This window comes from Dromaius novaehollandiae, chromosome 21 (assembly GCF_036370855.1).
Source record: "Dromaius novaehollandiae isolate bDroNov1 chromosome 21, bDroNov1.hap1, whole genome shotgun sequence".
Lineage (NCBI taxonomy): Eukaryota > Metazoa > Chordata > Aves > Casuariiformes > Dromaiidae > Dromaius > Dromaius novaehollandiae.
The window spans coordinates 1,023,391-1,311,748 of record NC_088118.1 but is presented as its reverse complement, the minus strand read 5'-3'; the positions used below and the strand labels follow the sequence as shown (position 1 = coordinate 1,311,748).

At 41.9% G+C, this 288,358-nt stretch overlaps 1 protein-coding gene across 4 annotated transcripts; it reads left to right on the top strand.

Annotated features, from left to right (window-relative positions):
• The first annotated feature begins 61,219 nt into the window (after nucleotides 1-61,219).
• CADM1 (cell adhesion molecule 1) lies at nucleotides 61,220-268,665 on the top strand. 4 transcript variants are annotated; one of them, XM_064524167.1, is made up of 13 exons: nucleotides 61,220-61,411; nucleotides 204,871-205,017; nucleotides 206,247-206,399; nucleotides 210,210-210,347; nucleotides 212,218-212,373; nucleotides 225,277-225,376; nucleotides 228,351-228,523; nucleotides 232,826-232,897; nucleotides 245,160-245,192; nucleotides 252,360-252,413; nucleotides 254,777-254,857; nucleotides 264,040-264,171; nucleotides 265,808-268,665. In XM_064524167.1, exons 1-13 carry the CDS (start codon nucleotides 61,303-61,305, stop codon nucleotides 265,924-265,926), a joined length of 1,467 nt encoding a protein of 488 aa, XP_064380237.1. In that variant the 5' UTR covers nucleotides 61,220-61,302; the 3' UTR covers nucleotides 265,927-268,665. The 4 variants fall into 4 exon arrangements, with proteins under 4 accessions (XP_064380237.1, XP_064380238.1, XP_064380239.1 ...); XM_064524168.1 differs by lacking the exon at nucleotides 254,777-254,857 and having other exon boundaries at nucleotides 61,221-61,411; XM_064524169.1 differs by lacking the exons at nucleotides 252,360-252,413; nucleotides 254,777-254,857 and having other exon boundaries at nucleotides 61,222-61,411.
• The last annotated feature ends 19,693 nt before the right edge of the window (nucleotides 268,666-288,358 follow it).

Below are 288,358 nucleotides of genomic sequence, written 5' to 3'. Positions count from 1 at the left end.
TATTATTATTATTCTGGGAGCTGGGTGGCTGCAGGCGGACAGCTAAGCTCCTAGTAAAGTCTCGTCTGTGATGTGCTCAGTGCTGAGACCCTCTGAAAACATTTGAAGTTAGTGCCTAATAGCGCAGCCAGCACCAGCTGTGCAGACAAGTAATTCTTTGGGTGCTGGCTTGGCTTCTCCTAGTGCCAGATGACTGGCCAGCAGGATAAATAGCCAGCAGGAAGAAGACAGGATTAGTGGGTTTGGGAAGTTAGTGAAGCTTTGTCAAAGACCCCAGCGAGGCTGTTCTGCCCCGCTGCCTGCACCTGGGCTCTCAGCTGTGTATGGGTGGCACCTGTAAAATGGGCCGATGCAGTGCAAGGTGGGGATAGATACTGGTGGTGTGATCAAGTCAGAGACTTGCTAAATATTAATGTTTTTGGCTACGATAGCAGAAGACTTAAAGGTCATCCCAAAATCATTTTAATCTCCTCTTTCCCCCTCACCTGACTAGTTAAGTGTTTAATTGTGTTCTTGTTTAAATGCACCAGGATTTTCTGATATGTTAGTCCATTTGGCATGCTTACACATGCATTTAATATTCTCTTTAGGGAAGTGTGAGCAGCTGGAAAAGATTGAAGTTATCTTGAAACTCCAAGTTCTGATTGTATTTGGGGAGGAAAAGGTATGGGATTGTTAAATCCCTTCCATCGGAGTTGGAGTATTGTGAAGGTTTGGGAATACTGAATGTTGAAATGGGTTTCAGTTGTGTAAATTCAAGCTTTGTTTAGGTGTAAATTCAAGCTTTGTTTAGTTCTTTCCACTGCTTGGAGAAAGAAGCCTCTGCTGTTCATGTATTAAGCTGTTCAGCTGCTATTGCTTCTGAGATACTTCTCATGTGCTTTTGCTTTCTGAGGAGTTGGGTGCAACACAGTTGTGGATCTCAATCTGAAGGATCCAGAGGACTAAATTTACCTTTGGTGGTATGGCTTCAAAGAGGAGGATCCCTAGGTGGTCTGATAGCTTTCCTGGGCAGGGACTATTTGCCTTGGTTTTTTGTAATACTTGGTATGACAGAGCCCAGGTCCATTGCATTGTAATAGTACCTATGAATGGGAGAGTAGTAGCTGATAAACATAATACTGGGCACCCTGCCCCTTGGTAACAGACTGCTAGCTGCCTTTTCCCATAGAGCAGTCCAATGTCAAAAGCAAAATCACCATCTCTGGATCAATAGCAAAGCCATTAAAGTGCATCTTCAATTTCTGTGTGTGATGCTGCTGTGTTCATCACTCCACTGGCAGAGACTGTTTTATAACAAGTTCATCTCTTTTTGTACAGGGAAATACTTCACTGTCCTGTCTTCTCACTTCTGCAGGCTGGCTGTGAATGGTTGATGCTTTAGCAGGAAAAAAGATTCATTAGACTTTTGCAGCAGAGCAGCCTCATGGATGCGAATTCTCAATATAAAGCAGGACTTGCCTGCCTTCAGCTTGCCTATACTTCAAAATACAGCTGCTCTTGGGGAATTAGCAGTTCAAAAGCATAAGTAGCTTAGACTTGCTTGTGCTCAAGGGGACTTGCACATTTGCAGGTATATGCTGAAGTATGATCCTCCTGCAAAGAGCATGGAAAACCCTTCACTGCCCTCTTTCACGCTCCTATCTGAGCTCTGTTTAGACTGTCATGCTCCCAAAAAGTGAGCTGGAGCTGCTAAGTTCAAAGTCTGGCTAGAGCCTATGGACTGTTTTGCTACCAGCTCCTCAGTCAGTATCTAATTTGTCTGCTGATGCAAGAGGCATGTTTCAGTGCCCAGATAACAGCTAGCATACTATGATATGTTTAGTGGTTTTTTAGTGCTGTAGTACTGGAATGTTTCTCTGCACCATATTGAGAGCTATGAGTGGTCACCCGCAACAGTAAAATGTTTTCCTTCCTTCCTTGAATTAGCTACATAGAGCAGTCGTGAAAATATTCTGGCCCCTTTGTCTCCTTGCTGGAAACAAAGTTGACCCAGCTGCTCACCTGGGTTTGCATCTGCTCTGTCCCTGAGGAGTGTTTTGCAACTTGTTACGGGGGGAGTGAGAGCTGACTTGCTGTAGGCTTGCTTCAATTTGTGAGCTAGTATCTCTTCAAATTCCCTGACGAGTTCTGCAACTGGGAGAGTTGTGCTGATGCCTGGAGCCAGCAGTGGGGTAGTGTCCTCCTATTAGTCATCCTGCCTCTGTCAGCAGTCCTGTTCACAGCTCGTCCCCCTACAAACAGTGCCCAAAGGCAGAGGAGTTCTGCCTGCCGGGGGCTGAGACCCAGAGCTGTAGGCAGTAATGTTCCTGTTAAGAGGGTACCCAGCATCAAACGTTCTTCCCCAGATCTCTGGTATGCTCAGTGTCCTCTTCCAGCAGCTGCTTCCACATTTGAGAAGAATAGTATCTTCGTTGTCTGAAGAGACTACTTTTTAAATCATTTTGGTCTGCCTGGGATTTGGGGCTCACTTCCACCTAATAAGAAAAATCAATAATGTTTAAATTATTCAATTAAGTGTTGGCTGCCAATTCTTCTTCCTCTGCTAAGTAGCTGTCTCCTGCAGAAAACGTCTGCTGTATGTGTACTTCCAGTTAAGGCCTGCCAAAAGGGGAAGACTTTCAGAATGTGCATCCCTGTTTGAGGTGCATGTGTGAGGGAGGACTAGCAGTACATTATATTGTGAGCTATTTACTGAAGCAGCATCTGTCAGGCTCACAAATGCTTTCCAGTCCTGCATGAGGTTTTATTTAGGCTCCCAAGAGTTTTAAAACAAGCGCAGAGAACTGGATGTGTTGCAAATTTCTGGAAAAAGAGGTATGTGTCCAAGAATGCTTCAGTCATGCCTCATCTTGCTCCGAAAAGATTGCAAAGGGTTTCAGGTGTGATACGACCTTCTCATAAAACAGGTCAAAGCCAGTGGGGCCTGGGTGCAGAGCTGGTTGGGGTCTGAGTACCCACGCACTGCAGACGCTGCCTTCCGGCTGGTAGCTGTGTCCCTACTGCCTCTGTTCTTGGTCTGCTTTAACACAGCCAGTCACGGTGAGGGGACACAGACCTTAATATCAGTTGGAACTATATCAGTTTAAAAGTCACTTCAGGAATCAGATGCAGCTTTGGATCTGCAGCCTGCACAGCAAGAAGCTGACTGGTGTATGATGAGTGAGGACAGTGAGTGTAACAGGAGGAAACAAAATGGAAATCCATCTTCTGGCACTGGTTAAATAATGATCATGTTCAGATAGCAAAGAAATATCCTTTGAATAACATTACAGTAAAATCTTATGGATGCTGTCAAATGTGCCCTTAGTTCTTATGAACACACTGTTCCTCTAGTTTCCTCTGTGAGGTGAGACAAATAACCTCTCAGCCAGTGCAGGTGCAGTATCCTCAGTGCCTGTCCTAGTGTGACAGCAGATGTTCCTCGGGGAGTCACTGCAGGAGATGTTGTGCAGGATCCTTAGCACAGGGGCTGCAATGTCCCAGGACTGCTCGAGGCCTAGTGCAGAATTTGGGACTTGGATGCTTCAGTAAGTCCCAAGAGAAATGGATTGGTATCTACTGGTACAGAAAAGCTGTGAGCAGCTGCAGAGCTCTCATTGATGAGACTGTTGTTGTAATCCCAGCTGTCCCCTGATCCTCTGACCTGGAATGAGCTCCTTAATCTCTTTTCTTTCATTTTCCCCCTATTTCCATAGAGAGGAAAGTGACAACTGACTTGGTTAAAATGTTCTGAGACAGACAGATGTGAAGCCCCCGAAGGGGGACTGCAATGCTGGGTGTGTTGCAGGCCATGGTATTCCTTCCTTCTGTGTGTGCAATGGTGAGGGAGGAGACTGAAGAAAGGGATTTTTCTCCTAACTGTTGATAACTTTTGTTTGCTCTTTCTTCTTCATCCTTCCAACTGGCAGGATCTTGGCTATGCTGAATGCTAATGAGGTGTAAATGCTGTTCTGACCTCAGAAATTTCATCTAAATTTCTTCAGATACGGTGTTCTGAGCAGCAGTTTAAGTCACAATTCCTCCAGCAAGCTGGGGGGGGGGGGTGTGTTGAATAATACTTTCTACTATTTTATACCTTCTTGCACCAGAAGATTTCCAAGCCCTTTACAAATATTAATGGAGAAGGCAGGTGAGGATTAGCATTTCTGTTTAACAGGTGTATATATAAACCAAAAGCTGTGAAGAAATTAATCAGTCTGTTCAAGGTCATGCTGTTGGTGAATATCAGAGTTGAGGATTAGCACGCTGCAGTCCTGCTTCCCAAACTTCTGCTTTGGCCATGAGACCCTGCTCTTTTCCAGTCGGCAAGTGAAGGATGCCTGCGTGCTGCAGCCTGCTCTACGTGAGCCTGTTTCTTGCTGTCCTTGTGATGATGTGGGTGACGCTGGCTCCATCGGTCAGAAGCAGAGCAGTTCTTGCTGATCCAGCTGCTAACCCTGGCTGGGATTTTTGGAAAGTGTGTTCCTGGCACTTGTCCTGTAAGTAGTGATTAGAAGGAGCTGCCACTCCTCAGCACTTCCAGGTGTCCTGCAGGATGGAAGTGTCTGAACAATTAACTTGGGCAAGCCAAGCCAGTTAGATTATTTCCTGCCTCTTCGTACAGAATAGCTGAACTGAGAATCCTAAATACAGAACAACCTATCACGTTTTGTTCCCTGAGGTTTTATTTCACTTTTAAAATTATTTAATTGATTAGCCCTTTCTTTTTATATACCCATGTTAAGCTGGTTTCCACAGTAACAACCAAAACTGGAACCCAAAGCTTGGAGTCAGATTTGAATAAATAATGCCAAAAACATTCTTTGAATATTTAAAAAAATTCACTCTGTCATTACCCTTTTTATCTTTTTTCTGTGAATCTTCCATAAATAGATTTCATGGAAACATGAACATTAAAGAAAATAGAGGACATCCTTTGTCATGGGAGATACCCAGAACTAGACAGACCTCAACTGTGAGGCTTTGTCTGCTGACATAATTGTTTTAACAGTACAACGATTGCTTCACGTCTTGTAAAGCATGTTGCTGTGTAAGCATCCTACTATGACTCTTTCATGCGACAATGTGATGCTGCTAACCCGTGTTGAGCTTGCGACTCCCAGGAATGTCTAGGTCAGTTTTCCAGCAGTGTCTTAAAGATAACTAGCTTCCTTGCACTTTTAGGTTGTATTTCCAGTTTGTCAGGATCATTATTGATTCTAAAATTCTCCAGTGTTCTAGCAATCCCTGCACAGTGTCATCTGCAGATCAGATAAGCATACTTTCTATTCCATCTTTTAGGGCACTAATGAAAGTATTGAGTAGTACTAGACCTCAGTCAGACCCCAGTGTCGTCCCAGGCAATATATTCCTCTGCTTTGACAGGAGGTTGATAAGCACCCTTTGCACACGATAATTTGTGCTGTTATATAAATGTGTTCTCCATTAAGAATTTGAATGACATGTTTTTGTACCTAGAGCTTCATTCCAAAAAGTTATTCCTCCCAAAATACTCCTTTTAAGTCAGCTCTCCTCAAAACATTGGTCAGCTTCACTAACCTGCCAAACAGAGGAGCTTCACAGCTTATGAAAGGCTGGCTGACCTAAATGGGATGGCTTTCACTGAAAATCCTTTTCCATGCAAGTAGTGTGTGCCTGTTTAGTAATTTTGGGTCACCTGATCTAGTTAGCCTTCCTAATTGTAGTCCTATGCCATTAACTTCACTCACTGGGAATATACCTTGAAGTCATGTGGAACAAATCAGAGCATCATAGTCTTAAGCATTAGTTACAGTTCCTGTTAAAGCTGAAGGAAATTCCTCCCCACAAAATATTACATGCTAGGGAAAAGGGGTCAGCAAGAGCTGCATCTCTGGAGTGAGACGTGAGAAAACGCAGTGTGATGAATTGTCTCAAATTTACCATTCTGCACACAAGTCTCAGTGGATAGTATTGTAGATATGATGTCAGGACAGAGTATTGATTTGGTTGCTTGGGGCTAAGCTTTTAAAGATGCAGGTAAACATGTAAATGGCTTTAAAAAGCTGGCCCCTGAATTCTCCAAAGTAAAGGTGATTAGTTCCAGTACCTGGCCTTGTAGGTGTGATTCACAGCTGCAAAGGCATGATTTGCTGTCCCTCTCCTCCTCTCAATAAAAAAAAAGAAAAGAACTGCAAGGCTTTATTTTTGGGATACCTAAATCAACTTTTCTTAAACAGAATTTTGAATGGAAATAAAGGCTTGGGGGGAGAGGCGGGGAATATTAACAAGCACTGTTGACTGCTTGTTTTTAAAGTCAGATATTGAGATGAATGTGGCAGTTGTGTTTCAAAAGTACCATGTTATAAATTGAGGTAGAGGACTATGTCCAGGGGCCAGATTTTTTAGCCTCTTTTCTGTTCGTGATGCTGCTGCACAAAGCAAGAGATTAACGTTGATGGTACTGTCAACTCGTAGTAATTATCTTGGTTAACCCCTAGGCAGATCAATTATCCCTTCTGACAAGCAATATAATATTAATACCCAGTTGTGTTGGTTTACTTACAATAGCTCTTTGGTACTTTTCCATGGTATCACAACACATCTTAATCAGATGGTGAGTGGGCTTAATTAGGCGAAGTATAGGTTTTATTTTTGATTTCTATGACTACTTAATCTAATGGAAACACATTATCTGCTCTGAGGTCTGCAGTTTTCCATTTGTAATTATTGCTGCTCTTAATTGATAGTGCATCAGGGCTTATGGCTGCAATATGGGAGTCGAAATATGTTGCCTTTCTTAAGTACAGCTTCTAATATGTTACTGTTAGTGTCTGTGCCCTTATATTCTTAAGCAGATGGACTCCCTTTTTTGAGTTATTGGATACCTGGCTTCTGTCAAAGGAGGAAGGAAATTCTTTGGAGCTATGAAGTATTTAGTTTCTGTGCAGACACTATGTACTATGAAGCTTATCATGCCATTTTATGGTGGAATTCAGAATATTAAAATGCCTGCATATAGTATCTGGAAGCTGTTCAGGTAATGGAAGCAAAACAGCTTATAAATTTCCAAAATGAGGCCTGGCATTTATGACTAAAACCTCACATTTCAGGACATGCAGATGGTTAGGAAAGAACAGCTTGGAGGGATGGGCTAATATAAAATTATTAATTGTAGCAATTTTAGCACCTTTATTTTTTATTTTTATTTATTTATTTATTTTACAAACAGGGGCTCATGCTGGAATGGGTGGCAGTTCTGACTGCATTCAGCCATTTTGAAGGGTCAGTGGGCCTGGGGCCACAGTCAAATCACTCCATGTTACTGAGCCATGCTAGCTTATTCTGTACACTTTCCATGGATAAGGCATATGCGAGGTGATGTGGCTCAGGCAAACCTTCCTTCCCTGGACAGAAGATAAACTCAGTGTCTTTGTTTGCTGGGGCTGGCAATGCATGTATGGACAGTTATCACAGACCAGCTGCTGTCTGGTAATATGGTGCGCTGTTTGAGATATACCCGAATATATGTGTGTGCGTATATATATGTATTTTAGGTGTACCTTACAGGTCCTAGCATTTTCATGAGAGAGCATTTGGGTTTTGCCTTTTCCAGCTTCTGCCAGCAGAGGGAATATACACAAATGTGCCAAATACTTGTTTTTCCTCTGTTTGTCAGTTCCCATTAAGATGATGTAGCTTAGCTCAAGAGCAGGTAGCTGGGTAGGCAGATAGGCAGCACTCTGTCTCTTGGACCAGCTGAATCTTGTCTTGGGCCACTGGCAGTCTGTATTTGGGACTCCAGCAAGGGCTTTCTTGTGCACCCAGCAGCTGGTGCACAGGGAGGCAGTTTTTTATGAGAATAATTGCACTGGTGCTTTGTGCCTGACCTGCTTCAGTGACAGGGAGAAGCTGAAGACTCTTCCCCCAGCCTCTTACAGGGTGACTGATCAGATAATGTTCTCTAAGCAAATGCACAAATAACATGAATTGGGGTTGGCACTGAGCAGTGAGGTGTAAAAAAAGCAATTTGAGGTGTTCTAAGAAAATGCCAGAGCCTCTAAGATGTGATTGCTTGTCAGAAAGCCATCCCCACAGTGCAGAACTGCAGCAGACACTGGGAATGCTACTGGCAAGGCATCCGGCCCAGGGGAGAGCAGAAGGGTGATCTTGTAGATAAAGCACTGGAGTTGACTTGAGAGAATGAGTTTATAGACTCCCTGTGCAATCCTGAGCTGATCACTTAATCTCCTTCAGCTGCGGCACCTCAGCTGTAAAAATTCATAGCTTAATACTGTAAACTCTTCAGGGCAGAGAGCCTCTTGCTGTACCTGTGTGCAGCACCGAGCATGATGGTGTCACAGTTGCCCTAGGCAGCAGGGAGGTAATGCAGGTGGTGTTAGAGGCTGATTGCTGAACAAGGGCGACAGCAGTTAGTTTCCTCCTCGTACAGAGTGGCAGAGTTCAGCGAAGCCAGTCTCATCTCCTGTTTTCCAGGTACGAGAGTGGCTGTTTGCTGAACACAGATGCCTCTGCATGTGGCGGCATGCATGCAAGGCTCTGAGTCAGCTGTGACATGCACCCCTTACTGATGCCCCCTCAGCCCCCATTTAGAAACTGAAAAGGCCTATGAGTTGAGCCTGCAGCCCTTTTTTATTAAAACAGTTGCTGTACTGGAAGATTCAGTTTTCCATCATTTCTGCTGTGATTGTTTCCTGTGCTCCAGCCAGTCCATAAGCAGTTTTATAGAGTGTGCTGATGTGTGCTGGGCTCACATGCTTCTGGCCTTCCTTGTGCCTGCACCTCGGGTTTGCGCAGGGAGCCATCTCCTCCTTTGCCCTCTCTTCCAGCTGAGTCTGTGGTGTTGCAGTGCCGCTGCTGCTTTGTTTCTGTGCAAGCCTGTCTTGAGAACAGCAGATGATATCTGAGCTGGCAGCCTTGCATTTCTGCTCTATTTCCCTCCAGCCTTTGCCTCCTCCCTCTCTTTTTGTAGCATTCATTAGCCACAGATAGAGGCCAGGCTGAAGCACTAAAAAGAGATTGTAAGCAACCTCTGAATAACCTCAGTGCCAAAAAAAGTGAGTTTGTACCCCCCCATATCCTCTCAATGGAGTAATAAGCCCTCAGCTCTGTGCCCCAGCCGCCCTATGTAATTCCTTGTTAGCACTGCAGAATCCACATCTGTCTCCTTTATGGTATCTGTTTATACTGGGAAACTTCTGGGGAAAGCTCTTTATTGTTAAAAATAAAAGCCAGGTTATAAGGGACCTGGGAATTCTGCGTATGAGGCTTTGTAGTATTTAAAAATCGCAGAACTTTCAAGTGTAATGGATTGCCTGCTTGCAGCCCTCATGGATTTTACTGACATGTGAATGGATGTTACATAAGCAGCCTTGTTACATAGCGGGGGAGCAGGACTGAGACAGCATCAGGTGCAGCGCTGGGATGTCTGAGGGTAGTGTAGCTTCCCTGCTCCACTGATGCGAATACAAATCCAAGCAAGGGTCACACAAGCTTAGCTATACTAATGGATTGGACTATTGGTTTTCAAGTTGCTTCCAGGAAGCCAGCATGTGCAGCTTGCAAAACTGGTCCAGCTCTGCTATTTGAAGGAAAGAACTATTCCTTGCTAGGCCTTGCACATTGACTTTACTTGTGTGCTTGTATCTAAATATTCCAGCGAAAGGAGGAGGGGGGAACAGGAGGGTTGTCAGTGTGTGCCATGACAAATGGGAGATTGTGAGTACTGAGAGATGAGGAAGCAAGAGGCATCTCCTCATGCTCCAGGGCAGCAAGAGGACCTGTTCCAAACATTCCTCTTCTCTCCATCTGTATTGACCAGTTAGTGCTGTTGCTGGATGGAGCTCACAGCAGCAGGTGTCTGCTGTTTCTTAGCTCTTCTTTGTATGATGCTGAAGCACAATAGTGATGGTGAAGCTTCAAAGGAGCAGCTGGAAAGCCCACCTCCTTCTCCCTCCCTTCCTGGACACTGCTGGTGCTTTCTTAGCATGTCTTTACTGCTGCTTGAGCATAATGCCAGGACAGGAGCTAAAATACTACTGCAGATGAGGGTGCAAGGGAGTTATCTGGAAGCCCACAGATACTACACCAGGGGAGAAGTCACTGAAGAGAGGTAGGCTGGTAGAGATGGTGAGTAGGTGATTTGGAGATGGCTTGAGGGATTTATTTGGAGCTCTACAGTGATCCATCCATCACAACTAGGGCAAACTATATCAGATTTTATCCTCTATTGTTAAGGGCAAAGAAGCTATGAATAGGGATTTGCAGACTTTTGCGAAGCTCAAGCCTTGTGGACATTACGTTTCTCAAACTTTCTTCCGGGTTGTTTCCAGGCTGTCTTTTCCTCAGTCTTTGCTTTAGAGAGGTATTGCACTCAGCAAAATGTATTTAGGAAACATTGCTGTGTTTATTGCAAACTGGCAACAGTTCTTGTTTTTTCAAATCATCTACCTCCTTTGCAATGCTTTGTATTCCTGTAAACTGGGAGGACAGACCAGCAGCAGAGAATCCCTGGTGATCACAGGGGAACCAACAGTTGCCTGTTCCTTTTTCTGAAAGACTCTCTGCTCCTGCTTGTCATTTCACGCCTCCTTTGACATAGTTCGGTTCTGCTTTGGGAGGTGCCTGTACCCTGAAAAGCATGTTAATGTTTAAGTCAGTGCAATGGTCTGGGAATAATGTCAAGTTTAAAGGACCTCTCCTGAAAAGAGCACAGCAGGGACTTGACTGAAGAGTTCTCTTATCCCTTTAAATGTGCACTGCTTCATGGATTTTCATCAGCAGCCAGTTTCATGCTAGCTAATCCATTAGGACTTGATTTCAGCTGCTGTCTGGATGGGGTGGGAAGAAAGGCAAAGAACTTGCACCTCCTCCTGTCACTTGATGGATGGTGCAGAGGTGGGAGGAGGGGATCTGACACCTGCTAGGTCCTTTTCTCCTCCCCCCCCCCCCAGGAAGTCTGCCCCGTCCATTTTTTCAGGATCTTTTCTCATGCAGGAGATTCACATAGTTTCTGTTGCATTTTGTGCTGCTTTCATGATCTGTGTTATGATTCTGTCATTAAGCTTTCCCCTCTGGGGCCAAGTTAATAAATAGATGTACAATTATCTGCCCCACAGATAATCCTTGTCTTTTAATAGTTGAAGGTGGTCTTGATCATGAAAGACAGTTTAATACACTTCTCAGAAACATTTCACCATTTGTTACAATGAGTCTGGATGTTCATGATATCTGTACAAGCATGCAATCCCTTCTGGAGTCTTGCTAAGCTTCTTTCTTATTTCCAGTGACAGTAAGTTCCCCAATGTAATTACAGTGTGGGGAAAAGTGTTTCTTTTTTATCTGCTTGGAATTTCCCACTAAGTTAACAAAAGCCTAGTTTTCTTGTCTTACGACAGTGGAGAAGTTCCCATCTACTGTTTATAGATCATTCATTGTCTTTATTATATCCTCTTATCAGTTGCCATTCTGAGGCAGCAGTCTCAATTTTTTTTTAATCTCTTCATTTCAGAGTTTTCCAGGACCTTTACCACTTTCCTCTGGATGCCCCCTGTTTCTTCAGTATCCATCGGGAGATGTGGAGACCAGGAACAAGTGCAGTATTCCATTCCAGGTGAGGCTTTAGCAGAGTGGATAACTTGTGGTGATGTGATAACTTTCTCTGCATTAGGTGCCATCCCAGTCGGGAGTTTTGCTAGCCTTTGCTGCTGAGCGAGGGTTTTCAGTGAGCTGTCTGTAACATTGGCAAGTCCTTTGGCTGAGCTGATAGGATTAATTTAAAATCTCATACAGTGGAAGAGTTGACTTTCCCTCCTAAACACATGGCTCCCTGTGCGGATAGCCCACATTTGGTGTTGCCCTCTTTACCTGAGTTTCTTCTGATCTCTGAAGTTTCTCATAGTCTTCCCTGAAGCTGGCAAACCACAACAGCTGTCCTGTCTGCATGGTATTGCTATTCTCACCTCTTTCTGGAATGATAATAAAACACATCAAAGCCTGTAATCGCACACCCACTGGTAATCATGAATGCATATGGGTTTTAAAGATTCTCCGTGTAATGGGCTGAGTGATTTAAGGAGTTTGACAGAACAGAGAAACTTCCATCTCTGACCCTCAGTCTGATTATAGTGGTAAAAAAAAAAAAAAAAAAATTCTAGCTGCTCAGTGAAGTGTGCATGGTAATACTCAAACTACTTCTGAATGGGGAGGCATCCATGTTCCCAAACTATCAGGAGCAGTGGTTACATGACCTGGTGACTCTGCATTCCCTCCAGCAGAGAAAGCTGAATTATGTAGGGCTGGTAAAACTGGGACAATAGTACATGAACTGCTCTGGCTTAAAACATGGGAGCTAATACTTGGGTTCTGTTTCCAAGTCTGGCTTCATTTAATATAACTTTGGGCCAGTGAATTAATCTTTCTGTATTTTCTTGTTCTGCAACTGCTAGCATTGAAGTTTTGTTGGTTAATGTTTATAAAAGTCTTTTGAAATGTGGCTGTTGCTGTGTGGGTTCAACAAAGAGAAGGAATTGTGAACAATAGAAGGATATTTGCCAAAATACAGTGTAGTAAAAGCAACTGAGATAAGGTCTGCTCTCATTAATTTAAAAAATGATATTTTTCTTTCTTCTTTCAATAAAAACTGTCTGCATGATAAACTGACATCTTACACAATTGTTTAAGCAGTGCAGGTTTAAATATATACTTCTTGCATATGCTGCTGATGAGTCACTAGTCAAAATTATTTATCAGATGTGATCATTCTTTACTAGACAGTGAAAGACTGAGCTCTTTCTTTTCTTACCAGAACTATACAGTTACTGAGAACAATTATGAGGGATCTAAAGTTTTGCCCATGATTAAATGATTTTTGAGTCAGTTTTTAACATCTTTTGGGAAGCTAGAAGACTTCTGCAGGAGAATGCATACAGTCTGAAGAATGGAGTATTTTCCAGGCTGAAGAAGTAAGCAAAGCTTAGGCCATTCTCAAGAAATGTATTTAGAAATGCATTTAAAGAATCTCAGATGCTTTGAGCTATGCTGTCAAATTTTGAAATTATTTCTTTTGGTTGCAAACACACATGCATCCTTCAGCTACTGTAAGAGTAACTCACTATGCAGAGAAAAGAAGGGACAGACAATACAAAGGTCTGACAATGAATACATTGAGAAAAGTGCTTCAAAAATAGAGAGACGTGCCTACACAATAGGCTTTTACTTATGTCAACAATGGATGGTATGTAGCAAGTACAACACTTTAAAGAAGGTTGTTCATAATATATATACCAAAAATGAGCTCTGAAGTATTTTTCTAAGTCATTTTACAGACTTAAAATGACTAGAAGTGTCGGTACTCATGATTTGCCTTCAGCATAGTTAATATTTGTAATTACAGTAAATCTGGGAAAATAGTCACTTCAAAACCAATGTGTTGGAAACCAAAACAGTGTTGAGCAAGAAGAAGGCTGTGTTTATGGATTGTACATTAAAAATGGGCTTACATGTGCTATAGTCTAACCAGGGTAATGTTGGGGAAGTAGCAGTAAACAGGATAAACAATTTTGTTACTGTTTCTCTTTAATTCAGCAAAGTGCCATTACTAACATAAGTGAATTTGTTCTCTTGTGCTTGATGCTTTTTACTTCATTTTATTTGTGGAGAAAATCTGTTGGGTTTCTGTCTACAATCCTATGGTTTTCATGACCTTGCAGTGAGGTGGAGGGAGGTGAATGTGGTGTCCTTTTATTTCAAATCTCTCTTAGAAGAATAGCAAAAGAGAAGAGATGAATGTGGCAGTTCTTTAAGTCCAGGGTGACAGTACTGCTCCAAAAGGCTTCTGGGCCAAAAGTGGTAGCACAGACGGCACAGGGATGGTTGTGCTGGCAAGGAGCCTGCTAAAGGATTGACAGTGGGATGTAGTCAGCTGCTCTGCAGAAGGAATGAAGATCATCTCCTGATAGCTGCTTTCCCTACGCACCGAGAGCGGCAGGGTCAGGCTGCTTCCTGGCTGTTTTTGATTGGGGCTGTGCCAAAAGAGGAGCCCTGGTGCTGCCTGGATTAGTCAGCCTTTCGGAAGAGACGGCAATTTTTGGCGTGCTCTTGCGGACAAGTCCAATGCATTCTCTGGCCAGTGGCTATTCCCTGTGACTGGAGCAGGGGGTGGCAGCGTGTGCAGCTTCGCTGCAGGGCTGGGGGAGGCCATGGCACATGGGGCTGATGCTGGCGGGGACCCGAGATGCTGGTCCCATTGCTGAGGCACAGCCCAGAGCCCTTGCATCTGTCCGTCCCGGCGCTCAGCTGCGCTCTGGGCAGAGGCGCAGAGGGGAGTGCACGAAGCCAACAAGCTGTAGGTGTGACCAGCTGGGCTTCTGTGGGTAACGGAATGTGCTGGTCCCCGTGGAAGCCCAAATCTCTTTGAAGTCCGGCCTGCCTCTTGTCTGTAGTATCTGGGGGTGGCGAGCTCCACAGCAAAATATCTGTGACCTTGCCAGCCCGCCGGTGATGGGTAGCTGCCAGAGCATGGTGTCTCTTTCTTCTGGAGCTAGCGGGGTTGGTCTCCCGTGCGAAGTGCCTGTATTTTCTTTTAATCAAGTTGTCACCAGGAGATGCATCTGTTACTGCTTGTTTTGCCACTTTCATCAGAGGTGAGGACAGAGCAGTCCTTTTGAGCATGTCTCTGTTTATGCAAAGCACTTCAGCCAGGCAGGACTACTCAGATATCAAAGGCAGAGACTGAAGAGGTGGCCTGCTGGAATTTGCATATAAAATTGCAAACTGAAATACAAACACCAGAGAGATGTGAAGATCAGCGTGAAGGGTGAGCATGAAAAGCATTGGCAGGCCCTAGGAATGGGAGGGAGAGAGGGCAGGTAAGGAGAAAGCAGCAGTGAGAGATGTGAAAGAAGAAGAAAATGAACACACAGAATATTTTAACTAACAGAAAAGTTTCTTGTACTGAAGACGGATGATGAAAGAGCGACAGTGAGGAATTATTAGGACAGAAGATAAGGAAACAGCAGAGATAGGAAATAATTATTTTGTATCTGTCTTTATAAATGAAAATGAAGGGCATTAACTTAAATAGGATTTAGATTTTCAGGGACAGAAGGGGATGAATTAGGAAGTGTTCAGATAACATAAGAAATGATTATTAAAGGTCAGGGGCTCTTGAAACTGATGCTGCTCCTGGGCCCCGACAAAGCCTGCAGAGGAGCACTGCAGGCTGTGCTGCATGGATAAGGTTTGGGGAGACTTTGGGGCTGCTTGAACATGCTTGTTCGAACAAATGCTGGAAAGGGACAATTTACTGTATCTTCTAAGCATGAAAAGTGTAGCCAGACTCTTGATGACAGTTGCTGCCCTGGAGAGCTTGCAAGTCAGCTCTGGCAGGAGATGTACTGCTAATTCATATACAGGAATTCAAAAGGGATGCTGCCAGCGAAGAGGTCACACAGGGAGGTTCGCAAAAGAAATAGCGGAGATGGAAGCTTGTAGGGAGAACTAATATGTCTTATTAGGCCAGCTGAGGTTGTTGAAAAACATGGGTGTTTCAAGAGTGGTACTGTGTGCTGGTGTGGAGCTGACAGGCCACTGGAGCTGTCTGGGGAGGGGTGGGAGAACAGTCATGGCATTACTGTTTGGAAAGGAGCTGTCAGTGCCAGGTACCCAGGTGGGAAGGTGCAGTCTGGGGTTTCCTCTCTGATTAGGCATCAGTGTTTCGCCTATGCTTTTTAATAGAAGCCAGCCTGGCTAATCTGAATTATTCTAGCTGACAAGAATATACAGGTGGTCCATTTTTCTCTCAAAACTCCTTGCCCATGACACGTGTTCCCCAGTAAAGATGGTGGTGATAAGGTTGGTAATTAGGTATGCTTTCTGATATTGCTGAGGAAAAATAACAGCCCCAGTAAGATCTTCCTAGGGAGGCGTGTTATCCCCCCTGCATGCTTACAGCAAATTTCAGAAAGTCGAGCATTTTTATTCAGTTCTTAAGCCAAACAGCCCTAGGCCCTGTTACATTTTCATGCACTTAGAGCACTTGCAAAATTCTCCTCGTTTGCACTTGGTTTAATTTCAGATGATGCTTTCAGAAATCAGCTTCACCATTTTGCATGCATAACTTGGTACCTGCGGTTGCTTGTAAGGATAAAATCTCATGCAACTAAAACTGTTTTCCTGTTTTAATGGAAGACATGGGTAGGTTTGAATATGCCAATAATGGCAGATGTAGACGTTAGGCTGAATGATTCATTTAGAACTGCAGGTCAAGATTTTCCAAAGATTAGTGACATAAAGTTTAATGTCTAAAACTGAGCTGTTTGAATAAAGCCTGACCTTCAGAAGCTGCATGCTAGCTACTTTCTAAAAATGGTGTTTGGGAAGTGCTTTAGTTTGAGTGGTGAAGCTCAGAAGCCAGTTAGGAAAATCCCTGCTTTTATTCCAGTACTAGCACTGCAACCTGATATGAAAACTTAACTTTTACCCCCATACACAAAATGTAATAGGCTTTAAGTTAACCAAATAATAGTAATTTCTTCTAACCTCAGACTCTTAATAACGCTTCTCCCTTGTACTACTCTGATATACTCCTCTGTTCATTTACTTGTTTTTGATGCCATAGTGGTATGGCACAGACTCAAAAGAATCCTCTCGGTTTTCCTGTAAGGTTTCTATTTTTGTATAGTGCTACCAGTGGGTATGTAAAGCTCATCTCCCCAAGAGGAGCTGGGGACTGGATTTGGTGTGGGTTGGGGCAGTGGGGCTGGTCTGACTCTCTGAACCTATCTGCTGGTCAAATCCGATAACCAGCACACACCTTTGGTCTGCCCTAGCCTAAGGCCTGAGGGCCATGATATGATGCCATCAGAGCAGGCCTCCAAGAGTCCTACTTAGCTTTTCCTGCCTGTTTGAGCACCTTTGCCCCTTGGTAATCGCACTGTGTACATGCCAAGAGCTGAGATGTATCTGTGTAATCCTCCAGTTAAAATCCCACATGGAAAAAGTTAGAAAAGTTCCATATGCTTGTTGCCTAGAAGATGATGAGGATCAACCTCTTGAGTGGGCGAATCATTTATAACTCTCCCACTGTGCTTTAGTTTGTTTAATTTTCTGGAGCAGCGCAGTGTTTGTGAATGTGGCTGTATGCATTTACTAACAATAGCCTGTGCCTATATATAAACCCAAAGACACTACAGTCCATGGTGCATCCAAATTAACAGGATGATGTATGATATATGGCATCTCATTGGTAATCTGTGATCTTAGTTTGCTGCTGGTCCTGTCAGTCCTGGAAATCATAGTAGGAGCAATAGTTATGCCTCCATCCCATATATAGCTTAATAAATACAACTGGAACTTTTAAAATACTGCTTAGTCTTGTCTCCTGCAGTTGCTTTTCTTAGTGCTGAATGATGTGCTTTGACCTGCACAGCCCTGACCCTTGTGCTTCTACAGCTAGTGCCTGCATCCAGTTCAGTTTTGCATCCTGTGAAGTTCCTGCTGAAGCAAGTAGGGTACATCCGCATGGGACACCGGCTTACATCTGTGCAGACCCTTGATGAGTATGGTGGCACGTGCTCACGGGAAGAGTAAGGTAGGCAGTGGCCTGAGATGAGGGATGAGCCAGCCCAGAGAAGTGAGGGTCACTAGCTAGAATGAATTGTTCTTACTCAAATGCTCCAAGGGCTTTGTGACTTTGACACAGGGAAGACTTTTTTCAAACTCTTCCACTACGTAGATACCTGACACTGAAATATGAAATGTTTGTTACCGTTAACCTCAGAGGAATAGCACCAGATAATATTTTTAAAAAAATGCTCTTGAATCATTTTAATATAAAAAAGGAGGTCAGCAACCATCAGAACAAGAGGGGGTCCTTGCAGATTATCATTATTATTTGCTTATACTGCCAGAATGCTTAGAGAGCCCAGCTGCAGACCAGAGCCCCACTGTGCTCAGGGGAGGTACAAAGTAGGAAGAAAAAGCATGCAATCCTACCCCAAAGAGGAGAAGGTGACAATAGAGGAGTGATTCAGATACAGAGATGCAAGAAACAATAAGGTGATACTAGAAAGTGTGAAAGGCAGTGGTTTCATCACATTGGCCAAATATGTTCAGGGTTTTTTAAATAGACATCATCTGAAAAAGCTTTGAGATGTCCATTATACTGTTAATTGCTAATTGATAAAATCTGACACAGTAAAGGCCTAAATCTGCATGAGGGAAGTTAAGCTAGTCTTGTAAATTAACCAAATAGCCCTAGAGTTTCATTCCTAGCTATTTCAGCAAGAATAGCTCTATTCACCTGTTAAAGTGGAAAACCATGATCAAAATGAGATTTAGAGCACAGTTGTGGGAAATAAAAATGAAAGAGGCTGCTTTTTCAAATTGCTAAATGCTGACCATCTTTAAGCAGAGAGGCAGCCAAGCACACATGAAGTCTCAAGAGTTGATAGCTTCTAGGTCCAGAATATCCAAGCACACCTCTACAGCTTGGCTGGAGCATGTGTGAAGGGTGGGATGTGGGAGCAGAGTTGAAGGGGAAGGATTGTAGGGAGTGTTGCGTATGTATCTATTTCAGTAGTTCCCTATAAATGGATATGCACTCAGCTTCAGGCAAAGGGAATGGTGAGGCAGAGCAGTATCTTGGGAATGTTTGAACAGCAGTAGCAATACCCCTGACTGGTGAAGTATTTGTGGTTGCAATATTAAGAGGGGAAAAAAAAGGCCTTAAGAATTAGATTGGAAATATGCACTTAACAAAAGGGGTGCTTCCTCTAGGATGTGGGTGATCTGACCACTTGGTCTTTGTAGAGCAATTACTTTTGTTTTCTGAACCTTAATGAAAGGATTTGAAAATTTCTTCTTGGAAGAGCAGTCTTAACTAGATGATTAAAGAACAAGTTATACTTTGAATAAGCTTAGTGGCCACAACCTGTGTTCAGAGATGCTTTTTAGAGAAGAGTGGCTCTACTTGCTTTCTGTTTAACATGCAGCAATAGCAAGTTATGCACTGTCTTAATGAAGCAAAATAGATTCTATCAGCTCTGGAAGCTACAGACTGAAGCTGGTGAGGTGCTTGCTTCAACCTCCAGATGATAAACTGAATTTCAATATGGCCATTTCATGTCATACAAAAGAAAAGATGCAATTTAAAATACCATCCTGTAGGTGTGTTGAGCAGTATTTGGTTGTCAAAACTGGATTTCTGTAAGCCAACGGGCCAGAATAAACTGGTAGTGAAGACTCCTTTGACAGCAGACAAGCTGAGAATGTGTATGAAAATAATACATGAAAGATTTCTAGTTTTTCATGCATTTAATTGACTTTAGATTTTTTCCACATATAGCAACTTACCATAGAAAGTAACTCAGTGTAACTGCATGTTAGGGAATGAGATTGTAAGAAATCACAAGCAAATGAGGTGTCTAAAAACATTCCAGCAACAGTGCATGCATGTATCTGAGGACAGAAAGGAAATGCTTGTACTCAAGACAGCAGCGTTGCTAGGCTTGTTGATCTACTTCTGCAAATAACTTGCATCTGCTGTGGTGCTTAAAAACAAAGTGTTTTCTTGAATACATGCAAGCACACTTGCATTATAACTGCTACCCAACTGACTTGAATTACCTAGGCCAGAGGTTAAGCATGGCATCTTCCATGTAGAGCCAGTGTTCACATTCAGAAAGTATATTTCTTATCTAGATAGGAAAAAAATGCTCGATTCCTTTATTTTTTGTCATTCCCCTGCAGTCCAAGAACTTGAAGTGTCTGACAAGACCTATTATTTTTCCAGTTATCCAAACTGTCCACATCTTAACAGCCTCATACTTCAGTCGAGACAGTCTGAAAAGTTTAATATCATTTCAAATAAGAGAGCCAATAAAATTTGACATTATTAATATGATGTCAAGGGGGTTTCCAACTGCTTAGGGAAAAACAATGTGTCCCATTACACACAGTTCCTTGCATTGTGAAATATTAAGTGACTTTTCAATGACTACCAGCTGGAGCTATTAGTTTCTCTGGTATGGTTGATGTTGAGGGAAGGTTTGGTTGAGAACCTTTTATGAAGACATTAGCTGGGCCTGTGCAGTCAGAAAGGCTTTTGATTTCCTAGGAACTGCACTCTATCTGGGGCTGCATATGCAAGTATGAATTATTAAAGGCTCTAAATACATTTGGCAGGATGTGCTTTTTCTCTCCCTTAATGCACTTGTTACACTAGGGAGTCTGGATCATCTACTGGGAATTTGATTTTTAGATTTTAATAAACTGAGCCAACTTCTTAATCTTCTCCCTGCATCTTCTGCTAGGAGCTGAAAAACAAGGGAGAGTCACAGACTCTATTTCCTGTAGTTTAATTCATGGTTGGACTGTAGTAGTTTGTTTTGGGTGTTGCTGCTGGATATTGCCTAATGGAAGTCTTGTACTTTGACATAAATTATCTTTCTTGGCTCTGCATGTTAATTTTTCACAAAACTTTGCCTGGATAAATCTGTTACTTTCCTGGTTGGCTTGTTCTTGTTGGTCCTTGGGCAGCGTTGAGCAGGCAGGAGGCCTGATGTTTCTGCAATCTCTTCTTTTCCTTCAAGTTATTGTAAAAGAAAATTGCGGCTTCTCCTTGTCCAGACTAAGCATGTACCACAGAAAAGTTGAAACACTTTTTTTAGAATGCCTTTGGTAACACACCCTGGGACTGAGTAGTTATTTAGTGTGCTTAAGGGTTTGTACGGCACATTAAAGCCTCATCTATACTAGATGTTTACAATGGATATGTGTTAGTGCACGCTCTTAAACGCACCTCTGAATTCTGGTCTTGGCTGTGCCTCAGTCTCTGGTTTCCCTGCTTGTACACTACGTAATGCTTTGATGTCTCACAGGGGAAGTACAAGCATTTAACTTTTATGAAGTTCTTTGACAATGTAAAGAGTATTGGATATAAAGGAGAGAGTTTCAGGGAAGCTGAGGTGGTGATGTTCGACTTATCTCTGATATGAATTCACACATCTGAGCACAAACCCTCAAAACCCTAGGGCTCCCAGCCAACCACATTGTTTCCTTGAGGCCATAACCGTTTTTGACATTTTTAGCTATTTTTAACCCATAAAATCATACGCGCCCCTTAACACTACAATAAACCAGAGTAGGTTTATAACTGTTAATTCTGTAATAGTATTGCATCTGTAGGGCAGCTCAGCTAGAGTGGGAATCAGTTATGCTAATATCCAGGGCTTAGTCCCATTTTAAAGATGTAACTGCTCCATGCGCAGAGTCAGGATTCCCCCAGGTATGGGAAGTCAGGCTGTTGCTTCAGGAAGATTGCTGTGTCTCTTGGGAAGTAGTAGTGCAGCTCCTGGCAGGCTCTTGGACCCCTTGGGCAGCAGTGGGAAGGCAGATGTTGCTCATTCTCAGCCTGGGCATTCCTGCCTCCCTAGACTCTCCCTTGCTGCACAAATACATTCCCTCCTCCTCTCCTTTTCTCCTGAGAGCTTGGAATTAAATTTTTTGCCTAGGAAGGGGGTGACAAGAAATCGATACACAGGGAGAGATGTAGCCATCAGTGATTAACCATCCTCGAACAAATGGCGTCTGTATGTGCCTGGGGCTGGCTTGGAGATTGGAGTGCTTTGCTGGAATCTGTCATTGACTGCTCAGCTTTGTCTCCCAGCTCCTCATTTTTCAGTATTTTCTGCCTCTCCCAGTCATAGATCTGCTCTTCCCAGCTTGTTTTGGTTTCAGTGTTGCCTTGCAACCAAGGTATTTCCTTTCTCCAGACAAGCAAGTGCAGTTGTGTGTTAGCTGCTGAGTCTGTGCTGGGCTAAAGAGGAGCAGGAGCCTTCGCAGCCTCCACGTGAGCAGCTGGCAAGCATCACTGCTGGGTAGTGGCCCGAAAAGCTCATTTCCCTGCAGGGTGAGACCTGAGCTCCAGGCCCCTGCTCCAACTCCTGAATAAGTCAGGCCTCCTTGAAAGAAACCAGGCTGCTCCTGCAGAGGCTTCAAGAAGGAGGAAATCTTTTGCTGCCTCTTCCTGCTGCACAACCTTCCTTCACCTTCTTTCTTTTAATGTCTTAATCAAGTGGCTGATAAGAGAAGTGATCCATGAAAAGGATGGGTATCTTGACAAGACACAGAGACTTGTGGCAGCACTTTCCCCACAGATCAACATTCTCCACAAGAGGGAGAGACAAAAAAGACAGATTTTTGTACCCTTAAGCTTCCACCACTGCAGTTCAAAAGACCAATCTTTACAGAAAATAAATTTAAAGGAGAATTTTTGATGTATATGATGGTCTCTTGTGGTCGACAGGAGTGCTGCTGGCAGTATATGGAGTTATGCAAAGCCAGAGTTGGGATTACTTAAAAGTGTCTGTAGTTCTTTGATTAACCAGTGTGTATTTTATTTTTTATATGACACAATCACAGCCCTACATTGATAATATCTTGCTATTATTGTTCGATAGATGAAACTTCCTTTTTTCCTGCAGTATGTAGCTGCTTTTTAAGGCACTTTTTAAAGAATTCATTCTCTGCATATTAAAATCATAATTTTAAAGCAGGCTTTGTGCACTTGGGTATAATTGGTGTGATGCCAGGCACTCAGTCTCATAATCAGCAGTTCATGGATCTGAAAGCACAGAAAGGGAAGTGCCTGTCCTGTGACAGCCATAATTCTTGCTACTGGGGAGAGAAAGCACTGGCCCAGAAGACCTGTGACATTTTCCTCCTCTTACCTTTCTCACAGATAACTGCTGCCATCCCCTCTTTTTGACAGGTGTGCTTTTGGGGGTCTGTCACCCATTCTAGTTTTGCAGGTTGCCAAAATGTAGAAGAGTTGAGGGAACCTTTAGAGCTATCACAATAGAGTAATACTGATAATTTGTGGTGCATTTTGTCTGCAAGATTTTCTGTCAGTTTTACAGAAAAGGTAAATGAAACCTCAAGTGGAGAGATTACTTGCCCAAGATTATACATCAAGTCACCGCTATAGCCAGGAACAGATGCGAGGCCTCTGTTCTCTAAAACAATTGCGTTTCCTTTGCACCCTGTCTCTTCCACTGCCTGGACTATTCTCAGCTGTCTTGTTCAGCTGTTCCCTGAGTCTGGTCTAAAGGCATCTGAGAGTTTGCAAAATAAAAAGATAATAATAGTAAACTCCAAGAAGGCAGAACTGAGCAATTTGAAACTTGAGCCCTTTCAAAGGGAAGTCCAGCAGCTGTAGTGAAACAAAGGAGAAGGAAAGCATGCTCAGCACGGACGGACGGGTGGTTCCAGGGTGGTGGTGGTTGCGTTTTGTCACACAGTTGCTTCTAGCAAGTGAGTGTTCAGCCTTCAGAGAACTCACCCCACCAACATCAAGGGCTGTTCTTACCCAGAATCATTTCTAAAATGGAAATGGAGCCAAGAAGGGCTCAAAGAGTGGAAAAGTGTGTAGCAGAGGCAAGAAGTGCTCAAACATGTATGTGCAAATGTAGAGGGCTCAGAGGCTTGAGGCTTCAGACAAGGACCAGGACCTTGTTGTGCTAGGCATCATGCACACTTAATTAAAAGTTTGTTTCTGGACAGAGATCTTAGTCTTTGTAGCAAGCACTTATAAAACGTGCAGCAGAGACTATGAATTCAGCCTGAAATCTGTCAAGCTGGTCTCTTCTGCTTTTTTGTCTGGTGATCTTCCTTCTGTTCTCTCCCCTGCCAGCAAAACCTGTTCCTGAATCAGAACTGAGCTTGTATAGTATTAAGAATTATGCATAAGATGTAATAAGACTCCATCTCTCTCCTTTGCAACTGTATTTGTTTTGCAGGGTTGATGGCCCTAATGGCTTGTTCTTGTCAGTTGACTAAGCAGACAGAACTCGTGAGGTATGTGCATAGCCAGAGATGAGCTATATCAAGGTGTCTTATTTCCCCTACAGACTTGCCATCCATTCCCCTTCTGAAGGGGGAAAAAATTATCTGAAGATTTTTATTTAGGTCTGTTCTTGGTGACTGGAAAGCACCAGACATCACTAACTTCACTAAAAGAAATGGCATTTTCTGTTTCACTGCACTGAATTCATGCAGGGAAGAAGCTGGTTTCATGGTGCATCTCTGGTTTGCTATGTTTTGCTGATTCTTGGTGCCATTTCCAGCAAACTGCTTTGGGAATGACATCTTAACGTATCTGGTGCAGCTGTGGTTTGTGACCAGCTTCCCAGCTCTTTAATCTCCAAGTGATACTCAGGCAGCCTCAATTCTGAGGGAACAGCTCAGCTCTTGGAAGTCCAGCTTGGCATATGCTTGGCATTCATGTATGGATCCAAATAAGGCTCTGAACTTTCCATTGGTGGTATTGATGTACTCCTGACAGTAATACAAGCTGCTGCTTTTGAACAGGATGGTATTAAACAATGTATTACATCTTTGGTTCACCTAGGTTAGGGCTGTCCTGGAAAAGATGAATGTTGCTTGGGGTGAGGAAAAGGAAGGTGCTGGGTAGGGAAGCTGGAGAGGTGGGTGTAGTTTATTCGGTGCTGTAGGATCAGAAATGAAGAGGAAAGGGATGCTGAGCCCTTTGATTATTTTCCTTCTTTTCTAATGGTTTCACTTAAAATAGGAATGAAGGTAGACAGTACATTTCAAATCCAGAGATGGGTGTCACGTTCTGAATAGAATTGATTTCGGGTCAGTGCTTCAACGGCTCACAGGATCTGGGTTTCAAATGTTCCCAACCATTACTGCAGTCAGACTTTCTAAAGGGCCCAGCATGATGACATTTACAGCCAGATTTTCAAAAACAGTGTAGTACTTCAGATGCTGAACTCCTGAAAATCTAGTCATTTAATTTGTTAAATGAGAGCGAAGGTCTCTTCAGATAATCTCACAGTCATTGTAAGAGTTGAGCTCTTCTGTAGAAAAAGCAGCCCATTCTTAACTGAATCTCCTTTCAGGTTTGAAACACATTAGCCTGGAGTCACTTTAAAGTACATTTTAAAGGCCAAGAGCTACCTAAAGAATGAAAATGTGACCTAATATTAATTAAATGAAATTTACATGGCTTGTTAGCGGAACAGCAGAGCTGTGTTGTCTGTGACAATGCTGCCTGTGTTCACTGGAGACATTTTGCTGAACTTGTGTACATGGAAAATGCCACACTTGTCTTTACTGTAGTCGGGAAGGATACTGAAGAAGTGTCTGTGCATGTGAGTGAGTGATGGGTCTCTGAAGGCAAATAAAAATACTGTGACAACTCAGTTCTAAGATTTCAGGCGCATCTTTCTCTTAAGAGACTCCAGTGGGCTGAGTACTATCTGGGGATACACAACTCTGAATTCATTACCCTCTCCAGCTACAAACTTTGTATGATTTGGGTAAGTCACTTAATCTGCCTGTGCTCCAGTCCCTTGTCTGCAATGTAGGGTCAGGAGCTCTCCAGTGAAATAGAGGTGCTCTGAGAAGAGGTACAAGGAGGATTGTGAAATACTTGGCAATAACAGAAATGATAGGCCTGATATGTGAAAGGGAAAGCCTATAATAGGGTGCTGTGCTTGGTGACAGTTTCCATCCAGGCTAGTGAGCATGTATGTCTCTAAAATAGAGCCACTGAGTCAAGATACTGTTCTTTCACATGAGCTAGGGCAGGGAGCCTGCTACGCTTTGCCACAGAAAAGCCTGGAGAATGCAGGAGCCGGACCCAAAGTCTGTTGAAATGCATGAACCATCTCCAATTGACTTCTGAATGTTTTGGATTAGATCCTAATTTCATGTAGGGAAGAGAAGTGGCAGAGGACAGAGATTCATTACTTCTGTCAATGGTTATCTTTCCCTCCATATGTATAATAATCCTGAAGTGGCAAAATAATGACTAGTCAATACCTGGCCCCTTTATCCAATAATCTCTGCTATGTGCAAACATTTAAGACTGATTTTTTAGGAGTGCTGAGCCCTGACTGTATGTCTTGATTTCTGCTGCCACTGAGCGTGCTGAGAACAAGAACACTTGACTATGAACCTAAATATGAGTGTTGAAACCTGGAGTGAGACACTGACACCTGTATGTACAGGCAAAGTAGTTCTGAAAGACTCTTCTCTGAATACTGTGTATGTGTAGAATGTATATAAATGCTAGCTGATGTGTTAAAACCCCTTGTTGACCTTTAACTACTTGGTAACTGGTTCTGTCCCATAATAAATATCTCCCACAATTAATAGTCAATTGGTACTTAATTAATGAAGCAATAACAGTGGAACAGAACATTGTCACAGGATAATGGTCTTCTGCAGCCATTATACTGTAGCTGTTGCACTAAATCAAAATTAAGTGCAGTATTATGTCTGTTTGGAGCACTGGAAGTGTTGTGCTGGCTATCTTTCTGCTGCTGGCCCTGGCCCATCCCTTTAGCAAGGTGTTCTGAAGATTCAGATTTTCATGTGGGGAAAGCAAAGAAAAGGCTTTGATAAAGCACATATAACTGTAGTGAAGATTAAGAGTACAGAGCAAAGGGAAGCTTTAAATCATCTTTCCCCCAAACTACTGAATTGCCACACTGGACAAACTGGTATGATTGCAGCTGTAAGGGGGCTTGGATGCTGGGATCTGCTATTAACTACACTTGGTGTTAAAGCTCAGCTCATGCTAAGCACAATTTAATACGAGAGACAGCATGGATCTTGTCTTTTCCTCCTTTCTCTCTGCTTCCTCGTGCTGACCTTTCAGTTGGACAGGTAGGCTGGCTAGAACAACATGTGCCTCTCTGGAAAGTGAGGCTTTAAGAAACAGTGAATGCAATGGTCTTTTCCCCTAGGGAAAGGGCTGTCTAGGAAGTGAGTACAAGTTAGCTGTGCTGTAAAATATCCTTTGCTTTGTCCTGTGCCCTGTCCTTTCCTGAAGTGGAGGCTGTTGCATTAAAGGTGACTCAAAGCATGTGAGCACCAGCTTCCTTTCGTTTTTTTTTAAGTCCCATTTTTCTGTCTTGTCAGGTCTATTTAAGTATTTAATGAGGTGAGATAGTACCAATAAATTTAACACAGCACAATAACTCTGTGGGCCACAGCCTAATAAACTTCCATCCTTGGGACAGGAGGGTGATCTAGCTTGCACTAGATTGTATCTGGTTTGATTGCTTTGCTCAGATATTCCAAAGGTTGAACAAGGACTTTGAAGGCACTGCAACAAATCTAAGAGTATTCAGCAAGACATATTGGAGTGGGCTTCCAGAATGCAAAGCTGTTTGTTTTTAATTGACAATTGGGGCACAGAGGACAGCACTCAAATTTCTCCAGTTTCCAGGATGACAGAGCCCTACCTTGAGACATGTGCCCCTTCTGAGACCGTTCTCAGGATTTAGAACCATCTACAGGCTAAAACACCCAGAGGTATAACAAGAGATGACTTTCAACTCAAGTTCATTTCTCCCTGGGGACCCATAGGAGCAACATCCTCTTCATTCATGAGTGGTGACTTAACAGCAGGCAGGCTGTGGATTTAGGCTGGGACTTTGAAGAGCCTGTCTCCTTTAGATACTGCACCAAAATTCTGGCTTGCAGATACCCCTGCCTGCACACCTGTTTCCCCCCCCCACACACACACACACCGGAAGACAATGTAGAGATGCAACCATTTCCCCATCTGCTTGCTATGTACCAGATTTATCCTGAGTGGAGAGTTTCAGCAGCGAAGGCCTGTGACTGAGCTAAGGGTCTCTGAGTCTTGGCAAAGCTAGCTAGCTCAGACACACCACGGCCCTGACAGCTCTGCTGCATCCACTCTTAGAGGAAATACTAGGGGATCTTGGCACTGCTACGGAGTGTAGAGATTCTGAGCTTGGCTGTTTTTGAATGTCTCCAGAATGAGTAACTTGACAGATTCCACCCCCCCACACATACTCACACTCTTTGCAAATCTGTTTGCAAGCAGCTTGCTTTCTCGCAGGAAAGACTTGGAATCATCAGCTGGCTCTTGCATTCCATTTACTGAGGCATCCCTTCTTGTCACTGGCTTTGATAATGCTATTTCTCTTGACTGGAATATGAATTTTGGGCAGAAGGAATGGGAAGGCTTTGAGGATTTTTAAAGCCCTTTCACAAGGGGGCATTTGCAAATTTAAAATTCAGTATGGCGGCATTTTTGGCATGAGTGTTTGTGGCAGAAGCAAAGTTATGGTGAAGTTTGAAATAATGCTTTTGTATCTGTCTTAAGGTTTGATAACTGCTTCTGATACTGCCCATTCAGCAGAGGCAAGAGGTGAAGTATTAGCTAAATTATCAATCTTATACAAGTCTTACATGTTATAGTAGCATAGAGCAAGAAGTTATAAGGATCCATGATTCTCCTGCTTTTTTCCTAAAGCTACTTAAATACACAGGACACAAACTGATCTTCTAACACTGACTCCTTTTGTGGGGGAGAAGATGAGAACATCTATGTTATCAGTCAGCTGTGTCTAGGCAAGCCAGTGGGCCACACTTTTATGCTGATCCCAGACAAATTCATTTTGCATTCTTCTCTATAAATAGCTCTCTAAAGCCTTTCCGTACTAAAACCCATCATAGTGCATAACTGTGGCGAGACACAAATCTAATTATCCCAAATTTGGGAGGGGGGGGCACGGGGGAGAAAGGATTTAGAAATTTCATCATCTAACCTTGTGAAAATCTGATCCAGAGCCTTTGCTTTCCAGAGTACAGATCACCTTTAGAAGCACAGGCTCCAGAAGCACACTTGTTTTAACCGGGTGTTTTTTCTTGCTCTGTGCACTGTGCTAAGGGACATACTGAGAGCAGTTTATTACAGCTTTCTGTTTAGCTCTGCTGCAGTATAGTAGAAATAATGCAATCATGTCTTGGCTCCATATGGTCTCAGAGGCTGAGAAGCAGAACAACCTTTTGCTTTGTTTGTGTTTTTAACTTATGGCAGTTGGGAATGCTGTAGGGAGTTGCTGGCTTTGCCTCCGGCACCCCACCCCCTCTACCATCCCCCTCTGCTGCTCCCCTCCCCGAAATGCCAAGGCATGATGGTGTTCCTGCATGTTCATAGTGATGGTGCGGCTAGAGAGGAAATACTGTGTTTGGAAAAGAGCCATCATTTATCTAAATATTTGTGTTTGCATGTGTGTGTTCCATATTGCAGAGAGCAAGTGCAGTTCTGTAGCCTCTCTAATACAGCAGGTCAGACCATAGGATCTAAAGATGCCTGCCAGGTTTAAAATGTGCAAGTGCATATTTTTGTGATAGAAAATAAACTTGTGCTGCCCATCATATTACACCGCAGGGTAAGAAGAGTGTCAGAGGCGACAATGATTAAAACTGTTATTGGAGGAAATTAGGGATTGTTTCTTGAATTTTTGAGCTGTAGGTGTGGTGGGACCTTAGAAAGGAACAGTCTAGAGATGGTTGCTCAGAATCACTGTGCCAGATTTTATTTGAATTCAGAGTGTAGGGCAGGACTCTGTTCAGGACAATCAGTCTCAAGTGATTCTACGTGCTTAAAAGCTGATAGTGGTGTGTTTTTTCACTTAAGTTTCATAGTCCTGTGTTTCTGAAGCTGTTTGCCATTTCTGTCTTCATTTAAGAATGGAATTATTAGTATGAAATAGTGGCCTTTGAAAACTGTCAGGTCAGAAGTGGGGGGTAGCTTCAGTGTAAGGTGCAACTGATCTTTTTCCATTTTCTCTGAATCTAGCAGGCCACCTAAAGTATGGGCTTGTGTGCAAAGCATTTGATTATGTGTCTGATCCCTGCATTTATTACTAGTGTGAGGTACTCCAACTAATTCTAGGGATAACATTGTTTTGACTGGGGAATTTTAGTTTCAGCTAAATAATTTAGCTATTCTTTGAACAGAGGGTTGAAAGGTGCAAATCTTGTCAGGTAAGAATTCATTCAGTATACAAAAATTCCTGAACTGCTGGTGTTTGCTTGGCTTTAAAGGTCATGAACTCTGCTAAATTCTTCCAGCCTTGATTTCTGGAGCTTCATGAAAGAAACCTTGGAGAAAGAAAACATTCCTTGGTGCCCATGTGCCTCTGTGCACAGAGCTGCAGTAACAAATGTTTCCAATTATTAAATGGAGTTTGCATGCACTGTGTTATTTCACCAAATGCCGGAGGGTCTGAATTTCCTCACTACTGTGGATAAAGTCTGTCAGCAGACATCTACATTCATGTAAAAACACAAAATCCTGCTTTGTCTTTCATCATAAAAATAAACTATATTCCACAGAAAAGAACAGTAGAGAGAAAGCAAGCAGTGTCAGAGGGGTTGAAAAGAGCAGAGATCTGAGCAGCGAGGCAAGCGATGAAAGGTGCGTTCAGGATACTGAGCTCTCTATGGGGAGTCTGGGAGGGAGGGGGTATGGCTTAGCACGATGCAGTTGAAGACGACTGCATGCATACAGAGCCATTCAATGTGTATAAAATGACTTGTCTGACTTGCTGCCTTTGATAGAAAAGTGGAATAGAATGGCTCTAACACACTTACCAAAATCCAACTCTGGCCACATCATTTTGCCCAAGGGAGGGTAAAGAAGTGGCCCGAGCATGGTAGGTGTCTGTCATGTCACTTAAATACACTGCTGTTGGGCAAGAGTAGTAGCGTAGAGAGAAATCTCAAGGAAAGGTGGGGCAACAGATTGAAATACGTGGAAGATTTTTGCTGCGAGATGGAAGGTAGCATGTGAAAGAACGAGGAGGTGGCTGTTAACGGAGCTGTGGAGATGGATGAGACCAGTGAGCCTAGCTGGAACAAGACTCAAAATATGCCTCGCTCTGAATTTATTTGGATTACAGAGCTACTTGGCAGTAAGAGAATGTAACATATCTCTTGACTTGTCAATGGATGTTGGGTCAAATAGTTGTTCCTGTACCATGAGGTGTTATCAGTGAAGTACTCCCACTCAGTGCTTAACGTAAGTAGATCTCAAAGCACTTTACAGGAGGTGGCAGGAATTAAAATTGTGCTGAGGGAAAACTAGGGCACCAACAGGCAAAGTGTTTTTCAGGCAGCTTTAGCAGGACAGTGGCAAAGGAGAGGAGAGAGCCCGTTTCCCAAATGTTAATTTAACTGTGGGGAGGTGGTGTTTTCTTGGACCTACTGCCTTCCTTTATAAATGCAGAACAGGTAAGGTGCCCACAAAAGGTCTTGCAGGCTAAATGGGCAGTGTGAAAGGAGGGGAGGAGCAGTCTGCACAAAAGCATTGAGCAGCATCCTGCATCCCCAGCCTGGGAATATGGTGTGTGGCAAGCCCAAAAACATGTTGGGAGATCTGGGCTCTATATTTGTACTGACTCTGGCCTGAATACCTTCAGGCAAAACCACTTAATCTTCCTGCATCTCACCTCCCCACTCATGAAATATGAAAAACATTCTTCTGTCTCCTACAAGAAGCTCTGGTTTTAGGAGTTCTGAAAAGCATAATAATTTTTCAAGCTCCTTCTTTACCTTCCATGTGCATGCTTGCTGCTTTTCTGCCTCATTTTCATGTCACGTTTTTGTACAGTAGCAGTAATGTTCAGCCTGGAGGTTATATTCTAGCATGCACGTTTGAAGGAGGACTTCACCTGTGATGTGTGTGTCAGATGGAATTCCGAGCTGGGAGAGTCCATCCTAATGTTCAAAGCAGAGCAGTCCAGCTGATGGGATGCTGCTTGTCTAAATTCTTTGAAACCCAGAGTTGTATAATTAGGCTGTACTTCTGGTTTTATAACCCTTCTTGACTTTTCTGATCACACTTAAAATTTCTAAGTGCAGAATCATCAGTAGAGAGAACAGAAACTGGTGCTGCAAAGGTAAATCTAACCAAACTAACTACATAAACAGTTTGCTACAGCTGGGCATGTTATGCATGCATTTCTCCTGAAATGTATTAGCTATGAGAGCCCTCAGCTGCCCTTGCGACAGGAATAATATGGCCTGCAGCCATGCTACCTCAGGCTATAATCTTGATCTTGCAAGCTGAAGTAGGGTCAGACCTAATATGTACTTGAATCTGAGACCTCCAAGGAAAAGTTAGGGTGCTGGGGGGAATGACGTCGCTTGTTCAGTGCGAAGCATTTTGGTTGTCAGCGATCAGCCAGCGTTTTTGTCATGTTCAGCCCCCAGGCTGATTTGCAAGGGTGTCTTTTAGCAGAGCAACGAAGTTGAGGATGTAATGACTTCAGTACCTTAAATCCACGGTCTCTTGGTACTTGGACGAGTCTCATGCTTTTAAACCATTGTGTTGATGTCACAGTGCAGTTTTGCATCCTTCTAAAATGGCTGGGTTTTGCATTTTATTTCCATCACCCTTTCAAACAAAGTCTGCTAAGCCTAGAGTAGGTGGGTCTTGATGAAAGACTGCCTCTGGTCAGAAGAACTCAGCTGACAGATGGAGAAACCAGGTTAAATGATCCTCTGCATCCAAGAGAAGCAGAGAAGTTTTGGTACAGTTAGAATGCTGCTTGCGTTTTCTTGAGTTTTGTCACTCGGAGCGGGAGAGCTGGTTTTTCAGAGCTGGTTTAGAAGAAATGAGTTGCTAGCAACCCTCCTGAGAAGGCAGGAGCCTTGGAAGAAAGTCACACAGTGGAATGCTTATTTGCTTCCAATAATTGTTTCCTGTTAGGCTAGCTGACAAAACGTATGAATTGAATATTCAGTATTTTATTGAAAAGTGAGGAAGCTAGCGGTGAATGATGGCAAAATGAACTCCTATCTAGAAAATAGGCAAAGGATTACAGTGTTGAGGATAAGTGAATCTACGTGTGCTGTATGCAGATGAGCAGCCCTTATTGCAGTGGGGTGAATGGTTAACTGGACTTAGGTTCAGGGCCTGGTTGCTTCAGACACATTTAAAATACAGGCAGATCAGAGGGTCTGTGTGTCTATCTACTTGGCTTCCAAGCTGGTGTTTTTTAAGGTAGGCTCCACGCTGAATTTGTAAATGCCCTAAATATGGGTGATTGGGTTTTTAAGACTTTAAAAGCAAGAAGTGGAAGAAAAGATCCTTGGCTGCTTGACAACCCAAATTTGATAGAAATCCCATGTATTTCTGGTTTTAACCTTCCAGAGAGTGCCCTGCTTTCTCCATGTTTTGATTTTTAGATCAGACTTGAGCAATTATTCTCGTAGGTCCAATTCCTGGTGGGAAGTGCTCTTGTCTCCAGTCTTCTGTCACTGAAGCAAATTAAGTAGACCTTCAGCTTCCTTCCCTTAACACATGCCACCTAGTAAATCCTGCAACTTTATTGGGTGATGGCATAAATTCAAAATGGTGTTCTACAAAAAGCACCCTACCAAACCAGAGCTGTCTAGCATCCATAACAAGCTTATCAAAGAATTTCTTTGCAGGGAGATCTGAGCCCTCCAGGTTTTGATTCATAGCAGGTGAAGACAGAATGTGCTGAAACCTGATTGAAATGTGCGAGGTCAACAAAATAGAGCAGAGAGTGCACAATAATTGGGGAAGAAGCAGTAGACTTGCTTTCCGTGTGTGTTCATGTGATGCTTGTACTTTAATCTCCCATTTCCAAAGGGAAGCCTTTGTCTTGCATACTTTATTATAGTGTTCTGTTTTCACTGGAGATTGTTACAAAAAGGGAAAAAACTTGTTACAAAAAGGGGAAAAACCCCTAAAATTAATGCTGACTTTACTCTCCCCCTTTCTTGCACAAACCAAAGAGGAAAAAATTCTCCTTTCTTCCTGCTAAGAAGGGGTGTGGGAGGAAGAGTGGCACCCAACTTCCATTTTAAGGATTCTTCCCCCTCCTAGAATTTCTGATCCCTTTTTCTTAGGGAAGGGCTGATATTTGCTATCCATCAATAGATTTGAAGAAGAGGAAAGTTTTCTGTACTTGGGAAGGTAAAATCTCTTGAACTACAGGCATCAGCACTGAAATAGCTGGGCTTCTTGGGGCAAAATGTTATTGCTAGCATAGATCATCTTGGCCTGTGAGAACTGACATGGGTTTAGGGACCTCTGGCCTCTCTCCAAGTTTGGGGAAGAGGTAGGAAGAGTTTTATTTTAGGTAAATGCTTTCCTGAAAGGCTATAATACTTTGTCAGAAATTCTCTATTCCCAACATCTGTGCAAATTAACACCTTTCTTTGCTTTTAAGTGTTTGGGGTTTTTCCCTTCTCTTCCTCTGCTTTCTGTCTCTGAAAGAGGAATATTTTTTAAAAAAAGGAGGGGGGAGAGGAAGAAAGGGAAAGAAATCTGTCCCCTTTTGCTTCTTCCCATCTGTTGTTTAATCACCAGCTGCTTGTCTTTAAGCTTAGATTACAACCCTTTCATCACAGACTGTTTTGTACAACACCTTGTGCTATGGGGCCTTGGAATCTCACTGCACCATGGTGTACATGTGCTGCGTGTGGAAGGAGCTATGTAAATGAAAATCTGGGGGAAGATTTCTTCTAGACCTGTTGCTGTCTCTCCTGTAGAACTGTTAATTTCTTTTCTCTGCATGCTCCTACTTGAAATGTGTCTCTGCAGGAAATCCCTTTGTGATGGTACATGGGTCTTATGCATTTCAATCTGGGATATGAGTGTTTTGGGTCACTGTCCTTCCTACTTGCAGTGGAATCTAAATGCCAGTATATGTGATAAGCACTCAGGCCCTTATGCACATATAGTAAACACTGGCCATTATTGTAGCATATTATTTGCTCCACAACAGGGAATGAATAAGAAAGACAAATGTTTGAAGCCCTTGCTTGAAAAATGATTCCCAGGCCTGAGCTTAGAAAGCTGGTGCCTTGCAGTACAGCAGTAGAGAGGCAGGAAAGGATCCCACATTCCCTTGTCTTCCCAGGGTTCATCTGCAGGACCTGTGTGCACCTTTGTGCTGCACAACTGTTCTGTATGTGCCGCCTTGTATGGGGTGTCTGACTCATGGAAGGGAGTTATGACAAGCAAATGAGCTAATGGCTGTTAATGGAGTTAGAAGCCAAGAGTGATGCTGGATTTTTTTAGGATGGATGCCAACACTGCCTAACTGCAGGAGAAGTCGGCATAAAAGCTTGGGATTGCTTAACAAGCCCTTTAAATGCTACTGAATATGCTGAGCTCAACCAGTGAAGCTGTGGGTACCAAGTGTTTTTTACTGGTAGACTTAATACTGTAGGATGGCGAGCTGTCAGTTGAGTCCCTCTGCTTCCTATCTACATTTGGAGAAAGGCTAAAGAGCACTGCAGCCAGCTGTGGAGCTGAAAGAGCTGCTGTTTTAGACCTGAGGAAGAGGGGTTCCTTTGCTCACCATCTTCATCTCCTTTGTTGCCAGTGGAAGCTTGCTGGCCGCTAGTGAAGCACTTGCAGATCCACTCCTGCTCTGAGCATGGATGTGAAACACAGCTCCATCCTTGGCCTCATCTCCATGTGTCCCATTTTGCTAGGCTTGTTGTTCAGACCACTGGTCTGACAGCAGCAGCAGTGAGAATTCAGCTGCGCCACCGTTGCCTGAAGACATAGCTACTGGAGCCTAATTATCACCAAATCGGATCACTACTGCACTGCAGACGCTAGCCTGATTAACAAACATCCCCAGCCAGATGAGAGCTCCCTGTGTAACCCACATGGAGAGCCTCTGTGCTCTGCAACAAAGGAAGTGTAGGTTTAAAGAGGCAACATCTCACTGTGCATGCAGCGAAGAATCAAGCAGTGTCTGCTACAACATTATTAATGATACCAGTATCAAATGTAACCTCTTCTTAGGCACCTATGTCAGTTGGAGAGGGCAGGACAAAAGCTGAAATCCAGGGCTGCAAGACAGCATCCAAAATATTTGTATGGATTAGTCTGGGCTCTTTTTGGGGAGGGGAAGAAAGTTCAAAAGGAAGTAGGATGTGGAAAGTGGCCTGGTACAAAGCTTGAAATCAAGTGATTTTGCAAAAACCAGAAGGGAAAAAGGGGCTGATCTTTTGGGGATACCTTCTCCCATAGCCCTGCTGTGAGTTTTCTTGCCCATTCCTGTGATGCAGTTGTCAGATGGGATGGACACTGCTTCTGTGTTGTGTGTCAAGACCTGGGAGAATACCGTAATCGGGCCTGACACAGCAGCTTGCTCTGTGACCCTAGGGTCACCTGCCTTCCTGTACTTTAGGTGAAGTCCATGTGAACATTGGCTTTACAATAAGGGCTTTGTTAACTAGCAGGTGCTCCTTTTGATCTGCGCTTTCCTGGGAAGCAAAATAATGCAAGAGGAAGCAGTGCTTTGGAGTCAGCAAGGCCAAACACTCATTGGTTAATGCATTACTAACAAATCAGAGCTTCATTAGACTAGGGCTAATCATTTACAAACTAAGTTCAGATGTGTGGTGTAATGCTCATTACTCTGTTCTGAGTATGTGCACTAGCTTTCTGATTATAGGGTGTTTTTGCTGGTTCAGTCCTTGCCCCCTTTAAAGAAGAGACTGTGGCAGCTTCTGTCCTTTGTATTATGCATATATAATAAGCTGGTAAAAGTAGAAATCTCAGCCTTTGGCTTACTGAGAAAGGCTTTCAGATATGACCTAGGAAAAGCTTAAAGCCTCAAACATGCTAAATTTAAACAGATTTTGAATTATTTTACAGGCTGCACTCATGCCTTGAAGGTGCAAGATTTGCTCATGGCATTTAAACATTTGGGTTTAGCAATCCTAGATAGGGTAATGTGTCTATTTGCCTTTCTGGTGCTGAATGCAGTGGGTCCTTGTCTCCTAGTGCCATAGGCACTACTGTGATATGATTAACACCACTGTGAGTCATTGCATGTTGATCTGCTGCTGCACAGTGCTCTCGCCATTTTAACTAAGGCAGCTAGGTGCTTTGTACGGAGGGTCTCACCTTTATAGATTTCAGCAGAAAGGATCTTGCTCCGCCGGTACCTATTTCTTTGTAGCATTCTCCTTGGAGGCCTCAGTTTTTTTTTCTTTGCTGCTTCTCTCTCCTGCCTCTCTTATCTCAGCCCTCAGGTTTGCCTGTAAATTTCACATTTGAAACTGCTATTGATTTTCCTTACTAATGCACCTTGCTACATTGTACAACACACCAAACAAAACAAAAAGAACTCAATCAGCCACTTAAACAAAAAAAAATCAAACAAAACCCACTGACTTCCCATTATAGACTGGGCAGATCATGCAGTTATAACTTGAAAGGGTTCCCATTGACCCATAGCACTCAGTTAAAATGAAGGCAGCAGTGCAAATATGGGCTGGAGAGGCAGACTCAGGAGAGCTCTTTCCTTACATAAAAAAGAATGTTTTGCTTTTTTCTTTCTTGTTACCTGCAAATGAGAAAGAACTGCTGCATTCCACCATTCCTTGTAGCATTATTCCAACCATACCAATTCTCAGCTCCCTTTTCCCTTAGCTAATAAGTAATCATGAGAAGGTTTGTGGTCTTGTTTATTATATTTGCTCCAGAAAATGCTTTTTTCTTTCCTCCTCCTCCCCCTGCCTCTTTCAGTAATATACTTTCTGAGATTTATTTGTAAGCCTGTAAATACAGAGTAAATAGCTTTAATTTAATTTACCAGGCTATTGTAAGAAACCATATCTGCAAGCAGGAATTCTGTCAGCCTCTGCTGAACTGAGAAGTGTCTGTGGATGCTGGATGGTCAGATTGTTCTGACTTCTCTTCCTAAGGAAGAATCTGTTTCTCTCCCTTATGTTGCTTTCACCAAGCTCCAAAGGCTTTCTGTTTGCAGTACGCTCTGAGCCCAAGTTGGATGCTTGGTGCTGAACAAGACAAATCCTCATTTTAACCATGAGAAGTCCAAGGTAGTGATCTGATCCTGTAATGAGAACCATACATCTGTTGGCCCAGCTTAAAGATGACAGATCTAGAGAGGACATCTTCCTGCTTTTTTGTCAGTCTTTAGTCCAGAAGATATTACTTCAGTATTTTCTCTCTTGGCTCTTGGAAGGTTGCTGGGTCCTAGAAGATATTTGGCAGATGACTTGATACCTGCCATGTAAACAGTGTTTACAGAGAAATTTGAATTAGTGGAAGTGTTTCATGGATGGGGAGTATTTGTGGCATATGGGAAGCAGGCACTGAGCCTATAATTGGTGGGGGGGGAGGACAGGGAAGAGCAAGATGACCTCTAACAAAGGCTGGCGTGAATGAAGTTTCTACATTGATCTATGTCTGTATGGGTGCACGGGTGTTTGCAGAGCCTATCCGTAAGGAAGGGATCTTTTGGACCAAAGCTTATAACTGCTGCCACATAGCAGACCTACTCCTTAGCTTGACTGACAAATGCCTCGAGGGGGGATCCCACACACAAATCTGTGGCTTCTAAATAGACAAAGTATCAAAAATCAGATTACTGGTATCTCAGCCCAATGCCCAAGTATGTGTAGAGGTGCTTTGCTCACTTCCTTAGTTTGCAGCCTTGTGTTGCATTCCAGCAGATAAAATTCACCTTTCTCCTTGAAAGAAAAGCCACATGCATCCTCCCCTCTGGTCATCCAAAAAGGAATATAACGGGGAATTGCAACCACGTTATAAGGGTTTTTTTCAATGCTCCCAGAGCCAATATATGCAATAGCTATTCACAGAAGCTCCTGTGCAAAGTGAACAGTTAGCTGGCCTCTAAGTAGGAGCAGCAGGAGCACTGATTCCACTTGCTTTTGGAAAGGCAAAGCCAGCGATGAAATGTGACTTGCACCATTGTTGTATCTCGTGATTTTCAGCACTTTCTTGTCCATCTAGCCCCCCTCCCAACCCTGACTGCTCTTCAGGGCTAGGGGGAGGATCTATTGGCCCCTGTGTTGCTCTGTAACATCAGAGCGCTTACATGGCCATGAGCCCAAAGCAGAATGGGTGGGAATATAGGCAAAGCTGGCAGCCTTGGCACATTATCCAAGATAAATCCTGGATAAATGAGTCACTGATGCAGGCGGCTTGCTACGCCCTGTTTCGCCCCCATAACAGTGGCTGGCATTCTTCCAGTTAATCAAGCATTGCTCGTGTTCCACTAGTTACTCTGCAGGGTTTGAGTGCTACTCCACGCTTGCTCGTCTGCCAGTGACAAGCCTGAAGCTTAGGGGTGGCTGTGTTGCATGCTTGTGTATGTGTGGTTTTATTTTTTGAGTTATGAGACTTGCCAACTGAGGTTTCTTATTTTGCAACAATTTATTAGGAGGTTACCCCCACACACCTCTTTTATTTTGTTAGCTGCCTTGGTTAAGTCTGACAGCTTATTTAGAACGGGCTGGTGCCCAGAGGTGGAATTTGCAAACAAATAACTTTCACCCAACATGACAGTGTGCAATAGATTGCAAAAATTCTAGACAATGCTCTCTGGCATGACAGTGACAATAGAAGTTTTGTCCTCATTAGTTTCCTAATGTAAAGACTTCCAGCTCTGCCCAACCCTTGTTGCGTGTCAGAAGGAACAGACTTCAACAACACCCCACTGCTTTGCAACATGCAAGTGCTGTCTCAGTAATTTGAGATGTGAAGAACCCTTCCCCCTACCCCTTCTCTCTCCCCAGCGAGCTACACTGATTCTGGGATATGCAGGCTTTACTTGTATGCCTACAGAACAATTTAGCCCCTGTGCACAAATAATTAGTGTGAGGTTGAATCTGCATACAGTTTTGGGTAGGAGGAAGAAGGGAAGATGGTTGTCTTTTTTGCTTAGCATAGAGCTCTGAGATGTAGCAAGTGTTTTCTTTTGTGGTCATAGCAACTTCTAGCTTAATTTTGCTTACCACTTAATCTGAAGTATGTGCTGCTCCCAAAAGAGCTGTCCCCTCCAGTGCTGATCTCTTACTTTCTGATCACAGTGCGGGTGGTGGCAGTGGAAGAGAAGTAAATTGTCCCACTATTTACCATGTCTTCTGATTTGGGGGGTGGGGGTTCAGATGGGAGTACAGAGGCTGCATCTTTCTGGGCTCTACGGGGGTGTCTCGGGGATGCCCCTATGTAATACAGTTTGTCTCTCAGGCAGACCTGGCAATATGTCTGACCACTTATGCCAACTTATCTGATGGGAAATCTAGTTACTGTATAACTGCAGTTTCTTTTATTTTTACCCTCATTTAAGCCTTGGGTCACTAAGTTGTCGGGGGAAAAGAGGAACCCCTTTTCCCATCCTTTCCCACCCCCAGGCTGCAGCTGACGTGTCTTTGGAGCAGTTGTTGAATGTCTGGAGAAAAGAACAGTCTCCCCAAGAAAGAGGAAACTGATGACACTTCTCCTGTTTGGGTGCAAGCAGGCTACCATTTTTCCTAATTAGTCATGATGTCTTGCCCATCACAGGAATAAATAGCAAGCTTTCCCTAAGGATGTGAGATGAGAAGCACTATTTATCGTTGCTCTCGGAGGAAGCTGACAACATGACAGGTGAAATATCAGGAATAATTAAGAAAAATAAGGGCTTATGTACTTTATTGCACCAGCAGCAGGGATGTATTGCCAGCTCCTCATGGATCCTTATGTCTGCCCCCACCTGACATGGTCTGTAAATACTGCATTTCCTCAGAGCTGATGTGTGCAGTGCACTTCAGCGCTTCTGTAGTACCTTTCACCTGAGGTTCTTGGTGACCACTGAACATTTAAACTTGACTTCTAAATAGTCCCAGCAGGTATGGAGATGTGCTTATTGTTTCCATCTTTAACAACTTAAATGAAACAAAGATACCTCCTTGGTGAATCGGTGACAAGGTCAGATCTGAAATCCACAGGTCCTGACTCAGCTTCCTGCTGAGCTACTAGAAAACACTGTATCGTCTTTACCCTATGCAACTTTGCCTGATGTTCCATCTGCTTCTGTTTGGGCTATTTCTCTGACCCCTGTTTTCAGAGTAAAGCCAGAGTATCCCTTTTTCCTTGGGCTGGGCTTTGGTTCCACATGCTGCTTGTGAATTTTTTACTTAGTCCTTGGTTTGTTTTGTGCCACTGAGCTTTCCTGGAGATGTGAACGCATTAGGTAACAAATATGTGTGTTTAGTAAATACCATTTTCCAGTGTGCTTTTTCTCCAGGAGAGAGGAAGGAAAAATCAGTAACCTGTGTACGAGCAAAAGGCTTACGGATTTTAGGCTGTGAACCTTTCTACAAATTGTTGACTTCATGAAAGTGGCTGGAAAGCAGATCCCTTTGAGACATATGTTCTGAAAAGACTACAGCTGGCCTTACCACTTATGAGCCACTGTATCTTTTCCTCCTTGTAGTGAAAGCTCTTGGCTACATTAGGAAGAACATCCACTGGCTTTGAACTATAGCTTTTTGTAACCTCCCTGCTAAAATCAATGATGAATAAGATACCAGAGTTTGCAGGTGGATAGTGAGGAGGAGGAGTAGGGGAGTAGCTGGGGGACAGTTCTGGTGACCTGTTTTTCCATTACAATATTAACTTTGCCCCTGGCGTGCTCTGTGGGTTTGCTTAGGCTAATGCTACTATCCCTAGCCTTGCCTGGAATTAAGTTAAAGCTGTAGCCTGTCTGTGTTAGGAAGATCTGTTTGCTTATGAGGCAGGACAGCTGGAGAGCTCAAACTATATCTTTTCAAAGGATGTGAAAATCTGATTACTGGAAGTGTCACTGGGCATCACTTAACTCTTCCTCTGCAACCCCAGCTTTGGCTGACAAGCATAATCGATCTCCTGGATACATCTTGTGCTAAAATGCCCAGTCAAAAGTGCTTAAAATCCCTCAAGTTAAGAATTTGCTAATCATGTGTCTCATTTGCTGGCTCCATGTGATTTTTGGGCCATCCGTTTTGCCCTACATTAAGTCTCATTAAGGTTATGTAGCAGTGTTCTTGAAACATGGTCAGTACAATGTAACTTTTTTTAGGCACTTTGGAGAAAAGAAATCCTATGTGACAGCCCTCATCTTGTGTCCGTCCCCTTTGACCATATGCTATGAGCGCTCACTGGAACTTTCTAAGAGTCTGTGAAAGAGATCTTTTGTTGGGGGGGGGAGGAGAACAGAGCTAGCAGCAAACAACTGAACTGGGAAATGCTGCACTTGGGGCATTTATATTTAGCTCACTTGCAGCAGCATCCCTTCAATTTATACTTACACTTTTGTTCCTTTTAACTACTAGCACTAAGGGTCTAAAAGGGAAAGATGCAAGCATGGAATAGAGGTTTCTCCTTGTTGAGGTGAAGATATTTTTAACACAGGCGAAGAAAAAGGAATTTTTCTTCCAGCCTCAGTCCCCAAAATCAGTGCTTTCACTTGTGGAAAGCAAAGCATGTGCACTTTTGTCCACAAAAACAGTGCATGCAGCAATGGAAGCAAAATCTGATAGAAAAGCTGAAGAGGTGAACTGAAAAACAAAGGCAGAAGTTCATCCCTCCTTAGTGGCCTGTGATGACTTGCTCTTAAAGGCTAAGTGCTGTGAGGGAGGCAGGCAAGCAGTGTGTGTTAATTTAAAATATGCAGGGTGGCCAGAATCTCAGCCCAGTCAAAAGAGAGGATGAGGGTTGAGTCACAATGAGAGCAAGGCTTCTGCCAAAATTAAGACTGTTTTTTGTTTTATTTATAGAGTGCTGTAGTACCTTGTGTTACAGCCTGTATTCCCTGAGGCTTTGGAATATGAAAAGATGTCCAGAACTGGCTTACCGCACTTCTGCAAGATGCTACTTTAGAGCCTGACCTTGAGGATTTTCCACCTCCTTGTCTGTCTTTTTGATTTACTGACCGATTGGTGGTCTTGCGCGGTGTCCCCCCCCGCAGCGCCATGCGCTGTGGGCATGAACTGAAGGGGCCGGGAGCTCTCGGCAGGAGGGGGGAGGCCGCCAGCTGTGGCCTGCAGAGTGCCGTCCTGTCTCAGGCAGCTGGCGGCATGGTATGGCAGGCTGCAAGCCATGGGTTCGTGAAGGCATGAATCAATCTCGGCTGAGGCCAGACCCAAAAATGGATATTTCATGTGCAGTGCCATGTGCCAGTGAAGGCGGGAGAGAAGCCTGCTTTGAACGGTTAAAAATAGTGACTTCACGACAGACTGAAATTGGTCAGATTTCATGAAATGCCATATTCTTAGCAGAGGGAAAAGGTTAGTCTTTTCATTCTCCCAAAGAATTCAAGGTTGAAGGTTTTGTGTATTGTGGGGCAGGCAGCTATAGAAAGAACTGTAGGGTTAACATACCAAAAGAAGGAAAAGTGCTACCAAATAAATACGATTTCAATCAACTGCTTTTTCTCTTTGAGAAAGAGCGCTTTCTTTAGAGCAGCAAAGTTTGATGCTTTGTGGGAAAACTCAGCATGAATTTTGTCAGTAGTGTTTGAGCTAGGACCACCAAATCCCCCAGTGAATAGATGTGGTAGCAAGACCATCTTTTGTAATAAATTTTTCATGAGCAAATGGAAATATATGAAAAATATTCCCTAGCAGATCAGCTGCTAATGTCATATTTATTTACACTGCAGTGTGTTTTTCACCATACTTTGTCTCTGCTCCCTCTGTCACTGCACAGCTCAGTAGTTTGCTGTCTGCCATGCAAGTCTGAAACTTGCTGGGGGCATCTAAATGTAGGGAGCAGAGTTTTAAAGGTATATGGCATGTTTATAGTGGGTAAAGGGCAGCAAGAGGAGATTCATGAAACTCTTATCACTGGAGCATAATCACTTCCTGTAATGTCTTTTTTGCCCTTTTGCACCTCGAGAGTCTTGGTATGTGCAGCTCTTGGAGCATCGCTACAAGAATCTTTACCTCACCTTACCTTTCTTCACTGTGCGTTGTCTCTGTCAGTGCTGTGACCGGTTCCAGGTATATTCTCACAACCTGACTATCCTGCCAAGCAAAAACTTTTCTCCTTTCCATATCCTTAAAATGTTTGCTTTCTTTATTGGTAGCTGGTTGGTAACAAGTCAGACAAGTCTTGGGTTTAAATGTGCTATTCCTCAATTTTCTGAGCAAATAAGCCAAGATAAGACCTCAACATTTGAAGCCCATTGTAATTTAATACAGCTTAAATAGTAAATATTGAACGGTTGCAAAGGAATATGATCAAAACCATTGATTTCTTTGTAGTGACACAGTGACTTTTTGAATAATTCCCAATAATGAGAAAATCTGAGAAAATTGAAACCTGTTTGTAGATATTACAAGCCTAAATGATCAAATAAATAATTAGCAAGTTACTCATTTAAGCTCTGTATATGAGAAAGCAAGAAAATCCTTAGCTTTCAGTGAAAGCTCAAGGCTGAGCATCTCTTTGGGCAGGGAGAAAGAGGAAAAAAAGCACTTTGGGCAGAGTAGAAAATGGATTTATTCCACGGAAATAAGAGCAGAATGCTTACTATGGAAGAACAAACACTTTTCCTAACTGAATCAATATATTACTATATTTGTGTGCACTTTACCTTTCTTTTTTGGTCTGTGGATTAATTTTAGAACACAATTACGAGCTGCCTTGATATAGCAGTTAGACCCTAGAAAAGAAGTGAGGTATTGTTGAAGGTAGTTACATATCCAGTTTTTGTTTAAATTAAAAAAAAAAAAAAAAGCCCCCCAATTTATAAAAACTATATTTTTTCCTGCTTGGAGAGGAAAAAATGCTAACAGTTTCCAGATGTTCTACTGTTAAATCATGCTCAGAGATCCAGTAGTATTGTTAGGTGGCTGCATTAAGGTGGGCTGTGCTTGGCTCCCCTCTGTGCCGAGGAGGACAGCATATGTGTACCTAAGGAAAAGGAAGCATAGAAGTATCATGAGGTGTTGCTGATCAGCACATACACTCTTAATTTTATGTGCTTTCATCTCAAGGTGCAAAATTTCAGTACTAATAGTTATCTGACCCTTTAGTACAGATAGCAATGTGGAAAGCAAAAGTCAGCACAACACTAGTGGTGAACAGTACCTTTAGAAATGTTTCTTCCTAATAAAAGCATTCTAGGAAACAGGCGCTTGAACATTTCTGTTACAGAAAGTGTTTGTAGTTGAATTTGTTTAATATGGGCTGTCTGTGATGCCATAATAGAGGATACTTTTAAAGTACCATTAGTGTTGTGCTGACTCCTGCTTTACATTTTGAAAGGGCAAAGCAGACCAGAGAAAAGATTTAAAGAAATAGAACCCATTTGTTGCTGCTGCCCTATGAATGTGGAGGTGCCCGGAGTTAAGCGTGGTGCATCTTGCAGTTTCTTTTCTTTCATGCTCCTAATACTGATGGAAGTGTTGCATGATTGCTGGCTTTGTTCTTGTCAGCCAGGTGTGTAAATATTATGTTTAACCCTGCAGAGCAAATCTTTACCCTGTGTCCCTGGCCTGTCCCCTGAAATACATAATCAAAATTTTTTTGGGGGTGTAGGAAGAATCCTTTGATGTCCCAACTGGCCTGTTAAAGAATGCAGACGGTTTTGGGCCTACTCCCCTCCTTGCTACTGTTTATCTACCACTGCTGCCTACCTACTACATCGCACTATCAGCTCCTCTAGCAGAGCAGCCCCTGCTCCTTGGTCTAAACCAGAACACTGATCCGGATTGTATCTGTTTAATATTACTAGAAGAAACCAGTAATTGTTTGTTTCAACTCTGCCAGGGTCTAGAAGGAGCCTGCTTTTGCTTCTTACCTGGAAACTGAGGACATGTAGTATTAAATGCTGTTGTGCTTGTGTAATTTGTGATATAATGCTCTGTAATACTGCAGCTGTGACAGACCTGAGAATTTAGTGGTGCATGTGAGAACTATATACCGATAGGAAAGAAAATGGAATTTCTAGTTTCCCTAGCACACCGCTCCCCTACCTGATAATGTGTGTCCTACAAAGTGTTCTAGATTTTGAAAGGTCTCAGTCTTTTCCTGATGGGAATGTTCAGTGGGATGCTTGTCTTCCCTCCCCATAGAGATGTCCTGTTCTCAAAATTCAGGTTTGTGTCTGGTTTTCCAAGTGCAGTCATGCTGGGCTTTCAGATGCCAGTATTTCAGTCTGGTCTTGTGGCTGTATTTCAAAGTACAAAAATAGGGTGGCCAAAAATCAGCATGCTGCAGATAATACTGGCAGTCACATTAGGGAGATTCTACCTCTGCCTTTTGGGGCAGGAAGCCACAGTTTATTGTTAATACCAGAACCAGGCTTAAAGTGGACGTCCTCAAAAGCAGTTGTGCTCTTCTCCAGCCCTTCAGATGGAAATGAAAAGGCTTTCATGTTCTGCGGGGGTGGAGTGGAGAGCACAATTTGTGATGACCTGTCTCTGGTTGGTATTTGAAAGGTCACTTTGAGTATGTTGCTATCTGAGCCCACTGATTTAAAAAAAAAAAAAAAAAAAAAAAAAAAAAAATCCAGCTCTGTACTGAAGGGGAAAGCCGGGCAGAGGAAGCTAAAATAGAACTGGCAACAGTCATTGTTTAAAACTAACAAAGAGCCACTGAAAGGCTCCCCTTTCGCTATCAATAGCCAAAGCAAGGGCGTTCTGTGGGAAGCCTGCTGTCACTGGAAGCGCTCGGTCTGCCTGGAGAGAAGAAGGGTCTGTTTTGCTCTTGTAGCTGGTGGCAAACTGATGGAAGCAAACACTTAAAGGAGCTAGGATGGGGCAGGGGAGGCTTTCTGGGAGTGTAGAGAAGAAATGGAAGAAAATTAACCCCTTCCTGTTGGGGATGGGTAAGTAGTCAAACCCCTGTCAGTGCAAGACTGCTGTGATGGGCCCGAGGTGACACTGTACTTTAAAAATCCCCCGAAGCTGACTGTGACCTAAACACAATACTACAAAATGGACAGATGCATGAGTGCTTGTGTACTTGCATGCACCCATCCACTACTGCACACCCTTATGACACGGGGCTACGAATTCTTGACAGCAGTGTTGCCACTCTTGGGTGCACAGTGTGTAGGCAGAAGGACAGGGTGAAGTCGAACCTCGTGGAAACAGGCTCTCGTAAGGATGTGGCAAACCTCCCACCCGCAGGACTTTCCAAGTGTGCATCGTGTGCACTTCTGGATATGAAGCAAGTGAGTTGTTTAGCAGTGTGCATCTCACGGTTTGGTTATCATGCAGGAGCTCCAGGCACGGGCAGGGTGAGTTGCTACAAGCTGGAGTGCAGTCTGAAAGGGGCCTGGCCCCACAACAATTGGATCATTACCTTGAAGGCATCACAGGCCAAGAAGGAAATGATTTGCCCTGAAGAGCTCAGCCAACTGTCAGCTGTTTTGTGAGCATTAGTGAATAATAAGGAGAAATAGCAGCATTAGCCCTGCATCCACAGAGTCATAATCTGTCATATGACAAGGGAAGTATTGGCACATTGTCATGTTTCAAATACTGCTAATCAATGCTCCAAAAAAATCACCCCAAATGTACCCAGAGGCACTGTACTAGCTATGCAGCTCAAACCTTACAGTGCTTGGGAACAGAGCAGAGACAGCTGCTGTGTTTTTGTCAGCTGACAAGGGACTAGCATGGATGGACAGGGATGGTAGGAAAGAGAAGGGGACCCCGTTCCTTTCCTGAGTTCTCGGGAGCCTGTAAAACATCTTGCAATTTTAAGAAGTCCTGCAGAGGATCAAATTATGTAAGCTTCTAGCAGCTGCCATTTTAAAGGGTTAGTCTGTCATCCACATATGCTTGGTTAAACCCCACTAAGAGCTCCTTCTGCTCTTATTTCAGACTGTAACTGTAGGAGAGGGTATATCCTTTCCCCAGGAGTGTCATGGCTGTGCTCAAAGGGTTGACAATGTGGCATCAAATAACAAATGGCTCTTAATCAGCAGTTACAACCCTTGCACAGGAAACAAAGAGAACAAGTTGAGGGGGGAAACGGGTGGATGTCCATGAGAAGGGCAAGTTTCAGTGATTGAGGCCCAGACTCAATTTGTTATATTGTCTTAACTTTTGTGTGCAACTGGATAAATTATTTAATCTCTTTAGCTCAGGTCCCTCTCCTGTTAAATGGGGATAATAGCATTTCAGGGATGCTCTGTGGGTGGTAAATGCATATAAAAGACATAAGGTGCTCTAATGCTACCATCTTGGGAATGACTGGAGTGCAATAGATGAGGAAAGCCTAGCAACTGCTCTCTTGTCCACTTCTACCATCTCCCATAATTAATTGCAATATCCAGTGGCAGATAATTTAGTGGCTGAGAGGAGAAAGGAAGAAACTCAAACTTGTAACTAGATTCCAGGAGTCAGAATTGTATTAGATGAAAAGTTAAATTCTGCTTTGCTAAGCAGTGAGAAAAGGATTTGGGTGGGAGACAGCAGGGAGAGGCAGCATGTTGTGGCCTGAGTATGTGAAGGAAGTATAATTATAAGCATGGAAGTGACTCTTTCAGAGGGCTCAGTAATAAGTATTTTGGAAAATGGTATCTTCCTATTGAATTGGAAGGGGAGAGAACAACAGAATCTTTCCCAGTTAAAAGTATGGGGGGACCCTGGTTGCTTCAGGCACAAACCTAGATGGGTCTCAATCAATGGGATATATCTAGAAAGGAAGAGCCTTGGGTTGCCAAAGAGGGGCTCAGCAAAATCACTCAAAGAATTTATTCTAACTTCCCTGGGCTCTTCCAAGCTTTGGATGCAAGCAATGAAAGAAAGTTAAGGCATAGATTATAAAAGTGATGGATCTAAAGAAAAATAAGATGGTTGAAGGGTTGAAATTTACTGCAAAGTCTGGCCCAGAAATGACCCTCTCTCTCCTCCTCTGGATTTTTTTGTCTTGTGCAGAAAAATGCAGCTGGTAAGCTTGACAAGTGAAAACTGTAGCTTTGTCATTAATGTGCAATGCTGAAACAATGATGTATGGCTGGCGATAGATCATGTTGGGTTTCCGGAGAGCAGGGAAGACTAAGGCGTAAGACTAATTCATGATGCATGAACACATTGATCTTCCTGGCTCTGAAAATACAATGTAATGAACCCCCGCTAACACATCATTTTTATGCCACTGCACCTCACTAAAATCTAATGATTTCACCTTGCTCTGAGATAAAATATAATTGTATGGGAGTTACAGCTTTGTTCCTCAATACCTGAGTAGAGTTAATGAATTATGTTTTGCTCTGTTATTGGCAAGTTGAGACAAACTTGCAACACCCTTCATCTCCCCTCTTCCCCACCAATTACTGGCCTCAGATGAATGTTTAAAACACTATGTACACAAGTATCTGCTCAGTACATGTATGACTGAATGCATATAGCTTATGCATATGCACTTCCAGTAACTGAAGCAGTTGAAAGATGAAATTGTAAAGTTGCTGAGAACCAGGAGTCCGGGCTTGGGGATTTCTGGATCTCATCCATCTAATTGGTGCTCAGGAAACGGCAGTAACTTAGAGATGGAGGTTGCCCTGTAAGTGTTATCACTTGCAGCATTCCATCTGGAGAGTTGAAAGCACAACAATCACTATTTTTTTCCAAAGTCCCCAATCCTTCTGAAGATCAACCTGCCACAGTGTGCCCTCACAGGGCATCAGCCAAGCAGTGTTTCTTCCTGAACTAGACAAAGCATTTTTCTTAAGAAAAATAAGTTTGAGTTCCTTTTGATAATTTTAAGTGCCAACACTCTCGAGTACTTTATACTTCATCTGAACAATGAAGGCGCAGAGCATTTTAAAGTGTATTCGGATGAGTGGTTTCTCTGCACATTTTGTGCTTTGTCTTTGTCCATGAGCAAATGATATTTCTCTTCCAAGCTCATTCTAATGCACACAATTTGTAAACATCATTGATGGTAAAAAGTTATAAATTTCAGAAGAAACATTCACTTCCAATCTCTATCCACTGGATGAGAATGCTGCTTCTCTGTGAAAACGTTTCCCCATGTTTGTACCCATCCTTCTGGAGATAGCTGAGGCAGGCGTAATCAGAAAGAAGAAGAAAGCTAAATATATTAAGTCTTGATCAAAAGCTACATGGTTCTGGTTTGAGGGAGCTGTTAAAAGTGACTTTTCGGTATGAGCCTTAGGTGTAAGGTCAGGGAACAAAACACCTTGTGTGTCTTTTGTCAGCGATACAGATGCTTCAAACTGCTGCAGTCTGGGGTTGTCAAAACCTTGACAACAGTGAGACAGTTTGGGGACTGCTGCATATCACAGACTGGTAATGTTGTCTTGCCATCCTATCTACATTCAGCTGTCTTCTCTTGTTTTATTTAGTGATGGGAAGCTCTTTTGGGGGTGAGCAGCTGGTAAACTCCTGTTTGTACAACTTCTATGGCAGTTGGGGCCTGGCCCCTGACTGTGGCTTTTAAGCACTATTGCAGTACAAAAATGAGCAAGAGCTAGCAAATGTGAGTTGAAGGTGAAGATGTTCATGGATTCTTCAAAGGAAAACCCTACTGTTGCAAAACAAGTCAATGGAAATCTAACCATCCTTGACAGTGAAAGCTGAAGTTATGTTGTACCTAATTTGAAATTCCCTCTAGGCTAAGTATGACTTTTCCTTTCATGTGTGATGTTTGTATCCCTTCTGGGAGCTCTTTCCTATGTACCATGGTTTGTTACATGTGGTGTTGACAGATGATTAAGACATGAAGTCTCTTAAATCAGAGGAACAGTCAAAGTTTTGCATTGTGTGCTCAGGTGTTTACCTGCAGCATTTTAATCACTTTGGGCTGACTTTGAGGTTTTGGACTTGCTGCCTCCTGCATCTCTGGGTGTCCATAGCAAATGAGATGCTGAAGGGAACAACAATTCATGAGCAAGACACCAGAAAATGTGGAAAACAGTCCTTTATAGGTAGCATATATTTATATTGTGTGATTTTAATGGATTTGCTGTTTTCCAGCTTCTGCAATACTCAGCTTTAATAAAATTTAATTTGTGAGGCAATAGGCTAGCTTTAAGAAACCGTGCAGGATTCTTGCTTTGGAAACTTGTGCCACTGTGCATCTCTTGAATGTTTCTGAGAAACAAGGTTAAATAGTATTAAATGGTTTGAAGCCTTGTCATTTGAGTCAGAATTGTTTTTCTGGGTATTCAGATGGGGTAGACAACGCACCACAAGGCATCCTGCCATGGAGAGGATGTGGCCTTTGCAGTCAAAAGAAAGAGCTTTTCTTTTCCCCTAGTAGCTTGGAAAAAATTGCCATGTTGTTATATTTCTTTGGACTAAGTGCAGAGATCCAGGGCTTGCTCTGAGTAAGTCATTGTGCTGGCAGTTTCTTTCCAGAGAGAGATGTCGACCCTACCTTGTCACGGTGTTGTTCTGTAGAAACTAATGTGCTGTGGTAGAGTCTCCTCCTGCTCTGGACCATGCACGCAGCAGGTGCTCTGCTACCACAGCACATCCACCGGGCCCCGGATTGCACTGCATGTGAGAACTTCCCCCAGCCCTTGGGTTTCTTATTGCACTGTAGGGATAAGCACCTTATGTGGCAAAACTATGTTAATTGCCTCAAGTGAGCAACAGCTGCTGCTGAGCTAGAAGGGACAGCAGCTTCCATACATATCTAGCCTTCTTTCCTGTCTGGAGCAGTCTCTTTCAAGATACCCACTTCAGCAGACTGAGGGCTTGGTAAACACTTAGCAGTGAACAGCCTAGTCTTAAGAAGGAGATCTGCCTTTGGCTGCACTTGCTTTGCATGTGCAGCACAGCAGATGTAGACACTGTCATGTTGCATCTTTGCAGAGCAAAGGCTGAGAATCGTAGTGGGGAAGGGAATCTGACAGTGGGAAAAACAAGAAAGGGGAAGATAAGCCAGAAGTCAAGGAACTTGTTCTCCCTTCCCATCCTCATGCTGCACACATGCATTCCTTGGCTTAGCCTTGGGACCTGGCGTTTGCTTTTTATTTAAATATATGCGTTATCTTGCTTGGGGGAGAGGGGATGATTATTTTCAAGAGAAAATAGCACTGACCAGGTAGCTTCAAGAGCAAAATAGGTTCCATCACAGGATGGAGAGAGCTTGAGCATCATGTGTAGGCAAAGTAAAATACACACTAGCACTCCATTAGCTCTGAAGCTGTCTCCTTATGACAAGTCTGTAGTTTCCCTTGGCACTTATTTTGATAGCTTACTTTCTCCCCCCTCCCCATGATCTCCATGTCTTGACTTTTACAGGCACTTTTCTCCTGTAAGAATATTAAACATATTTAAAAAACACTTAAATGCTAATGTGAAACCTGAAAAGAGGATGTCAAATGCAAGAGACACTCTAAAGACATGATGTCTCTGCAGAAGGATTTGACCCTGGTAATCTAATTTGCTTTACATTTAAAATGATACTTCATTCTCTTATTATAAGGCTCTGTGTCATTGGCTCATAAAGGATTACAATATCTTGTCTTCCAATTGTAATAAATCCAATTCAAGCACCCTCTTCATTTGAAATTTGTCACAACAACATGCAGAGGGCACAGTTTCTGAGTTTTATGGCAAGGGTGCATCAGACTCATCTGCAGAAAAGATGATGCAAGACTATAAAATGATTTGTCCCCCTCCCTTCTCAATAGGCTCTGTTTATATTAAAAAAAACCCAAAAAAACAACAACTTATTTCTCATTATCCAGGAGTAAAAAGGTTAGATTGGCAGCGGAGCCAGACTGGCTAGATTTTTCGTGTTTTGTCGTTACACTAGGGAATAATCTGGTTTCTTTAAAACCATTTGAAAAGGTTTCATTTGTTTCAGCAGACTTGGGAGTTTAACCTTTCTGGTTATGCTTATTGGAAATGATAGCAAACCAATCAGTATTTTGTGCATGCACCTTACCAGGTACTAAATAATACAACTCTACTGGCTGATGTAAATAGCTACTTCGTATCAATATGCTTATTGCATAGACTTAGGCATGTCTTAATGGACTGGCAGAAATAAGGTGTTTCAGGAAAAGTAGACCAAAGCTTCATATTTGTATTGTAGCAGCATCTAGTTACTGCCACTGCAGAGAATGGTGGTTGTGCCACGTACTGTACCAAACAGAACGTGATTGTAGAGGTGTCCTTGATGTTTGTGTTTTCAGTGATAGTGGTGGGCTTAGCTGTTTTACAAGGGCTTTTTTGTACCAGTTTATGCCTGCAGAAGGATGTGTGTGTAAACAGTGAACCTAGATGCACTTTGGCAGATATTGATGGAGACGCATGGATCCTGGCCTCATAGCTGAGTGTGAATTTAAGCCCTTCATGTGCTGTTAGATGCCTGCGTGGCTAGGATAAGTCTTTTTCATTGTTGTTCTCCAGTCTCTGCTCTGTTTTCTCCCATGTTTTCCTGGTGACTATTTTTCTGCCATAAACTCCCTTATGCCCAGCTTTGTGATGCATGAACAAGAGCACAAGCTACGCAGGGAATTGGGCAAGGCCAGGCCAAGATCTAATGAACCCCTAATGAAAGGACTGGCATTTAGGTGCCTCACTGTCACTGTCCAAATCCAGGAAAAAAGCCTATCAGCATGTGCTTTCATTTCACTGATGTATAAACATGTGCTTTGTTGAAGTGGGTTCAAAAAGCAAGGAACTGAACCGCCTCCTGGGTTTTAAGACACGACAGGACTCCAGGGTTTCATGTGGCAGCTGCCTAGCTGATAAATATAGCTGACATATATCTAGAGTGAGAAATGCGACTACCCTATGTTTGTTACTGTGCTGTGCAAAAGCTGTGGTAGCAGAATTTTGGTAAAGCATTTCTTATGTTCTTGCTTGGCTTTAAGTACCGGCTTGCTCCAAACTGCCTGTGCGTGTGAGATTTAACAAATGGGGTTCTCTCCCCCACTCTCCATCAGAAGCTTGAAATGCTTGGCAGTGTGAGCAGTGTGGACCCAGCTTTCAGGACTGCTTTTTCCCTTTCAGAACTGGAGAGCCAAGAATAGAGTATAACAACAGTTGCCTCCCACGGTCCTAGCCTGCCGTTTCATTTCCTGCTTTTATACATCAATGACACAATTGTCTGGTGTGGAAGAGAAATTCTTTTAATGAAAGCCACAATACACCTTTCCACTGGCACAAGGCTCTTTTTGGTGTGTAGAAGCAATTTAAAAAAAAAAATCAAGAAAATGGACAAAACTGGCTTTTAACTTGGCTCAGTGAACTGTTTCCTTGATTATAATATTTCAGTGTGCCATTCAGAAGCAGAAATGGATAAGATGACCTGTTGCAAATCTGAATGTGTTGGATTGGTCCAGGTTGCTGGGTGCACAGAGTAGTGGTGGAGACAGGAAGGTGACTGCAATATATGTCTGCATATCCACCATTGGTAGCATGGAAAATGCTTCTCTTTTGAAGGGGACAGTCTTGAATAAATACATGCAAGAGACTTCAATTCTCCGCTTGGAGAGAACTTTTATACTTTTCATGTGTGTTGTTCCTTAGGGGTTTTTTGTTTTTTTTTAAACAAAGGTTTTAGCCAAGCAAAAAAATCCCATCTCTTCAGCTTTTTTATTAAAAGATAAAAAGCAAGAGTTCATAGGAGTTAGCATTAAGTCACAGTCCGTAGCAATCTAAGGTATTCACTGGCTGGGGACTCTGTTTATTTCAAATACCCCTTTATCATTTTGTTGAAAGAGCGGTGTTCTCTGTAAAGCTCTGCCAATTGAAAAAAGAATCAGATAATGAAGACTGATGCTGCACTGATGACAACCCTTCAGATCCTCAATAGGATTTCTCCAAAATCAAAAGACTTTTTTGTTTTGTTGTCACACTTGTGGCTTAAAAAAATAATTAAATTTAATCTTTTAGGTCTCAAAGCAAAAATTAAATTTTAAAAACAGCCCCACACACACACACGCAGGGAAAAAGACAAAGCAAATGCACATATCAAGTGGGTGTTGAAGAAAATTTTGTAAATTATAAATGAAAATATCCTATTTGCGGTGGGCGCTGAGCATATTTGTCTACAAAGACTATGTTATTGCTCTCAGCAAGTGTGACTGGTCTTTGCGTGCGCCTGCAGTGTTTATGTACATCACAAGGGAATTAAAGTCAACCCATTATACACCACTTATATAAATATGTTGCTTTCATTTACTAATTTGGCACCAGTAGTTTTTGAATCTCTTTGAAATATAGTATCTTTTCAATACAAATCCCATTACAGCAAAATATCTAAATGTTTCTAAGCTGCATAGAAATGTATAGGATGCACCCAGCACATATTTTAAGTTAAGCCTGTGCGCTTACATGTTGTTTGCTGAATTGGAGCTGCAGCTTCCTTCATCGTAATAAGAAAAGGCTTTCCATACTGCCAGCAAGCTGTGTTTGATACCGTATTAGCTACTACTGAAAAGCTGTGAATGCTGCAGTGAAATGTGGCAGCTGTTTCTCAGTACTCAGGAACCAAGAGTTCAAACCCACTCTTACTTGAAATACTTAAATGTTACAGAGGGACGTGTTTTGTTCTCAGCTCTGGTACTAGTGGTCTGTTGAGTGATCTTGGCAAGTTAGCTGACTCCTGTAACTTGGCTTTGCCATCTGTACAATGGTGGTGGTGGTACTTGCCCTTTTCGAAGAGCTTGGCGATTGAGGAGGGGAGGTGTTACATAATGACTAGCAGCTACATAACAAACCTGGCCTTTTGCAAACACTTGTAGCATCATGGCACTGAATCAGAATAATCTGTCAAAGCCCTCCCTTTGCTTTCTGCTCTTTGGTGTTGGGCTGTAATTCTTCAGCACCAACACAGACTTTTCCTCTGAAAATGTCCTTGTCAGCAACCATAACCCCTTTGCCCTGTGGGGGAATGAAGTCACCACAGCTGTGCTGCTTGGGCAGTTGTCCTCATGTGCATAGCACTTTGCATGTTAGATTTCTGGCCTTCCTAAGGTCTCTGGGTTTTGCTGCAGTTTGGCTACTGGTTTGTCTAAATTAGGAGCATATGGTGTGAATTTAAAGCATGCAATCTTCCTTCCACAGGAGTGCTCTCAGTGCACCAAACGCACCTTTGTGCTTGTTTTGCAAGCAGTTTGCTATCTCATACTTATTGCACTGCATGTGTCTCTACAAAGAGCTAGGGCTGGATAAATAAATCCTCAACTTGTTTTTCTGTGTATTGCCATGCACAGCCCTAAATATACGACAAGGGGAAGAGCATCTCATACTTTTGGGGTACTACTGTTTTCCACTGCCTGACATTGACCTCACAAAGCTCTTAAGTGCTGATGAGGTTGGATTGCAAGATGTTCCCTGTTTTCTTAGCGGTAATGGCAAGCAGTAGTTCTGCTGTGCATTTTGGCATCTGTTTAATACATTTTAAATTTCTGAGCCAATTTTTTCATCATAGTGGAAGCCAGACAAAACATACTGGGAGATGTGCACTGTAACTAAAGTACTAAATTTATAGAGGGAGAGCATAACAAATGACAACTTTGTCACAGTATGTGAAAGAATGGAAATTAGGCTTTGCCTTCTCACCTGATCTTTAAGCAGCCCGAATTTCAGTTCTTCTGTCTGCGGACAGGTAAAAGGAAATATTCAAAGGTTCCACAGGGAAGCCCTGCTGGTTGAATAAAACAACACATCCTTGAAGCACTCAAATGTCTTTCAGACCAGCTGCTAAATCTGAAATGCTGTAACTTGATTATTCCTTTTCTGGATTTCTTCTGACAAACTCCTAAATTTTCAAAGAGGTACACAGGATTTAGCCACATGCTGACTTTAATGTGAATTGTGTGGCTAAAATTCCATGCAGTTCTTTGAAAATTTCAGAGCCGGTGCTTTTCACAAGATCGACAACTGTTTTATTTCTCTTGACAGAATATGCAGAATGAACAAACACTGCCATTTGTATAAAAATCTTTTTGGTCTCTCAGTCTCTATAGCACCTTTAATCTGACATTCAAAGAGCTGTATAAGAATGAGAAGTTGCACAATGTATCCAACTTTTGCAGGTACTGTGGATTATCTTCACTTTCTGGAGCAGCAAACTGAGGCTTTTCAGGCTATTTTTTTGTAGAGTTGTATAACAAGGGGAACGGCAAAGCTAGTGGAGAAGATGGAAAGCCATTTTGGGTTTTGAGCAATCTTGGTTTAGTTTACCAGTCTTTGTGAAACTAAAGAAAAGGTAATTGAGCACCATTTGGGGGGGGGGGGGAGAGGAGGAGGAAGCAATTTCTACTCTAATTTCTTTTGAAATAGATATAATGTGCTGTAACCAACTACGTAGGCTAGTAATCCTGTTTTGAGAATATCAGTTGCTTAAAATTAATTGAAAGTCAGGTGTAAACACTTTTGGTGTATTCATATATTGTCTGTTTTGATCTTGAAGTTGTATCCTGTAATCCAGTTCCCATTAGTGGCAATAGAAAGATGATCATTGATTTGCATAGGAACTGGTCTGATCCCTAGCAGCAGCTTATGTTCATCCAAATAGCTACAGCCTTCTTGTGCTGTTGAATGTCATTTGGGGCACACTGAAATATATTGGCTAATGTTGAGTCCTGAGAGTTTGTTATACAAAGGTAGACTACAACTTAAATTTCCCCCTCATTCTTTTCCTTTCTCATATATATGTGTATATATATATTTATATTTAAAAACATGGGTTTTGGTGCTTTTTTCTAAAAGCAGTATACCACAGACTGGAATGCTCATTGCTAAATTCCTGTTTTTGATTTAAAAACTGAATTAACAAACAATTGAGTGTCAGTTTCAAAATACAGAAACACTGCCTGCTCTTTGAAATGAGCTAAACTGCAGCAGTGGGGAGCGGCAATGATAAGTTCCTATTTGAAGAATCTCTACAAGTGGCACAGAAAAGGATTCCTGTTGAGAAATTAGTGCTGCTCATAACTCCTATCAAGCAGATCAGGAACCCCGATACGTTTTGCATGTGCACATGCATATCTCTGGTTTGGGGCCTGCCTCTCACTGCTTCATTTGGAGTAGCTTAAGGGTCTTACTTCATGGTCTCAGTGGTATTAGAAGAACCTTAAGACAAGCTGAAGCAGCACAGACTGCTGGTCTTTTTCCCTTGCCACTGGTACGAAGGGTCTGCTGGGAGTGTGGCCAGAGTACATTCCCACTGGCGCTACTCTGCTGTGGGGCTCCTATGTTCTCCCTGATGCTGTGCTGGACGGATGTCTATAGGCACTCGAACTTAGGGCTGTTGAAGGGTCTTGAGCTGTTTTCAGCCTTGCTTCTGGATTTGAATCAAATTGTTTTTTCCAGTGTTCCTAAGTCTCCTGACTGCTTTCCACTACAGAGAGGTCATAGCAAGTTTCAAAGGAGTGAGTAGCAGCTTGTCAACTGGATGTGTCACTCCGGGAGCAACCTTGTCATGTAATGCTGATGATTATCTCCACTATATTCATGGGTCAGGTCAACCTTCATCAGGCCTTTCTCTCTTCCCCTCTTTATTCTCTTGTTCCTGCCACCACTCCCATATTAGCTAGCTGCTGTCTCTAGCTGCCTGTAATGTGAGCTCTCGCTGATTTAATACAGCTTTCAATCGCTGCCAATGGTGCTCATGCTTCAATATCATAACTGCTAAACACACTGTGACAAATAATCTGAGGCTAAGCTTCCAGGACAGAGGAAATCATTTTCCTCTTGAAATTAAAGTTGATCCATAATGGAATGCAATAAGATGTTTCCAGCAGGAACACAGCCAGTTTTAGTTCATCTCAACTCCCTTTTTGTCTGCCGAATGAAACCCACTAGGTTAAGGAAGTCATTTCCTAGAGTTCAGGAATTGCAATTTGCATTCTATAATCTCTTGGTCATTTAGTGGCAGATAATTTGTCATGGTTTGTTTTAGCTGTTGTGATATTGATATTTATTATGCAAATTGTATTTCTTAAATTATTATAAACCTTTTTACTTAATATGGGTTGTCTTTCAATTTGATGCCATGGGTCATAATGTACAATACTGTATAAAAGGGAATAAAGTAAGTAATTAAAAATAGACAAAGAAGATGGTCTGGTGCCAATCATACAGAGGCAAATGGAGTTCCTGCGCAGAGTCTTTCAAACAAGTTGTTTACAAGCACTAAAGCCCTTCTGGAGAAGAAGGGATTTTAGTGTCCTAGATTAAGACAAGTGCTTCCTTATAAACTGGGGGATAAATCTGACTGAGTTACATAACTCTGACTATGGTAACCTGAAATTGAGCGTACCTGGCATTTGTTGAGGAGGAATGAGTCATTTGTCACATGTACAGGGGGGAAAAAAATTGCTGTCCCAGGAGGCCTGGCACCTTATAACATGAAGGGTCATATAAAGAGGTTGGGAGTGGGTGGGAATGCTCCAAATTCGGAAGTTTGAGGGAACAGCATACTGCATTTTCTCAAAGGCTGCTGGTTTGAAACCAGACTGAAAGCAATTCAGTGAGTGAAAGCTCTTCCCAGTCCTATGACATGACTCAACATTTGCCCTGAGCAGTTTTAACTTTAGGCTTAGCCAAAGACAGGATGATAAAGTTAAACTGACAACTCACCTGCCTCAGGTTAACTTGGAATAACCTAATTAATGATGTTAGAAATACTTGACATCCCCTCTCTTTCCTCTCTGTTAATGCTTGTGCAGACCCATAATATTTCTGGAATTGTAAGTGGGAGGGAGAATTCGTTTCCCTTTCCCAGGTGAGAGAAACCTACTGATCACAATTTATTAAGGCATGATGTAGCAGTCTGAGAGCACACTTTTCTTGACTTGGTGAGGTTTAAAGAGCAGAGAGAAGAATTATAATTTACTCAATTTAAAATCTGTCAAAATCATTGCACAGATGAAAATCTACAGAAATGCTTAATTCTTGCAGGACTGCAATTAATGAGTCACTATTCCTCCCACTTCATATGGTCATGCTCTGCTCCCACTCCCCGCAGCTGTAATCTGGGGACATTGTAGATGGGGACTTGTTCTGCTTTCACCTTTGCCTCTCACCTAGGCACTGGAAGGCTCAACATTGCCTCAAGTGGTCTAATTTATAGACAAAGCACATCAAGGCTGTTCACAACTGTAAGGATGCATTATTGAAATGCCACCAGTTCATACCGCACGAGGGTATGGTGTTTGTTAAGCACAGGCTGCTCAAGTCCCAAAATGGATGTAGAGCAGACCTTTTTTGTGTGTGTGTGTTCTGAAACCATTAAGAGTTGGGGTAGCTGTAGGAAAGTTGTTCTAGATGGTGACTGTCTTTTGAGTGCTTTGAGTGCTTACCTGGTTAGGGATCAAATCCCTCCTGCTTTCACGGGCTGTGACCTGCTGTTTTTTTCTTGCTTTACGTTGACTGTATGAGATGCAAGCTCCTCGGGTCTAGTCTGTTTTGGAATTTAGTAGGTAGGATGACTTTCTGCTGAAGCTGTGGCCTCCTCTTTGTCTTTCCATTGTGTTCTAGGTCTGCTATGGCTTGTGGATTGCCTTGATATTGCAGGTTTGACAGAGCTCATGACTGTAGGCCATAGAGGTGGCATTTGTGTCAGCAGTGTTAAGGCTCTTAATCAGGTGCACCAGTGCGGGGAAGTCTCTGCCTTCTGTTCAAGGCTGTTGTTCCTCCTGTCTGCAAGCACTTCGTGTCTCTGAGGGCACTGAAATCTTCTGTGGAGAAGCCCCATGTGTCAAATGTGCTTTAGATCTTATGTGCGCGGTAGTCAGCTGAGGGTTAGAGCGTGTGAAAGCTGCGCTGCATCTCTGCTGTCCTTCGGAAATGTGGTGTCGAGGTGTCCATAGCAGCAAGACTAGAGTGTTTTTTATTTTTTTCTCCAAAGACCTCTGATATTCCTCTCAATTTATTCTTTAACATTAATTCTAGTCTGTATCAACTATGAATCACAGGCGGATTAACTAATCTGTCACAGCTGTATGGCATGTCTGTGTCTTTTTTTCCCCCCTGAGCAACCAAACCGCAAGCATGAGAAACAGAAGGTGTTTTCTTATCTTTAGTTACGCTCGCTCTCTGGCGTGGGCTTTCATCCCTGCGCTCCGTCGCGCTGTTGCCGGACCGGCCTGTGGTGGCGGCGCTCGGGGCCCGGCAGCAGCCCTGCGGCCTCCTCTCGGGCGGGGGGAAACGCGCCGTTACCTGCCACCTGCCTCAGGGCAGCGCGCGGGCTGCGGCCTGGGCACCTCTCAGGCGTCGCGCGCCGCGGGCGTTGGGGCGGGGCCGTTGGGCGGTGCGCGCGCCGCGGGCGTTGGGGCGGGGCCGTTGGGCGGTGCGCGCGGCGGAGCCGTTGGGGCGGGGCCGTTGGGCGCCCCTCGGGCGGCGCGCGCAGGGGCTGCTGGGGCGTGGCCGTTGGGCGCCCCTCGGGCGGCGCGTGCCGCGGCCGTTGGGCAGCCGTTGGGCGGTGCGCGCGCGCCGCGGCCGTTGGGGCGGGGGCCGCCGTGAGGGCGCGAGCCGAGGGGGCGCCGCGGCCCGCCTCGCGGCACGGTGAGGGCGCTGCTGCTGCTGCTGCTGTTGCCGCCGTCGCCCTGCGCCGCGCGCCGCACTTTCGCCTCGGCCCCTTGGCGCGCGGCGGGGCGGGGCCGCGGCGGCTGCCCCCGCCCCGCCCCTCGGCGCGTGACGCGGGCGCATCTCATTAGCGGCGCGGTCGGTCGCTAGGTGCCGGCGCCGCGGCCAGAGCGAAGCAGGTGCCCGGAGATGGCGAGTCGTGCCGAGCCCAGCGGCCCCTCGGCGCGCGGCGGCGGCGGCGCCGGCCTCCTCCCGCCGCTCCTGCTGCTCCTCGCCGCCGCCGCCCTCGTCCCCAGAGGTAGGAGCGGGCTGCGCCGCCGGCCCGCCCCGCCCCTCCCGCAGGGGGCGCCGCAGAGCGCGGCCTGCTCCGGGGCTGGGGGGGGGGTGAGGGCCCGCGGCCTGTCGGGGCCGGCGCCTCCCCGCGCTCCGCTCTGGGCTCTGCCCCGGCTCCCGGGCAAGCGGCCGGCTCCCCCGCGGGACAGGCACCGCTGGCGGCCGGTAACAAAGGCGGGACGCGGCGCTGCCAGGCGGCCCCTGCCCCCGGCGGGGCCTAGCGCGGCCGTGGGGGGAGCAGCGGGACGCTCGGCGGCCGCTCCGGCGCCCTCCCGGGGTTGTGCAAACAGCGGCCGGGCAGAGCGCCGTGCCCGCCTGAGCCCCCTGAGGGCTGTTTGCTGCCAAGCGGCTTTTAATGAAGGGCAGCGTTTTGAGAGCCGTTTGTTTTGCGCACTGAAGGTGGATCGGGTGGGGGGCCGGGGTCTTGTTTTTCTCCCCTTGAAAAGCCTCGTGCGTGGATCGTTCGGGACGCAGCGTGCGGGCAGGCAGGTAGATGGGCTTGGCAGAGCCGGCTCGGTCGGAACTTCCTTCTCCTGAGCGCCCAAGTTTGGGCTCGGTAAAACCGTCCTGAGAAGCGCCTTCGGGCTGCCGTGGCGTGGCGGAGCCGCGGCGGTGCATTGACTGGGGAACAATAGGCGGGCTGCGCCGGCGGGAGCCGAGGTGCGGGGCGCCGGGGGCCCGCGCCGCGCTCCGACCCCCCGGTATTAAAGCCTGCGAGTTTGCAGCTCGCTTAAGGGAGTGGTGCAGCGGGCAGTTACGCTGCTACGTGTAAATATTTTGCTGCGTGCGATGGACTCCGCGGAAGGGACCTGCAGGCTGGCGAAGGAGCGACTCCCGGCTCGGCAGTGCGTGTCAGAGCTACATGGGCAGTCTGTTGCTGGTTACCATGGAAGCAGCTTCTTACTGGTGTCTGTCTTACGGGCTCGACGCGGCTTTATCGCGGAGCCTTCGTATTTAAGAAGTACTTGGTGCGTGCGGCCCCCGCCGCCCCCGTACCTCTCCGGTCGCGGCGTTTTCACCTCGGGAAGCTGGCAGCAGGCTCGCCGAAGCCGGCTGGCGTGCTGCAGCTCCCGGGGCCCTGCTGCTGCCGGGGAGCCGCCCGGGAGGCTGCGCGCGAGAGCTCAGACCTGTTGGAATCCGAGTGCAACTTCCATTTTCTGCTTTGCGCGGCGATTAGGGGGAGCCCGGCCTGAAACGCGGACTGCGCTGTAACCCGATCCATGCCATCGAGTTCAGATGCTTTTGCCAGAGATGATTGCTTTGGATTAAACAGACGTTAATTAAACATGACTAAGTAGGGCTTCCCAAGCCTGCCTCGTACAGTGAATTCCTTTGCCATCCAGTAAAACTGTCTGAATAGCACTGAGCAGCAAGTGGAGCCGCGGCAGGCGATTTTGCGGGGCACTTTGGGGCGCCTTCTGCAGCCGTGTGGCACAAGCTCTGCGCAGCAGCTTGAGCGAGATAATATTCTGGGCGATGTGCTCCGCAAAGTGCCGCCCCGCCGCCGCTGCGTTTCGCTTGCACTGAACTGAATAGCCGCAGGAGGGACTTGCACTTGTGTCTGATGGCTTTGATAAAATATCCCTCATTAATGCCACTTTATATTTACAGTGTGTCACTGGAGACGCACAAGGCTTCATTTACTGACTTGTGCGACAAGAGGAGCTAGCATTATTTGCCTGGGACGTTTTGGAAGAACAAGAGAGCCATTGAGTGATCTGTTGAATTTAACTAATACGAAAAGGGGGGAATAAAGAAGCAGGCAGTTCTGCCGAACAAAGAGCTTTATTCATATGTATGTTGTACATGCTTCACCCAGTTTTCCCCAATGGCCTTTTCGGCAAGATGGTGTGTGTATGGGGGGGTGAATCTAGTGTCGTTTTCAGCTCGTTATTCTGACTTTACATACCTTCTGTTAGAGATCATCGTCCTCGAAAATAAGGCCAGTGTCTTCTGCCTGAATGCTAGCTCTGACAATGAAAATTACTTTGTTTCTTAATGGCGTGTTCGTCCCCTTCTGGAAGTCCTGAAGACTGAGCCTGTTCTCCGAATTCAGCTGTTTTGCAGCCCTGAGTGTCTGTGAGAGTAGCAATGAGTGATGGAAGCAAGCCACTGGTGGCAGGTCTTTTTATTATAAGATGGGGAAACACTTATGTCACTTCAGTATGACTTGTCTGCACTTAGCAGCAGGCACTCAGACGTTTTTGTAATTAATGGGCTGTCTTCATAGTTTTTAAGATGTTTTGTCACAAGATGAGCTTTGTGGTGTATTTCTTAAGCTCATGTAAATACCTTTTTTTTAGCTTCATGCGAAATGAATGAATTGTCCAGTTATCTGATTTAAAGAACTTATCACTTGAAACAAAGCAGAAAAATAAAAGCCCTGTTGCACGATAACTGTGCTCATTGTTTGTTTTGCTATCTGGCTCTTAACATCTCGTCTCATGTTTTGAGTTGCCTTTTTTTTTCTTATTTTGAAAAAAGGACTGTTCTTTAATGAAGGGCTTGTATGATATTGTGTTATGGTGAACCTGTAAAATGGAGCTCAGCTAATGCACATAACAACCTGAGTTAGAATACTGGAGCAGTAGGCACGGTTCACATGCTGCAGTTAAAAGGATTATGCCTGACCTGTGCAGTTGGTGTTTTTCGGACTGAAAAGCACTACGCAGTATGAATAGAGAACGTGCTGCTGTTAAAGATAATTGTCTAAGGATTTTCAGGATTTTAATGTTCTGTCATGAATCCTGATGAAATGATAAAATCCTGAAAATGATAAAATGCCAGAAGTTCTGCTTTTTACTGCATTTTAGATAGTTCCTTAAAACCCCAAACCTTCATTTTTCCCTATTTCCCTCTACCTTTTAAAAGCAGTTAGTTTGTTAATTCCAGTAGTCTTCGAAGAGAAAATTACTGTTGTGGCGGTAAATGTCTGGAAATGGTTGCAGAGGGCCGTGTCTGCTTGTCTTTCATCTGTTGCTGCCCAAGGTACCGTAGTATTAGTGCTGTATCTCCCTACTTGAGTGGAATCCTGTGATCTGAGTGCGGAAATCTGGCGTGTGCTTTGGAGTGCGTTGTAATTACCTTGCTGACTGGTTTAAGCATGGGTAATTGGAATGGGGATAGGCAGTGCTAGGACTTGGTTTAAAATAAGCTAGTGTAACTCAAGATGAATGTGCAGTTCTGTGGCACCTTTTTATCTGATCTCAATGCTTTACAGTTAATTAAGCTTCATAACACCCCTGTGAAGTACGGAGAGAGTTGAAGAATGATTTCAGCTAATATTGAAATGCAGTCAGCATTGGGGTGGAACACAGCATCTGCCTAACGGCGCATAGCAGCATTGCACAGCAGTTTAGAAAGAATAACTTTTTGACTGAAGCCACGGGAGGTATTTGGAGAGACAGTGTGTCAGCATTGAAATGAAACCTAGTCATGGCACTGGGTGCAATGGCCACAAGGATACAAAGGCGTAAGGACATATCTAAGAACAAGAAGTGGTCTTAATTGTAGCTCTGGTTATCTGCCAACATCAAAGAAGCCCCACAAGCAACAGGCGGGAGAGAGACCTTCTCAAATGCAGTCAGTAATTCCACTGAGGTTGTGTTAATCAGGCTCTCTTGTAAATATGGGGTGAATTTCTAAGGAGCTTTTGTATGCAAGCAAGACAAAAGTCTTCTGATCTGCAACTGTTTTGCTGAGACTTGGCTGAGCTCTTCCATTTGAAAAATATACTAACATTCTTGTTCTGGTGGTGGTCTGTGTGAAATGCAAACACTTCAGGAAAATTGCAAGGAAGAGGCTGGTAAATAATCCATCTGGATTGCAGCTTGGGCTCATTTGAGTCTTGCACGTAGGCAGTTGAACACAGGTTTATAAGCATGACAATCTGGCTTAGAAACCATGGCCAAGGAGACTCCTGCGATTCTAAAGATGCAAAGACTAGCGAATATTCAGCTCTGCTCTGTACGCAGTCTAAATTGGAGAGGGGGGCCAGTTATTAGCACTTTCCTTCGGCTTGCCAGACAACTTTAAAATTAATTGCTGATAATATTGGACATTGCTATACAACTTGGCAAGAGCTGTTGCTTTTACTGATTTTCTCTGAGGAGGCTCTTCTGCTGTAGCTGAGGCTGCAGCATAGACAGGAGCCTAGAAAGGATAGTTAGGTTCCTCCTTCCAGCATCAGTCTCTATCAATTTCCAGTTTGTTGATGTTACTTTGCTGTTTGCTTTCTTTTTTGGGGGTGTGTGTAAATAAAGAAAGCTTTATAATCAAACAACTCTGACTCAGTAATTGACGATGGCTTAGTGTCGCTTCCTCAGGTCTGTGCCGGAACTAAAAGTATGTTCTGTGGGGCAGCAGCCTGCAGGTACAGTCTCTGCCCTATTGCCTGGCTAAAAATGGATGCACTTTTTTTACTCTAACACCACCCAGAATAAAATGTCTTTTAGACTGGATGTGGTGTTTGAAATGACAGTTGAAATGCTCCTAATAATGTGCTTGCTCACCCTCCCCCCCTCCCCTTAACAACAACAACAACAACCACCCTTTTTGGTATTATACTTGGGCAGATTTTTCTTGCTGTTTTTCTTGGCGCCAGCTTTTCTGGAGACTATTATTATACTTTTAAAAGGGATTTTAACAACTTGTGCCTCTTCCATGTTTGATAAAATGTATTGCCCTACTTTTGTCTTGAACGCGGGGGCTTCGTGTGTTCAGAAAGGGAGGTTGCTTTCTGTGGTTCAGAGAGATACGATTTGAACAGACTTCTGAAGCCTTAAATGTAATGCAGTTTACAGTATTCAATTTAGCTGGAATTCAGTCAGTAAGTAAATACTTAATGCAGTGGTTTAAGGGTACAAGCAAAACTGGACATGTAATCTGTATCTCTTCTGAGAAGCTGGATGCTACATGGAAAAAAAAGTATTTGTTTCCTTGTGGAATACCATGTGCTAGTCCTTAGTGATGCCAAACTGGTAGCATTAAATAAATAGACTTTGTTTGGAAACCCGTAATGAAGGAGTAAACCTAACTGGTATGTTGTGCTTTTAAGTGGTATGCACTTGTTTAGGTTTCATCACTTTTCTGGAGATTTAATTGTGTGCTGCAGGTAGCAGCTGCTGTTGTGGCTAATGGGGAGCTCCCTTTGAAGGTTGGCCGGTGCTGCCTTAGAGGCTTTGGTCTGCTTGGCTTCAAGAAGGTATGTGAAGGGAGTATGTTGGTGAAAACAGGATGTTTTTGCGTGTGCAACAGGCTCTTTTTTATTTCTTAGAAAAACGCGATGATTCAATCAAATTTAGGATTTGACACAGAGTATTTCAGTGGAGCTTGTCAGCTGGGGCATTTTTTGGTGAATGGTAGCTGGCCCACATTCCAGGATGATGAGCTGGCTTTTGCACTTCAGCCTTGTTCCTGAATTTTAGATACTCCAGTACCCTGTAAGTGTGAGAGAACCAGGACTGCAAGTTAGACAGGTGCAGGCTAGCTCCTGTTCTGACACATGGCTACATGTGAATGGTATCTGTGTGCTGTTCTCTATCTTTTTCTTTGGAGTTTTAACAGTTTTTCTCTTTCCTCATTTGTTCATTAGCTGCTGAACTTGCTGATATTCCTGTTTGGTTGCACTTTAGGTTGTTGTTTTAAGTCTTTGTGTGGGAGTGGAGTTAGATATTAGGAAACTGCATTAGTATGTACATTATACTACATTGTATGGGTCTTTCTTGAAAATCTGAGTTTGAGATTGTTTCATCTGTTCCAGATATCATGAACAATGAGAATATTATTGTGAGCAGCAGTAATTCTCAAAATTGGTGTTGAACTCTATCACTTACTCACCTGCTCTGTGCTGAGTGGCTTTTTTGTTTTAAGTTATTTAAAACATTTGACTAGATTGCGCTGGGAACTTTTATTGGCTCATATGCTTAGCTAGCTTAAATCAATGACATGCCTCAGACATAAGCCCAGACTTTGTAGGATTGGGCCAGCTGACCCTACGGTTGGTTTTAATTGATTACATTCTTGTGTGGTTGAGAAACTTGAATAATAGAAATGTTCTGACCTTTCTGAGTTTTGAAGGTGAATCTACTTCAAAAATTCTGTCTCCCTTAAGATGCTGGTATTTAGGATCAAAATGAGATTTAAGCATTTGTCTTTACTTAGAAAGACAAGAAACTTTTGTAGGTTGTAGCTTAACTAAAAGGTCTCTTTTGCTTTTGCTTTTTCATGTTGTTTTTTTTTCCTCTCACTGGAAATGCTTGCATTTTCATGGTGCTGCTATCTGCTGTTTGATAGTATTCACATATGAAGGTGGTGTCCTGACTTTTTTATTCCTACCTTTAAAGGATTTGTGTTGATAATTTCAGCCTTTCCATATTGCAGCACTCTTGCCAGGAATTGCATAAGCAGCTTTCCCAGGACTTTCTCTGCAGGATAGATGGAAACAATATTGGTCACTATTGTTTGACTTTTGGGTGTCTTTTTAAAATAGCAATGAATTTTTTTTGTGGGTTCCAGCTGGACGACAAAGGCACTGTCACTTAGCAGCTCCTGTTAGTGGCAATAGAAGTCGAGTGCGAGTACTGAGGAGAAAACAGGCTCTTAGCTGTATATGATGGAAAATATTTTTAAATAGTTACATTCAAATCTTATTTTCTCTGACAAAACCAGCTGTGAAGGCCTGGCCCTGAACTGAACAGTTATATTACTGACCTGATTCTTCTCTGGGATGGCAAAAGTGCTTACTTTATTGTTACTTTTTTTGGAATTGTTGACTAAGCAATGGAAGCTTAAAAAAGAGACACAATAGTTAAATGAACATTCTCTGAAAGGTTCAGGTACTGATTAGCTTACATGACAGTGAACTTCTCTTACCTCTTGTATGTACGGCATCTTGAAGATGAGGGAACTCTGACAAATCCATTTGATAACTGAATTAATGGTGTCTGGTCCCATGTACCAGTTTAAGCTGTTACAGGAAAAAAGACAAGCTAGCTCACTAGCTTTTAGAAGAGTACATGGGACTATGCAGTATGTCATCTTTTTCAGGGGTTACCTGCAACATGATCAGCTGGTTATCAGAAGACATTGGATATCAGTTTCCTTAACCGGTTTTCAAGCAGTGGCAAGGGAAAGGCTATCACTTCATTTACAGGATTCAAGTGCAGTTCCAGTGTGTTATGCTTAAGAATTTTATGTCCTGGCTAAAGATAGTACTTGTATTGCTGTAAAATCTGAGGGAATCTGAAACAGAACGTGAGCTCTGCAGTATTTATGTGCAAGTGCAGGTGCTTATTTTCGGGGTGGGGAGTTCAAGCATGGACTGTCTAAGATGCTGTGGATAAGGGAGTAACTAGAGGTGACTTCCTGTGCTGAGGTGGTGAGGGCAAATGATTAGCTCCAGAGTGTTTGAGGAGTAGTGGTGGTGCTAACGTACCTGTGAGAGCCCAGAGATATCCGTGAGGCCAGTGTTGCCTCCTGAAGTTATGCTTGCTCTCAAAGTTCTGGGTATATAAAACGTTAGGTTCAGGTTATGACTATAAATGAACCTCTTTGATCTTGTTGTGCCCTTTTTAAGCAGTGTTTGTAAGTGATTGAATCTGATTTATAGTCTCTTCAAAGGTCTGTATCCCGACTGGAAATGTCACTGTATTCCCCAAGCTGTCACTAAGTGTCACAAGTTAGTCTTCTCTGGGATGGCTGCTTGCGCTAGTTTCCTTCCATTCACAAAGATATACTTAAATGCTAATCTAAAACATAACAACTTTTGACCTGAGCTTGGACCTGAGAGCCTAAAATTTGATGTGGAAACACTGCACTTATCTTTTTGTTAAAGCAGTGATGCTGTTTATAATTATGATTTTCTGATGGACAACATGCTGCATTTGAGAGCAACACAGAAATTATCAAGCTCTAGTGAGAGGATTTTAAGGTCACCTTTAATATAAACAGTGGTTAGATGAGGGCTGTTGGTAACCAGCAGCCTGTGGTTAAATCTCTACCTGGGAGAGACAGGGGACAGGTGTCTTCTCAGTCCCCTCATATGCTTTATTCCAGTTATCTGCAGTGTATATTCCTTCTTGGGACTGTGACAGGGAATAAGAAAATGTCAAATAGAAAGTGACGTTCCCCTCCCTACCCTGCTCCCCCCATTCAGGAATAGAAATATGAGTCTGAGTCTGCAGCATCAAAAGAGAGATCAGAGTAATCGGATCAAGCATGAGAAACTGCTTGTTGCTGCTTTTCTGTTTTTTAGATGAGGCTGCCAGGCAGCTTCCCTCTCGGAACGCTTCTTTTAAATATTAGTGGTGTTAAGCTTTAAAGTTGAGGTTACAGCTAAATAGAGCGCTGCTAAAATTAGGCTAGAAAGAAAACTCTTTGTGCAGCCTGAGCATTTTCATGTAAACTCTGGGCTAATGGACAAAAATAAAGGTGAAAATAAAGGAATGTCATTCTCTCCCAGCCCTTATTTTGTGTCTGAGAAGATGAACGTTTGTCCCTAACTCTAATTGCAGAGATGGCACTTTCACTTCATAAGTTTTATTGCAGTAATACTTCCCTTAAATGTGTTCTGTGACACTGATGTATCTGTGACCTTGAAAAGGCATGTGGCTTTCTTAAAAGCTATTCCCCTCCCCACTCCCCTGCCATAATCTGTCATGGGATAACTTCTAGGCCACAGCTGCTCTTCATCCATTAAAAGTTGTTGAAACTGGATGGCTGGGTCAAACTATGGGGAGGAAAAGCAGGTAGCCTTTGTTTATAGCTTAATTGCAAAGACTTTTTTGCTTTCCACGCAGTTCTGTTTCTTACACCTTCTGTCATGCCTGCATGTGGACATCCATCCCAGTTCTTATTCTTTGCAGTGCTCTGTAACATCAAAACAGTCACTCATCTATGGTCCCCTTACAGTCACAGAGCTATAATGTCTCTGGTAACACACTGGTTTGGTTAAGCATTATGTATGGATTAGCTCAGTTGGTTGAGGTTCTTAGAAGGATGGCAAGCATTTCCCTCCACCTTTCCTAAAGCAGAAAGGCAGATAAGGTTGCTAGCTTTTGGGCATACTGTTCTAAGAATGATATTAATCATTCCTTTTAAAACATTGCTTCAGGTGAGGCTTTTTTTTTTGTTATGCCACAGATAATCCGTTGATGTGGTGAGGTTGTCTTTAGACAAACCGGAGTAAAATTGCTGTTACTCAAGCAAACGTGAAGGGGACAGACACACTCTGTGGTGCTGCATCGAGTTACACGATGAGGTTGGTCAGCTAATTCTAAGTAGATTTGTTATTAGGAAGACCTAAAATATGTTAAATATTGTCTTTTTAGACAACTGTTGCTGTAGCTCTTTTTTTTTTGATGACTTCCCTTTTAAGTTATTTTTCTTGAAAACATTTGGGCCATGGATTTGTGCTCCCATTACTTACCTCTCTGGAAGCTTAATCAGTGTTAGCTAATATGGATGTAAGTTATGACTGAAGAAAAATTTTGGGCAGAAGCAGAGAAGCTCTTGAGAGTTACCCCTCCTCCTTTCCCAAGTCCATATAAAATTAGATGCTCTTTTTAGCTGAATTAAGGATAGGCAGTGCCATGCATTGTAGAAGTGCTTTCTGACTAGAAAGTATGCTATGGTTTTCTAGGTGTCAGCGACTCCTTAAAAGCGTCCATGCTTACATCACTTTTCCTGCCTTAATTGGAGGAGGACTTTACAATAAGCTTATAATGTTGCTTTGTGTTGAGATACAGAGCAATGCCATTTTTTTTATCATTTCCTGATTACAGTCTAACTAGGATTCTTGGAGTCGGGTTGAAAGCTGATTCACAAACATCAAAACTGTTAATGTTTGTCGTCAAATGAGTGTCAGCTTTGTCAAGCTTTAGCTTGTGTGAGGTTCATTGGGGCTAGGATTGTTTGGGGGGTGTGTGTGTGTGTTTTTCTCAGGATGGGTGCAGCAAGAGCAAAAAGTGAGAAACCCTGCTTATGTGGAGTGCTTTTGTGGTGTCAGTTCATTGAGAATCTAGGTCAGCTTAACAGCAACTTGAGTTCTCTAGGCAGATTAATTCTCTTGCCACCGCTAGTTTTTTTAACATGCTGTGCAAAGTCCAGAGAACCATATACAGTTCCTTAGCGCATATTAGCTGACGGGGGGTCAAATTAAACTGACGTGTGGAAGCATTTTGATCTGCAGCTGAGAAGTGGGTGTAGCTCAGTCATAATATGGCATCACGCTGAGTGAATTAGTATTTCTTTAGTTCTTCGATAAAGGAATATCCTGCACATTGAGGGAAGTGACTATGCTTTTCCTAGATATGGATAGTGTAACAGAAAAGGATGCACATGCCCAGTGCATGCTGGTGAATGAGAGAGCTGGAGATGCCTGCCTAGAACAGTGCAATTAGTCACAAAGCTCTGTGGCTTGACTTCACCATCTGTACTGGTAGAGCATACTCCTCATCATCCTTCTAAACACTTACAGTAGCTCGTAGTAAAAATAAGGCAGAATCCATTTAACTTGTTTATTCCTTATGTTCATACTCACCACTGAAGTGTGGCTGCATTAAAAGATTCTCCTAGGTGTGTAAAAATTCAATAAGAGTATAATTTCCCCTCTGCTTTCACCTGAATTTTTTGACTTTAATTTTCTAATAGTTTACCTGCTGTTCAAATTGAAGACCTTTGCTGTGTCATTAAGAAAATATATCTATAAGGTCATGATTACATGCTTGCTGTTTTATGCCAAATCACAGTTGAGCACTCTTCTTCCACCACTGTTGTTCAGCATCTGGTCTGAAAATAACTCTGAAGGAGACATTCCTCATTTTTGATAGTTTTGTCTACTAGCTTAATGACTCTTACACTGAGGTTTTTGCATTCTGTCCCTCATTAATTGCTTTGACTTAAAGTTTTTAGGCTCTTAATTGTTCTATATAATCTTTAACAGAATGTATGCACTTTGTCAACTCTTTCTGAATCCATAACTGCCGGTTATTGCATCTTCAGCATGTGAAGTGTGGCTGCATCTTTTTTGGTAAGAGCAAAGATTGAAGTGGGATAGATAAGAAAATAACATTGCCTCCCTTTGGATGTCTTTGGGGAAAGAGGGAGAAACCTGTGGACAAGAAATAAAGAAAATACTTGGAGACAAATCATTTATTGTGGTACAAGAATATGTATTGAGCCTTGTACACAGAGGGTTTATAGCAAAACCAATGATGCAGCTTTTAAATCACTGCAGGAGAATTTTGAAGGCACAATTATATGATGATTCTCTTCTCTAGGCTCTCTTTTGTGAATTGGATCTTAAGGTTTCAAGTGTGTTAACACAATATGATATATGTGGAATGCAACTCTGGAAGGTGTGTGGTATGTTAGATAGAGCTGTCACTGTGTCTCTGAGTAGCCTTCCCATTTTCAGTTTTGTATGGAGGCTGGATAGGTCTGTTGATTCCTGTTTGTGGGGAAGGTCTTTAATGAGAGCTCCCCATAAATACAATAGTTTAATTGCTATAAAGCTACTTTTTTAAAAAAAACTTCCTTGCAAGATTAAAATGTCTTGTGGACTCCCCATTGTACTTTCAATCCACCCCTTCTTCCTCTGTGCAGCCCTCCTTCACACCCCCCTGATACCTTCAGCCTTCTCCAGGTTTGTGTGTAGGGCTGCCAAGGGAGGACAAGCAAGCAGAAATAGGTGGCTGTGAATGATGGGCGTGTTAGTAGTTTGCATCACATTTTATTAATTTCTTCAATTAATCTCCCTGGAATGTACAGCCCTGTGCAATGAGACAGCGTTTGTGGAACAGTGTTGCAGGTCTAGAGGGTAATGCATCTTGAACAGTTTAAAGAAACTTGTGGTACACAATTAACTGGAGAATTAAGAACTGATACTACTTGTATGTACTCAATGGGTGAAGAGGTAGTTTGGCTTTTTATGAGTAATCTGTTACAGCAGCATTGCATAGTTAAATCTGCTTTCTGGAACAGACTTAATATGGAATGTAATCTGGGTTTTGTTATGCTATGTAGTCTCTCAGAATAAAATTTCACAGCACTGGTAGCTATGCCCTTAGAGTTTTCTTTGGAATTACTTTAGCTTGGTTTCTTCCTGCAGACTTTATTAGGAAGTGTTTCTGGAAGGGTTTTAGGATCAGTGGTAAACAACGATGGCACTACCTTCTGTATACTTACCAGGGCAATTGAGCCAGTGTTGGAGCTGATGCCTCTGGAGGGCTAGCAGGGCCCAGCTGCATCAAGCATGGTGGGCACCCCATGGCCCCAATAACATGCTCGTCTCGGATGGCCCCATGCTGCTCCAGTTTGCTAGCTTTCACGGTGCTGCAAGACCTGCCTCTTTACCTGCTTTGGAGGAGGTAGGTCTTGGTTAGGATAGCTGTGTTAGCCAGGGATCAAGATTTCTACCCTTCTGGAGTTGCTGGGTTATTTGAGACTTGATCTGGGGGAATTGATAGGTCTGTTTAGCATGTTAATGAAAGACTGCCAAGGAGCCTAGGGCATTGGCTGGCAGGACCACTACTGTGTGTTGCATTGTTACAAGCTAAACAAATGATGCATCTTGTTCTCCCATTATTCTCTGTGTTACTGTGTGTGAATTCTGTTATAAAATAGGGAGTAGCTTAAATTATTTTGCAGTAAATAAGTAAAGACTAGTAAATTGTATTTCAAATCTGGTCATCTGATTCTCTGGGCAGAACCAAAAGGGGTAACTTACAGAGCTGGCTTTCTGTGTCAAACATATCTAAAAGGATTTTTCACTGAAATTAAGGGCAGTGTTTTTGGTGCGTGCAGACTTAGATATGTGGTGTATTGTCGAAAAGTGGTGTAGGTTGTTCACTACTTCAGGATTTCATTGCCTGAATAATGTTCAACCTTGCACTTCTCACTGTCAGTAAATCCACAAGAGAAACGGTTGGAAATGCAGCTTTTCCTTGCTCTACATAAAATATCTTTGTAGCAGTCTAAGAAACTGGTGTCCCTTAAAGATGAAATCCAGAACAATTTTAAAGTTTTAATAACTTGGTTGTTGTTGTTGTTGTTGTGCTGAAAATCAAATTACTTAAAGAATAAGTTTTTCCATGCCTGGTTGATTTAAAGGTGTCTAGGAAATCTTTTGCCTTAACCTCTGTGAAAGTTGCATTCGAATGAACTAGATAAAGAGTAATTTTTTCAGTTTAATAAGCATAGGAGAACAGTAAATCTTAGTGGGGGGAAAAAGTACCTCTGAAATTGGTATCTTTTCATTTTAAATTGGTTTCTAGGATTTATAAGGAATTCAAAGGCAGATAGAGAATGAACAGCTCTGGTTAGATATTGAAGCAACTTGTTCCTATTTTTCTGGAAAATATATGGATGCTGTGGCATAGAAGCCAAGCTCTGCAAAACTACTGCACATAAATTACTGCTTGTATGGTTTAGAATAGTGATAAAAGTAGACCTTTGTTTCCTTTGTGTTTTTTTGTTTCTTTGCATTCAGTCCCTGTCTTAAGAATGGCTCCTGTTATTTTCTTTCTACTGTGTATTGTCTTTAGCAATTTCATGTAAGTGCTGTCTTGCATTTTTCTTCGCCACACATGATTTTGTATGTTTAGTCTTCTGGAGTGGATGTTTTTTTTCTAGTGTTCACTTGTCCAGATTATCTGCATGGAGAGAACTGACTTGTTTTTACATGATTTAGTTGTAAATATGGTAAGTGTTGATAGGTGTTGTCATAAGTGCTTACAGCTAATGGACTGATTACTTGAATTTCTTATGTTAAGATCTGTACAAGCTATGCATACTAGCAGCTTCCAAGGGAAGTGTAGCATTAAGCTTGTGGTTTTCATGTTCAAACGAAAATCCTAGGTGTGACTGTATTGTGCTAATTTATTAGGGAAATACGGTCTGGCAACAACTGGGTTTCTGAGGCAAGGTTTTAATGAAGGGGGAGAAAAATGCTTGTTCCTCTTGTTTGGGTTTTTTGTTTTTGTAGGAGCAGATGCCATTATGAGGAATAACTGTTTGGAGAGGATATGCATAGAAAACATCTGTAAGTTTATACACAGGGGGCTTGGAATGAGTGATGTTAATCGTTGCCACTGGGGTTGAAGGAAGAAATACATTATTTGCTAGTAGTTTCTTTTTAATTGACTAATAAGCTCTGCTTGAACTACCATTGTTTAATAATGTTACTTCCAGAATGCCTTACATCTGTCTAGACCCCTTGCATTTTCAAATGAGTGTTTTTAGGAAGTGTTGCTCTAAATACAAAATCTTGGATTTGACAAAATACTCCTTAGGGGAATCTAGATGGCTTTTTGCAGTTGTAAAAAAACATCTTTATGTTGCAGAAGATCTTTGGTTCTTGTGCTTTAGACCAAAGGAAATGAGAATTTTGGAGTGTAGTTTGAGACACTGAGGTACTTAGAGGTAATAGTGGTTACCTCAAAAAATGCAGGAAGGGAAAAACAAGTGTTATTGCATGTGTTGGAAGAGTACAGATCCAGCTGCTTTGGTACTACCACAGACCTCACTAGGCTTGCTCATTCTAAAAGCCCCTGTGGGGTTCCAGGGAGGTACTATTACCTTCTGCATTTACGCGCTTTCCGCAGCGGTTTATGCTGCCAGCTGCTGTGAGATGGGAACCCTGGACCTGCAAGTGGTGGGGGCTGAAATTAGCGTGTTGCTAAATAGAAGTTTGTCTTGTGAAAGTACGATGCTGCAAGCAAGGGGTAATGGAGATGCAGTAGGTTCACTAGCAATTTATAGTGCAATTGCTGAATTTAGAGCATAAGTAAAAGGTATCTGTCTGTCTCTGCACTCCCCAAGTACTTTTGTGCATGTGAAGTCAGAAGGAGGGCTTCCAGGCCTACTGCTCTGTGAATTTAGTTTTTGGTTTGGAACTGCTCAGTTGGAAGTAGAGACAAGTTGGAAAGAATATCTGTTTTCTCTCAGGAAGGGTAAATTGCAACTGAAAAACAAATCTCTTTAGCAGGAGATGGAGTTGCTTCGCTGGATTTGTAGCACAGTTTGACAATTTGTTTGCCTCTCAGCACCTTGATTCAGGAGCGTTTTGCCTTACAGGGGAAAAATCTTCACTTGTGGGGTCAGGAAAAAGGGAGAATAGGAATCTTGAGTACTTAGTATGGGCAGTATAAGCTTTACAGAGTCACACATCCAGATGGATTACATGAGGAACTTGACATCTTGTTTAAAAACAAATCATTCATTATGTAGCAATGAATAATCAAGCATTACAGTTTCATCTCTGGAGGTTCCTTTTTTGGTTGGAATTTTGATAGTTCAGTAATTAAAAGCTGAAAGCTATTACGCTGTCTACATGTTGATCAATTGGTAATTAAAAAGTTGATGATAGATATGGTATTTCATGGGACTGGTTTCTTACAATCAGATTTCCTTAGTGTGTTTTGAAAATTGTCGTTTAACTTAACGCTTAAGCATTTTTCAATATTCATGGACTATTTTATTTGAATTTTATAAATGCCTTTAAATTATCAAAATCTGCATACTGTAATTTGAGATTCTAATGGATCACATGATTTTAATATGATCTGAAAGGATAGTTTTCTCTCCATCTACTGAAATGCATTTCAAGACTACGTAAATGTTCTTCCTCCAGATAGTATATAATTCTTTGGCTGTTGTGTCATTAATTTGCTGTGGCTGGCTTAATCAGTCTGAATCTAAGGCAAATACTTAAGCGTGCTTGAGGTATGACCCTTGTCACAAGATTCACTCCTTTTAAGAGTCATTCAACCTTCATGCTGTGATCTTAATCTGTACCTGATGCCAGAGTTGTTAATTGGGACAGAAGTGATTTGAGCTCTTAGGCTGCTGTTTTTACCAAAACACCTGTATTTTCCTGCAGTGATGATCCCTTAGGTCAGGGATGTAGTTCTAGCTGTTGTAAGAGTACCACAGCTCAAGCGTAGCCCCTAACTATGTAGCGTCTCCTATCAAACCCAGTGTGTGTGTGAGATTTCAAGGCTGCAGAATCCTACTGAGTTCTCTTAACCAGTCTTCATCTCCTGCAGTTCAGGTGCACAATCATGGCTAGGAGCAACGTGTGCAGGAAGATATATCTGCTGTTCGTTTAGGACTGAATTCTCAATATTGCAATATAACCAGTAATAAAGTTAAATTCTTTTCTCTTTTTGTACTTATAGGTATAATGTAAACAAATTCAATTCTGAATGGAGAGTTATGATTTCAAGTACGCCAAGTGTCAGTGTATTTTTCTGCTGCTCTTCAATTGTTGGCTTTTATGTTGCCTCAGTGTCTGGAGACTTGATGCCCGTTTGTCCTGGAGAATTTAAACGTATCTAGTGAAGTCAGTCCGTGTCCTACAGAGTGCTTAAACCTAGACTGAGTGGCTCACTGATGTCATCTCATTTAGGCTGCTTTTTGTGACCCTTAGCTTATGCTTTGATTTCGGGTTTTCAAATCCAGTTGGGGAAAGAGGCAATAGTAGTGTCTAAAGCTTGGTTCAGGGATGTCTGTTGAAGACTGCCGCACTCAAGTTAGAGGCTTACTGTGTGTGCCATGGAGGTGATCAGAGCAGACTTTGTCTTCTGTTTGTGTAATATGAAGGCATTAATTTTAGCTCTTGAAGAGAGGCTGCTGCAGATTGTAACCGCAGTGTTAAGTGAAAAGTACTGAAAGGATCCTAAGTGGAAGACTACCGAAATACTGTTACTTAATTTTGTCAAGTTGATTTGCAAAGGGACAAGTAATACTGGTAAACAACATAGTTAAAAAGCACAGTACAGTGCTGCAGTATCAAAATCATGGGTTGCAAAGGATGGCTTGCCCTGTCTTAGTCCCTGCTTTTTTGAGCTTTTTGTCTTTCTGGTTTATAGATATTAGAAAAACGTGTAGGCCTCCTGGGCCTCTTGCAGCTGAGGGAAGGTCGAAGTTAAGTTCGATAATACAATTGAGGACAAAGCAGTGCAAAATCAGGGAAAATTCTGTGTTGATGAGTCATCTTGGTGAAAGATTCATTGGTCTAGGAGTCTCATTTGAGACCTAAATGATTCCCAAACCTGATGCTTTTCAGAGCATGATGCAACTTCCTTTCCCTTGCAAAACTCTTGAGGGGGGGAAAAAAGCTTTTTTCTTGTGGATGAAATAATGTTTTTGCCCTGTTTCTCTAAAGGTATCAAGATTCCTTTTTCCAATGCTTATGGCCCTGAGGCTGGCAGGGAGTCGGCCAGGTAAAATGAGCGATTCTGGTTGTCGAACTACATGCTGTTTGGAAGGAAGCGATCTCTGTGCTGCGATGACTGCATTCTGTATAGGCATTAGGTAAGCTCATGGGGGACAGAGCTCGGTGCAAGTCAGTAGCCTGAACACCTCTTCTAGCTCTTGGATGAGCTGCTGATTTAGAAACCCTTCTAGACCAGTAGTTGACTTGGATGGTTTGAGACTGGCAAAGCGCCCTACCTGAGCGGCAGTCCTGGAATGATTTCACTGTAATTTGGCTTGCAAGTGGAGAGCCATCCAAGATATCTGTCAACCTGATCTAGTGGAAAATACCTTCCTATCCCTTAGTCTGGCAATCACTGAACCTGAAAAGGCAAGCAAGGCTTAGCTAGCGGACACCTGAGAAGACGCCTAATTCGCATTATGACCCTGTCCATGACAATATTGAGTCTTCATCACTGATGCTTTAGAGAAGCCGAAGGGAAAAGCCCAGAAGTCAGATTCTTTGTAATGGAAAGGAAGAGAAGTGCAAAGCCTTCTCAGCTCTTATATCTGGCCAGCATGCATCTGTCCTTACGTACTTCGTCTGAGCTGTCTGGGTTTATCTAATTGTATCATAAAACCTTGTAATTGCCTTGCCCGCTGCTTTGGGACATGGGCAGAGTTTAAAATGACTGGATTTCTGCATGAGATAAAGACGTGGTATTAGTGTTTAATGATGACTTAAGTACATTCCAAAAAGCCAAGGGTTTAAAAAGCGTTCTATCCTTAGATGCTTGTTGCATTTTGACAGCTGGTTCCAGTAATTTGTTTTTATAAGGTTGTTTGTAGTAAATGAATGGCATGTTGAATATTTTACTGAGATTTTAGATTATCTAAAGAATACTTTCTGGTTTACTAATTGGTGGATAATGCTGAGTACATTGATGTTGACATGAGCAAATGGATTTAAAATGATTTTGAAGTGAGTCTCATTAAAAGATGCTCTAATTCAGTCAACAGGAAATGTCAACTAATATGTCCGTGCTTGCGCGCTCAGACCAGATTGTGCAGTGTTGGAATTTGTACAGGTTCATATTGTCGGCAAATATAAACGCTGCATGTGGATATTGGTAAGTCTTGTTAAATTCTGGATGATAAATTCTAAGAATTCAAATCTTTAGAAGGTGGTGAGTGTGAAACCTGAGTAAATAGCTATTTTAGAGTTCCTTTTGGCCTTTTATGAACTGTCCTGAACTGGCGGAGGGAAGGGGAGACTTCTTTTAATCAGTCTCATTTTGAAAAATTTCTAAGATGAATGGAAACAGTTTTAAATGGAGGCAGCTGGAAGGTGTGGTCAAGTTGATAGCATATGCAATTGAGCCTTTTGAAGAAGTTCTTACGGCAACCAGCCAGTGATTTCAGAAAAGTTTTCCAGTAGCTGTTTTTTCATGATAGGGAAGCTGAGATCTGAGCAGGCTGTAATTTTCTGAAGCAGCCCTGGTAGGGCTGGGAATGAAACCCTATAGGCCACAGTCTCAGCTGCTTTTGCAACTACTAAATGTGCTGGTTTACATGTGTAGTATGTCTGTGGCTGTGAGAAAAGAAAGAAATCCTGTAAAAGCCTAAGATAGCATATTTAATTTGCTAAATTGCACAGGGCTTTGTTGGCAGAGGTGATCAGATCTTCGGACTAGATTCAGATGAGCAGTGACAGTCCCACAGTGTCCTGTTTTTAATCCTCGGCAAGCAGGTAGATTCTGTTGTCTCCTCAGGTTTTTAATCCGTTACTGCAGTGTCACTGTATTCCAGGCACCATTTGTTGTAGGTGAGGGAGAGGATTCCCTGCCCCGTCCCCCCAGATTAGGATCTTCCTTGTCCTCTCTGTCAATAAAATGTTAGCTTTTTCTCTCTTTATGAATCCAGGTAATACCAGCCTATGCTACAACAGTTTGCCTATGGAAAAACAAATCTTGTGCCAAAGTTTTGTGTTGTGACTAGTTTGTACATGGTTCTGGAAGCAGACTTCATGCTGTGTTAATCTGACAGTCCATCAGAGTTAGTAATAGCTACGTGAGGCGCTGCTTTCAGAATGACATTGGCAAGTTGTGATGCAGTGGCAACTGTGTCCAGTTAGGCTTTATGCAGGTGAACCATGGTACTTTTTCGTTAATACAAAACAAAAAAAAAAGAATTAAAAGCTTATTTCTGCAAGCACCCTGTTGCTCACTGGATCATTATCAAAGCTTCAGAGTGTACATAGGGGTGTAGCTTTGTTGTCTTGCAAATAGCTTTGAAAGTTTTGCATTCATAAAACTGAATTCACTTATCTCTTGTATTCATTTCCTCGAGACAAATAGGGAAGTTAATGCATGTACAACTCTCTGGTCCAGCATTAACCCTTTTCTCTTTTAGGGGTAATGGGCTTCTCTGAAGCTTAGGAAATGAAAGCAAAAATGCTTTAGAGACATGACTAACATACCAAATACTTGCTATGTTGCATAAACCTATTATGGATGTAATCTAATGTTCTCTCTGAAGAGATTTGTGGCCTATCGTGGGGAGGGAGGAAGCAATTCTTTTTAGTAAATTGTGACTAGGTGAATATATTTTTCAACAAAAAAACAGAGGAACTTTAGATCTTTTTTCTTTTTCAACGTCATTATATTTCTAGTCCATCTAGTGTCTCCGGGTATAGTTATCTGCCTTGCTTAGGGAACATGATGTTCACTGAAATAAGACTGACATGGTAAATATTTAACTTTGCTAATTGGTTCAGTGTAAAGGAAAAGTGACCAGCCGCAGCTGTTGGTGGTTGGTATAGCTTGGGTCAGTGTTACCGAGATCCTGGAGGTGGGGGAGCAGCGCCCTGCGGGTGACTTCTGAGAAATTGCTGGAGTGCGGGGGAAAGACCTTTCCTTCAGAGGTGAAAGATTAGTGTAAAAGCTGCAGTCCTTGTTCATAACGTGTATGTGCAACTGAAGTGTTTTCTCAACTGTTTAAAATTGTGAAATCAGAAATAGGCTCATGCACTGTGTGCGCAGTCTAAAGCAGTAAGGCATTTGCTAAGCCTAAGGTCTGCGGCATTTGTTTTTAGTGTATTTACTCTGCATATGTATATGGTGCGGTTTGCATGGAGAGGAAGCAGCGTGTGCAGTGCCACAGCTAGGGTAATGTGCACAGCAGCTAGGGTAATGTGCACAGAGTCATGATTCACTTTCTAGGCCAGTTTGTATTGACTGTGCAAATGCTGACAGTCTTTGCTTTCTGGTTCCCTACTACTGTCCTTTTACTGTCTAGATAGTTATTCATGGCAGTGACTTTCATACCAGGTGTTACACAGTGCCTAGTGTGATGAAGAATTCGTGTTTGTTATGCCTTCTAGTTGCTGTCCTGCTCCAGGTTAAGAAAATCATTGCTAATGTTAGAGCAAAACTGTCAGAGATCAGAATTGGAGTTCTTCCTTGTGCGCGCGCATGTGGCCTTCCGCTGCCCCATGCAGAGGTGGCTAGGTTCTTTTGACTGGTGTTCAGCATTAGTTACCTTGTTTGCAAATTGTTGGTATTTAATTGTTGCCAGGTTTAATGCTGAAAGCTGTTGGACTAACCACGTTTTTCCTTACGTTTTGCATTCTTTTGTGTAGTCCAAATAACACATTTAGCTTTTTCCTCAGCACGGCTGAATATAGAATTAATGTTTTGAGTACTACATATAGAAAAGAAAACAATGTTAATGTTTTGCGAACTTTCTTGCAAGGAGTGCATATATTCATATAATCTAAATTAAATCCATCGGATGCATTGCAGAATATAAAACTTGCTTGGTATTGAATGTGTGGTAAGGTGCTGGCTGTGCGTTGGCCTTCTATAGAACACTGGGCAGTTGGTCTTAAAGCCTTCAAAATATATACATAATTTGTGTACTGTGATGCTCAGGTTTATCTGCTCCCCTCCTACTTGCCCGTGGGGGAGGAGGATAAAGACTGTGACTGAATAAACAGTTGCAATTGCCTCAAGGTGTGTGAAGCTCGAAGAGCAATACACTGTGATGAGGGTTGAATGGACACAGCTGTCCACTGAGCAGATTTCTTTACAAATTACTTCTTTCTAAGGCTAGCTGGGGAGATTCTCCCTGCCAAAGTTATCGGGATAGAGTAGCAGAATATAAAAAGGGATGGGATGAAGTTCCTTTCTGTGGTACTTCTGTGATGCTTAATTCCCTGCTGGCACTTGCCTGTGGGCCACCTGTGTGTTAAAAAAAAAAAAAAAAAAAAAAAAAAAAAAAACCCTTGGTGTAGCATCAGGGAATGTGAAAACGCTTGTTTCCCAAATATCGTATCTTGACTAAGAGAAATTGTTGGGAAGGTTAATGAGGGATGATAGTTGCAAGGAATCATTCTGCCTGAACTCTGTGCTCAGAAAGATGGAAATGTTATGGGATTCCTATAAGGTGCTTCGTTCTCAGGGTATATTGAATCCAGCAAAGTATAAGCATGAATGTAAGAGGAACCTTGAGCACATTGACCTGAGAGGGGGAAGAAAAGGAAAGAAATTCTTCTGATTTCTGTAAGTTGAAACTGAGCAGCTTTGGATGAACTTCTTTGGCAGTAAGTCTTTAGTTTCTTAAGGTTGATTTCTACAGAGAAACAATGGATAAAAGCTACTGCTAGGCTGCCATGAAATAAATGAAATGTAAGAGTCCCTTGCTAAAACTGTGTTCCCTGAGAAGGAAAGATCTTGAATAGCTTTTTTTAAAAAAGAAAATAAACCCCCAAGAATAGGAGATCAGCTCTCCTCTTTCTCTCGAATGGTGGCTTGCGCCACTCTGAATTTTCATTAATGTCTAAAATTAATAAATTTTGACATTATCCATTTAGTGAATAATCCCTTCAGTAGATTGCATGTAGGCATAATCAAAGGATACTTAATGTATTACATTACCTGGGTTGGGATATTTTCATTGTATTCTGAAAGTAATCTGCAGGAAGATCTGATATGAAGAGACACAAAAGGTTAGTTGAAAGCAGACAAGAGCTGAATCATTGAATTGAATAAAAACTGCATTGTGCCAGCTATAATGCTCCTTTCCATTCATTACTGCAATTATAATTATGGAACCTGAAGTATTTAATTGGCCTCGCGTACTCTTCACACTGAATAGATTGCATTGTTTCCATTTTAAAAAATACCTTTTTATGCATTGCAAATACGTGCATGTGTTGCTCTCTGGTTCTCAAGAGGTTTCTTTGTTTATATGATTAGTGATTAACTGAATTATGGATCTTTCCTATGTTGTGTCAAACTAAAATCAAATGGAAGAAGGATTTTTCTCATGCATCAGATGGAACTAAATGGAAGTTTAAAAAGTGTAACTTCATACACTTAAAAACCCCAAAGACAGTGATCTGGGTCATTAAGAGTGATTTCAGAACTATGTAGGTGTCTAGAACAAGTTTTGAAAGTTGCAGCATCGCTTTAGAGGAAGAGTGAGTTGTGCTGCTGGCTTGGTATGCATTTGATAGAACTGACTTGTGGACCAGGGAATTGCAGAACAGCTAATGTATTGGAAAACAAGGCACAGTCCCCTACAGAGGTCCCTAAGGAGAAAGTGTTCTGGTCTTAAAGGCTCTTAAAATTGGGTTTTCTGTAGGGCTTGTCTAGGACTGACTTTAATATTTCCATTAATGAAGACTGCTGATCAGGCAGCCTTTGGAAAGATGGGTTGAAGCCTGGACTATCCTACAGGAAGAATGGGTTAGTAATTCCATGGAAAATAAAGTCTTAGCTTAAGTTTTTCAGTAGTTGCTTCTGGTGACTGTAGCACGAATGGTGCGTTCTCAGCATTCAGAATTGCATGCTGCATCCGGTGATAAGTGCAAAGCTCCAGGAGTCTGCGTGTGTTACTGCTTTCCATTCGCTTCTCTAGACTTTTTGTAATGGAGCTGCTGAAGAGTTTTTTTTTTTTTTTTTGTAAAGGATATGTGGAGGTCTGTTATAAAGAGGCCAAGCACCTAGTGGAAGGTTCTTCAGACTTGTTGATTTTCTTCATGTTGTGCAGCTGGTGAAGAATATGATGACTCTGTGACCTAAAACCAGGCTGTGCAGCTGCTTCCAGTAGGTGAAATTAGGGTGATATCAGATGCATTCTAAAAGTTCATTTAAAATTAGTGGTCAAAACTGTAGTGGGAAAAGAGTTGCATCCTTTTCTTTCCTCCAAGCTTCAGAGTGGTCACTTCATACACCTGTTTAGAGATTTTTCATCCTCATTCCCAAGATGAATTGAAGAGGAGATTTCAGTTACTGAAGATGTGCTTTCTTTTGAATAGAAATCTCTGAAGAGGAACCCAGACCCAGTGGATTTGGAAAGGAGTTGGTCTGGGAGTCATAGCCAGTATGAAGGAGGGTGGCTCGTTTTTAGAACTGAATGTTGGAAGGCTGTGTGAGGGAAGAGAAGAAAGCGGGTAAGCCCGTCCTGAAGGGGTCTTGGGGCCTGCTCATCTGTGTCAGGTGCCCACTGTGGGTAGGGAGAGCTTGTGTTACTTTCGTAAAATGCAGCTTGCTTCAAAATATGCTGCTTTACCACAGTCTAGCCGGTGCTAGCAAGCATTGTAGCTGAAAGAAGAGTTTTTCCAAGCTGCTGTACTTGCAGTAATCAGTGTTAATTGCTTCACTTCTTGCTCTGTCTTTAAAGATTAGTGACTCTTTCAAGAAAAACAAAGCTTGTGCAAATGGTTTCTTCTAATACTTAAAAAAAAAACAAAACAAAAAAAAAAAAAACACCACCTTCCTCCTTAGATCATTTGGCCAGCATGTTTGCCGTAAGAGTGTGTGCTTTGCCTTAACTTGTAAACTGTAACCTTTTAAGGATATTTTTAGTGTGTTCAGAGACAAGGTCTTATATGAAGGAAAAGTTGGCAAGGAATAAATGGTGACAGAAATTGCATGATATTCTATTTCTGCAGCTTGGAATAATCTCTGGCAGTAGCTCAGGGTATGGGGTTTTTAACAGTTATGTGCCAAACTCCTTATGAATGTTTCTGGTTTTTCAGTTTGTTGGACATCTCTCAGGATTTTCAGGCATGAAAAGGAGTCAGGTCTTGCAATAATACCCTCTTCGTACTGCTGGGGCAGCAGCAACATCTGGAAATGCGCAGCATTACCCTTTAGGCCAGATGTGTCAATTCTAGAAGCAGAGTGCTTTGTCATAGGAGTTTTTGCTACTTTTAATTAGCCCGGGAGTATTAAAATGTGAAAATTGTTCAGCCTGCTGAGAGTCTGGTTCAGATATGATTGGTTGGCGTACTGGTTTGTGAAACCATTTGCTTTCATGTCTTCCTTTCCTGCTTGTAGTTCTGTCAACATTTTAAAAGCTTCAGTATTTACCAGTTTGTACTAAAAATCAGCTATCAGTGGAGCTCATGTGTTTATTTGGCTTTGATATACGCACTGCTCTGGGTTAACCTGTTACTTCGTAATCTGTTTCCTGGCAACTCTATGGCTTCTCTATTTTAATTGGGTAAACTTGCTCAAATTACCTCGCTTTATGCAACTTTAGATTGTGTTTGTGTGTGAAACAAGCAGACAAGTTTAATTACAAAGCAGTAATTCCATCTGCAAGGCTCTAGCGAGCCTTTCAAATGTAGGGAGAGCCTATTTCTTTTCCATTAAGAACAGAAAGGTGCAGTTTGGTTTTTTTTCCATGCTTAATTCTGCATCCTCGTTTGCAGCTGATACAGTATTTATCGTCCTTTCCCGATCTTTTAATGCCTCCACAAATGGAAGGACAGCGGATTCTGATACACTTGGATCATAACTTCCCACTTAAATGGCTTTTTAAATAGATCTGTTCTTCCAAATTGTTATTTCTTCTTGTTTTCTAATATTCATTGAGGAGTGGGGAGGAGGACCGAAGTGTTGATATACAAAGACACTGTGTGTAACACTTGGCAGAATGAGCTGAAATTGGATTACAAGCTACTATCCCAGCAAGTAAATGTCCATGGTGTTTTTATAGCTTATCTCTATTCATCTATGTTTGCAAGGCTTTGCTTGCCAAGTGTTAATGTAAACACTCTATTTTGAGACATTGGTCCATTTGCCTTCTGGAAATCCTCCTTTTATAAGGTGGTAGTAAACCTCTGTACATAAAAACAAAATAGCCCTGTGGTCGTAACTGCACACAAACAAATGTTGCTGATACAAAGTGTTTGACAACATTGGCCACCTGTGTCAGCAATTCAGTGTGTTCTAACATAAGTTTCGTTTCATTGAAGTGTTCTTGCTCTAGGTGCCAGAGCTTGCCGTGCTGGCTTGGGTTTGCCTTCCGGCTTTGGAGTTGTGGCTTTGGGCTCTGATACGTGGCTAACGCAAGCCATTTCATGAGCGGTGCAGCTAACGAAGCTGGGTTTCTAGGCTTTGAATCTCATGAACAGATTACCTGCGTCAAGTTTGAAGCTCTGTTTTTGATTTTTCCTTTAGCTTGATGCTTTTACAGCACATCTCTTCTCCATAGCCTCTTTAATGCCTACTGAGACATGAGCACACATTGCAGCCTTTGTACAAGGAACTTTTAAGGTCGATTTCCTGCATTACAGTCTCTTTTCAATATCTTGGAACTTTCCAAGTTGCCACTCAGAGCTTTCTGATTTGACTGAGTCTGACCTGAGAGTCTGTGGGCTTAATGACCATCTAAACATCTCTGCTCTGTTACTAGCTGACCAGGATCTTCCGAATACTAATGACAGCCTCTGTTTAGGTGGAAACCCAGGATCTGTCTGGATCAAAGACAGCTCCTTTGAAACAAGAACTGCAAGATGGTGACTACCCTCCCTCCCTCCCCCAGTGAGGCTGGAAGCCTCTTACAGTTGAGTTTGGAAGACTTAAAGAAATCCGGAAGGATGTTCTCTGCAGCTCTTATTTGACAGGTGTGCTGCAAATCCAAGCTGCCTGCGATGCAGCTGCTTTCTTCTCACAGAAGAGTCTATTAAGGTATTACAGCAATGTTAAACTGACTTTGGTGATGTAGTCTTATTTGGGTGTGGGATCGAGTGATGGGAATGAAAGACAACAAATCACCTCAACTATTAATGAGGCTGGCTCTGTAAAAAGTCTGTGGGAATTCATTTGGCAGGGAAAAGAGCAGTCTCGACATTTTCAGGCGTTGTCTTTAGGTCAGCAAAGGGAGTTACAGAACGATTTTTCTAAACTGCATGTTAAATAAGGGGGCAACTGCTAAGCGGCATACTGTTCTTCTACCAGGTGCCTGGCAAAGTGTGCCAAGAATTGCATTTAAAGCTGTTACTAGTGTTAATACACTTTCACAATGGTATCTGGAGAAGCTCGTTCTATGTTTTTAAAATAGAATTCTCCCCCATTGACCACAAGAAAACTGGGATGAAGGGAGAGACAAAGGAAAACTGTCAATATATTAAATTCTAGAAACTCCATTTTGGCACCTTTCTGGAAGGTTAATGGTCAGACAGGAGCCTGTGACTGCAATGTATTAGTGATGTTAAACAGTGGAATGCAAAACAAGTCTCCTAGACTTTATCTAAGAAACACTTCTATTCTTGTAGTTTTGAGTCAGGTGGGGAGCAGGGGACATTCTACAGTGCTGCTTCGCTCTCTTTTCAGGCAGGTGAACTCATGGTTTTATGAAAAATGTAAGCGATCAGCTTTCAGAGTGACAAATGGTAACTGTCACTTAATTTTTATCCCCAATTATACAGCTTCAGGACCAATTTTTCAGGTGGAATGTTGGAGCCATTAAAAAGAAATAAGTAAACTATACTGTATTCCATCATATTTCTGGCAGCCACCCAGTGGTCTGTAGCCTTATTATATATGCATTTCTATGTAGATATTTTTCATAAGATTTCTGCAAGACTGTTGTTTAATTCTTTGCTTGTTGACTCTGTTTATGGAAGATGGAAATGCTAAGTAAATCTGGAGCTAAGCTCTTAATTTTGGAGCAAACAATGGCTCTATGCTAGTGTTTCTGGGGTTTCTGGTAAATTAGTAGTTATGTTTAACACTCTCACCCAAGTATTTCTAGCCTCAAACTAAGGCAAACTTTTCTGTGTCAGAAAGGTTTAATGGAAGTGACATTACATTGCTCTGCTTGTTTTACTTGCCAGATTAGAGCTAGAGTGATAGATTGGCTTTCTGTTTTTAACTTTTTGGCAATATAGTGGTTTGTGCAACACAGCTGTGACTTAAAGGCTGGCAGAACATCATTTTTATTGAAGCATTTATATACCATGTAGTGGCTTAAGCAATACCTAGCTCTGCCAGTTTTGCTTAGTATTTTCAATAGAAAACAATCCAGATCATAGTTTTGGGATGCTGTAGTATTCAACTAAATTTTCCTCCAGTCGTTGTAAGTGTTCCCACCTCTCAGTTATAGGGAACAAAAGTGCTGTCTCATCTGATGATGTAGAATTTCCAGTGTGTTAGCTTAACTTCTAGTAGAAAGTTTTATGGTGTGTTGCAGATGATTCAACATTTCTAAAGATACTTTGAGGGAAGCTGGGTTACCTTGGGAACAGCTGAAGAAGTCTGTTCCTGGTGTTAGTTTCATCTTCACTATTTAAGTTTCTGATAAGGGGCCCTTTCCCGAGAAATCCGTCCTAGTGTGGGTGTGGACCACTTTCTTAAAGGACTAGTGCAGCTGCTATTGTAAAAACATATAGTTTATGGGTACGGTGGACTAGTGTTCTTGATGTCTGCCTTTGTTTCTCAGACAGTGTTCTTCAGCCATTTTAGGAAGGGAATTTAGGTACTTTATTGTGGATCCCTTCAAGCTTGACATTCAGTAGGCCATTTTCCTGTGGTTAATATTTTTGCTTAATGAACTTGTTAATTTCAGGAAATGGATACAAGTTGATCTGTTTCTTTAATAGCCTTATATCTATATATACATATAAATATATATAAAAAAATGCAAAGCTCTGGAGCAGCTGCAGTTCTAGATGCATGCTAAACTTGTTGGTCATATGTTTCTCGATTGTTACTGTTCACGTAATAAAGGATGTCCAGTCAGTTAATGTAGTTTCTTCAGAGGAAATACTGAGATCAGCATGCATTATGGTTGTTTCTAGAGGGGATTTTCTTTTGTGAGCTTATCTCTTTTAAAGCCAGGTGAATATTCCTGGCATGTTAACTCTATTTTAGGTTGAATATCTCCTTTCATATGCATCTGTCCAGGCTGGTGAACTGACTTGCCCCTGCTTGTGTACAGGTGGAAAAAATAAGCATGAACCTTTATTACTATCATAGCCTTGCCCTGCCTGGATTATTTTTGCTTCCATCAGATAGAGATTAGCAGTGGCTGTTGAAGCTTTTTTTTGCGCTAGGGAGTCTGAATCTTCTTAGAGACCTATCCTTTTCAATGCAAGTGTCTTTAGAGGATGAAGAGTTTAACTTGCTAGTAAATAACTCTGAAAAAATAAGTGAGCTGAAGAAGTGACTGATCCATAGCAGTTTTTCCATAACTCCTGTTTATATGGATCTGACTTCTCTCAGTTTGTGCTCTCTCTGTGTGAAGGGCCAGTCACGATGACTCGATGCCCTTGTCCTCTCACCTGCGGTCTTTCTCAGAGCCCAGTTGTTCCCATGCGTCTTCTAGCTTTGCCTGTCTGTGTTCTTTACATCCTTCTAGGATGCGGAGCTACTGAAATTTCAGTAGGAAATCTGGTAAATGTCCGTAGTATCTCTTTAACAACTTTCTGCATGAATGATGGACTTGCGGGAGGGGGAATCCCCCCAAAATCAACATCCCAGGCATCTCATTCACAAATCATCTTGTATCATGTGATTTAGATGCGTTTCCTGTGTGTGAGTCTCGGGTCGGATAGGTTCAGCATGTGCGGTAGCAACAAGGGGAAGGGGAGAAAAAGCTGCTGGAATGCAGAGCCTCATGCTTATCTGTATTGTGTTATGTTCTTGGCATGAGCCAGTGATGTTCTGGGGCTACATCTTTAGCTCCTGGGCTCCTTGTAGTTAAGGCTGTTCACCTATGCAAGGTGGTGCACTGTCTGGGTAAGTGTTTCTGTGTATGTATACTGAATAACAAACTAGCCCTCAGTGTCCCAAGTGTAAGAAAAACGCACAATTTTGCATTGCATTGGTACAGTTTGAGCCTTGCTTTGCAAGGTAGAAACATTACTGATACTAAGTTTCCATTGCAATCTTCAAGCTATTTTTTTAAATCCAAGTTAGAGATGAAGAAAGCAGTTGATGTCCTTTTTGAATGTTTCTTGTCTGTGTAATCTATTGTCTGGAATGAGTGAGAAACTGCATCTAATTGCAGGCTGCATTACTTAAATTTTTGCAGTGGAAAAGTTCACACCTGATTCTGTTTGCCAGTGCCACTGTTACTCTCTGCAGTTCAAGGTTCAGGCTAATTACATTTAGAATTTGTGAAGCTGCTGAAATTGATCTTTAAGACAAAGCTCTAGTCTTTAGTAGGTATACAGATCTCTTTTTCACTACCAAAGTTACCATGTTGAGATGATTAGGTATAATAATGCAGTGGTAATTAAGTATGTTTTGTTAATCATAACACTTTTGGTATCTTTAGATACCATTTTTGACTAATGGGCAACTCCAGGCTTTGACTGTGAACATTTGGATCTGGAGTCCTGAGGCTGTATCCTTAGTTTTGCTTGTCTAAATTGCTGTGTAGCTTACCGTGTGGTTCTGATGTAAAATGTGTATACTGATAAATAATTTTCCTTCATCATTATCAGTGCTACATAATCAGTGATTAGATGCTATGATTTTGTTTTTCACTGGTACTTGCAGAGGTTTTTAGCTTTTGTAAAGGTTTATTACAGCTTAACTGGCAATGCCAATCTTTTTAGATGGTATTTAAAGCTCCTGTTCTGTGGAAAGATTGGACTCCTTGAAAAAAATGGCAGAAAAAAATGGTTAAAACACTTTGAACAAGGTTAATATTCTAAATTAATTTTCTAAAACTTAAGCCTTAAAAGTTGGCATTTTTGAATTAAAAAACGCTTATGCTACATTTTTTTAAAAAAGAAAAGCATCTGTAGGAACGAAATTTTGTGAAAAGCTCAGTGCTAGAAAGTACAGGTATAAGCACCATAGATGATAGGAAGCTGAACGAGATTATCTGTATTTCTGAGATAGGATCAAATATATTAGATAACTTTAGTTTTGAATATCCTCCAGTTACAGGAATCCTGTAGTGTTCCTTGGTAGCCTTTACATGTGCTTAGCTTTCCTTATAGTTTTTGTATTTTTAAGTTTTCCAGCCACCAGGTTTAAATCTTCTTTGCTGAAGAGGCTTCTGCTACAAAATTGCTCAGTGGGATTTAAGCCCATGTGCAACAAATTGCTGAGGGTTGGAGCACAGGTGCACTTGATGTGGAGCATTTTCCTTTCATTGACTTTAGCCAGAGAAGCAAAAGAATTCAGCAAACATTGTTCAGGATAATGTGATTTGCTGAAAAAGTCTATATTTTAGGATGTTTGCTACAGAGGCCTGAAATCATGTGGATAGTTTGCCACCCTTGACAAGAAAAATCCTATCTTCAGTTAAAATGCATAGTAAAAGCAATGTTTTAATAGACTTTTTGTTAAAAGCTCAAGCATTTTAATGACATTTGCTTCATCATAAATCAAACTACTTATTGCTCTGTAACCATGAAGTCTGACTCTAGGCTGGCATTTCTTTTATCCTGGTGAACAGTGCTGACACTGTTCATCTGATTTGTTTCGTTATTTTCTGTCAGTATAGTACATCATCTGCTGAAAATAATTCTTACAGTCAGTTTACAGAGTCAGCACTGATCTGAACCTTACATTCGTGTTCCATGTCAGCATCCTGCTGCAAGACTTAGTGAAGCTGTATTGATCCTCTGCTGCCTAAATAGGAATACATTTAAAACCCTTGCTCTTAGAATTCCTTCCTAAAACCTCCTCCATGCACTGCCCTATTGAAAAGTAAAAGTAATGTGATCACTAAATGGCGAATGCTACAACTTAATATTAGCACTTTGTCCGTTGTGTCAATGGCCGGTGCTTTCTCCGCGAAGGCTGCCTGATGCTGCTGTGCTAGAGGCTCGCAGTGGATCAATAGTAATTTTGTTATGGGCCAGATGTCAAAAAACAGAAATATGCTTTCAAATCCCAGGGACTTGCTGTGACAGCCAGTGTGGTAAAAGACATTTGCTTGGCAATGAAAGACATTAATAGTGGTTTTTGTTGACCACCTGTTCAGGGGGAGGTTTTTAATTACCTTTTTGGTTGCTGGCCAGTGTGATAATGCTTGTACATGTTTCTTTTCCTCTGTTTGGTTCCCCCAGCTTGAACACAAAGCAAGCATTAAATTGTCTTTTCAGAAGTGTTGAAGCCTTTGGAAGGGGTGGCATGCTTATTCCATATGAGTTGTATCTTGAAACCTGAGGTGTCAGAAAGTTGAATTTCTGGGGAAGAAGGTGAAGGATATTCTTCTGGAGTAATTGGCAGTCTTTGGTTGCATTATTCAAAGTCCGAGTTCTAGAGACTGCCTTGGGAAAGGTGCTCTATTTCGCTATCGGTGGTAGGAACTGGAAGAAGAAAGGACTGCTGATGTTTTTGGAGGCGATCTTCTAATTTAAAAGCTTGAAATGCGGAGTCTGACGCTTGGGAAATATGTTTACTCCAATGTGGATCATCAACCTTCAGATTCCTGTAAGAGACCTTTGTCTCTTGAGCTAATGGAAGAACTTTTAAGTGTGGTAAGCTGTTATTTTCTGTGCGAAACAGTCAACAGAAGAGGGATGAAATGTGCACTGGTGAAAGGGTTTTATAGATATTTGCTGACAGCGGTAGAGGATTGTAGTGCTCTGGATCTGCTTTGGGAGCTCTGGCAGCACTCCGCTTATAGATTTTTCTGTGCATTCACTCCAGGCTATTTTGTTTCCTGTTCAGTTTACTTTTTGGTATCTGCCAGCTTGTGTAATCTTTTGTTTGTCTGTCTTCTGGTTCCAGGGGTGGGTGATTGCAGGAGCTGTGAGTATGCTGATGTGAGCAGCCTCCTTGCTCTCCCTTCTGGTTTATCTTTACAAAAAATTGTGTGAAGACCATGCAGCACAGGTTATGGGCACTGGTGGGAAAATCATGCGGGAAGTCGCGCAAGTGGGAGCTGTGTAAAAAACGAGTCGTGATCAACTTAGATGTTTTAGTTGCCAAATTCTGTTGCACCTCTCCTGACTGTGTAAAGCCAGACAAGACTGGCCTGTCTTACACAAATGTTTCCATAGCAAGCAAATGGTAAACTGCTGCAGCAAAAGTGACAGGAACTCCCTGCTTCACCCCCTCCTTTCTCCCCACTTTGTTTGTCAAAATTTGAGACTCATTCCAAACTCTGCAGTTGCTCAAGGTTCTTACAGCTGGATTCAACAATAAAAGCAAGGACAAAATGGTTCCTCCTATCCGTTTCTGAAGAAAAGGTAAGTTTTGTTGAAAATCTCTGCTCTTCTATCCCAATGGGTTCCCCAACTCCTGAGACCAAGCCAAGCACAGAATGCTTCAGTCCGATCAGTTATTTCAGCAGCATTTTAAGTTGTATTTTCAGGGATTTACAACCTTGGACCATTAGATCTAGATTCTGTCTTCCCTGTAGTCTGTATGTGCATCTTTGAACTGGGGGTGGTCAAAGAGTTTAAGAATTTAAGATGACATGGTTAGGACTAATGAGATGAAGTAGGAAACAGTCCCTTATACTGTGCAACAGTCTACCAAGAGAGTTTGGGAGACATTGTTGCTTGGCTGCCTTACAGTGAGCTGGGGAGAGCTAGAGACAGTTCAGCCATTACTAGTATAATTGTCAAATATTTCTTTGATGTGGAAAGAGAATCCTGACCTCCCTCTGAGAGCTCTAAAGGATTAATGTTTACACAGTGCTTTGGCTATGTCAAGCTTTATATAAATACTTGATATGGCTTTTTATTAATAACCCCACATACACACACACAAGTAAATAGCTAGCAGCATGTGTATATGATGCTTGAAAGCAAGTTTGCTTTGGTTTCGAGGAAAGTGGTGGAGCAGGCTTTTTTAAATGGTGCAGCACAGTGCACAACTGAAATGACTCATCAAGCCAAGTTTTGCAGAATGCCCTCTTATGCTAGACGCCTCTGAAGTCGCTAAGCTGCCGATGCCCACTGCTATGCAAATGGTCTAATAAGGGTGGAGGTGCTCGTTTACCAGTGCTGTATGCATAGCAGTCTGCAGGAGCCCTGTTTGTTCTTTTCCTGAAGGGAGTATTTGGTTAGGTCAGTGCTTGTCAGCTGCTTTGCTTTTGTGAGGAGTGAGGAAATAAGGCATGTAAGTGAATTCACTGCAGATGAACAATTGGGTAGGAATGTAGTCACTTAACACCAGACATTTAAATAAATGGGCCGTAGCCCTTCAGGGCAGGCTAGCTTGTTACACACTCTTTTCTCCAATTTCTGTTGTGACTCTGCAAAAAATGATTATGTCCCTCTGAAATGCCAGTTCTAGATTTAAAAATATTGCTGTTTTGTTCCATGTAATATTTATTGTACAGAGGAATAGCTAAATTATTCCATGTCATTTTGTACTCTGAGTACATTTCATTAATTTATGACTTGGCTTACTTTTAACATAGGATGCTTAAAGAGGGCGGATTAACTTGTGGCTGTTGGCTTTTCTGCCCTCATGTTTGTGTGTCTTCTATAACAATAGATTAAAAAAAAATCCTTATAAGAAATATGTAGGAAAGGTTAGATGTATAAGGCTGTGTGTTAGGCATTTTACTGCTTGGTTGCGGAACCCATTTTCAACACTTATTGTTATGCCTAAGAAATTACAGAGGGGGGAGTTGACTCTTTGCCAGTTACTTACTTAAACTTAAAAGATCTTTGCATTCAAATTACTTATCTGGAGTGCTGGCAGGCTAATAAATTCAAGGAACTGTTCTAAACACTGTCAATCTAAAATGTAATCCTATTAAAATAATTGAGTATTTTCAGGGTAAAGACTTCCTTCATCCTTCTGTCCACAACACTCAAGAGAACAACACAGAAGGCATACAGGAATGTCCTCTGAACAACATTGAATGGACCCGCGTGCATATTCTGTAATTTCCCTTCAGTTAGGCCTCGGCCAGTGGCCGCCCTGCGAAGGGGAGCAAAGCTTGTCCTGGAGGACCGGTGTAGAGAGGACCTCGTTTCAGCTGTGCTTTTTGTTAGGAGGGTCCCCAGATGTTCATTCCGCGTCTCAGGGCGGCGTGTTCAGGACACAGCAGTGGACTGATTTCCCCAATAATGCTCACTGGAGAGCCGAGATGAATTTTCAAGCCTTATTTTCAAATGTCTGTATGCTTCTGAAATACCTAAGATGACTGAAATTTTTTTCCATGAATCTTTATTATTTGAAAGATTAATTTCTGCCTTTTTTCTTGAAAGCGATGTGAGGGGTTTTTGTCCTTGCTGCCTGCTTAAATTAGGATAGGCACCTTGATTATGATGGGAGATTCTTGTTTTCCTGTAGCATTTGTACTTGGAATGCAAGGAATGTTGGGCATAATCCAACCTGGTTCTACCAGGGATGTTTTCTGTGAAACTCCTAGATGCGTTGTGCACTTGGCTTAAATTTCAGATTAGTGAACCCTTAGCAAATTTCTTTTTTCTTCTGATCCTTGCTGGCAGTGTTGTTTTTGAACAGGTGCTTTTTTTTCCATTGACGTCAGATCCGTTCTCTGTTTTGTAGTGTGGTCCCACAAACCGTTGTTTCGGCACAACTAGAATAATGGAAACTCCTTGTGGGGATACTGCTGGCGAAGCCCCCCCCCCCCCCATAACATCAAAGCGTAGCTGCTGTTGCTTTTAGAGATCACAGTTTATCTAGTTTGCCTCTTGATAATCTTCAAATGCAGACGTGACCTGAATTTAAAACATGGAGGGAAAGAAAACGAGGAAAAATACCTCAGAAAGCTTTAAGTAGGTTTTGATAGTAAACCAGAAGAAATAAGCACCAGTTCTTCCCTCTCTCCTTTATCTTTGTTAGGTCCCTTTTAGGGAAATTTGAGAAAATCAGAGTACTTCAGAAACAACAATTCTCCCCCTCTGTCTTCCCCATCACTACCACTGACCAACTAAAAAATCCCTTACCCCACACAACCCACAAACCTCAGATTGCTTTGGCAGGCTTGTGTGGAAAAGCATTTTTAAACAGCTTACCACAAACAGGACGTGAAGTTCCCTTGGTTTGGGAAAGTAAATAGAAATTTATTTTCATTAATAAATTGACTCACTGCTGAAGCTTTTCCATGCCTTGCAGATCAGTTGTTTTTGCCAGTGCACTTCATGTTTTCCTTGCTTACTTTGACCTTTGGACCCAGCAAGCTCAAAAGACAGCTTAATTTGGCAGGAAGGAAGTGATGGGCTGCATAGGTGATTCCCATTGCTTGTACCTGTGCCGCGTGATCGTGTGGTGTGATATTGTTCAGTCCCCTTTTCCGTAGCATGTTTGTAATTCTGAAGTGTCTGTCCATCTTGTTTTGTAGCTTGTACGTGTGTGTGTTCCATTTCATCCATAAGCTTGGGTTACCTTGAATTAAATTGGTTTATGGCGTGCCACATTCGGTGAAACAGCAAAAGAAATGGTCACATAATTCAGCAAGGCTTGCCCTTGGCATGATTTAGTCATGCTGGCTGATAGCTGAGGAGCCTTATTGATTTGGAGCTCCCATCGGAACTGAATTCGGGAAGCTCTGCAGCACCTGCAGGACACTCACTTGAATAGAGCTACTGAGAAAAGCATTTCAGTTATTGGCATTGCGCCTAATGCATTTTGTATGTGTCTATACCACAGGGAGAAATGTGTGGTTATTGTTGAAATATTGTCTACGTGGCTTTTCAGAAGATGAAGAAAAGGCACTGTGCTGCAGTAACTGTTGTGGACATACTGTTGTGATAATGCTTTGGGGTTATTACATTGATGTGGCTCAATGTATTTTCCCCTTCCTGGGTCTAAAAACAGCTAGGCAGGGATATTTGATAAATGGTGCTTTGAAGGCTGCTTTCTGGTGTCCAGTAATTTTGGTTTGAAATGTTTATTCAAATCATTATTTTAGTTTAATCTACTTGGATCTAGCTGGTAATATACACCAGCTGTTCTAGTAGCCGTACCATGTATCAAGCATGAAATGGTGTTGGTCATAGGAATATGAAGCAGTAAATGAATTTCTGTGAACTGCTTTACACCGACTGCTGTTCAGACAAACTTAGGAGAAGAGATTTGATTTTGTCATGGCTTCACAGTGCATGTTGCCGTCTGCTGGAGGTGGCTCTGTGTGGCTGTCCTGGAGCCTGAGGATGTAGGAGCCACCTTACGTTAGGAGAAGTCTCTTGTGTGTGGTAACTTTGCAGGAAGGCTTTGTAATCTGTGGCTTTTCCTCAAACCCATTTAAAGATGGTTCCAAACAATCCTTTAAGTTATAGGGACTTTTTATGTGAAAGGCAGTTACTTACCACTGGCCTTAAGGTAAATGATACACAGTGCTGAAAAACCCAAAGGTAAAATAGGAAATCTGTGTTGTATCTCCAGATCTTGTATCTTGTTGACTTAGTTTTTTCAGGTCTCTTATCTGCACAGAGCAAAAGAGTTTTATGTCTAATGGCCAAATATGCAGAGTAAGTACTTGTCTGGAGTGGTAGTTGTCATTGCCAAGAAACAGAACTGAGCAAAATTAAACCAAAACCTGATCAGTGACCCACTTAGAAGATGCAGAAGGCTTGCTAGCTTCCCTTGGGATTTCAACTCAAATGCAAATACTGCATTGAATTATTTTTCTTCTACTTGTAATATTTGAGTGAAACACTAGACAAAGTTATAAAACAAGGAACCAAGCAAGAGTAGCAACAATTTATTTTACCTTAGGAGAATTTAACTAGCTGTCAGCCACACTACGCTGGTGAATGGTGACTTTTGAATGAAATTATCAAATCTTTGATAAATTCCTGGGAAATTTTTCTTCTTGCTTTCAAGATAAAGGAAAATATTAGGACCTATTAGAAGGAAAGTACTTTTAGGAAGGTGGCTTTGCACCCACTGTTTTTGTATATTAATTAAAGCCCCATTTAACCCCTCTGTTCTTTGAATGTGACTAACACACAGGGGCCATTAAATCAGGTTGAAAGTGCACTTAGAATTGAACACTGGATTGTGGTCTTGTGGTTCTCCATTTAATGGGCTCATTTCTTAAGTGATTGAGCTTCTGTCATTCAACTGGATACCCTGGTAATTTACTTGACTTATTTTACAAATGCAATAAATAAAACAAAGCCAGCAAGTCACTTTAACAATCCTAATTTAGAGCTCCTTACTTTTCCCATCACATTATAAAAGTGTGGCATGGTTATCAGGAAAATCGATGTGTTGGTTAGGCTCAATGAAGAGAGTTAAGGATGTAATGGGAAAGCAAGAGAGTTTGAAATATTAAATATCTTAATATTTTGATGGGCTTGTTCACAGTGATGTAGACTCAGTTGATGAGACAATATGCAAGCATAAACAGCTTTACTGGAGCATTAATGTAAAATACAACTTGCCTGTCTTGCCCAAGGGTGTGTTTGCTCAAACTCGGAGGTAAGCTGTGTTAGTTTTGTTAAACATCTCCATGTAGCAAACAACACAGCTTGCTTCAGAGTTAGAGCAAGGGATCATCTGGTATTTTATATACAAAGCATTAGTGTGTGCAGCATTTTACTGACTTGCTTTTATTGGGCCAAATCCCACCATCTTAATTCAGCAAAGTACTCTAGGTGCATTTTTAGTCATCACTGCTGATGTCCAAGTTCTGTGGAGTCTCCTTCTAGGCACGCTTAGTACAACATTGAAGTTGATGCAGCGATATGCTTATTTGGTTTGGATCTCTCCTCCAGAGTCTTTTTTCCAAGTTTCTCAGTAATTGGCGCCTCTCAGGCATGGTCGTTGGTTCCCAGCACAGTCCCCGAGTTAGCCTCTTGATCTTCTGGTTTGTGTCCACTTTTGGAGTGCTGTGACCTGTGTTAGCTTGGCAAGGGTACTGATAGATCTTGCACCGTTTGATTTCCACAAAAACGGAGTGTGGCATGCCTGAACTGTCATAAAATGTTTAAATTGGGCTTGCTGCTTTAAATACTGCATTTGTCTACATAAATAATACTGCTCTATCACTGCTTTTTACTAAACTGCGTGCTTTTTGGACACTACTCTCAAGACACAAACCTTACCTGTCAGATCACTCCTTTTCTGGCATATTCAGGTGGACACTTAAGCCTCCTTGCTGATGTCTCATGCAGAACACAGGCAGGTCTTTTCAAAAATGCCTTTAGGTAAGGCAATTTCTGTATCCCTCCTTTATTGCATTTATTATTTGCATAAAATATATAACACTGACTTGAACGTTTTCTTCTGCTTGTTATGTATGTAAATAGAGTACGTGAATGAATTCATTTCAAATTGTCTGAATCTTTCTGTAGGCAATTAAATACTTAAACCTGTAAATAAACCTGTTTTTCATTGACAACGATGTACTCTGTCTTTGTGCAAGTTGCAAAATGTGTTATGTGGCACTTGTATTGAGAAACCAAGAATGATTCCCTCCAGAAACCTTTCATGCTTTTGTTTCTGTTTGTGGCTAGGTGAACACCAGTGTCTGGCCCTTTTCAGCGGAGTATCCTGGAAGTCTGGTAAAATGGTCAGAAAAGTCAAGTAGGATTAATGTTTGTGGTGAGAAGGAATACTGGAAGACACTTCAGTTTCTCAGGTGGCAGCGCGTGCCTGAGACTTGGGCTGTTTTATCTGAACCCTCTGGTGCCTCCGTGCTCGTTTCCTTCTGTTCCCCGACGGCCCCGGGGTCTGGGCCCTCTGCGGCCCCAGGGGCAGCTCGGCGGCTTTGGGGTGGGAGCGACGCTGGTCGCCGGCGCTCGGTGCGGTTTCTTGCTGCGTGTGCTGTGTGCGCGTTTGGAGTTGAGGCGGCTCCTCGGTCCCGCAGAGCGCTTCTGTTTGTGGCTCTGCTGAGAGGCGGCCTTAAAACTGACTGTAACTGTGTATGTTCTTCCTTGATACTATGACTTATTTTGTGAAGTTGTTTATCTGATCAGAAGTCCATGGAATTAAACTTCCTGAATACATTTTTTAATTTTTTTTTCATTTTTTACAAAACAAGAAGAAAGCACTTAATCGTGAGCTTGCAGGTACTGTAAAAATCTAGTATTTAATGCCCAGTGCACATCTAGTTTGAGGCAGAGGCTACATTTTGCATAATAGCCAGACCTGTCTAAGTTATATTGCTGTTACCTAGCAACAGGTGGAATCATGATGAGAATGAGAGGTGCTTGTCTCTTGCTGAAGTGGGTACAAGAGGCATTACTAGTCTTTTTTCACCTGTTTTTCTTAAAATTTGGGTTGAATCGAAAACAAGAAGGCTTTTTACTGATGCAGTAGTGGTACTTCTAATCAGGGTGGAAAATGGGAGTGTTACACTTCTGAAATAATTTTGGCACGTTGGATTTTGACTTAGTTGTCACCTTTGGCTTGAGGTCTCTGGGTATGTAATGGAGGAACCTGTGGCTCTTTTTTGCTCCCAGGAGGAGGAGGTGGCCTCTTCTGCTCCAGTCCAGTGCAGTCGCCTCTTGCTGCTGCTTGCAGCGTGCCCCAGTGATGAGACTGCTCTGCTTGTAGCAAGGTGGTTAGGCAAATGTTTTGTAGGCCTGTGTATCTTGTGCCAACTGTACTGCACTGGCATTTTAATTGCATATTTTAATACTTCCATAAATTTCCACCTTTTGTCCTATGACTGAAGTCTTCCTGTGGCTCAATGGGGATGGAAGTTTGCGAAGCCTGCTTGGCAATGGGGGCCGTTCAGGATAATAAGGAAAAGGACTGTTCTGGTAAAAATGTAATTGTATGATGTTGGTCACTTTATTTTTCAATCCAGAGGTAATCTTTGACTTCACTATCACAAGTTGTGCTTCGCAGACCTTCGAATTGAGATTCCCTGCTTTCCAAGGCAATATTGAGAGAAACTGTTAAGTGCTCCCTGCGTATTTGTGGCAACTTGTGACAAACAATTTAAAATTTGGCAGATGCGACAAAATTGTTAGCTGTATCCTGACACTACTTCTGGGGCTTAGGAATATGTTTTTGTAGCAGATGGAGCCATTAGTTAGCTGTGCTATCTTGAAGAATTGCTTTCCCAGGTAATCAGCTCTGCTCATTTAGGATGTCGTTTCCCCACCTCGATATGTCAGCTGAGGAAGCAGGAATGATTAATCACTGCGGCTTGGACACTGCACAAGAATAACTGCATGGAGGGAATCGTTCTGTGGAGCACCAATGCCACAGGGAGTTTAAAGTGCTCTGATGCAAAGCAAACAAGATGGAAAAGATGACCGTGATGCTTCCTGATGGTTGTGTGTCAGTGCATAGAGTTCCTGCGGCAACCTGAAGATTTGCAATTCATAGAAAGCCTGGAGCGAGACAAAACTTTTAAGTCCTGGGTGTCACTGCAGTGGAACGGGTACCACCAGCACCTGGCAACCTTCTTCTATTGCTTGCTTTTCATGCCTCAAAGAATAAATCATATGAGAATAACATGCACATAATACCTTCTTATAAAATACATATGCCTACTACATTTCCAATGAATTTGAGCCGCAGAAAGATAAAGGTTTATGAAAAGGGTTTTAAAAATCAGCGTTTGCTAGGATCCCAGTTGCTGACATTTTTCTAAAATACAGTTTTGGTGGATAGCTGAACAGAAATGCTGTAAAATAAGCCTATTTTTATTCCTCCTGGATTAAAGACTAAATATGAGGGGTTGTTTTTTTCAATTATTGATATTCTTAAATTGCCAGTGTTGAAGGTTAATCCCTTTAGTTTTATTTTTCTTGGAGATCTCAAGTTTGTCTTCTGATGACTGCTTTGGTTTTCATTTAACTTTGAAAGTAATTTGGAATATTTTGCAAGACTTAGTGTTGCGATGTACAATATAAACACAAGGCACAAAATAGGGCAGCCTGGGATTTGTGATATGAAAGGGTATCAGCCGTAGCTCTGAAATACAATGAAGTAATTTAAACTTATTACACAGCCCTGTCTTTTGAATATGCAGGGTTTTCAGTGCTTATCCTTTCTCACAGCGTTCTGGCACTTTCTTTTCCGTTTAACCTCGGAGCTGGCCGACTGTTCGGATTGTACTCCTCGGGAGTCCCCGCCTGCGATGGGGTTTCTCCAGCGTTCAGGTGGCACGGGACAAAAAATCTGGAAGGGTTCTGATGCTCCAGAAAGTTTAATGGGGGAGGCAGAAAATAACTGCAAAGGTTTTTATTTTTTGCTGGAGGGAAGTAGAAGTGCTTCTTGGAGTAGGTGGAAGCCAGTAAGCCAAATGGAGGGTAGTAAATAATGGAAAACTTAATCTCTGCAAAACTGTCAACTTGAAATACAGACATTGGAAACTTATTAGCAGGACTGTTCTTTTTAACCATTATGGTTAATCTTAATTTCAGTTTGGTTCTGTACCAGCCAATGGACTTTATTTGAATATAAAAATGTATAGCAGCATTAAACCTTATGTAGTGAGTTTTATGGCAGATGAATAGTCTGATATAAAATCTAAGGGAATATATTGCAATAGCTCGACAGCAGCATTTTGTATAACTAGGATGCCTTAAATTTTACTGATGCTGTCTCAGTGAACCATGCAGTGTGTTGGTCAAAATGCTTCTGTAGTACTGTCGTTTTGTGTGAGAACTTAATTGAAAAACTCACCTCGTGGCTTATGCATGCTTTCTGATTTTATTTTATCTGATAGTCATTGCAGCTGCAGTGATGCAATAACCCTCCCAGGAATATACTTTGTGTCTCTGTGTAGATGTAGCATTTCCTGGGGCTCCTTGATTTTTTTTCTCCTCCCTGAGCTCAGAGGTGTTGCCTGAAATGAAGTCTGTCTTCAGTTGCTGGTAGAATAACAAGCCGGTTTTGTTAGCATGAAGTTTCATAGCTTGAAGCTTGTGTACCTTTGCATTTTTTGCATTCTCTACAGCTAATCTTAGATGTTTCCAACATTAAATATAAGACCATGCAAATTTTTATACACCTGACATAATCATACTGTTCTGTACTCAAGTAAAAACAGATTGAATGGGATGTTACACACTTTGTAACTAAGATAATACACTGCTCAGGGCTGGTTGTTTTCTGGAGTTTTTGCTGGCCTCATCAAGGAATAAAGACCTATAATTTGTAGTGTAGCTAGGTTATTTACATTTACAAGGCATATTTGTGAACTTAGGCAATGATAACACATTAACGTAGTTTAGCTGCGTCTGTTTCCGAAAACATGTTTGTTTATTTTCAAAGCACCTAATGCTTGTAGCAAAATTTTCAAGTTAATTGCCTGGATGTATATTGCGAGGGAGATGAAGTGCTGCAAAAGGTAGCTGTATGTAGGTTGAGAGAATAATCTTGGCGCATCTGCCTATGAACAGGCACGTAAAAACGTATTAATTTTGAACTTCTGACTTGAAATGTTTTGTGTAAAAATGTTTAAGTGATTTTCCTATCAAATTTGATCTTTCTGAGTCATAAGGCCTTTTGTGGCTGGCAGGACTCCTATAGCATATTTCTTTTTAAGAGATCTCCGAATTTGTCAAGAATGAAAGTGCTTGACAGAAATCTGTACAATTTGTTCAGGCAGTAGCACAGAATGAGTATTTTCAGTGGCAGCTGAATTGGCTTTTTGAAACTGCTCTCAACGGTTAAGAGAAGGTTTGGTTTGCAAATGTTTGCACAAATAGAAGCTCATATTAGCTTGTTCTCCCAAACAAGCCTATGAGCGTTGCAATGTAAAAATACAATTTGAACACTGATTTCAGTCTGATTTGTGGACTTGCTTCTTGGTACTGGAAACTTTATTCACAAAATAATGCAGGGATCTGAGTCTTGTTTTTCTAGATGTTTAAATGTCAAATTGTTCTCTAACAATTTGTCTCTCCCCCCCACCCCCCGTTCTGTCTTGTTGTTGTGATGGATGAGTTTCTCGGCTACTACTAGTTCCATAGTTGTTTTGCCTGAGTAGGAGCGTCCTGACATGTGAAATCACAGCAGACTGTAGCTGAGTCATAAATGACGGGACTGGTTAGGTTATCACTTCCCACACGTGGTCTCCGAGGCTGTCCTAAGAGCCCAAATGAGGGGGACTGCCATTAGGAGGGGAGGAGGAGGAAGGTTCTGAAGACTTTTATGCAAGTGCAAATAGATGCATAAAATCACTGAGTTTTATTTCTAAATGTGAAACTAGCAACCTGAGCAGCCTGAATGTCCCTTGCAGGGGACCTTCTGAACCTTGCTCAGGTTGCAAACATTGAAGATTACTTTGAAGATGAATTTTTTATGGCTGTGGCTAGGACTGTATTGAAATAGGTAGTCAAATACTGCTGCTATGTCACTATGCCAAAAAGAAAGCAGCATTGTTCATTGAGACTTAATTTTGATGTAAATAATTCAGGACTAACAAATGTAACACTTTGTGGCAAACAAAACACTGGTGGCAGATATCATAAATGAGGAAGGATCAGACTGCTCTAGTGCAATTCTTCTTGTTTCTGACTTGAGACTTTTCCACGGGGTATAGTAACTTCCAAATCACGCTGAGTCCATTTTTGACCCTAATAAGGCAAATGGACAGGAGGAAAAAGAGCAGCAGGGATATGTCAGCTAAGAAATTAAATGTTTTGAAATTGATTATACTCTGCAGAAACACAATCCTTCTAGTAGGAAACTGTAAACAGAACAGATTGGATCAATTATCTCTTTCTTTGCAGCAGCCATTGCAATTAGTGAGCATTTAAGTGCAAAACGAGTTTCCCGGGTGAAGTCCGTAAAACACCAGGCAATTCCAGGCCTTGCCTTTCAGCTGGCTGCGGTTGTCAGTGGAGGTCCGACTGGGCGAAGACCTGCCTGGTGCTTGCCTGAAGATGGGTGCAGTGGCTTTCTCTGAGCATTGTCAGTGCAGTTATACTGCTGCCTGTGACTTGTTTGCATCTGTGAGGCAATGTCTGTATAAAATGTATTTGTGATTTGTCTTTTAATGACTGTGAAAAATTGACTACCTGTAAGGAAGTCCAGGAGCAAAGGCCACATAATGGACAGTGCTTTTCTCCGTAGTACTGAAGGGTTCTGGGGGTTGTTGTATGTCTCCAGTGACCTGGAGGGTTGTTCTATAACAAGCTCATGAGTATCTTTAACACTGTGCAAGACACTGTAAGTTCTTGTAAGTTTTAATTTAAAGCATCCACTCTTGAAACATTGGAATTCTTGTATTGTAGCCTCTTTTTTCACTAGGCTTAGTGATTTTTCCTTTTGAAGCTAATAACCTTTGACATTTATTCAAAGCATTATGGAGATGAAACATGTATGAACTGTGAAATGATTAAGTTGGACTCAGTAAATGTAGTGTAAAGTAAGGCTTAAACATTTTTTTGGTGCAGGTTGACTGAATAATTGAAAGCAGGATCAAATGGCAGCTCTTTCTCTGGGGTCCATTAGGTTGTGGGTTGTTGTGGTGGTGGTTTTTGTCCTGGTTTAGGAGTCTCAAAATAACAGTCGTGACTTTAAATAGATCATGTTAAGCAAGGGGACATGGACTATCTGTTCTTGTTATAAGTAATAATATAAGCTACTTGAGTGCTCGCCTTCTGCAACCTGGAGTTATACAATTAAAAGGAAGTTTTATTTTCATCTTCGCTTATCAGATGCTACACTGCAACTCTTGAGCTCTGGGTGACCCTTGCTTCCCAGAGGTTAGTGGGAATAAACATCAGTATGCAAGTTAGCTTTAACGTGTATGCATATACACACACACGTGTGTGTGTATATATGTATATTTTCATAGTTTTCATAGGTATGTAACTTTCATTGTTTCAGAAAACCGTGTTCAAGTTATGTTTAGAAATATGCTGTGTGTGCAAACACTTGGTGTTCTTGTTTGTAAGCTTATAATTTAGGCAAATATGCTTAATTGAACAAAAACTAAAGATAGCATTTAAAATATCTGTCTGTAGAGAAGCAACTGGCTTGTCAATTCAGACACTGCTTGTACTCTAATACCTGTGGACAAACGCTGAATGAAGACAGTGACCAGGAAGCTTATCTGTTTGGAAAGCTGATCCAGATTCTCGTGTACACCTCTGCTCATTAGGCTTTCAGTGTAGTAAGAGATGTTTGCTCTGCAGTCATGGTATAACTCAAGTTAACGTATGAGAGAGACGTTCTTTCAAATCCAGATGCAACGTGTTATCGGTTCTGTGAGCATGGTTGCCTATTTGGGATGTACAGATGGAAAATAAGGTAGTGTTTTTCTGTATAGTAACTATGAGCGCTCTTAAACAGCAAGGATCCCCTCCTCCCCATCCCTGAGTGCATTTCTCAACTGTCTTCCAGATCCTAAAGTTAAGCAAGTAGTTAAATGCTTTGCTGTGTCTAGGACTTAATCAGGTGCCATGTTGTGAAGATACTTATTCTTGCGGACTAGAGTTCATGGTGAAGTATACCTTTAATATGAAGTGACACTTGTCAAAATAAATGAGCAAGATTTTTATTGCATGTTCACTCACTTGTAAAATTTGCTAGCCTGCGGTGGCTCTTAATCATTAATGTGAATTAGCCAGGTTCTCCTGTAGTTTAATTACTAATATGTCATGTTTAAATTCTCTCTTGACAAACTAATGGTTAGATTATATGCACAGTTTCATAATAAGTAATGGGCAAAATAAAAATATACACGATGTGTATATGGTGGTTAAAGTGCTTAATCTGCAACAGATTGAAGTATAATTGCAGTTGGGAACATAAGACTGGGTGGAAACTCTGGGTCATCATCTCCAATCCTCTGAACTGTCCATGCTCAATCTGGGACAGTCTGTCCCAGTTCAGGGCTTGCTTTAACCTTATTTAGGGCTTGCTGCTTGGCGTGTATGTTTAGTATAACCAAAAGGGAAAAATCATGATGGTGCTGTGGTCGTCATCTTTTTGACGAGCTCCGTTCTCGGATGTTTGCTCACTTTGGGCTCTCCTGTCTCTTGAGGCTAGCCAGTTTTCCTTCTTGCTTCAGTGCTGAATGCTTGTCTTGAAATACCTGCTGACATGCTGCTTCACGTCGTTGTATTCAATTCCATACTTGCTGCTGCTTTCTCCTAGCAGGTTTAATTATTTTGATAGGTAAAACCAGGAATGCTTTGTATGATTTCATATTACTTTGTTCCTGGAAGATTAATGAAAAATCAGCAGAGAATTGACCAAAGATGCAAAGTTCTGGAAGGATTTTTACTTTTACAATATTCCTTACAGCTTTTCAGTAAGACGAGACAAGTTGTGCAAAGGTTGTAATCAGAAAGGAAACAACAGTTAAGAAGTTAAAAATTAAAGATGCTCTCCCTATGAACTAATGTGTAATCAGCCTTTTGACTCCAAGGACCACCTAAGTGCTCTAGGGAGAAAAATCTGTAAATCCTTTTTTTTGTAGTTTTGCCAGATAGGTCTTTAGAGCCAAATACAAATCAGGCTCAGCTTCTAGCGTTAATTTATTACTTATCTTTTTGTGATGCTGTTTGTTTACTTGCAGCTGAGAGGATATAGGTAAGTTAAGAAATGGCAGTGTATGGTCATCTCTTCTGCACCATCTCCTGCTGTCTTTAAAGATAAGCAGAGGTCTGACCGTATCTGGCATGTTATGTTGTTATGTTGAATTCCTGCTTTTGTGTGGGCTAGTGGGAGCTGGGAAGAAGCGCTGTTCCTCTCTCTTGAAAAAGGTAGGATAATCTATGTATGTAACAAAGCTATGTATATGGAAGATGCTGAGAAAGTGCAGAAACTCACAGTTCCTACAAGAACATTCATTTCTGAATTTACTTGCATGAATGGATCTAAGTGATTTTTATAATGTTATCTTTGGCAATTCCAGTACTTGGGCAGTTCTTACTGTTTTTAAGTGAGAGAGACCATGAAGTACAGCAGTCCATGGTGTCCCTGGCTAACCTTGGAGTAGGATTCTGGTGTCCTGACTTTTACTAGTAGATGACTTTCTTCCATAGAACATCAAAACAAAAGGTATTAACTTAAGCTTAAACTTCACATGAATCTGTTACAAATAACCTGAATCTAGAGATAAGAGTATTATGTTGCCTGCATCTCTGGGCAAAGAACAGTTAAGTTACTGGAAGGTTAGGTATTCTACTGCAGTTGGCTTTGATTACACATGTAACAGCTTCGTATGCATTTACCTGCCTTTTAACTCAGGGCTGGGAAGAGTCCAGATGCATGCCCCATCAGTGTGTCAGCCTAAATTAGAGGTGACAAATTATTGATAATTAGTATTGCTTTTTGTTTTACCATTGCAAAATGTGAATTTATAGAAGCCCATTTCCTTTATCTTTGGCCTCAGGAATTCCAAAGCAATTGCACTTATTCTTAATTGCTTGTTTTATGGATGAAAATTAAGTTGTAAACTACGATTAGAGGAGACTAGGATGGAATTGTTGTAGCATTCGAACAGCAAGGAGAAAAATTGGTGCTGAGGATTGTCTAATACTTCAGATTCCAATTTTTATTAAGTTTAACAATGCAACCATTCCCAACCATTCTATAACTAAATATAGTAATGAAATTTTATTTGAAGTCAGGAACATTATCCAGATATGACTGGATGTGTGTAAGATACAGCACATCAATGGAGTGGTACAGATTGTGTTAAATGGGCCTGAAATAATCTTCAGGAAAGAAAATCGCTTTCTATTCTTCGTGACACAAAGTGTTTGTCACAGGCATTCTTATCCACATCTTGTTAGTGAAATCATTATACTTTTCATTACAACTTTTATGCAAATACGCTGGTTTTCCTTGATTAGGTTTACATGAATTAAGCTGTAACTATAGGCTGAGGTGATATTAATATGTAACAATTAAATGTGTAATTACTATGTGTAATTACAGTGTGAAAAATATGTTGTAATGGCCTGTGCGCTATGCTGACTTATGGGCTAGGTGTGCCCCGTAGGAGGGGAAGCGGTTCTGATTGTATGCGCGTTTCTACTTAGAAATCCTCAGCCACTTTCTCGGCAGAGAATATGTGGTTTTTAGCAGAGGGAGCCTCTATAGCTGTGGAATATGTAGGGTTAATTTATAGCCTCCTGCAGGAGTTTTCCAGTCAAGTATCTGTCTCAAGCACAACTTGGTGTGCTGAGCGGAAGAGAAGAGGTGAGGAGTGGATGGGGCACGTCAGGAAGGCCTCTGCCTGCACAGTCGTGCTGGAGTCCTGCTCGCGCGGAGAGAAGCTGGTGGCATGGATTTTGGACTCGCTCTCTGGCGATAGTCAAAAACATTCTTGTTTAGCATCTGTGGCCTGAGCTGCTGCCTTTTGGGTGTGTCTTGCATCAGTTCATGGGCAATCCCAGGCAGTGTTCCTCTGAAGCCTCTTCCACTTCAAATAGGGAATTCGGCCATGAATAGAAGTTTCCTTCTTTTTATCCTTTTATCCAACTCTTCATGTGAGGAGCCAGCTGCAAAGGAGGGACTTAAGATCTCGTGACCCCAGCTGGCTTTCCATAAAGCTGGCTCAGTGTGCATCTGGCCTTGTGTGCAGTGTGCTGGGATATTTACTGTGATATCGTGGGCCTGGATCACGCTGTGAGAGTAAACGGACACATACGGTCTCCCGTAACAGTAGGCCTACTTCCAGTTGGTGACAGAGGATTTGACATGCTTATGTAATAGTGCCATGTGTATTTTATGCTTCAGATGTATATTTTATGCTTCAACATATTTGAAGCTCTAACGGCATAATAAAGCCAGTCCACTGGCAAAGTTTGAGTATATTGTCAGCTTCAGGAATATATCTCCTCCTGATAGGAGGTGGACTCCGTGCCCAGATAGGGTGTTTTTAAATTTTTAGCTTCAGACTTGCATGCAGCTCACTAGCTCCATTGGACGTTGCAGGTGATTTTGTTACATATGGAGAAGGACAAAAGATCTGTAACTTACAGGTGTCTTCCACGTTCCCTGTGTGTTATTTCCCTCTGTGTCGATAGACAGAGGATGCTAGGAGGAAGCCTCGTGCTCGCGGAGACTTTGGGGAGTGGCTCCTCTGAGACTTACTGTGCTGTTCCCTCTGTCCTGTCACAGCTTCACTGACGAGGAGGATGACTTGAGGACAGTCTCTCTTTTACCTTGGTCTTAGGAGAGATGGGGGTTGGTTGGCTTTAGATGTGCAGAGATTAGATCTGTTTTTCTCTCGGTATGTTTTTACTGTGGTGCTGTGGGGATGACTTTACTTTAGCTCCTTTCCATTCAGGTGTAGGCCGGGTAGCAAGCATGCCTGGAGGACATGTCCTGAAGGAGAGACTACCATGAAGCAGATAAAACTAATAGGTTTTTTGCTGGAAGAATACCAGTGAGGGACTTCAGGAACTTCCTCAATTTAGGTTTTCTCTGTACTAAAAAAGTAACTGAGGAAGAATGCCGATCTAGTACAATTAGAGTAGACCTGATATCTTTACAGTAGGAATGATGCAGGCTAATGCCTAGGGTATCGTAGACAGGAGAAGGAAGATAGTTCGAAGCCACAGGAATTTGCTGATAGCATCCTGCTGCTGCCTAGTAGACCACACGTAGGGGAGAGCCGAAGGACCTAGTCGCTGGGCAGTGTAATGAAGGTGTATGTTTCTGGAACAAACACGTGGCGCAGGAGGCTGACTTAAATTCTGATGCGGCATCTTTTCATGGGGTCTATTAGAACAGATGTGTTGCTGCTATGAACGTATAGGGATCAATCCATGTTGTTGTTGCAGAGCCCGTTCTGTCTGGTGCACTCTGCCCTCTGAGAGCTTCCGGAATTGCTTTTTAAGAAGGCTGCCAGTACAGCTGCAACTGTTAGACTTGGCTGTCTGCCAGCAAGAACCATCTCCCTACCTGCTGTGCCTGGGAGCAAGTGAAAAAGCAAGGCAGTATTTCAGATCAGCGGAAAGGTAGTTTCATAAACAGTGATAATTCTGGTGTACTAGAATTGGAGTTACTGGATCTTTTCAGTTCTCCAACTAAAGCAAAACTTGTGTGTTTTGACCTGGTGGTCTTTATTGAGAAACCTCTTTGTAAAGTTGTTGCTTCTCTGTGTGCTCTGTGTTAGTCAAAGATGCGCTGGGCATGTTCCTGAGGAAATGCGGGCAAAGTTTAAGTTGACTTCCAAGGGTTTTCTTTGTCATAATGAAAGTGATGGGAAGAAGCATTAAAGTGGCTCTCTTGAAAACACTAATAAATTGTACCCTTTGCCTCAGTGTGTGGAACTCCATGCCTAGGTGTATATTCAGCCCGCTTGTTACTAGGGTAGCGTAAATATCCTCTACGTGGCTCAGTCTACGCTGGGCATTGATATGCCCTTGCTTTTAGTGCCCGTGCGCCAGTCACGGTGCTGGGCTAACCTTGCTTTGCTGTCTACTCGGATTATTTTCCAGTCTTCCTACTTGCATTTCTCCTTCTGTGTGCTGAAGCATGCGTGGCCTTTGAAATATACTTATAAGGTGCCTGGAAAAAAGTTTCTTTATGTCTTAATTTATGTTAGTCTCTGTGCATGTGGTTCATACCTGCCAAAATTCTCCTCTTGGAAAAAAGTCAAATCGGCTTTTCCAATGGATTAAAGTACTGAGATGGACCCTTTTCAGATGTTGAGGGTGCCCATTTCTTGCCTTGGGAGGCTTTTAAAGATTTTGTTGCTGTTTGTCAGAATCCCTGTGGCAGGAGAAAAGATTCAATGTCAGCAGTTGCAGAAATGTATTTTTAAAGGTGTTTGAGTAATTAAAATGTGTGTAGACAAAGGCATGTAGTTCAAAGTCTTTGCTTTTTCAAAGTATCCTTCATTTGAGTGTCCTTAGTTTGACTTTTGATTTTTGACTTCGGAATTTTCTGGTCAGCTGGTAGTGCAGCGAAGGGCTTGTCGTCGCAGTGCCACTCTCCGAGAAGAAACACAGCCTCTCATTGCTGCTTTCCTGTTGCTCTGAATCCCACAAATTGTACTGGGATTCCTAATGCAGAAGCACAACTTGCTATCTGTAGCTTGAAGAAATGAGTTATTGTGCCAGTAAGAAATGTTTGAAGAATTAAAATTGACCCATTTCCTTCAGGCACAGTGAAGTTAATACTCAAGAGTGTTAATGTCGTAGGAGTGATTTGAGAAGTATTATTCATCAAATCCCTATGCTAATATGCATGTAGGTATAAATAAAAAGGCCTCAAAGGTTGTTTCAGTTTTTATTAACCTCTTCTCTTTGGGGGCTTAACTTGTCTGCCAAAGCTTGGTCAATGCTTTAGCTAGTTAGTTATCTGTGCCCTGTTTCCTAATGTACTGAAGTGGAAAAGCATTTTCCAGAAAAAGGGCTGTCAACACCTGCTATAAAAAAAAAAAAAAAAAAAACTGTCACCCTTTCGACTTTCGCTCCTCCTTCTGCTTTTCTCCTGCAAAAAACGTGTCCTGTCTTGAGTGTTTCCATTCAGTGATTTATGGCAGTTGCCATAAACCTTTACAGAAACACGCAACTTCAGCAAGCTGTAGATATAGTTTCTCTTGTTGTTTCATTGCCATCAGTACAGTGTGCAGCAGAAGCTGGTTCTGGATTGAGCCATAGCTGAAGTGAAGTGGGCATGCAGCCACCAGAGCAGATACACTGAAGTGTGAGATAGATCCCCTCTTGTGGACCATGAAGTGACAGAGAGCTCAGAAGAAATGAAAGGTGCAAAAACAAAAGATGTGGATTGGAGCTAGGGTCTATATTTGTTGTGTTTTAATACTACAGAGTAAAACAAAACCCAGAATGAAACTTCTATTTCTCCAGATTTTTATGTCCAACTTACTACATTTGTCCTAATTCTATTTTTTTCCTTCTTTTCTTTAGGTAAGTGAGTGCATCTGGACACATGAGTTGAATGATAATGTTCTGCGTTCAACAGCTATTGAGTCAGGACAGTGGAAATTGTAAGATATTTGTCAACTGAAAGATGCTTTGTTAGTAAGTCTAGAGACATTGGAACGCGTGAGCGGCAGTGTACCTGCAAAGCAGTGACAGGGTGGTCAGCCTCCCGCTAGTCGGGAGCGCTCTCAGCCTCTGAACTCTGGGGTTTTCAGTGACTTCTTTGGATTGGCAAAAGCCTTTTCCTGTTGCCTGAGAAGCACTGATGATCTCAGATGGCTGGTTGCCATGTAAAACAAAAATTAAAAAACATGCTTAAATGACTTTTGAGTGTCTGTGAGATTCTCCGAGTTGGGTGAGGACAGGAGAACTCAAACACCACCTCCTTCCCCCACCCCTGCTATGAAAATCTAGATAGCCTTTCTTGTTAGTGATTTTTTTGTTGATGTTGTTTCTGATTTTTCCATAGTATATAGTATATTTTGGACCATTATTCTTCAAGAAGTAATTTTAAAATAAAATTTGATTCTTTGGATTCAGAATGTTCTTCAGTTTAGTGTTGAATGGGAGTATGAAGTAGGAGGCAGGAAGGTGTGTGGTTGTGGGTTTGTGTTTTTTTAATAATGCTTAATCTAGAATTAAATTCAGAGGAGTGCCTGGAAGAAATAAGATCTCTCTGATCAGATTCTCTGAATACTTTTTGTCTTATCTGATAAGCAAGAAAAGCTAGTAGAGGGAGTTACATGCTGGAAGGTGAATTTTAATAGCAAGATATACAAAGAAGGAAGTATCTCAACTGGATAAAGAATGCAGACTGGCAAATAACAGATTTTTTTTTTCCTCCCCTGCTTGAAGGATGCAGCATTGTGGTATGAACATAAAACCTGGCCTTCCACTGAAGCTAGAGAAGATTTATCAGCTCTTGAGCTTTTGGGGTTGTGAGAATGTGTAGTCCTTGCCTGTTGGTGTGAAAGCCTGCTACTGGAAACAGGCAAGAGTAGAGCGCCCCAAACCTCTCTATAGCAACCTCACTTCTGATTGTAGAGGCGTCGTTGGTATAAATGAATGTCAGTTTTGCGGACCCCTCTTCTAAGTACCTGACACCCTTAATTTTGAATAGCCTCTGTGATAAAGGAAGAAATTTGAATGGATGAGTGTCCTGTGATTGATATACTTCCCTAACTTTATTTCAGCTAGTTGTTAGAGAGGGTGTTGCATTTTAATGGAGATGTAATCATGATCAGCCATCTAAATGAAGTGGTGAATTTCCTTCTTTTACTAGCACTTGGGGATGTTACAAGAAATGCTGAAACCTTGTAAAGGGTGATAGAGAAAAAGATGCTGAGAGCATCTAAGAATCCAGAGAAGTAACAAAGGATTTTATCCAGTTCTTGGAAATGTTATTTAAGCAGCTGTGTGTTAGGGGCAGGGCTCCTGGAAAACCACAGGGGTTTCTTTTCAGATGTGGTATCATAAACCAGAGTGCACGCAAGAGCCAGTCTCGTGAGATGCAAACACTCTGGCAGCTGAGGAGCTGGTGCCATTCAGGGTCAGCTGTTTGGTTGCACTGTAACTAATTCCAACTTTTAAAGAAGATATTAAAAGCTGTAATCTACTGTAGTGAACTGTAGCTCAGGTTCTAAGCTGGGCAGACTTGTCCAAATGAGAGAGCCTCCATATTAAGTAGTGCAAATTCTGAGACTAATAAGTGATTTTCCAGGGTGTGCATGTGATAACATGAAGGCCTGAAATAGCCAGCTGTCTTCTGCCTGTGTGGTCATTGGTACTTGCCATAGGCAGAAGCTGTAATGCACTTGCCCAAATGAGCTGCGCTCTTCAGCTGTGTGAAATCACGGACCACTGAAGCACAGATTGCTTTTTTCAGCCCACTGTATTCTGGAGAAATGCAGATGCTAAGCTTTAGTAGGCATTACACACCTGCCTTTCTTACAAGATATCAGACATGTGGAGAGGCCTGTTAATGAGAAGAAGGAAAAAATGGGAATGGGAGCAAAATAAATTATCGTTCCAAGTAGGACCCATTTAGTCAAAAATACATGGGTAATGTGTTAGAATCCCATTTTCGAGGAATAACACACTCATCATTGTATTCAAACACTGAGATAAATGCATCAATCTAAATTCATGATTTTGTGTTTTTCATATAGTTGCTAATTATTGAACATAACTAGCTTATTCATAATTTCTTTTCTCCTTCTGCTTGATAGCCATAATCCTGTATTTGTGCGGCTGTCATTCCCATGGTAACAGACTAGTGTGTGAAGCAAAAGATTATTAAATACAGAATAGTACATTAAAATAACGTTAAGGTTCTGACTTAGAGACTTTCACATGGGGGCAAACTTCAAAAAAGAGAACGTTTTTACAAAAAGCAATTTACTTTGCCAGTAATGTTCTATATTCCCATAGCTATTACTGAAGAGATTTGTTTGAGTAACAGCCTGCTCCCTCGCAACCCATCTTCTGCTTTTCAGAGAAAGCCTAATCTTATGTTTATGTCGTCAGTCTGTTGCCATGGAAACTTTGTCACAAATGTATCATGAGCTCATAACAGGATGGCAGAAGAGGAGAACGCAGGTTCAAAGACTATATGAAAAATGATCAGAAAAACAACTCCAAGACTTAGTATATATAGCAAAACAAAAGAGACAAAAAGAAAATGGGGTTGTGGTGTATTTGTTACCTTATGTGTGTATTTGTTTACAGCCATGTTTATTGGTTATTTCTGTAGTCTTCTGCTCTTAGTTTGCAGAAACTTCCCTATAAAGCTATGTTAAAGCTGCAGTTATGCTACTTACTGCATTGGATTCCTGGCAGCGTCAGGTATCCCAGGCAGCAGCGGTGTAGCCGAAGAACTTTTGTAGAGGAACAGACCATTTCCTTTAAACTTACGATTTGAAAAGCGTGACTGAAAGTGTAGAATGGTCAAACTACCTTTCTATAGTGTCAAATATTAGCTCCTTGAATCTGTTTTCTGCCATCCCATCATATGTAGATGAAGACCCAGTAGTAACTACAGTTTTGCTGCAGAACTGTTTGCGTGTAGAAAGCAAGTTCACGGTGGTCTGGAATAATGCATTTAAAGATCATGATACTTTCTTTATGCATTAAAAAAAACCCAGATTTTCATTAACTAAATTGAGGTTAAAATTTGAGAAAAGGATTAAGCAAGGATTAATAAAGAAAGGTGGTGAAGATGTTTGATTATCTGCCATGGAGATGGGTGAATGATGTTTCTTGGATCATAAGATGAAATAGAAAATCCTCGCGTACCTGGGATATTGACCTGTGCGTGTCACTTAACCCGTAATGCTTTTTGCTTGTTTGTGCTGACCAGACTGATGTGATAAAATTTCATTGAAAAAGGAATTTTCCTCTATAAGTGCATTGGCAAGAGTTGACTGATGCTCTTTTCCTTGACTCCGAGCAGGAGAGAAATTCCTCCCTTTGTCGGAATAACATAAGATTTGAGTTGGGTTAAGACCCTCTGTCAGGACAGGGGCCTTTGTGGGCCTTTATTTCCCTTTGGAAAAGAAAAATGTCTGTTGCTTCTGGGTTTGTTTTTGGTGAGCTACTTGCCTAGAGTTTGAGGTATTTTTTTAACAGGTAGATTTGTAAGCATCTTCTAAACACTTATCTTGCAGTCAGCATGAGATGATTTTGTCTGCTGTTGGCTTCTGTGTTGTTATCCTCCCTCGCAACCTTCCTGATAGGACCGCATCTGCTGATGTCGGTAGTACAGAAACCATCTTGTGGCGAGTTGGACAGACTCTCATCTCCTTTTCACTGAGCTGTCGGTTAAGATTTGGCAGCAGGAATCTGGTATTTATCAAATAATTACGGCTAGCAATGTTATGGACAGGCCTCCAAGTCGCAGTTCTCAGTCTCATCCAAGGTGCTCTGTGTGTTCAAGTATAATCAGGCCTGTAATGGGGAAAACTGAGAATGACTTAGTTATGCCGATTGATCTGTACGAATGGAATTTGGAGCAACTGCTTGCATTACATTGTCTTTGAGTTCTGTCCTTTCCTAAATACTAAATCCTTAACAAACCAAAAAGATAAAAATGGAGAACTGCATATAGAAAGCCTGCTGCTTCTCAAATGTTATCTTCGTTTGCAGGTGCTTAAGCAGTGGAGCCACACAGAAAAGTGTGATTGTCTGCATACTTCACCTATTTTTGATACAGTCTTTTATAGTACTAATAATATCTCTGCACTGCTTGAACTTAAATGAGTGCTAGTGACCATGCCAGCTATAATGAATATGCAAATATTACATTTTGCAGACAGCTGCAAACTTGTTTCTGTACATGCTCCGCATGGACACAGATGGACAATACCTTCATTTGCTACCTCGTCAATCAGAAGGGCAGGATGGCAGGTACTGGGAGTGAAATGCAGCTGAACAGATTCTCGTTTGGAGTTGCCTTGCTAGCCCGGCTGGGGCAAGGGCAGGGAGCTGAAATTGCAACTGCCTGAATGGGAAATTGCTTGAGGGCATTTACTGCAGTATATTGAGATGGCACTTGCAAGAATTGCATCCCCTTGCTGTTTTACCCCATTGGTTTTGTGCTGAGAATAAAATGTAGGGCTTGACTGGCTTGTAGAGCGTGCGCTTTGGCATTCCCTTTCTCTTTTAAGCTCTTTCTTTGTCCTCTCACTTCTAAAGAGCTTAAGCGTCATTTTCCTCTTGCAATTGGTAATGCTCAGAGTACAGATCTCTTCATAGCATAAATCATGAAGTCCTGCCTGTGACTTAAACCTTTACTTTATTTGCTTTGTTGTTGCTTTTCACGTGTGCTAGGTTTTAACAAACCAGAGTTTTCCCTCAGGAGATAGGCTTTAAAAAAGAGGCCATGGGGAGAAATATTGTTATCAGAGTATCTTGTTTCATGCTTAGCCTTAAGAAATATGTGACTTCAAAAGAAAATAGCAGTAGGTCTGCTAGGTTTTTTCCATGTTTTTTTGTTCTGTTTGCAATGTTGTGTACTGTGTAGCGTTGTTTTAGACTACAGCCTCGAGTAGCTTAACAAGACAGCTTTGTAAAATTACAGTGCTGCAACACTTTCTACAATGGATTTTGATGTTTCTTCCTCCACTGACATGTCCCCCTGATTGCTGAAGAGGGTTCTAGCGGTTTGAAAACTTTTCCCTTGTGCGGGTGTGTGCGTCCACTTTCAGTATCCTTCCTAGGTGGATTTTAGAGTGAAATGACAAAGGTGGCAGAAAAATATGCTTTGAAAGTAGGACATCTTTGCTTCTAATCTTTTGCAGAGCTGCTTCTGTTTCGTAACTGTAGTCCCCCCCCCCTTCCCCACCGAGCCCCCCTCCTCCTGAGTAATTTATGACAGAGTTCACTGAAATTCTATATTTGGCTGATATACTGAAAAATCCATTTACTATCAATGACTTCCTTTAATATCAAAGGAAGCAGATTTATGGGAAGAGCAGCACTGGCATCACAAGTACCCTTTATCTCTACTCTCTTAGTAGGTGTTCTCTCTTAACCTGTCTATTTGAGCAGGTGCATTGTTGGTCTTCTGAAAAATTAGGATCTGAAACTGTAAATTTAACTCTGCTTTCTACCTCCTGGGAAAGAGCCCGAGGATATGAGGTCACAGTTAAAACACTGAGGTGTATTTCTCTTTGTGCTGTACACCCATTTTTAATCTTATCTTGCGCTTTTCCAACTGAAGATAAAGGAAAAGATTGAAATATAACTGGGAAGCAATGATTTTTACTCACCGCTTCTTCCGCTTGTGTCCAAAAATGTGACGATGGTTTAAAAACGATGCAATAACCGCCTTTTAAAAATACAGTCCAAACCTAGTGAAATTCATGGTTATGACCTCTGAATAGAAGATGTCTTCAGAAGTCAGTTTAAATTGGAAGTGAATTCCTAAGGTGTTCTGACTAGCAGTCACTGAACTCCATAGCACTAGGGCAATGAAGGTGGGTGAAGGAGAGGTTACTGGCTGAGCACATTTACTGAAATTTCAGTGCACTGGTAACTGGACTGAGCACCTATCAACAAATTATCTGAACTGTCTTCTCTGCCTCCCTTGTCAGTTCAATAATTTTGTCAGGGTGTTAATTTCTGGGCTCCAGGAAATACGAAGGAGCTTTCGAGCAGCTAAGCAGGGCAAATTAAATTGGCGTTGGGGTTATTTGGTTGAAGGAGATTATAGATGACAGATTAATCCCAATGTAGCTTGATTTCTAGGACAATGAGTTGCAGGTAAAAATCTTTCTAGAAGAAAGGGATAGAAAAGCACTGAGGCTTGGAATGGAGTACTCAGTCCAAAACCTTTCAAGTGGGTTTTATGCAAAGATCACTTCCCGTTGACATGCATTTTAGCTAAAAAGAATATTGCTACCAAGTGAATAATGAGACTGTTTTTCAAGGCTGCCAAAGAGCTGACTTTGGATGTTTTCAGAAGTCCTGAAAATGCAGAGGTTAAGTGATTGCTTAAGATGAAATGTCTGTATGTACTGAAGTCTGTGTCCAGGCAGATGAACTAGGACCCTAATCCATTCCAGTTCTGGGGACACTGGGAAGCCACGTAAGCAGCCATAGAAAATTTGTGGTAGTCTGCAGGTGGGAAGAGGTTAGAAATGAGTAAGATTCATTTACGACTTACTGTGCCTAAGGAATCTGATTTGACCTGCTACGCTGAGCTGTTGTATTGCAATTTGCTTCAAAATACCGTAAATGCTAATGGTCATGTATGAAAAAGGCTTTCTGAAGTTGAAGTTGATCTAGATTTGTGTCCAGACTGGATTCCAAAGGCTTAGGATGAAAACGTGTAGCGTTTGGCCTACAACAGCTATGAATCAGTATGTGCCAATCTTGTTTTAAGTAGAGGTATGTCAGCTGATTGCTGGTGTGGGTCTTAATGGTTCTTGACATCTGACTTTAGAAGCTGAATGCTAAAATGTGATAGTGTAGCAGAATGCAAGTGGTGCGTTTGTCTTTCAGGGCTCTGTTGATGAGGCTTGGTATTTCAGACTAAGCTGCGTTTCAGCATGCACCACTTAGCTCTGAGAGTCCTTTGTAATCGGGTTGCTGATAAAGAATGTGAATGCAATAAAGAAATGGTGGAAAAACTGGCCTGCAGTAAAAGCAGTGTACTTCTGAAAAGGAACAAGAATTAAATGGAAAATTTATTTTTGTTCATTCATTTTGATGAATTCTCTAAACTGTGTGTCTAATTGTGCTCAATTATTACAGTCTAGTGCAGATAGGTTAATAGTTTCCAGACAGTGATGTATATTGATTTCTTTCACAGGCTTTGAGACAATTGTCAGTTTATAAAGAACGACTAGCTTTGGTTTACTGTCAATTATGGGTTTTTTTGCATTTCTGCTGCTGCTGTATTATTGGCAGCCTTTAAATTGATTCAATTTGAAATCTGAATGAGAAATTAGTATGTTCTCGTGTGGACATGTTTCAACTAAATTATTAAATGAAGTGTTTGACTTTTCTGTCTGAATTAAACCAGCAGAGAAACTATAATTAACTATTTCATCGGCTGGGAGAAGCTAGAAAATAGAACTAAGGCTGTTAAAGCATTGACCTCATTGATTTTTCTTTCCTATACTGTGCAAGGTGAGTGAGAGTGACCTTTTAAAGGGATAGAAGAGGAGAATGGCACATCTAATTTGTCCCCACCCCCCAAAATCAGTACTTTTTCATTTTATTCTTACAGATCTCTCGCTTTATTTCTTCTTTCTCTCAGAAAGGCTATTTGGCGGTTTCTGATACTTCCCAGAGCACTTTTCCTTACATCTCGGTATGGTATTGCTCATCTGCAGAGAGGTGCCTTTGGGCGTTTCAGTGGCTTGGGCTCCCGAGGAGGCCTCTCGGTGCACTGGCAGTGCCGAATGTAACTTTAATTTGGGCTCCAAGGGAAGGGGTTCCTTTCCCTTTGTAGAAAAGGCATGTAGCTGCTCAAGTGATTAACCCTTGTCCTAAGCTTTATTTTGTCTGCCTCTCCGTGTGCTTTTGTATCGAGTACTGTGCAGGAGACGAAACACATTTAAATTCTTGAACTTTGTGGAGAAACCAACTTGTCCAAGAGTGAATTGCATCCCCTCAGCTCACCCTACATATAATGTAAGTGAAGTGATTTGCGATTACTGGATTTCGATACAGTAGACTTCGAAGATGCTTATACTCAGACTAGCCTTTGTATGTTACAAGAATATTTATGTGAAATTTAATGTGTTGTTGTTTGAAAATGTACACAGATGGTGAAGCTTGGGCACTGAGGAGAGATGCAACTTGTCATTGCTCTGCATTGAGTCAGTGGGAGACCTGGGATTAGGATTTGGGCATTTCTGTTACACAAAAGCACATACAGAAGAGTTCTTTTTGGTTTGGTGCTCTTTGCTTTACTATTTATAAGCATGCTAGTTGTCCTTCCCTGTCCTTGCCCAAAGCGCACTGCTTCGTACTTCAGTAGTCGCTGGGCTACCTACAGCAGTCTGGCTTGTATTTAGTTTTACCTACTCTTTAATAGTCCTCGTTTGTTTTTCTTTGCTTAAAAAAAAAAAAAAAAAAGCAATGCAATGCTGGTGGTGGTGTGGGCATTTGACTAATAAAACATACAGGTGCCACTTTTAAATGACAATCAACTTTTGCATGAATGTTCCAGCAAGTCTCAAATGATGCAAGGCACTTGGTGTAAGTTCCTGAGATGCTGACAGATGTCCTACACCCTTTGTTGGGCCAAGATTCAGCAGCTGCTCTGCTGCCAAATATGTTAAGTATGATGGGTAGAAGCTTACTTGGCACAGCTGCCTATTCCTGGTAGAATGCTGGAAAATGCATCGTATTAATGTCTCCTGAACTTCGAAGTTCACAGATGGAAAGCTGCACATGATAAATGATTCGTAAGACTACGTTGTAATAGTCACTGCAAAACGTTCTTCCTTCTCCCCGCAACTGTACAGGGATATGTAGCTGTTTACGAACAGAGAGATGGAGAAGTACTTAAGTGAGGAATTGAAGTTCAGGAAGCCAGCAGCAGAGCTTTAAAGAGAAGCCAGTCTTCCAGTTTTTGGACGTTTCAGCCTCATGTCCATCCTTTACAATAAAAACGATATTGGCTGGGCTTCAAAGGAACACTTTTGCCAGTGTGTGGGGAGTAGGCAGTCAGCAGCAAAAGAGTTGGTACTGCATGAGAAGCAGTATCCCAAGTGGACGTTCATCTGACATAAATGGAAACCCTTCTGGTGTCAGCCTAAAACCTGATTTGTTAGGAATAAGGGCACCAGCAACCACAGATTACGCTTTCTATTCTGAAATGTGATTGTGTGTGTAATCTTAATGCTTTTTGTACCAGGGTGTGTCTAGTATTAGCCAGTGATTATGTAGTAAATCCCTTGTAAGTGAAGTACCACCAGCTGTTACAGAAGAATACATCATTCTTGTTGTCTGAATAGCATTTTTTTGCCATTTTTTGCATACAAAGTAACATATAAAACAATTTTTAAGAGCTGAATAGATGTGGATCTGTATACCACCAGAAACTAAGAAATGAACAACTGAGTTTTGCTTAGTGATATGTGCTATGCTACTATGGTGCTTTGAGCTCCTTTGATTTGGGTGCAAGGTTATATGATATATTTTTTTCTTTTAACTATCAAAAGTTTACAGCTAAATGGTGAGGACAGTCTTTCTACCTTTAACTTTCTATGAGGAATTGCTTGGCACTTTGGTGCTGGGTATGTTGTATTTTGTTATATGGCAGGTGTGGAGGTACATTTGTGTTTGCTGACTTAGGAAAGTGGATCTACCAGTTCAAGCTACCTTTATGTTAGGAATCTGCTGAAGGATCTTCGTTATAATGAAAACTACTGGGAGTGCTGAGTGGATGACTTGGAACAGTGTTTTAGTTCTACAACCTGAAATTCTTGCAGATCTCTTGTGAAAGTGTGTGGGGGTCTGTTAAGCATGTTCACATATCCCTGTCTTATATGTGGCAGCTCCTTTCACCTTATCCATTTTTAATTGTACTGTACTGTAATAAGTACGTATGATAGCTAGCTTGGTAGGAGAAGCTAAAATCACTATGAATGCAGGTTTTCTGTAAGGTTTCTGAGAGCAATAATAGAATGTATTTAAGCTATACTATTACAAGAGAGTGAGCATCCATCAAAAGCACAATCTTGGATTTGAGTCTTCTATTTAGATTAAGCATGTTAAGAAAGATGGATGGTAAATGTCTTTCAGCAGCGTCGTCCCCAAAACGGAATGAAATACAAGGACTCTCAAAGAAGGATTCAGTTACGTTAGCAAATGGCTTGAGCAAGAGCTGGGTAAAAGGAGGTCATCGGGCAGTGGAATGCCAGTTGTGGGTTTCTGTTGTTTTAAAATGAAAACATTTACATTAACCTTCCCATTCACGTAATATCCCTAAAAGCTATTTTGAATCAGTGGCTTATATATGGTGTGTTTAATGAAGACATACCTTTAAGCTACTAGAAACTGCATTTTTATGCTACTTTACATGTTGCATATATATGCAAAGTTTTGTGCATGTTACACACGCCTTTTCAATTAATAGTCATACAATGCTTCATGTTTTTTTGATTGTATGGTCTTTTTTGTTGTTGGGAAGTGCTTATCTGTCAGTGCCTTTTGGGTAATGTACCAGTCTTTGTAACTTCTGCTGGGAAAGCAAGCTTTTCTTCTTGGTTCCAGAGCTGCAAAGTAGGAAAACATGTCCTGCGTGGCTTTGCTTATGTGTTCTGTACCCGAGGTCTTTTTCTCCTGTGCTGACTAGATTTGTAAATGCAGTGCTGAATAGATTGCATATACTTTCAATGCTTGGTTTTGCTTAAAATAACAAAAACATTTGTCCAGTCAAAGCAAACCTTTTTTTGTCTTTGAATATTCACTTCTTAAAGCATGCTTCTGTTAACAGTTGGAACTGGTGACTAAAAGGGAATGCTGATATTCAGTATCTCGGGCACACAGAAAATCAGGGGAGTTAGAAGCTTCTCTAAACTCTTGAATTTTTAGACAAGGTTTCACTCAAGCTGTATTCTTAAATGCTTTAATCCAACTAGATTGGGAGGATGGGCACGCTGAGAAGGTTTCGGAAGACACCAGTCTTGTTCTGAATGTGTAACGGACGTATGGTTTAGTACGTAAAGGCAGCGCTGTCGAACTTGTGTGCTCTGCACCCATTTTTGACACTGTAGACTAAGTCATTTTAATAGTAGAAATGCTTCTTGATAGCTTGAAATCCCTATAATGCTCTTTTCACTTCTTTTTTTTTTTCCCGCTTCTGTAGAGAAGAGCTGTAGCTCCTAGTGGGAGAAACACTATTGCTCCTTATTAGGGTCTATTCTTCTCTTCACTGTATGTGTTAATTAACTAATATCAGTGCAGGTGGTCTGCATTTGGAAATGTGATGCTGGGGAAGTGTGCATTCACGAGGCTTCTGAGAAAATAAACTATATACCAGCAGCTGAAATTAAAGTCAGTATTGCAAGGTGATTCTATAATATAGTTTTTATTTTTGCCTGTTAATATAGGACCTTAATTAGTCATTAACATACTTTCACCTTGCATGGTCCTAGCTGCAGAAGCATGTCTTACTGTATCCTAGAATGTGTCACTGTTCGTCATCTTTTCACTTCTGTGTATTTCATTTTATGCTAAAGCTTGTCCTTTTGGATAGCCCTACTACAGATACATGTGCTGCTTTTGCTAGAAGATACACTGAAAAAAACCCGACTGACTACAGTTAGCCTACATACTGTTGCTCTGTGCTAAACTAATACCGGTCCATCATTAAAGCTTGGAATTGAAAAAATTGGAAAATAGCATACTGTGAACAACTGTGGCTAGATCTGGCTACACCTCAAACTGTAAAATATGTATTTAAGGTCAGTCTTCTGAATTGTAACTATTTTCTACAGCTCACCAATTGCTGATACAGTGAAGGTACTTTGGAGGTGGGAAGGAAGAAAAAAGTAAGCGTATACCTAGCAAACCTTATCTGTTAAAGAGTAAGGGTTGTAGAATGTGATATTGAAGTGATAAAAATCCTGTTAAGGTGCTCAATTTTCAAAGCATTTCCTTAGTCTTGCAATATATTTGGGGCCAGATTAATAAGATATTTTTATATTGAACTCCTGTTTCTTTTTTCTAGTGGTGATAACGCACCTAAATACCTCTTTTTGATTAGCTTTGGTTGGTTGTCACGTTGCCACTGGAGATTCTTGGTCATTCATTTTGCTTGACATCCATCAAATAAACCTCTTCTCAAAGTATTTAAGGTTTTGATCTTGCCCATAACTATACTTATATCTAAGAATACAGTATAGCTTAGGTGGCAGACTGCAGCAATTTTAAGAATGCTTTATAGCTGACAGATGATACTTTGATTAAGGGTATGAAGAAATTGTGCAGGCAGTAGTGTAATCTTCAGTAATCTGGCAGAAAACAAAATCTTTGGCTGCAAGGTCTGAATGTTTCCCTTTAATAACCCTGCAAGGTCTGAAAGATGGAGCACACCTTGCAGGAAGCACTGATCTTTAACTCTCCTAAGCTAATTCTTCCTCTGCACTGGCATACTGTGTGATGAAAATATCTGTATTGATGAGCTATCTTGGTTGATGATGGTAAAATGTACCAGATTGTTTCAGATACCAGAAGATATTTTTTGAACAAGTTTGGCAATTTTCGTGTTTCACACATGCAGTTTGCTGTCCAGAGCTTAATTCTGCTTTAGATCAGATTGTGCTGGAGCTGTAGAGAGAGACGTTGCTTGCCCTGGCGTGTCATGGGGCTGGTAAGCATGGGCCCGTGCAGCTGCCTTAGAGGTACCACGGTCCATCTTTCAAGCTTACGTGGAGCAGATCCCATTGCTGCAGCTCAGGTATTGCTTTTACGTGGCTGTCAGTGCTGAGCAGGAGGAGAGGGGAAGCAGCCATGTTTTATTGCTCCTTGTAAAATTAACTGGTGCCTAAAACAAATCTTATCAAGAAACTTTCCTCTGCCACAATATAATGATTGAGGTGGGTTGTGAGTGGAATTTAGCAATGCTGAAATTGTAAACTCATTCTCTACAGCTTCAGCTAGTGCTTACTAGTGAGATGCTTCTCACTCTGGAGGTACCCGTGGTAGTTGAAACTTTTTTTCCTGGTCTAGCACTTAATTATGGTGAGGAAACCATATAATGCTCTTACTTTTCTTTTCTCTACCCATTTCCAGAATCTTTAGCACTGCTGTGAAATCAGAGAAGGGAAAGAATATTAATCATTGCGTAGATCAAAAGCTGGTATGGTGCTTTGTTATCAGGATAATAATATTTTGAATGGTCGTATGTGTTCATTTTATTCCTTATGTGCCAAATTCGCAAAATAATCCCCTAGATCTACTCAGGTACAACTCTCTTGTTTTAATTTCTGGGGTAATGTACTTCTCAAAGGGGATTGTAGTGCAATGAAAGGTTAATGTTTTTCTTCTCTGTGGTTATTTTAACTGAAGATAAGCATTTAGAAAGAAAAATCATTTATTGCTGTTATGTGTGTTCAGTTATTTTTTTCCCCTCATTTTGGTAAATATGGAAGAAAGGTAACAATCCTAATTTCATTCAGTGTTCAATATTGGGCTAAATTAAAAAAGATCCAGGCTAAAGGGTAAGTAGCCAGTGCAGTTATGATTTAGTCAGTTACAGTATTTTACCTCGTATTGTTCTTAAGTTCTGTGGTACAAATATCTTACATCAGTTAAGTAGTAGCCCCTGCTAATGATTTTTGACAGACTTGAGATGTATGCTTTCTAGAGCTCTTTAGCTTAGCTGTAAGAAAGCTCTACTTTAGGGTGCAGCTGGTTACTAAAATTTGCCTATTCAGTGTTCTGAAGTCTGGCAGCCACCCCATCGGTCTCGAATGCAGGAGGCAACTAGATAGTTTCGAGGCTATCTTTCCCTTAATGGCTTTGGCCAGTTTGTTCTCTTTCGGGGAGCATGCTGCTGCCTTCCAAGAACAGCTGACACTGGGATAGCGCACTCTTAAAGGACTGCTGGGGTGAATAGGAGAAAGGCAGGAGGCTGCAGGAACCAAGCAGTTTGCAGACATCCTGGGGAGCTACTGGCCAGAACAGGTCAGTTTAATGCTGTGGCCGGCATGGAAAATTTCATGACCTCCAGTGTGTCTGTAGGTATGCAAAGCTAAGGTAAATGAATCTTGTGCTCGAGGATGTAAACCACTTTTCTTGCAGAAAGTGGGAAGAAAGCTTTGCCACATGTAAAGCGTGGTCTAATGGACAAGTCTGGATTTCTCAGTATCAGTTTTCAACCCATTTTTTGGTCGTTATTAGCTAGCAAAAGTCGTCTCCTTTTGGCTGCAGCCTGTCAACCATTCAGATTTTTTTATTCTTTCTCCAGTTTCAATGGCCAGCAAATGTTTCAAGTCCTTTTCCCTTCATGGCTTAATTCTCACTTCCTGCTGCAATTTAGATGCGTGTGAGTGTGCGCCACAGTTCTGCTGTGTAGATGTGGTCGCTGTGCCCTGAGCAGGTCCCAAACCTTCCCTTCTGGTTCTTTTAGGTAGTGGACAAAGTTCTGTAGGTCAGCTTGGAATCATAATGCTTGCAAGGAAAAAAAAATTAAAATTGACTTCAAAGGACAACTCTGACACGGTCAATTAATAATTAAAACAGTTTTTTAATGAGCTATGCAATTACCTGTGTGTCCCAGGAGATGATAGTTTATGGTATTATTGCACAGTGCCCTTTCTTTAGTCATGGCAGATGACATCTGTAATTTAAAGCAGACTAGATATTAAAGTGACAGAACTTTCATTAACCTTGTCTGAAGTTTGTTGATGACAAATGTCTTATTAAAAAAAAGCTATTGTCAAACACCAACTTAGCAAAAAGAGAAGCCTCTAATCCTGCAGTTGTTTTTTGTTGTTCCCTTTTCCATCTTCCCCACCAAAAAATATGTGCATGAATTCTCTTGATGCCAGTGGGATATACATATATTGAGGAGGGGACATTTGTTTCCCTCCCATTGTTTTGGGGTGTGTTTGAATTGGATACTATATTTGGGGGTATGGTGACTGTTAGTGTCCTCAGTACAAATTTTTGACATGAGTTTTGTGCTTCTATAGCCACAATTAGTTCCAGCATGAAATGTGACACACAATTGTACCTTTGAGTCGGTCTATCAAATGTGGTCTTCTGAGCACAGTAGAAAGACTATCTTTTGAAAGCAGAATTATGTAAGAGGAGTTGGAGGTTAAGACCCCCAAGGTCTTTGGCTAGGCTTGCTGATGATGATTTTGGTCAAGTTTCTGTATCTACTTTTCCATCTGTGAAATGTAGATATCACTGGCTGCTGTTAGTTCTTGCTAATGAGATTGAGCATTGTATTTCCTTTCCAAATGCCTGTGGCCTGAAAGGAGGCGAGTATGTGCTCAGGCTGCCCCCCCAACGGGGTACCGGTCCAAATTCCCCGAAGCTCCTTTGGAAGTGCCAGCTGGTGTCGGCAGCATTTAACTGCTTGTGCGTGAGGTGGAGTGGCGGCAAATGGAGTCGCCTGGGGCTCTTGGGGACACCGGGGCTCCCCAAGGTAATAGCGTAGACCTGGCTAGGGAGCTCTTCAGTGAGTTGTCTCAAGCATTTTGAAGGCGGGATGACACTTGGCTTTTACAGAGCTTAAATGCGTTGTGAGGGATGAGCCTGATAGGGGTTTTTTCCACCACTGTGGGAGCTGAAGTGTATACCTCTTCAGACAGAGCTGCACAACTTCACGCACCTTTGCTAGGGTATGGCTTGGAGGGATAAAGGTACGGATGTGGCCTTCAGTCCTACCCTGAAGCAAAGTAGGAAGGTTAGCCATGTGCAAGGAAGGGTATGTATCCGGAGTGCTGAAAGGAGAGGTGAACTTCTGGTAGTGCAGGTGTAGCTGGAGCAAAGATACTGATCCATTTTCTATACTTCTGTCTATATGAACTTCTTAATTTATTGGCATATGCCTTGGAAGCTGCCTACTGAGCACCACTGAAGTAACCTGTTCATTATGCTGAACATGGCATTTGCTTTTATTCTCTTTACCACTCTAATTTCCCAGTTCTGTGGCTTTTGGGGGATGGTATTTGAATAGGAAAGAGAGGTAGGATGTGAGAACTGTTCATTATTGTTTATCAGTTTGACATCCTGTCTGAGAGCATTTGAATGTTTCTGTAAATACCTTGTTATAATGTACTGGTAAATCTGACAACCTTAACTCCTCAAACACAACTTCTCTGATGCAGTGCTTTCCATTTGAGGCACTGAGAAGTTAATTTAGTTTTCACTGGAGTCTAGATTAAAGACAAATTATCTTCTTGAATCATGAGCAACTTTGTAGGAAAGGGATCAGCCACGGGGAAGGCTGGTGGGGAGAGATGCATTAGCAAGGAGATTGCTTTGAAAAGGATAAGTCAGATCTTAACATCTCAGTATTCAATGTCAGGCTGTTTGGAAATGGAATATTTTTGCAGCAGCTTCAGTGAGGAATCCAACGGAAGACAACATTTTGTTTGAGGTTCTAGTAGAGTCTTAAAACAGGTAAGAAGTGGTTTTTTGATTACTAATTGTCTTCAGATGAACTTTGAAGAGTTTATAGCAACATATTAACAAAGTCTGAAGTGATAGGAAACTAGAGTGGAGTAATTTTTGCTTCCAGTACTGTGAAATTTACAGACCTGTTAATACTGACTGCAGTATTTAGGAAGCATATTTCGTGCAAAACAGCTACCCCTGACACATTTCAAGATCGTGAGACCTGCATTTCATCTGCTGGAAAGAAATGTTATTTCTGTTTTCAAATTAACAGTAAGGAATGTAAATGTCTGTGTAGGGGTAATAATGTATTTCATGCCTTTCTATTTGTTATGACAAACTGGATTTAAACAAAATTTGCTTGTGCAAGACTATTTTATTTGCCCTGAAGAAAGGATTTGTTATACCTGCTGGAGCCCTGCACTGTTAAAATAAGTGTGGGTATGCACACACGTACATGCATGTATGTATAGATAGCGAGAGCATGTGCATTTGTGTGTTAGTAATTGCTCAAGCTTCTCATACTGTTTGGAGAAAGGCTTTTGAACAAAATGGATTCGTGAACTGACGGGAGTTATGCTCCTTTTGGCTGTGGTTTGGCAGCAAGCCTGGGATATTGTTCTCTTTTGTAATTTTCACTAACCTTAAATGGTTTTAAATGTTTCTCAGTTTTCTTGTTAAATGAGGGGATAGTGCTTGTCTTTTGCAGGATGTCCCTTGTATTCTCACCACTGACTTTAATTTGTAAGGAGCGAAGGCCAATGATAGCAGCCTGTCATTAAATCTTCTTGCTCATCGCAGCTAATTGTGGCATAGGCTTGTGTCTAGGTAAGTAGACTATTTCTTCTTAATGTTTGAGGTTTTAGCGAGGCCTTTAATTTGGATTTAAAGGATTTGCTAAAGACAAAATCATGTGATGCTTTCCTTTTTCTCATTTTTAATGAACTTTTAGCCAATGCAAGTAGTGCCTTCAAATCCTCCAAAGGTAATGGAGATGGACAGATGTGAGCATCTGGTCTGTTGTAACACTGTCTTACAGAGGTATTGCTAATTCCAGTTTTTGCTGCTTATCTTATGTAGATTTCCGGTTGGTCTGTTGGCATGAAATCTAATTTGGGAAGGAAGCAAAACATCCTGGTACCAATAAAGCAGTTATGACAGATGTGGACTTTTTCTTTCAATATTCACTTGAATTTTGCTCTATTGTAGTTATTCAGTTGGACAAAGTAAACTTTTCAGACCTAGAACATTCCCTCCTATGATGCACAGTGCTTAACGTTCTTATGCGTCACTAGACTTCATTTGCTGTTTTTCCTGACTAATTGCTCACAAAACCTTAAGTTCTGACACAGTCTATTAAAATGAAAGAAGTACCATAAAAATGTGAATTGCTCTTGTAAACCACTGCTTGCTAATAAAGACAGAACAGATCCTATCTTTACTGTCATCGAAATTCAGAGACACAGAGCAGAGGGCTTGCTGTAGAGAACATTGGTAGTGGATTGTGACAGTAACTGATAGGTTATTTACAGGCCTGTGTGTGTCTGATCCCAGTAGTGTCTGTGGTGATCCCAGAAGCACTGTGCAAAGCCTTTGTACACCTGAAAGATGAAACATCGTTTCCTGCATAGCAGGTTTGACCTTCTGCTGAAGGTGGGGAACCTTTATGGTTATTAATCAATTCAACTAGGAATGCAGTTGCTGAAAAGAGATGGGGAATGGCTATTATGTATATTTATCTAAGTAACAACATAATGTGTATTCCCTGGAAAAATATATCATGTTGCCAAATTTTTGTCTACAAATTATTAAAACGAGTTGTGAAAGCACATTTGCAAATCCATGTGACTCCAGGGACTGTGCTTTCTCTGAAATAGCCCATTAATTTGAACAAAATATTTTAAATATTTTTAGATTATTTCAGAGAGTTCAGTTGCTCTGAAATAACCGGTAGCAAACTAGCGCGTGTGCCGATGCTTGTTCGCATGTGTGGTAGATGGGCTTGAGAGGAATCTGAGCGTGCACTGATGTTCGAGTCTGCATAGTGCTGCTCCCCTGAGCAGGGTGTAGAATTAAGTGAGAGAATGTTCAGTGTTTTCTAAAGTATTTAATTGTTGATTTTCCTGGTGATATGTAAAGTGGGGGTTGGATGTGGCTTGATAACTTGAGTTACTCAGGTTATTTCTGTAAGCTAGTAAAGGAAAGCACAATATGTGAACACACACACTCTTAAACTAGTAAGCAGTCTGGAGAACTTAGCTATATTTTGGCATTCCTTAGAGGTTTTTTCAAAATCAGTTGGGCTTCCGGTGTAGATGACAGTTATTCCTTGGCTGTTTTGAATATAGAAGGTGTATATGTTAGTGGATTGATTGACTGCACAAGCTTGGTTTCTAACCTCCACTTTTAAATAAAAGTAGGTAAATGGTTGACAGAACTACTGCTTAGATGCAAAATGACTAATAGTCTTGGAATATAGCTGCATGTGTGTCAAATGCAGCTTTTTGAATTTGATGTTATTGCGAAACACTTGTCTTCAATAAAAGCCTCCTTGCAGTTTGGTATATTTTACAGACCGTGTTCAGCTAACACAAAGCAGTGATGATAAAGATGGGCCTGTGACACGCAATAGCAAAGGACTTTTGGATGGGGCTTGGGAGAGAGAGCGAGCTATCTGTTCAGTAGGTTATTGCAGATGTGTAATAGTATTCCAGTTCAGATGAAAATGTGAAGTCATTTAAAACATTCATATCCTTTCTCTTAATTTGAGGTTTATAGCCTGCTTTATATGTAACAAGTATATCTTGTTAGTTGTTAGAGAGCAGGAATAGCAGGGATTTGTCACTTGGTTTAACTGCTGTCTAGTTATCAGTGATGAACGTAAGACCTTGATATATCATGCAAGATGATGCACTCTGGTTTTTTTTTTTTTGTCTTTCTTAGGCCAGTGTGTAGCAAGCAGAAGATAACTCTTTGGTCTCCAAAAGTCATCTAGTCCCTCCCCCTGTTTCCTCGACTGGGATCTAGTATCCCCAGTGTATTCCTGACAGGTAGTCATCAACCTGTTGTTTCTAAAACTTCTGTGACTGCCCTAAGCGATCTGTTGGTGTTTAACTTTTTACTGTACTTGCAGAAGCTTACCATGCTATGGTTTAAACTTGTTGCAGCTTGTCAGATCTGTGATGTATGTGCAGAGTGATGCATTTCCTTTTTCTTTGCAGCTGACTCTTACGTATTTGAAGACCATTATCTGTCCTGTGTCCTCTCCAGATTGAACAAGCTCAGTTTGCTTAGTCTTTCCTTACAGGTCTTGTTGTTTTAGAGAATGCATGACTGCAAGTGAACCAAACCAAGGCACTGAAAGACACACCTGTTTTTGTGGCTCTTGCCAGGTTAGTTTTCAGTCTGTGATGTTGATTCTGTGTGATCAGACCAGTGCTAGCAGCTGTGCAAGTGTAGAACAGCTGGACAGAAGTGGAGGGAAAGGTGAGACTGTTCCCAGCTGACTGCTTTACCAGCTTTTGCTAGTTTAGCTGATCTTGGGAGTTGTGGGTTAAGTTAGCATAGCTGTTCCAGGATCCTTCAGTTAAATGAAGCTAATTTATAGGCGAGGGGTGAAGGTAGCTGATGTGGCATTGCCTCACTTTGGCAAAGGATGTTGGGTCACTCACCAGGTACCTCCTTTTGATTGCAGCTGGCTGTTGCATTGTTTCATTGCAGACAGTTCAGCTTGCCAATATGGAAGAAGGCTAAAGTAGGAACAAATCTGATTTCAGAGACAGCAAAATAACTGGTGCATAGCTAACTTACGATTATTGCTCTTCTTGGTGTTTTATGAGCACAAAAATATCAAATGCTATACAGTTCAAGACTTATGATGTTGGGGGGAAGCAAGGTTAAATAGCATCTCCCACCTTTCACTTCACATCTCATTATTCATCGCTAATAGAAGCGTAGACCATCTGTCTCTGCAAAGAACGCTTGTATGTGACAGGCATAGTAGATGTTGCAAAAGTTTGAGATGTTTATTTGTGGCTTGTTCTGGTGTTGATGTCCCTGTGCCTCCTGCAGCTCCTGAAAAAGAGTAAACCAGAAGCTCACCTGCTGCGGACACCAACCACTTGGGATTCCATGGCTTTCCTATACACTTTCTAGGTTATCAAGAGCTAGGAATGTTGTTTCCTTTCCTTTTAGATTCTGTTCACCTATATGCAATCTCCCCAAAAGCACTATGAATTTTTGCTATTTATTTAGAAATGTTTATCAGGCGATGAATTGCATAGTTTTGCTGGTATCTGATTAGTAACATGGTTTTGTCACATAAAGGCATTTTATTCCTTTGGTGCTAGATGTCTGTCCAAGACTTCAGGATGGAAAACAGAATATCCTATCGGGATTCTAGTAACGTAGCAATCATTAACCTTCATAAAGAACTTGCTGCAGTCGACATTCAGTTCTTGCTTCTACTGTTCCAGCCTGTGCCTTTCAATCTGTTAGTACTGTGTTATTCAGATGTCTGTGTCAGTTGAACTCTGGAGTTCGGGGGCAAATTTGGGAGAGGTCCTTTAACCTTTAAAGGTGAACTGGGAAAGGGGAAAAAAGATTTCTTTCCTCCTCTGTTATATGGCGTACATAACTCCTTTAAAAAAAAATCTTAGTTTTACTGTAGAAATGCTAAGAATATTGAATACCTATCTTCCCTGGAGGGAAAGAACTGCTGTGGGTTTTTTATTCTTTTGTGTTTTCTTACTGCAGCAGTGAGCAAAAGTATTTGCCTGTTTCCATCAGTTAAACTGATGCTTGTAAAAGATCTAACAAATATCATCTTTCCAAATGTTTATCAGGCTTGTGAATTTAAGCAGTAATGAGAAAACAAAACACAAAGGATCATGTTGAGTAGAAATCCTTTCTGTTCAGGTTTCAGTTGTCTTGGTGGTGTGGTGCAAATCAGGTGTTTTACCATTCCCCCCCACCCCCCCAAAGATGCTTTGAATTTCTGAATTAGTTCAGAATTGTGGACGGTGGATAGGGGGAATAAAGGGCACAGAAGTCCACTTTTTGAGGCTGTGTGATAACTAACATTAATTCTAGATTGTTCACATTAAGAAACAAAACTACTGAATCGTAGTCTTGTTGACAGAAGCGGAGGCACACAAGTTGTAAATAATTGGAGCTCGGCTTGTGGTTGGTATCGTAAAGAATAAATGTGAATGCTAGTATGTTAGAATGGAGAGCTGCTTAAATAACGCGCACACACACGCCTATTGCAGTAATACCTTTCGAACAGCCTGTAACCTGGAACAGAAGAGAGTTATAACCGAGTTGGCTGCTTTACTACCTGGATCTGTGTGTTGCGTGTGTCTCATCGTGAGTAGCTGTTGTGAAGGAGAGAGATCAATTTAAATGCTGAATAATTGAGGGCAAAAGTGCAGCATGCTAAACATGACAACTGGCTACTTAAGTAAGAGATGAGATTCCTGCAGAATCCTTTTTTTCTCTCTTTTTAAAGGTATTTTAGGGAGACGGTCTTTCTAAAGGGATTGAGGTCATCACTCTTCCTTTTTAAGACCTGGTGAATTGCCTCTTGGACACTTTATCTTATGAATGACATGGTGTTCAGTCAAGGGCTTCTGCTGACGGAGTAAACCACACAAGTACAGTTCAGTTTGTGAACATCAGCAGAATCTGAGATTGAAATACCGCTGTAGCGTTTATGAGTTAGTCATGGAATGTAGGGAATTTTCAACAGTAAATGTATCGGGTTTTGAGGTATTTTTATCCTCTGCAGAGTTTTAAGTTAGATGCCAATGGGATATCAGTGTTCATTTTACAGAATTTTTTCCAGAAGATATTGTTCCTATTTTTGCCAGTCTGATGCTGTTCAGGTTTTTGCTGTCAATAGTTGTAGAGGCAGTTCTAGCAGAGTTTGGCAGAAATTGCTTTGTCTGTGCTTTAACCTCTGTAGTATTCGTTGGCTCATACTGTAACATGATTATTTTTTTGTGTCCCTATTAAGATACAGCTTTGAAAGATGATATCCTAAGATGCAAAATCTGCAGTTTTCTCCTACTGGTTAATTTGCATGAGAGCAACTGTTTTTATTGGAGGTAGCTGATTTGAAGATTATTCCTTTGGAAGTTAAAGGTTAATGGCTGCTGCATGTTTTCTTTTATAAATATAAAAGTATATCTCAGATGCATGATGCAGCAGTAGTAGTATTTCTTTTGAGGTAATGTGTGTGATTGACGCACGGTTTATTTCAAGGTGAGTAAGAACAGCCACACTGTAAAGTTGGACATGTAGTGCTCTGTATTTGTTGCTGTTAAATTTTCTGCAAGTGTTGCCTGGATTTTTGGAGTATATTTCATTGCTTTGCTCTACAGGAAGCTGAGACATTGCATCATTTTTTTTTCCCTAGTGTGTTGTAGGGAAAATGTACAACCTCCTCCTCAGCACTGGAGGAGTTGTGGGAGGACATTGGAGAAGCGTCTGCAGTGGAGATACATGCCAAATCCTTCCAGTGTGAGGCTGGATGGGTTGTCAGCGCCTGTATGAGGCATCTGAACATTAACCTCACCCTAGCAGCGGCCACTAAGCTGTGACAAAACTGTATCAGCAGGCTTACGTGAATGAGCGAGATTAGGGGTGAGGCATAAGGAAGATCCCATGCTAACTCTGCATTGAAAATAAAGCTTTTGAGCCTCCTTGGAACAGTTGGCACAGTGTCTGGAGTTTTCTACTTTGAAAGGTAGATACTGTATGACTGTTTTTCTAGCTCTTCAAATACATCAGTTTTGCAAAATCTCTTGCAGTTTGTTGAGCTGCTACTGCAGATTTCAAGTAGCAGAGATATGAGAAGGTAGGCTTGAAATTCCTTGTGAGAGATTGCCCTTTCGTATATGCCTCTTGTTGGTGCTTTTACCTTTGACTTTCATGATAAACCTGTGTTGTACTAGTCAAACAACAGTTTTGTCAGCATAAGTATCTTTTCCAGATAACTGTTTTTAATAAACCTAGCGGTACTATTTTGTTAGATTTTATATTATGACAGCCTGGAATTCTGGATGAGAATTGACTGAGATGAATAATTTATCTTGAGGTTTTGCAGTCTGCGATGTTACTTCTCTCGGCGAGGAACAAATTTATTAGTATGGGTAGCACAGGAATGTTCCATCTGTTTGAAAAGGTGTCTCTCAAGAAGGATATTGAGATAGATTATTATATCAGATGAGTTCTAGAATAAAACTTGAGGTAGGATTTGAAATTCTGAAATGATTTCATTTTGTTGCACTCATTTACAAAATATGGTAGCAGAGAGAAGTTTTAATAGGACAAGAAACAAGTTGCTTAGCTTGCCATCTGCAATGAATCTCTATTGGCAATATGTATCTTTGAGCAGTATATTTGGCCACTGAACTGGAAAATTGTTATCATTTGTGGAAAGGCTATTTTTAGTCAGTAACATCTGTGGAACACCATTTCCTCAAACTTTGTCTATCTTTTGACAAGTCAGCCAGATGTGACTCACTTCAGTGTATTAGATGGAAAGGCAAAAACAAGTGTTGTGTTTACCAGAAATGCAAACGTGATCTCTTTAGGATGAAGGCAACCTTTATGCCAAACTCATGGAACAGGAGGTAAGAAGTTGATTTTTACCATCAGTGTTAACTATTCTTACAATTTAGTATTTTGGTAGAAAGTAATAATGCTGTTGTGGAAATCATGTTGAACAGACATCTGTAAAAATCCAATTTTCTCTCTACTAATTTCAAAACCAAAGGGGAAGACGGCTGCCTGCCACATTTCTGTTCACACACTGCATCATCATCTGTAATGAACTCTACTTAAACCAAGATATTTTGAAGTGTCCTTCATTTCAAAGGAGTGTATGTAAAAACAGTGGCGTTCTGCGACAGTTGTGTATCATTTTCCCAGAAATGCTTGTTCATGGCACAATTGAAAAATAATTTTTTTCTTCTTATTCCCTTTACCTGTCAATTTGCTTCTAATTTGGACAGTCAAATTGGTTTTTCCCCAATCCATAATGTTTTGTAATCTGTAATATTTTTGAGCAATAAGCATGACACTGACATTGCCTGATACTTCCCTTGCCTCAGTGGCCCATATTCAGTTTTGGTTCACTATTTCATTAGCCTTACTAGTATCCAAGTCCCCTTTGCAGACATCTTTAAAACAAAACCATAGGATGTGAATGGGTGAGAGACAACGTCATAGCAAGCTGGGACACTCTTGCATTAACAAAACAGAATCCAGCTCAGTCTAAAACTGGTTTGAGCCGTGTTTTTCAGTCTTTTGAAAAGCTGTTCTACCCTTGATATGGATGGATGCTGCCTTTTCTGTAGCATCCACCGCTCAGAGCAGAACAATTCTGCTTGATTTGGAGTCCCTGAGCCCACTGTTGAAGTGAAACACAGGGTTTGGTCTGCTGCCTATATGTAACGTATGACTTACTATGGAGAGTTTCTTCTGCTTGCAAGAAAACTTGTGAGCAAGCTGTTGAACGTTATTGGCTTTTTATGAATGATGAGATGCATCTTTTATTCACTGAAGCTGTTTGGGTGTCTTCAGTTTAAAGATTGTCACAGTTTCAAAGTTGCACTGCCATCGTTTGCTGGCACTCGGCTCAGGAGCCGCAACTCTCACAGTTCCAAGTTCTTTTGGAATACGGAAATTTGTGTAGCAGCACAGCGTGTTAGAGTGCCCTACTGTCATAAAATATTTTTTGTGTAGGAGTAGATTTTTTTTATTGAAATGACTTTCAGCTGAGTGCTACTGAGTAGGAGTTGAACCTTGACTTGAGGTCTTAAAAACAGGTTTGGCTTAAAATCAGTTGCTAACTATTATAATCATAAGCAGATTTGTTTAAGTAACTTTTAAAATTTGATAGCGTAAGTTAACTTATAGCAATATATTAATGACTTGTCTGTCTCTGGTTAGCTTTAGTACTTATTCCATTACAGTCAATGAGACAATGAGTCAGTAATTTCTCCCATCAATATATATATGCGCAATTTGGGCTGCAGATTAGAATGGGAATTGCTTCCCACCTTCATACAGGCATCCATAGGTAAGAATGGACCCTAAAGCTTGTGACAGCTGCTTGACAGCATTTTACAAAGTTCATCTAATCTTGGTTTGGATGGGCTTTGGACTGTTGCAAGCTGAAACAAAATAGCCGTAATAGATTATGTGAACTGTTTTGCTACACTTAAGAGCTTGCTGAATTGATAGCACTCCGAAGTCGGTGCATCTTCTCCTTCAACACTGTTTAGTCAAAGCAAACAAATCCCGAGAAAAAATTACCTGCCTGGCTTCAACAGAGGAGTTAGAATGGGAGCTGGACCTTGACGTTCGAGGTCTCTGGAACAGGTTTGGCTTAACTTCAGTTGTTTACCATTGCAGTCATAAGCAGACTTGTTAAACAAGGCTAGTTATTTGTCCGTGTTCCAAAATCAGTTTAAAGCTGTAAGATTTATTGCATTTGAGATGCTTCTAAATATGCAAACGTTTCATACAATGGAGAGGAGTGATTTTTGTAGGAATCAACAAAATGTGTTACAGCAAACATGATTTTAGCAAAGGCCAGAAGCAAATCCCTTTCATTTACTGAGAGGACAGGGGAGAGGGCAGGATAAGGCTCCCTGTCCATACTACTTGGTGTTAACATACGTAATCCCAGATGAAAACTGAACAGCTGTAACATTTGTTCACTGTTCCCTGTAGGAATTTCTGTTGTATAAGTAGTGGGAAGATTCCCAAGCAGTATTTGCAAATAAAATGAAATGATCTAGGGTGATATTTCTCAGCATGGTCTGGCTGCTTTATGATATTCTGCAGCAGCTACAAGCTGCTTACATTTCTGTAGCGGTGCAAGGAGCTGAAATCTGTGCCGCCATTAGCAACACTGCAAACTCAGCTCTCTCAAGCTGAAATTTCTCAAATCACAAAATCTTAAATATGTATGGGTTTTTAATAATTGATCCTTTGACTCATGCTGCCAAAATTTGGCCATGGAGGGGGATTAGCTTCTCTAGTAAATGGGAGCAGGCTGCTTAGCTTTGTCTTCTGTTGTATCTTGTATGATTTTAAAGGGATCCTGTGTGTTGGGGAGGGGGGGAGGTTGAATATTTTGTGAATATTTTGCATTTCTGAATGTTTTGCTGAAGGTCCAGTCTCCTGTAATCGCACTACAGGCAACCTAGCAGCTGCCTGAACAAGGATCCTGAAAGCTCAAGTAAGATTTGAAGTCACTTTTTATTTCCACATTTCACTTCATTGCTTAGGCCTTAAACCATCATTCTTAAATTCTTGTTGCTGAAACTTGTGTGCTTGCTGCAGTTGTCCTCCTCTTTCCTCTCCATGTACCTTTTGATTACTATGCAACGTAACTGTCAAGTCTAACTCAGTATCGCGCTATGAGTCTGAGTGCTGTTACATAATCACAGCCATATAATATCTTCCATTTTGTCTCTCTCGAGTAATAATGTAAACCTGCCTTGATGGTGGGCTTGAGGCTTTCTACTGACGTGCGCTTCTGGAACCAAGACGTTTTTAAAAATAAAAGAGAGAAAAGAAAACCGTTCAGATCTTTGCATGTGGTTAATATGTCTGTTAAAGCTGTTAATTTGAAAGCACATATTGAGGTTATCCTGTGTACATCTATGCTAACAGCATGGATGTTTGTAATGTTGGCTGGCTTCTAGCAAATTAGTAGGTATTGGGATCTGAAAGTGTTTCTGTTGGGGCAAAAAGTAGAGTAGGAGAAAGCCTCCCCAAAAGCTGTTGGTCTGATGGAGTTACCAATGCCTTTAGTATTTTGAATCATGGATAACTTTTTTTTGAAGCCTACTTATTTTGCTTCTCTGCTTGAAACCACATCTATCTGCCAACCTTTCTGAAATGTCATGATGTAATTATTTTAACAGGCAGTCCATGCTCCTTTATTTGGGGGATATTAACCTTTCTAAACAAAAGGAATGTTAATATACATTGGAGATGCAACTAATGGGGTTTCATTCTTCTTATTAGAAAAGACCTGAATTATCTTTTTAAATTAAAGAATTTAGCAAGTGAAGTAATTGCCTTAAGCTAATCCATGATAGCAAATTTAAACGTGAATATCCAGATCCTTTTGTATGGATTGGAAAAAGCAATGTGGTTTTCTTGTTTTTTTTGTTTGCTTTGGCTAAACAGTGTTGAAGGACTATGTAAATTCATTGAATTCAGAACAAAGGAAATGTTAATTATTAATGCACTATGTTCTGATATGCCATAAAATGTACTGTTTAATTTGCAAAGCTTGTTGTGGCCTATTTATGTTTCACTGCATGTGGGTTCAAAGTTTGTATTAGGTTTGTTACAGACGTCATAGCTGAAATTTCAAGGGTATCATGGAAAAATGCTGATTTTTATGGGCTTTTCTCTCTTTGGAGCAACTAAGAAAATCAGGTGAATGGCTCTTAATTTCAAGTGGATATGGCTATTTTTGGTTCTGTGGATACCATGAGTCAGTTTTTGGTGTGATGCCTATTGCCTTCTCAATTAGGAAATGGCGATTCTAGGAAAAAGCAATGTGCTAGCTGGCAGAGCTGGTCTGGGCATACTTGTATGCATTTATATAATATTTTATAGAGTTTGGCTCAAGTCAACTATTAATTAAAAGTTTATGTATGTGCAATCTATACTTCAAGCTGTTTGTTGTTTACCACAGTCATTTGGCTTGTAAAGTTACTCTCAGTGCAAATGCTATTGCTTTTATGAGCTCATGCTGCATTTACAGTCATTCTTTTTTTGTAGTGCCTTGCAGGTGGAGTGTATTTGGACAAATATCCCAGACTCGGGAGGGTTTATATTTCAATCTTGGTTTCTAAAGAGTATTTTCAAGCACTCTAATCACCTTGCTTTATCTGCAGTGAACCTAATGTATTTTGCAATGCTGTAACTGCTTCAGCACCTCTGTTGAACTTATAAAAGAGCAATGCTTACAGTTAACAAACACATAATAGAATTTAATATAACCCCTTGATGCATAAAGGAGGATAAGTGGAAAGCAAAGTTGATTGCATGTCTGGAAGAATATTTGTGCCTGATTTATGTTCTAATTTTAGTATTGGGTTTTCTTTGTGGTAGTAAAATGTCACATTAGCATGTCCCTTTTAGTCTAATACAGTTCCAGTGAAAACAGATCTAGTACTGAGACTGTAGTTCAGGGTTTCCCAAGCTTACTAGTCCAGTGACTTTGCTACAGCATAGTCCTGGTTAAAGTAATTTTCCTTCATATATTTTTCAGAAGTATTTCAGAGTAATAGTCTAATTCCTCCCACCCCAGCTCAGAAATGTCCGTAAATAACCGGCTCCTTATCAGCTGCTTAGGGAGATCTGCTTATGATAGTTAATCCTTTCATTACAAAATCAGTAGCTCAAAAGGGTTTTTAGGCATTAATGATGTTCATTAGAGGGTGAAATAAAAAATGAAACTGAAGACTTTCTAAGCTGTCAAACATATAGCTCAATGTTTAAACGTTCAAGCAGAGGCATTTCTTTTCAGCTTTTAGCAAAAAGCTGGCGCAAATAATATGAAAATCTACAATTAAAATTAACATCGTCAATTCTTAAGGGTCATGACCTGTGATTTGAAATTTCAGGCTTGCCCAAAGGTTCATCTGTGATTACCCCGCTGTGAGAGCTGCAGATGTAAGAGTAGAAATCTAATCTTTAGTGGAATTGGAAACTGCTTCGGAACTAATTATGAGATACAGAAATTAATCATTTGTTTTGTGTCTGCAGGAAGAAAATGAGTATCAAATTTGATTAGTAAATGACAGGTTTCAGCCCAGGAATTTGCAATTTTTATTAACAAACTTGCAAAACTTATCAATAACACTGGAGGCCTCTTGACTTATATAGCTTTGTTACAGCTGGTATCATATCTGCAGGAAAGAGCAGTCCTTGTATTCTTATCTTCACTGGAGCTTATTAAGGTTTTTAGGATCTATTTCATTTTTATACGGTGCCTTTCTCTAGTTATATGTCATAGAGGAGTCACTAGCATGTTTTGATTGTTGGTAGTTCAAAATCTCCAAAGATCTCTTTTCGAGAGGATGCTTGGTTGTTGACCAGGACTTAAATTCTGGCCAGGGCTTTTAAATGGGATGGGGGGGGGGGGGGCAGTGCTATCAGGCAGCAGTATGAAATGTGCTGGGATAATTGTCTCCATCTGTGCTTATTCCCTTGTAGAAAGTTAGGAAAAGCTGTAGAGCAAGGCTTCCTGAAGTCTGTTGCCGATTTACCTGGATACATAATGCTGACACGTTGAGGATGTTGGAGCTGGTCAGTTCTGGTGATGGAACTTTTCTGTAGTTCCATGGTTTCTGGAGTAGTTCATTTCGTTCTTGGTATTGAGCCGAAGGAGAGAACTTGCTATGGTTTAACATGTGTTGCCTTTTATCTAGCAGATCTGCTTGCATCTTCCTGAGGAACTGAAGCTGTGAGATGCGTTTCATGCTGTTGCAGTCCACACAGACTGCCGTTGTGCTGGTTGGTAGGGCAGAAAATTCCAAAGTGACTTTGTGCTGAGAGGGCGAAATCTTGTATCTGACACTGCTTATGAAATGGACTGTCATCAGACGATTAGGTTCACTGCTTGAGGGTTTGATTAGTAAGAGATGGCTCCTAAGTAACCTGCTTTTAAATCCTTGCTATTCGCATAAATATATCTTGCAGCTTGAGAGGAGTGGGAAAGAAGAGGAAGACAACTGATCCAAAAGTCCAAGAAGCGAAGGTAGAGGCATGGAAGGAAATAGTTGGAGTGCGCATGCCTGGGAAGCAGGCATCTTAATATTGCAAAGTCTGTTAATATTGCTGTTGACAAGAAGGTCTTGAATAACTGCAGTATGAGATTTATACTCTAAAATGAACTTAAACACAAAAGGCACGTGAGCACTCAGATTGATTGCAGCAAGGGAGCTGATGTTGCGGGCTGTCATGAAGAGGTAGTGCTGAAGCGTCTGGCGCCGAAGAGGTCACAGCAGCCCAGGCCCTGGAGCAGGTTATGCCTCTCGGGGAGGAGCCAGCTGGGTTTGCTTCAGGGGCAGCACAGCTGAGCTGAGTGCTGGGGCGAGGGGCTGGTGGGGGGCGAGATGGGGTGGGAAGGGCTGTATTGCAAATCACCTAAGTGGTGCCTTAGTGTGAAAACATCGGCTCATCGGGAAGTTTGCCTCCTCAGCAGGGACAGCTTGTTGTGGGTATCTGCAGCCTGTGCTTGATTCCAGCTCCTTTAGAAGAGGAAGTGTAAAGCAAAAACTCCTCTTTCCTGTCTGTGGTGCTTCAGTCGGGTGAGTATCCTGACCAGTAATTTTGGACAGGAAACTTGCATTTGTTTTCTCCAAGAATGGTTAACAGGCCTCACCCGGAATACTGGACCATTGGTCTTCCCAAAAAATTGTGTAGTCATTCCTTAGACACAGCCTGTGCCTGAGCTGAAGGCAGTTCGGCAGCTCATCCTGCTGAATCAACGTTGGCTGGTTATTGCTAGCTACGCTACCGCGGGTGCTGCTGCGCTTTCCCTGTACAACGTAGCTTCTCTGGAAATGGGTGCTTGAGGTGGCACAAGCACGCAGCAGCGTTCTTGCTGCGATGGCTGTGCTTGAAGCTGACAGCATTAGAGGACGGAGTCGGGACAACCAGCAGTTGAGTATTTAGAGGACAGCCTGCAGAACAGAGATTTTTCCTGAAGGCCTTCAGGGTGCATTTACACTTGAGCCAGAGGCATTGGTGGTAATGACAGTGCTGTCATCCTCCATCAGAGGGATTTAAACTACAAGAACACTTGCTGGTAATGTTTGGCAAGAAGTGAAACTGTGGATTGCTGAGATCCTAACAAATTAAGCGGAGCTGTAACCACGAGGGTGAGTCTGAGTGTTATTCTGTGGAATAAGGAGAACATGCAGATTTATTATGCAAATTTGCAGTTTAGAGTTGCATCGTGCTCACTTGGGATGATGCTGTTAAAAGTTGTGCTGCTTTTGTAGATAAACACTAAGACATCCGCTTTCAACTTCACATTCTTTAACCTTGTTTTATTCCTTGCTGAGTGCTGACATTTTCAAGGCAGATGAAAATCATACTAAATTTAGCAATAAGAGAAGTCCCCTGTTCGTTCTTTCCCCCCTCCCCACACTCCTCATTCTAGTCATACTGTCTGAGTTCTTTTGATTAGTTTTGCCCTTGGTTTCTGTTTCAGATGGGAAGTTTTGTAAAGCAGTTTTGACAAGACGTCTATTTTTTTTTCTTCTGTGCAAGCACTTAGTATAACTGCATTACAACTGTCCTATTGCTCACTGGAGGTGTGAATTTAAGAAGGATTTGTGCTTGGAGGCCTGGCATGAATGGAAATCCTCAGATGTCATGTTATGAAGTTTCTTATGTATATGCTAAGTGGGCTGAGTTGTTCAGATGAACCATATTTTTTACTTGAGAAAACGAAGGGAAAGCTTCCTTCTTGCCGATGGAGGTGATCTTTGAAAGTCAAAGCAGTATGGACGTACCCAGCAGGCTAACTTTGAATGCAGTTCAGCAGAGAGGAGACTGGGGGGAATTCAGGTGCGTCTCCATTAATGCAGCGTCGGTTCTGCTCGATTCTACAGTGAGGCTTATACAGGTATTAGTGTGCCTGGCGGAGAGTTTGCGGCGTATGTCCATTTTTGTTCCCTGTGATTTAATGATTTCTTGGTATATTCATTAGTGGACTGTTTGGGAAAGGTGCAGTACCTAGACAGGACTCTTGGTTTGTGAGCTAGGTAACAGGCCTGTTTTAGTCTGCTCCAGCTGTGAAGCCTCAGATGTTCCCTGACAAATTTAGGCCCGTGACTGAGCAAAGATGACTTCTTTCGCTGTGTTGTGCTAGCTATCCAAACTTGAATCCTTGAGGGAATTTTTTGAGGTCGTTGTGCCTCAGGATTTTATTTGAACCCTTGTCTTTGCGTTTGGGCAGGCAGAGCTCACCCTTACTAGTTGCAAGCTCCAAATAGAGTTAAACAGATTGCAGCTACTTAAACTGCACCTGGAATCAGCAGATAAACAGGCAAGGCATCTAGATCGTAATTCTGACATACCCAAGCTCTCCCTCTTATCACTAAAAATAGAAACTCAAATATCTCGAGACCATACACTTGAATTTGGCTATCTTATTCTATGAGAGGGAGTGTTATGAAAGATTTTGTTCACAGCTGGCTCATCTTATCCGAAGAGATCTTGATGAATTGTTTCCCACAGCTGACCAAAGAATTTTGTCCAGTGGTGAATAGCCAGTAACTCGGCTCATCTGCCCCCCTGGTGCATTTGCTGCATCTTGATTGTTACATTGTTTTCCAGCCTTTCATTTGGCACCAGTTGGTTTCCCTCTTTAACAAGCAAAGAACTTAGTGACACGTAAGGACTAAATAACCCCCATCAGTTGTGAAATTATGTTCTTGTGAGTGTTAAAATGCTACTTAGATGGCAAGCGTGCATTTCTATTCTTAGGCTCAGATATACAGCTGAAAAATGAGACTTGCTGAAAAATGAGACTTGCTGTAATGTTATCTCTTTCTGTTTTCACTTAAACTTGCACATGTGCTTCTTGGAAGAAGAGGCACCTGTGTAAATCTTGTAGTTTTTATATACCTTTGGAAATGCAAAGCAAAATTCAGACAGCCGTCACTGCTGGCACAAAGCCCTTGTCTCAGGTTAGGACACGCTGGGTGCTAATAAATTCCTTGGACAAGAAAAGGTGTTTCTAGAAACTGTTATGACAAATGGTAGAACGCTGTGAGGGGATGTGTATTGGGTTTGTTGAGACGTGGGGTGAAAGTTCCTCTGTCGTCTATTGTAAAACGTTGTGCTGGTGCAAACTGCTCGGCAGAAACTTTAATTGAAGGTGCCGTGGCTGAAGGATGCACTGGAAGTTTTCTCTTTACATGATTGTTCTTCAAATATGCAGCCATTAAGCTTTTTGCTTTTTATAATACTACCTGTGCTCTTTGCTTATGAAAGGAATGTGATACATGTAATGTTTCAGTTTATAGGATGGAAACCTAGATTTCTCCAACCTAACTCTTCATTTTCATATATTGCCATTTATAAGAAAATTATGACCTCCGTAGATTCTTTTATATAAGTGATATGCATGTCTCTAGCCATTACACTGGTAACACATTCTTAGCAAAATACAGCAGTGGCTCTTCAGTATGATAAATTGGGACTGTTTTTTAGGTTCTCTGTTAATGTTGTTTCTGAGGAATCAAATTGAAGTAATCTTCTATTATAGTATGACAGAACCTGCACACACAGATATATTTAATGGTAGCCATAGTTCCTAAGGTACGCTAAAGTTATTTCACTTGTTACTTATCTTTGAAATGACGGTCATGACAAATGCCTGGTGTAATTTCTTTCCATAGTAGATGGATAAAAAGTGAAGATATTACGTGGCTTTCTCTCTGAATTCATAAATTTTTAGATGGGGAACATTAAATTAGATACTGAAACATTTAACTTGACAAGAAGATAGAGAAATGTTTTCTGATCTTGTTGGTGTAATAAAGTGAAACTCAGTTGATGAAACTTATGATGGCAAGCTCTTGTTGCCATGTAATTTAGGTACAAGGAAGAGCAAATGATCTGAGAGAGAGGTTGCTGGAGCTGATTTTATGCTGGGGGGGGAAAGGGAGGTACTCTGCTAGGTAAATAAGCTAGGAGTTGAGCTGTGTGATCTAGAGCATCCGTCACGGAGCTGTAGGCTGAGCAGTGGGGTGATCCAGCAAAACGGCCTAGAAAGGAGAATCGAGTCCTCGGAACAGAAGGGGAGGTGATGGGGTGGGAATGGCGCTGCCGGCCCTGGCAGCGACGCGCTCCCGACCTTGCACGGAGCGTTGCCTGCTGCGGAGTCTGCTCCCCTCCACGTGGGCGTAACGGGTGAGGACTTCGTGAAGAGGTTCTGGGGCGAGATGTGTCTCTTAGTGTACTGACACGTTTAGGTCTTTGGGGTGTCTTGTTTTGACAGCTATATAAAGCAAATAGTAAAAATAGCATTTGAGTATTTTTTAGCAATATTTTTGAAAGTTATTGAAGCTTTTGAAATCTGAATGTCTTATAGTACTCAGTAAGTGAATGCATATCTGAACTTGAGTAAAATTTGGTGTTATTTTATTCCATAACACTTCAAGTTGGCTCAGGTACAGATCTTATTACACAGACTAGGAAACAGTTTGGCATAATGTTAAATGTGAATTTATGCCTAGAGGAGGAGCCCTGTGAGATGCTGCAGGGATTGTTGCTAAACTAGCTTGTTAATAAAGGTTCTCAAATACAATGAAGTGAGGGAGAGAGGGAGTAGCCTGTTAATTAATCTCATGCGAGTTAACGGGGAGGTGTTGTATATGCAGGAGAGCAGAATGATGCATAGTGTTCCAGAAGAATTATTGGGGGCGGGAATTAAATAACCTGGAGATATTTACCTGCATCTGCCTAGGGAATTGTGACCCACTCTCTTCAGGGGAAAAACTTTATGGAAGGATGCTAATCCCTGCTGTTGGGTAAGATCATCTGAGTGGGACTGGATGCTGGAACCGGAGTTCGTGGGCACGGTTCTGGATGCAGGATGGGTTTGCAAGCAGAGGAAAGGAAGAGTGTTCTGTGGTCTCAAGCAAGAAACCTCTGTTGCAGGAATGTTGCTCAGACCTGTGTCCAAGAGAAGAATTGGAAATAACAGGGTAAAACACAAAGTGAGTAATGCAAAGTTAAAAGATTTATTAGACTGGGTTAGTCTATGAAGAATGATGGACACAATGTCTTGTGGTGACTGGACTGGGCAAAGCAAGCTGAGCATATCCTGTAGGGAACAGTTCTGGATAGGCAAATGGACAGGCTAGATGACTTAAATCTCTTCCATTTGTGGTTCTTGCTATACCAGTTCCTAAACTGTATAAACTTTCAGTTCATTTTTCATCTGCTGGATAGCTGGCTCATAAAAGATATGAGTGGTTTTCATTTTTTCTTGCTTCTGGATGAAGAGCTATGATCACAAAATCCAGATGTGTGTCTCCTGAAGTTCTTGCAAGAGAACCCAGCTCTTTAAAAATGCATGCAAATCAGAGGCGGTTCAGTAGTGGGGGAGGGAAAAAAGCAAAGGCCATATAGCATGGAAACCATCTTTTATTGAATGGGTCCATTAAAGATTACATTTAAAATGACAGGTACAGAAAGGCAAGCACAGTTCATATGCACGCATACGCACTGTCAATCTTTGTGAGTTCTGAGCTGTAAATATTAATTTGAAACCATACCTGGGTGTTACACAGTGATGTGGAAAGGAGCAGAATGCTTTGGTCTTCCAGAGGCTGTTTGCTCAGTTCAGCTGCAGCTTTAAACAATTCCAGTGGTCAGAAAGCTATAATACAGGAGCAGGCAAGAGCATGCTTTTAATATTCTTCATCTTTAAGTGCTACCAAGTGACATCTAGGACTAGATATGGGTGCTAGGCAGAATAGTGAGCAGAGAATCTTGCTTGCTAATTTGTATTCTAGATGTAAATCTTAAATTAGTTCGAGATTTTAAAATGGATTTTTAAATGCCAGGCACATAGGAGATGGAATCGATTATTAATATTAATAGGCTTAAAAAGATATTTAGCGAAATATTTGTATAATTCAATTTTCTTCATAATCAAGTCAGAAAACTATCAAGTGACCATGGGGTTCAGAGATTTGTTTGAGTAGTCTGTCAGATATCCCTTGGTATACTGAACATTAACATGTATAACTTAATCCTCACTTGATTATGCTTTTACTGGGATGACGTATGCTCGGTAAGTGGATTCGTATTTTTACACCTTGAATGTCATTGATTTATCAGTAGCATTAACGTCTCTACTGAGGCATGCGTGCCTGAGGGATCGCTCTGGGCGCCTGGCAGTGACCCCTGCCTCGCCGCTTGCCGAAGGCTCTCCTAGGCTGGTGTTCGGTCCCTACCGCAATGGATTTTTCTAGCGCTCGTAAGCGAAGGGGGCACGGGAAGCGAGGGGTTCCCTCCTCCAAGCGCCTGAAATGCTAGAGCAATGCACGGATTTTGCTAAAGGTTTGCTGAGGCTGGTGTCAAATACGTTGTTCTGATTTACTGTTTCTTTCTTCTAGAAGCGGCTGTGTAAAAAAAAAATCATTGCTTTCGTTCTGCGTAGCTCTTAGTTTTGCGTGGGTGGTCTTAGTGCAGACATACCAGATATCCCAAATTTAAGCTGGTGTTGAAATGGCATGCGTGTGAGAGGGGGAGAGTGGTGTGAATGAGCAGGTGAGCCAAAGTCTTGTGCTAAAATGTGTTATGGTTCTTAATATCACGAGATGTAATTAAAGCAGTTTACCCTAGATAAATGGGAATGGCTTATTTCTTTGAAACTGTGTATTCCTACAGCAAGGAATGTGTTTCTAAACAAGCAAGAACTCAAAAAGTAAAAATGGTATCCTGCAGATATGAATAAAAGGATAGTTACAGGAAGAGAAAGAGATGGGAGAGACTGAAATATTAATGAATATGTAAAGCACTGCACCTACACTGAGAGCAATGTGATGATCTTGCTCATCTATTCATGTTAAGTTAGCTGGAGCTTTAAATTTTAAAGTCTGGGTGGAGAAGAGGAGCAAGGTTAGGCCGCTCGTTATAAATGTTATAGTTGTGCTCGTAGCTACTTAATTGCGCTGAGAGGGTTTTGCATTGGAGTGAGTTACCTTCCGTGATGGGGAGGAGCCGACATTAAAGAACAAACGAAAGAAGACACTATGCCTTCTGTGGTTGAAGAGGCTTTTGATAACAGGGATTTGACCATATTAACATATCTGAGCCTTTTCTGTTACATATCAGTCCGTTATCCACAAGCTCTGCTGCTCTACTATGGTTCGTAGTGCATTATAGTCCAGGCTGCTGCCGTGTCTTGAGAAGAGGATGGGACTTGTAGATAGGAGACACTTCTGCCATGATTCTTTCTACACCAGGACCTGTGCAGTTATGACTACTGTGAGAATGGGGAAGACCCTAATCAAAAATGGCAGTGCTAATCAGGCCTGACACTGTTTATTTGATCTTGAGTTCTGTAGATTTTTTTTTCAATTTCCTCATAATCAGTGCGCTGTCAGAAATGACAGCAAATTTTTAGGGTCTGTCTTGAAAATCTCAGCTCCCTACGAGCTGTGGGGTTAGGTAAATATTTCAGTAAACGGCCTCTGTTCAGGTTAAGTGATGGTTCTCAGTTTTGTGAGGCAAAAATGTCATTTTAGTCTTCTTCAGTGAATGCTTTAAAGTTAATCTTCTGATTAGAGGACTGTTAAACATCCTCCTTGGAGCTGCTGTGAATTATTGTGTTGGGAACTTGGCTGTAGGTGACCTGTTTCAATGCACAGCTGTGATCAGCGCTAGGGAAGAGTCTGTTCTGAATGAAAGTCACTGATGCTATAGCAGAATTCACTGGCACTTGACTTGCAGCTACTACAGTACCCTTTAGCTTTCTGGCTTCCATATGTTCTCCTCATTTCAGCAAGGAGTTTGCCTCCACCTACAGGAAGCAGAAGGCAAATAAATAAATAAATAAATAAATCTCACAATATACCTCCTGTTAGTCCTCATCTCTCAGAAAAGCTCAGTAAAGCGTCTGATCAGTCTGATTGCTTCGTAAAGCACTCAGACACGCTACTGAAAGGTACCATGGTGATCTGAAGACTTCTTACCCATTAGACAGATTTTAATTCACCTTTTCTTGTAACCCAAGCGTTAAAAAGAAAACGTGAAAGCTGACAAGTTGGTAATTGAATTTTGTCTGACATTAGTGAGGCTTCCACTGGGGTTCTTGGTTGAAAGACAAAGCAGATATTTCCAAGGAGAACAATAATAATGCTGGAAGCTTTTGGAAAATAATAGCTTTGGGGAGAGCAGAATATTGAGCATTGTCCAGCCGGAGTGGTCTGAAGGTGAACATTGCAGTAACTGTCTCAATCTTCTGTCTGCGTATCGGAAAAGAAGACCAGGGTCAATTATTCACATCTATCACACCAGACAAGCTGGGCAGGAAATTCAGAGAAGTGAATGCAATAGAAAGCCCTTTTCTCATAAAAACGATTAGAAAGGGAAACATGGGACCTTTCCCGTCTGTTCTGGAGCCAGTGCTGGAAAGTTAATTTTGACTCAAACTATTCTGAGACCGCGGAGCTCCTAATGCTGTCTGCATGTTGACATCCTTCGAGACGTGGCCCCATCTGCTGCCATGGGAGCCCCGTGGGAAGGTTGGAGGGAAGGTCGTCTGGCTGCTAAGGGACCTTCTAGGCTGTTGGCCCCTGTGGTGCTGCTTTGGTGGTGCCTGCGAGTTAGGTCCTTTGCAGGAACACCTGGCGTGCCTCGTACTTGCACCCTTCCAGCCGAGTCTGTGAAATGGGTTGGTCAATGAAGGTCTCCCTGTTGTTTCTCTCCGCCTGCTGTTCTTGCTCCAGCTCCCCATTCGTAATGGCTTTTGAAATCCGCAGCCCTTATACCAGCTTTTACTGCTTTACCCAAAGGCCTGTTTTTTAACTGCACTGTGCAGCTGTCCTGCATTGGTTTTGCTTCTGTTTTTTGGAATGTGATGATAAAAGCTGCTGGTGACAGGCACTGGGGTTGTTTCGGGTTAAGATATGCTATTTTAGTCTAGTGTTCCATATTTATGGTTTTGTTTCTCTTCTCTGCACGCATATGCAGGAGAAAAAAATAAAACACAGGCAACTCCTCTAACTTCTCTGCAGGAAGCGTGGGTATCTTTAAGTTCCTGTTTCATTCCTGCAGGCTTCATCAGCGAGGCTCATTTTTGACCCACCCGTACCGGTGTATTTGAACAGACACTCCTGCATGGGCTCAGATTGTTCTGATGCAAGTCTGGGGATAGGGTTTCTCTTGCCAGTGTAACAAACTGCTAAGCGGGATGTCCCTGTAAGAATGGCTTCTCCCTTCTAGGATTTAGCACACTTGGAAGCACTCAACAGCTTTCAAATGAGTGTTGTTCTTGTGTGCAAATAACCCTGACAATTTGAAAGTAAACAGTAAAACAGACTGGGCAAAAGCTTGTAATTACAGTGTTTTAAAGCGTCCGTAGGTGTGAGAAGCCTTTGGGAAGGTGTTCTCCGCGAGCTCGTGGCGGGACCGCGGAGGGCTCTGACCGGGAAGGAGGTGAGCGCGCGCTAGCCGGGGCGGCCGCAGGCGATGGCACTCGCGCGGGGTGGAAGGAAGGAGCAAACGATGCCTTAAACTTACCATTCCGTTCACTCCGACTGTCAGTCCAAAAGTCACACCATCGATCCGATGTCATGTTGAAAGAATTATGTTTTTATATGTCAGATGGATTGTATAATATCTGAGTGATGGCTTGACGAAAGAAATTCCAACCTCCACGTTTTATGTACAGAATACCTGACAGTAAAGCTGTGTGGTGACCTTTATCTTTATGAGCTGTGAGAATTAAGGAGTTCTGTGTTTTAGTTTAATTAAGCAATAAGGCATAACAGATGGTGCTTTTCTGGAAGATTATTGAATGTCTCTGGTTTGCCTGCGAAGTGCAGTAACACAGTAATCTTGAGTGTATTTTAACTGAGATGATCTCATTATTTGAGAATGTATCTGTATCTCTATATCTGTCGTCAGTTGTGTTATCAATCATCTGCACCATTTTGTTTTTTGCCTTAAATTTAATGCAGCTTTTTGTAAACCGAGTGCCAAAGCTACAGCTGCTTGTTGTCCAGAAGTGCACAACTGTTTGGCAAGTCAGATCCTTAAAGAGACACCTTATCTTCCTGGTTCTCCACGGAGCCAGAAATGATAGCTACGGAAACTATAGCTGGTCTTCCTTTAGCTCACGTGACCACTGAAGGGGAAGTGTTAACAACTGTGGTTCTGATCAGCTTAGCAGAAATGTCTGGTTATTGTATTTGTCCCTCAGTAGCAAGTTGCTTTTGTTTCTTCTCCAAGTGTCTGAATCCTCATCAGTCTCAGACAGTTCTCCAATCCAACTGCAAGGTCTGCTTTTAAAAAACAAAACAAACCCTCACAAACAAAACAAAAAACCCTGAGAACATTAGAATTAGGTTGCAAAAAGCAACACTGAAATAAAGGTTGTTGTGTTCATAGTATGGTGGAACTTTATTTAACATGCATTGAGTTTGCTTACCAAACTCATGGCTGAGATGTTAAAAGCTGCTGGAAGTCTATACTTAGTTTCGCGTTTAGCTGAGGTGTACGTGTGGTGGTGGACAAATTGCCGCCTTTTATGGCTCAGCAGCCTGTATGTGGAAGCGGAATAATCTGCTTCCATTTCACATTTCATCTGGAATGCTTGAATATGAAAATCTGCAGGAGAGACACTCTTGTTTTATTGACTGCCACAAACTGAGATGAGTCCTTAAAGCATTCTTCTAATAAAATTGACCAATAAATTACCCTAAAATTTCTAAAACTACACAGATTCCAAAACAAATCTTTCAGGATTTAGACCCACCTTGCTGCGGGGCATTTTAGGCCTGAGGAGATTGCTTTATCATCAGGGTAGTGATGAAAAGTTGAGAAGCACAGTGGCCAGAAAATCCAAATTAGTAACTTGGAAATGTTGCAACTAACTTCAGCTACATCCAGATTATTAAACAGTATATTATTTTAATATTCTCTTACATGAACTAGGTCAGACATTAAAGATGCATTGTAACATGATTTGCATGAGGCAAGTACTCGAGAGGACTCGGGAAACCAAAAGCAGCCGAACTGATGACAAGTTGATTTACTGTGTTTGCTTTTTCTGACTGAAAGAGCGCTTTGCAAATTTTCTGATAGGTGTTTCTCTGCATACTTACACCTATCGTATTTACTCTGGAGGATGTTAAAAACCTGCAGAAGCAAGAAAGAGCATGGAATTAATCGAGCAAATCTCACCAATCTGTGTCTCTTAAAGGAGAGTGCCAGACTGTTAACTTGAGCTGCGGTAACTCCCAGTGGCATGTAATAACTGTCTTTTTTTGCCCCCTAACACCTTCAAAGATGTGAATTGCTTGCAACCTGGCACACAGCTTGTACTTGCACACTGTTTTAGATCATTGACTAATGTGCCTCAATTTTTCTCATTAATGTGGTGTTTGAAATCATCAAAATGAAATAGGTTCACTTACTGCCTCTAAAGTTGTTAAAAGAATGATCTATGAGGAGTTTTTAATATGGTTTCTTTGGATAAAATCACCTGTTTGTCTCAATCTTGTGCTGTTATTAGGAGATCTAGGATCATATTTTAAATTATGAACTTTGAAAAATCAATATTTAAGCAAGAAAGCTTTCCATTTCAGCTTTGGCCCTTTCTCTTCTTGGCCTTTCTGTTTATTTAAGAAGTTGTGTTCCTTTTAATAATGTGTTCTCCTTAAATTTAAACCGTATTAAATTGTGATGGTGGTCTCGTGTGCCTGCAAAGGTAGGTGCTCCCGGAGAGCAGGCACCTCTGTCCATTCGCGTTGATGGGGTAGCGTTGCGGTAGCGTTTTGTTCTTATCTCACGGCTGCAGGATGGATAGACCAAGCACCCAGGGTGGATCAGATATGGCAGCTTCTGAGCAAGCACCCGTATCTCTATTGTCGGAAAGCTTTAAAGTACAAAGACCTTTTTTTAAAAAAGAAGTAAATCTGGCTGTGGGGTTGGCTTCTTGTTTTGTTCTCTGCCTGTGTCCTGAGCCCCTGGCTTTCCGCGTTGTCATGTGTGGCGGCTCCCCGTGCTCGGCCACTGGGCTCCCGAGCGTGTGCCCTGTCCGGCAGGACGAAGGACGAGGCGCCCCGCAGCCACCGGCGTGCAGCAGGGGAGCGGGGACAGCCGCAGCGTGCGTCTTTCACGGGAACGTTTCTGCAGGGGACTTGCTGCTATTCCTCCTTGGACCGCTCTTGTCCTTTGATCTTCCTCTCTCATTTGGGGGTGGGGGAGATTTTGGAAAGTCATGACAGCACTTTAGTTCCTCCGTGCAGTGTTTCATGCAGAGGTTTTGTTCTGGGTTTGCTGTAAATAATCTTGGGAGTTGTGTTGGACTTTGTTGCGGTGGAGCATGCAATTAAAAGCTTGGCAAGAGCGTCTTCAGTGTGCGGGAAGGAAGTCCTTGCTTGGCAGAGGCATGTCAATCCAGAGGGCTGTTTCTAGGGCGGCTTTTACTGTGGGGTGCTACAACGCATCAGGATGGTGGAGAGTCCAGGGAATGACAAAAGTACCTCCCTTTCAGCTACCAATGGCCAAACCGAAAATATCTGTGTAAAACAGGGGTCTCTTCTGATCTCACTGTGTTAAGTGAAACTACTGAAAGGTTTTTCCTGTTCTCTCTCTTTTTTAAAAAATAAAGGGGGGGGGTGGCGGCTGCGTCTTTGCTGCTTTTTTGGTTTCTTGATCTTTCCCTGGAACATCTGAAGTGGCAACTGTGAAGGTGTTCAGGTGCTGCTCAAATCTACTCCAGGGCTGAAGCCTTCGGTGTTTAAACAGGGAAGGAAGCCCGTTTGCAGGGACTGCGCTTCGGGGCGGCTTGACGCGGGTGCTTGTCTGCCTGGTGTGCCCAGGGCAAGGTCTCTCCAAAGCTGCCATTTTGGATGCACTATTTTGAAACTGCAACACAGCAAATTCTTGGTTGTAGATTAGTTGGCTTTATGCCATTTTCAGAGACAATGTCCCACTTAAATAGCTTGGATTGGGCTGAGAAGAATAATTGCTGCTATGAAATAATTTTGCAATTACCACTGTAATTAAGGGCAGTTTGTTAATGAAAGTGCTTGGTGAATAATGACTGCAGGGCACTCCATCTTGCAGCTTCATACCAGATGATTGGTTCATGTGGTGGAAATGGTTGGGGAATTAGTGACACAGCTGTCACAGTTACAGGATGGATGTAAATATTCAGTGCTGCTTGTGATGAAGTGCAGTCATTAGCCTTCTGCCCTATGGGAACTGGTCAGACAAGGAAAAATAAACTTAAAATATGATGGTGAATGCTGTTGCTTATGGCTTTAAAACTCCCCTTTTTCAACCATGTTAATTTGATGTGCAGATGCCCTTAGCCAGCTGATTCATTGTTCAGCTGCGAACTTCTGTTCGAATTTATTCCTCAGGAACATGGAGCTATTTGGGCTATATTTTTGGAGCTTTACTTGTTTTAAACTTGTTTCCCTGTGTGCTCTTTTCCTTCCAGAACACAAAACTTGGTAAGTTTTTCCATTGCATTGGTAAAGAAGATTAGAAAATGTTTACCTGCTGGCATGTACAGGGTACATGTGTCTGACTGTAAGAGCTGGCAACGTTGTGTCTTTGTAGGTAAGAAGTCTTGAAAAATTTCTGATGTGTTCAGGGTGTAACAGAATGACTGAGCATTTTAAAGTACTGATGCCAATACTGGCGTTGAGCAAGTAATTTTCAGAAGTCTCCAATGTTTTTCGTAGCTTCCCACAGATCCTGCAAGTCTGAGGGCGGTTCTTTGGGGCAGAGCTGCTGTTTTGCAGGGTCAGGTTGGTGCTGAGCTGGTCTGCAGGGCACCGCTACGTGCAAGAGGTGCTCTGGAATACCTTGCCTCTTGGCATTTTTCCGTCTGGTCCTGCTCCATCCTTCCCCCCCGATACTAGAATTTGCTTAGTAATAACTAATTGGTTCTCAGTGCCTGCTTTCAGAGCTGTGCTTTGTGCAAGAAGGTCAATATTGTTGTCTGCCTTCTACAGGTGGAATCAAAGTGTGAAGGAAATGGTGGGAAAGAGGGAAATGGGACACAGGTTTTAACTGGCGTGTAGGGTTTTGTCCACAGCCACCTTCTCAGCTAAGCCTGCAAGAAGGCTTTGCTCATCGGTAAATCTTAAGTCTGTCTATGTGTATTGTGGTGTTTTGCTTTTTTGCTACGGTCTTGGGGGAGGGGGGAACCTTTTCCTATTGCTTTTACGCCACAGTGATCTGAACGGAAGGGGGTTTCCACAATAAAAACGACGTTTTTGGAGAAAAAGAAAATGCTATAGTTGCTGTGTCATTTCAGAGACTGAAGGGAGGGAAGGAAATGACTAGGCAGCATTTGAATGCTCGACCTCTTATTTAAAGTTCCACATTCAGATTTTTTTCAAAACTGCCTCACTGTATCGCAGTCTCTTTTGTTTTAATTGGATTTGCAAACATACCGAAAAGGCATGATTTACAAGGTCTGCTTAAATATGCAGAGCAGGGTCTCTGGAACTGCTGAGGTGTTCATTTGACCATCGGCATGAAATAACGCGGGCTCTGTGTACGTTCAGTTTGTTGAAATAGTTAAAGCCCTGTGAAGTAAGTGCGTGCGGAGAGGGGGAGGGAGGAGTATACGGGAGGAGGGGAGGGCTCGGACGTGTGTGGGTTTTTTGTCCCTACTGTTCTTGAGAGCCTTCATGGTTAGTGCCGTCTTACACGGAAACACCGGTGTAAATACAAGGAAGCAGCCTGTCTTCCTTTATGCAGGGCTTGTCAAAGGTTTTATAGATCTCCGTAATGAAGATGGATCAGGTTCATTCTCATTGCCAGTCACTCTATCAAAATAGTACTAATTACAGCAGTTGCACATGTTACATGCTACCATGTTCTTTAGTAGCTTAAAAGCACATTTTGTACTAGTTATAAAATTAAAGCAACTTTTTCTCTTCTATTTTTGGAAAAGTAGTTAGTAAAGGAGAAGGAAATTGATTTTGGTGTCACAAAGGACATTTCTGACAGGAGCATACTTTGAAATGATTCAATGCATCTGTTTCTGTTGCAGACACCCAGTGCTGCTAAGAGCTGTACCTAAATTAAACTGTTTAACGTGTCAGCTCTGGATATGAATGCAATTTACATCCCGGTGGCTTGGTTGGAATTTTTATCATTTAATGAACTTTCTCAGTCAATTTACGAACAAAGTCTCTCCCACAGCGACTGCTTTTGCAGCGTGTATGGATTTTCAGGTACAGGTTCGATGCTTTCCTGTCAGAAGGGATAGGACATGGCTTCAAGGCTCTGGCGGATGTGCAGGAGCTTCACATCAGAGCTGTCGCTGTTGCTGCCCCTGGTGCTCTGCCCCCCCCCCCCCCCGAGGGGTGCCGCTGCCCCCGCGGCACAGAGATCGTCTGAGGGTGGTGCGCGAAGGCTTCCCGCGCTTGCACACGCAGGTGAACAGAGTCGGAGCTGGCTTGCTTTAATAAGCCGAGCTCGGGGGTGATGCAGGGGGTTAGGGTTTGGTGCCTGAGCAGATGAGCAGCTCTGCCTCTGGGGCTGCCAGAGGGACAGGACAATGCCATTTTCAGTGGACCAGTTTTACATTTCTGCCACCAATCTGACAACCTGGAATGTTTTTTAATGTGTTTTGTGCTATTTAAAAATGAATATTCTTTTTTTTCCTAATGCCATGCTTTTATGAACCCTCTTGCCACTAATACAAATAAACTTGGGGAGAGAAGTAGTCTTTGTCTTTGAGCAAAGTTTTGAGCGAAGGTCCGTGATCTAACACATTGCGCTCTTGTGACGATGCTACAACTTAGCAAAGCTGAGCTGTCTTGGCGGGACTGGTACCATACATCAGGCTTTAACTCCACTCTGTAAGATGACAGTATGTGGTATTTTATTGCCTGATGCTGGTGTTGAACAGGTTGTCGCTGGCTGTGTTGCAGGGGAATACTTACCTGAAGCCTGTTAATAGCAGTGCGATTTACGGGTCATATAGACGAGAGTTGGTCTGCAGGCTCTGATGGGAGTGTTGGCTCCTCTGTTTCAGCCTGAAGGAGCTGTCACAAAGACGCGTCCTCCGACCTGCAGAGTTTTCCAGCGCTTGCTGTTTGTTATGGGGAACGTGCAGAGTTGCTCTTGCTGCAGGAGCGGGGAGCGTTTTGCAGTTGAGCGTGCTGGGAACGGCTGCCGCGAGGACGTCCCGTGCTGTTGCAAGTGCTCCGGGAGCACGGCAAGGGCTCTGTGAGGCGCTTCAGTCTGGCTTCCCTGAGAAATGCTAATGTGCTTCAGAAGCTCTTGGAGGTGTGTGCTCGCTGCTGGTCTCTTGTGTATTATATTGTTGTTTTTGATGTGGAAATGAGTGACGTGAACTTGAAAACGGACCAATTTCCAGTAGCTAAGAGGGTGTTTGAGCTCAGCCCGGTTCGTGACTTTCCCTGCTGATCTAAGCATGTGTGTTGCTCCTTTTAAGGCTGGTGGTGTCTCTATGTTGCTTCTTAAATGTTTCTGCTGTGCTAAATGTCTCCCTTAATGTAAGTCCAGAGTAATGATATTAAATGGAAAAGATGCTGGGTTAGCTGGATTGTGGCAAGTTCCCTTTCGCAGCTGAAGTGTGAGTCCTTTGCCGCTCCGGAGAGGAAGCGGAGTGAGCGGCGTCTGCTAAGACGGACAGCAGGTGCCCTGGGGCTCGGCGGGGGGCTGACCTCGCTGAATCCCCTGGCGCGGAAGAGCAGCCGTCCCCCCGCGAAGGCTGGGCTGTCTCCTGTCTGCGAGTTGCTGCTCCTCGGTTTTGTGAAGGTTCGTGGCATAAGTCTGCAGGTACTCAGAGAGCAGAAGGTTTTGATGGGCAGTTCTGTTGTTCATCTGATGCCTTTTCCATTCTGGTCCCTTTTGCAACAAGGGACGGTAGAGGGTAAGGCGGCAGAGCACGGTTTTCTGTTCTTGGAACGTTCTGTGAAGTTTCCTTCAGTTTTACTTTGTAGGAAGTAGAGGCGGTGATTTTGTTGCCCTTCTTTAATAATCTTGACTAGCATTCAGTTAAATGTTGGAAAAAGAAAAATGCTGTTCTTTTCTGAAGGGGGTCCCTACCACCTCTTCAGCCTGGTGGATTGCCATCGCTCTGCGTGCTTAGGTTCTCAAGACAGCTCAAGTTGCAAGGTGAACGTTAAATTAATAGGAAAGACTTCTACGTTCTCTGATTAAAAGATCTTTTACTTTCTCCACTTCAGAATAGATCTGATGGTTTATTGCTGAAGTCTTGGCTCTGAGCCTGGCTGACCTTGGGTCTATGCTTTTTAAGTATCAGCAGGGTTTCTTGTGTGCCGTTGTGGCCTTTTATGCAAAGAACAAGCAGCCATTGTGGCTGTGGGTTTTACAGGAAAATTTTCATGATATTTAGTGGATTTTGAAGAAAGGAGGGGGTTCACAATTTTTCCACTTGAGATGCGTTGCCCATTTGACACTTGCTATGCCTGTTAGGTTTTTGTGAGCGTAGATAGTCATAAATGACTTCAGGCAGGTGGGGAGTCGAAGAGAGTGCAGGCGAAGTTTGCTTCTCAGTTCTGAAAAAGTGCCCGTTTGCTACAGTGTCCCACGTATTTCCAGCGGTGGGTGCCTCTGTAACAGCGACGCCTTTGAAAAACAGTCTGTGAATGACAAAAAGGCTGATCCAGTCTCACTGAGCTCGGCGTTTTGGAGTAGGGCATCAGGGCGCTGAATGGTCTGCAGTCGTCCTCGTGTGCTCGGGCCCTGCGTGCCCTTCCCTCCGTGCGACAGCGGGCCACGAAGGAAGAGCTGACAAGCCAGAGCTCAGCAGCTTTGCTGTGGCAGAAGTGAGCTTTCTGGTCTGCAGAGGACTGCAAGGCGTGGATTTGTCTAAAACTGAACTGCTTTACAGCTTTTCTTCTGTGTCCTCGAGCTGCTCCTCCTAATTGAAAGCGCCATCCTTCCCCCTGGGCTGGCGAGTCTCCAGGGAGGAGGACGTGCGTTGGGCAGGGCAGGTTCTGCCGCGTGCTGTTAGTGCAGTGCTCCCTTGAACTGAATTTTCTTCTAAGAACTTGAAACTTTTGCTGGAAGATGTTATAGATAAATGTATTCCGAGTTATAGTGTGGACTGGTAAAGTAAAACAGAGATTTTTATAGCAAATCCCATAATATCATCTTAAAATGGTGCATTAAATATGCTTCTGCTGTCTTTTGACGTGGTAGGAGGATTGCATGAATGCAGTTTGTGTTCCTTTACCCAAGGTAAATTTCTGCTCAACTTGAGTCATCTACTTGAAGGAGAGAATAAATATTAGACTGCTAACGCAGGAGCATATTTAAGAGGTCATGGGTAACATGTCATTATCATTTGTATTAGTTTATATTGGCTGAAAGGGATGAAAGGGGAACCAAGAATATTGACTTATGTTACTTAATACTGAATTAGTTTTGCTTTGCAAAGGGCTTCTGATTTTAACTCCTAACTGTAAATAGTTTTCATTCCAGCACTGATTGGATTTCAGAAGTTTCAGAACAGTGGAGCACAAATGTGCTCATTGCTACTGATTGTATTTTTCTCTCTTTCATGATTGCACTAAGTATCTTCAAATTTGGTAAGACCTTGTAGTGCTGCAACTGAAGTGGAGTTTAAGCTTTGACTTCAGACAGTGGATTAATTTTGATCATATTATGTAATAAAAAATTGATCCACTGATTTTGAATATTGCAGTAAAGGCTTGTCAACAAAGACTGGCATACGCAAATCCCATGCTTGTTCTGCCCTTGCTTTGAATCGATCGGATAAAGGGAATCCCTAGTTCTGTGCCGAGATTACCAGGCTAGTGCAGCTGTGTGACTTCCAGGCTGAAACTGCCCTGTGTCAGGCCAAAGAGAGCTCAAATCATTTTGCACCATTCCCACAGGCATTGCTCAAAATCCACAAATACTCTTCTATTAAATTGTAATGCCTTTCCTTGGAAGCTGGGCACCTCGGTAACGTTTTGCAGTTACCGCTTTTGTGCTCTTGCTTACCAGAGAGTTGCAGCCTTTTATTCTGACACTTAAACCTGCTTTCCTTTAGCAAAATCTTACTTCCTAGTTATATTCAATTATATACCCAGACTGGACTGAAAAGGGGTGGAAGGGGACGAGGCATCAGTTAAAATACTATGGAAGAATATACTCATGGTGCAGCATTACTTGTGTTACTGAGAAGGGAAAAATAAGGGGGTCAAATTCTGCTGTTTGTGAAGACAGCAATGGGCAGAATTTTAGTCCTTAGTGTAGAGTGGGCTTTACAGGTGTTAGGTCAGTCTTACAGCTCTTTTTTACTTCTTTTTAAATATATCTTCTCCGTGTTCACTTATGACAAAGGGAACATAATTTGTGCTTATTGAATTGCTGACTTTGAGGTGGTATTGGTGTCAGTGTTTGCTATTCTAGGTCTAAACTTCATTAAGTGTGTGAAGGTAAATGGTGCTGTTGAAAGACCAGTTCAGATTTCAGCATGCGTTTCCTGAGGGACTGAGAGCGCTGCCAGAAGACGAGAATGCACATTTCCATTGTCCTCCCTATAAGCAATATGGAGGAAAGAGATAAAGCAGAAAACATACATACTTCTTGCTTAAAGCTGCCCAGACAAGCTGTTTGGGAGCTGTTTGCAGTGAAACTGAGATACGTACAGTGCATGCAAGAAGAGTTGAGTGAGTCTACTCACCATCTGCAAATACAGAAGAAAGATCATATCACTGGAAATAGAAAGGATTTGAAGTGTCTTTGAAGTGCGTTTCTGATTGTTTTGCTTAATACATACTTTTTAGGTCTTTTAGTGCAACAGTGTGATGCTGCTGTTCTTTGACATTCCGACTGCATTGCTCCCGCTGCATAAATCGATCCTAGCTGCTGCCCTGCATGCTGTATTGACAGGCAACTTAAGTACTTCTCATTTTAGGAAGTGCAGCATGGATAATTAAGCAATGCGCTGTACAAGCTGGTGATCGGCTTCTCATGGAGGGCCAACAACGAATAAAAAGTACATTAAACAAATTAAACTCCTGATGCCTGTAGGTGTCTTGACGGTAGGGTTGTCTTTACGGATTCCATTGCAGGTTATAAGAATCCTCTTAGTCCACACGTTCTGGGAGTTAAAGGTTTGTTGTAGTTCTGTATTGTTCAGGGCAGAGATGAGCATTGTTGTTGCTGTTCTGCCTGAATACTTAACTGTGCTCTGACTCTGGACCCATCAGATGGGGAATTTAATTCAAACAATTAAATGGTCTCACATCCAAAACACACTTCTTCATGCCCAAGTGCTTAACACTTCTGGAATTCATGCTGTTTAATGACGTCTTGTCTTTGAATTTCAGTGCTGTACTTAGTTGTATCTTTAGTATAATTATACAGCTATCCTGGCTGATTGTGTTAGGATCTGTAAGCTTAAAATATGTACGCAATGAAATCTGTCTTAGTGAGTGCTGGCGCAGAGATGTGCTCTGGCAAGTGTCGCAGATCCATCCTGTGCTAGGTGGACATGCCTGTGGTTTCTTTACATTTCTGCTTTTGCTCTAGAGCACTGGATTTGCATCACTTTCTGCAAATTAAATATGGAGGTGGGTCACTTACAGGAATAAGCCACAAATTAGGATCCATTCTGTAAACAGGCTGCAGGTATGTATATACTTCTCTGGCTGACAGCTAATTGGATTTTGGGGATTCATTTTCTTTATGCTTGAGAAACAGCTATATAATTCTTTTAAATAAATTAAAAATCCACATAATCAAGGTACAGGGAATAACGTAACGAACTGAATCACAAGTTCTCCTTTAGTAACCATGCAGCCTAGATTTTATTTGCTAAATGCACACAGAAGAGGGGAAAACTGCAAGCTTTGCCCTCTTTCCTGCTTAGTAACAGCCGCCTCGCCGATCTGTGTGGACAGCGAAGCCCCCTGCTCCTGGCTAGATCCCATCGGAGCAGCAGCGACGCCGTTTCCAGGACTCAGCACCTGCTCCATCCAGTAATAACTCTGAGCACAAAGGGGAAGATTGTACAGGCTTTTGAGAAGCTGAATTATAATTCATTTTGTGTATTTCTGTATGTGTAATAATTGCACATTAAATGATGTTTATAGTGTCCATATCTGTTGCTTTTTAAGCTATTTATCTGCAGGCTTCCTGGCCAATCAAGTACTCTTCTTACAATCCAGTTGTAAAAATGCTTCCTGCTAACATGAACGTGCTGCAAAATCTGTGTTTACTGTCCTAACTTTCTTTGAGGAAAAACTGCCAACTGCAAACTTGGATGGCAGCCATTTATTTGTAGCACAGTCAATCTTTCCTTAAAGAAAACCACCACTGAATTAGCTTTTGCATAGTGTTTCAATCAAAGCATTTGATCCTTGTTTCTGTGAGATAATCCTAAGAACTTCTTATTTTGAGAATAGAAGACCATGATGGATTTAATTCATAAAGGGAAGGAGCCGTAAGGAATGTAAATGTAGGAGCCTGATAAGGTAGGATTTCCTAGTTGCTATGACAACCCCTGGGTCATGAGCCTGAGAAAATATAAAGTAAGTCCTGGAGCTGTGAAGATGATTATAAAATTTAACTGTCATTCTTCATTTAGAGTTGATGGCAAACATTATTTACTTAAGTTTATCTCCAGGCAGGCAAGGATCCTTTCTTCCTCTTTTAAATCTGAGGCTTGGATCACAAATGAATGTGTTGTGCATGTCTGACATTATAAAGTGAACCCTGTATTTATTATTCTAACCAGACAATTTGTACGTAATATCCCTGTAGATTCGGTCAGTATCTTATAGAAACCAACGGCTTTATCTCGCATATCCCTAATGAAAGCCTTCCTAATGCAGCTCTGCGCTGAGTAATTCTGCCAAAGCTGCGTGCTTTTGCTGTCCAGGAAGGGCGGGTGCGGTGGGTAGGGACCGCGTGCCGGTGCGGTGCATCGTTGTGCTTTTCCTACATGGCAACGGAGTTTTAGCTGCTATAGAGGAAGACATTTACAAAGCTAATGATTTGTTCTGGCAGCGTACTGTTTGGAGCTTGCTCCGGGGCTGTTCTCTGCTGGCAGCGAAGAACAGAAAGTAATCTACAACCTCTGCATTCTCCATGCAGCATTTCTCTAGTTTTTTGGCGCCAGCTCGAGCCCCAGCAGCAAGAGTTGGGGTGGTTTTTCAATTGCTGTTTTCTAGTTCAGAGCTGGTAGATGATTCCTTTCCTAAGCCATAACCGTTTTGTGCTGTCGAAGGCTAAAACAGCAGTCCCAACCGGAATAGAAGGAAGCATAAAATATGTTGCTGCATGAGCTGCGGGCGTTTCCAGGTTTGACCGTTGCCAGTAGCCGAGCGTGGTATGGCTACGTGGTAGCCGCAGAGCAGAACGGCTGCTTGCTACCGAGGCGCCCCGCTGTTACGGGTACCGCACAGAAGCAGATCGGTTTGGTGAAGGCGGGTGTTAATGCTCTACCCTAGAAGAAATCTGTGTCCCAGAATTTTGAAAGCAACTTCTAAATGTAGAGCTAGGGTTTGAAGTGTTATTAGCTTTATGTAATAATTAAAAAATAAAATGGGCTTGTACTTTGAAGACCGCAAGTCGTGTTCCTCTGCAATTGCCTGATGGTCTTTTCAGGAACTTGGAAGCTGAATCTGTAAGGAAAAATAAAACCAGCTATACAAAAGGTGCTGTCATGCAGGAAACGAGTACGCTTGAGCCAGGACAGTATTAGTGTTCATTTCTGTTGTGATGGCATTTTGTGTAATTATAGTAAGCACAGCACTTGCAGGCACAACTGTAATTTTCATAGTTAACTTTTATAAGGATATGTAAAGTAAATTGCCCTCTGTTTAACCCTTCTCCTGTTTTGATTGCAGCACCCTTTTTCCCTTTTTATACAGGGAGGAAAGACTCTCCCAGTTAGTTTCAGAATGATCTAGCTCTAGCGTTAGTGCTCTTAGTTTGGATTCGATGTTCTAAAAACCATCCAGAGTCTTAGCGTGGATTTTTTCTTTGCGTTTGAAAGACTTTTCTGTTGCTACTCAGTCTTCCTTGAAATTATAAACACTGAAGCCATTTGATTCAAAGAGATCATGTAAACCCAGTTGCTTTTAAGGATTTACACTGACTACTGAAGTTAACATGAATGTGTTTTTTAAGACTGGTCTCATGATTTCAGTTGGGAACATGGCCTTCCTCCTGAAATGAAGTTACTGCAGGCAAACCAGAGAAGTCTGGTAATGATCAGAGTTTACAGTAGTTACTAAAAAGAAATACGTATTGTGGGAATGGAGTGGAAAATTATTACCCTATTAGAAAACTAGAATTTATTCCCTTTCCTAGGATGGAAACTACTTGAAGGAGTGTGCCCAATTGCAATGTGAAGCAACCCGAAGTACTTTTTGTAGTGCTCTTTTTTAACCCATAGCCCACAGAACCTCAGAAATGCTAAGATCATCTCTTCTCTTTTATGTTGGAGGAGGGTTTTTTTAAACACCTGTTCTGTTCATTATGCTGGTGAAGTCCAGTAAGACACAAGCATCTCTAAGGAAGCTGAGGGAAGAGAGCGGAGAATGTTGAGGGAGGAGGAAGCAGTTGTGCAAAGTTACTGTTGCGTGAGGCGGCGAAAGAGGCTTACCTGCCCCGAGCACTGGCTGCCGGATGGATCCCTTCCTATGTTTCGGAATCTTCCGAGATTAAAGGAGATCTCTGTAAAGAGCCGTGGGCAGCCCTTCCCCTTGGAGCTGTAGCTACTTTATGAGGAAGCCTTAATCCAAGGTACACTAGGCTGCTATGCTGAGATCTCTTGATGCGTTTGCTCAGTGTTGCCAGCTGGATGCGATCGTAAGTGGAGGCAGTGTTTCATGCACGGTTGTTCATCTGTGTTTTCCTAAGGGCTTTCTTGCGCCATGTGTTCCAGAACGCTGCTGAGGAAGCTCTGTAGGTGGGAATGTTTTCCTTGGGCGTTCTGCATGTGTCGTCTTCTGTATCAGTGCAGGAATCCTTTTCAAAATAAGAATTGACACGTTGCCCTCCAGGGCCGCAAGTGAGCCGTGTGACTCTGCTTGCTAGGACTCAAGGTTATGACAACGCTATAAAGGCATCTTAGCCTGTTCACGATTATATTCGTACTATCCCTAAATCTAGTTTTAGGATGAAAAATGCATTTCCATTCTTTCCATGATTAAAGGAGAAGGATTACACAGCATCCTGTTTGTAGGAAACGTTTTCAAATACTGTTAGCTTTTTAACTGTGTTATCAGTGGGATACCCAAGTGGCACTGAGGTCGGTGGTGTGGTTTTGCATTACTATGCTGGGTTTTTTGTTTGTTTTATTAGGAGGAGTCTGCAGTGCAGCCATTACAGACTATATGGTGGCCTATGTTACAGCAGGGCTGCGAGTGTGCTTTGCAGCTGAAATGCCTTGACTGGAGGCTTGCTATAGAAAGCGATACCTGATGAGGCCTTCACATCTGACTTGTTGCCATCTGTGCTTTTGGTTGGATAACTGTTAGCATTTGCTTTGGGAGCTGAAGACTGTTTTCCTGAGTGTCAGAGAGGCTTCAAATGATGGCTAAATGTAAAATAACATCATCTGTTTTCGTTGCTTGCATTATAGCCCTTGGGAAACCTTAGCCCTTGATGCGATTCCTGCCTGGGCTAGCAAAGGCCAAGCAAGGCTTCACATTTGTGCACTCTTCTACGATAGTGGCTAATCCCAAAATTGAGTTGCAATTTCAGCATGATAGTCTGGTCTTTGCAAATGTCTGTTGGAGCCTTCTCGAGGCGGGCGAGAATAGAAATGTCAAGCTACCCTTTCCAGGGTATTTTACCTTATTGTCAAATTACAAGCCAAGTAAGAGCAGAGTCTGTTATCATTGAATATACTTCAGAACTTAAAATTATAAAAACAAAAATTCTATGTTGCACTGAAAGATCAAGGACTGGAAAGGATATGGGTTACTAGCAGAGTTCTCTAAATGTAGTGTTGCATTTTCAGAAAGTATGTAGAGTGACTTTACAATCTTCATTTTCAAAAATAGTTGCTGACTGCCTTTGGGGTTCAGGCACCTCTTTCCTAGGTGTGCAGGAATTTTCTGGTCCACATTGGCGACCAGAAGGCCTTTCTCTCTACAGGGCCTTATCAATAGCTCCCAACAGGCTGGCTCAGACAGAGCGGAGGAAGAGTATCTTTAGAGTTGAATTAGCTGGCCGACGACTGTGAAAATAGCTGAGAGCTCTGCAGTGATGGACTGCCAAATCTGAAGGAATGCGAAGGCCCTGTGGTCAGCTTTATCACTAGGTAAGATCTGGAGATAAGAGGATGTTTACAGACCCATCCCCTCCTGTTATTAAGGATGACTCCTGGAGCTCTCCTGGGCCTGTTGCCACTAGATATCTTGGCTGTTTAATTAATTACAGGATGGCCATAAGCTTCCTGACTCTTTCTTGTTTATCTGCCATATATTCCTTATGACTGAACTCCAGATCATCATCTAATAGCACAGGCATTAAGTTATTCTTTTCCCTTGTTCTGCTCAAGGTCACCTGATCAAGATTTCTGTTGTGTCCATTAGTATCTGTCTGGCTCCTGACTGCTCCTGCCCTCTTCAAGCATCCTGGAGATGCATCGCTGCAGCTTTACAGTCCTAGGGAGGAGGAGGAGGACATCACAAGTACTGAGAGAGTAAATGGGGTGTTTTGTTAAGTAATGCTTCTGTGTACAGAGGAGGCAGGAGGGGGTGCATCTGTCTGGAGGAGCTGAAAAAAAATACTGAAGATGACTTTGCAGCCCCAAAAGATTTACCTCTATACTGTGACAAATGAATATAAAGCCCCACCTTGTTTTACCTTGCAGGCTTTCAAAATCTGTGACCATGGGAAATTTATTCTGAGCATTTACCCATATCTTCATATGTCAAGTGTATAATTAGTTTTTAAAATAGCCGAGTGAATATATCCAATAGAAAAAATGATCAAATATAAAATGAGTCAAGGGGTATCTACATGAAAAAAATGTTCAGGCAGGGAAGAATACTACCATGAATGCTTAAGTTTCTGTTAAGAACTCAGTGAGCAAAATGCAACTCATTTTCAGAACTTTTCACGTGATACAAAAGTGATACTTTTCTTCTTAGATCAATTGAGATGTTAGCCATCCCTGTTTACAACCTAATTTAGACCGGATAGAAATAAAATGGTTGTATTTGCCTCTACCGTACATTTAAAGTAGTTAATCTTAAACTGATTTTCTCTCGAAAGAATTTTGGCTGCTTCTATACAAAGACTAAAGCGTTTACTCTTTTTGCCAATTTCGATTCCTTTTGCACACTTTGTAAATATTGTGAAAACAAATTTTTCTTTTGCCTTTGTTAAGCCATTACTAATTCAAGACAGAGTTCTTGTTTCCATTCTCATAAGAATGAGAATCGCTTTAGGGGAAAATGGTGGCTAGCATGTCACCGTGCTCAATATCACCTCTATCAGAAAGACTGATTACAATGTTTATGGTGACTTCCAAGGCCATCTCACGCTTGCTTCTGCTCAATAAGGCTGTATAATGCAGTCTAACCTCAAGAGAAGTGTGTCAAACGGCAGAAGTGCAGGAATATAGCACTGAATTAGAAAATAACGAAGCCTTAAGTCCTAGTGGACAGGCGCTCTGAGCTGCGCCTGGATTTTAAGTGCAAGAACCTGTTTGTTAGTACACTGTTCTCACTTAAAGTGTTTATGGAGCCTTTCTTTGCTCACTTTTTGGCCTTTACCATTTTCAGAATGTTTGTCTTTTTATATTTATGTATTTATCTATTTGTATAATGGGAGAAAGCTGAATCTTGGTGTAAATTGAGCAGAGTTTGCAGTAAATTTTCATTCTTAAGCATTCTCTGAGCAGGCATGGGTAAGTGTTTTTTCTGTGCAGCCTTTAGTCATTTGAGGCCGCTATTCAGAAAGTTGTATCAAAAAAGGCTTGTCCAAAAGGCTTCCATAGGACAGATTGTTATCTTGGAGCTCTTAAGTACAAAACAGAAGCAAAACATCTGAGCATAAAAAGTTTGAGCACAAAACAGCATTTTTTAAATCTCTTGGCATTGTAGTGTCTCTAAATTGGCTGGAGATTTAGCTCTACTGCCCTTATCCTTAGTTTGAGGTAGAAAATACTTTGAAAATGCTAAGACTAAAGCCATCTCTGTTGGTTAAATCCATAAAGAAATGAGACAAGAGCTAAGCACTATAGTTAGCCCCTTTAAACTCGACCAGTAGATGCGGTGCTGGTGTCTGCTTGCTGTTAGCATTCTGATGTAGTCTGACCTGACAGGATTCAGGTAACATCAAATTTTTCTACAAAATGGAGATTTCGAGCGACGTGCAGGAGGCTGCTTGTGTAAATCCAGTCCAGAAATAGCTGCTCGCACAACGACTGACAGGTACGTGCCATTCTCTTCATCGGGCACACGCCGTCTGTGATGCAGCCAGGAGAGCCGGCAGCAGCCTTACAGCGGTGGGTGTGGAACAACGAATGTGCTGAGAAAGATTTTCCAGGCAAAGTAGAATTAAAAGCATGGAGTTAATATAAGGTCATGATGGTAAAGATACTGATGAAGAGAGTTGTTGGAATTACATAACTAAACCAAATTTCTTAAAACGAGACACTTTTTGTTCTTGTTTTGAGCTTCTCGGTGTAGCTTTCTCCTTGTTGTAAAGTGTGAATTGCTTGTGATGTGTTTTGACTGCTGCTTGTTGCTACAGTGGCGGAGATCAGTAATTCATGAACGTACAGAACTGAATTTGCTCTCAAGATGAGGTAACTTGTTGACTCTGGAGAAGAGTTTTTACCTACACCGGTTTATCTCTGTTTAGTGCGGTCATCATGCTAGATGCTCACCTTTTACCAAAGCCGTGCAAGGATTTTTGGTAGGTTGGAGGTGGAGAGCTTATATTCATCTGCTAGATGTCCTTCAAGAACTGGCAAAATTTGATGCAAATACTAGCTATTCACCTCCCTCAGACTCCCTTCACACTGCCTTTAGCTTTAATGCAGTCGCTCATGAACACTCAAATAATGCTGGTCCTGTTGGCTCGGTGGAACCCCGCTCCCTTCAGTAAGGGTAGTATAGTGAGGGTTGCTGCTTGTTTCTAATTACTAGTTTTACATTTTTGGTAGTGAGGAGGGATACGGAATACTTCTTTTTTTTTTTCTTCCCTCCTTTCTCCCTTTTAAGAATTCGTCAGCAGATCTGGGAGAGACGGTGTTGGACCCACGTGTGCCGTGGGCCAGTCACCGCTCTTGCACCCTTCTCTAGTTGGCACTCTGCCGATGCTGCTCTCCCCCCGGCATAAAACATTTGCTGGAGACGGGAGCTGACAGATGCAGTCATGGTTACTTAGGGCTTCATGACATCAATCTGTAAAAGGATCAGAGCAATCTTTTCATACTGTCTTGTTCCTTACCGTGGAACTGAACGTTTGTCCGTCCGTGTGCCTTACTGCTTCATCTGATTCTCGGGTGCTTTTGTCTGTGCAGCTTTGCTGTGTATCCTTGCTGGGCGGCGGTAGCAGACTCTGCTGGAGGAAAGAGATGCACCAGGGGGTCTGTCCTCTGCCTCGTGTCCGTGAGGCGTTGACTGACCGCTGTGTCTACAGCGAAGAGAAACGCGTTCCTCTCATTCCCTTCGGGTCACTCGGAAACTGTAGAGCGCAAGGGGGGAACAAGACGTGGAGAAGCATATTCATTTAATGCAAATAGGTCTTTGTTGGAATAGCTATGTTTGTGAATTTATCTTTGTTACTACAGCATTTCTGTTTTCATAGTAGGGACCCGGCAGAGTTGAAGTCAGCAGGCTGAGCAAATCTGAAGTTCCTGTAACTTTGTAGAAGTCTGGCATTACAAAATTAGCACTGGGGGGCTCTTTTTAGGTTTATGTGGCGGAAAGATCTGACTCAGCTCCCAGAAAGGCAATTCACCTCACAGACAATAGTCACATCCTGTTTACACAATAGCGACAGTAATCGGAAGTCAGCAGTCCTATGTGCCGCCACTAAAACGCGTTACAGATTGGCAAATCACACTTGTATTAGTCACCTGATGATAGTACATCTAATAGAGAAAGCGTGCACAGTGGTCAGAAAAGACCTAGGAGAGCACAAACGATAGCGTGGCGGTTGTTCTCCGTTTCAGTCTCCGTTATGAACGTGTGCGAGGTTAACAACTGGAGAAGTTTCACATCTAGCACTCGCCCAGTGTCCAGCCTGGCGTGACCCCGAATGAAAAGTTGGCTGGTAGAATCAGGCGCTCTCACGTGAGCAGTTACCTGGCATGCAGAAACGGCCCCGTTCTGGGGACATGTCCTCCTTTGGTGACGGTTGTCTTGTCCCTCAGGAATATACTTCTGATCGTCTCTGTTCAGAACAGCACTTGTTAGGAGTGCGTGAGCTCCTTTTCAAGCCGCTGTGTCATGCGGGAGAAATCCCGGCGTGGGATGGGGGTGCATGAAGACTTCGGGCTGGAAGGAAACTGGCCGGCAGTGGGTGTGGGCGGAATCCTGTGCTGACATTTTGGATACCTGTGGCTAAAATAAGAGATAATTACGAAGCAGTAGTGGTAAATGTCATATGTTCTGCTTCTGTAAAAGAGATGAAGTAGTGCAAACAAGTAGGCAAAGATCATGCAACCGATAAAGTTGATTATAAGTAAGTACAGAAGTATAAGATCAGCCTATCTTTGTATGACTGACTTTTAGCTGACAAAATGTAGTAATTATATTAAAAACATGGCTTTCTAATCAAATCACTTAAAGCCTGTCTGTGGGTATATTTTTGTGAGTTATTCTGCATGAGGTAACAGCTGTTCCTTTGCTTCCCTGTCTAAGGACATGTGAGAACCCCCCGCCTTCCAAGTGTGTTTAAATTTCATTTTGATTTATTTTACTGTATTTTTAGGAGATGTTAAGCAAGTGATAGCTTCAAAGGACACGTCTTACTTTCATTGTCAAGTTTCCTTGCTTTGTATTGTCTTCATAAATACCAGGTACCATTATAAAAAAACATATTCTGAGAAGCCCATGTCATGCTGATAATGTGTTAACAAATTTGAAGTGATGTTTGAATCATCTTTGAGACCTTCTGTGCTTCAGGTCCAAGAAGGAAATAGCTTGTACAAATTAAAGCACCTTGCTGTTTGTCCATGCTATATAATACTTTTGGTGGGGTTAATAGTCACATTTTCCCAACAGACTTTGTGTGTGAGAAGTTTTCACTTCAATTTTTGTATTTTGCTTTTGTTTACCCATGCTTCCCTGGGCTCGAGAGACACTTGCAGCCCGCTGCAAGTCCAAAAGTTAAGCAGTCAGAATGTGGAAACTTTAAGGGGACTGTTGGAGAAGTATGTTATGATGGTATCGGAACTGCATTTAATTTATGGAAAAAATGGGAGGTGAACACATGAGACAGAAATCTGCTGTTCTCTTTGTAAGTGAAAGGTCATGTTACTGAGCACTGCGGGGTGGATTTGTGAAAAATGAGCTCCTGTTTGCTAGGAATTAGAATGAGTATCTGATCTTCCTTCACTTGTGACCTTTAAAGATGCTGCTCTTAGATTGATAAGCAGGCTGATGCTTTTAGTAACCCAATCCAAAATTTGTTTCTTATAAAAAGACTATCTTTCAAACACCATGGATATTACTTCCACAAAACATGCTTTTCTGTAAAGTCTCTGGGGAAAGGAATGCAGTGATTATATCTTATCTGATGTACAAAGATTTGCTTTAAATCAATAAAAAGGCAAATTTCCCGTGGTCTAGAACACTATACGGAATTAGCGTTCTCATTAGAGGCCTTCTCAGGACAAACCGTTCCGCCTACGGCGTTTCTCTACCTTATTTTTCCAGGTATTCTGCTTTGTTCTTTCTGCATTTTGATTCCAGGCTTGAAGTGTTCCTATCCAGTGTGACAGTGGGGTGAACTCGGGCAGGTTGCCTTACTGCGCACGTTGAACAGCAGCACGTTATTTTGCCTCGCTTGTCCATGACGAGGTATATTTTGAGACTTATGGTAGCGGATCCAAAGGATGGGTACTGGTTGCAAACACTGCTGAATGTGTGACATTAGCACATTTTCTGTAGGCTGTTTTGTTTTGTACTATATGACTGTCTGCTTCCATTTGGTGCTTTGAATTTTGCTATGAATATTGCAAATGTGAATTGCCATATGTTCTATCAGATTTCTGAGTCTCGCTGTATTTCAGGATGTTTTCTTGCTAAATACGCAGGGTTTTTTTTCCCCTCTGATCTGCCTCTGCCCCAGGCTGCCTTCTCACAGCTTTTGTCAGGTGGCAGCAGGAAAAGCTCTCCAGAGATGTGGTTGCATTTCCACCTCCTGTGCCTCCTGCTCCCCGCGGGAGGAGGCAGCTTTGCCAAGAGCTCTCTGATTCCAGCTGAGGTCTTCTTCTCAAGGGCTCGGGGAAAGGTCTGTTTCCCTTGTGGGCAGAGGGACTCTGGAGACCGGGAGATTTCAGGAGCTATAACTTGAACGGCAAAAATAATGGGAGCAGAAGACATGCTGAAATAAGCAAAAATCCTTTTACTTGTAGAGCAGAATTCCATTTTCCTCAGGTGCGTTGATATACCTTGAAGATGTGCAGAAGACTCCCCAGTACTGTGTGGCTCTGCTCTATTAATTAAACGGAAGGCTTGCTTCTCAAGGTTGGCAGTCCCGCTCGGAAGCTTTTGTACATTTATTTTATGTTCCTAGAGTGCTTTTGGCAAGTGAAGTGGTGACTGGAGGCAACGATAGTATTTAAATTCCTGTAACAGGACTCTGATATTCTTGTTCGTTTCACTGGAGAGAATGCCCATACTATCATGTAGTGAATGTGCTGCTGTCCTTGAAAGTTAGAAAGGAATGTGTTTTTTAAAGGGTGAAGACTTGGTTCATGTGGTAGAAAGGTGCTTTCTGGTAGTTTCTCCTTTTGTTGCCCTTGTTTTTTCATGCCTTATCTTTCTGTTTGAGCAGCTTGGGCTCTGCTGGGATTATGTTCCAAGTGACGTAGGGTTGATCTGGATGATTCCACTGTATTGTTTTGTTTGCGTCTTCTGGGGAGGGATGCTGATGCACAATTGTCACCTCACCTCTGAGACAGTTTTCTGAACTGTCTCTGTTTTGCAAACTTAATCATTACTCATCTCCCTGGTCCTGAAGCTCTTGCCCCGGTGTTTTCCTCTCATTTGGGACTGCTGGAAAATGTACTGGTCTCCCATAATGAGCAGCTGATGGGCTACCGGTTAGGTCAGTGCAGCTCCAGTGATTCTGACTTCCATAAAGAGGAGGAGATATATTGTACTGGCTAATCTATTCTAACTTTAAATTTAGGCTTTGTCTGTGTTTTCTTTGTCAACAGACAGCTTCCCTTAGAAATCGGTTTACTGACTATCTTAAATTAAGATGCTTTGACTGTTCTTTGTCTTTGAACCAAAGATAACGTCACACTTCTTGTGCAAAACTTTTTAAAATTTCTTGGTAATTAGTATACGAATTATGAAGAGGTGAAGGATGTAATCTTCAAACTGTAAAAATATTCTTTGGACAATAATAGAGTGTCTTGAGCATCATCTGTTTAGCTAAATAGTACATTGAGGTCTGATATATCAAAGTGACATGATGAGGTGCAAATTTATACATCATCCGTATTACCTTACATTTCTTATGAAGAATAGTCTCCCTTCCACTTTAACGTGGTATAGCCTCACCTGCAGAAAGCTCCTGTGCATTGCTAGTAAAATACTGTTGCCAAAAGCTAAACTATCTCTCGTTTTCTGCAGTGAAAGCGAGCATGAAGCAGTAGTGATTACGCTCTTTATTTTACAGTATTCATTTCTGAATGCTTTCTTTACATAAGTACAATACTTTGGCAATGCTGTAGCAGTACAATATCAGTATAATGGAAATCTCACTGGACCAGCCAAGTTTCCTGGTTTTGAGCCAGACATCTGGGTTTGGGTTTTTTATTGCATTCTTCAGTAGTATTAGAAAACCTAATAAAACAGCCTCTCCAGGGTATTGTGTTAAGAGACACATTCCCAACCAATTATGAAACTCGTCTACATCAATAATGAGCTCTTACTCTGGGAAGGGATGGCAGGGAGACAAAAGCAAAACTTCGAATGAAAGCTACCAAACCTTTTAGCTTGAATAGATGTGTGCTCGTTAGCTGGGGTAGCCGTTCAGAATAACGCTCCTTTTAGCTTTGGTTATGTGTCCGCAGCGTCAGGAGGGGGGAGGGTGGTGGTATCAAGAAAAATGTGCTTTTTTGAGTTTGCTGTTACTGATTTTTTTTGGCAAGAGTAAGGAGCATTTTTCAGATTACAGCATGTACTCCAAGTAGTTTTCTCAGCTACGTGAGTATCATTCCAGGAGAGAGATTACGCTGTGTTTTGGACCCTGCTTTGTTCTCTGTACCTTCACCGCCATCTTAATTAGCAGGGACGCGACAGGAGATGGAGCAGCTTTGTTGGCAGTGCTTTTCCTTCCCGGTGACGTTTTCCCCTGTAGGTCGGTCTCTTGGAAACTTACGGTCACAATAACGACCGGTCGGAGGACAGGGAGGAAGGCTGCAATAAGAAACTGGGAATACTTGTTTCTGTGCGTGCTTGTCGGTAGCTTGTGCTCTCCTGCTAGCCGAGAGAGCTGTAAAAGCACCATGTTGAGGGTGTGTAGAGCTCGAGTGAGGGACCTATTTCTGGTTAAGCACTAACATGAATCGAAAAACTAGATCAGAGGAGTTCATTTAGCATGAGCAGCGCCGAGGCAGGCCGTGATGCGACAGGCTAGCTAGGGAATATTTGCCCCATCTACTCCCCAGCAATGTTATAGTACAGAATACAAGGTTTCTTTTACAGAGGAGGCCTATATTTTTATTTGACACGATTTATTTAATTTAGCCTTTTCCATGTGTTCAGGCTGGCTGTAGTGAGCTGCCTGGAAGTGGAGGGTGGACTCAGGTGGCCAGTAGAGAAGGGCAGTGGTTGGACCCGTCCGAGATCATTGCCTGGGGCCGGTGGTTGGAGCTGTGTCACGTAGGCCTGGTGACTGCTTCTGTGGCTCATGGCAAAAGTCCTGTTTGGCTTATTAGCATGTAAGAAACTACCAGTGCTCCATGTCGTCAGAAGGCATTGGGATGTGGCTATCGAATGCCTAGGGTAAACTTGCCGCTGGGCTGAGCTGCTGACCTGTGCAGAAGCCTTGCCTTGAATGACGGTCTTGGATGGAGTCCATTCACTAAGCAGCAAAGCCCTGTTCCAGCTTAGCGGGGAAAATCTTGCCTTTTAAAGTAGCAAGGGAGCTTTGAAAATGGCAAGGTCTGCAGTAACAGGGTTTAAACACCTATTTGAACATAATCCTGAACAGAAATGTAAAGTTCATATAATCTTGTGTGGAAGATGCAACAATGGAATATTTTTAGATGCGAAATCATGCATATTAAAATGTAGACTTTCTAAATAAACAAAAACTCTTTTGTACATACCTATTTGAAAACCTAGAGTGTGTTATTTCAGCATTGTAAAGCTTGTTGCTTCTGAACATTTTCTTTGGAATTTGGCAGGTACCAAACAAAAAGTCAAGTTTGAATAAAAATCAGTTTGGCTTCTTCAGTTAATTATGGATGGTTCTGTGCTGAGACAGGGCGTGCTTGTGTCTATATGTATATCTCACAATGCAGCATAAATTTTGCTGATGTTTTTTAGAAAACAAACGAAAAACCCTGTGAGCTAACATGCAAAATTCATCCTTCAAGGAATTTGAATAGGATGACAGGCATAGTATATATTGTAATTCAATCTGAAGCATAGCAGGACTGCTGTTTCCTTAATAACGTTGTATGTCTTTGTAGCTTTGCTGGCCGTTGAGAAGCCTGTATAACTGAATGCAAATTCTCAATATTACACTGAAGAAGTACAGCTCTTCCCCCTCCCCCTCCAGCGGGTGTGTTTTGAGAAGATCGCTGGGTGCCCCTGCCGCTGCGCAGCCCCGCGCAGAGCGCGAGGTTGCTGTTGGGTGGCACTACTGCCCTGCCGTCGGAGTCCAGCGGTTTCCCGCAGCGACGAGCTCGTCTGCTGCGTGACTGCCGGCGAAGGTTGAATCAGTTGCGAGACGAGGCCTAGCCTGGTCTGCGTGGATGGTGAAACTGGGATTTTAAATGAACTTGCTGGCAAGTGAGATGAGTGTTGCCTTCTGGTCTTGGAATGAGGAGGAATCAATATTTCCCATCTTCTAAACGAGCATCTATAAATGTCTCGGTCACTGAGCCTTGCTTTCGGGGAATTGCAGCACAGAAAGGCCTGCTCGGTTCAATGGTGGCAGTCGTCAAAATCAGCCTCTCGCAGATCTGTTGTCCCAGCCTGCAACTTGATTATATTAAGTGGCTTCTGGCAGTTTGCAGTTGGAGTGACCAGTTTAATTCATTATATTGCATGTCAGAATGAAATGAGTATGGCAGTTAAACTCCTTTCTTTTCTAATTCCCTACCCCCATTTGAATACACCGTTGTATCTTTGGGCATATTAAAATAGAAATTGCCGTAACTCATTTTCCATTGTGCCCCGCGCTACCTCCATGTCAGCGGCTTGTTGTACGTTCTCCATATACTTAGCTATGTGCAGCAAGGTTTGTTAATGAGCAGAATGTAATTCATTTTTTTAGGAAATTATAAGAAACAGCATACCCATAAAATCTTATGATTCATGATCGTTTGTTTTGTTCTCATAACGCAACCTAAACTAAAAAGCCATTCATCAAAGCTGTAAAGGCTGTTCATGGCTGTCTCAGGGCAGCATGCAGGGGATAATTCATCCCAAACTGAATAAAAGCACATGTTCGTTGATCCATTTCCAGGCATGCTGTTTAGATTCCGTATTCAGGGTTGTGACAGGAAGAGGAGCTGCTACCAAATTGAATATATGCAGTAGAAAAGGAAATTTCCCTGGTTGAAGTGACCTAGCTCGTTTCCAGTGTTAAGCGTATGGTGTCTGTGTCAAAGTGTTTTTCCACGAAACCCAGGTGTTTTATCTCATGAGCTGAGCTTAATAATTTCCATTCACAGGATCTTCATTACACTGTAATGAATTTCAAGTTGCAACCAAAGGCGCCTAGCTGTTAAGATTACTTGTATTGGCGTGTTATACTTGTTGCACAAAGGATGTTGTTTTTGAATCTGGAAAGTTATTAATGTAACTTTGTAGATGGAACTTTTGCGAGTGCCTTGCAGGAGTTAAGTGACTTAAGTTACCTGTCAACCGGTGCAAGTGTTCCAGCTAACAAGTGGAACCTGTGGGTTTTTTGTTTTTTTACTAAGTGATTTTTTTTTAAGCCAGTTCTTCATCTTTAAGTATGGGTGTAGGTTATCCTTTAGCGCTGTACGCAGCACTGACAATTTAAAAAACAAACAAAAACACCCAGATGTTTGGTAGAGAAGCTACTTGGCCAGTTACCAAGTGGCATTTCAGCAAAACTATTTTAAAGTTCATAAACAGCTCTGAAAAGCCAGACTGATCCAGACTGTAATTTCAGTGACCTACTAGGAAAATGTCTATGATGAATTGTACTTAATATTTGTAGCTCCAAAATATGATGCATCCTACAGTTCGGTGACAACAGTGTTATTGAAAGGTCTGAGTTTCTAGCTTTAAGAAAAGGTATTTTTGACAAGTACTTGCATATAATTCAGAGTTTTTTAATAAAGCTTTCTGAAATGCAAGTGACCTGTTTTTGTCAGTTAATCTTTTGGTTGGAGTGCTAAAACAGCGCGCTGTCCCGGTTCAGACTGCCAGGATTGAATGCCTAGGAAACCCGAGTGCTCTTTAGCATTTTTGACCCTACCAAATAGCTATGTAGCCTTAAAAAGGGGTGGGTAGATACCCAAGATGGTAAAAAAATAAAAATTAGAACTTATGCTTTAAAGAAGAAAACACTGTCTATGAATACATCTGTCAGAACAGCTGTGCAGGAGTAGTAGCTTGATTGCTTATATTACCTACAAACATTTTGCTCGTCAGCACTTAATTCTTTGTTTGGTGTTTGTCCATTACTGTGTCTGACCATTTGACTGTGGATGGACTGTGCAAAATTGCAGCAAAAAGCACGTGTTACTGCTTAGGAAAGGAAGGGCTTCCGTGTAAAGCGCTGCTGCTGCAGTGGTGTTTGGCCCCCAAGGGCACTGCATGACACCGCACAGAGCAGCGTTAATTCTGCAAGGAGTGCAAGTGCAACGGCCGAGGAAGAGCCCACTGCCGAAAACTAAAAGTTCGTGATTGTGCTGCTGAGTGTTACTTACTGCAGAGCCCATCCTTCACAAATTACTCTCTTGTCTTTAAATATTCTGCCCTTCACGTGCTTAGTATTAGGCAGGCTGATCTTTCAAATCCTTAAAAGCCAGCAAAAATAAGCAGGCCTCTTCAGACAGTTGGGGTTTGAGAAGAGACTTGAAGACTGTGTATAATTTCAAGAAATGCTAAGCAAATGTCTGGTAGATTCTCAGCTGCTCTGTTAGCAACATCTGTAAAAGGTCTGGTGTTTCTCTTGTGGCATGTCAGCAGAAAGACTTGTGTGCTTAGCAGTGATAATGGGAGCACAAGGATAAACTGCAACAGAGAATCTGATTTTGAAATTCGGCTATTTTATTTACAAATAAAATAAGAGGTATGCCATCTATTTACTAAATATCTGCATACTTCTTTTTAGATGACTTATTTCTTGAATCTTTTCTCTTGCCCAGAGAGCTGTGTAAAGTCCCCCCCAACAGCTGTGTTCAGCTCAAGCTTTGTACTGCGTTGCCGAAGCAGAGCTTGGCCATGGGATTCCCGAAACGCACTGTTCGGAGAGGCCGCTCACGGTTGGGCAGGCCTGGCGTGAGACGGTGGGTTTTGTTCCGTCTTGTTTAGCTGTCTGAGTGTTTTTTATCAGAGTTGTTCTCGTGGCTGCCGTTACCCAGGTTTGTGCCAAAGAGAAGATGGGATTTTACAGGGAGGAAGGAGATTAGCGAGGAGAGAGCGAGACGGAGCAACCCCGGTTCCAAAAGCCACGTTTGGTTGAGTGGCCAGCAACAAATCCATCCCTTCTGTGGGCACCAGCTTAGTGTCCTGGTCTTGTTACAGTCTCTGGCACCGTAAGTTGACGGTGCTTTCAAAAAACTGATCGGCAGCATCAGACAAACAGCTTTGGATGGCTGCTTTGAGCACGTTTGTCCTGTCATTTTGAGGAACTTCTGTCACTAATCTCCGAGATCCTCCATTCTAGGTAAGAGTACAGTCTGTGATAAAGCCAGATGTTGAAGGAAGACGCTGCAGGGTTTTGACATTGTTTTGTTATCCTGACCACGCTGGTACTGTGTGCTTGGGAGGAGGAGCTCTATTTAATTCTAGTAATGGTGGCGATAATGTTGGTTTTATCGTAGTCTCAGGCACAGCTGTTCCGTAATACCCATTTTGGTACGCAATATGAATGACTAGAAAGGCATCAAACCTCTAATGAGAAAACCTTGTTTCCCCGCATGTTCTGCGCTTGAGGGGTTGCAGTGGTGTAGGGGAGCAAGGCTCACTGTGCTCGTGGTGCTCGGTGGCGGTGAACTTCCCGCGTCCTTTTATCGTGGGGCCAGCGGAGAAGCTCGGGATAGTGAACAGGCAGGAGCGCCGCAGACGTGCGTTTGAAATTTGGTTTCGAGCAGTTAAGAGCACAGACTTCCAGCGGAGTGATCCGTCTCTATCTGCACGTGACTGTAAAACGGGGTGGCCGGAGGACTGGTGCTGGGGTACAGCGTCCGTCTCTAAGGTCTCTGCCTTACTTCTACCTAGGCGTAACGGTGTGTGTGTGGGGGGGATTTGTCAAGAGTTGTTGTTGTACCGTAGGGTGGGAAAGAGGAGGGTGGTTGTTGGGCAGGGGTGCAAACACTGACCAAACTTTTGCTTCATCCCTGACGCCTGGTCTTCAAGCACAGAAACGTGGCTCGCGAGCACGGTGTTAGGCGGGAAGCAGGTACCGCTGCCGCCCTTGCTGTGCCTGCCCTGCCGTGAAGTGCGGCCCGTCCCTTTCGGCGAGCGTCCGTCTGGCGCTTCTCGCGAGCAGAGCGTCTTGGAGGAAAACTGTGATAAGAAACGGAAGAAATGTAGTTGAGAAGCAAAAGGGCAAAAAGCTCTGGGGGAAAAAGGAGTTTCTTGGATGCTTTCACAGATCACTTTTATTTTTCCAAAGATGGCAAGCACCTAACAGCTCTCACTGTGCTCAGATCTTTTTTCATATTAGACGCTTGTTTCCTGCCCGTTGCTGTCCCAATGCGCATTCCCGTCAGAAGGGAAATGCCTGAAGGTAGGTGAAGCAGGCAAACGCGGGAGCAGAATGGCTCAGGTAGTAATTGCTCTAGTCCTGGCAACAAACCCATTTTGATACTAGTGTTTGTGAATTGAAATAAGGGCCGCAAACAGCTTCCCATAGCTGCTGCAAATGGTCACGTTTGTCAGGCTGTTCCTCGTGAGCATCGTGGCAGAGCTGTCCTGGGAACGGCTTGAAATCTTTCGGAAAAAGTACAAATGCAAAACGAGGTTCAAGTCAGTTATTTAAAGCGTTAGCTCTTGATAGCTTTTGTGTGAATTATTCCACTCTAATAATCTTTTGCAGACCAGGGCAGCAAGGTACAGGTCCCTGGCAGGACTCCAGTCTGGGCAGTCATCTTTTACCCCTTTCTAACCATCCGCATGGTTTCAACTAATCGTGACCTTTTTCCTTCTCTCACCCCGAGGAACCGCTGTGGCAGGCCTGCCGCGTGCGACACTCCTGCCTTGGCAAGGTGTCCGGTAGCAGAGCCGGTGCCGTAAGGGCTGACGCTGCGCGGTTCTGCCTTAGCCGCGAGCAGGGTCTCGCCGGCAGCCCCGAGCGCGCCGTCCCCAGTACGGCTGCCGTGCCGTCTTCGGTGGACGATGCGCTCGGTTTATTTTTGCTCAGTTTTCTTTATTCAGCACTCGCTGCCTCTCTCCCGTTCCCGTATGCCTGTGCTGTCCGGGCAGGCGCAGGATTTATGCCAGGAAAGGGTGGTTTGGGGAGCACCATTAGAAGTGCCGCTTTTCTTGCTGCCGCCGTGTCCTTCCGTTGTGCCCTCTCCGGGCCTGCACGCGGGACTCGCTTCCTGAAGTCCTGCCGTGCCTGTTGCCTTGCCAACACTCCGCAGGATTTGTGGGTGTAAAGGAGACTTTTGAGCAGAGGCACAGTTGTTTTTACAGTAGAAATTTAATGCCGAGCAGCTTAGGGCAATGGGGAAAGGGGAGAAAAGGAAGAGAATTTCAGTAATTTAAAAATACTCACTTAAAGAACTGTAGAAATGGGGAATTATTAAATACTTGCAGAAACATTAAATATTCACTCCCTGCTACTTCTGAAATTGTACAACAGCATAATTTTTTAATGATGGGTAATGATGAAACGCATCAATTTCAAATGCGCTTCTTGCCTTTCCTCTGTCTGAAGCTGCCAAGTCGGAAAGCTTGACACAGTTTACAGACAACTAGGTGCCTGCTCTCCTTATTAATGATCTGATACCTGCTGGTGTTTACCATGTGAATATCAAGGAGGAGCAGTATGCTAAAAATTGCTCCTAATGGGTTCAGTTTGCATGTTTTAATGCTTCCCAGGAGAAAACAGGAGATGCTGAGATTTTAAATAGAACAGGCACGCCGGTATCTCGTAACGTACCTTGCTTGTGTTTTCTTTTCTGTACAGTGTGCTTCCCTTCTGTGCAAGCTAAAATGTACCCTTAACCGGAAAGCAGCCACAACCCCCCCGCCCCCCATTTTATCTTAGACTTCCTATCTGCTGTAACGGGAGCGCTATGCATGTGCAAGGCTGTGGGGAACACAGTGTAAATCCATTTTGTAGCTTGTTTCGTACAAAACGGGCAGCCCAGCGCGTTGCAGAGGTATGGCGTGGTCCTGCTGTCGGACGGATGCTCACGTCGTGCTGAGGAGGCTGCTTGGTGGGGAGGGGGAGATGCGGCTGCTGCGGGAGGAGCTGGCAGCGCGCTCCCCACCACCACCACCACCACCACGCTTCATTCCTGCGGGCAGCACTGTGCCATCAGATCCGGGAGCAGTGGCAACCCTGTCCCCCGTGCAGAGGCACTTGGCTGTGGTCTCTGGTTTACTTTATGTTCAGTTTCGGGAGCTGGAGATAGCTAGCTTAATTTAAAAGCAAAATGGGTGCTGGAAGAAAATAGGGTCATAATGAGCAAAAGCAAAATACGGCTTCTGCTGACGCTTTCTGCTCCACTTCGAAGTCCAGTAAATAATTTCTGCATCTTTTCTGACCAGCTTATAGGAGGAGTGTTAGACATGGCAAGTGTTAATCTGGCAGAAACATGATTGATAGCTGTTATTTTGAACCGTTCTCAAGGTTTTGTATTAAGTTGCTCAGAACAAAATTTGAGTAAGGTGAAATAATAAAGAACAGACACAAACTAGAGCTGCATGTGACCACGCTTAAATTTGCCCCTCTCTTTTTAATGCTTGAAATAAGAATTGAAACCCTGAGTTGCTAAATAAAGGCGGTGCAGTTGGTCAGTGATCCCAAAGCAGCAATGACTGCAGAGCACCTTTTTTCTGCTAATGTGAGAGTAACGCTGAAAGCCTTGTCCAGCGTGTACCTGGCTATCGCCTGCTCTCAGGGTCATAGCTTTTGGCATTCTTCGCGTTTACGTGTCGTCAGCTCATCGTCCACCGATGCTCCGAATATAATTTCCGGATGGTGTAATTAAAAACTAGGGGGTCTCTGTTGACCTCTGTCTTTCGGCCCCTACCCCATTCATTTGGTGCTTCTCATGGAGTTGGTTTGCTAGTGTTATAGTGTGCCGTAGTTAAACATTGCCCGTCTTACTATATACAGAAACATAAGAGAAAATTAACGTTTCAGTCAAAAAGAGGAAAATATGAAATGTGAGGGCTTTTCGCTGTAGTTTTGCCTTAGAGCATGCTGCTTCAAAGACAGTGGTGAATTGCAGTCACTAGCTGTAGCTGTCGTGTTCTTTCTTGAGGCAGTGTTTTGATAAATGTTGATGAGTTTAACTGTAAAACTAAATGACATTTATAGCACGATGCAGGCTTTACCCATTGCTTAATTATATCTAATGGTGTTGCATGTAAAAGGCATTTACCATTTTACTTTTGTTTAAAATGACAATCTAAACCTCAAGGCCTATGGCTTTTTACACAAAGATGAAGACTTAATTAAAAACTAAATACAATATATTTTTAAAAGGGAAAAGCAATTTTATGTGAAATGTGATAAAAATTACAGTGTGCTTGATGAGAGATTACATGCTTTGAATTCTGAAGTATTGGGCTCCTGTTTGAATAATTTCTCCGTTCACCTGGTCTTCCGAGGATTCCCCCTTTTCTCCTCCTCTCGCTGTATTGCCGCTCCCGGTTGAGGGTTAAACGTAAGGTAGTCATCCCTCTGTGGCCACGTGCCTAATGTTAAAAGTTGAAAGTGTTTCCTAGAGGAAGCCGTCAAGCACGTGTGGGGCTTGGCCAGTGGTGCTTACGTAGCTATCCGCCTGAATTAGTTTCAGCATGTTTGGGGTTCGTACTTTAAATAAACGCATTAGTGAGACAGCGTGTGTACAGTCATTGAAAACCGTCGGAAGCAGCTCCCTGGTGCCAGGCACAAGTCGGTACTGGTGCTCTTTGCTGCTCGGGTGCTCCTTGGTCTTCTCGCCGCCTCGCCCTGTCGCCGGACTGCTGCCAGCACTGCGTCGTTTCTTCTCCTCTTGCTATCGCTGTTCTTGTTGCAGGGCTTTTTGTGAAGTTTTAGGAGGAAAAAATGTCATGCCTCTTTGAGACCGAAACAGTATTTTCGAAGTTGATAATTTTTAAGGCATGCATTACTACATTTGTAATAATCCTCAGGAACTAACTTTTATGTTTGTAAGCATACTGAGGGCAGTGTTTTGAAGTAGTGAAATGGGCTGGTTTTAGAAGCAACAGCAGAATAAAATGCACGTTGTGTGATTATACAATACTAAAAGATGCAGCAAGGTACGAGGCAAGGGCCTCTGGTTTGGAAATTTGATGAAAATGAGGCATTAATGACGATGGAGTTGTTAGCCCATGGTTTCCCCAGCCTGACTGTGCTCAAGAGTAGAGGCACCAAGCTGCTTTGCTTCAGAGCGAAGCTGGCCGCGTCCTGCCGTTGCCCGGGGCAGGCGTGACGGGCTGCTGCAGACCCGGCCAAGGCAGCAGGAACAGCCCCGAGGCGGCCGGAGCTTTGGGGTGGGACAGCTCCGTACCTTACCACAACTCCTGGTAGCGAAGGGAGCCTTCCAGTTGGCCAACTTGGGACAAACAGCCAAATATTTGAAGAAGCGGATCTTAGGTATCCCTGGAAACAGGGCAGAAGTGCTGTTTGATAACTTTGGATTTCTTGCACAGAAAAAGTGCGATACTCAATTGATCTGCTTTGGGGTAGATCAAGGAACAGATAGGTTTTTAGGTGCAAGTTTTGCCTGCTAATTTGAGCAAGATAGGATGAGGGCCACCTTCGATAACGTTTTCTTTCTCATTATTTATATATTTATGTAATGAGTCCATGGCTATAACTTCAGACAGAGTAAGGAGATAGGACTAATATAGTTTATAAAATCAGTTTTATTTTTGTGTGCAGGATGTTTTTTTTTCCCTTTCCTTCCAACTTTACCTTTCTCATGTTATCCAGGAAATGCACACAGCTCCTCTAGTTAAAAATAAGTTATGAAGAGCTTGCATCGAGTGAGCTGCCTCTGTAAAAATAAACACAGGATCCGAGCTTTGAGCTTCTCCTGAGCTGGCAAGGCGAGGACAGCAGGCAGCAATGTGTTCAGGACCATCTGCCCTTTCTGCTCTTTTCCTGGTTTTAGTCAAAGCAAATCCTGTAAATGCAGAAAGAAGTCCTGTCCCTGCCGTTTCCCCCTCCCGACCCTGGGAGCGCTACCGGGAAGGGGAGGACGCATGCAATTTGTAGGCAGTAGGTTAATGTTTATAGACAGAAGCATCAGTCTCTCACTAACACTTATAGATCTGATGGGAGGCAGATTGAGGGCCAATTCCATTTTTTAAAATCTTCTGTAAAAGAATATGTTAAAATAGCTGTTGGAACTGCCTTTATTGGAGGGATGAATCAGGATGGCTGATGTTGCAAGAGACTTAAAACATACAAGTGTGTCACCCTTTAGGCTATCCGTCCCTGTGTCTGGGGTGAAATCTAGACTGAAGGCTTTTGTTGTTATATTCCTGTTTGTTCTCGGAAGCGTGAATTGGAAGGAGTTCTCACTTTGGCAATGCTGCTTCTGAGATTTTCCCCCTGGTTTTTGGCGGGGAGGGTGTGTGTGGGGGGTGCGTATCCCTCGCTGATTCTGTCCGTCTTTCACTTTGACATGGATCCTGTCTCTAATCTCTCCCTTCTTCCCCTTCCATTTGTGTGCGTGTAGGTGATGCACAGATATTAAGTGACCTGTCTGGAATCCACTTAGTATCTTTACTTGAAGTTAAACTTTTTCTCCTCCTTTTAGAAGAATATGCAAATATTGAGAAAAGACAAACAAAATCAGTGCTGGTTGATTCTGTTTTTGAAGGTGCATCTTAACCCCTGAAGTTGAGGCCGTGGATCTGTCCTTAATTCCCCTCTGTCAGTGTAGGTTTTGCAAGCACATATGTAAAATCCGCAAGGGCCTGCAGCACTGCCCAAGGTTTTCTAGTGTGTGGTAAAACTCTGGGTTGTAAAAATGACTAATTGTGAGTGTAAACCTTGCTCTGCCCTTGAACTGTTTGGCAGGCTTGGAGGCTCTGATGTTATATACTAAAAATTCACAAAGGCGGCATTATGAATCTTGCTGCAGTTTGACGTGCTGCCCGTTTGGCTGTGGCGTGCTGCTGGCAGAGAGCTGCTCTGGGGAGGAAGCAGCAGGATCTGTTGGCTGTATTAGCTCCTACATCATGTACAGTTGATAACGCTGTTGGTTAGCTCCATCAGATTAAGCTCCTTGGATAGGCACATCTGAGAATAGTTTCGGTTTTCAGAATTATGCTGTGTATTTGAGAAGACCAGAGCATCTTAAAATTGTATTTTGCTTTTTGCACTAATGCTGTTTCCGTCCTGCACTGTTTTATTGGATCTTGTTATATTTGTCATTTCACTAAAGCCTCCAGCAACTGAAATCAATAGCTTCCATTAGAATCTGAGCCTTTATTTTAAAAGATAGTAGCAATGGTTTTGGCCTTGTCGTGGCCAAGAAAGGCCTGGAAAATGTACAAAGAGTGAAATCTAGAGGCTGACAAAACAGGAAGGCACATAGTATCTTAATTTTTAGGACTTTCAGTATTGCCATTTCCAAACCCTTGAGATTGCAAATACTGCAGTAGTTAAAGTGAGATTGGATTCTCTGTTCAGCCTAAGATTTGATAAAACTGTACATTAAGGCTTTTTACAAATTTATGTCAGTATGACCTTTCTCAAGTCTGTAAATAATGAAGTGTACTGAAGGCAGAAGCTCCTGGAAGATGGGTCGAGGTAGCAGAGTTTTGATCTGTGCTAGGAGATAGAGCCCACCAAAAATGGAAAATGATGCTTGCTGCTGCAGGAGTCTGGCTGGCACCAGAGGTAACACGGGGAGGGAGGCCGGGAGGGTTTGCGTCCTTCGTCAGCAAAGTGGTCTGTCCGAGGCTCTCCAAACGCCTTTGGTAAAGATCAGCGGTTGTATCGGGGCTAGACAGAATCTGCTGGCGTCGTGCGGCAGAAGCGCTGTCCTTCCCCCGGGCTGGAAGCTGCAGGGCTTTCTTCTCCAGCTTGAACCCAGAAATGGTTGCTTTCTGTGCAGTATCGGTGCTTCCCAGTATCAGATGCAAAATGAGGCAGACCTGAATGAGACAGCTCTTGTAACTGGATTTTTTTTTTAACTCCTCCCCACGCTGGGTTCAAGTTAAGCTACGCAGTCAGGCAAAGGTTCCCAAAAAGCAAGGTCCCACCTTGAGCTTCGGGGAGTGGGTGAATCTGAAACACTCAGACCCGCGCTGAGAGCACCAGCGCTGTGCAAGGGTGGAAGCTTGAAGGCATATAAGCAATTTACTTTTCTCTTTCCAAGGCATGGAAAATGCTTACGTCCTGCATATAGAATTTGAATGTGTTATCTACAAACCAGTAGAAAGCATTTGGTTGTGAAATGGAGCAGGCAATATCTGACTTTATGGGAAAGTAGCTCCCCAAATTAAGAGATCAGGAAAGTGAATGCGTGCTCTTTCACAAGGTAGCTAAAACATTGTGCAGAAAAGTGCCGTTAGAGCAGTTCCTTGCCCTTAGCATGTCCTTAGACATGATAGCAGGGTGACTGAAATCCAAGATCGTGACATTTAAAGTGTGTACCCTTGTCCAAAAAGATGAGGACGAGCAGGCAGATAGGCATGTTAGCAGAGCAGCTCAAAAAGGCAGTGTTTCTGTGCGAGCTGAGATCAGGTCTTCTTCCGTGATTACCTACTGTGGATTAGCTTTAAAGAGTGAAGTATATAGTGCATTTAATCCACAGAACTCATCTTCAGGCGTTCCATGTTTGCATTTACACTTGGAAGGATAGTTTAGATGTTCAAGCTCTGGATTGCTTTAGTTGGTGAATATTTTTGCCTTCTCATTTTATGTAACAGTAAATACTTTGGATAAAAGTTCTGGGGGTGTTTTATTGAGTGCTTACAAAATATCTTTTGTATATAATATAGCAAGTACAGTGTTGCAGGCTTAAAGCTGACTGCATGCTGTCTTAGCCAAAGAATGGGAATTGCCCAGGATGCCCAAAGAAAAATACTGTATTCCAATTTATTACCTGTTATCACATTGTGCTTCAGGATGTTTTCTACAGGTTTGCACGTTTACGCTATTAGTTTTGTCATTTACTACTTGCCTATTGCAGGGGCAGAAGTAAAGATTTTAACTTATATATGCAAGTAGTTGAGAGATCCTTTTTTATGAAAGATCAAGGTGATGTTGATCAAAATTCATCTAGGGTACTGTATGGAAATAAAGATATCTTGGGTTTAAAAGAGATTATTAAACTGCACATTGTGACAGATGCTACTGACAGGAAAAAGTTAAAGATGTTAAAATCTGTAAGAAGTAGGCTATAGGTATGCATGTAAGAATTATCTGGTAGTTGGAATAAAATGATACCCGTCGTCCGACTTGAAACGGTTTTCCTCGGGGAAAATCATATCCTGACAAACCTGTATTAGGCTTTTGTTGGGGTGTGGGTGTTGCACCTAGGTCAGGTACCAGAAAGTCTAATAACTGAGTGTTTACAGAGATGGGCATTAATAGCGATAGTATCGTCTTTATAAAATGCTTGGAAATCACAAGGACTATCTCGGCGGTGAAGGACTAACGTCTGGGTGTTCCACATCCACACCAGTGCTTGCAGCTCTTCCCCATTTGTGAAGGAGAGTCTTGCCGTGCCCTGTCACCCCTCCTGCTACGTTAGCTGGCTTACGTTTGTGGTAGTGCAGGTTTGAGGGACATCGGAGAGGGGCAGTAAGGGCGGATGGGTGCAATTCCTCAGAAGTTGTGTTCCCCAGGTCAGGATATGACCAGTGCCATGGGAAATCTGAAGCCTGGTGCTGCTGCCAACCTTGGTGATAGGGAAACTGAGGTGGTGATGCAGGTGGCAAACCTGCAGGCCCATAAATGCTTTCCTTCCACGCTCTAGGTTTTCAACAAAGGCTGTGCAACAGCTTTAGCCTGCTGTGACGGACAGGAATGAATGTAAGGCAGAATGTGCTATTAAATAATGTTTTAATAATGTAAATGTACTGAATGCACTTATTGTCTGTGAAAACTGAGCATCTCATCAGTGCTTCCTCTTCCTACCTGCAGCAACCTGCTGTAAATCAGGCTGAAGCTGCTAATGGAACAAGTCGTGGCAGACAGAGGAAATACCCTGTGTATTTCAGACTACAGATTAATCAAGGTCTCCTTCCTCAGATCTAAGCTGTGTGTGTCCTTGATGGTGATGTAGCTGGAAGATAAAATGCAGATAAGAAATTCTGTATTAGAACAGCATTAATAATAAATGAATGTTGATCCTAATTGAGTATTATTTAAACATACTGAATGGAGGCAGCAGTCTGCTGGGACCATCTTATGTTGTCAGACTACTTTGCTCCCTTGCTGGTGCTGCATTTGAGCAGCTTGCCTCTGGTAGGAAGACTGAGCTGTTAGATTTTAGGTAGTGTCCTTGAGGGATGATGTCTGCAGCGTGACAGCTGAGTCTGAGGAGGAACGCAGGCACAAAGCACCGGGGAAAGGTACCTATGTTGCATTGCTTTTGATGCTCTGCATATTTTGCTCTTTAAAGCATTTTTGCTTTCACTTCCACACTCTTCCTCACTTCTCCCTTTAGTTTTCTCTTGACAGCCCAATTCAGGTGATAACAGGCGTCTCTCAGTGGGATCACTAGACTCTTCCTTCCGAGTGGCGCATGACTTCCTCATCCTGCTTCACCAGTACATACCCTTTCTCAAGTCTCTTCCCATAGCGCACGTCTTTGAGACACGTAGTGAATGATATCGGTATGAATCGAGCATCTTCTCTTACCTGAAGTGCTAAATGCTTCTGAATGGCTCTGTGAGTGGAAGCATCTTGGAGCAGAGACGTCCATGTGGGTGTTCAAGGACGTGCTTCCTCCTTGAAGGTTCTCCTTCTCTGGCAGAAACAGAAACACTACCTCTTCTGTTTATGCCTCCTTCCTTGAAATACCCCAGCACATGAAACACGAACCTAAAACAGGCCCTATGGGAGTTAATTCCTTATGATTTCTTGGTGTGCTTCCTGGTTTGAGCTGCCCTCTCTGCTCCCATTCTGTGTTTGAATTGCTTTATTTTCTTCCTCTGCATGTTAGGGATTACATATACTGGAATCAAGATTCACTTCTTTCTTCTTCTGCGGTATTCTTCTCTTCTCTTTTTTTTTATTTTTGCCAAGTACTTCTGTGACCCTAATCTGTGTTAATTAAGTAGCTCAATCACAAGTGAATTACAACTTCACAGCACCATGTGAAATAGGGAGGGATTATTACTGTTTTATAGGGAGGGAAGGGAGGAGAGAAAATGACACTGTTTTAATTACCTTTTAATCCTTATAAGTTTATTGGTATCATACTAGCAAAGCACCTAGAGACCAAGACCACGCTGTGCTAGTACTGCAGCCTAGGGTAGAAAGACTTGCCTGAAGAAGAACAGAGTGCTAGGGGCTTGGCAAGGGCTGGGAACCGCGTTTCACAGGCAGCTCTGGGAATAGGTGCAGCCCAGCTCTGTCTTCTGCGCAGCAGGCAAGGGCCGTTCCTCACGCGGCCCTCCTTCAGAGACGGTGCTCTGATAAACCTCTGGCCCTGTGAGTGCAAGAGAGTCGTTTTAATAAGTGAACCTTCTGTTGTCTTACAGCGTGCTGTCTACTTCCAGAATGAAAGCAGCAGATCAGTTTGTCCCCATTTCTTGAAAGCCATTCTGCAAGTTGGTTAAACTATCTGAATATCCCTACGCGTTCTTGGAGAAGGACGTTTTTAAATCTTGGCGGATACGGTGTTACCATAATGATCTCATAGCAGAAATAACATGCTGCAGTAGCAGCATCTCATATTTAAGGACTCTCAGATGGGTTAAGAAAGTAGTTCTAAAACAGGAAATACTTAACACGTTTCCCACTTAGCCGTGGAAGCAAAACTTGTAAATTCTACTTTTCTGCCTCAGAGGGCCCATTGCAAGCATGACTTGTAAGAGTCTCCCTTCAAAGGGGAAAACCCGCTCAGCTGGAATACGGCAGTACTCTCGGAGGCTGGACAGCTGGCAGTTGATGTAAATTATCTTCTCTCACGACACTTTAGTCTGTTAGAAATATGGAATAAAATACTAACTGATCAGATGTACAGAACAATAGGCTTTGCTGTGAAAAAATTGTAATCCTGTGAGCCGCGCCAAATTGTTGTGTTCGACTCGTTCCCGGAGTGTTGTTTGCCGTGCCTTCCCTGAGGTCACGGACAGATAAGATCCGTATTGATTCTGAGCATCTACTGACAGTAACCTTTGAAGGGACAGGCAATGCATGGCCATGGAATTTTATTTATCAATATCTGAGTAATAGAAAGACAAGCATGACATCTAATCCCAACACAGGTGACAGATCATAAATCTGTGCTGCTGCGGTTCCTGGTAATGGGGGAAGGTGAGAGAGAGGGGCTGAAGGGACATTGATTAACACGAAATCAGGACGTGCTTTAGACTGAGAGGTCTTTTGACCAAAAAAAGCTTAGGTTTTCATTACAGAAAACCTAAAAAAGGCATGTATTTACAATTGCAATATGTAAGATTAAAGGAAATATTTAAACAGCCTTTTAGATTTGATTTGGACCAACTATTATGTTGTTCTTATCAAGCGCTATAATATAAAAGATAGATCTTACTGCGTGTCGGTTGCGCGGGCTTGTCCTGGACTGGTTCCCCTTCCTCTCGTCGTTTCGGTCAGGCTGGGTAATCTCTCCCTCAGACCCCGAGTAGTGCAGTGGTGCAGGCTGAGCCTCCTTCAGTGCTTTCTTCTCAGTTAGCAATCCAGAAGATGCCTGGACGTGAAGGCTTACTTTTCTCGAGGTGTCAGTTGGAAATGAGGCACTCCCCGGGCCTGGCAGCCTGCGGAGTAAATAATGCTGAGAATTTTAATAACTCGCATGGAGCATGATTCAGCAAAGGAGCCGCTTTCCTTTGGAATAACAGTCCTTAGCCCTCCGTGTTGCTTTAGCAGTATTTCAGATCCGTTTTCTATCCTTATGCTATTTTGATTACCTACTATTACAAAGATTTCACCAATTTCATTGCAGAGAAATTCACAACTATTTAAAGTAAATAAAACCCCAAGTGTCAGTTTGGAGCTGTTGTCATCTTTTATTCTTACTCTTTCAGCACGAAAAGCAGTAAAGGTGGTGATAGCACTTTTTTCTTTTTCTCCAGAAATTTAGTCGCTGTGCACAGCTTACTGGAATTTGCAGTATATTCCTCTGAAGTGTATAATTCATAACATAAACATGTTCCCCATAATAAATTTTTTTGGCTCAAGTTAGCATATTCCCTCTGAAACTAGCGGAGGAACCCAGCAGAGACAAGTTGGCTGCAGTTTAGTGAGAGCCAGGCAAAAGAGTTCTCTGCCTTGCTGGGTGAATCAGTGATGAAAGGTGTTGAAAGCATTCACACGTGTATACGCTTGCTAAAATATGTATTGAGAAGAGAGGCTTCCTGCACTTGCAGAGGTTGGGTAAAGCGTACGACAAGAAAATGAAATAACTTGCACCCAGGGATGCCGAATGGTGGGAGGTTTTTGTCCCTGCAGAATATGTCTGGGAAACTCACCAAAATTCACGTGAAATGACAGCATATAAAGATTTTGGGTAGCCAGGCAGGTGCGAACTTAGGACCATGCTATGCTGTTAAACAGGGAGGACTTGCTCCTCTGCCTAGTACTTCTGGGGGCAAAGCCCTCCCGGGCTTCAGTGGGAGCAATTTCAGGTCCAAAAAGATTCTCTGGAGTTTTGTTCTGTGGATGGAGGTTTTGGAGAATAGATCCAGGCTTTTCTGACCCCTGTATTTAAGACCAACATTATCTGTCAGCCTTGTATTGTCTTCGAAACAGTCTGCAGAGCTCACTTCTGACTTGATGATGATCTCAGGGATGCAGAGGTAGTAAGGTCAGGTCTTTGAAAGACATCTTTGGACGTGTAGCTGCTGCGTGTCAGAGTTAATGGCTGGAATGTCCCTAATTGCGGTTGGAGTGTGGTGCCTTTCTATAAAGCAGCCATCCCTCCTGGTACTCGGTAAGGAAGGGGCTTTCGCAGGGTGAAGCTTAACATCAGCTTATTGGAGATGAGCGTTCCATAGCAGGGCAGGCTTTTATTTTTTCTCTTTTTTTAAGGGCAGTAAACAGAATTCTAGAAAATCTCATTTTCAAGAGCTTTTCCCCGTGGGCAGTAGAATTCCAATTTGTCCAAAACAAGCTGTCAGCTAGCCAGGAGATGATTTTGAGGAGAGAGCAGGAGCTCATTGAATGTTGACGCATCTCAAAGATATTTGAATCAAGGTCACAAAACTGGTAATTAGAATTTATTAGGAGAGAGAGTTGCTATTTCAAAATGTTAGTTGTACATCTTAGTTGAAAACTAATTTTTTTTTCTCAGAGTGAAGATTTAGTTGAAAAAAAACTGCCCAGGACCATCCACTTTCAGCTCTCAAAAAAACCAAATAAGCCTAAAATGTATTTCAATGATAAAAATTGAAACCAAATATACAGCTTTGCCTTCTTCCCTTGAGAAACTGTTACTGGAATGGGAAGGATCACACAAAATGTTTTGCTGTTGGTGTAGCTGGAAGCTGGTGAGAGGAACGTGTCTCTCGGATGGATTTTGGGGAAAGGTGAGCGCCTGGGAAGCGCGGCCAGCTTGGTCCGCGTCCCTCCCGGAGTTGTTCTGTTGCTCTGCGAGACCGTGCTGCTCGCACGGAGCACTGCGCAGCTCCTGATGGTGCTGCACCCTCGTAGGGAGGACCCTCGTCTTCGTCGCTGGAACAGTGCTTTTAACCCAGTTCTTGGTTTGGCTTTCTCCCTTCCTGCACAGTTTTCTTTCCTGATACCCTAAATAATTTTGGGCTTGTTCACCAATTTTGATATTGTTTGCCTTTAAATTCTGTGGCCTTGAGGGTTTCTGCTGCTGTTTATTTTTTTCCATAGAAGAGATGCTTGAGGGTAGAAAGGTGTCAGATAAGCGACTGACAGCTGATGAAGTGAGCAAACCATCACAACGGACTTTGTGAGTCTGAGTCACAAAAACCCAGTTTCTGCTAAGAAATTACCCTTTTATATTGTAGTCCAAAACCACTTGGCTTCTTCATGAGAAATATGAGTAGTTTTCACATTGCAGTATTATTCAGCATGATTATCATCATTTGTTTACTGCTGTCTCTTGAAGAAAATGTATTCCTCCCAGCCGCTCAGCCTTCTCCTTGGAACAGCAGCGTGAGCACTGGGCATCTCCTCTCGCTGTCTCCAGTTTCTTCAGTGGTGTCAGTGGGTGCTGACACCCGCTTGGAGCTGGTGTCCAGCGCGCTTCGGCACCTCTCCTTTCTGCTCAGGGTGTCAGTCCTGAGCTTGAAATTCAGAAGACTTTCAGCATTTCTTGTTAGCAGGAAAAACGGGCTGGGAGATGCAGAGGCTAATATTACAGTGCACTTTTCCTTTCTTGGGCTGTCAGCGCTAATGAATGCCCTTGAAGCAGGTACTGTGAATGTCTGAAGCTGGAGTTCAGCCGCCATGGAGGGAGGATCGTGCAGCTTAATGCAAAGGACCCCTATTAAATAGCAAAGACCCTGATTCAGGAGCTGTTTCTAGAGCTAATTCTGGCCGCGCTGCCTCTTAGAAGCTGCTGAGGGATCAGAAGATCTGAGCCTCGTTACTGCTTTACAGTGCTGAGATACGTTCGTGGCACGAAGGCCTGTCGTTAGCCCCCTCGCCGTAGCGCTGCGCTATCTGGAGACCGGCGAAAAGCCGGGCAGCCTCCTGCCAGGGCTGCGTCGTAAAAGCCAGCGGGTTTTGTGTGTAGGTATAAACAGCAGCGTGCTGCCTTTTCTCCTTCCCTGCCTTCCTTCCAAAGCTTTTCACGATAAGCTTGTTTTATACAAGTGGGTTACAATGTACCTATTTCTGTGTACTTTGAATACATCATCTTAAGGAATACAGTCTGTTTTTTATTGAGTGTTTTTAAGCATTGCTATCCCAAGCCAATCCTTTTTATCACTGGTGCAGGACCTCTTCGGCGCCAAGAGCTGTCGTACCTCATGGAAGCCATGAGGCATGCCTGCGTATGTGTATTTTGCTGACGACCTAATCTAAACCGGCTATCGTCGTTTTGCCTGTGAAAAGATGTTGTGAAACTACCTCCAGTGGAAGCAGTTGCCTTTCCTTGCCGGCACAGCTAGCGCGGGTCGTCCAGCCTGCTCACAAGTTCCAGGGTGACAATTCAGGCTTTTTGAAATGGTCTCTTAAGACTTCGAGACCAGATGCGCTGAGCTTCGGCAACTTCTTTTCGGCACATGGTGGTAAATTTTGGTTTCCTTCCTTAAAGCAGACTTGCAGAAAAAGGTGGTTTTTTCCTTACTTTTCCTGCTCTGTAAAGCCACGTGTATGGTCATGGCAGAAGGTCTGCTCAGGTACAGTGGCCTGTCTGAAAAGACGGTTCGTGATGCTTATTTTAAAGAGATGCTGTCTTCATGATGGATGGAAAGAGCATAGAAAGTGCTGCTTTGAAAGAAGTAACAAAGAAGCAAAGCTCCTAGTAGAGTAAATAGCTTGCCAGATGTTTATGAAACTTGCTTAATATGTATTTGTTTCTCTAACTACTACAGGTTTTTTTAGATACCTGAAATTGATAGGTAACTTTTGACATTAACACCGCTTTAATTTTGTGGATTGATCATCGTGCCATTTTTCCCCCCTCAAAGCCGTGAACAAGTAGTCTGTGTGAGGGTTTTTTCCTTTGACTCAGTTTATCAGGAGGAATTTTGTTTAAGGTTATGGGTTTACATAGTTCAAGTATCATGAAAATTACTCTTGCTCTGAAAGCGCTGGTGTCTGTTGTGTACTGACTCGGCAGCCCCGGTGCTCGTGGCAAAGCGCCCACGGCTGGTGCTGGGCTGGAAACTGAAGACTGGTTCTCGCAGGCACGTATTTCTCATCTTCTCTCCACTACCCCTTGCTCTATCCCAATGTGCTGCAAGTGGAAAAAGAATTAATTTTAAATGTACCGCTGCATATGAGCCAAGGCCCCTGTGCTGTGTCCACATAATAGGAACTTGTTTTAAGCTCAGTTTACTGGACTGTGTCTTTCTTTGCAGTCTTAAAAACAAATATTGCTGTGGCCTCAGGGAGAAATATAGGTGCAAAAATTAATTGTGTAGGTTATAGCCAGAGCTTTTCCTTAAGTCTTGCATCCCTCCACCTTCTCTCCCTCCCGGTAAGTATGAAATATGTCAGTTTTTACATTGCACAGAGATTCAATAAATGAGGCCAAATAGCTCCTTCAGGTAATAAAGCAAACAGGCATAGCATTTTTTTCTCTTTCCTATTACATTGCAGATATCTATTTCAGCTATTATACTTTCTCGTAAATATATGTCTGATGTATATATAGTATGGCAGTTCCCCCTGAAGCCCAGCCCTGCAGGTGAGCTGCTTCCAAGTTCCTTTTTCCTCCCTCTGCAGAGACGCGCTCATGCTTTAGATCAAGGACATTCTCGCCTCTCAGGTAAAGTGTAAGGCATCTGATTTTTGTAGACAGTGATGAAAAGCTCAATCCAAGAAAGCGTGTTTTGAAAATCTGCCTACCTGTGAGCGCAGGTTGTGGGTGCGTACAGACAAAATGATGTATTGCTGAAGTCCTGGTAGGACTTAAAGAACGAACAGGCTTTTATTTCCTACCATTTCCAGAGCCCCACTGACTTAAAACTGTAGTATGTTTACAATAATGTGAATATTAGGTTGGGGGGTTTCTTCTTTCACGCTGGCCTCTGGAGTCGCTCTCCCTGCGTGCTCCCTGGTGCCGGGAGATCACACCGCCTCGTAACAGCCTCCCTTTCCCTCGGAGCTTTATAAACACTGAGCGCGGAAGGAGGGTGAATTATAAGGAACAAATGCCAAGGTAATGAAGCAATCCTGGGCCCTGCCTGGAATTGGAGGTCGGGTCTTCGAAGCTGCCCACGTAATGTAGCATCTGTCTAATGCCTTTAACCTAGGACTCGGCACAGCCGCAGGAAGCGGTGCGCGGTCTGATGCAGAAGTAGCACATGGAGCCGCTTGTTTCACTTGAATTTAGTCAATGAAAATCTCTGCAGTATAATCCAATTAGGTGGTGTGGGGTTTTGTTTGTTTTTTTCCCCGTCCTGTTCCCTCCCCTACTGCCCACCCCCAAAAAGGTGTTGCTAATCGGAGGATATTTTTGGAAATTCTTTCCATCAGTACTTTTTTCTGTCAGCTTCTGTGGTTTTGCGCTGGGTCCATAACACTTCCCCCCCGCCCCGACAGCAAGGTCTCTTTTCTTGGTGGCATGGTCTGGCGGTGCTGTAAACGCCCGCTCTAGCGGAGTTGCTGCTCTCGAGGGCACGTGCCCCTGCCAGTAACTACTGAGCAAGTAACTTAACGCGGGCCTGAAAAGGGGTCTTGTTTCACGTTGTGTTTGTGTTTAATTTGAAGCTCATGATTGATATTGTTCACAGAAACGACTGTCTTGGCTTGTGAACTGGGATGGGAGCAAGTATAAATACAAATGATGGAAACTGTCAACTTGTGCTGTCTGGTGCTTTTACTTGAGCAGATTTAGGTCATCAAGGCAAGGGGATCTTTGCAAACAAGGGGTGGATGAGATCCTTTGATTCAGAACAAATATTCAGATATCTGAAGGCTGAGACCCTGGTTGTTTCAGAACGTGCGGCGTGGTCCTTATGTGCACTCTGCCTAGCACTGACCCCAAACCTGAGGCAGAATAAGTATTTCTGAGACAGATCTGATGCCACATTGGACCTAGACCGCGGCCTCCTGAAGCAGTCAGTCAGCTGGCTGAACGTAACAACGCTTCACCATGAAAAGCTTCAGTGGCTTGGACTTCAAATAATTTGTTTCTAAATTACTTCTACTGTAATTCTTATTAATTCAAATAGGCTTCCAAGTTGATGTAAAACTCAGCAAGTGCAAGGAACAGTTTAATGAATTGGAAGATAGAACTGAGTCTTTTAAAGTTGATGTAAAAAAAAAAAAAAAAACTACTGCAATAATTGCTTAGATGGAAATCTAGTCTTAATAGCTTTGTTAATGATTGTAGTGAACGTTGCGTTTATGAAGAAATACAGAGACTGTATCCAGCTGATCCTCGTGCAAGAAGCTTGTTTTAATGGGTTTGATAGAATTATTCCTTAGGAAGAGTTGGCGATTAGTGTTTTTGTTGCTGTCTGTGTGGCTAGTGACTGGCTTTGCCCCTTTTTCTTTTTTTTTTAAAACATTTGAACGTAGCCTCCTTCGGCTTCCCGCCCGACAGCCGGTGGGGAGAGCGTCGCGGACCGGCTCTGCGCTGGCCCACGTGGCCCTGCCCTCGCGGCGGTGGCTCTTCTGGGCAGCGCGATGTCGTGCGCGGGGTGGCCGCTGCTTTGTGTTGGTGACGTCGGGAGCGTCTCCAGCCCGCGTGTGGCCGTGCGGTGTTGAACGCACGCTTCTGGAGGCCGGTCTCCAAACGCGGCAGCGGCAGCGCGCGCCTCGTGTCCTCTCGCTGTAGGAAACGCTGAGCGTTGTTCGGTTTGCTAAAGGTTCAGCGCGAAGCAGCGCCATACGGCAACGTTTTAATGGGTTGTCCTACCCACAGTTACATTAACCAATTTTAAACCCACTTTATGGAATATAAAGACTTAATTAAGACAGTGGAAGAATTTGTTGATTTATTTTACTCTATAAGCAATGAAGGGAGTTGCGTTTTCCCCAACTTTGACTGGGTAAATTATAATACATGGCAAACTAGTGCAAAGAAGCGGTTAGAAATGTTGAAGAAAGCTGTATTACTGATACAGGCGGTGTAGCTAGATGTTCATCTCCTGATTTGAGAGATTTGAATGTGATCTTGCAGAAACTGGTGTAGAGGAGACTAAAATGTCTGCCATGTGCTCTTTGCGGCTCTTCCAGTGAGCTTTGGGGACTCTAATATAAATTTTATTTTGTTTGATAATGTCTTTCCCCATTCCTTAATGCTCCTCAATCTAAAGAAACAAAATTTATGCCAATAGGGTAGTAAACTGTGCCTAGACTTCAGATCAGTGGCTGCAGACACTCAAAGGTATCTGACAATTTATCATTCTTTTTCTTTCCAAGGAAGGAAACGCTTTTCTTTCTGAGGCTGCCTAAATAATAACGAGCAAAATCCTTTGTTCTTTAAAGAAAAAAAAAGTGTAAACAATATCCCTATGTTTATTGTTTGCAGACTTCTCTTAATGCTGGTGTCAAAAATGCAAACCCTATTCTGAGTTTCCATCAAAATCTTGGGTGTGTTTTGGGGCTTTTGTTTGTTGCTTTTTTTCCTTTTTCCCATAGCAGCTGGCGGTGGGGTTGTCTGCCGCCTCGTCTGTGCAGATGCAGTCGTTATTCAGTACAGGGCTCCTCTGGTGCTCCCCGTGTCTCCTTTGGTTCAGTTCCATTCATTTTATAGTCCTTAATCAGATGCCCCTTAATTTGATAAATCAAAGGTTCAGAATTTCTCCTACTTTGTTTTGCTTTTTATGCCATCAACAAGCGAAGCTTATTTATGGTTGCCCCCTTGTCCATAATATTCATGTAGATTGAAAGCCGACAAGATGCGAGTCGTGACCTAAAAGGACCTCAATTAGTATTTCTGTTGGCTGGAAACCCTCTCAAGTTCGGTCCCCTTAATCTGCTAGCTGCTCTTCTGGATTTGCTCGGTGTTTCGTCATCTTTCTTCCTAACCTGACACGACTCATATTACTTATGAGAAATTGAAATGTAAGGTGCTTTTTTCAAATTGTGATCCTCTGCATTCTTTAAAACTTGAGCTGAATTTCACAGCATGCATGTGATGTAATGGCTCAGCTCATTAGAGAGAGGAGTTTTTGAGGTGATGGCTTGTAAATGATTGCACGACTCCCACGGCATAATTGCACTGACTTCTTTTTTCCTGCCTCTGGACATTAACAGCACCTGCTGATTAGACAGGGTAAGTAAAAAGTAGTTCCCAAAAGTCTATCTCATAGAGTCAAAGGATAAATGCTTCTAATCTCACTTTTTTACAGCAGATTGTTCTTTTAAAGCAATTTAACAATGTTCATCTTTTGAGAGAAGGAAATACATTGTTGCATGCGGCATGCGCCGTGTTCTCCTGAGGCTAGGTGATGATGAGTATTAAGGGACGTGGAGGGGTGTTTGAAGTCGGTGAGTCTCCTCCCTAGTCCTGTGCCTTTTGGTCATTCTGTGGAATGCAGTGGTAGACACCTAAAAGAGAATGTACCCCAAATAAAATAGCTCTTTTACAATAAAAAAATAAGCTTTGCAATAAAGCCAAAGTCTAAGGTCAGTAAAAAGAAGGTCCCCACCATCTCCCAATCCCTCTTCCCTCAACAAATTAAAAAATTAGAGTAGTTCGTTGTTACAGCCTCTGTTTACAAGTCATGTTTACTTGTAAAAAGCCTAACCTAAAAAGATTAGATGGATAAATACACCCAGGCAGACTATTCCTTACGCAGTAAGAGATCAGCGTCACAACGTAATCGTGTTCTTTGAGGAGTGTGCCTGCTATCTCGGGTGTCTAGGTTGCATGAAAGAGAAAGCTTTATTAAAATATTTTGTGTTTTATTTCTTGTTTGCCTCCTTCATATTTATTTAAGTTCAATATGTCCATGGAGAAAAGTTGGTGTGAGAAGTGCTTCAAGCCTGGCTTTCGGACTTGCTCGTCGTCTTGACCTCTTGCAAAAACGTTGCTGTTTCATACGCGTATGATTCTTGGTAGTCCTGGACGGGACCTCGTTGTTATCTTAAAGGACTCATTGTATTTTGGAAAATTTCTGCTCTGCATCAGAATGAACCTGCATTGCCTTGAAAAAAAGGCCTTGCCTTCCTAAGCTCGTCCCTCCCAAAATCACAGTAATATGGTAGCTGCTGAAAGCACTTTGGTGTCTGGAGAGTAGAAATTTGAGTCTTCTCTTGTGTTTCACTTCAAGCTATGGACCGAGTCTTCTGACTCCTTGAGGTTTTTCTTGGGTATTTTTAGTGTCTTGCAGAAAAACTGTCCGGGACCTAGGAATTTTCTTCAAAAAATATACACACTTGTATAGTTTTTGGGAAAAAAAAAAAAAAAAAAACTTTTCCATGGAGAAAAAAATGGAGACTTGTTTATCTTCTCCCCCTTTTCTCCTCCCCCAGCTCAATTTTATGCTTTTAAAATTAAGCCATTTTCTTTTCAACGGAAGGAAAAGAAATTCTGTCTATGTCAATCGTTTACTTGAAAAATAACTAATACTTTTTTAGCTGATACTTTCCTTGTTTTTGTGGTGTGTGGCTTTTTAGATGGTAACATTTTATCCCTGAAAGCTAATCTGGTTCAGTTGTCAGGGGATGCTTTATATCCTTTGCAGGTGTGGGAGTACTTCTGGTTTTCACAGGTTCCTTACCGGTAACAATGCTTTGACACTACCGGATGATGAAATAAATACAGGGGTGGGGGCGAGGGGTACCGGTAAGAGGGTTGCCTGGAGGGATTAATTTCATAGTATTTAGAGTACAATTTAGGATATTTGTAGTATACTGCGCATATAAATTAGAACAATAGAAGTTGTTTGATCAAGCTTTAAAATTAGCTAACTTGTTAACAGATTGTAATTGTATTTTTTTCTATACAGCTTCATAACTAGCATGATGTCTTACTACATTTAGGGATTTTTTCAGTTCTATATTAGATAAAAGACGACTTTGCTTAACTAAAAACCTCACAAATTTGATACGTTTCTGCTCTGTGTCTGGGAATAAATATACTGTTACTGAACATAATAAACTTGGAAGTTTTTCCTGCTTGGAATAGATCAGATCTGTTTTATATATCCCTGTTGAGTTGGGATGATGATCCATATAGATACAAGCCTCCAACACCTTGCACAGTAATTTTTTCGTACCTGAGGCAATTCTCCCTTTCTTGTGTGGGAGCATATGGAAGTTTGTTCTTTTTGTTCGTGTTCAGTTCTCTGCATTGCAAATGAAACTTGCTGATGTCACTTCTGATTTTGGTATTTTATCTTTGCTTTCTTCTTAAGGTGATGGACAGAATTTGGTTACAGAAGATGTGACGGTAGTGGAGGGGGATGTTGCCACCATCAGCTGTCGAGTGAAAAACAGTGATGACTCAGTGATTCAGCTCCTGAATCCCAACAGACAAACGATTTATTTCAGAGATTTCAGGCGTAAGTTTCGTCTTGGTATTATTTGGTAGCAACTTTTCCTCCACCTTGCTTGCTCTCTGGATAAAGCAATTGCTAAGATCTCTTCTTTTAATTTACTGTTAGACACTTAAAGTTTAGTCAATTCTTTAGAGGGTAGATGAGACAGGCAATCATAATCTTTCTCCTTAATGGAAACCTTGATGGTCCCTTTTAAAAGTCAGACTGTCTTACTTTGCAATAGGAATTGATTGTAGTAATTCAGGGTGAATTGCAATTGAGTGCCAAATATTTAGCTGACACAAACAAATTGAATAGGGCAAAGCAGAGAGAGTGCAGTGTTCTCAGAAGTAATGTGTTTAGTTTGAAGACTGAAATTTTTGACACAATCTCTGCCGCTTTCTAACCAAAACAAAATCTGTCACTGCAGTGTCCAGTGAATGAGACTGGCTTTGCTTCTTGTTATGACAATACTGTGAAGCCTAGTAGCTGAAATGAAACATTTTAAATTGTTTGCATCACTGTCAGTACTGGGCCTGGGCACACTGAACCATTGTGCTAAGCATTAGGAAAGCACATAGCAGACCATGTTCTTTTCCCAGTCGTTTTATGATCTAAGTATCTGGCAGTGTGGAAGGCCAGAGGAGGTTGTGACTCATTCCCAGTGAGCTAACCTTCCAGGTTCTCGTGCAAAGTTCAGCACGGGCGCTTTCTGAAAAGATAAACCAAACCTAGGACAGGTGCTTCAGAAATGCTTTCCACTGCTAAGATGTAAAATGCTTGCTTTTAGAATTCCTGAAAGAATTTGCACAGACATTACCGGTCAGGAAATAAATTTTAAATTCTTTTTGCTGATTCTTATCTATGTTGCACGCGGCTCCGTGTCTGCTCACCTGTCAAATCTGTAGTCTGCAGACAGAAATGAAATCATATGGAAATAGATTTTCACAATAAACTGTTTGCCTAAACATCCCTAAATCTTCTGAAAATAAGTACCACGCCCAAAGGTTTGGTACTGTGCTAAGGGGATTTGCTTATGTTGAGGCTTTGTAATGATTTGGGAACACAAGTATTTTTGTAGACCCAAACTGAAGTGTGAGAAATGTGATCAAGCTGCAGTCAGGAACCCATGGGATAATTGTCTAGGTTCTGCTACTGTTGTTACGGGTTTTTGACTTTGCTGTTGTGGTGAGAGAGGGGATGCTGTATCTGTCGTGGTCATTGCCGTCACTAATGATCTGTTTGCTCCACAGCGCTGAAGGACAGCAGGTTTCAGTTAGTGAATTTCTCCAATAGTGAACTCAGAGTGTCGCTGACAAACGTCTCTATTTCCGATGAAGGAAGATACTTCTGTCAGCTCTACACTGATCCCCCCCAGGAAATTTATACCACTATTACAGTGCTTGGTAAGAACTGAATAGGCGCTTGCTGTGAACTTTTCAATCACTCAGTGCATGAGGTCTGAGTGGAGAAGGCAGCGGGGTGGGACTGTATCTCCATTTTGAGAATTGTTTTATAACTCTTTGAGCCATGCAAAAAAAGGCCATAACTCACCAGCGATTTGTGGGGGGGAAGGGGGCACTAAACAAGTGTTTAAATGCCGAGTGCTCTCCCACTGAAGCCCAGCTCTTCCATAGGTCTGCTCAGCTGTATACTTCAGCCTACAGGCACAAAATTTTTAAGGGTGGCCAGCAAATATTAAGCGAGTTGTCCAGTGGATTGTCGTAGCTGTTGCATGTTCTGCCTGTCTTGCAGCACTTCTCTGACTTAACCCTGAACCTGTCTTTGTAACTCTAGCTTTTATTTACAGTGTGGTTGTTGGGACTGGCCCTTTTTTATTCCCAGGACTTTTTGGTTTCAAGGAATAAGCAGAGGTGTAAGAAGTCGGGCGTTTTCCACTTCTAAGCCTTTCTCTCGATTAAGTGACTTAAATGCTGCCAAGTTTTCCTGCCATTGTGAAGTGGGCTTTAATACCAGCTGTCTTTTGCAGACAGTCTGCAACGATTAATTGTAGCATACTGTCTGTAAAAATACATGAATGAATCATTTGGCGTTTGGGGCAAGTTGGAACCTGCTGACATCTTGGAATGGAAATCTGTGCAGTCAATGGCTTTGGAGAAATGTGTGCACTGTGTAAGAGGAGCTTTCCTAGCTCGTGTATCTTGTTTTTCTACAGGTCCATAGAAAGTACATTTCTCATAGGCCAGAGAAGTTAAGTTGTGGTGGCTGTAGCATCTCCTCCAGTGAGGAGAGAAGGGAAAGAGCAGCCAGAATGTAAAAGCTGTAGATTTCTTTTGATAAGTGTCTGATATGTGGAAGAAAAATAAATTAATGTTAATATTTTGTAGCAGGGTTTCTGTTTTCAATAATCTGTGATCATATACTAAGTATATTTTTCTGAGACTTTGAGGTTTTGGAAGATTATAATGAGGAATGACAGCATCTTTGTCTATCTTCTGTCTGTCTATTTATATTCCTCAAGGGTAAATATTACAAGCATACCTAGGTGGTGAATCTCCTGGCATTGTGAAGATGTGCAAGTTTTTGAATGTTTGTTGGCAGACATATATTCAGCAGGCAGACGTATATTCAGCAAAATCTTAAGTTTGACTAATGGAAAGTGATAGCTTCCTATTAATTTTACTGAAAGTTGTTGTTTTAACATGTAAAGAGCTTAAGGTCTCATCTGACATCTTATAGTTGGTTTAGGAATTCCCATTTTCAGAGTTGAAGTTGATTTCCAGGCCCCCCTGCCCCCTTCCCCAGGTAGTACAGAAATATGTTCACCAAACAGACCTGCTGAGTTCTTCCTTTTTTTCACTTGCTTACGCTTTGCGAGCCTGTGGTACCTATGCAGCTGCAAGACTGATGTGGTTACCAATAATAGTAGCTAATGCTATTAGAGCTATTTCTACAGATTAGCAGTGGCTTTTAAGATCCTATTAATAGGAGAACCCGAATCGCAGTGGATGACTTAATGTAAGATCGCACTTGCTGATTAGTTTAAATCTCTTTCTTCTTTTATTTAATGAGATTTGCTTCTTAGCTTTTTATATGCTGTTTAAATAATGTTTATAATCAGCTCTAGAGTAGCTATTGCATTTACCAATAACTTGAGAGTTTTAGTGTAGTTTCCAGTATTCATATGAACATGAAGCTTTCTTCCAGCTTTCTTACTGTAATCCTACGTGCACGAAAATATTTAGTTGTGTTTAATTTCACTACTACCAATGTGCTTGAAGTGCAAGCATTTATTTTATTCACCTATAAGCAAGTCCTGCATGTCTTCCAAGCCAGAGACTGATGCAGTTGGGGGGGGGGTTATTTATTTTAACATGAATTGTATTTCAGAATCCAGGGAAAAGTCTGTTTTCTTGTTTTGTACTTCAGTTCCTTGTTAGAAAAGATTTGGAGCATGGCCAGCGTGTGCCTGCCTCTGCCTGACCCTAATAAAGGAGTGTTTTTTCTTCACCTTCATCACATACTTGAGCAAAACCTTAGTTTGCAGAGCAGGCAATAAAAATAGATGTCTATTATCAGAAGTCTAGGGAGGGGAGTGTCTGTCTTCTCCAGCTTTTGTACTTAGCTGTAGGGTACTGAGAAGCCAAGGATGGCATGTCTTGTCTTCCATAGTGTTGACTCCCTAATTAGGAGAAAAAATGGGGGGAAAGGGGGTAATTTTCAGTGTCAGTATATCATCAGTCCTACTAGGAATCCATTTTTCATCAAAGATCTCTTAGTCATTAATCGGACTTCTTTTTTTTTTTTCAGTAATAGGAAGGAGTGGGTTTGCTAGCCTGCTTCTAATGATACACAGTTAGGAGAGCAGAGTTTTGAGACATCCTTTTTCGTAGCTGGTGTTAGAAAAGAGCTTGCTAAACCCTATCATGTTTTTCTTCTGTAATAGTGTTCTCTTTCCCCCGCCTCCTTTCCCTATGTATTTTAATGTCTGCAGTGACACTATATGTAGATTTATTCATGCTTAATTGGAACATGTGAAAATCTCAAATATGAGGTCTGTTCTGTTCTTTTTAGAGAAAAGCCACAAGTGACTAATTAGTCCATTTGATCATCTGGATGGTATTTATACTTATTTGTTCTTCATTAGCTAAAAAACATGTTAGTCACATTTGAACTATATGGTTGCTTAATCATATTGATCAGAACAAAAAAGTTAAGTTTCCTTTGTAAGTTTTAGGTTTCCTCTGCAAGTGCAACTCCCTGCTTTATAAACTGTTCACTTTTTCTCTATTTTTTTTGCCTCACTACCTACTGGTGCTTTCATGTTTTTAAAAAAATAATTTAAAAAAAAATCTAGTTTGTCATAATTTTTAAGCTTGTTCATCATGTCTCTGGGTTGTGCTTTAATAGTGGTTATCCCCCCTGAAGCTCTAGGCTAGTTCTCAATATTATTGGATTATTTTTCATTGAAGATTATAGTCTTCTAGCTTTGCGGTTTTCAAGAATCTTGCTCTACAGAGGATCCTTTTCTGGGGAGAATGGCAAATTACCCTCCTAAAGTAACTTCCACGTGATGCGAGGATCTGTCAGTGCATGTAAAGTTGCCTCTGTCCTCTCCGGGACGGTTTTGTGTTTACTTTGTCGTCTGTGTTGAGGGGAGAGGCAGTGGTGTTTGAAAGGTGATGGCATTGCACTGTGGTCTTGTGCCCAGCGGCTTTTCTTTGAGTCTTGAATGAGCTTGATGTTTGCTGGCCTGCTTCCACTCCTTACGGCTGAGGCTCGAAACTGAACAGCACGGGGGGAAAATTGCCTTCCGAGAGCTAGAACCGCGGGTAAGTAATGTGCTTCGAAATGTCAGCTTTTGTTCCTCTTCTCCCTGTCAAAAGGAGCCAAGAAATGTGTAGGGAGTCAAACTGTATTTTTAAATAGCAGCATACGCAACCGAATAGCATTGAATTGTAAGACTTTGGCTTGGAATGGTGCCTACCTGGGAGAGCAAACAAATTTAACAACTTGATAAGTAATAGTTTGTGAAATTGCTGTTATGATTAGGTGGAGAGTAAGAGTGCTTATGGTTATTATGAAACTACCTGTTAAAGGATTTGATCAATTGAAAGATCAAATAAATGCTGGTGGCTAGTTTTCTGTAGTGTATTTTATGGACTTTCCAGAAGTTCTTGTCCTGTGTTAGTGGTCAAAAAATGACTGACTTGTTTTTTCAAGTGTGTGTTGTATTATCTTTTTTTTCCTTTTAGTCCCACCACGCAATTTGGTGATTGATATCCAGAAAGAAATTGCCGTTGAGGGAGAAGAGATTGAGCTGAACTGCACTGCCATGGCCAGCAGACCAGCCACCACGATCAGATGGTTCAAAGGAAACAAGGAGCTAACCGGTATAGATGTATCCTCTCTGTCCTTTTTCAGATAGCTGAAATGGTATATGCAGTATTGTATGTTTGTCCTCCATTGCCACTTGGAAGAAGAAAAAAAAAAAAGTGGAGTAAGCTGCTTTAAAGCCCAGCTCAGGAACAAAAGAGCATGTGGGCAGCCATAAATGACAACTTCCTTTAACACAGAAGGGCTAAACTGCATTTTATCCTCTATCTGCCTGCCATACTTGAGTTCAGGGTTCTGGATTTTTTTCTGTAATTGCAGGTGACCTTGAGGAGCCCTAAAGCTGCACAGAGAATTTATTTCTGCAGTTGTTTATGTAGCTTTCTACCCTGTTTTAGATATGGGTAAGATCTGCTTTTTGAGCTGTAAAGATTTTCAGTTCACCTTTACATCTAGATATTTTGCTTATAGGGCATTTTTTACATGCCCATCTTGTAGGAATATTCAACTGAACATCTTCCACTCTCTTAGGCCTGGTTGCTCATAGTATTTGTACATACAAGTCACACTTGTTTGCATGTGACGTGCTGTTAGTTTAACTCTGCACGTAGATGTGAGCTTGGTTCGCAACATCTTTGTGCTTTACTCAGTCTGGGACAGTAAAGGGCTTTATACAGAAGTGAGACTCATAACTTCAAATCTAAACCCCTGCAAGGGCAAAATAAAATCCCCCATTTGCATACAGCATCTGAAGGCATCCGAGTTCGAGGAGACATGCTGATAAAGATGGAATGCAAAACGTGCTGCCACTGGTCGTGGTGTCCCACGGACTTCCAGCACCTGTTGCCATCTAAATGTTGTGCAGATCTTCAAATGATCTCTTCCTTGGCTTCCTTTTCCATTCTGGAGGGCAGCAGGGCAGTAGTATTTGACCCTTCATGCTTGACCTGTCTGGCTTCTTGATTGAGTTTTCTTGCGTTGGCAATTGAATTCCAACTTTCCTATATCTTTGAAGACTGCTGAGCTGAATAGTAGCTTCTTGAAATACCACTTTACCCTGCTGATTCTTTGGATTTTTTTCTTTGTTTTTTTGTTTTGTTTTGTTTTGTTTTTTTAGCAGAAGCGGGGATACTGAAATACTTGGTTATTTTCTTTATGTTGTGTCCATTGCAAATAGAGTGAATGCGTAGCATCTGATCAGAAAGTCTTTCTTCTAAATTTAAAGGGGTTTTTTTTCAGCCGCCTGCATGTTTTACTTTAATATATTACGTGAAAATATTTCTGTTCGAAAGACCTCTGTTTCAAGTTACTCTTGACATTTTGACTGTATGATCCGAATTCTCAAAAAGCCCCAGAGGAGCGTATTTGAAAACAAAGTGGAGAGGCACTGTCAGCAAGTGTTCACTGAGTTCAGTGAAAACTATCTCTTTTCTGGCCATGTGCGTGTGTTAACGCCATCTTTCAGGCGGCGAGTCCTGAACTGTGCTTTGTTCCAGCCTCCACTGATATGCCCTGCATAGACCTTCAAGAGGAGTACTGCTGAAACACTTCAGCCTATCAATAATACTTTTAATTAAGCTAAACTGGTTTAATCACTTTTCTAGCTAATTGTTGATTGGAGGGTGGGAGGGCATTTGTGGCTCCATTGATTTAAGAGTTTGGGGATTTGGGGATGGTGTAATCGGTTAATTAATCATTGCGGTAATGTAGTGTAGATTTTAATTGGAAAGAGCTTCATGGAGAGACGCGTGTTACTACTTACCCACATACCTCCCTCTCATAACCTTTAGTGGCTGTAGAAAGGGGAAATTGGATATTGAAGGCGGATGTGTTCCCTGGGTGCAGAAACAATAAGGTGAAAGTATCCAGGAGATACAGACGTACCTTCCCATGGCCACTTTGTTTTTCTTTCTCTTATCTCCCTACCAGGCAAATCCGAAGTGGAGCAGTGGTCTGACATGTACACGGTGACCAGTCAGCTTTTGCTGAAAGTAGGACGGGAGGATGATGGGGTCCCTGTCATCTGTTTGGTGGATCACCCTGCTGTCAAGGACTTGCAGACACAGCGTTACCTAGAAGTCATGTGTGAGTAGCAGAACTTTTAATTTTTCGGATGTATGAAGTCACACACTTGAAGTGTTCAGAAACCGTTATTTATATGATTACAGTGTAGATAGAGTATCTTGTTTAAAAAACAAGATGGATAAAGCCATGACTTTTCCCAGCCATTTTGCAACAAAGCAAATGCATGCTTTTGTTCTCTTAAGGAATAACTTTCTGTACCTAGAATTTGTACCAGTTTGTTCCTGGCTGGGTTTTATAGTTGTCAGAACAGATTAAATCCTGGGTAATTTTCTTTTAGCGATGTACATATCTTTCTGAAAAATGTAGCTGTACTACCACAGCAAAGCAACTGGCCACTATATTGCAAGCTTACTGGCAAAAACTTGCCACTGTGAAAAAGAAACACTTGTTTTATGCTTTGCGAGCATACAGCACCTACTGTTTTTCTGAATTAGAGCAACGTGAATTATGTGGAATCCATGGTAATACCCCGGATTACAGCCAACTATTTTTTTGCTGTAATGAGTCCTAACCTGTTCAGGGTTAGCACAAGGTAACGTATCTCATTTTGTTTAGAAACTGCTCTCCTGTACAGGGTGTTAACAGCGTTCATGAGCAGGTACCTGAAAATACCTGTGGTCCCAAATGCAGACATGCCCGACTTCCATCTCGATGGAGCTCAGGGAGCTGTCGTACACGCTCAGTCGGAAAATGGCTTCCAAAATCAAGCAGTTGTGACAATGTGGCTTTGGTGCCTCGGAAGAGTAGGGGTGCTAGAGTGCTTGTTTGTGCAGGTTCACCTCAACTGTGTATTCAGGGGGAGGGGAGGTTATCTTAATTTATTTCATCTTTGTTATGCAGTTTCATTACGAACATCTTGGTTACGATTCTCGTATCTCTGAAACTAGCATAATGTTCCTGTAATGAGGAAAACAGAAATGATCAGATACTACCTAAATTGGCAGATACTAGATTTCTTGTGACTGTGCTAATGTGTAATTCATTTATGCAAACTTAATGTCCATTAACATTTCTTGTAGAGCTCCATTAGCTTTAATAATACATTAGCACCTTTGTGAGGCTTGATCAAATACTTAACGGGGGAAAAATATCCCATCTCTGATTATGTGGAGAAATTGAAATCTTGCAGGTTTTCTTATACTTGTTTGTAAGGGGGTCAGATTATTTTAAGGATTCCTGTTAGAAATCCCACTGAAATCCTGGGTTTTTTGATGTGATGGGGAGGGTGAGTGTTTTAGGAAAATAATTTACCATGTGCATTTAGGAGTTTTCTGTATTTTTGTATGGAATAGGAAAGAAATCCCTTCTTGATTGCTTTCCTTTCTGGCCTTTACACATAAAGGGTTCCACACGTAACGAAGGCAAAGTACATGTAAACCGCAGTTGTCTGGATGTCCTGTGGGACATGCACAGCCTTCAGACAATGCATTGTAGGCTTATCTGTTGCAAGATTTTCTACACTTACCACTAATTTTAGTGTTCCCTTTGGTTGTTCTGTGGAGCTCATTGCATTTGATTGTTGGAATGCAGTTAATGAAGAAGCTCCTTGTAAAGGAAAGGGAATAAATACAAAAAGGTCTTTCTGGTTTGTTTGTTTTTATGCTCTGGTCTGAATTGAACTCTGAGCTTGTTAAAAGTAATCATTTTTTATAGATATACACACTCACTCACTCACTCTTATATCTGTATCAGGTAACAGCCTCCTTGCTCACATTCCAGCAGGATAGTTTTAGTCCAGGTAGTTATAAAATGAGCTATCACTTGGTCTTTTTTCCTCCCTGTTATTGCTGTTCTCAGCTCACGCTGAATCTCTGTCATGCCTCGGTCCCTGCTTGACTTTTGGCACCAGCAGCAGAGGTCTGTCTTGGTTTCATTAGCGATAGGGAGAAGCTTGTACCTCAGAATAGGTTTTATTTTCATTTGCATGTCAATAGCCAAAGGGAATCATCACATGGACGCGTATTGTAGTCGGTAGCAACCTGCCATCTTTCTGGAGTGGATGTTGTAGAAGCACAGGAGCGTCTAGCTGTTTCCAAATCCTCAATCTAGTTTCATTTCTATTTTTAATGAGCTTTTGGAAACAGTATCAATAGACAAGTGTGTGCATGCCTGGAAAGAACAAAGAGGATCCGGACTATCCAGCAGAATCCTTCTAAGGGGCTTCCCCAGAAGCAGTGTCCAGAACTGGAATTTTGTCTGTATAAAATCTACAGAAAAGAAGCCAGTATGTTTTGATGGTTGGAGCAAAACATGGAGTCTGCTAGTCCTCAGAGTCGTTACTGGGAACCCTGGGAGCATTGCTGATGGTGTAGCGAGGAAGGATGAAGGTGTGCTGCGTTTCCCTTCCACATCCTATAAGATGCTTTTTCATCTGAGCTATAGGGAACTGCATACCTTTTCCTGAGGTAAATCTTGAAACTTTTTCACTTGGAAATGAGCTGCATTCTGTACTGAGGTAGATCTGACTCATAGCATTTCCTTGGGACAATGAATCTAGAGATGCAGCGATCACATACGTTCTCCTTCAGGCATCAGTTTTCCGATTCCTAGAATGAGGTTAATGCTAAATCTCTCAGAGACCTAAGAACGTGGCAACTTGACCCATGTTAGTCCAGTTAGTTCTTTCAGTGGGCAGCAGCAGAGCGTAAGAAGAAGAACACACAGTGACTGATAACCTTGCAGCTCCCAGCAATTAGTGGCTCCAGGACTTCAAACACCGGAGAGTGTGTCGAGACACGTGCGTTTAATACTCGCTGTTGGACCTGACCTCAAGGTAGAAGAGGCAGTTAAGAAGCAAACTGTTACCCTAGGAGCTTCTGCTTCAAGCTGATGACTGCAGCTCAGTTCTTTGCCTGATTTTTGACAGAGGTTACCAATAAGGAGATCATGAGCATTTGGAAAACCTGCTTGTCTTCACTGACTGGCATCTAGATCAGAGCTTCTGCTGACATAGACCTGGACTCCTGGGAAACTTATACTCTGAAAATCAGGCCTGATTGATATGCTTGCAATAGCTTTTTTAGATGCGGGATTTGCAATTAGAGCAGAAAAGTCCTTCAAACTGCTGTTTGTGCACTTAGGCTTACTGTTTGGTTACCTTCCCGGTGCATGAAATGCCGAATCTCCAAAGAAGCAGCGATTAGCATTCAGTGATCATGCTGTGTAAGTGCATGTGGTTTTAGTTGCTCTTGCTGCAGCCACAGAGAGGCAAAACTCAAGATCAGTTATCTGTGTGGTGTTTGTTTAAGTGTCTGCTGTAGCAGTCTCTCGTCTTAAGTTTTCCGCATTTGCACCAAGGGCACAGCAGATTCACCTCTTTGGAGCATCAGCAGGGCATAGTAAAATATTTTCTCAGCTTATGTTGTATTTCTCTGTGCATGACACATCCAACTCAAGCATGAAATGCGTTGGGGAAGGGCAGAAGGATGATGGATGGAGCCTTCTAAGTTAATGAGGTATTTTTTGTCTGACAATTTCAGAATATGGAGACGTTTTGCAAGATGTAGTTCAAAAGTTAAAAAACAAAAACAAGGCAAAACAAAAACACCACCACACACAAAAATATAGTGTAGTTTGCAAAGTGGGGAGGGGAGGAAGGTGGTGTTTGTCATTACAGGAAATTATTGAAAATGCAACCTGCAAAAGAGAACAGACAGAGTGAACTTGCAGCGTGTGCCCTTGGGAGGAAGATGCTCTTGAAATGGAAGAGGCATTTTCACAGGTTATTCTCCCACACACTTTGGTCATTTTCCAAGAAAAAACATACTTACGTTATTCCCCACATGGTTCTTAGCAGCCACAGTGATGACTTTTGTAGCATACCCCTGAAAAAGAAACCAAACCTTACGTTATCCAGCATGCGCAGTGCAAATTCCAGGCGCTGAAGGGTGAGCGCGCCTGGGGGGGAGGCTGTCAGTAGCACTAGATTGCAGAGAAGAGGTGGATGTTTCCTCCTCCAAAAGTTTCTTTACTCTCCCTGCAAAATGTTTACCTTTTCTCTTTTAAAACTATTTTGGTAAAGCTAGGTGTGTCAAATGTCTCTTGGTAAATTAGGACCATAAGTGTCCTGGAAAATCTAAAGCATTTCTACTTCAACTTCCTTAAGTGCTTTTGGAGATGTTACTTAAAATATACATTTTACTGAAATGTTTTCATCTGCTTAAAAAAGCTGTAGAAATTGAAGTCTGCAGAGTGACCTACTTCATTTTAAAAACAATTAATTTGAACATTTTCTTGTGTGTTATAGTTCAAAGAAAATTGCAGACTTCAGGGTGGTTTTTAAGTTTCTCAGTCACTTCAAGAACATACTTCTAAACGGCTGCTGGCCTTACCACCTTGGGCTGTGGTTGTTCTGGATTTCCTAAACTAGGAAGAGGGAAGCAGTTAACAGTCGTGAAGGGGACAGGTGGAATAACTGCAGATGCTCTTCACAGACAGAAAGTGTGGGGTTTGTTGTAATGTTTAATCTTTCAGCACCCGTGTACCCCATGCACGTGCCGTGCTGAGCCCTGTATCGCCTTAGCCAAGTTTTAATAAGGTAGTTGCTTGTTGTGCTAAATTAATTTGTTTTATTGTTTCCTTGTTTTCTCCCTGATTATTTCCAAACATCTCCTCAAGTGCTGGGGCTGTAAAACCTTTAAGGACAAGCACAATCTTTTGCTGTTAAGTGAGAGTTAAGAATGGATCTCCTCCTTTTATGCGTACAGGGGTTCTTCAAAGGGCAAAATAATAGAGCTATTGCTCTTCCATAAAAAATACTTCCATAAAAAATACTCTTAACTCATTACTATATCATAGACCTAAACTCTGAAAATAACCGGAGAGTTCACATGGATCTGAACAATGCATATACTGATGCATAATTTTTCTCAAATTATGTACGAGTGCTAATTTTCAGAGTTCTACAGTTCAGAACTTGGGAAAAGAATGTTTTGCTGTAGTCAGCAGAACTACGAGTAAGACTTGTTCTTGCTGAGTATTTATTCGTCCTACTCAGAGTAAGCTATTTATTGCATATAAAGTGTGGCACAGTCTGGCCCTTTGTGAAGCTTTGAGATAAATGCTTCCATATGAGTGTAAGGTGTGTTATTAAAAAGAAATCTCTGTGAAGAAGCATCCTGTAATATGAATTAAAATCTCCTGGTAATGCTTTTTATAAGCAAACAGAGTTTGACAAATGGTGCCGTGTACTCACAGTAACAATAACACTTTCATGCTTGATTAATAGCCACCCCAGTGAATATATAACCCTGTGCAATGGATGGACACAATATGTTGCATGGTATTGGTGTGAAAATATCTGTTCATTCTGGCTGGAGTTGCTTTCTCTTCGTGATTCAGATCATTCAAGAGGGATGGAAGAGCAGTATGTTGAGTGTAATTTTAGAAAGGAAATGAAGCAACAAAATGCATTAAAATATCATTAAGGAATTGAATGGAACTAGATATTCTCAGAGACAGTTAAGTTCAGTCTTTTGGTACTTTTTTCTTATCCTATTATGTGATACTGGAAATGAAAGTGTGGAAGTCTTGATTTGGCATTTTGTCTTTTTTGGTTTTGTTCTTTGTTTTGGGGGTTTTTTAGGTTCTAATTAATTACACATTCATTTTTATGTCTACATGTATACTTCTAAAATACGCACTCGTAGAACCTGTTAAGGCTCTGTTCTCATGGCAGGAGAATTCTTTGTACCCAATTATGTTAAAAAGTGTCCATATAGGTATGCTGTCATATCTTCAGTTATCTTTATATTTCTGTTGAGTACAAATACTAATTGCATAGTATGCGATGAAGTGATTAACATCAATGTAATTTATCATCTGGAGATTTCTGAAAATGAATAAATGAGTTGTTTTCTTCAGCGAGGTGTTGACCCTTTCAGAAACTTTCATTTAAGGCTTTTTTCTTCTTTTTGTAAATATGAAAAGCACCACAATCAGCCAAGTGTTCAGTTATTTGATTTTCTGGGGCATTAGCCACTCTTGTTTGTGACGTTTCCCAGTTGGGTGCTTGTTTGCAAGCTCATTAATAAGGTTTTCTCAAAGGAATGTTGTTGGGAATGAAGAGCATGCAGTAAGGGCTGGCCTATAGCTTTAGCATGCATCGTGGCGGTAGCGTGCAGTTAAATATTCAAAACGTGATACCTGTCTGTTCTCCTCCCTGTGACTGAGCACGAAGTGTTGCTTTAGTGTATATGGCCCTCAGAAAACAGGTAACCAGCCATCTGTTTTGTATGCGCCTGTGGTTTTGGTGGTTTACTCGTCTTACGTTGTGGATGGCTGTGACTGGTGGCAACTGGACGTCCCAGGGTTGTGGAGCTTCCCGTCTGAGGAGGTGCTCCTCACGTGGAAGGCAGCTTCCCACCCACGATCACAGCGGAAATGCAGGGCAGGGCTGACAGAACATCACGTTCGTGGCTGAACGGGCATCATTGCGTAAAAAAGAGTACAGTAAATGGCAGGTGAGTGTCTTGACTTTGACTTCTTTCAGTTGCGTTACTATTACAATGTAAATGTTTACATTCTGTTATTTGAGGGTGATTTTTGCAAAGTCGTGTTTGAGGTCGGTGAGGCTCTTCCAGGCAAATTGCGAACTGCCAGTCATGTCCTTAATTGTTATTTTAAACATGAGATCTATTTATTTAATAGGTTTCTTCAGCTGAAAATCAGTAATGCTGTCCTTGTAAAACCTGAGGAGAAAATACTAGAGTGTCAGGTCTCTGCTGTCTCTGATGCAGACTTCATTTCCTGATAAGCGAGCCTGCTTGATTTTAGGATAAAGGTGACAGTTGTATAATAACCTGTGTATAAATGTTAACTTTTCTGACTTTTTTAATAGTCAAAAATATATCCCTTTTGAACTTTCTGCAGCACGTAAGTGTGATAAGGTACAGAAACTGCCAGAAGTCCAAATTTTTTGAAAAGTTTATCACTGTTACTTATTGAAGCAAAAAGCATGCTAGTTTGGGTCGTAGAACAAGAGGGATGCGGATCCGTGTAGAAGTTTGTGCCTGCCTGAAGAAGGATGTATAAAGTGTATCCTGGCTGATATTGAAGCTAAAATCAACTAAAGTGGGCAAAAACTCTTGTTGACCTGGAAATACCTTCTCCTGGGTATACCATCTGCTGTAATTTTTGCAGAGATGCACACTAGAAATTAATACAGTAATTATAAAATGGATTTTAAAGCTTGGATTCAGTGGCTAATTTGACGAAACTGGCAAGAGCTGTCAGCGGGATCGCTGGGTGACTCCGTTTTGCCGTGGTCTCCGCTGGCACGCGGTCTGGCGGCACGGGCCGGGCTAGCCGCACGCTGCCGGGCCTGGTCCGGGCTGTGCTCTGACCGCGGAGGGGCGACCGGGTCGGCCTGGCTCGTTACTGTTGGTGCTGGCAAAGGTTAGGAGTCAGCTGAGTTGCAGAAAAGCTTCTGGCCACTTGAAGAACTGCTTCACAGAATGTTTTTACTGTGACTTTTCCAGTGCAATTTTTGTGTTCAAAGTGGACCGATTGCTGCAGTGGCGTCCGGTGTATAAACCGTACCATTTACGCTGAGATGGCTGGAGTGCGATGATTCAGTGCTGACACGATTGGCATGGCCCCAAAGAGCACGTACTGTACCTGGAGTGTAATGCAGGGGTTTTTGCTGCAGCTTGTAGTTCTTGTGGATGGTGAAATTACTGGATGCAGCCACAGGATTAAACTTACTGAGCACATTTTCCTTGTTATGCATATGCTGATATTATTTCAGAGGAGAGACATGAGGGCAAGAACACGACCACACTTTCACCTGCCCTCTTGTGTTTACGAAGAAAAATGGCCTTGTATTTAAAATACGCAGTCATATTTCCAAATATTAGTCATGTTTAGTGTGTGTTAACATCCTTATTGGCTGCATTATCTGAGAATTCAGCCGTGGAGTCATCCCCACTGAAAAGGTGTCTGCGCTGGGGGAGGAGGAGTGTGCCCAAGCTGGGAATATACGAGCGGTGAGAACGAAAGCCGTCCTGCTGCCGGCTGCATAGTGCTTGTTCTGTGCAGAGAGGGGAGTGTACGTGCAGTCACATCTCGTGCTGGGACGCATCACGAAATAAGGCTTACGAAACCAACCAGTGATGCTCTTTGAGATGATGAGCTTGCCTGTCTTTGAGATCATAGGTTTGTCTGAAAGTAAATGGACAGAAATAGTAGGCTCAGGCTTTAGTAAGACACTGAACTCAATATAACATGATGTCTTGATTGATTGATTAATAAGATATAAGCATTATCAATAGAGCACATGTTTAAATGGATTAAGAAGTCACTAACTGGCAGATCTCAGTCGTTGTTAGGGACTAATCAGCAATTCATGGTGTTTCGAGAGTGAATGCGCTGGCCTGGGTGCTTCTAACCCACAGCATTTTAAAGCTATTAAGAGTGTTTAAGTGTGGCCTATATCCCTTATTCACAGAAGTGGGATTGCATCCTGGAAAACAGTATTTAAAATGCTGTGGGGACAAAAAGCCCAGCGTAAGTTTTCACTGGGAAATGGGCATAAAAGAGCCAGTGCTGCCTTGCACGTATGAACCGAGCAGCTGAAGTTAGGTGTTGATTTTTTTTTTTTTTTCTCTCCCTGTGGTGTTCATTCACAGCATCATGGTACATAGACTTTAAAGGATGCTGGCAAAGTGGTGAAGAATGACAAAAAAGACTTGATGGCCATGGAAGACCATACAGGAAGAGATTTGGCAAGCTTAGTCCAAACCTATCCTACTGAAAATAAGACTGAGAAGTGACTTGTTCACGGGGTAGCAGGACAGCTGTGGGGAGAAGAGCATGCTCAGTACAGAAGGGGTCTGTAATCTAGCAGTGTAAGGCATAATGGAAATCTATGGCCAAAAGTTTAATTGAATGAGATCAAAAGGAAAAGATGATGCATCTTAAACGTTTAATTGCAGCAAACTTAAGGGAGGTAGTGGGTTCTCTCTCTCCCAGCATCATGTTAAGATAGGATGTCCTATTTGTGCCTTAGTTGGTCACGGACAGTTAAGCTTAATATGGAGCCTGGCTGAAATACAGGGCCTTTGGCGTTGTCAGCCTGATGGAATAATATCACAATATAAGGACACGGTATATTTGTTACTAGGTAATATGGCAGATGAGTAGTGATCTAGCAGGCTCTAGCTTCTCCCCCTTAAACTTTTAAAAGGTACAGATGTCTTCTGATCTCTTGCGAGGGTGAGGGGGACGGAATCTGTTTCTCGGCGCTTGCTGTTCAGAACAGGCGCTGTCGAAGGAGAAGCGCTGCTGTGGCTGTCTGCCAAAATGGTGCTGCCGACGCTGCTCTCGAGGGACACCTGAAGCTCCAGGTCCGGCCAAGGGAGGAAGGCTCTCCCGATGGAGCGCGTAGCCCCCGGCGTGGTGCCAAAATCACGAGGGGAGACGTGCTGGCCAGCGGGGGACAGGTTTAACGCTTCAGCGCGGTGCGTCAGCCAGCGGTCTCTTTAGCATCTCAGTTGCTTGGGAAAGTAAAGTATAGGTTGTGAGGCTGAGAGGGGGAGAAGGAGTGTTTTTCATTTTCCAGCTGACTTGGAGCCGGCGGAAGGCTGCGAGAGGTCGGCTCGCGTACACTGTAATTGGCCAACGGGGCAAAGAGCAGCCTCTGCTATCAGCTCTTTAAAGGCTGCTTTTCATGTCTTTTATGGGCACGCGATATGTGTGTTCTAGAAGAAATCTCATCAAATGCAGAATGATTTTGTAATAAGTTTTTCAAATTGGTTGCTGCTACAGAGTAACCTTTAGACTACTGGTATTTAACCTTGTATATCACTCTTAGCATTTGAATGAATTTAGCTTAATAAAGGTGCCTTATTAAATTACTAGGCCTTTTTTTTAAAGCCACTAGAAATAAGCATACTAGGAAATAGCTTTAGGTTGTTAGATCTAATTGGCTGCCAGTGGAGTTTATTGTGGCCCGGATGCCTAGGTCCGAGTGTTTATTTTTATGTAGCAATCCAGCAGTATGATATTACAAAGTTCCACTTCGAGTGGTTCAGGCTGTTGGAAGGCACGTGGTAGCGAAAACTCTGCTGCTGCTTGCCATGTGCCCTCAAATGCCGTCTGAGATGGTAATTGCCCCAGAATATACTACCACAGATGTTACTGAAACGTGGCTTTTTTAGTAAAGTGGTTAATAGGTGGCAAACTGTTACTGCAGACCTCGAAAAGCGCCCTAATGGTTTACCAGTGTAGGTTTGCTGAGTGTCAGGAGTGCGTACAGGATCAGAGCTCAGCGTCCCACAACGCTCAGCATTGTGCAAACGTTTACTGAGAGTCTAATCTCAAGAAAACAGACCAACTTGGAGGCAGGATGCTCGCTAGTGGAAGTAGGGCTAAAGATTACTTTAGCTTACTTAAATATGCATCCTTTAAAAGAAAAAAATCCCCCAAACCCAAAAAACATTGCCAAAGCAAGTGAAATTGTTGTTTTTCAGGATGAGTTATTGTGTGCTACAAGCCTCATTAAAACCTTAGTTCTCCTGAGTGCCCAGCCATCCTTCTGAATCCTTCAGAATCGTGAAGCACTTCCTATTTTCCGAAGTGCCTGCGGTAATTACTCACATGCTGGTGATCCTGCTTAGAGGAGACGTTTGCTGTGATGACTCTGGGAATGTGCTTGTCATTGCAAGCGCATGTATGTTGTACTGATAAAATCTGGCTTTATATCGTATGTGACATCTCTGCAGTTTCAAACTGAAATGGTATAGGATTCACTTTGCTTCCTTCATTTCTTCAATGGAGACTGTGGAGGTAGAAAGCTGAAATGGAAAGCCTCCTCTGATGTCATTTTGGGGAAGCTTGCTTTGCACTTCGTTCTCAGCACAAGAAGCCTTTGGTGTATTCCTATTCATTTGCATAAGTAATTGACAGCTGGTAAACAGCTCATTAGAAATACTAAAATTTGTCTGATGAAAACAGGATTGGAGCGACAGAAGAGGCAAGCTGCAGAAGATCTTGTGCATATCTGAGTTTCTCAGCATGGTACGCTAACAAGGTAGTCTTCACGTTCCCATGTAAATTGGGCTGGAAAGGCTTCTGCTCCTTCCACAGCACACGGTATAATAGCATCCATGTTTCTGGCATGGACTCTTAGTTACTGATGGAAAGCAAATAATAAATAGTGAGCAGATGGCCAAGGGGAAAAAAATAGTGAATGAGAATGGTAAGCATGAGCACAGCATGCAAAATCTTGGTTCTGGTTTACTTGCTGCACAACATTTGGGTTACGTTGTCTTCCTGCGTGTCCGTGCTGCGAAGCGCTCGCGCCCAGACCCCAGCGCTGCAGGCCAGGCGCGGTACGGCGTTTCGGCGCGACTTTTTGCCTTCCCGTGCGCTCTCGCGTGCGTTTGTGCCGCGGCCCCCTCGGGCCGGGGGGCGGCTCTGCGACGGGCGCCCCTTCGGCCTGCCCGCGCGGAGCTGCCGGTACCCGCTGCGGCGGCAGAGCCCGGCTTTGGCCAGGCCCAGGCCCAGGCCTGCGTTTTGCGGCGTGTTCAAGGGCGCGTTTGGGTATCTCAGCCCTCCTGTGACCGTTTTTCTCTAAGCACGTCGGGAGTATCCCGGTTACTTCCACATGCTTCTTTAGCATATTCGAAGCATTAAGCGCTAGGAGGGAGGTCAGTTTGGGTTTTCAAGCACCCGAAAGTCTCATTTTTCCAGTAGAATATGACTCAGAAACGTAACGCACACACTTGTAACCTGGTAATTCGTATGTGGCTGCCATTTTTTTAAGCCTGAAGACATGAAGCTGTGAGCAGCATCTGTAATGGAGATTAGTTTGTAAAATGTGTTTGTGGTACAGGCATCTCAGGAGAGGATTTACTAGTGTAGCTTATTCCATTACTGAAAATTATGAGAGTTTAAATTGGTTAAAGCCTAACATGGATTTTTTTTCTAATCTCTATTATTCCATAGGAAGCATGTTAATGAGTTAAACACAGTTCTTAAAATGCAACAAGCCAATAGTTTTGCTAGCAGTTACTCTCAAAGGAAATGGAAACATTTAAATTCTCTCAACCTTTATGCATACTGATTTTCTTGCCTTCCTTTATTCCTTACAGTTGAGTAAGTTCCTGAAAAATATATATGGCTTAATAGCATTTGTAGCATTGAATTGATTTTTGCGTTGATAACATTTTAGCTACGGCTTAGATTGCATTTTTAATCTGGGTTTCAGTTGTAGGAGGTAATAAATTTTTTATTTGTGGACTCTTTTTTTTGGGGGGGGGGGGGTATGTTGTTGTTTTGGGTTGTTCCCCACAACCTCTCCTGCTTCCCTGCAGGGGCTAAAAATGTTTCTGAGCTGGCTCCCTAACTATATAAATGCTTTAATTCTATGTTTATTTTAGGATTTAGAGGAGATTCATTTGGGCTAACGAAAATCTTCCATTGTTTAGACAAAAGTAGCAGTGTCTGTGATTTCCTTCTGTGTTTCTAACAAATGGCTCTTGTAAAGCCCAACATATATTAATATGCTTGGGCATAAAGTATTGTCCTACAGTAATATATGATACATGATAAAACATATCAATTCTGAGCACCACAAATATCTCTGGTTTCACCTCAGCATGAAGGCAAATGAGTTCCTTTTAGCTTGAGTGAGTTCAGAGATAAACTCTAGTGCAGCGAAATGCATTTCCCAGGAAACAGTGGTGCTTCAGTTGGAGTATGAATCTCCTAATCTGTTTCACATTTTGCTCTTACTAATCAGTTTAGTTTGAAGAAAATACCAAGTTCACTTACCGATTAAATGAATAGCATAGAAGGGGCAGAGAGGAAAGCAACGCTGGTGACTGACTTCTGGTTTTGGGTGCATACAAATCTGATTCTGTTTGACAAGATAATTTATGAAATACTGTTTTTGTCATGCAGATAAGCCTCAAGTGCGGGTTTCTCAGAATTACCCAGTGCAAGGTCTGACGAGAGAAGGGGAGCCACTTGAACTGACATGTGCAGCTTTTGGAAAACCACAGTAAGTCTGAAACTTCCGAAGGATGGGACAGGTGGTCCAGCAGTGACTGGGTCCCGCTACAGAAGCGTGCGGATACTTTTTGGCCTCTTTGCTATTGCAGAAATTTCATATGCCATTCTCTGCTGAGAAGACAATGTAAGAGTATGAGAAAGAATATGAAGAGAAGGAGTTTCTGCACCTGGGCCTAAGCTACAGTATTAAGACATCTAGTTTGAACTGCATTTGGCATGACATAAATAATGGCTGAGAAGCTGCTACTTTTAAAGCTCTGAGGAGAGCTTTACACACAGCATTGCTGTCAGCAAGCCCACTAGTGCAGAAGGGAAAGACTAGTATGGGTGCCACGCAACTGTGCATCTCTTCCCCCAGGGAATGGCTTAGCTGGCAATTAATCTGCAAAAGCAAGGTCAGTGGCCTGCATACTCAGTCCTAATAAAGTACGAGTATGCAGACGTCAGAATGGCACCAAAGAATTGAACACGTGTAAAAGCGGAATGGATCTGTAAGGTAAGGCAGTCTGTCTTTCAGCTTGTATTGACTGTATGATTCTTTCTTCTCTTTGGTGTTTGTTTTGTTGTTGTTTTTTTTTTAATGAAATGCAAGTTTTATTCTTTCTCCTCCTCTTGTCCTGCCCTTGAGGCTTTCTAAAATAGTTTAATAAATTGATGTATCAGGAAAAATCCTGACAAGGGAGGTTAGATTTTCCTCTGCATTTTCATTGTTTTTCTTGTCTGAGTTTTGTTGACTTTCTTAAAGACTTCCTTTTTCCATTTGGATTTATGGCTGTCAAGTATTTACCTCCTATCCTTTTTTATTTTCATCATGTTCATAAGATTTCTGCAAACATCCCTGAAAACTGTCACTCTCTCCTTGGTAGTGTGCCCAGAACTGAAGAGTTACTGCAGGTGTAGTCTGCACTTGAAGTCATTGAGTTTGACAGTTCTGCTTCTGGGGGCAGTGACAGGAAGGGTAGATGCAGCTCAGAAGTGAGGCGGCTTGTGATACTGTCATCTGCCACTGTAGTGTCCTACCTCAGCTAAATTACTTTGTTTATTACTGCTTCCCAACTTCTTCTGTTCAGCATGTGGGTGATTCCTTCCCCGTACGTTAGAGACCTGTACATCCCCTGCTGAATTCCAGTTTAGTATCTGTTCCCTGTTCAGAATCTGTCAAAGCCTCTTTGCATTTCTCTCCTCTCGCAGGTAGCCGCAGTTCCTCCCATTTGTATCATGTGGGAATTTAACAAATAGGCTTCTTCGCTCTCCCCCCGCCCTCCCCTGGCTGTGAATAAGACATATACATGTTAAATAAGACAGACACCTCTCCCAGGCAGTACGCTGCTTACTGCTGTGGTGATGCTGGTGGTGTGCTAGGAATATGCTTATGTAGTTCACTTCACCTGTGTCTCAAAACCTGAGCAAATACACAGTAAAATAATGGACTGCGTTTAGTTCTACTCCTTATGACAAACAGATTTTATGAAATCCTTTACAGAGGTTTAAGATTCACAGGGATGACTCTGGAGTGAAAATCATGCTCTGCAAAATTTTGCAACACAAACATTGTGGCAAAAAGCTCAGAGAAAAATGAAAGACCAGAAAGTAGACATTTCTATTTTGGTAATAATACAGATATTTTCACCCTCTAAGATTACACAAAAAATCAAAACTATGACAAAAGTGGGAAGATACTGGAATTGTCACTTTTAGAACATCCAGCGTGAGACACGTCTTTGAAAAAAGGGCCGCTCTGCAGCAAACAGCGTCTGAAAGCTTGGGACTCTGAAATCACTAATAGTTTTTTGAGAACCTTTGCCAGGAGCATCAAAACCTTTCTACCAGTATTGAGGTTAAAGCAAAATTCCAATTCTCATCTCTAGCGTTCTCGTCACACGGCAGTGGCCCGCGCATTAACAGCACGTTGCGCGGCCGTGCGCGAGGAGGGCGAGCAACGCTCCTTTCACGGAGGAGGAGAGTTGCGGGATAGCGCACCAAGCCCTTGCCCCAAACAAGATGTCAGCCTTGCGGCAAGCAGCTGATAGCAGGTGCTTTTATTTCGTAACAGTACTCTGCTGTTTGGACCCTCCGAGAAGCCCGAACCATTTTGATACCTTCAGCCGCCACATTAGCTCCCAGCAAAAAATGGCTTGCAGGCTCCATCCTTGGAGCTAGGCAGTTTGAAGACTGTGTTACTGCATAAACCCCTCCCATCTCCAGCCTTTGAAGAGCTCGGCGTTGAGCCATCCTCAAAGGTGTGGTCTCTCTCTTACTGGCGAAGGCTGTCTCAGGAGTAGCTGATTTGTCCTTACTGCTGTTCAGAGACCTAAAAACAAAGCCAAACAACCCCCCCAGCGGTTGTTTTCTTTACTAGCTCTAACAAAACATGCTAATTTCATTCCCTAAATCATGTGAACATGATACTCATTTTGGTTCCATTAGCAAAAGGATGCAGGACATGGGCTGCCAATTGGAAAAACATAATGGGGAGAGAAGAAAGGTGTTCCTGTTTCCTTGCAGCTAAAATGTTAATAATAAGCAGCACAGTCAAAACTGAGGTAAAAGGCCCATCATGTCGCTTTGTGAAATGGTTCAAACTTGATAAAAATGTACTTGTTCTGTTGCACGTTGTCCAGATCTGCACTCAGAGCACCGGGTGGATGCACGGTTAGCCCATAGACCTTAAAGATTCCAGGTTTACTGATTAAGTAAATGATTAACCACTAATGAACTTTCTTCCTGCTTGTATTAGTGTTTTCAGAAAGCTTAAGGTCTGGATACAGTTTCCAGTTGGGTTAAAATGCATTTAAATTCAGGAAGCCCAACAGCATCTGGGCTTGAGTAGTACAAAAGTATGTGTTATTTCTTTACAGTTTTTCTTGGTTTGGGCTTTCTGTCTGTGGATGAACTATTGAAGATGCCATCTTTACCGTAGGAAAATAGTAATGTGACTGTTTCTTTTTCTCCCTCCTCTGTAGGCCTACGGACATGAGGTGGTTAAGAGTAGATGATGAGATGCCTCAACACGTTGTAGTGTCTGGTTCAAACCTTCTCATTAGTAACCTAAACAAAACAGATAATGGTACATACCGCTGTGAGGCTTCAAACGCGGTGGGGAAATCACATGCGGATTACATGCTGTTTGTATACGGTACGTGAGAAAAACCACCGTTCTTCTAGACTCATTTACACATAATTGCTACATACCGCGCTCTAAAAGCTTTTAAAGAAGTTACCATTTTGCTTAACGCAAGAATTTCAGACAGCACCCAACACATCTACATTATACTGGGAGGGGGCAGGGGCTGGAAAATCATTTCCTTTGCTTCTGTAACTCTTGGTGTCTTGCATCAGGTGCAGAACCTATCTTAGTGTCCAGTAAGTTCTTTCTCTCATGCTGTCGTTGTGGGCTGACCATGACAGTCGTAAAATGTCAGCTGAAGCATACGGAAAGATCAGAACAGAGGCATGGGGAGAACTTTGAAGTTCTGCAGTCTAACAGTCTTTATAGGACTTCTCCAGTAGTTCATTTTCCTTTGTGTTTCATCTGATCCCTTTTTCAGTATCTGCAGCAATGGTATGGGTTTGTTTTTTCAGGTCTTTTATTAGCAAGTTAAATTACTGAAGAATCAGCCGGCATACTCAGATAATTACAAACCAGTAAATAAACTGGAGGAATGAGATGTCTTAAGCCTATCTTTGGCTGCTGAGCAGACACTAAAACACGTCTCGGCATCTTTTTAAGTGCTATTAAGTACCTACTTTAATTCTTCAGTTCCTCTGCATTATTTCACCATCACTTTAAACCTTGTTGTGCTTCTGTCACAGAGGTCTTGCATATAATGAAGATTCAGTAGGCACTTGAAGAGTGATCCCCCAGTTTAATTATGAATAATTCCCTTGGGCTACGTATTTAAAAACTTATCCGTTAGCAGCCTTGCTTATCCATTAGGGTGGTTACTGTGTGGCTGTGCTAAGCTTGTGGTGGGTATTGCCTGTTATTCCGATGGGACAGTAACTTGCTTTGGTTTGAGATTCATTTCATGCAACAGCCCCTTGGAGCTCTGCAGTCCAAATTCTCTTGTGCTCGCACGGATTCAGATAAATAATTGAGAACCTAACATCTTGCTCGCTTATCCAAATGCCACTAATGCATGACCAATTTTAGGCCCAGTTTTGGAAACTTGCCCAAAGACCAAAACTAACATCAAAATTGTAATTTCAAGCTGAAAGTGAACTTGTATACTGCATCATTTGAGCAGTTTTCTAGTGTCGGTAGCACCAAAAGACTGCAGTTTGTGTGATGAAATACAAGATGTACTTTTATGATGGAATAGTTCATATGCTCATGGTATAAAAAAAATAATAATTTATAGAAGTGTTTAAAGAAACAGCTAATGTTGTGGAGAAACTGTAAAGAACTTAGAGCGTATAGGAAACAAATGACCACGTGAGATTAGAACTATAGCAAGCTGCTGGAGTAGAGCAGTTGTAGAGGAGTTGGGTTTTTTTTAATTCCTTGCCTAGTTTTACTTGCCTATTTTGTTTCAAGGGAATGCTAAATTACACCTCACCAATGTTAAATGAACTGACCTTAGTCCAGTTTGCATAAGGCTTGGGAACAACCATTGTAAAGGATCTGGCTGAAATGTGTCTGTTCCTGCAGACACTGGTGACTCAGTGGGCCCTGGGGACAGAACTCCATTCTGACCTTTAAAGGTGGTCTGAATAAACTGTTTCAAGCTCACATTAACTCACATGCTTGTTAATTCTGCATTTGTGATGTGGACAAGAACTAGACTATGCAGAAATTAAACAGCACTTCTCCCCTTTAGGATTAAATTCACAGGAGAACACTTGAGACAGTATTATTTTAAAGGTAATGCAAATTCCCAAGGCGTGTTAACCTGTGGACTCTACTGCAGGCATCTGACAGTTTGGCATGTAGGAGGCCTTTTCATGGTCTGTCAGGAAGTCATGGTCAAATAATTGTTAGACATCCCATTGCGTCTTACTTCTGCAAGATTGGGGGTGTCCCACTCTGTCCCAGCACTCTGGACACCATAAAGACTGCTTTAACCCTGAATTTAAGACCCAAATTCAGAGATGTTGGCCTAGTGGAAGTGGTTGGGCTGTGGTTAGCATCTTGAAGCACTTGGATACAGAGTCTAACCCAAGTTGTCTGAAGGAAAGTAAACATCACTCTGTGTGGAAACGAGCTGACAAACTCGCTCCGCTTGTCAATGGGAAGCATTTACTTCTCTATCTTTACCAAGTGTGGCACCTCTCCCCAGCAGAGGACAAGGCATGTTGTGTAGGCAGTGCAGTCTGTATCCTTGCCAAAATGTCTCCATAGCAATAGTGTGAAAATTAATGGGAGGATGTGCCTAGGTGCTCACCCTCTGCCGAGTTCACAGATAGGACTACTACTTATCAGTTGTCAGTGCAGTACTCTCCACCCATATCAAAGTAATTTTGGCAGTGGGTGGGGTGGAATTACGTATATGGCCTCTCAACACCTGAGGTGTTGCGATGGAGTAACGGTAACTGCAGCAGAGCTTTGGGGTCTGGTACCTCTCCGTGAGGAGTACGGTTGACAAGCCTCCACGTAAAACTAGTGCATCTGCAGTTAAATGGTATTAAGCACAAAGGATTTCCAGCGGCCAGGGCTTGCAAAATAGCTGCTGCTGATCTGTGCTCAGCACACCTTCCTCTGTTGCACACATGGTATAAGAATGTCTAATCACATTGACAGAAACTGAAAACATGTTTATTTTTAAAACTCATTTCACGCTTTTCCTCCCGGGGGAGCAGGCAGACGCGCATTCTGGAAACTTCTAGCACAGTTAGCACACAGTCATTTTTTGCCATTACGAACATGCAGTCTGCTGCATAGCATTTTCCCCTAGCACAGTTTGGAAGTGAGCTGAGTTTCCACCATGCCAGTGGACGCAGGCAAGGACAGGGTCTTTCTTCCTGCACTTAAGTTGTTTGGTTGTCCACTGCTAGTAGGAAGACCCTGCAGTATCTTGTCAGCCTAGCCCTGGGCCAGAAAAGTAACTAAGAAGTTCTCTTGTAAATACAGAGACTGAGATATTTCGAATGTAGAAAGCCGAAGCGGCGCTCTTCATGAATGACCCCTTTCTTGTAGTTGCCTTCACGGTGAAGCAAACTCCAAGGTAATGTTTCTTAACTTTCGGGAAGCTGCATCGAGCACAAAGGTGCAGCAGGTAATTCAAGTTCAGATGTATTAATTAGGGAATCTGAGAGCTCACTTGGAGATAAAAGAGAAGCAGATGGGTTAGTGATGAAAAGTTGACATACTTTAGAGGAAATTTAAAATCAAAAGCCTAAGAACTGTTTCATGCTCTATTATTGCAGAATGAATCCTTAGTTCAAAGTCTTCCTGACTACTTAACGCATTCAGTTTGATCATTTGGGCATTGATATATATGTTTTCTTTTACATCTTCTCATATCTACCTTCTTCTGCTCAGTAGTTTTGATAAGGATGTGTCCCTGCGCATAACAAAAATCCTATAAAGAGAGTGGTAGTGTTTATCAGTTTTAATAGGTCAAGTCTTCTGTAGAAATAGTTACTAGTTACAAAGAAATATCTCAGTATCTGTGTTTTACGGTAAGGATGCTGTATTAACAAAAGCAACCGTGTTAAAATTGTCAGAAAAATATTGGCTTTTTTTATAAAAAGATCATGGTGAAATTTTCCATGCCTTGAAATTGATATTTAGTAATGACATTCTCATTTCTTTTTATTTATTACTGTCTTAGAAGTAGCTTTTAACATCCTGCTGACGTGTATTCATTGAGGAAGAATAGCGTAAAGTTAACAGCCCTGGAAAAAAAGTGAGATATATTCATGTGCTGTTGGTATTTAGTCTGTTAAGCACAGCAGGGCCCCTCGCACAAACCTCCCACCTGGATTTTCAAATGTATTTGTAGAAAAACAACAAAAGCACCATTGTCTGTCTCTGTACATGGTAGACTCTTTTTCGTTCTTTTTTCTTTTCTTTTCTTGTCATGGAAAGTGTGCAGTTTATTTTTCTTACAGTTCTTCCATTCCATCTCTTTCTTGCTCATTGACTAATTTATGCTGGGTTTTATTTATTTGGGTTGGTTTTTTTAAGCATTGTAGAGGGCAGTGGGGGGGGGGGGGGAGAGTTTCTGGGCCAGATTCTCTAGCTAGAGTAAGTCTGTGCAGAGCTCCCTTGATGTGAATTGAGCTCAAACAAGTTACAGCTGCTGAGGATCTGGCCCTTGATCTTTAAAGCCAGCTGGAAAGTCACCACCTGGCTTTAGAGGAGGAAAGGCTTCCAACAGCCATGCTGCTTCTTAGTGTCCTTGTTTTTCTCTGATCATTATTGATCACTGTTGTGTTCTGCTTGTTTTTTCTTAATTTGCTTTTTTTATTATTTTCCTTTTTATATTTTATCCAGATCCCCCCACAACTATCCCTCCTCCCACAACAACCACCACCACTACCACCACCATCCCTACCACCATCACAGGTATGGTACCTTCATAACCATTGGAAATGTCCTGAATGCATATTGTCTTTTTATGTATATAAGCAGAGCTTGAAGCCTGGGGAAAAACAACAAACAAATCAGTTGAATTTTTTTTTTTTTTTTTTTTCAAACGCACCCACTGTACTGTAGGAGTCCTGATCTGGCAGTTCAACAAGTTGGATCGTCCTGACTCCAGGTGTTTCTGAAACATGGAAATTGCCATGTCAGAAAAAGCTATTAATGCAGTTACTGGTGGCAAATATTGGGTACTTTGAAATGAAGGGTATAAACAGCCTTAAAACTCATTTAATATGGCAAGCGGGTCATAAATTTCATTCTCAACCCCATCAGTAGCAATTTCTGAGCAATTTATACTTGGAAGCATGAAGTTTGGTCTTTAGTAATTTACTCTGCCTCCTATGACTGTAGATGCTTATTCTGATACATAGATGTTTGGTCTTTTTCTGAATTACTGTAATAAGCTGTCTACTTCACTCCTAGAAAAATGAATTCCACCAGTCATTTTACATTGAATCAAAAAAGATCCATATGACCATTTTTGAAGCGTTGGCTTTTAGAATTTTGAGTTTTCCCCGTATTGTGAGAAAAGATGAATAAAAACACTCAGCTGATCATGAGACACCTCTTACTATTTTGCACACATCCATCATATTTCCTCGCTAGACCTGACTCTCTATCCCCACTCATAAGGAAGGCCTTTCTGATTTCTCTCTAATCATTTTCATCGTCACTTTCTGATCTTTTCTATTTCAACTGCTGCTTTTGCTACTTTTTTCTTTTCCTTTTTCTTTTTCTTTTTTTTTTTTTTGAGGTAGAGGTGTGACAAACTGAAGGTGCGAATGGACCATTGAGTATCTAATGGCCTAATGTTTATTGTTGCTGTACCCCATCTCCTTTATAAGTAGGTTACATTTTATTTGTTTTTATGACTTTGCTCAGCTGATTCTAACTGTCCTGTTTGGGGTGTTGTGTGTTTTTTTTCCTTCTGAGACTTTTGCACCCAGATCAGACTCTACTCTCATGGACAAGCAATTGACGTCTTTCCTTCCGGTGTGCCTTACTACGCGCTTTGTGCGGTGTCTTCCATCCACCATCGTGTTGTCCAGACTTTGCCATTTTCTGTCTTCCTCTTTCCAGGTGGTCATTAACATACTGAACTCCAGGCGCCCAAGTTCTGATACTTGGGGCACTCTACAGTGAATGTCTTCCTATTTTGTGATGTGGTCATTTTATTTCAATTCTCTGTTTTTAATCTCTTAACCACTTTTTGTTTCAGAATAGGTTTTAAGCTTTCACCTTACTGTTTGAAAGTCTCCTTAAGAGCCTTGTGCAGAGAAACTTGGTCCAGTGTGCCTCAGGGTAAAGGAACATGCACAGTTTTCTTTTGTTTTACAGTAATTTATTAATGCTTTCAGTGAATCATAGAAAGCTGAAGGAAGAATTTGTCTTTATGCTTGTTTGACCCTGTTATGTTTATGGCAGTGCCCACTACCATTAATGATTGTCCTTTTCCCTGGGACCGAATTGTTATGAGCATGTTGTTTTAGGGATCACCCACACACTTCCTTTAAAGGCGCATACTATACTCGTCTGCTATTTCAAGCTCTGAAACAGTAGCTGTTAATAATAAACAGCAGTATTGTTTGCTCTGTTGCTGCAATCGTTGCAATTTGTTTATGAATTTTGAATAGCTTCTAGCCCCTCTTTGTAATAGTTTTCTAGCTTTTTCATATTAAAAATAAGGGGAGGTGGATTCTTCCTGAAATCAGAAATTACTGTCACCAAGAATTCCTTCTGAGTTGATTTAAAAACTTAATTATATTCCAACCATTACAGTTGTGTGTCTTGATTTTGATGCTGGGCCCAGCAGTGTTTCTGCTGTGCTGATTAGTCGGTGGCGTCCGTTGCCTACTGAGGAGCTGGCTCAACGCCCTCGTAATTAAAGTAGGGTGCTTCTGAGTCCATACTTCTAGCTTAAGAAACAACTTTCAAAGTCCTCCTACAAAAGTTTGCTTTGAGTGTGGACAGATATGGATAGATCTTTCCAATCTCCTCATCTTCGTGCAAGGTGTTTCCCCCATCCCGTGTGTTGGTGACTCTTCCCAGTGCACTAGGGCACTGCTGACTCTTCCTTAGGACGTGAGGAACCTCAGTTTTTGTCTCCCTGCAAGCAGTTTCTCCCTCCCTCCCCTGTGTAGCCTGTCTCCCCTTATGCTGTATCACAGCCAGTGTTCAAACCTTAACCCTAGTAATATAAATTTAGCTCCTAGGGCTTCTTGAGAGACGTGAGGATCACAGGATTTCTTTAGCATGTGAGAGTTATCAACATGATGTTCCCACATGCAGTAGGTGAGTTATCACCATCTAATAATTCCCAGTGCTCAAACACCAGGACACTTATGTTCACGAAGATGAAATTCCTGCTCCTCACTTTTCATCCCACTGAGCTTAGTGGGTTCTGGCTACTGAGAAGAATTGACCCCGTGCTGATGAAGGTCTTTCAGGAATTGAGGGCCTTCTGACATAAAATTTTTCCAGGTATTTCTTCTCAATAACTTTCCATCAGAATGAGCTGTTTCCTTGAATAGAGGATCAGGACTACCATTTCTGAGGTGACTGGAACTATGAATAAATTGAAAAAATGATTGCAGGCATGTACAAAGGTTCACTGACGGGCAATTCTTAACTTATTTTCTTCACAAGCAAAATGGTGGAATCAGATGTGTGTGGCCAGACTGCTTTTCTCACGCCTTTCTCTCTCCTCAGTGATGGAGAATCTACAACGCCAAGCTTGTTGCCACCCTGTTGACAAAGCATGGGCAGGATTCCTTCTCCTCCCTGATGCGTTTCTCTGTTGGCTTTGAACTGCTGAGGAGGACAGAAATGTAACGAAAAAGTAGTATTTTTGACTGATACCAGCAGTTACGGCTTGTGATTTGTAGGAAGAAGGTTTGTTAATAAGAAGCTGTAAGAGAAATTTATGTATTCTCTTTCCTGACACTGATTTAACACCGCATCTTCTTGACATGGGGCCTTACATGTTCTGCCCACGAGTTCAGTGTGCTTTTCCCTTAAAAGAACAACTAAGGCTTAGTCTCATTTCTTTGTGTATAAATGTGCGTATTTGTTTTATATGTTTGTTAACCAAGTGACGTGATTGTCTGTAGTCCAGTAAAATGGATGGTCCAGTATAGAATTTTACCTTTTTAATAGTCATATTAAAAGGTTGATTCTATGCCGACATTCACAAAATAGTATTTGAGCACTGTTTCTGCTTTGTCATTATCCCTGTCAACAACTCTGGTGCAACTTGTCAGCATGAATGCAGCCAAGTTAGGAGAGAAGCTGTTGTTTGATATAGGTTTTTAGTATGACAGTCTGATGGTCTTTTTTTCTTTGACGCTAGTTAAGGGCGTGTCCAGCTCTGCGGCCTGGGGATCTGTTTTCAGAATGTTGCTCTGTGGGACTCCTGGCTTATGATTTGCAGGAATCTCACAACCACTGTAACCTCTTGATCTTGGGAACTGTATTCCCTCTCTGCACAAAATGACTTTGCACTAATAAATGAATTAGCACTAGGGCGGTTTTTGAACCAAAACTGCTGCCAGACCCGCTTTAGAAAATCCCTGTCTTTGATGGAAGCTATTGTGTGTTTGGCAAGCAGCTATATATGTATTTATTGCATCCTGAAGGTTGCAGTCGCGGAATTTAGCATTTGCTCCTCCTGCCACAGATTAAAGGTTATAGAACAACACATTTTCAATGCTGAGACCAGGCAATCTGCTAAATGCAACTTGATAGCCAAGTCTGACAAATGGATAGCAAAATTGATTCCTACTTCTGGCCTGCGCTGATTAATCCACAGTTGCTAGCTACTGTTGGTCATAAAAGCTTCAAAAGCAAAGAGTAGAAAGCTGCATAAACTTACTTTTGGTTTTTAGTAGTTAAGAGGTTTTGTAGCTGAAAAAGATTAGGTCAGATTAACATAATATCTAGAATTATGTAGCATAGGAGTGTTGAAACACTTTTTAAAGCCTCAAGAGACAATTGATAACTTAATTCTTGTCATCACCAAAATGTTGAAATACTCGTCTGCTGTGACATAATAACTTTGGCAGATGGGAATGTTTCTTGTTTCCATGATGAAGTTAGGTGTGATTAGTCTTCTAGCCAGCCATGTTGAAAACATCTGCTTAAGATGAGGAGGGTTTTAACCCTATGTTATTTCACCTTTATTCCCCTCTCTGTTTCTTGTGGTGTAACACTGGCCCCGCTGGTGTCCCCTGAAGCTGTGGGAGAGTGTACCAACAGAAAAACAATGTTCTTGGTTTAAAAAAAGGAGAGCAACCTGCATTTAAACAAGCTTTACATGTCCAAAGCTTATGTCTGTGTTTATGCTGCCACCTCTAGTAGCTGCCCCATATAAAGTGTTCTTATTGGAAGTATTCTTACTTAGCAACTGAAGATAATTTGTTCTGGATTCATTTTTCCCTATCAGAACTATCTAATAGAACTAGTTAAAAGGGCTCCATTTGCACTTCTGCACCCATGGTAAGTTACTCATTTTGTGTAGATTCAAATGATAGGCATTTTTACTTGCTTACATAAAATATTTCTACTTCAAATGTGTTCAGACATGAAATGAAAATGCATTCCTGCCTCAGAGTTACCTTTGAATAATGACAGATACTGCTCAGCAATGAGAGGCAGAGTAGTAGGTGCAGCAAGTAGGAGAGGACAGGTTTATATAGGTGGTATGGGAGGTCTATATTGGTAGAGGGGTGTGTGTGTATATACATCGGGGGGGGGTGTATACAGACACACCTGTATATATTTAGGTATATGACAATCTGATCATTATTCCCAAAGCTTGTTGTGCAGTGTACTCCCCGATCTGCTTAGAGTCCCTCCCCAAACCCACTGAAGTCCTATGTCTAGAGCCAAGTGTCCCTTTCTCAGCCACTCCAGCTTGACAAATCAAAATCCTGTATCACTGCTGCTACGAACTTGACCTACAAAGACATGTTGAGTTGATAAAGTAGCTTTATGGCACAGAGGTTTGGGGGGAAGACTATGGCTGAACTCTGAAAAGCTAACATACTTTTTTTTTTCAGGAGAAGGAAAAGCTGAACAGTGGTGAAGTTTCCAAAACAGCACGACCTTTAAAGCTTTTCCTCTGTCACTGTTGCTTTGCTTCAGTGTAGGTGCTTGTAATGGTTTCCTGCATGACAGTTTGCTCTTTTTAGTATATCCTCCAACTGCACTGGTATTTTGACCATCCTTTGGCGTTTCGGCTGTTATCACTGGCAAGCCTTTTTTTTTCCTTTTTCTAATCAGTTCATATTGTCCTTGTGGCTTTGTTCATTAAGATGTACAGTATGATATAGGAGAGCAAGCTGCATAATTTGAATTACCCCTAGAGTCCTTACTTGAAACACAGGTTTTGGTCAGCTGTTGTTTTCTGGGGGATGAAGGTTCTTAATAATAACAAAGCACTCCTCTTTGGACATAATACTGAGTGGAGCATTTTTGCCTGCCTCTTTAAATGTTATTTTGCTGCCTCCTGGACTGGCTTAGCACATACACTCTCGCATCCTAGTATCTGTAGAATTATTTGTATATGCAAATTTGCATTTATTACACTTTTTCTCTGCAGCTAGAGTTTGCTGGTGTCTTGGCAATAAGTTCAGCGGAGACCTGGGGGGCATGACACACACGTACATTACTTAATATTTAAGTTACATGCTGCTGTTTGCCTTGCATGGGATGCTACTGATTCTTCAAGGACCCTGCTGTCCATCTTGCAGAAATATCAATGCCAAGTTGGCAGTTTGCACCATTGCATGACTTTAAAGCAATTTTAGACCATATTTTAAAATCAACTAATCCTTTAAAGTGTACACAGTGTAGCAGATGTGCGTGTTTAGGCAGGGGTGAGATTTCGAGATATTGTAAGCAGTGGTTTTAGTTTAAAAACTGCAAGGAACGTGTGCCTCCCCAGATGGACTCGCTTGGAAAGCATGGAGCTCTTGCTGTAGAAACACTGCAAGTTCCTTCTTGAGGTTGGGTTTTTGCAAGCAGGCCCAAGGAGGCTTTGTTTCACGCAAAGCTGTTCAGAAACAAATGAGCTCCAAAGCAGGAATTGTAAAGTGATGCTGAGTCTGAAAACCAGATCTTGGGAGAATCACGTCCTAGTTGAGCTCAGTTTTTGCCTGCGTGAGCCGTGCAGTATCCTAGTGGCTCTGATTGAGGAGGGCAAAGTTCTTTCATGTCTACTTGAGAGAGACTGTAGATGCCAAGTGTGTATGCTTCATTAAAAGACATGTTTTTATGTCTCCTTAGCTACCTAAAAAAGAATAATGCATGGAAAATGGATTATTGAGAAGAAATGGTGTAACATGTTTTCAAACCATGAGTCACATGCCAGAAAACTTCCTTAAAATGATGCAAATGATGATTTTATTCGCAGAAGTTTGTTTTTTTGGTTACAGCTGGTTGTGTGACAAACTACAGCTGTACGGGATTTATTCCAGCAGTAATCCGAAAAGGTGGTGGGTGGGAAGAACGCAATAAAAATCATTCTTTGCTCAAATTACCTTGCAGCAGGTTTGTGGGAGGAGAAGAGGCAGTGTGGGGATTACTGAAGTACGTATGTCCTAGTGGATTCATAGGCTTTATGTCTAGTCAGGTATGATTGCTGATATTTGCTACTGGTGTTGCTGTTCACATAGAATATAATCATAAATAGAAAACGTGTTTGTTCCCCAGTCAAATTAAACATGGATGGTTGTGGTCAGTTCCAGCCTGGCTGGCTGTGCCGTACCTATCCCTTTTTATGGCTTTCTCCCTCGTTTTCTGAATGACATCTTAAAAATGCATGCACAGGGCGAGACTTGGCGGGGCAGAATACAAGAATCTCGAGGCAGAGCTGCCAGGCGCTCGTATTTTGCTGGGAGCTTGCACTGCGTCTAGGCGTTTCATGCCACACAGTGCGTGGCCGCGCAGAGACTCAGCTTAGCTACCTGTTTCCCCAAATTATTTATTATTTAACTCTTGCTTTCAGCTGAAGCTTCCACGTGTCCCTGGTAAAATGTCAAGTTAATTTACAGATGATACTGTGCTCTTCTGACATTTTCATCCAGGATGTGCCCACATTAAAGGGAATAAAGGAAGAGAGAATAACTGACAGGCCCATAAAGAAATACTAGGTCAGTCTTCTAGTATGTCTTTCAGTTGATAGCAGACACAGTGCTGTCATGTGCCGTGTTGTCCCTGAAGAGGCAGCACAAGTGCTGTACAATAAAATGGTGGTTTTTGCAGGAGACTTGCATGTTTTGAAAGAAGGGTTAGAGGGAGCTGTGGAGAGGACCCCATCCCCTCTGGCAGAAGAGGCGATCTGAGCATTGGCATACGGTGTAGTAGAGGTCGATGTTTGCAAGGTTTTTGTGTGACTCCTGGTGTTGTGTTGGAGCCATCACTCAAAATCACAAGGTACTTAAATCCAGTTTAAGTAGAGAGAATGGTGTGAATGAGTACCATGCCTCTATAGCACCTCGTGGACTTTTCCATGAGATTTTGGATAGGTACAGTGTTCGCTTATGGCTGTATTTACAAGGTTGGGACCTAAATAAGCACGCAATCGTTACAGAGCTTTATGGAAAAAAGCATTAAAAATCATAGCCTGAACCGCAGCACTAATTTAGAAATATTTTTGTTCTTGTCACACCAAACTTCCATACAGATTGTGATTATTTTTGTGAAACATCTGGTCTGCAAATCAGACTGTCTCTGGGGTGCATTGCAACATGCCCGTGCACAAAAGCTTTCAGCCCAAGCTGGAATCACTTTCAGAGGATCCTCCTGTGCTATCATAACGCAAAGTACATTTTCATCCAGTCTTTGCAGGAATATTCAGAGAGGGAAGGGACTGCTGCAGTTTTGCATGGTTTGTGGGGTTTTGAGCTGCTTTGCCTCTCTGACTGCTTGCAGCAGAATTGAAGTGTAACATAGCTGTTAAGTTCCCCCCTAACAGGTGTTAGTTCAATGGAAATGAAGAGGAGTTTTGTAATTCTTGTAGTACCCTTAAGGATTTGAAATAAAGCAGTAATAATCTTCTGTTTATAATGCTGAACACTGATACTTAAGGCTGCTGTGAAAACAGTAACGTTAAGGAATTCGTGCCTGTCCTGGTCAGCAAATACGAAATAGTCTAGAGAACTGGGAAGACTTGAGCTCCACAAATCAGTTATCAGATTGGCTTTTTCTGTTTAGTTAAGAAAGCAATATATTGAGTGGATATCTATACTTATTCATACCTTCTTAAATTAAAAATTTTATATATGAAATGTGTGTATTGCCATTTTGATGATTAAGTGCTATTCTAATACTCTACCATAGCGGTGAATTTTTAAGTGCCAGTGTATTTTTATAAGGTGGGAGAACTGCAGTTCAACTGAAGAAAGAAATAAGGAATTGGGGAATTTAATTTTGTTGCTAGGATTTTAGTTTTCTTCTGTCCTGCTCATTCAGTCCGAGCTTGTGAACTAATTTATGGATGAGTTTAAAAGGCCGAGTCTGTCACACTCAGTGAATGGTTTTATGTTAGAGAGAATCCAAATGAAAAAAATTAAGGCATAGTGGTGAAGCTTGTAACTCAAATCCTTCACTGATGCCTTCATGCAGTAATTTGTTTTTATATATATTATAAGTATTATAATAACTTTTATACACACATACATATATTTATATAAAAGTGTGTGTGTGTGTAAATATTTAGTGCAGCGGTGGGTGCCTAAAAACTTGGCTGTTGCTGGAATTTTCTTAGTTAGCAGACAATATCATCTGTATCACAACATGTCGTAACGTTAGTGCCTTTACGCAAGAGCTGGCTACAGCAAACCGAGTCCTTATGACCAATGCTAAAAAGAAATGACTAAGTGAAACGTGGAGCTTTATAGAGGCCAACAATCTCTTCTTTCTTCAAGTATAAAACAGTGATCTAGTGAAAACTGTTTATGCACGTGTAGATTTTGTGACCACTGCATTGTTTTTACTAGTTGGCATAAAGTAAATTTCATTGCACCTTAGTGATTAAAATCAAGAAAAGCCTCATCTTTGCTTTATCTTAAGATGAAAAGTACCACATTGAACCTCTTTGTTTATGGGCTTTCTACCTCCTCTCTGCTTTGCCTCGTCTCATGAAATGACCCTTGTTTGGCACCAACTAATCATTTTAAATGATAAGCATAAACTTTGTGCGAGTGCTGTTCACACCTAGCACTAGGGCCCAGGACTGTGCTTTTCCATAGCAGCAGTGTCTTCCACTGGCTTTGAACCTTAGGTGAGCCAGAAACATAGCAAATACTTTCTTGTCACTCTGCATATGAGGAGAGGGGACGTGATTTTTCTTCCAGAATCAGAGATAGAAATCTAATCTCTGGGGTTCCATATTTCTAGTCTGACATATAAATGTGATTATTCTTGAAAATGAAGTAAACGTAAGTGCATTTACCTGGAATTCAAAAAAGCACTTTTCAAGTTAGCCAATCTGTGTTAAAATTATAGGGTGTCTTAGCACTGACTTTTGTGGGGTCTGGGATGTTCCTCCTTATGTAAAGCAGAACAGTGGTGGAGTTTAAGTGATTTGTGCAGTTCCACATATATTCATTAATTTCATACCAAAGCAACAGTGACAATTTTTCTCTCCTTTGTAGTGCAACTGTTGTAGTAGTGTGCGTGTGGTGGTGGTGGGGATTCTCTGTTTTATTGCAAGTCTTTTAACGTGAGATTATTCCTCTGTGGTGCACTGTGCATATACAATCCTTCTTCTCAGGGAAGACTCTGGGATTGAAATGGACTTCCAGAAAACTCATTCTAAACTTTAACTGGTCTGTGTTTCCTATTGCAATCATCCAAACCATTTGCTAATCATAACTTTGTCATTCCAGCTGCAGCCAACATGTTGTTTGACTTGGATATTTGTTCGCACTTATAACTGCTTGAGAACTTTATTTTTTGTAACCTGTTGGTCTCTGTCCCCAGATGGGGAAGCGAGATGCACTGTCCAGTTTGCACTGTTTCTTGACTAATATCTCTTCCAGCACGTGAATACAAGTTTGCTTTCAGCAGATTTTCTATTTAGTGTAAAAGCTGACATAACTTTTTTATTTCAGGAAGACAGTAAATTGAGACTATTTATATTGCCAAGATGCTATCTCAGGAATTAATACTCAGTTTTATAATTCTTTCTAAACACAACTCCCCCCTGCCTTCACCACCATTTTCCCCCCTCACCATTTGCTTGGTTGAAGTGAGGCATTATTCTGGGAAAAAAAAGTCCCCCTCTTGTTCCCGTTTTTGTTCTGGAAGGCTTCCCTGACTGCCTTCACCAGAGTTCCCAGCAGGAGAACAAGTGCTAGCGTATTTAAGTATGTGTTAGGTTTGGTTGCCAAGATGAGAACAGTATATATTGGCAGTGGGAACAGACTAATGATGGCTTGATAATCTGTTATGCAAATCTTGGTGTAGTTTGTTAAATTGTGCAGGGTTTATTTGTTTTGACATTTAAAGCACGCAGACTTTGTATCTCTAAGCATTGTGTATTCTTTGTATGATCCTTGTCTTCATTGGTGCTCCAGAAATTCAGACTTAAGCTGTCCTCAGCTAAATTCCGAAGGAATGGGCCCTCATTTTTCCACTGCTACTTGTGAATGTGCAGAAAGACTGCCGTTCCTACGGTTCTCTGGGCAGCGCGTTAACTGAGGGGAAATGCCATGCAAAGTGCCTACTGTTACTAGAAAACTAAAATTCTAGGCTAGTTTGCAGAAATGCATTTACTCTTACGGTTTTATTCATTTAAACATTGCCTGCCTGGAGCCAAGCAGAGTTCTGTGAAACCCTTTCGCCTTTGATGCGAATGTCCACATCCAGGCTTCACCGACAGCTTCAGAGCATTTGCGGGCATTGGCAAAGTTACAGTCATGTTCTTAGGAGGCAGCCCAGCACGCGCATGTGGTAAAAGGAAATGCTGTGTTCATCATAGAAACAAAGACACGTAGAACCCAATTAAAACTAAGAAATATATTTGTCAATAAGTCAGTCAGTATTATAGAGAATGGGAATGAAATGTGATTGGACCCACTGGCATGGAAGAGTTTGAAAATAATACTGGGTACTGCCGGGACGGAGCTGTTTGGGAAGACCTTTGAATTCGGGTCAGTCTCTGAAACTGCCTGTGCCTAAAGCCTGTGAGGAGAGGGACTGTCTCTCGGGCGGCAAGGCAGCGCTCCAGGAAATGACCTGTGGCAGGCAATGAATAGGAAGTAAAGTCAGCTTCAGATTAACAACCCTAATGTATTTGAATTACAAATAATTTCTAGCCACCTGAAATACACACGCACGTGCGCACACGCTCACCTGAGGTTTTAGCACAGAAAACTAAAACTAGTGTCCAGAATTCAGGACATCTTTCTCAGCAGAAAGACTGATGATTGCTACTTGCACTTTCTAAAATAACTTTATTTTACCTTGAAAAATCATGCATCTTGCTGGTGCATGATTCAGTACAGCCAAGGCAAAAAGGTCACTTACAGCTTTAGCACACTGGGAGTACTAGATGTGTGAGTTCTAAGAGTCTTTTCATTTTTATCACCTGCTCCCCAACTCTAAAATGGTCTGGATGCAGAAGTTACGCCATGTATTAAAGTGCTTGGAAGTTTCCTGCATTGGACGAAGGAGGAGAAGAAATTTGAAACTGATTCATTCAGTGACCTCTAACTAATAATCAGGTAACTGGAGCAGAGACTGGAGGGAACATTATGGTGAAGGCAATGTTTGAATGTGTAAAAACTATTTTTCAAGTGTTATCTCTCTTGTCCTAGTCTTGAGCCTCTGTTTCGGTACTTACCAACTAAAGAGTTGGCTTTGGTGTGTTCCCCCTCCCCCCCATCTCGTGTTCCCCTAACTGCAACCACCAGTAATTGTTCTGCTGCCAAGGCTCCTGGAAAAAATGCAAAATTTACTGTTTTCCTCAGGCTTATAGCTTTTGAACTCGAGGCATGTCTTCTAAACAGTGCAACTCACTTCAAATGCTTTTTGCCTTTCATTTTATTATTGCTTGTCACGCAATGTTCTTTGAAAGCTTGCTCATATATTATCTGTTCCATTTTTTCCATTTTCCCTTTTTTTGCATGCTGTTCCTCCTGTTTCTTCCCTTCCTCCAATCCTCTGTTCCCGTGTGTAGACACAACGGCGACGACAGAACCGGCAGTTCACGGTTGGTATCACATTCCTGTTTATCTTATTTCTCAGCACTGCTGAGTGGCAAGACAAGCCTGGGAAGGGGAAATAAAAAAAAAAAAAAAAAAGGAAAATGTAGTCTTCAAGGGAAAATTCATGTTTCAAGTGGACTGGTCTCATAAATATAACATAGTTTTTAAGGCTTGAAAGGCTGCTTAGTCTTGTCATTTCTGTTGTGAGTTTCACAGCCAATTGTTACAGTTCTAGGCAAGTACCAATTCCCCAAACCCAATGGAAACAACGTGCATATAAGAGTAGCACAAAGGAAGCAAAGGATTTTTTTCAGTAATCGTTTTTGCTGGCGTAGTCATTTCAAACATTAAGAAGAAATCCGGCTTTTGAAAATAGGAATTTAAATTTAATTTTTTAAGAGCTGCATGAAATTTTCAGCATTTTTTTTTAAAGTTTGTAAGAAACTGAATCCTTCAAGTCTGTTGGAGATGAGTAGTGTTTCTGGTATTCTGTAGCTGTTCCACAGAAGAACCTCTCATCTCATAGGTCAAGAGTGAAGTATTCATTATTACACTGCAGAAGGAGATTTTAAAAACAAATAGCAACACTTTCTTATCAGTATAGCAGTCTAGCAAACTAACCCTTCTTGTCTGCTCAAGCAAGTCTAGCTAACAGCTTGACAGCTTCCATAGCTTCCTATGTTTTTAAAGCAAGCTTAAATAATCACGTCAGGCTGAAAGTTGAGCATACAGATTTTTGGCACAAACTTACTTTTAAGCTAAATAACCAAAATCTCTGACAATTTTAGTTAAGACTAAGCTATATTTCACGCTAATCTATAATGCAGACTGATTTCCCCCCCCACCCCCCCGCCTACTCCCATCAAGACATATCTTTGATTATAGACAGAAGGGAAGACTGAGTAAGGCAACAGTTAAGTAGAGCTGCAGCATATCAAAAGGAGGGGAAAGCAGTTCCTGTACCAAATAACTTGTCTGCCTGGATGTATTTAAAAAAATCAAAGCATTCAGGCACGCTTCTGTCTTCTATACATTGCTGATCTCCCCATGTATATTATGTTGTATATTGTCAAGATTCAAAGCAAATAATTTCATAGCTACTGCAGCAGAAGTCACTGCAAAGTAGTAACTAAAGTGCAAGTGACATCTCATCGTGCACTACATTAACAACTGTAACAGTCAGATGAAGCTAAAATGTGACTTGCCCAATCATCAGCCCATGGGGAAAGCCTTAAAGAACTGAGTATGAATATGGTAGCATAGTTTAGTTAAGTAGCAGCTGAAAAGAGCACTTGGTAGCTTGGGGTAATTGTTAAAATCACAGCAGAATTATTAATTTGGAACATGCAAAATGTTGATCGCTATGAATAAAATTACAGGAAAATACAGATAAAATATTTAGCATTTTTCAAGGAGGTGATACTATTTTCCATGACATGAGTAGTTAAAGGTGGATGATTCATTAAGCACTTATCCCAGTAGTCCAAGATCCTGCTGTACTAGCTAAATGCAGTGACTAAATCAGCTGGATTTAGAATTCCTCACAGGCCGCTGGGGATGTTGCCATGCGGTCTGACTGCTTGGGATTGTCTTTTGGTTTAGGCCTTTGCAGTTCCCCTGAAAACCTTAGTAGGAGTTTTAGGGTTTGGAAACACCCTGAGCTGGCATTTGAGTAGGGTGCTGTTTTTGAGCAGGGTTAGTGTTGCCTCTGCTGCCCTATTCCAAAGAAATCTGCAGTTCTGTGCACGTTTCCCCCTCCCTCCTTTCCCCTTTTTTTCCCCTTCTTCCTTTCCTGATTTCATGATGAGACTGTTGCACAGAACATGACTCTTTAGGATGGGTGCATACTGATCCCAGAGTAAGTGAAGGTCTATAGCAAATACATGGGGCGTTACAAGTTCTTATCACAGGCTGTGCAAATCTTGCCAGTGGTCCCCTGAGCTGTAGCTGAAACAAGGGGACAGGTATTCTCAATTTCACTCCTTCAGGTGGTAAGAGTCTGACTGCCCTTGGAGGTCACAGATTAGCACTTCTGTTTTCTTATGAGTATCTGAAAAAATCAGGAAGCTCAGGAAGAGACAGGGCATAATTTGAAAGTAAGCCAAACCGTCTCCATTTTTGTCAGTAGCCCCTGCAATATTAATTTTTGGGGATACTTTGTGCCATGCAGATCCGTTTACGAGGTACCACTGAAATTCATCAGCACTTTAAGGCAGAGAGTTGTCAGGCCAGCGTCTTCGCTGCCGTAGTATTTCAGTTTGGCTGAGATGCTGTGCCTGGAGTGCTAGAATTTGCAAAGAGCAGGTAGAGGCATCCAGTTAGAAGAACACAGCAGCCTGCAACATCAGAAGATGGCACAATTCCATCTTTTCCTGTTTTTATCAGATAACTCTAGAAATGCACAGACAGATGCTAGTTCCTAAACTTGGGAAAGCTCAGACTGTTCTGACGCTAACGTGACTTCTGACATCGCTTCTGTGTAATGTTTGTTTCAGCAGCCCTTTTCTGACACAAAACTTCCTTTAGCCTTTGGAAGAACCTAGACTGGCATGAAGAAGAACTTGGAAGGATCAGAACTGTCAGTGTAGCCGTAATCGTGAAGTGCAAAAGGGGAAAACGCACCATTGCAGCCAAGTTGTCCATCCTTTTAATGCAATTCCTGATGGGTTTGATCAGTTTTCCTTATATTGGGGAAAGCCATAAAAAGCATGTATTTAATTCAAGGAAGACCTCTATCTGAGTATTTTAACCTCTGTGTGGGAGGACTGCTTCTGTGATAAGGCTGACAACCTAAATGACAAGCAATGCTAGTCAAATTAGCTGTGACAAACTTTTCTGCCTTAAAAACCAGCCTGTTCTGTTCTAAACTCCACTGCATTTGTCCTCTTGGGGTTTTTTTCCCGTGAAGACTTGGATTTCTTTCCAAGCTTGTGTTGCTGGAGTGTGTATGGAGTATACCAGGTGTTTATGTATGTTGGCCATTTGTTCTTACCAATCGGAGTGAGCATGTATGTGAATGACTAGAAATGCATGGGCATGAACTAAAGCCAAATGGATTTTCTCCAAAAACAATTTTAAATGAATTGAGGGAGGGAGGTGGGGGGACACAACAGATTAATAGTAAAGAAAATGAAATGTAAGGCTAGTGTGGAACCAGCACAATACTTCAATCTGGGAAAGGATTTTTGAGTAACTGAATTTTTTTGGAGTGTATCCTAGAGGACTGGGGGAAAAGGAGTCCTGTATGTGTATGCATGAAAAAACAGTAGCAAAATCCCTGCCATTCCTGTTTCCTTATGGAATGGAATTAACAGCAGCAATGCATGAGTGACTTAAAGCACGAACATTGTTAACTCTTTTGTTTAAAAATGAGAGCTTAACTAAATTTTCTGATGCACTTTCTCCTTTCTCTGCACTGTTCATTGCCAGAACTCCAGTAACAGCATGGTCATGGCCAGCAGGAAGGCTTGTGCTTCTGCTGCACTGCAGTAAACTGCATTTACTGAACTTAAAATCCTTCTTTCCTTTTATTTTGTACTTCATGGTGTCAGAGCGCCAGTGAGGCTGAAGCACTGGTGCATTCTGAAATCTGTTCCCTGCCTCTGTGCAGGCAATGCAAGGGCTGAACTTGGTGTAGCAATGACAACGATGCCTCTGAACGCCTACCACCACTGAATTCGGAATTTCTTTTTCCCCCCATTCCCTTTCTTCTCTCCTGCCCCTTTCCTGCTAAAAATCAGAATGTAAGTGCTGCACCTCTCAAATACTATTACTCCTTAGCAGGCTGTGGAGCTTAGCCTTATAGGGTCCTGGCCCTGTAAGGATTTTTTCCTGGGACTATCCAATTCATTTTTTGTCTCCTGTATAAGAAACATGTATAAAAAGCCATGACCTTATACATGCTGATTTCTTTTGCTACAGCAAAAGTAATGAAATAATTTCATAACTTTTTTTCCAAGTTGACCCCAGCCTATTATGAGCAAAGAGCTTAAATGGCTTTTTAATGTTTTTGAAAAACCACAAACAATGCCCATTGCAATTAGTTGCACTTGCTGCATACATCGTGTGTGTATGTTTCTGGGCATCTATATATGCATACACTAAAATGACCTTCAGCTGAAGATTCCTGCTAAAAACATGTGTTGCAAAGATGCACCTTAACTCAGTGTTTGGATGACAGGGGGAGCGTAAAATTGCATTTCAGCTTCCTCACTGAGGCAGGAACAAGATGTTGCTGTTTTAGCATGGGCAGAATTTCTGCTAATACTAATGAAAAGATAGGGTGAAAAAAAGTCCTCTGAAGCTGGCAAAGCAGGAAGGGAAGTCTGTAGTAAAGATTAATATTATGAAAATATGCAAAACAGGAATGAAGAGTGACAAGAAAATGTCCATAGCATAACACAGAGAAATTATCATCTTGTAAGCAGGAAATGCTTCCCAGAAAGCCCATGTGGATTTTTAATTATGATTTTAACAAGGTTTTGTATAAAGTATTTAACACTACTGTGTTAAGCTCGTTTCTTTTTCTAATAGTGCTCAGTCTCTGAAGTTAGTTTTATCTTGTCTCAAGCTGAAGCCAAAAGCTCAGCCATGCCAGAGCACTAGTCATTTTTCAAATCTTGCCAAATTATAGAGCATGCAAGGAAAAAATGCCTTAGTACTTTCTATGTGAACATTATCAAGCAGTCATGACTGTCCAGCTGCCTCTTTTCCTTTAAAAAATGTCCTACTTAAAAGTGCAACTAATAGCAAAAATACTTCTAAATATATTTTTACAGACCTAATCCTTGGGGCAGTTCAATAAAACATCACAAAGATCTGTCCACATTTTAAGATCTCTGTTTAGTGTTGCAGAATACATAACACAAAACAGAATCCATAATCGGTATTTACAGTTTTAAGCAAAATATAATTTCTCTTTTTCTATAAAAATCAGAGGTAATGTCAAAGTAGTACAGGGCATTACTCCGTCAATATAAATCTGTGTAAATAAATGGTGTGTTCATGTAATTGTTTAAATACCTTTATCAATCTGTAGGAGATGCAACTTGTTGACCACACCCTTTTAAGATTTATTATTTGACAGAGAAATTGTATCTGAGTGAAAAGTTAGCTTTCATTTATTTAAAAGAAGTTGCAGCAGACTTCAAATACTTTCTGATCAGAAGTGAAAAGAAGGGACTTTAATAGCTGATATGAAAGTTTAATGAGAAAAATCAAGAAGTAATTTACCACGTATTTAAAATGCCTCACAACACGTTTTAATACTGTTCAGTGACATTTTTTAAGTATACCAGGTGCAGGTAGAAACTGAATTGTTAAATTTTCTCTTGAAAAAAAGATTTTTTTGCTTCATAAAAAATGCAACGTTGCCCTTTTTCGTTATTGAGAAAATGTAGTTTCTTGTAAGTGAAAGGGAAGACTGTACAGAAGCAATTTTAGGGAGATAAAAACTGAATGGCTCCTCTTCAGAGCACAGGTTTGCATGTCCAATGCTTCTGTGAGTCAACCCTAATTGCATTTGTATATTATGTTATGGAAAAAATGGGTGGCTCCCTGCAATCCAGTAGTGGTGCAAAAACAGATTTATTGCCACTAATCTAAATGGCTTCCCACTTTAGAGGATAATTCAGACCAGACTCCAGATGACTTGATGTATTTTAAACACTGTCACTGAAAATTAGTTTTATTTTTTAACAAGCTATATATATTGCTTGCTGCTTTCCAGTGGGTGACAAATTTGCATGTTAACATAGTTGTTATTTAAAAGAAAGCCTAACAAGGTTACATCTCTCTAACCTCTACTGCTGGCCCCCTTCCCAAATGTAGCAGGTAAAGGAGGGGGAAAAGACTGTTCCTCAGTGCCCATTCAATTTTAGGTTGCAGGTAAATTCTGTCTGTGCTGCACAGCCCCTGTAGATATGAGGAACTCATTCTCTGGCTTTATTCATCAGCACATTAAAACTACGTTAGGCATTTTGTTGCCTGTTTATAATAACTGAACACCTGAATGTGTTTGCTACACTTTTTAAGTCCAAAATTCAGATCAACATCCAGCAGCACTCATCTGATCCATTTTACAGATGTTTTGCTAGTATGGAGTTCCTATTTAGCTGCCACTTGATATATCAACGGATTACTGACTGCGTACCTGTTCCTCTTCTAAAACTTTCCCTGATTTTTGACCCAGCACTTGAGGATTTTAACTAGCTGCTTCCAATGTCAGCTTTCCAAATGAGCATTGATAGTAGTGTCTATTCATGAAAGTGATCTCCAATAACATGTTTGGCATTGGGGAGCTTTAGCATCCAGGCAGCTACAAGGGTAATTTATTGCAAGCACCAGTTTTCTTTAGTAACCTTGCATATTATCCCTTAAACAGATTTCTCTGACCTTCAGGCACTTTGTTTTGCCTTGTAACCTTTGAGAAATGTCAATGTAAGTAAAGTAGTAAATGATAAGACTGTCCTCACTAAATGTTCTGTCTTCCTGTGGACCCCTGACAACGTCTTTCAAACAAAATATAATGGATAATGTCTTTAGAATGTTAGTTGCTTTTCGTTGTCACTGCTTTATCAGCTTTGAGGATAGATACTTTTTCCACAAATGCATCAAATTTGGAAAATGAAAAGTTTTTGTCAGATTTATTCACAGAAGACATAGCCTGCAACTTGCATGTGTAGATGCCTTACAGTTTTAAAAAGTGATCCACAATATTCATCAATTGATAAATTAGATGCTTGTTAACACTGCCAAAAAAATTCAATTTCTGTTGAAAATTGGAAGAAAATTTTACACTGATACATACATACATATATATATATACACACACACACACTAAATAGATCTGGAATAAGTTAAGAAATTGCCCTCATTTTAAAGTTTAAAGAATGAGTTTAGGGATTTTTGCATGCTGTTACGAATGAGTGATTTTAATTCACCTACATGTTTCATGTGTTAACAGTGTAGACTGAGGAATGTTTCTGACAGTCTGTCGGTAATAAAGTAAATGACTGGAGAACTGTATTACAAGTTAATCTGCTCAAACCATCAGAAGATGGCAAGTGTTTGACTCATTTTTTCCCCCCCAAGAAATTTATCCTAGTTCTTAAGTGTGTTGTTTTTGTCACTGGAGGAATACAAAGAAAAATGAGTTTGTTTTTACTTGTAAGGCTTTACTCAGTTGCCAAATTCCGCAGAGGAGCTGGACTATGGGGATCTCTCAGGTAAGGGCTAGTAATTAGGTAAAGCACTACTATTAAATCTAGATACTGGTTCCACTTTAATTTCTGCATCTTGGCCATTTTGCATTATATAGTTGCTATGGTGTAGTCATTACTTAAATGTGAAGTCTTTCCACCCAGTGTGCTACTACTCTGCTGGGATTTTCCTCCCTTTCTTGGTATTGGCATTCTTGTATATAAAAAAACATACTTGAAAAATGAGTGGGAGGTATGCAAAACAGTGATTTATATTTCAGGTTGTCTACCAGCTACTGTGACTTCAGTGGCCCGAGATAATTTTTTGAACACTAATTTAGAGAATGGTTGAGTTGAAATTTTGTTTGTAAAACATATAACGATGCTGTAATCTGTGCAACTGTCCATAAAAATGCAGCCTACGCTAAATCAAGGCTGCTTGATAACTTTTTGTGAGTATCAGAATGGGGATAAAAAGGACACAATAGTCCTATCATCTGAGGCAAAATCAATTAAATGAAATGAACCTTTTTTTATCCACAGTAGACTGAAAGTTGCATAAATACACCTTTATGATTGGTCCTTGAAAATAAGTATTAATTCAGTTTAAGAAATAAATACGTCTTGAGTAGATGATTTGGGGATGACTTATTCAAAATATGGGTTATATCTGTGGTGCAGACATACTGTGTACATCTGGTCCTCCTATGTTGTCAGAAGCTTTCTTCATAAGTACTTTTAGAAATTAGCCCTTCGTGTTGTGCTTCCCACTTTTTATTGTCTCTCTGCAGACCCGCTTTAACCTCTGTCTGGCTGCAAGGCTTAACAACACGCAAGTTCTGAGGCCAAATGTCTGCCAACTTAATCACGTGGAACTTTTAAATAACCCAAGAAGTGGGCTGCACAAGCTCCCCTTGAGGCAGTGGGACAGGGCCTTGCCTGCGACACCGAGTCGCAAAGGAGTAACGCTCATCCCTCTCCACACCCCTTGAGAGATTACTTGCTCTTAAGGAGCAAAGGGAGCACAGACAAGAGCCCTACCAGAAGAATATCTTTTAATCCAACACTACTCCTTTTCCTAGTTTAAAAAGTGAAGAAAAACAAAAGGAATGCTTTTTCGTAGAATGCTGGTTTTTTCTCTAATCTAATCAGCAGCATCTCTTCCTGTGAGCTACTATAGGTATGCTTTGGCCAAGAGGTTAGAAATGATTGATTGATTTAGTATGTATTCTAACACCTGAGCAATACTAATGATTATTATTGCAGGCCTGGGCCAGACCTCATAGGTAAGAAGCACTAGGTGTCTGTTAAATATCACTATGTGGACGGAAAATAATTGTTTTGCTCTGATAAGCTTTATTTTTTTATTTGTATTTTTTTAAAGAAAATACACATTTTGGTGAATGAACAGAAGAACGGGAAACAATTCCACAAAGGAATTCCTCAAAATGGGTGTCTGCTAGCAGTCCTGTCTTTCCCTTAAGTGAATCTTTCTCAACTTTGTGGTAGCAGCACAAGTTAAGTGTAGCATGCCATTGAGAAATGGACAGTACTGACTGCCTGGGGGGTGGGGGGGGGAGTACATTGTTTAATTTTGCTATAACACTTTCGCTGCAGTCAGTGACACATTCTCTTTTCTCAAAAGGTTGTGGATGTGTTGAATGGCTAGCATGTTTCTCTATTTTTTAACTTTTTCATTTTTGTTATTTTTGTGAATATTAAATGTAAGGCAGAATTCCTCTAAAATTTTACACAATGTAGTGCAAGCACATCTGCTGTCCGTATTAAGCAGGTGAGCAAGCATCCTTTGCGCACTAACATACACCCATTTTGGAGCATCGGTTCTGAATACTGATTTTTTCCTAAGAGTTTCAAAATTTTGCTTGTTGCTATCTCAGTTATATATGTATGCCCAAGAGGGAATTATGCCAAGTCAGATATGCCAGTGTTGCTGGAAAGTAGAGAAACAGCCCCACACCATTCTCTACTATGAACAAAACCATGTCCTCCATCGCATAACTCATGCCCAGACTTCTGAGAAACTGAAATAAGATCCTATTTGTGAACTGATGTCAGCAAATTTGAGCCATCAGACTAGTAGTACAGGTGAGTTACGCAGCTAAGCTATTTGTCAAAAATACTACCCCTTACCGCTCCCCTGAAGCTCCACTCCTGGAATAAGTTCAGTCTCATCTGCCATTCGTACAGGTGTCGGTAATAGTTGGGAGCCAGCACTCAGCACGTGAGGTTTCAAAGATGTATGCTCCACCTCAGACTGCCCCAGGAACTGGATAGGAATGCCTTCCTAACTGTGAATCACTGTTGAAATGTAGTATAATTAAATGTGTTCGTCCTGCTGCAGTGTTTGCTCAGTGTGCTGTTCATTTCAGGTGCTCGTATCCTGCTAAATGGTTCAACGGAGGCTCTGCCAACTGTACAATTAAGTAATGCATCTATTGCCTTATATCCAGGTAGCTAGTTTCCAGTGGTGTATTAATTTTTGCTGGTTGAGCTGTGTATGTCCGTACCACTCAAACGTTTTGTTCGTAACAGAAAGATCCTACTGTATAGAAATGGTTTGTCCTGCACTTCTGCAACACAGAGCGATTTAGTCTCCTCCTCCAGCATTTTTTCAGCCCAGTGCAGCGTTACAGATACACCTGCAGTGCTCTCAGTTACAAGTCCTAGGCCAAGCTGATGGATGTGCATGCACGTGTACACACGCACGCACCTCCCTTGGATGCATTATGGTCTTTCTGTTTTGCTCAACAGTGTTGATACACATCTTGTAAAACACTGAACAATCAAGAAGGACCTATGCAGCTTTTACATCTGGTTTGATTAACTAATCAAAACCTGATTAGCACCTTTGTTCAAGGGGGATGCTGATTAATCAATTACTATTGACTTTAAGTGTGGCTCCATTTTCTAGCAGAGAGAAGTCTGAAGAAACAACCAATAAACATTGAGCACCTGTCATAGTGATAAAATTTATTAAAACAAAATGCATTATTTTTTATGAAGCGATCTTGAAATGGGTCACTGAAGGGGAGCGTATTGATTGAAGAAGGATGAACTCCTTGAATTTCTCTAGCTTAAATTAGACCAAATTCAATTATAGTATGACAAACAGGTTAACACTACTCTTTAACAGTCCATCAATAAAGTAGAGTAGGGGTAGCACACTTAATGCTGAACTACATAATGAATAATATTATCATTCATCCTGTCACATACAGGGTAGTGATTTCTGTCCTCCCTGGCTGTAGATAAATATTTTAGTTTCTGAAATAATGACACCCCCCTCTTCCCTCTGCTCTGCCCACCAAAAAACCCTCAACACATGTATTTTAATACTGCTCCATTTACTGTTTGCCTTAGGTGATTTCTAAAATTTCTTTCCACAAAATAGATTTAGCCAGCAAATCTTAAAAAGAAAGTTCATTGTGAAAATGTTGGTGCTAGCTTTCTTAAGTTTCTTACCTTTTAGCAGAGAGGAAAAGTGGGCTTACCAGTATTTTAGAAGCACACAAGTGACTTAATGTCATTAGCACCTAAATCATGGCCAATAATGAGATGTGGGAGCCTAAGTCATTTTCATGCTTTAACTGCTTGAAACTTCAGCAAGAGAAAAAAGATTGCTAAGTCAGGAATTCTTCAAAGAAATGAATTTAGGTTTTCTTTTCCCTCACATGATCCAAATATTGCATTAACATCTGAGAAGCACTGTAGCTATCAATGGAGTTAATGGGTACACATGTACATACTGACATTGTCCTACATCCATAGCTTAAAATCGATTTTCACCAAGAAACAGAAGACCTAGTCCACAAAAATTTTGTGGAAGTGCAGCAATAAATCCAAGTATGTCAAAATTAACGGCCATCCTACATGTTCACAAAAGGCTCCATCAATTTTCTGCTTTTACAGCACAAATGTGCACAGAATAAGCTTCAGAGCTGTCACAGATACCCCAAAATGCTGTAAAATGTTAGCCTACAAAATGTAAAGTAGGAAGGAAGATGAGAGGCAGAGGAAGGAGACAGGAACTCCCACACAGCAGGTCCATTAAACTGTTAGATCAAAACACTGTTTCCTGTGTCAATATGGAACAGGTTATGTCTCTAAGTGCTTTGTTTATATCATGCCTCAGGTGTTTAAAAATAGAGCATTAGTCAGAAATAGTGTGGGAGCACACAGGGAAAATGGTGAGATACATTGTTTGAAGTAGTAATATCACCAGAAGTTGTCCTAAAGATGAACGTGACCTAATGGGTCCAGGCTGGAGGTGAACCTCAAATCCTGTGGGAAGGAACCAACCTCACTACTCTCTCCACTGTCCAGCTACTGCCTTGAAGCACTTGAGGATGGTTTTGTGTGCAGAGAGCTTTTTTTTGACACAGCTCATTATAAACTTGGCTTTTCGAGCTTTAAATGACCTGGTTCTGAAATTCATTGAGGATTGAAGTTGGTCAGTCTGGAGTTTTTCAGCTCTGCTGCAGATTTGTTCTTAATAGGTCTGAAGCTTTTAAATCAGATACAACTGAGACTTAAAATTCTAGCAAGTAAAGTAAGCCTTATCCAATCTAGTCTTTCTCCAAATCTTGACACACTGCTGCTTACAAAAAGTGAGAGCCTAGAACATTTTATATATACATAATTATATATATAAAAAAAGGTATCAGGTATATAAAATGTGTGTGTATATGTACACACGTATAAAGCCCCATCAAAAACAATCAAACAACCTTTTTATTGAGTAGTTGGGAGGAAAAAAAAACCCACCTTCCACATTCTAAACCTTGCTTTAAATGCTTGAACCACATTGCTACTAAAATCTGCCAGCCTTTTTTCATACTCTTGAGACAGTCTGCAATAAACTAGCTATTCATAAACATTTACAACTGCAAAAGTTTTCTAAAAACTCAATTATACATTTCTTCTTAAAAAAAGAAAAGAAAGACAAAAAACCCAAAAGCAAAACTAAGAACCCGCAGGTTTAAAGTTCAGATGTTAGTTGGGTATGATATCTACATGAAAAAAAACCCACCATGAATGTCTGCTATGTGTTCCTCACTATGATTTCCCTGAGTTATTTTGCATAATCAGATATCAGTGCTTACAACTATCATTTCTTGTCGTCTGCCCTCCTCGCAGGAGGTAAAAGTGAGACCACTATGGATTTTTTCATTAAGCCAGGAAAACAGGTAGGCAAAGTGATGAAATTGGACAGACTGGAGTCTGCTGTGTGTATGCTGTTAAGTATTTAAATCTATTCTGCTCAGGATTCTAAAAGTAAGTTACCTGACTTAGAATGGTGTCAAACAGGATCTAGTCAAAAATGCATTTATTTGCTGTGTACATAATGTTTCATAAATTATACCTTTTTGTTTAAAGGAAAACTTCAGGGTTTTCTTTGAGTGCTATAATTTCTTTTTGTTGATTAAGGTAGCAGTTGGTTTAAAATAATAAACAAAGCCTATTTTAAAGCTACCAAAGTCTTTTATTGGCCACAATTTTAAATGGGATCATAGTGCGCTCTGCTGCTTTATACTGCTCTGCATCTCATGCGGAGAAGTACACTGCTGCATTAGATAAGATTATGACATCCCCCTAATGCAAGGCACAATCACAGTATTCACTCAAGGGAAACAGTACAACGGTTTAAAAACAAAATTGCTTTTTTCCACATATATTCAGTTATCCGAAGTGGGTTGTACCAGATCACTGCAGTTTTCCTTTAAGGTGCTTTGATATAATCCAAAGGACCACCCTAAGAAATTTGGTTTGACTGAGGTGCAGAGTAGTTGCAGAGTAGCAAAACAGGTCTGCATGTGGTCCACAACATGCAGCAATGTCTGTATGTTTACTTGTTTCTTACTTTCTTGTGCGTCTTCCCTTCTTCTACTCCCAGCCTTAAAAAGCAAAAAAGCAAAAAAAATAAAAAACAAAACCATAACAGAAAAACCCGAATATTCGATTTAAAAGCCAGCATGCTCCAGTATATATTAACATCTTAATGGGAAAGCTCTGCATGTATACATTTACTACTCTCTGACAAGAGGGAATTAAATGTCAGAAGGATTTGTAGCATCTATAATTGAATTGGTGCTGAGAAAAGCAAATCTTAAAGAAGAATAACATATTAGGATTAGCAAATAATGTGGCATTTTGTCAGCTCCTGCCATCTAGTCTGTTCCCTCTTCAGTAATAAAGTTGTGATTTCTTTTTTTAATCATAGATATGAAGCGGGAATAGCTTTTGTGAATAGGAGACGGCATTTGTAAAGCAGATGCCTGTTTTTAAGGTCAAGTCTCTTTCCTAGCACAAATTTTTGGGGAACTACTCCCTACTCCACAGGCCTAACACTTACCAAAGAAATGGCATATGACATCAATTATTAATTGTTATCCAACATCAAATAATCTTCCACTTCAGTGTTACTGCTGAAATAAGACCCCTTCTTCAGAGTTTGTAATGGAGCTGTTAAAGACAGGAAGCCACTGCAGCGAGGAGTCACCACTGTCAGCTGGGACAGTTTTAGGATTCCATGTGCCATTTACCCATTTTGGGTTCTGTTACAGCAGCTATTACATGCCAAAATTGGGTGGTGGAGTTTGCATGGGTTGGGGCTACAGGTCCTTAATTACAAAGCCTATATTGAAAGGCTGGCTGTATTCCCATCTCACATGGGAATATTGTTTTCTTCTGAAATGGGTGGCTACAGAAAATGAAATAGCCTGGCCTACCATTTGTGGTGCACATTGATTTGCTTCTGGAGGTGTCCAGAATTGTTGGAGATTGGCGAAATCAAAGAGTAACAGTCAGCTACTGGTTTTAACTTGCTTTCTGCATGGAAAGTCAGAACTTCTATGTTAGGTACAGTCTCATGTGATGGAGTCACGGGAATAAATAAAGCATGTGGAAATTAGATGGACAGTAAAGGCAAAGTATTTAGCAAAAGGAATGGCATAACACCAGAATAACCTGATTTAGGGAAGATGCAAGATCTCCATCACTGGGAAGCTTTTAAGAGTTGGATTAACAAACCACTGTCATGAATGATGTAGGCATAGCTGACCTTGCTATGAGGACTGCAGTACCTGGCCTCTCAAAGCATCTTCAGACACTGTTTTATGCTTCTGTGACCTGATGTGGCCAGTGGGCTTTTTACCATTACATCAGGCACTTGACATTTGTGAGTTGCTGTTAAAAGTGGATAGTGGAGAACAGTGATGTGTAAATGTGGCTAGATATGAAAGAGGAATAATTGAAGCAGATGAAGATGTGACAAAAGAGGAGAAAAACAGACAAAGATCATGACCTTTAGATAGTCAAGTAACTAAACAGAAACTAGTCCTGCCACTAGACGAGGATTTTTCTTCTGGAAAACCTCATTCATAAATACACTCTGGAAACAAAAGCAGAAGGGAGTGATTTCTCTGCAGGACCCTAAAATTTCTGGTCACGTAATCTTACAACTTGAGAATGCTATCACAGCAGCCTTCTGATTTGGTAAGGGGCTGTCTCAGATCAGTAGTGGCCTTACAGGGTAAGCACCATACTGAAAAAGTAAAAACAAGACAACAGAAGTTCCTGCAAGTCCCAGAGCTTGTGGGCTAATGAGCTAATAAGGATTTCCACTGTCTTGTTTTCACTTTCCTGTTTAAAAAAAGCCTGAGACTCCTAAGTCACGAATTTTCAAAAAAAAAAAATTTTTTTTTAAACAAATTGCAGATAGTTTATCTTTGGAGAACAAACTGATGCAACATACTGAAAGATATGAGGAAGATCATTTGATGAGTGCAAGTATTTTAATGACATTTATTGTAAAGACAGCTTCTATGTCTTTCACCTGTGAAGACAAAGTTTAAAATGTTGCTTTGGGTTGCAGGAGTTACCAGGCATTCGCTATTCCTAATAGTCTGTGTCACGATACCACTGTCCAGGTGAAAACAGACACACTCCCAGTCGCAAGATACAGATGAGTACATTGCAGGCCAAGGGATGGCAGTTTTGTGGGAGACTCGGCAGATAAGGTGCAAGTGCACTGGCAGTGTTACTTTGGCCAATATGCTTTCCTTCAGGTGAAAAAATTCTATGAGTTCAAGCAATAAAGTGGAAGCAGGTATATGAATATATTTTGCTGTTAGATAATGCTGTTATAGTTGACTAATATGTATGGCACTTCTAGGGAATAAACATTGAGGGCATTTGCAATTAGATGTGAAGAACCCTTCTTTTCAGTTGATAACCTAAGCTAAAAATGAACCTATTATCTTTTAAGGTAAAAGTATGCTGTTGACTGCCTCAGAGTTGATGGTTTGCAACTACTAGACATTCTCAGCATGTGACATTTAATTTTTATTTACATATAAACTTGAAAGTGAATCACTTAACCATGCACATAATGAAGTAAACTTGCAGCTTGCACTTTGCAAAGCTCTGTTTTAATAGAAATAATGGTGGTGCATGTCCTGGTGGAAGAAACCATATTTAATAAACTCTTCTGGCTAGAACTGTTTCTCATGCTTTATGCAAAAATCCCTTCTCAGGGAAACACTGACTCCATACTGTTGACTTAACTGCAAGTTGAGCAGAAACCATAAAAGATCTGTCAAACTTACAGCTTTCAACACATCATTTCAAATAATATAGAGCTGATTGTCTGCAACTGTGATTTGGTGTAACTGATTTAGTACAACTGTATTGAGGCTGGTGTTGCTAGGATGAGGTGCACCAAATGAAAAGTTCAGGTTTTGTGTTTCCAGAACTTCTTAAATTTATGGTAATTAAAAAAAAACCCCAAAACTCTTAATGTAACATCTTGCTCTGAGCTCATTAGAGTGTCATAACAAGGTGTGTTTATTCTCCTCAGCTGTTCCAAATGTCAACAAGATATTCAGCCTTCTAGTTTGGGATACTTCTGTCTTTTTAGAGCATGTGAGCATAACCTGGTGTTAAATGTCTAAAAAATACGATAGCTGTAGCTGCAGTGAACACAGCCAAGGGACTTCAGTGCAGTAGGTTATTCAAACATCAGATCAAAGGGATGTTTCTTGGACCTAGGATACTTTTTATTATTGGCAAGTTACTGAGCAGTATGTGCACTAAATGACGTATTTGAAGATAAACTGAAATTTTTGTTGTGCTGGTAAGTACAGAGTAGAATTTGTCTAAAGCAGCTATTGCAGTGGATGAGCCAGATTTGGTTACTTTATGGAAAGTGAATCTTTAAAGGCCTTGATTAGTTGTGCTAAAAGCCACAATGAGAAGATTTCACTTTGAACGGGAGCTACCTGGAACACCTAAGGCTGCCGTTCCAGACGAAGACAGCAAAGTCTACCCTGGGGAAGAGTAGTCTACCCCTGATACAGTCGGTTTCTACTATAGTTTACAAAAGAATTCCCTTCCTAGAGGAGGCTTTTTTTGGTGGTTTGCAGCAGCAACTAGGAGTTGTTCCATGCTGTTACCAGGATGCACACCTTCTTCTTAACTGCTTAGTTATTTGTCTCCTTCAGAATGTTGTGAAAAATTGACTTGAAAGACAGTAATTTTCACTGGATCTGAAGCTGTTGACAGTTCAAGATTAGTTAATTCTCCTCATTGAGATCTGTGTTTATGCCTTTTCAAGTGAGTAAAATATTTTATGGGTTGCTGTCCTGTTAGGTTTGTCCTCTGAGGGCACTTTTTCATTATAATGTAAGAGAGAATTCTGCATTTCTTTTTTTGCATTTTGTTTTTTCTAATTATGAATTTCTAAGGAACAACTTGGCCCCTGATATACGTGCTGTTGGGAGACACTTTATTGCAGGGGATTGAACACAAGGCTTTAACGTGCTTTCACATTTTTCTGGCATGCTCTTACTGCAGTTAAATGACTCTTATTTAGATTACGTGGAAGCAAATGTTTTTGGCTTACAAGGGAATCTTTTTGGCCACACTTAGATTAGCGTATTAGATAAGTTGCTGAAGGGGATTCATTTAATCTGGTGTTAATAGGCTGTTCTTTGTTTTGTTGCTTAATGTGTACCTAACTTAGGCCTAATTAAACCCTGCCATCCCTAGCCTTTGCCAAAGCTACTGCTTTTAAAAGGTTTCTTGAAGAAATACGTGAAGGGCTTTTTTTTTTTTTTTAATTGTTTTAATTAAAACACACTTTATAGGGCTCTTGGTCACGAGTTATTTACTTACATCCCTTAGTACTTAATCTTAGAAGAGAATTGGAAATATCGATAGAAAGTATAAATCCTAGGCTCTTGCTTGAAAGCATTGTATCAGGTTTCAGCTCAAAAGAGCACCATTACCTTTAGCTGTCACAGATCTGTACGCTTGATCGATAAACTTCAAATATTATTAGAGGTGGAGGCTTCAGAGATTTGCTCTGTTCTTTGGAGAGAGACGGAGATAAATCTTTCTTAAAAATTGACTTGAATTTGCACTCTCAGTCTTCCCGGTGAAATGCATTTCTCTTAGGTGTCTGGGCAACTGCATGCAGGACAGATTTATAGGCCATGTGCTTCTTGTAGTGAAAGATTTAAATGGTAAATCCTTCACATATGACTTCACAAATCATGTAAAGTTAAAAGATTTTTACTGTTTCTGTTGCTGCTGTGCTTAAATTGTAAGGTATGGCTAGTAAATCATTTTAATGGAGGTGTCGCGCTTGACTCAACAAAAAAAAAAAAGAAAAAAAAGACAATGGTTTAGCTTCTATTCCAAAATGTTAATGTATTAATCAAGGGGAGAATAATTGTTTTTTACTACATTATAAATCTCAGTTGCCACTAGAATTGCAGTGAGGGTTGATGTAGTTGCTTTCTTAAATTAAAATTGTTTACACTGCTATACATTCATTTTACATGGCCATAGCTCATTCTGGGTTCATTCTGGAGTTGTTCCTCAGCCAAATAAGTCATTCCTCTCCTGGGTGATGGTATCCTAAGGGAGAGATGCTTATAAAAGCAAATTAATCGCATAGTGAGGTGTTAAATAAATAAAATAAAGCAGTTGGAGGCAATGTGCAATTATTGCTCACTATCTGCTTTTGAAGAGGTTTTTATGGTTTGGATTAAGAGTTTTGTATTGAACAGAAAAGGCTGTATTTAATTACTTGGGTTCAGGGTTTCTTTGGTGGAGGGAGAGAATGGTTGTAAATGCATTTAGAAAGCTTGGCTGATTAATTTTTGGTCATGCAGTTCCTTGGGCTAGAGTAAAATGTTACCAACAGGGTGATTATTACTGTCATTTCTACAGCTAATGATTAGTATTTATATATCGTATTGCTATTCCTCCTTCCAAATTTGAGGAGCAATATATAGGGAAATTTTCAAAAATATATATCCACCAATGATTCCATGTCTCCTTTCCTCTTTCTTTCCCTATCCTAGCTTGTTCCACGTGCATAGCATAGTGCTGCTGCTGCTTATAGCGAAAAATACCTTGCAAGTTGATTAGCCAGATCAGTTCTGCATTGGACAGGCCTGCCTGCTCCTTTGCTTGAACTCATCTGTCTAGGTAGCTCAGTGCTTTATCCCTTTCCCATTTGAAAGCAAAAGGGTGGCTTTTCCAATCCTGAGGGCAGCTGCAGCCAAAACCTTCAAATTACATCGTAATAAGTCCCAAATTCTTATTCCTCTTCTAATCTCAACAGATTCTCGTGCAGGTGAGGAAGGGTCAATAAGGACTGTGGACCATGCAGTGGTTGGTGGTGTTGTGGCCGTGGTCGTATTTGCAATGCTTTGCCTGCTCATCATTTTAGGGCGATATTTTGCAAGACATAAAGGTAAGACAAAGCCTGAAACTAGAAAATCAAAGGACTTGACATGTTTCACCTTGCTTGTGATGTTGTTCTGTCTAGTATGAGAGACCCTTTAGTTGCTCTGGAAAGTCTCCCAAAAGGCCTTTCAAATGAAGAAAATGGGAAAACTGCAGTAGGTGATGAATTTTCTGTGTACCTGGGGCCTGGGCATTAAGACTTCAAGATGAGGAACAGTGGTTTGCCCAAGATCCAGACTTTACCTGTGATACAATTCATAGACTTCTAGATGTTCATACCAGTTGTGAGGCACTATTCCTTCTGGTCCATCTTAGTATCGGGGTACAACAGAATACCTGACAAATGAGGTGTATTTTATTTCTGAACTGACATTGAGCATCGGTTCTTCAGCTGGCTTCTGCACGTTTCACTTCATGAGATACACTGAGTTCTTCACAAGGCACTCCATCACCCCTAGTACCTTTTGTTATACTCCAAGGTGTCACAGACAATTGTGGGGTATAATGCTGTGCAGAGGTACACAGACTCAACGAATTCCTGAAGCTTGCAGTCAGCATTTCTGCAGCCTTTGCAGCACTCCGCACCACCAAAACCTAACTGTCCTGAGGTGATGCAGAAGTGTCATGTATTGTCTTGGTTAGTGCTTTACATTGTACAATGGTCCATTTCAGGAGCTTGTTACAACTTGCAGAACAAGTCAAAACCCACACACAAGTAATATGACTGTTCCAGCGTGTGTGTGTATGTATGTGTGACTGCTCGTACAAAAAATTTAATGTTACTCTGCCTTTACTTGGTGTGTTTGGAAAATGTGACAGAAGAATGGGAGACTGGTTTAGTTATGGCAAAAAGTAACACTGAGAAGAGAGGAGAAAGGGAAATAAACTAAAGCATCTTAGGGGAGAAAGAGAAAGCGTAGATGAAAGGTTTGTCCCCTTTAAGTAAAGTGCACAAAACAATTTTACCGGTATTTGTTTGCTTTCTTGTTTTGGGAGGGAAAATAGCTCTGTGGCCTATTTTCTTTTGTGCACTAAAACACTATAAAGACAACTACACAACGGTATTTCAGAGCAGGGGCACAGAAGCCCAATCCCTGGATAACCATTGAGGCCCTGTGTCCTGTGAAAATTGCCAGCAATGACCTTGCCTAGATGCTCTAGACAGTGTTTGCCTGTGCTGAACACAATGGCCAGTACTGCTTGGGGCTTCAGCTGCTGGCGCAAACACAGCGTTGATTTGGAGTTGGCAACATAACAAGCCTTGGAAATGGCATTCCCAGATCTGATGGGATCAGCCTTGCTTGCTTGGTTTCCCCAGCCCTATTTTTCAGGCTCTGGCCTGGAATTTTAGAAGGCTGAATGCCCAATTCTTGTTCAGATAAACCGAAGTTGTGCATCTGAATGCCCCAGGCAAGACTGGAAAATTTCTGCCCTGATGTCTTAGGGTCTGTTGCGTTGTCTTGGTGATTGATTAGTGTCACAGCTGTTTAGCCCCGAGTAACAGCGGCACAGGCCTTGGATTCAGATTTCATTTCTTTCCTGGTGGCATTTATTTCCCTTTCTGCTTGTGACTTTGTTGCTAACTCTCTGGCAATTTACAGAGACCTTCAATGAGTCACAGAACCTTACCACTTCATTTTCAGGTACGTACTTCACTCATGAAGCCAAAGGAGCAGATGACGCAGCTGACGCAGACACAGCTATCATCAATGCAGAAGGAGGACAAAACAACTCTGAAGAAAAGAAAGAGTACTTCATCTAGAGCAGCCTTGATTTCAATGAGGTGTCCAACCGTGGACAGTTACTGGCCCAATTTAAACGATAAAGAGACAGTGATATTGGAAGTTGCAACCAGCTTGTGTCTTTTTTTAAAGAGAAAAACAAAAGGGTGGAGAGTTGTAAGACTGGGAGGGTCCGGGATTTGCTGTGTAAAAAATATCCTTCGTAAAGTACACTCTGCTGTTTGACACCTCAATTTGTTTGGGTTTTATTTTTTTGGCCAAGTCCAGCTTGGATTTAGTTTAGTGAAGTCATTTGCAGAAAATTCTGTGCCTTGTTTTATTTTTGTTTGTTTGGGATTTTTGTGGGGGGAGGATGGGGAAGAAGAGGGGCTTGTATGCTGTCTTTTTGTTTTTCTGGGTTTTTTTTGTTCATTTCCCCTTTTATATTCTGTTTCTGGAATTGCCTGCTGGGACCCCTTGGAATAGGTTGGTTTCTTTTAAGATTTTTTTCTTTAGTTTTATCTTCACTGTTTTCTGTTCAAAACTCAATCTCATCAGAGGAGAACCAGCACATTTTAGATTTCATAGTTTGCAATTCAGTGTATCCATATTCCATTTTCTCTATTGTCGTAAAGGCTTGGATAAACAAACAATGAGAACCTGTTTGTGGCTGCCCATGTTTCAAATGCTTTAGATGGTGGAGACTAGAAAATAGGCTGCAACTCAGAAAATGCACTCTGTTTAGCTGCAGAGAAACATTACTTCACAGGGTTATCTGCAAGTGAGGCATGTCACTATGTGATTGAATCTGTCTTTAATTCTGTGTCTGTAGACTGCTCTCAATATAGGGCACCTCGTGCTGTCTGGACAGGTTTGGGGCATGCAGGAATCTTCCTTACTGTTACCTAAACAAACCTGACAGATGAGGGCTCTTCCTTTTATGCAAGTGGACAAATTTGACTTGCCAAAGGAGGGGGGCGAAGAGGGGGGAAGGTAGTTCTGCTCCGCTTACTTTTGTTGCAAACAATTGTGTCATGCTTTCCCAATTGGCCTTACTTCTCCCTAATTTGCTAGAGAAAAGAAAGTCGTTGTGGGGTGCAAAAGGCTGCAAATGAGCAGTTTTTACGTTCTTTTTTTTTCCTCCTTTTGTGCTTTGCTGGGGAAGGCAGTAGGATGTGGCCTGCAAGTACTGTACATTACAGATATTTGTCATGCTGAGAGAACCAGTAAGAGGCGTTGTGAAACTTTCACTCCTTCAGATTTGAATTTGACAAAGGCAAGAGGGGCGAAGTAGGTCTAATATTGTTTTCATGCTGGCCTGCCCTGTATCTCGGTTCTGCAAAGGTCAGAGCAGAGGTGGAAAAAACAGCATGTAGGCTTTTTCAGTTACTTAATCAAAACTCAAGTGTTGAGTGTTGCTTTTTTTAATCTCTACTTTTCCTGCTCTAGCCTTGGCCTCTTTCCTCAGCCTTAAGAGCCATCTGCCAACAAATTACTGATCCTTGCATGATGGCAGCCATAGTACATAGCAACTAAAAATAAGTTACCTTGAGCATGTTTTAGATCCAAAACCTTGAGAGAAACTGGACAAATAAAACTGCCTTTTTTTATCTGATAAATGAAATGTGGGAATTTGCATTAAAATTACAATTCTAACTGACTTACAAAGCCATAGGTGAAAAGAACTTAGATATATTAGAATTCTAAGTGACAGCAGATCACAAAGAGAAGATGGTATTAAAATTATATAATGAGATTTTTTTTTGTTGAGTAATCTTGGATTTTGAAAGATGCTTTTTTTAATTGTGGTTATGTGGAAAATGTTTGTTGACTTATTTAAGGGAAACATAGTAATCTAAGTGTCAAAATGTTTTTTAGGGTTTTGGGGGGGGCATTTTTGTGTGGTTTTTTTTTTAATTACTGTTTTTGGCAGAACCATTACAATGCAGGAGTCTTTTGGGAATGGGATGGCATGAAAACAGAAAATAAATCCATTCTTGAGCAGTATTCTGTCCTTCCCCTTTATACAAGAAGAAAATAGCAAAGAATTTTTTTTTCTGAGCAAATTTTGTCAAGTGCAGCTCTTTTCTGAGCCTTCAGCACCATTGCCGAATCACATCATGGTGAAAAGCATTCAGCATGTTAGAGTTGGGGGGGGGGGGGGACTTTTTTACTCATTGATCACAGAACTGGCATACTGTTTTTGAACAGCCCATCTTTCTGTTTTGAAAGTGTACAGTAGTGCAGTGTTACCGATGTAACTTTGACTTAAAATGTTGACATGTCTCAGGTTCATGTGTTTTGATTGGTGTTTTCCGTCTCAGGTAGATTGCAAAATTTCGGCCCCACACATTGGAAAAAACGGAATAAAAAAACAGGAAATTATGAATTTTAGTTGTATATTGGTTTATGTATTTTTTCTTCAGTATACAGTGCACTGTTTGAAATGTATTGTTGAGTATTACTTTGTACAGCTTTAGATCATTAGGATTTTTAAGTGTGAAAAAAGAACAAACTTGTTTAAAGGAATATTACAAATGAAGGACGCATAACTGATGCTAAACAATCTTGTTCTTTGTTCACCTAGCCGTTTTATTTTTTTCCCCTTAGGTCAGTTCTGTTTTAAGGTGTCCATGGACGATGTTACAATGTAAGAAAATACATATCCATATGTTCCCATTCACATTTTGTATTGGTTCATGTATACCATTTTTACAAAGAAAAAGAAGTACTATAAAGTATCTGTCTTCTTAATAAAAAAAAATTAATGTTACAAAATATTTTTAAATCTCATTTGCACTCTTTATCTCCTGCTGTTATGGAGACCATAATCATAGTGAAGTTCATTCTAGGCTTACTGATTGGTGAAACTACAAGAAAAGGAAACTGTGACAAACAGTTAAACTCACAGGTTTGGTCTACTTTCCTCGTGTGTTTTATCATCATCTTTTCCCTTGCTCTGACAGCTGATTTGAGTTGGTGGATGCTATAGTTCAATTCTTTGCTATTCTTTATCCAAAAGAGCTGCTGGCAGGAAAGCCTTGCTCCTTTCAAAAGCCAGGGAAGGAAGATGATGTTCCAATTACAACAGAACACTAGAATGAAAAGATCTACATTTGTAAAGTCACCTGTCTTTTATTAGTTTGGATTTTTACTATTTTGGATACTTTAAAGTTCATTTTAATCTTTACGATGAAGAAATCTTTCTCAATTGTGTGTTCACTAACAACAACCTGAACTATCTCCTTTTTCCTAATTGCTATTTGATAGGGGCAGACACAAACGATCTGTATGTTTTGTGTTTTATTTTTTAAAGCCTGTTTTCTACAAAGCTGACCTAAGCATTGCTGGTTTAAACAGGTAACCCTTTCATTCCGGATTAGCCTGGAAGAGCTACTGTTACAGTCAGAGCAGTAGATGACATGTCAAAACCAAAGAATCCTGAAGATTCAGGAAAACTGCTCTTAACTTTACAATATGCAGAAGCAAACTCCTAAAGCTGTTATTATTCTAAATTATTTATGAATATGTGCTCTCAACAAGTTTTTTTTTTTTAAAGCCCCCTTAAAGCCTCCAGCCAGTTGTTCCCCTTATTTAGCACAGGAATAAAAAGTTTAGTGGGGACAAGGGAATTGTCCATCTTCATTCTTGTTTTGGCTGATGAGTTTTCCCAGTATGATGGAAAGCCCTGAGGTGACTTGTAAGCCTTTGCTGATGCTATCTTTCAGTATCCTCCACAAGTCTGAAAAAGGAACCTTGCTCTTTTTGCTCCTTTGAGAAATTGCAGATGCATTCTTTCAGACTATTAAATCCACAGTGTTGTTGCTACAGTTCCCCTTTCAAAAGGGAACATACACTGGTTCTTGTTTTTAAATTGCCTGCAAGAGAGAAGTGCTTTAGAGTTCTACAGTGACTTTCCCTTTTCCAAGCAATATTTCTTCAGAAACTTAGCAAATGCTGTAGATCAAAATTGGCCTGTGTAACTGTAAAGTGGGATTTTTCTGAGCATGTAAGGAATAGCAGCACACGTTGAACTCTTGTACCTATCCCATTTTGGCAATTTGGTATGTTCTAAAGAAGGGCCAAAGAAAGAAGAGAAAGCTTCAAGACACCAGAACAGCTAAGGCGGAGTGTTTCTAGTTGCTTCATTAAGACGGTAGTTGACATTAAAAAATGTGAATTGTTTTAAGGAAGGTTCAATGTCTTGCGTAAGTTTCTTAAGTTGAGTTTCCATTTAATTTAGTTATTTTCTAAACACTGTCCTAATGTTGGACTGATGCATGCATGAAAGGCCTTGCTGAAAGGTCTGTGTTTTACAGCTCACAGATTGAGGAGGATTAATCCTCAGATGAGAAATACTTGGCAGAGTAATTTATGTACCTGTGTTCAGTCTCAGATTCCTGTTGGTGTTCCACTGTGAACAGCAATGTTCTTCGCTTTCTGTCCAAAGTTGTCATACGATGTTGTGCTTCATGCTAAACTGTTGTCTTCTGCTTGGGTGCTGATTAGATTTCATTGGTATGAGTGATGTGATCTATCCTGACAGACAAAGTCTGTTGGGGTAGAACATACTATAAATACAAGAGGCTATGTTGCATAGAGAGGTTTCTAGTTGTCAATGAAATTGAACTTTTATTCTCAGTCATGGAATCCTGGATTTCAGGGATTAAGAAAAGCCTAGAAAAAAATCATACGATTTTGCAGTCAAACTAATTCTGAGATTGATCTTTGCAGAACACAATAGTTCAGAGTAACAAGTGGAGCTTGCCTTTAAATCAAGCTCCAAGTGTTGGAGAAAATGGAGCTAGCAATTTAGTTACACAGCTCCTCGCATCTGAGTTCAGATTTCCAGGATTTATACAGGATGTTGTCTTTTAGATGACATTTAGGTATTCAAAAACAAAGGTCAAGTCCCACGGCACTTTTTTTCCCCTAAGTAAAGGTAGCCACAGGGTTATAAAATATTCACATTTATTTATGATAGTATTTGCTAAGGAATATATGCTTCCCAATCACAAAGTACAATCCTTTGTCCTGGAGAACAAGTGCAGCACAGTTCCTAAGACAAAAACGTTCACAGAAGATAAGGACTGGGATGTAACAGGCAATTGTGAAATGACAACCTTGGGAGCTTAAAGTTACGTTAAGCTTAAGACCATGCTGAACTGAAAAATTTCTGTAAAAATTGAAATTCAGAACTAGAAGACAGACTTTGAGACCTGTAAATGTAAAGAATGTCAATGAAACTGCAACTAAGAATACACAGAGAAAGGAGCTGTAGCAAAAAAGAAAAAGAAACACAGCAAAGGTTACTTTGCCATTGTATTATAAAAAGTTAAAGTTCACTCTCTTCGTGGGGGGAAAAAAAGGTCACCGAGGTATGTACGGGTCATGGAAACAAAGATGGGATGCGCCTTTGAAAACAGGGAGTGTTTCTTAGACTGTTTTCCTGAAAGACACCTTGTTCTGTGTGAGTTTGTAAATTGTGGTTGCAAAAATATCCATAGTATGAAAAATGGGAAACAGACCAAACTGGGAAATGTGAGCACTGTTAGGTAAATCTCTCTCAGACTAAGTCTTTTGAGCCAAACTGACCTGTGGTGCTGGCCAAATTCTAACCCTAGCCATGTTTTCCTTATAGTTCACCTGGATATGCTCTTTTCTAATAGTCTCACCCTTTTAATGGCTCTTGCAATTGCATTTTATTACTGATTGAATGATCCTGATGCCTTGAACAGTCTGAAAGATGCTCTGGAATCCCTTAAGGTGAGATTTTATCAACATTAAGTAGTTCTAGTTATTCAGGTCTACAAATGACATCATTCCCTTGTCATACGCCTCTCACCTTGTAGTTCAGTGTCAGCCTTTTCCCACCTCTGCCTCACAACCTATTTTCTTTCTATTAGAATTACAGGAATTGCAACCAAACCTCTGTTATAAGAGGTTTATTTCCTTACAATAATCCTCACAAATGACACCTGAGAAGTACTTTTTTTTTTTTTTTTTTTTTTTTTTTTTTTTTTTTTTAATATCCCATGCCAAGCAGGATACAGAGTGGGGTGTCTTACTCAAGGAAGTCCACTGCAGGTTTCCTAAGGTGTCAAAGTAGCAATCATTCATCATCTCTGCTGTGCAGTACTAGGGGCTGGAGAACCCACAACTTTAAATATCTGAGATCGAGAAGTGTGTTATGCCTCATGCTGCGTGATCCACATGGAATGACACAAGTCGCATGAGGAGTATGAAATGGATTTCTGGCCTTGCTTCAGCTCACCAGGCCTCCCTTAATGCTTCCAATGTGTCACTGCACTATTTTACAAATTGCAAGTATTCCTTTAGAATAGCAAGATAAATAAAGGCACTGAGGAGTAAAAGCAACAGAATACAGTCTGTAACGAATGAAACAAATGGTATCAAAAACACTGGGGATTTGTTAGCATTAAGTGCCCGCACAGAGGTGACGTCACAGGTGTACCAGCACTCAGAGCTGCACAATTATTTCAGTTGTGACTGGGAATTACTTTGGCAGCCTGTGGTTTTACAGCCATTTAGCTATGAAAGGAAAATTCACCCGGTCTCACAAACCTAATCTGTAAAGCCACACAGAGTCAGTGCTGAGGAAAACCAAAGGTAACCATGGGAAAAATCAAAGCATGTTATGCCTTTCTAGGGCTCTGCTGCCTTCCTCTTAGCATGCACGACTTCTCGTTCACTCATATTCCCAACATGATAGCCTTAAATCTTCCTTAAGTGATATCTTCTCAGGTTAATTAATCTCTAGGCTTAAACTTGCTGTGAGCAGCAGGACGTCCAGCCTGAAGTCAGCAATGTTACGATTGCATCTTCTAATACTGCTTATCCTGCATTAGTGTTTACTTAAGGAGAAAATTGATCTGTAATTGATATTTCAATCTTACAGAGCTGATGTTGGGGGAGCCCACTGCAAAAGGCTTTTATAGTAGACAGGTATTTAAATCCTAGAAAGGTAGGTGAATGCCGAAATATGTGGCTTTCTTCACCCTATACCTAACCCAAATCCAGTTCTGATTATTTCCAAATTTTCTCACTACTTTAAAATGCTCAGGATTTCAGAATTGTAAGATGTAAAGCATGTTTGCCTTGAAACACCAAGCCTGAATTAAAATACTGCCATCAAAAAAACTTTTCAGCACTAATCAGTCTCAGTAAAGCAGGTGATGAATCCTGTGTTCATTTCTCCCCAAACATTTCCCGTCTCCTGATTTCAGGAGATGTGGCTAAAAGGCAGCTGTAGGATTGGAATTAGAAGCATCGATCTTTTGTATTTTGGACAAAGAATGAAGAGAAAAACTTATTTTTGGTGAATAGATACTACTGAGAGGTACACCATCATAACGCCCATACATAAACAAACTGAACTATAGTCGAGTGTGACGCTTTACTTACTTGGGCTCACATGCCAAAGCCTGTTGCTGCTCATGCTAGAAGGCTGGTATTCAGAGCTCTCAAGCAGCAGTTGGTGCTTGAATGCTGGCCTTTGGGAAACAAAAGTTTTCGTTAGAGAAACTATTGACAGTGCAGGAAAAAACTTCAGGGCAAAGTAGAACAAGGGGGATGTTCCTTTTCTTATATAAGAAATGTATGTGAACATAAGGGGTTTTTTTGACCATTAACACAGCTATTTATTTAAATTTACATGAGATCTCAAAATCACAGATCGGGTGCTGGCTCATGATGCTTTTGTTCTCTTCAAACTGGAACTGTAACTGCATCACACGCTTGTGTAAAAGCAAGGTTACAGTGATAGATATGCAGCTGGATTCTTTTCCTATGTGTTCCTTGTTGCCCTTGACTCTGAACGCCTTAGTCATTACAATTCAGGTAGTAGCGTGTGTTTGTGACACAACTTGAGTAGAACAGATGAAAGAAACATTCAGGGATCTTGATTCCATGGAAAAAATTCTATGGAGTGAGAGAAGAAGGTGCAAGAGCAATGTGAAAAAAATGACAAATGAGATCAGCATTGCTTCCAAAAAGGAGGACTTGAAAGCTCTACACAAGCCATCTGAGATGCTACACTGGAAATGCTGATTTCCAAACCACCAGAGCTGCATTTATATTGCTGCCCTTCATGTTTGTGCTGTAAAGCTCCTTGGCAGACATTCATGACATATTTTATTACAAGCCCATCAACTCAGAAATACCTAATGCATACCCAACTGCCAAGTCAGAGTGAGCTAAGCACTATCATCTTCTAGACCCATTCTGTCTAGAGAATTCTCCATAGGGCAGAATAACTCCATTAAAATACTATAAAGATTGTAAAAAAATAACAAAACACAGAGCAACGCTATTATCTCATGAATTTACCAGATTATTGTTTAGCTGTATTCAATAATGGTATCTTATTTATTCTGCCTGAAAAGAACATCAGTCAGGGAAATATGGATGTCATTTTGTGCCAGATAAAATTCCCTCATAGATGGCAGATGTGCAATTTGTGGGTTGTGGCTGCCCAGACATTCTCACTCTGCTGAGAAGTGGAGCAGCTAACATGTTAACATTTTAGATACCCTGCTTCCTTGTATCTGATTGGGACCACATAGATTCATTCATGTACTAATTCAAGCTGTATTGTTAGCCAGATTATGCAAATACCTAGAGGGAGAAAAGGCTAGTATCTACTGTTTGTCACTGCAAAGCATCTAGAGAGTTTCTCAATGCTTTAGTAACTGTAACTGGCCTGCAGCTCTTCTCTAGGTGATGCATGTGATATTACAATAGGTGGATGTTTCGTGAATAGCACAATCTGATTTATTCTGCACGCACTTTGTTGTGAAATGCCTTAAATGTCTAGCTCTGTATATTGGAACAAGGAGAGGTTTTTTTTCTCAATTCCTACTCTGATGTGGTGTTTTGGCTACCAACTTGCTAGAGTCTGCACTCTTCCCTGAGACCTTTGAGCTGTGATTAATGCTATGGCCTGTCTTTAAACACAGTCCTGCTGCTGCTAAGCTTTTCAATAATTTGGTGCACTCAAAAGCAATCTAGTGAATGGTTTAGAAAAGCCAAGCCTGCACAAGCATAGCAAGGCTGCTGCAGGAGATGGGGAAAGGACAAAGAGCCATTTTGGTTATGGACACCTCTCAATTTCCAGAGTAAAACTGATAAAAGTTTGATTGAACATTAACAGCCTATTAAGAATCCAGTTGTGAACACTGCTCAGTGAAAATGCTGCCAGCCACAGCTTTTGTGAGAACAAATAAGCTGCGTGTTGGAGAGTTCATGATTTATTTATGGACATGTGTGGCTCATTCATACCATTCCCCAAATCAGAGCTTTTCTCATTATTTTTGCGTTTGCCAACTCTTCTGTGCTGTGAAGGCAATGCAGTTGCTTTGCTCTCGGGCTGTTTACCTTCTGTGAATGTTGAGCAGGGCCTCTGCCAAGACTTTGGATTCAACTCCTCAAATGGCCCAGCTATTTCCCCAGTCATGTGTATTAAACTACTGCTCCCTTTAATCTTGGCAATTTCATGCTGCAGTATCCATCTGTTTGGAAAAAGAAACCCAAACAGAAAGTGCTGCTTGAAATGATCACAGATTTACTTAGTTGCAGCTTCAAAAGGTTCTTATTTATACCTCATTACATCCCAGGGAATAAGAAGGTCTGCCTGGGACAACTGGAGCTTAACCCTGTCTCTTGGATGACTGAAACATACTTATGTCAACATCTAGTATCTTACTTTAAAGTTATATTGCAAATGATTGCATTATTCATTTGTCTGGCCATTTAGTGTCATGCAGAGAACTAAATCTGCTCAGAAACCTTCATGATTTCATTTGCTAAGGCTTAAAAAGTTGAGGCAATTTTCCACACTTCCTGGATTGCACACTAAATATCCCTCCTTTACTCTTTGCCACTTAGGCCTTGCAAGCCAAACACAGTTTGCTGCTGAACATCCAAGCAAATCTCAGCTTCTAACAAGCCTCTTACTGCCTCAAGTGCTTTTGGAAACAAAAATAAAGCCTATAATGTATCATCACTGATCTTATCCCCAAATCTTCCAGGACTATTTTCTTCTCACTTCTAGCCCCAGTGTCCCATGCCTCTCAGCTCTCCTTTGCCTCTACTGACCTCCACTACTAATAAACTTCTCCAATAGACTTCTGGTAGTAGTTCCTCTCTGTAGTTGTATTTCTGCTCTATTTGGACTGGCAATGAGCGTTTGCTTGGCAGGCAGTGTTCTCCGGGGCCTGCCACAGCAGTAGGACTCCAGCAAAAGGCCTCTAGTGTGAAAATACCAAGTGCTATACGACAGTAATCAGCAGCTGAACAAGAGCATTTGAGTCAAAACCCCATCCATTCTCCATACACCAGTGAATAGGCCACTGATGACCTATTCCAATGAAGGATTTGGAACTTATTTTCAGCTTCGGACTATTATTTTTAGCCTCAGTGTGTGATTATTCTAGCTTACCTAGTCTTGTTTCAAAGAGGAGGAAAATGGCATTGTTGGGTGCAATGATCAGTTTCAGTGGGTTTTTTTGTTTTTTGTTTAAGTTATTTAGTATCACTTTTCTTTCTTCCCACTTCCTACTTTTACATGCTCAATTTGGGAAGAGTTCTTTCCTCTTCTATCCCTATTTAGACAATACAAATACTTGAAACTGTAAATGTAACATTCAAAAGCAGTTTCTTGATGAAACACTTTGCATTAGCTTTTCAAACATTCACGATCAAGATGTAAAAAAAGTCGATAAAGTTGAAAAGAATAACATTTAAAAACTAGACTTAGTGAATCTAATATCCCTAGAAACCAACTACAGAAATTCTTTCTCTTTGGACGTAACCCTATATCTGTTGAGTCTTTTTAATTAAAAGGATCTAAGGATACTTCTAGATTTCATTAAATTGAAGAGAATTATCATTACTTTAAATAAGAATGTAGCGTTTGCCCCGAATTTAACATTTTCAAAAGTTGCGTAAGTAATTTGGTACTAATTGCACGATTATTTTATGAGGTAAGTAATAGAATTCATAAAACCTTTACCAAATATAGTGAGGAATTACTTTAACTGAGTAAACAATTGTGACTTCTGTAATTACTGCCTTTGCCACCACGTTGATGTTGCTAGAAGTCAAGACCTTGAACCCTTACGCTACATGAAGTAATTTGTGATAAATGACAAATTACGTTAAGTAAAATGTACCTGAATTTTAAGGTCTGTGATTGAAATATACTTCTGTTTAAAAAAAAAAAAAGAAAAGAAAAGAAAAGAAAAAAAAAGTAGGAGAGGTGGCACTGTAAACTCAAAGGCATTGATTTGAGCTGGCCAGTCAGTTATCATCAGAAGGTCTTGACAACAGACTAATAGGTTTTTCTGAAGATCCAATCAAATTTTCTAGGCAGTGGCTTGAGGTGTTCCACATGGGATAATATCTGTTCCATACTATATTGATTTGACTGTGACATACTCCCCCCCCCCCCTTTGACTTCAGTTCCTTATTCTTTGTTAAGAGTTGGACAGAATCATGGAAGAAGATACTCTGAACTGTATTCCCCATTCCCCTATTAGTGACAGATTCTGTTGTCTGTTTTGGTGTGCTCATTTGTTTAGCTATTGTTAATGCTATACCTAATGGCTTCCTGTTTTTCTTGCTTTATATTCCAATACATGCAGCTCTGGAGAACAAAAGATACTATGAAAGAGCTGCAATAAACATCAGAAAAAAGGCAATTCCCAGAGTAAAAGAGGAACTTCCATTGCTAATGTCTTTGCAAACTCAGTAACAAAAATGAAGAAAAGCTATGTGTTTGGGAACTGACTCTGCACTGTCCTTTTAAGACTGTAACACTGCATTTCGTATTTTAAGAAGCTGTCCTTCCCCCATAATTAGGTTGCAGGAGCATTTTGATTGGAAGAGAGGCTGCAAATACTGGATAGAAGCAATGTTCTGGGCAGCTGAGGCTGCCCTGTTGCAAGTTCCTGGGGGAGCGGGCAGTACTGCGCTAGCCCTTTGCACTAAAAATGTACAGGTTCACGAGGCTGATGCTGAGTTAGTGCTGTGATACAAGAGGAAGCACTGGGTAGGGATTCTCGTGCTTGGAGCTGTTTGGACACAGAAGGCACAGTTTGTGCCTCCGAGCTTGCAGACTTAGAGAAGGCCCTTCCTAGAGAAGTGCCTGGAGCAAGCCCAGGCCCAGGAAGTAGCAGCATACAAGCAATGCCACCACTGTTTCAGTTAGCCCAGCTGCATGTCTAGTATTCCCTCCTGAGTGCATGACAGACACAAGTCACTAACTCCTCCTTCCTCAGTTGCCCCCATTTATAAGTGTACCTTTGCAATAACAGTGAGATGCGGTGTTTGAAGGGTCCTCTGAGATCTCTTTGTGAAGATGTTACGGAACCGAAGCAGCATCGCTGCCACTGAAATGGAAGCAATTGGAATATGTATGTGAAATGAAACAAACGTCAGGTTCCTGAGGGGTTTCAAGTTCAGTGTGATGACTTTACAGAATCTTAACATGCCCTGCTGGTTCTCATCTATTTCCCTGAGACTACTTTAGCTTTTTATCCTTTGGAAAAAGGTGTCTGGGTGGTGAGTATTGGTGTGCAGCTGGTTTTCAGGAGAGTCCTTTTCTTCCAAATATGTCCTTAACATTTCAGATAACTTTACTGAAGAAGCTCAAAGGAGGTCCTGACCAACTAAATGACGCAGTGGTGCAGCAGCACTATCGTTCTTTAGAGATCAGAACTGTAAGTTTTTTTAAACTGCCTGATTGCATGTTGACTAGTACCAGGAAGTGTGCAGTAACAGCACAGTTCAGCTTAAACATGAAGTTTTATCTCCCTGCATCATTTCAATGACAGAAAAACTCTATTTGACTCTGGATCGACTATGCTAAGTAGCATATAACCTGCATGAATTGTTAACTGTCATAGGTTTTTAGTGCTCCTCAGGTGAGCCACCAAAGGGGAAAGACACAGGCAAAAGGGAAAGAACTGGTGCTTTTCTGCAGTAGTGGGGTAGCAAGAACTAGTTACTGAGCAAGATCATAATTGTGGTAGTTCCAAGTAACCAACCATTTGCAAAAGATTATCTACCCTGCAAATATTATCCTCTTTTGATCTTCCTTAAACAAATGCTGCTTTATCTGGATTCGTAATTTCAGTGAAGGGAAAAAAACAAGTTTCCAACTTAGAAGGCAAAGCTTAGGCTAATACTTTAACATCTGAATTAGTATAACAGAGAAAATAACAAGTCTAATAGCGAAGAGGAATTTTAAACTAGCCTTGTCCTATTTCAAATGGCAGTAGCAGAGACATTACCTATCGTATGTCAAAGGTTTTTCCAGAAAACTGTCAATATATAGCTAACAGAGTTAAGGTGGTAGGTTTTTAACTAATGTCACCGTTTGTAAGAAAAGTACTGGAAAAGTGATTCTGATCAGCAGGACTAATCTTAAGTCCTTCAGATCAGTAACTGCAAGGTTTGAGGGCCTCCCCTGGAAGGAAAGATGCACATGGGCAAAGCTCTGCATGCCCTGCCACTGTCTTGCAAACTGGAGAAGTTTCTTAGTGAACTTTAGGTACAATTAAATAAATAAATAAGCATGCAGAAATTACAGCTCTGCCAGCTAAATGGAGAGGTACAGATAACAAGCCCAGCTTTCCTCTAAGCTCTTCCCTATTACGGCTAGCTGCTGCTGAACCATGCGGCAGGATTCATATTGATCACCTGTCTCTGGTTTCGGAGGGGCAGGGGTAAGCATGACTGGTGTTTAATCGATTATGGCAGTGGCCCCTCCAAACAGTAATATAGTTTCCCCAGACTCTGGAGAAATTCCATTCAGTTTTCAACTGTTGAGCACCAATAGCCTAATTCCAGCCTATTGACAAACTGCTTGAATTGCACTGCTGTCTGGAGATTTGTTCAGTTCAGTGTTTAACTCTCACCTGACTGGCATCAGTGCCCATGGCAAGGCAGAGTTAGCAGATGCCTCATTTGAACTTCTCAAGCCAAGTATTCCAAACATCTGCAGCACTGGAAACGGGAGGGTAGGAGCAACCTAGATCCATCGTGCTTGCAGATGGTGGGGGGGGGAAAGGGAGGCAATTGCTTCAAATTTGGACAGCCAGATGCTTTACGAGTGTAAAATCAGTACAGCTGCCCTGGCATCAATGGAGGCATGCTTACATACACCAGTGGGACGCCAGCTTTACTGCTGATAATATGCAAAAAAATACAAGTAAGAGGATGAGAGCAGAGCAATCCTTTCCTTTGTATGTTCTCTTAGTGACAAACTCCTCAGAGAAGCTATGAGACTAGGAACGTCGCCTCCTCTATTTCTATCGCAGCTGCCTGCACTACTGCTGCCCGTAGAGAATGAGTGGGATGGTGAACAGATGGACCTTATATTTAATCTGCTTACAATTTTTTCCCGTCCTGTGTAATGTCTGCTCCTTATTCACCCCTCCTTACCTTTTCTCTCCCTCCTTTACACCATTTCACTCTCATTTAATTGCCTTGCCATGCTGTTTGCCAGGGCACGGTTAGACTGACTGAATCCCTTGCTTTGTTCCTAAGAACTTGTCAGTCTCTCTCTCATATAGACATATAGATGCTGACTACAAAGCACTTCCATCTGTTTTTCCTGTCAGCTCGCGTGTAGCTAAATTAATATCGGTTTTAACCTGCGTGTGTCTGCACATCTACTTCACAACCTGTGATGCCTCAGTCCAGTTTCTAATCCTGTTTTGTAGAATAGTAGCAGGGGTACTATAAGCAGTATAGATAGAAGGACAGAATATAGACAGGAGCAATATAGATAGAATGGATACAGAAAGATACAATTTAGCAGTTCCTCAACCAGTAGTGGAAGGAAGCAGAAGGCAGGCAAATAACCATCAGTACTTGACAGCCTAGGTTTAGTCTGGGGAACTTTGACCTCTCGATAAAAACGGAGAGGTGTACCTTCAGAAAAGTGAGGGTATTGAACAGTTCCCTGGGGTATCATTCCTGTCCCATGACTTTACTACAGAGTGAGACCCACTTCTGCCTTTACCCCCTTTCGTTCTCAGTTAATTGCTTTGCAGAGCTGTTTGAGGCTGCCCTGTGCCCGGGCTCCAGAAAGCACGTAAGTACATACTCCGCTTTAAATATCTAAGTAGGCACAGAGATTCTTTATGTGCTTAAATACTTTGCTGTACTGGAGTCTTTCATTTCTCTGTTTCTGGTTCTCTCCCTGTGAAATACAGAACATTTTCTCCATCTCAGAGTACAAAGGGGGAAGGAGTGCCTGATGGTTAAAAAGATTCTGAGCTACCAAGTGCTAGATAAAAACAGGGACTATTTCTGTATCTTTTTAAAAGATCTGCTAGACATTTGGAATGCTCCATTGTAACCTCGATTGCTTTCTGGAAATCCTGTTTCCCCCGAATAGCTCAAACAAGGACTTACTTCAAGTTCCACCAGTAATAGCGTAGCCCTTCACATTTCCACCGAGTTCCCACGTATTTTCTCTCAACACCCTTTGGGATGAGTTGGGTTCCTTCCTCTTTCTCAACAAAGTACCCTCTTTAGATGAAAAGTATGATTCCCTTACTGCCTTTGGCTCTCTGCAATGCTACCTAATTGGTCTGGATGCTGATGGCTGGTTATTAACAGTTGGTATTTGGTGTACATAGCCTACTGCTCGGATACCTTGGGTTAAGGGTCCCATCAGCTCATCTCCCCTTTTCTCCAGAGCACCATGGCACCTTTCCTCTGGGAGCCCTTGCCACTGCCTCCTTGCTGCAGCAAGCAGGGTGAGCAGCACTGGAGTCATCCCACCTGCCTGAGAGCAATCAGATCAGGCACACATAAAACAAGCAACCAGGAGACATGAAGGCTGCCAGGAGTAAAAGGAATATTTGATCACACGCCCTCCTCTTTCTCTGTACTCTGCTCTCCAGCCTCCCTCGGGGCTGGCACCTCACTGCCTGCGAGTGTTGCAACCTTACTCTTGTCTGCACAGAGACGACAGGCTTGGCAACAGCTACTCAAAATGGCAGCTGCAGAAGAATATCAATAAGGTAGAGAAGGTAACCTCAAGCCTGTGAGTCCCTGCATGTTTTCCTTTCTCTTTTCCTTTACATCCTCTCTGCATTTCCATCTCCACTGCTTTGTATTTGTATTCCCATAATCAGCTTTCCATTTCCTTTGTCGGGACCTGCCTGATCCTGTAGTTTGTCACCGGGAACACAGGTGCTGCCCACTGTCACCATTCACTGTGGCTGCTTTACTGGGGAAAGATGTCCTGGCAGGCTGACCAGCTAAACACCGGAAGTGGATGGTTCACTTAGAGATATCTCTTGCCTTTGGCCAGACAAGACATCCCCCCTCCACCCAACAAAACCACTTATGAAAGTCAGTGATAATCAGGAGTGGCAACCCAGTTGCAGAAGACTATATTCCTCACTACAATATTCCCTAAGAGTCGCTGGCATTCCTCCAAGAGGTCTGGGGAGTCCTTCTCCAAGTCTCCTCAGGCCTTTCTTCTCTAAGCCCAAAGAAGCCCCTTAAATCCCGATTTAAGTCACTATCTGTGCTTGCTCAAGTAGTGGTGGGAAATCTGATCACTGATGTTCTTACCCTTTTCATCCCTGAATAAGCTCTCCTGTGTGTAACGCTGCAAGCCAGCAATGTGTGTGGCTGAACTCTTCAACCAGAATACAGTACTTTAGGGAGCTGAGGTAAGCTTGCATTTTTGTAGCAGAGTCATTTTTAGAGTCCAGCACTTCAGCTCTGGCCACTCTATGTTCATATATCCTGTTCTTCTCGGCTGCCAGTCATTAACAGTGATTGGTTATCTGCTGTATCACTGAACAAATCCATTCACACACTGACAGATCATAATAGTTCGTTCATACCAGCCGGACCTATCTACATGACCAACACTCACGTCTCATTCTTCCGCCCCAGTGGAAAACTTAATCCCTTTCCATACTCACAGCTCACTGCAAAAAGCACTGGGTAATCCAAGCCATGCTTGTCAAAACAGAGCTCCCATACTCTCCGCAGAAGAGCATGGCAGTTGACCTTGTACCCTTAAGGCTAGACAGCTCCACACCAGGTGTGGAGGAGAGGCAGCTTACTCCATGCCTGGTGTGCCACGCGCTGTGACCAAGCAGCAGTCCTTGCTGTCAAACCCTCGTCATCCTAACAGCTACCTACAGGAGAAAGAGCTTGGAGTTCCTCTTACATACTGGTCTAATGCAGGCACCTGTAAAATACTAGAGGTAACGCATTCCCAGACACTGGGGGGACAGTGACAGGATGGTTTCTCTGACAGTGGCCTGTACCTACAGCTGACTGAGGTTCCTGCCAGCACCCACTTGTTAGAGTGCCATCTGTCCTAAGTGTGTTGTCTGCAACACTAGGAGCTTTCTTTCCCCTACTGTTCCCTGTCCATAATCAGTCCCATTATGTCTGGATAATTCTCCCTTCTTTGGGTAATGCTGCTGTTGAAAAGGAGCAAGGAGAATAGCAGTGTTTTTCTGTGACTAAGAAAAGGTGTGCATGGCCTTGATTGCAAATGAAAAATTAAGGGCCCGTGTCTTGCATTCATTCCTACTTGATTACACACCAGTACGTAAACAAATCTTCACCCTGTTGCCTGAGGGGTGTCAATGATCTACCTTTTCTTTCACTCGCCTCTCCTTCAGCAAATCTATAACGCATTTAATCTTCACCAGTCACTCTCCTCAGTTTTTAAATGTCTAATTTGCTGCCGAGCGCAGCTCCAATTCTCTCTGTGCCGCAGTTTTAACTCTCCGGCTTGTGTTTGCCCAATTGGTTGTCTGCTTGAATGGAGAGAATCAAATGCATCTGATCCTTTGGAGAAAGGGGGGGGGGGGGAAGAAAGAGAAACTAACTAAAGGGCAGAGACTTTTCAGCATAATTGTCCAAGTAAACACCTCTGTGTTTTGAGAGCCTATCTATGTTTCACCTGTGCCACAATCAGCAAGCTGTTTTCAAGCAAAGCTTTCAAAATGATTCGAGACAGTCCATGAAACGAGTTGATACAGAAGCTAAGAATAGACTCCCCAGTTCACCTGCTGGCGGGGGAGCTGGGCACACACCAGCCTCAGCCTGCAGTGCACAAATGATGTCTGGGCCAGCGTAAAGCCCCGTGTAACCTGCAAAAAGCCCAGAGCCTGCAAAAGAAAGGTGGCGACCATCTTCCCCATGCAGGTTTGTGAGCGCTCAGCCTCACGCTGACCCTTCCGAGCTGCGCTTGGCCGGGCCTCCTCCGGCTTGCTTTAAAAGCATTAAAACGTGGACTACTTTAAGCAGAAATGAACAGAGCTGGAGCCGGTACTATTTTCTGGCAACTATCTGAACTGTGCAGCAACTAGAGGCAGACTTGATTTACTCGGAGGGACACGGCACAATTTCAGGAGCCTGGTTTTAGTCCTCGCCGTGCTGCTGTAAGGGCAACCAAAACACCAGGCAGATCAGCCGAGTCCAGGGTCAGCGCTATTAGTTACGGGCATTTACGCCTCGTACCGGCTCGTGCTCGAGCAGAAGGAGGTTTGGAGCAAAGCGAAAAGACGCCTTTTATCTATAACGGAAAGGGTTGCTACCAAAAACCATTTTAAAATGGCTCCAACCTACCCGCGTGGCCGCCCCCGCCGCCACGTTCCAGAAGCTTCTCCCGGGCGTGGGCGGCCCCGCGCATGCGCACTGTGGGAGGGCGGCTCCGCGCCTGCGCCGTGCGCCCGTGGCGTGACCCCCCCCCCCGCGCCTGCGCCGTGCGCCCGGGGTGTGACCCCCCCCCCCCGCCTGCGCCGTGCGCCCGGGGCGTGACTCCCCCCCCCCCCCCCCGCGCCTGCGCCGTGCGGGCAGGGCGTGGCCCCGCCGTGTGGCGGGAAGGGCGCGAGCCGGCCTGTGAGGCGCGGCGCGGCGCGGCGGAGGCGGCGGGGCCGGGAAGGTGGATTTGGAGCGTGTCTGGAGGTTGCTGCCTCCTCTGGAGGCTGCAGGTACGACCTGTGGCGTTTTGGTAGAGCTGGGAGGGACGGCCTGGTGTTTCATCCGTAAATATTGCTTTCCTGTGAAATTTTTTTGTGGTGGGCTGCAGCATGTGGCCTGCCTGGGGTGGGTGTATGTATAAAAGCAAGCTGGGGAATCAGATTAAAAAAAAAAACAATTCAGAAGACCAGTGAGTAGAGGGAGGGGAAATAAATCTCTGAAATAACCCGGCAAGTGCAGAATTCAGCAACTGGGTCACTGGAGTGCTTTAGCAAACAGTTACACAGTAATATGAAGGGAAATGAAGAGCTGGGAGCAGGAATCACTGAGGATGTTCAACCCTTTACTTATTCAACAGAAACTCCTTATGTTTTTATTAGCAAGGTCGGCAGCTTTCTCTCCTGGGACTATCGGGCTTGAAAGCAGGTTGTGTGATCTGTGTCGATCAAAAGTCAGTGAGGTTTGAAGGACTCGCTGTTAGGTAGCGCCGTAAAGGTAAATGCGTTTCCCTCCTGCCTATTTCAGCCTCTTCGCACCATTTATAAATTATGGCTATTAGCAGGAGCAGCCTGGGCCTGACAGGGCCGCTCAGCGGCGGAGACCATCCCCTGCTCTGCCGGGGGACAGCAGCTTGCTGCTGCTTTAAGCTATTTTGGCTGGACGTGTTGTTGCTGGAGAGTGCCTGATTCCCCGTCATGGGCCACTGTCCGCCTCTGGAGCAGTGCAGGGCTCAGGCAGCAGTGTCGCAGTGCGTGTGCTCAGCGTCGGTGCTGTGTGGGGAGCAGCAGCACCTGAGATGCTGATGGGTTTGTTCTGCTCCGACAGCATAGTCTGGGTTCTTCCCTTTTCTTTTTTTTGTCTCGGCACAGCACCGTGCACAACCCTCTACGTGGTAGGCTGCAGGGTAGGGCTTTCACACACTTTGGCTTAGTGGCATTCTTGTCAGAGTTCATTGCTACCCAAAGTGAACTCCAGTGGGAACTGAGTAGAGAAGGCAGCCTGCTTTTGAAACTGTAGAACAAAATGGTTTCTAATCCGCAAGTCTCTGTCTTGCAGTTAAAAGGAGGATGTTTTAGGCAATATGTCGTGTATGTTCTGTGCAACCTTCTCTGGTGAAACAGGAGGAGCACTTATCTTGCCCTTGCATGTATAAAGCTGGCTCAAAACCATTAGGCAGCCTTATTTGTTCATTCCAGCCTTAACAATATGGCGAGTGTCAGTACAAGTGTTAAAAATTCCCTGGTCAATCTGGTCAATGCCTCGGCTCAGCCTCTCACGCAGAGCTGCCGACTGGCTCACGAGTCGCATATGAGCATGTCAGAACGTAAAGGGGTAAACAGTAGCATTGATTTTCCTTTCAAGTCTTGCCCCTTTGCGGTGCTTACACGTAGGTGAGCAAAATGCAGACCCTGCTCCTGGGGGATTGCTATTGTCCCACGTAGCCCCAGGGTGCTGGCAACACACTTAGAGTTAACAGGAGCTGCAGGTTCTCTCTGGACTGCAGCTGAATGGGCAGAAAACTGACATCTCCGAGCTCAGCATAATATGATACTAGTATTCAGCTTCTCACGTGTTTTGCCAAGATTTCTCAGGGGCATGTTCGAGATGTACTTGTGAAGCTAGTCTGCTTGGAGCAAAATGTATTCAGATTATCACACTCTCTATAAAACTTATAAGACATCTTTGTGTGTGTGTGTATATGTGCTGCTTTTTTCACTCTACCGAGGTCTGAGCCTTTTCCTTCCGCTAGCTTTTATCTCGTCATTTGAAATGACTCCTACAATATTTAATCTTTATCAGAAACTGTAAGCCTTGTATTTATTTTATGGGTCAGTTGTTCATCCTTTTTCCTTGATGCTTCTTGCTGGAGCTGGATAGCATGGAGAAAAAAAACCCTGCTTGTTTCTGCCCGTCAACATTTGTCCAAATGACAGGCAAACAAATCAGAGCTCTGAAGGCTAATAGCAGGAAGATAAATCTGGCAGAGAGTAAATGGTTGCATGAAAGGGACATTGGAAATTTCCATCCCTAGCTTCAGTATCTGAAGAGGACAGGAAGATTACAATCCATGGCACAGGTCACAGTGTTGCAGTCCTCTATTTGCATAACCATGTTTCTCACAGGAAGAGATTAGGGTATCAGAGAAGCTTAAATTCTGAAATATGTATTGTTTTAGGTGAAGCCAGAGGTTCTACAGTTTGAATCCGGCATGAGTGTCCTCGCCCGTATGGGACTATGGGTGATAGAAAGAGATTCTGGGTTTTCATAAAGAGTTCCGAACTTCAAAAGTCCCCAGATCTGGTTCAAAGACTGGAAAAGACAAAATTGCCCACTGTTCTCATTATCGTCTTTACTATCTAGAAAGTTTTAGCTTAGAATCGAGATGAATAAAAGATAAGTGTTGCAGGGGAGAGACAGCGCTGAAGGTAAAGGTGATCCACTGAATTTGCTATATATATTGCAGAGACATAGATTTCTAAAAGCAGAGGAGTGCTACCTAGACATTCAAAATCTGTTTTAAAGATCCCCTATGCAGCCTGTGGTCTTTCTTGGGGTGAAGAGGAACAAACGAGGAGGAAAATCCTGTAGAGGATTTTGTTTTGTTGTGGGTAGGTGACTCGGGGATGATGCACTACAGGAGCAAGACCCAGAAGCTGCTACCAGAGTGGGGATTTAGCTAGAATGATTATGAGTTATTTTGAGATATAGACATTCTTACTGGTTTATAGAGCCTGCACTATAGAAAGGCAATGAATACTTCATGTCTTAAACAGTATTTGAAGCACAAAAAAGAAAAGATTCTCTTCCTCTTCTTCATTTTCCCTCATCCCTTGCTCTTTTTTCCCAAAGTCAGGAAAATCTGTCAAAACATTTATCAGAGATCTGTATAGACTGGCTAATCTGTGCAGAGCTAATAAGAATGAACAAAGTCACCACAGACTTGCCATGGGCATTTTTGATAAGGATTTATCATAGGAAACTCAGGTGAAATATAAACTGCCTCTGGAAAGTGTGATGCAAATATGTGTTGTTTTAGAACGGGTACACCCTTGGGGAGCCATCTGACTGTCTGGAAAGAGCAGGGCTCGCTAGCAAGGTCACAGTCAACCCAGCAACGTAACTGTGTCCTGGGAGAAGAGAGCAGGAGGGGTTGGTAATTGAGGCGCAGAGCCATGCCTGGCTGGAGGCGCTGATCTAAGGAGTACATCTTTTTCAAAGCATGGAACATAGCAGGGTGGTGAAGGGAGATAAAAGAAAGGAGTGGGAGAGGAATGGTATGTGTATATGAGAGAGGGAGCACGGGACATTATTGCTGTCTTGAGTTTCCTTAACCTGTAACTAATTATAATAAAGTCTCCTGCTTCATGATATAGTTTGGTCAGCATACAGATTGCATTATTCGCCCCGTCACGGATGGCATTGCATACTTAGCCACAGATAGAGGCGATGAGGGAAAAACTCCCTAGTACATCCGGC

Coding starts and splice junctions, on each gene's coding strand:
- CADM1 (XM_064524167.1), top strand. CDS start 61,303: ATGGCGAGTCGTGCCGAGCCCAGCGGCCCCTCGGCGCGCGGCGGCGGC. Junction 205,018..206,246: donor TTATTTCAGAGATTTCAGGC/GTAAGTTTCGTC, acceptor TTTGCTCCACAG/CGCTGAAGGACAGCAGGTTT. Junction 245,193..252,359: donor GACAGAACCGGCAGTTCACG/GTTGGTATCACA, acceptor TTTACTTGTAAG/GCTTTACTCAGTTGCCAAAT.